General features: G+C 47.5%; 2 protein-coding genes, 1 long non-coding RNA gene and 1 other non-coding gene across 4 annotated transcripts; 3 read left to right on the top strand and 1 right to left on the bottom strand.

Annotated features, from left to right (window-relative positions):
- The first annotated feature begins 17,233 nt into the window (after nucleotides 1-17,233).
- LOC131407818 (uncharacterized) lies at nucleotides 17,234-54,420 on the top strand. The gene is made up of 6 exons (XR_009220680.1): nucleotides 17,234-17,393; nucleotides 19,122-19,232; nucleotides 48,949-49,048; nucleotides 52,526-52,670; nucleotides 53,072-53,671; nucleotides 54,055-54,420. It is a non-coding gene; the product is annotated as an uncharacterized LOC131407818 (long non-coding RNA).
- A 6,772-nt stretch (nucleotides 54,421-61,192) lies between these two features.
- Nucleotides 61,193-171,687, top strand: PPARGC1B (PPARG coactivator 1 beta). The gene is made up of 12 exons (XM_058543855.1): nucleotides 61,193-61,413; nucleotides 138,459-138,632; nucleotides 144,982-145,191; nucleotides 148,491-148,607; nucleotides 150,148-151,288; nucleotides 152,216-152,252; nucleotides 152,854-152,918; nucleotides 154,100-154,889; nucleotides 157,853-157,928; nucleotides 160,016-160,137; nucleotides 163,096-163,250; nucleotides 164,213-171,687. The coding sequence occupies exons 1-12, from the start codon at nucleotides 61,336-61,338 to the stop codon at nucleotides 164,311-164,313; spliced, it is 3,066 nt and encodes a 1,021-aa protein (XP_058399838.1). The 5' UTR covers nucleotides 61,193-61,335; the 3' UTR covers nucleotides 164,314-171,687.
- Nucleotides 171,688-174,911: 3,224 nt separating this feature from the next.
- Nucleotides 174,912-242,082, bottom strand: PDE6A (phosphodiesterase 6A). The gene is made up of 23 exons (XM_058543869.1): nucleotides 241,854-242,082; nucleotides 235,902-236,522; nucleotides 228,603-228,755; nucleotides 227,918-228,007; nucleotides 227,119-227,259; nucleotides 220,276-220,350; nucleotides 213,492-213,556; nucleotides 207,798-207,864; nucleotides 207,139-207,186; nucleotides 204,024-204,173; nucleotides 203,308-203,451; nucleotides 201,384-201,449; nucleotides 201,036-201,182; nucleotides 199,977-200,084; nucleotides 198,173-198,282; nucleotides 196,255-196,342; nucleotides 195,959-196,059; nucleotides 194,961-195,068; nucleotides 180,963-181,026; nucleotides 180,604-180,678; nucleotides 178,389-178,472; nucleotides 177,014-177,161; nucleotides 174,912-175,255 (listed from the first exon to the last, which is right to left on the bottom strand). The coding sequence occupies exons 2-23, from the start codon at nucleotides 236,373-236,375 to the stop codon at nucleotides 175,176-175,178; spliced, it is 2,586 nt and encodes an 861-aa protein (XP_058399852.1). The 5' UTR covers nucleotides 236,376-236,522; nucleotides 241,854-242,082; the 3' UTR covers nucleotides 174,912-175,175.
- On the top strand, nucleotides 219,974-220,080 carry LOC131410461 (U6 spliceosomal RNA). The gene has a single exon (XR_009221256.1). It is a non-coding gene; the product is annotated as a U6 spliceosomal RNA (small nuclear RNA).
- Nucleotides 242,083-243,793: the final 1,711 nt, after the last annotated feature.

Below are 243,793 nucleotides of genomic sequence, written 5' to 3' on the forward strand. Positions count from 1 at the left end.
AACTCCTTCCTCAGAAGGATAGTTTGGGCCCCCCAGAGCAAATCCTCACCTTGTCTGATGTAAATCTTCGTAGAACAAGCAAACACACGCAAAAGGATATGCTCCCCAAATGTTGTCAGCGTTAGTGCAGGGTGGTGAGATTACTGGAGGGTTTCATTTTCCCCTTTTTGCACATCTTTGTCCCCTGAAAAATCTTTTCCCGTGTCCATACATTCCATTAATGATTAAAAACAACAACGTTTAAATTTGCCCTTAAATTTAATCTCAAAATCTCTTGCCTTGTGTAGACTCATTTCTATATTAATTTGAGGTGAACATTTCCACAGACTGGTCTAATGAAATAAGTGCATTATTATTCTTCTCTTTGGCTTTTCCCATGAGGAGTAAGCAATTTTCCGAGTTCTCTCAGTGATGTGTTTTATTCTGCTACACAAATTCTCCTCTACCTAATATGTAATCTTTCACCTTTTTGTTATTGATATTTTTATAGAATGTATTTTTATGATATTCTAGGTGCTTTGAATCACAATTGTTGATCTACTTTTATTACTATTAAATTCTCAGAGGTATATCGGCAAAAAAAAACCCCAACGACATTTACATGTGTGTTTGTTCAATTGCAATTAGAGAAACTGAGACGCTGAGCAAAAGGCAACATAGCCCTTTTCCATGCTGAAGGAGTGGGCCCCTGTCCCCGAGTGGGCGTCCTTGAGAAGGAGACGTGGTCAGCGTTTTGGCACTGCACTGCTGCCTGTTATCACCACACTGGAATGGGTGTATTTATTGACAGAGCCAAGGGCTGATATCTCATTGGCCTTGTTGTAGGCATGACTCAGGACAAGTCCTCGCCCCTCCTTGGCCTGCAGTTCTCCCCACATAAACAAGGAGGGGATGGGACTAAATGACCTCTAAGTGTTCTGCGCTCAGTTCTGGGGACTTTTTGAAGATCCTTGCCTGGTGGAAGCAGCATCCAGAGAGACGCTGGAATCCTGCTCTCTGGGTGGGAAGGCACTTCAGGTGTCCCACGTAGTCAGTGCTCTTTGAGCTGCGCGTGACAAAAACCCATCTCAAACTGACTTGAGCAAAAAAAGAGAATTTATTGGCTCATATAACTGAAACATTTAGGTCTAGCGTCAGGCCTGGCTGGATCCAGGGGATAAGAGGGTGTCATTGGGACTGGATCCCTCTTGATCTCCTCTGCTTTCCTTTGCCGGCTTCATCCTCGGGCAGGTTCTTCCCTTACAAAGGCAAGTGGTTACCAGCAGCTCCAGGCTTACCTCTTGCCAGCTCAGCACCTCTTCCCAAATGACCTAGACCCCACTCCCAACCAATTTGATCAGGATAAGGGAAGGGATGGGGTCCACTCCTCGGTGTCTTTGAATGTTCCCTCAAGTGATTCTAATGGCCACCAAGGTTGAGAGAACCACTGGGCTCAAAGGAACCCTTGTTCTCAGCTCCTCCTGGGAGAGATAAACAAGTATGTGGGCAGTCCCTCTGCTGTGAACGGCGATTTATTAAAGAAATGACTTGGGAGGTGGCAACTCAAGCCAAGCCAAATGAAGTAACAAAGTGGGGGACATGCGACCCACCCAAATGCGTGGAGTTTGCCCCGGAATTCCCTACCCTATGGTAAATTAATCTTTACATCCTCATGGCTGATTCACCCAAAAGGAGGAGAGCTAGAGAGAAAAAATAACAGGCACAGTTTACTGAGTGTTTACTGTATATCAGGCAATGTATTTGGCTCATTTAAATCTGACATTCTCCTGTGAGATAGGTGACATTAACTGTCAAAGATGAAGGTCAAAGGGCGAAGTAACTGGACGTCAGTGGCTTAGCCGGGATTTGAATCCAGGGCTGTCTGCTTCAAAAACCAGGGCCCTTAAGCCCTGCTCTATGCTGCCTTCTGGGAAAGGTCATGGTCTCCATTTAGGGGTAGAGGAGCTTGGGGAGGGGTTTAGAGGCAAATCCTCGGATTCTACCTGTTTTGAGGAAAGACTACTGGCCTGGAATCAGAACCTGGGCTGCACTCACAGCTCCACTCCTGATAGGCTGTGTGACCTGGTACAAGTCGCTTCCCTAGCTGGGGCCTCATTCTCCTAATCTGTATGATGGAACGGCTCTCGCTGACCCCTGAAGCTTTTTTCGGTTCTGTTGGGATGATGTTATCAGGAAGTTTCCAGCAGAAGAACCTGCTTCCCAGGACCCTAGGACCTGTCTTGAAACACTCCTGCATTCCAGCCTGCCCAGGTGTTCAAGTCATTCTGCTGGTTACTAAAGAACTGCTCCCTAGACCTGTCGAGGATTCCTGGTTTCTTCAAGGCGTAGAAGACAACACAGATCAGACAGAAGCTCTAACATTCACAACTAAATCTTGGAAAGCTAAGGTCCTGGAGAATTTGGTAGGGTCTCAGAACATATTTTTATCATCTAGGACTACAAAAATCACAGTGCCTGACTCCAACATTTCTCAGTAGCTGCTGCACTCAGCTCTGTGCTGGTGGCATGGAGACACAGAGATGAGAGGATAGCGCCCTGGCACCAGAGGAGGAGAGCCACGGGTTGGGATATTGCTCTGTGGTCAACCTCGCATTGATGAGGGAAATGTAAATAAAAACAAGATGCTTTTTTGGCACCAATGAAAGGGTTAATATCCAGGGCTTCCATGCAAGTAGTGAAATGAGCACTCTTCTACACTATTAGTGGAGTGTAAATTGCTAGAGCTTTTTCAGAGGGTAATTTGTAATATCTTTAAAAATTTTAAATATGCATATCCTTAATCCAGCAATTCCACTTCTAAGACTATCCTCAAGAAATGCTTGCTCTGCGCACAAGGAGGCAAAACGAGAATGTTCATTGCCGTGTTGTTTGTACTGGTAAAAAGTTGGAAACAGCCTAGATAGCCATCAGAGGAAGCGGCTGAACTGGGCTCCAGCTGTGCTCTGGCATACTACGCAGCATTTAACAAGCACCAAGATCTACATATAATCACGTGGAAAAAAGACCAAGATATAGAAATGAACTAAAAAAATCTCAGAAGAATATATTTGGTTAAAAACACACATGGATCACAGTGAAATACTGCCTCATACCCACTGGGATGGCTATCATGAAAAAGACAGATAATGACACAGTTTGGTGAGGCTGTGGAGAAATTGGAACCCTCATACATTGCTGGTGGGAATATAAAATGGTGCAGCCACTTTGGAAAACATTCTGGCAGTTCCTCAAACCGTTAAACATAGAATTACCATATGACCCAGCAATTCCACTCCTAGATATATAACCAAGAGAAGTGGAAACATATGTTCACACAAAAATTTGCATGCGAATGTTCATAGCAGCATTATTCATAGCCAAAAAGCAGAAACAATCCAAATGTCCATGAGCTGATAAATAGGTAAATAAAATGTGGTATAGCCATATAATAGAATATTATTCTGCAACGAAAAGAAATGAAATACTAATAATGTGCTACAACATGGATTAACCTTGAAAACTTTATACTAAGTGAAAAAAACCAGTCACAAAAGACCACATATTTTATGATTCTATGTAAATATCCAAAATAGGAAATCCACAGAGACAGAAAGTAGATTAGTGGTTCCCTAGGGCTGAGGGGATATGGAGGGTTGAGGGATGACAGCTAAAGAGTACAGTTTATTTTGGGGGCAATGACAATGTTCTAAAATTGATCGTGCTGGAGCTGGCCCGGTGGCGCAAGCGGTTAAGTGTGTGCGCAGGTTCGGATCCCGGGCGTGCACCAACACACCACTTGGTAAGCCACGCTGTGGCGGCGTACCATATAAAGTAGAGGAAGGTGGGCATGGATGTTAGCTCAGGGCCACTCTTCCTCAAGAAAAAAGGGGAGGATTGGCATCGGATGTTAGCTCAGGGCTAGTCCTCCTCACAACAAATAAAAATAAAATAAAATAAAATTGATCGTGCTGCCATGTGCACAGTTTTGTAAATATACTAAAAGCCATTGAATTGTACACTTAAAATGGATGGTATGTGAACTATATCTCAATAAAGCTCAAAATACACACAAATAAAGATGTACAAGTTTTTTTTTCAATGAAACAGTTTATAATAGCAAAAGGAAATAATCTAAATACCCATCGTTAAGTGACTGGTTAGGAAATTATGCTAACTGTATTTTGGAATCATGGAATAAAATGTAATATTATGCCAAAGGTAAAAATGAGGAAGCTCTGCATGAACAGATGTGTCATGATCTCTAAGACATACCACAAAGTGAGAAAATCAACAAAATACAGATCAATGTGTATAGCATGCTCCCTTCAGGTGAAAAAGAGGAGAAAGACTGTTCATGCATTGCATGCTTGTTTTTTTTTTGTGTGTGTGTGAGGAAGATCAGTCCTGAGCTAACGTCTGTTAGCCAATCCTCCTGTTTCTGCTAAGGAAGACTAGCCCTGGGCTAACACTCGTGCCCATCTTCCTCTACTTTATATGGGACGCTGCCACAGCATGGCTTGACAAGCGGTGTGTGGGTGCACGCCCAGGATCCGAAACTGCAAACCCTGGGCCGCTGCAGCGGAGCACGCACTCCTAACTGCTGTGCCACCCTGCGGCCCTTTTTTTTGCTTTTTAAGTTGACAACTGTAATAATTGTTTCAGGCAGGAATCAGCAATGAATGCTACAGCTAGTGGATGGAAGTGTGATGAGGAACACTGTATGTACATAGTATCAAAGGATCCGCCCACGAATTCCTTTTTAATTGTAATGGGAAAAGGAGTAACTTGACAATGGAGAAACCTGGTGGACACCACCTTAACCAAGTGGACGTTAACATCACCAACATGGGGACAAACTGGTATTTCCTGCCTCCTGATGTGATGCACCGAGAAAGACACAATATCACTTTTGTGATATTTCTGCCAAAAATTCATAACCTGAATCTAATCATGAGAAAATATCAGGCAAATCCCAATTGAGGGACATTCTACAAAACAACAGGTACTCTTAAAAAACATCAAGGTCATAAAAAACCAAGAAAAACTGAGGAAGTGATCCGAATTTAAGGAGACTACAGGAACACGACAGTTAAATGCAACCTGTGATCCTGGATTGAATCTTGTACCAGAAAACAGTTGTGGGGTTTTTTTTCAATTATTTTATTGAGGTCATAACGGTTTATAACATGGTGTACTTTCAGGTGTACATTATTATTTATCAGTTTCTGTATAGACTGCATTGTGCTCACCACCAATAATCCAATTTTTATCCATCACGGTACATATGTGCCCGTTTACCCCTTTCGCCCACCCTCCCACCTCCTTCCCCTCTGGTAAGAGGGCTGATCCCCCTCACAAAAATCTTCTTCTCTTTATCCATGAGTTTGTTTATCTTCCACATATGAGTGAAATCAAATGCATGCTTGTTTTTATGTACATAGACTAGGGTCAGCAAACTACAGTCCATGAGCCTAATCCAGTCTGCTGCCCATCTTGGTACAGCTAGCGAGCTAGGAATGGTGTTTAGATTTTTAAATAGTTGAAAAACAATCAAAAGAAGAACAATATTTCATTACACTGAAAATGATATGAAATTCACATTTCAGTGTCCATAAATAAAGTTTTATTGGCACACAGCCACGCTCGTTCATTTATGGGTTGTCTATCGCTGCTTTCTCAACGCAGTGGCAGAGTTGATTAGTTGTGACAGAGACCATAAGCCCACAAAGCTTAAAATATTTATGATCTGGCCCTTTACAGACAAGGATTGCTGACTTGTGGCCTAGCTTATCTAGAAGGAAGCCCTGGAAACTGCTGACCCCTGGCCAGCTGCTCTGGGAGGGCATTGAGCAGCTGGGGGATGGGGTCCGAGGGAGACTTCGCTGTGTCCTCTTTTGGACCTTTTCTTTTGTGAGGGGGATCAGCCCTGAGCTAACATCCGTGCCAATCCTCCTCTTTTTGCTGAGGAAGACTGGCCCTGGGCTAACATCTGTGCCCATCCTCCTCCACTTTATAGGGGACCCGCCACAGCATGGCCTGACAAGCGGTGCATCAGTGCGCACCCCGGATCTGAACCCGGGCCGCCAGCAGCAGAGTGTGCACACTTAACGACTCCACCCCAGGCTGGCCCCTGGACCCATTTTTTTAATGTCAACCAACAAAAGCTATCTATTTCTACATGTGAACATATTAGGATGTACACATGTAAAAAATATTTCAACAGCTATACACCAAATGAATAACTGAGGTTACTTTGAGGGAGAGGCTGGCTGGGGAGAGTCAAGCAGCCTCAGTAGTAAATAAATTGTTGGAATATTTTACAAGGAGAATCACTTCTTGTATAACTTGTGTGGTTAAAAATAAAGAATGCACACTTTCTAAAGCTGTGTGTTCCATGAGGTTGTGGGCTATGCGCAGGGACTCACTGTAGCTCCTGGCACAGGGCGTGGCCCGCTGCAGGCGCTAACCTAGTTATTGATGAATACAAGAGCCCACCATCTGTGCCTGGATAGTGAAAGTGTGCTCAGAGGAGGACTGCATAGTTCAGAGGGTGCTGGGGCAGGGGTGGGATGGCCTGGGAAGAAGGGAGGGGGAAGGGCGATAGCAGCTGAGCGGGGACGTCATCCTTTTTTTTTTTGGTGAGGAAGATCAGCCCTGAGCTAACATCCATGCTGATCCTCCTCTTTTTGCTGCGGAAGACCGGCTCTGAGCTAGCATCTATTGCCAATCCTCCTCCTTTTTTTTTTCCCCCAAAGCCCCAGTAGATAGTTGTATGTCATAGCTGCACATCCTTCCAGTTGCTGTACGTGGGATGTGGCCTCAGCATGGTCGGACAAGCGATGCGTCGGTGCGCACCCAGGATCTGAACCTGGGCCGCCAGTAGCGGAGCACGCGCACTTAAACGCTAAGCCACGGGGCCAGCCCGGGGACGTCATCCTTAATGCCTCCTCCACCCAAGGCTGCCAGCTTCCAGGGTCTGTGGGCACCTGGGGTGAGGAGTTCCAGCCTTCCTGCGAGCTGGAGGCATTTTAGCATCTTCCCATTCTCCTCCCCCGTTAAGACCCCGATTTTTTGTCCTTTACAGCCTGTCTTGAAGGACACTAGGAGAATCTAGCTACGGGCTTGTGCAAACCCTCTGGGATATCATTATCTCCTTGAGGAGGACTCCACCCACCTGCTGTCCAGGGCAGCAAGAATCCCCAGCCCTGTGGTGGCTGCAGCAGAGCTACATGGATGCTCAGGTGCCCAAGTATTTTGGCTCCAGGGACAGCTGACCACAAGGGTGTCTCACACACGGACAAACTGAGAACCCCTCTTGTACTTGTCCTCATCCGTTCTTCCAGAAACGAGGCCCCTATTTTATTCAGGGAACTCTTGATGCTCAGTCCATGCGGTTTGGATTCCAGACTGCATACATGATACAGGCCTGGCCAATCAGAACATTCCATTTCCCTGGTCACAGTGATTGGTTCAGAGATGGGGGTGTGACCCAAGCCAAACCTATGAATGTCAGCCTCAGGATTTTGGCTGCAGCTAATGCAGAAGACGTGCTGTCTCTCTGCTGGAGTTGCTGCCTGCAGAGGTATACCCAGAGCTGCTGGTTGACTTTCTCCAGGACGAAGAGCAAGCCTGCCTGAGAACAATGCTAAGACAGAAAGAAAGTAAAGCCGAGAACTGGAGACTGGTTTCTTTTTTTTTTTTTTAAAGATTTTATTTATTCATTTTTTTCCCCCAAAGCCCCAGTAGATAGTTGTATGTCATAGGTTCACATCCTTCTAGTTGCTGTATGTGGGACTCGGCCTCGGGTTGGACAGAGAAGTGGTGCCTTGGGGCGCGCCCGGGATCCGAACCTTGGGCCGCCAGCATCAGAGTGCGCGCACTTAACCGCTAAGCCACGGAGCCGGCCCAAGAGACTGGTTTCTGATGATGTTTTTTAAACTGGATTTAACTACCCCTGGCCTTTGTAGTTAAATGAACCAAAAATTTTTTTTTGCTTTGGATGGTTTGTAGTGGCAAGAATCCATTGCCACCCAGAGTTGGCGGAACCAAGCTTCCTATCAGATTCTCTGAACATTTCATTTCCACCCTCTCTGCTGTGCGCTGGGACCCTCTCTCACCCTTTCCCAGCTGCCAGGCAGTCTGCTTGTTTGGCCTACTGGCTCTCAGGCCCCTCTCAGGCACCTAGGCCTCGTCTCCGCCTCTCAGGGTGTGTTTAATCCTAGATTCCAGCCCCTGATTATCCAAGCCTGCGGCCGTTTAGCCCCGTGCCCATTTATGACTGAAATGGGGTCCAAGACACACCCGTTTTTGTTCTTTCACCTTTACTGAGCACTTCCTATATGCCGAGCTCTGTGCCAAGTGTGTTACCTGCATAACATCATCTACCCCTCTCCATAACCCTCTAGGGTAGGTTTTATGATTATTATTCTCATTGTCAAGAAGAGGAAGCAGCGACTTGGGGAGATGAAGTAACTGGCCTACGGTCAAACAGCTGAGCCACGTGCAGGTCGAGGCAGGGCCCGGACTGGCCGTGGAGGGAACGGCCCCCAGGGTCTGTGCTCTTGACCACCGCACCTGGGCTTCTTGCCTGAGTGAGCTGCAGGGTCACCTGGGGCACTGGTGCCCATTCCAGGGCCACCTACACTGAGTGAGGACTGAGCGGGCCTGGGAGGGGATCTGGGAAGCTGCCTTTTAACAAATGCCCCCAAAGATGCTGATGCTCGAGGTCTCCAGGGCCTCACCTTGAGAGGAGCCATTGTCTCTCCATCAAGGACTTTGGTCCCAGAAAGGAGTTTGGCATTCCCAGGCCTATTCTTGCAGGAGCTGAATCTCTGCCCTGGCTTAGGAATGATTACGATGCAAGACGAACTTCTTTGCTGACAAAAGGAAAACAGAGATCAAGGGTCTGTGGGACAAGCAGCTCATGCCTGGGAAGAAAACAAAAAATTAAAGAATAATATTGTGCCATTCTTCAGGGGGTGGGTTGTGAGGGTATGGACTTTAAAAGGAAGAGATATAAACCTGGGCCTTGGGGAAATTCAAATTCTATAGGCTTTCTTCATTTTTCCCTGAAAAGAAATGGCTCTCACTGCCCCCAAGAATAAAATTCAAAGTTCTTAACGAAGCTTACAGCCCAGCATGAGCTGTTGTGCTCTCTTGACACCTGGCCTTTAGACATGCTGTTCCCTCTGCCTGGAATGCTGTCTCTTCCCTTCCCCTCCTTTGCTTAATGACTTTCTACTCATCCTTAAGGTCCCAGCATTGATGGCTCTTCCTCTGGGAAGTCTTCCCTGACCACCAAATCTGGCTTAGGTGCCCCCTCCTCAGAGCTCTGTTAGCTCCCTGTAATATATCACGATCCTAGCCTCATACTGTATTTTGTGTCTCATTCTCTCACTAGACTCTGAGGTTCCTGAAGGAAAGACTATGTCTACATTGTTCTCTATTATATTCTCCGCATCAGGCACACAATAACAATTCACTGAATGAATAAATGAATGAAGGAGGGTGTAAAGAAATCAAAACAAAAAGCCATCACTTGCAGTAATCATTGTGACCGCTAGATGGCATGCCACCATGACAACCCAATTGGGATGGGCTGGGAGAGGGGGTAAAATTGAAGGATGAGCCGGTGGCTGGGGTGAGGCAAGACTTCCCAGTGGGCTTCCAGTCATCTCCAGACTAACAGCCTGAGATCTTTGCAAGCCCTATATTTGTATGTATGGAGATCTTTGCTTGGATAATTGCCTTACTCCCCATTTCCATCAAGGGTTACATCCTCATGCTGCAGATCAATGCTTTTTCAACTTCTCTACAGTTTCTTCTGTTGCTTACCAAAGAGTTGTTTTTTGTTATTGTTATTGTTGTTGCTGTTGATTGCTTGAAATTGTTTTATAAATTGCTTTTTTGAAATTACCATTTAGAGAAGAAGGTGAACTCTTTCACTTTTAGGATCTGAGCCCCTACTGGGTCCAGTCTTCCACTCTGCAGTTTATCCAGAACTTCTATTTTCTGGCTTAAGGACTAATATGAATTTACACTTCTCTTACTCTTCCCTTCCGTCACCAACACAAGCTGGCTTATTTTTCAAGGAACCATATTTGATGGAAAGTATTTTTTTTACATTACCTCCTGAGAATTCAAGTATGTGACAAGTGACAACAACAAGACAATGTTGAAATGTAGCCATTGGGCAGCAGGCGGGGCTTACTTACTGGCTGTTAATATTTCTGGTACACCTGCCTTGCAGTGCTGTGATTTAAATTTGGGCCCAGCAAAATGACCCATCAAAGCATGCCATGAACGTCCTGATTCACTCACAAATAATTAAAACCAAAAATTTAAACTGAACAGTGTCAAGTATCCAGAGTATCAAGCTGGTGGCGAGCTAGTCTGTCCATAAACCCCAACCATCCACACTGTTACTATAAGGGTGGCATCATTTGGAGAATTTTTTTCTCTGGAAGGTAATGAAAACCTCATTTTGGCAGAAATTCAGTAACTTGGAGCCTTTAAGACCTCAGGAATTGGTATTAGCCTGGTGGGGTTAGTTCTTGACTACCCTGCTGCCGTTCACATGACCATGTTAACCTCTCTGTGTCTTTGCTTCCTTATCTCTCTACTGGAGGCAGCAAGACGGCCAGGCCTGGCCTGCGAGGGGGGGTTCGAGCCTCCTGTTTGTACATATATTTGACTTGGAGCTGGTTCCAGACCAGTACAGCCACAGTAAGCAGTTACAAAGAACTCTGGTAATCTTGCTTCACCCAGCATCCCAGCTGATGCCAGTCTCTGCCCATTACAACCTTCATATCTGAACAGTTTGGGATTTAGAAACGGCCTTATTTGTAGTTCCTACAGTACAGACAGAATGACAGCCATAAAGATTGCTTTGTGGTTCCTTGAGGTGTTGATTGAAGGGTGTGGGCAACAAAAGCTGAATTAGTCAAGGGCTTTGCCCCAAGGCTGCCCAGAGTGGCACATTGGTTGTGGGGGCCAGGCTAGGATCCAGGGCTCCGAGCAGCCCAGACAGTGCCTTTGCTCTCCCCTGAGCTGTTTCCAAGTGCTGTGTGTGTGTGTGTGTGCGCGTGCATGCGTGCACGCACACATGCGTTTGGAGGGGGTCAATATGAATCATTCAGTCATAATCCTCTCTCAGTGAGCATGTTGCAGGCTGCCACAAAATGGATCCAGCAATGAACCCACTGTTATCGGCAGGGTCAGGGGTTATGGAACAAGAAGAAATGAGACCAGACCCTGGCCTCAGAGAGCCTATAGTCTAGTCAGGAATGCAGTGTCAATAAACAAAAAAGATAATGATATAAAGTAAGGCTCCTTGTAATTCCAATGTTAGCTGAGGTCAAATGTCTTTTAAGGTTAAATAAAATTGGCTGGAGCCCTAGCCCTCCTCTGTGGGAAGCCTCATGTCCTCCCAAGGTTTCCCCAAGTTCCCAGAGGCCTCTGTTCTCCCCGTGTCCTGCTCTCCCTCAGGCTGTTTTCATTCCAGGGCACCTGGAGCTATCTTTCCTTGTTTGGCCCCAAAACCCTCCCTCCAGGGGCTTGAATGCAGCCAACTTTATCAATGGCTTGGCGTGGTCAATAAGACAAGCAATGGTGACTTAGATCCTGACCAGCCCCGAGACCTCCTCCCTGGCCACCCCCCTCACAGACCCTAGAACTCCATTCAGATGCTTGGCCCCCTCGCTCTTAGAGTTCACTTTTCCACCCCTGGGGGATCCCCCAGAAATGCAGTTTCCCTCCCTGTATCATTCGGAGCAATGGCTTCTCCACTTACACCTATCTCCTTGCACAAATTCAAAGTTTCATTCACGTGGCACATTCTCTAAGGAAACACCATCCACATTTTGAATTTTGTACCATGTACGACTATTATTTATTCCCCCAAAACCAAGTAATTTTTTTGAAAAAGGCCTTCTTCTTAGGATCTCACCTTTACTGCAAAGCAAACCCAGAGAGGATTTGTCGTTTCAGCCTGTCTCTCTTCTCCCACCAGCCTCTCTAAGGAAATAAAGTAAAGATTTATTTTTCCACTAATAGAAATTATGCCTTCCCTCTTAGAAAACAGAAGTCATTACAGTGAGTTTGAGTTTTAAATGACGTTTCCTCACTCTGCTCCATTTATAAAATGTCCCATTCACTCATTCAACAAATGAACAGATGCTATAGGAGTTCTATGGAAGGTGAATTCTTTCTGGCCTGGAGTGATCAGGGGTGGCTTCATGGGGGAGGTGGGAATTGACCTGGAACATCAAGGCTGGGAGAGGCAGAATTTAATGAGGTGAAGACAAAGGGCAGGGCAGGTAGAAAGTGGGAATGGAGATTGATAGATATGGGGAATTAGTCACCCTCCATCCAAACAGCAAGTATTTCTATGGCTCCACAGAGTTCTGGCCCTGTGCTAGGCACTGTTCTAGACAGACACATGGACAGAGGTGATTCCAACAGGTGTGAGAAATGGGAGATACATAAGGTCATCAGAGCAGGGGGGCTGCTTCAAGGGAGACCAGGAGATGCTGCCAGGAGAGAGTGACATTTAAGCTGAGACAGGAAGAATGTGTGGGTGACGGCGAGAAGCAGTGCTTCAAGCAGAGAGAACATTGTTTATGAAATTCCTAAATCAAGGGAGAGTTTGGTAAGGAAATGAAGAAGTCCAACATGGTAAGATCCTAGAGCTGGGGACTGGTGAGGAAGGAGGCCGGGGACATGTGTGGGCAGGATGGGCAGGACCTCATAGATCCAAGAGGGAGGAAGAACATGCTCCTGAGGACAGTGGGAGACGTGGGGGAGTTTTTAGCAGTGAAGCAGCATGATCAGATCTAGGCTTTAGAAAGGGACCTGGGCTGGGCGTGGAGGACAGATTGAAGAGGGGAAATGGGAAGCAGAGGGAGTGTTAGGAGGGGGTTGCAGCAATACAGTGGAACATTGATGGATGCCTGGCTAGGGCAGTGGGGGGTTTAGAGGAGAGACCCTGTGCTAGGACGTGAGTGGGCAGGGATAGAGCCTGAGGACTCAGAGCTAGGAGGCAGAGACAAGAGGACTTGCAAACAATGGCCTCCAAGCCAGGTCAGGGTGGCTCTGGGGCTGGTGCTTGGGGGAACTGCCAGGGCAAGGGAGTTGCCTCTCTTCTCCAAAAAGCAGTGCCACCCCACAGGTTTTCCCAAGGGCGAGACCAGCGCTACCGGTGGGCGGTGACCAAGATAGGCATGACAGAGCGGGCATGCACAGAGGGAGAAAGTTCATCCCTCTCAATTCTCTCTCAGTCCTTCCAGGAGAAAGCCTCGGTTGGGAGCTAGCCTGTCTTTAACACCTCTGACACTTGCTACCTTCCCTTTTTCACAAAGAGAGGCCGGCCTTGGCCTCAGAGCCTTCAGCAGGCGCCGGCGTCTAGCCGGGATTTGATCTCATTTCCTTGCATGTATTTGTACAGCCGCCTTCCGTTTATGGTAAGTGAAACCAGATTTCCAATTAGGGCAGTGATACCAAGTTTCGTTTTTAAACAAAGGCATTTAAGCTAAGGGAAAAAGAAATAGGCCACCTTTCAAAATATATTAACTTTGGTACAGGTGGTCTCGAGATATGGCAGAAGTCAGAGGGAGGCCTTGAAGGTCGGGAAACACTGTGAGGGCAAAGGGAGCACTGGATTTGGAGTCGTGCAACCGCGTGTAAGCACCGCTCAGCCAATGACCCACTCTGTTCTGAGAGTGGAGATGAGAACCTCTGTCCTCTTCCTCCCAGGTGTCATGAGGACCGGTTGACATCATGGAGGGGAAATGGGCTGCAGGACTCAGTTGCAGACCAGTGAGGTCTTGGGACCGTCCTTGTGTCGGGCTCACAGGAGGCGGTCTCCACCCTGACCCTTCCCCTGGGTCTCGGCTGTGAAGGTGGGAGTTAGAGCTGTGGGGTGAGATGAGTGTCATTGTATTCTGGGAACTTTCTGGCTCCTCAAAAAAATTAAGCCTGAAAAACAAATCTTTCCGAAGATAAAATATTTAAGATAAGTTTTCCAAACACTGAAATCTACTAGGTAGACTTTGCTCTCCCGAGGTGATGTCTAAAAATCAAGCCATAGGGAGATTTTGACCGTGAAGCTGCCACTAGTGTCGTCTGAGTACAGTCCTCGGGCACTGAGGGCAGGGTGACCCGTGCATGGGTCACCAAGGGGAAGTGGCCCCTCTGCAGCTGGGGAATTGCCGCTGTTGCAAGACTGAGCACTCCGTGTCCCCCTGGCCTGGGGGCTTCCTCTTAGAAACTTTCAGTCTTGATGGTGGTGGGCGTGCTCACACCAACTCCCCGGGCCCCGCTGGCCAGAAGCTTGACTGGGCACTGGCATTGCCAGACCCAAAAATAGGGATTTCCTTTAGAGCACTTACAGTCACTATAATGGAACCCATCGCTTTGTTTCCTAGTTTACTGTCAGACGTCACCGACAAGAGGGTAAGCTGAATGAGGACAGAGCCCTGTGCTCACCTGAATTCCCAACGCCTTCCACTGGCTAGCGCTCCATAAGTAAGTGTTGAACCACCATGTGCGTGGGAAGAGCCAGAAATGTGATCTTATTTTTCTGCTTCCTCACAAGGTTCCAGAAAGGCTAGTTAGAGCAGGACTGAGAAACCTGGAGTTGGGAGGGAATTAGAAATTGGCTTTTTCTTGCCTTGTGACCTCATCATCTATAAAACGAATTAAAGAAAGAATCTTTTTTTTTTAAAGATTTTCTTTTAAAGGTCTACTTTATTTATTTATTTATTTATTTATTTATTTTCCCCCAAAGCCCCAGGAAATAGTTGTATATCATAGCTGCACATCCTTCTAGTTGCTGTATGTGGGACGTGGCCTCAGCATGGCCGGAGAAGCGGTGCGTCGGTGCGCGGGATCTGAACCTGGGCCGCCAGCAGCAGAGCGTGCGCACTTAACCACTAAGCCACGGGGCCAGCCCAAGAAAGAATCTTTTTAAAAAGAAAGTTTAAAGAATTGAAAATTGCTCTGAATTCAAAATCTAAAGCCATATTTTACGAGCGTTGGTGTGCTTTCATCAGCTACCTAAGTCACAAAGGTGTTCCCCTTGCGGCAAGATCTAGGAAGAAGAGGGTTCCGTGTGCTTCTGTGGAATGATGAGGCTGGAAGAGAGCAGTTTGTCCTAGTTCACTCTGAGGAGGTGACTAGACTAGATGAAGAGGGCTGACAGGAGCCTTACTTTCATACCAAACCGTCCACTACTTCGCTGTCAACCTGGGGTCAAATCCTGGTTCTGCCACTTGGTAGCCATGGGACCTTAGGCAAGTCACTTCACTTCCCTGAACTTTGGTTTTCTCATCCATAAAATAGTACCTGCGTCATGGGGCTGTTATAAGGATTAAATAAATGGATGCATGTAAAGCCCTTAGAACAGAGGCTACCTCATAGTAGAGGCTCCATAAACATCGCCTTTAATAATTAATTTCCCTTTCTTTGATATAGTGAGCCCAATTGCAAGATTCCAAAAGCATTTTAAATTATCCTGAGGAAAAAAATGTGATTTACAGTCACTAGAAAATAAAATGTACCTACAATGATAAGATAGATTCCAAGAGACAAGTGTTGTCATCCGTGAGTTGAGGTTTTTCCTCCTACACAGTCTTGGCAACTTTCTTAAAGACATGTGGTCTCTCTTTATAAACCCTAAGCTCCCATAACTTTAGAGGCTTTATTGAAGTCAAGTGTGGGTGACTTCTGCTTCTCCCGAACAGGCAAACTGAAGAGATTCCCGAAAATGTAACAGTTATCGCTCCATTGGTTTTTCAAAAAATCAATAAATTAAAAGTAAACCACAGATTTGTAATTATTGCCTGACAACAAGGATTATACTTTGAAATGTAACATACTGATTGTGATAATTTGCAGCAAAATCAACTTATACATAATACATTTTTCTGTCTCTAAATTAATAAAATGATTTTTGACCTAAAAAGGGATTGCACATATTTTAATTTTCCCTTACGTTTTCATCCACCCCGCTCAATCTCCTCCAAATGCAGTAGAATCTTTTCCCCATGGTGTCGATATTAGAAGAAATTTTAATTTCTACTCCGGAACCCTTCCCACTTCCTCTGGGATTTGCTTCCCACGGCTACACGCACACAGGCCCATCTCCTCTTGAAAACTCAGCCTCCAGCGGGAGAAACCAAAGTCCTAGGATGCGAGGATGTTGAGGATCTGGTCTGGGGATCTTCCGGGAATGAGCTACAACCATTTCCCTATTAGAGGCACTTCCCAGTTACTGTCCTGAGACTACGAGTTGATCTCTCCTCCAGGAAGAAGGGGAGAGGGCTTGATACACAGGCCTCACTCCCTTCTGCTGGTTAAAAAGCCCAAGCCTTGCTGTGGAGCTGAGTTCTAGAATTTGAATTTCCTGTGTCTGTTCTGCAGCATTAATCCTCATTTTACAGATGAGGAAAGGCTAAGGGGCAGCTACAATTACATCCTATAGGCCACTCCTTTTAAAGGGTTTTGTTCTGTTTTGTTTTGAGCACCTACTGTGTGCCAGGCCGCGAGTCAGGTGCTGACGACCCAACAGCAAGCAAGACCCGTCTATGTTTTCTGGAGCATGACAATCTTTATCTGTGTAATGGGAATAATAATCATGTAATAATGACCTGGCCCTTCTAAAGGGGTTGTGTGGCCATCCGATGAGCTAATGGATGTGAAAGTGTGTCATAAAATATTAAAGTACTCTATAAATATGAAGAATGATCAGGTATAGCGTGAAAGAAGATGTTAAAAAAGAATTCTTGTCTCTGCACCATTTATTTAATGATAATAGAACCACAGCAACCATTTACTAAGCACCTACTGTGTGCCAGCCATTTTACACGCACTCTTGTTAGCCTCACCACAGCCCCACAAGAGAGCTTTACAACCTCTTGCAGGGGGCAGGGCGTCTTGCCCTGGGTCACACGGCTAGTACGTGCTGGAGCTGGGACTGGAGCCAGCTCGGCCAGACTCTCCCGAGGGCTGTGGGGCAGGGCCTGGGTATCCTGGAGGGAAGAGTCAAGTGAAGGCTGAGGTAGAATTGTGGAGGAGGAAGGGGTAGATGCGTTTCCCTCTGGATCAAGGAAGCAAAGATGAGGCCTGGGGGCTCCAGCGAACTTCTGAGAAAAGAGACAGGAACTAGCAACCAGGGACAATGACTTAAGGGTTTTGTAAGTTTCTAACCCCCTAGAACTTCCCCTTATTGGTTCTTTCACTATTCAGGCCATTTGCCTAGAGGGAGGAGCAGTGAAATCTATCCTTCAGTCTATACATATTTATTAAGTGCCTACTCTGGTGCTAGGCAGGTCCAAAGAGATGGGCCTGGGACATCTATCTCTTCAGAGGCAGGAGGAAGAGGGGAGTTGAGGAATCCTGTCTCATACCCACTGTGGGTGAGTACAAGAACCCCACAGGACCAAGAGCATGGGGGTGGCTAGAAAGAGGAACGGAAAGCCCACGGGTCTCTAGGGCCTTCAGGGAAGAAGAAAAGGGGAACACGAGGACGTGAGTCCAATCTGGTCCTGAGCTGGGCTGGGCCAAGAAGAGAGAGGGCTTGGGCCTGTCCCTGAAGGAGGCTGTCATAGGGCTGAGCTAATGGCTTGGGCTGGGCTGTGTCCTCCCTGGCCCTCCAGGCCCTGAAGTTTCTCTTCCTCCTCCCTCCACCCTCCTCCTGCTCCACAGGGGCCCACCCGCATTCTCGGGGAATCATAGGCTAAAAATAAACAGTTGCCACCAGACTCTGGGCTGGGGCAATCGGTTCAACAGGGGTCTTGTGGACAGTGGGTTGGGGCTGGGCCAGAGAATGGAAGGATGACAGCTAGAGGTCCTAGGACCCCCCAATGGGTGATGCAAATAATCCCCCCACCCCCAGCCCAGCTCTCTGAGATCCAGGCCTTCTGGCCTTCAGCTCATGACCTTCTATGGCTGGGGCTGTTTGGATCCCCAGCAATGTCACTGTGCCTGCTGGAGAGATAGAGCATGTGGCAAAAAATAGCTTCACCCCCTTGCAATATTCCTACCCATAACTGGACACGGCGAGCCTTTATCAGTCCAAAGGCAGACTCCCACTGCAGCAAAGGTGCTTTTCTGGGAAGGCAGAACCCGTGACTCCTCAGCCCAGAGAGGACTTCATGGGGCTCTCATTACTGACAGCTTCGTTGGAATCCTTTGGACAGGAGTCCAGCTTTGGAGGGGGAGGCAGGGTTGGCGGTGGGCTGATGTCAACCGGCAGCACCCACCTGTCATCTAAGGAACCCTCCTGGGTCTTAGCTGTCCTCTACTCTCCGGCCTGTGTCACTGACAAAATGTGAGTCCCCTCCTAAAACACACTTGATGGATTCAAAGAATGTCATTTCAATGGAGTCATTGCCTGGACTTTTGTCTACAGGAATTCAGCAGCTGAAAGACCCTCCCTGGCTCTGTGTTAACTCCATATTTGACTCTATAGAGACTGCACCGCCAGGGTCAGGCCCCGTGGTGCCTCTAATAACATTAATAACAACAACACTGGCTACCATGATCTGAGCACTGCTGAAGCATTTTGATCAGGACTTTACGTAACTTTATGTGGATTACCTCATTAAATCCTCACATGTTATTGTTTCACACCCATTTTACAAGTGGAAGAAATGCGGCACAAAGAGATTAAGTTGTCCATTTGCACACACATAGTGGGTCATGGAGCTCAGGTTTGATGGTTTACATCAGTCTGCCTCCAGATCCCATACCCTGAGCCCCTACAGGGAGCATTGCATTTCAGATGCGGGACTCTAAGAGAAAGGGCAAGGGAGGCCACAAAGCTAGTGGCAAAAGTCCCCAAAATGTTTCCCTAGAGAGCTGTCATTGTGCCCTGTCCACTGCCATGATCCCAGCACCTGCTGGTCCCCACAACACATGTGAGCCAGGTTGACCTCTCAGGCCTTTGCATGTGTGACTTCCTCCTCCTCAAATGCCCTTCCCTCACCTCTGAACCTGCTCATCCTGCAGGTCTCAGCATAACAGCCCTTTCCTCAGGGAAGCCTGGCCTGGCCAGGTGTGTTCTCATCACGCCATGTGCTTCCATTTTCTAGGCTTTAGCACAGTTGTTATTGAAATACACGTTAAAATCATTTTGTGTTTAGCCACTGTCTCTGACTGGACTGGAAGCTCCGGGAGGGCAGGGACTGCATGGATCTTGTCCACCAAGGTATTCCTATGACTTAGCACAGCGCCTGGAGTGTATTAGTTGCTCAGTAAGTATTTTTGAATGAATGAAGCAAGAACAGATGAATGAGTGAATGATTTCTTGAAACTTGACAGAATGGTCTAAACAGTGATTGCAAATGGAGCTGGCTGAGTGGGAAGTGGCAGCCAGGGCACAGAGGGGGCGGGAGGTGGGTGGGAAGAGGCCGCCCTGAGACACAGAGCCTTGTTGGGGCTGGTGGTGGAGAGGGACAGGAAGGGACTGGCTGACCTTTAATGAACTAGCTAACCCTAGGACTCCGGCCAACTGTGGAATGCTTTGACTTGGTGAGAGGATGGGCTGGCATCCCGGATGTTAACCTTTCAAGGTCATTCTCCTCAGGGCCCTCCATGTTTCCTGGAACAATCAATCAGAGTCAATCCCGCCATATGGGTTCTGAACCTTGTGAGGAAACAACTATATAAAATTGCTTAGAAATGGTTCTGGTAGAAGCTCCTCCCAGCAGTTAATTCTGGAGGATGGGGTTCCTGAGGGCTTTTGCTTTCACACATTTCTATAATGGCTGAATTCTTCCTTCCTCTCTCCCTTCCTTCCTCTCTTTCCAACAAAAATATATTACCTTTGTATGCAGAGTAACAAAGCCTAGTTATTAAGGATGTCTTCAAATGTTTAGGGGGTGGAAGTGCCTCGTCTTTAAGACCTTTCTGGGTGCAGAGAATGAGGAAAAAGAAGGGAGGAAGGCTGAAGTGAGTGGCTGAGTTAGAATGACAATATCATTGATCACTTTTTATTTTTCTTATTTTTTAAATTAACATGCAATAAAATTGACTTTTTCGTGTGCGTTTCTATGAATTCTAATATATAAATTTGTGTCATTTGTCAAATATGTAGATTTGTGTAACCACCACCACAATCAGGATACAAATCAGTTCCACCAGCCCAGAAGCCACCTACAGTTGCCTCTCTGTGGTCACATCCTTCACCCAAACCCGTCCCTGGCAATGCTGATCTGCTCTCCATTGCTCTAGCTTTGTCTTTTCAGGAATGTCATGTAGATGAGATCGTGTAGTATGTAACCCTTTGAGACTGACTTCTTTCCGGTTCATTCAGTTGTTGCATATATCTGTAGTTTGTACTGTTTTTTTTTTTTTTTTGCTGAGTAGCTTTCTAGTAGTACGGACTTACCACGGTTTGCTTATCTGTTGGCCCCTTGAGGAGGTTTGGGTTGTTTCTAGTTTTTGGCGATTATGAATACAGCTGCTATAAACATTTGTGTACAGGTTTTTTGTGTGAACGTAAGTTTTCATTTCTCCAGGGTAATCACCTAGGAATGGGATCACCGAGTCACGTGTTAAGTGTAGGCTTAACTTTATAAGGAACTGCCACACTGGTTTCCAGAGTGGCTGGACCATTTTGCACTCCCACCAGCAATGTATGAGGGTTGCAGTTTCTCTGTATCTTGTCAGTGCTTGGTATTGTCAGGTTTTCAAAAGCCATTCTAACAGGTGTGAGGTGATATCTCATCATGGTTTTATTTTGCATTTCCCTAATGGCTAATGCTGTTGAATATCTTTTTCATGTGCCTATTTGTCATCATGTATCCTCTTTGGTGAAGTATCTGTCAAGTTTTTGGTCCATTTCTTGGTTGAGTTGGTTGATTTCTTACTGCTGAGTTTTAAGAGTTCTTTTTATATTCTGGATACAAGCCTTTTGTCGGATATGTGATTTGCTAATGTTTTCTCCCAGACTGTAACTTGTCTCTTCATCCTCTTAACAGTGTCTTTCACAGACAAACATTTCTAATTTTGATGAAAATTTTTATCAGTTTTATTTTATAGATGGTACTTTTGACTTTTCAGCTAAGATCTCTTTGCCTAACATCATTTTTTTTAACTTTATCATTTTTTTGTCTCTTTCTTTGTGCCAGCCTGGGCAGCCCACATTGCTTAATCCACTTAATCTTCACTACAATCCTATGAGGTTGGTACTATTTTTATATAACCCCATATTACAGATGAGGAAACTGAGGTACAGAGAACTTAAATAATTTGCCCAAGGCTCACCTGGCTTTCAATGGCAGAACTAGGATTGAAGTGTACGCCTCCAGGACTTCAGAATCCACCCTCTTCACCACTAGGATCAGGTTGAAACTCTGCCCATGGAATCTCTCATTGGAAAATCATCAGAGCAAAGAAACTTTCCTCTCCTTCTCCTTCCCACCTCTCCCCCATGCCCTCTCCTGACTGAGAATGAGTCTCTCCAAGGCACATTCCATTATCTGAAATTTGTTGGTTTTTTTCTATTATTTGTCTTCCTCTACATAATTTGTTTCTTCCGCACTAGAAGGTCAGCTGGGTGAGAGCAAGGACTTTGCCTTTTCACCACTTTATCTCCAGCTTCTAGCCTGGTGCCTGGCGCAGAATGAGTGCTCACCAAATACATGTTAGCGGATGTTAGTGGATGGATAGGTGGACTGATGGATGGAGGGATAAACTGCCTCAGTTGGGGAAATTCGGCTTCTCAAGCAGAAGAAAACTGCAACCTTGGATCTAATCAGGTTCTGGCTAGAAGAAATCAAAAGGCATCTTCCATATTTGTGTGTATAGACATTACATACAGCATTTGTGTTAAAAAAAATAGAATATATACACATATATGCTAGTATATGCCTAGAAAATCTTTGGAAGGATACACAAGAACCTGGTGTAGAACTGGGTGGCTAGGATAGTAGGGAGAAAATGAGGCTCACCTCTCACTATATAATCTTTCATTCATTTTGCATTTTCTACCATGTGCATGTATGTGTTGCAGATGCAGAACATATATTTCTTTTTAGAATAATAATGATATAAGGTTTCTTCCCTCTGGAAGGCTGGGCAGCAGAGCAAGCCAAGACGTTAATCAGAGGAAGTAGTTCAGAAGACAATTAACACCTTCTCTCCAACTAGCAGCTTATTTGTAGGAACTGAAGCAACGTAAGTGTTAAAGCAGGAAATGTTTTACAAGGGTAGACAGGCAGGTGACATTTAGTAAGTCATCATTAATGAGCAGGGCTTATTAATTAATTTTTAAATAAAATACCTGCTCACTGCAGCCATTCAAACTTAAAGATGTATCTGAAACAAAACTAATACTCTCCAGTCCAACACCTTTGACACACTGTACTTAGAAATTGATTTCTCTACTTTTTTCTTTGCTCAACCAAATGTTCAGGGTCATTTGGATATGTTTATTTTGTTTTCTATGAAAATGGGATCAAACCATAGATATTATTCTAGAATATTCTTTTTCCACCTTGTACGTTTTAGAGATAATTTTAAATTGGCACACATGGATCTATCTCATTTGTTTTAATAGCTACGTAATATGTAACTGTATTGATGCAATCAGGGTGTATCTTGATATTAAAAAAATGTTGCAATGACTGTTTTTATATCTATCTATCTATCTATCAATCATTTATCTATATTAGTATCTATTATTGCTTTCACTTCTGAAAGTTGTCACACTTTTTTGTCATAATATTTTGGAAAATGTTTCCTAAAAGGCTATAATTTTTTTTACAGCCCAACAATGAGCATGGTAGTGTTGGTTTTCTTATGCCTTGGTCAGCTGAGAACGTTACCAATATTTTTCATTTTTGCCAATATTAGGAGATATGTGGGAGCTCATTATTTAATTTTCATTTCTCTAATTATCAATGTATTTGTTGCCCATTTTCATTTCCTCTTCTATCCACTGTTCTCATTCTTTGCCCATTTTTCCATTGGGTCGTTTGTGTTTTTCCAGTTTATTTGCAGGAGCATAGCATGTTCAGCTGAGGGAGAGTAATCCTTTTTTATATGAAGTTTAAATATTTTCTCCTACATTCCCATTTATCTTTTGCCCTCGTTTGTGATGACTTTTGTTATACAGAAGTTTAAAATTTTTCTGTAATCAGATCTTTCTATTTTTCCTTTCTAGCTATTAATAACCACGGATGTTTGTGTAACCCAGTGGTTTTCATGTGCTCCTAACCTTTGTGTTTCCTGGGGATGAATGGATGTCACAGGGGGTGGGGGTGAGCTGGCTGTTGGCTGTTAGAAGCTCACCATTGCCCCTTCCTCTGTTTTTATTGATCTTTCACATGCTGCTACCAATACCGTTGTACAGGAAGGCCTAGGCTCTGGAGCCAGAAAATTTGGGCAAAGTATTTAACCTCCCTGAGCCTTAGTTTCTTAATTTCCTCATCTAGCGATGGGGATTTAGAACAGTGCCGGCCCTGGGATTGTGGCGAGGCGTCAGTGAGTTGATACATGGAAAGCCACGCCTTAACTAGCATTTACAATGTGCCCAACACGTTGTGTGCTAGGCAATGTGCATACACATACTCCCACTCCGTCCCTACAACTACCTACCTGTCTGAGTCCAGCAGGATTATTCTTCTTTTACAGAGGAGGAAAATGAGGTCCAGGGAATTTAGGTAACTTGCCTGAAGGCACAAGAGTAGTGAGTAATGGAGCCAAGATTTGCCCGCGGTCCCTGTGTGACTTCAAGGCATTTGTTCTTCTCTTATCCACTCTCTATCCCACATTGATATTTATTGAGCACCTACTGTGTTACTGCCCGGTGCTGGGTATTGGTGACACAGCAGAGAACATGACAGTCCCAGTCTCTTGTTGCTTACAGTCTCCTGGGTGAGGCAGTCATTAACAACCAGACAATTTCAAATTGTAGTTAAGTGCAATTATGAGCTGTGCAATGAGAGACAATAATGGTGATTGCTTTTTTAGATTGGGGATCAGGAGAGGTCTTTCTGAGGAAATTCTATTACACTTTCAACATAAAGAATGAGTAAAAACCGGCCAGTTGGAAACTGTGGCATATCCAGTGGGTGGGATCCTGGCAGAAAAAGAGCTTGGCAGGCTCCAGGAATGGAAGAGAAGTTTACTATGGTGGGAAAGCAGCCAGTGCAAGGGTAGGGTGTGAGCTTGGGAGGGAGAGGTCACGGGATGTTGGAACTTGTAAGGCCTTTGTGGGTTGAGAGAAAAAGTTGGGAATTTATTCTAAAGGCAAGGGGAAGCCATGGAGCATTTAAGCAAGAGAATGCTGCAATCTGATTGTGCTTTAAAAATATCACTCTGTGAACATATGCACACCCTATGATGAAGCAATTCTACTCTTAGATAGCTACTCAACACAAACGCATACTTATGTGCACCAAAGACAAAAATATTAACAACTGCGCTTTGTAATAGCCCCAAACTATAAACCACTCAAATGCTTCTCAGTACTTGACTGACTAAATAATGATAAATTCAGACAAAGGAATACTATACAGCAATGAAAATGAACAATCTATAACTACACGTAATAATGTAGATGGATCTCACAAACATAATGATAGGTGAATTAGGGCAGATATAAAGTAATAGACATTGTATTAATCCATGTATATAAAGTTCAAAAACAGGCAAAACTGATCTATGGTGTTAGAAGTCAGGATAGTGGTTATCCTGGGGGAGGGATGGCGGTGACTAGAAGGGGGCACACAGGGGCTTCTGGGTTGCTGGTGATGTTCTGCCTCTTGATCTGGGTGTTGGTTGCACAGTTGTGTTCAGTTTAGGCAAACTCATCAAGCTTAACTCTCGTGATTTGTGCATAACTCTGTATGTATGTTCCACTCTGGCTAGTGTGTGAGCTTTGAACTGGAAAGGGGGCAGGTGCAATCTTGAGGAGCTGAGGTAGGGCTATTGCAGAATCCAGGTGAGGGGTGGTGGTGGCGATGGAGACTTGAGAATGGATTGGAGACACATGTTGGAGAAGAGCCCACAGGGCTGGTGATGGTGGGGGGAGTGGTGACCCATGAGTGGGGGTGGGAGAGGGACACGAGGGCTGCCTCTCCAGCTTCTAGCATGAGCACCTGGGTGGGACAAGGTGTCTGAACTAATATGGAGAAGGTGGGAGAGGAGCAGATTTGAAGAGGATGGCAGAATCCAAGGCCTCAGTTTTGGACATGTAAAATTTGAGATGATTCCAATAGGCAGATGGATGTACGGAGGTATAGTAAGATTTTATTCGAAAAAAAGACTTCTGCTGCTTAAGAGAAAAAAAAATTGAAAGCCACTGTTCACCCTTTTTCCTTTTACAAAGCACTTTCAGTTCCATTATCTCATTCCATTTAATTTCATGACAAAGATTCTTGTCTGTATGGGAGGCAAGGTGGGGGTGGGGTGGCGGGAAATGTTGCTTCTTTACGTAGAAAGTAGAGATATATTCGTGTGTATGCTCTTATGTGAACATGCTATATTTATCTATTAAAAGAGCAGGACCTGGGATAGGAGCCTGGGCTGATCCGCAGAAGGCATCCGCCGTGATGAGAAGGTTGGTTGAGGCCCTGGATTTGGCTCTCACTGCAGTGGGGCTGAGCTAAGAGGTCTGAGACCCAAGTGTAATGGACAGAGAAGGTTTCAGATGGCCTTGGGCCTGCGGGACAGGCCACAAGTGCCAGAAATATGGGCTCTGTTACCTTTTGATTCAATCTATCCCTAACTCCCCTTGAAGAACATGGATCACACCTCTCCCCTGCTGTTCCCTCGAAAGCTCCCCATTGCCATCAGGAAAGAGTTCTTTTTTTTTTTTTTTTTAATTTAATTTAATTTAATTAATTTATTTATTTTCCCCAAAGCCCCAGTAGACAGTTGTATGTCATAGTTGCACATCCTTCTAGTTGTTGTACGTGGGACGTGGCCTCAGCATGGCCGGAGAAGCGGTGCGTCGGTGCGCACCCAGGATCTGAACCCGGGCCGCCAGCATCGGAGCGCACGCACTTAACCGCTAAGCCACGGGGCCGGCCCAGGAAAGAGTTCTTAGCACAGGTCACTAAGCCTGGCCTGAGGAGGGCTTACCATCTCATCTTTCACTCCTTTTACTGGATTCTCTATGTTCAAGCCAAGCAAGACTTTCTGTCTAATGAACATTCTACGTTCTTTGCTATTTCCAGGCCTTTTTGCCATCTGTTTCCTCTGCCTGGGATACTCGTTCACTCTTCATTGGGCTTACCGCTACACATCCTTCAAGTCTCAGCTTAATCCCCACTCTCTGAACAGGATGAGCCCCTGACCATTCACCCAAGGCACCCAGCACTGCCGGATAGGACCCTCACTCTTCTTCGTGGTAGGACTCATTCAGCATCCGTCTTCGTTGCCAGACTGTGAGCACCAGGGCGGCGGGGATTGTGTCTGCCTTGTCCCCTGTAACCAGGCACAGAGCACAGTGCTCGGCACAGAAACAGTTGACTGATTTGTCCCAGACTGAGGACTGTGCCCTGCTCCCTGGCATTGGGTGCCAAACATGTCCTAACAGCCATATTCTTCCCTTGCCTCCTGGGATAAACCCTTGGGACCTAGCTGATAACCTTGAAGCTGGGAGACCTAGAGTCCACTGTGCACTCAGGGACTTGTCCTCATGTTTACAAAATCCCCTAAAAATGCTCATCACCGTGACTGACCCCATACCTACTTTTTCAACACAATACTTGCACGCAGTTTATAGGCATATTGGGGCCAAAACCCGCGCCCTCCTTCCCCTGAAGGACCAGCGAGGGTCAAACTCACTGGGGCCATCTCAGTCTGAAATAATGTAATCCTATGACTGCATCCAATGACAGTGTTGACAGTGTGGACAGCGCTACTGGAAGAGGCAATAACCACAGTGCATCAAGGCAGTCAAAAGCTGTGTCACAGAGCCATAAAAATATGAATACGTTTTATCATAGCAATTCCACTTTGAAGAATTCTTTCTGATAAAAGAATGCATGGGAGCAAAGATGAATTTATGAGGATGTTTACTACAGCCCTGCTCATCACAGTGAAAAAATGGAAATAATCTAGATATCCAACAACAAGAGATTGGTTAAAAGTGGAAATTCAGACAATACCGAGCCACCGTTAAAAATGATGTTGTGCATGTATATTGCTGACATGGAGTTATGTCCATGACACATGTGTGTCAGGAGCTGTTCAGTGGCAAGTGACAGAAATCCATCTCAGGGGGCCAGCCCCATGGGTTAGCGGTTAAGTGTGTGCGCTCCGCTGCTGGCAGCCCGGGTTCGGATCCCGGGCGGGCACCAACGCACCGCTTCTCCAGTCACAATGAGGCCGTGTCCCACATACAGCAACTAGAAGGCTGTGCAACTGTGACATACAACTATCTACTGGGGCTTTGGGGGAAAAAAATAAGACAAAAATTAAAAAAAAAAAAATTAAAAAAAAAGAAATCCATCTCAGTACGGAAAAAGCACAGGGAGGATTTGTTGGTCCATAGAATCCAAAGGAGAGCTGAACATCCAAGGTTCGGGAAGGACCACAGTGTGGCCAGACCTTCAGAACTGGAATCTGGACTCAGACACCTCCAGGACTCCCTCTCCATCAGCCATGTTTGCCCCTCACTTTCTCACTACAGACCGGCTAGTGGGGAACAAGGTTTGGGACCCAGGAAAGGGTCTACCCGAAACTATCTCTAGCCCTGAATCCAGAATCCCAAGCACGGAATATATTGGCTACCTTAGGTGAAGTGCTCAAATCAGAACCAGTCAACTGTGGGCAGGACAGCCAGGCACCGTGAATGGCCCAGCTGGGGTCAAGACCTGCCTCTGGACCAATCAACTAAGACCACGGGAGGGGTCTCCTTGACCTCACATGGGAGCTCCTGCATCACATGGAGAAGAGCATCGTCTCCCAGGAAAGGGAACTGGGCCGATTATCGCAGTTATCCTCTACCTATTGTTGAGGGAAATGGATAACAGTAAACACAGCGAGGTCCCGTTTCTGTAAAGATGTAGGTGGGGGAGCACTAGGAGGAACAAGTCTGAAAAGATATTCTAAAATTGTTAAAAGTGATTTTCTTGCAGCTGTGCTCTGATTTCTACAATGGACACTAATTATGTGTGGGATTAAAAAAATTTTTAAGAGAGAAAGCTATGTTGACTCCACGCGTATTCAGAACGTTGACTCAAGAGTCTATCACTCATGACTCTCTCGTTGAGCCAGCCCATGTTGGATTTGAAACACAAATGATTCTATGAACTGCAGATGTCATTCGTGTCTTTAGTCACCTGTCCATCCAACAAATGGGTATTTACAGGGGCCCAATAAATGCCAGGCAGCAATAGGTACTGGAGGTACAGTGACAGCTCAGGGCCAGAACCTGCCCTCGAGGAGCTCACAGTCTGGTGGAAGAAACGGAAGGGTGCATACCGGTTATAAGATGGTACGAGAAGCTCCAAACAGAAGTGTGAGCAGCATGCTAGGAAAATATAGACCAAAGAACAACCCGTTCTCTTTAGGGGGATCTTGAAAGGTGGTCTTGAGGCATTGGGCTTTGAACTGGGCGCTGAGGGTAGAGCATGCAGTAAAGGACTTATCAGGTGAAGGAAGCAGCACATGCACACGTGCAGAGTTCACCAGCAGGGCCTGCAGTTGGTGGGTAGTGGGGTGTGGCAGGAAGTACGAGGGAGCAGGCAGTGAATTCCATTCATTAAGCATTTAGCGAGCATCTATTATATGTCAGGCTTTTGGCTAAGGGTTTGCTGATGAGATAGGAAAGGCATTTGGGATTAGATTCCAGAGGACCTTGAATGCCATTGTATCTTGTTTCCAATAAAACAAAATTGAGATTAAAATGTGGGTTTACCACTTCTCCTCTAGGAGAGACAAAGTCTTCCTCATCCGTGGACCCTCTCAAGTATCTTCTGCTCATGCATCTCCACATTAGGGGAAGAAGCAAGACTGGATGCACGTGGGGAGAGACGGGGTCCTAACACACTGCTTCCTAGGTTCATAATTTCACCCAAGAACCAGGGAGATTGGGAAACAAGATATTTGGGGAATTCTCCCAGGGACTGTTATAGAAGTCGAGCTGTGCTCAAAAGGTCCTACCTGGGCTTTGCAGAGGAGGCCGAGAGCCACCATCATGGCACTACCCTCCCAGCTCTGGGGCTCTGGGGTGGCTCTGGCGAAGGGGGATCACTAACTCTGAAATGTCTTTCATGCACTAAGCCGAATGACCTTGGCCTGAATCGCTGAGGGTTATGTAAGATTAGGTAGCCACTTAGTCAAAAATAGCTCTCATGCTGACTCCAGCCCACAGAACAGCATCCAAGTGAAGGGGGCACAGATGGGCCAGAGCTGGGCACGCATGGGGAAATTCCCTCCCTGGTCCTCACCACTGGAAAATCATTTGAGAGTGTTAGATGAGACCACAGAGCTGCTGACACGTGACGTCCTATGGTTGTCTGTTTGGCAGCAGAAAGGGGGCTGTTTTGCTGAAGCACAGAAACCAAGGGACCATAAAGACAGAAATCCAGTGCAAACATTAAAGTAAAAGTGAGTAAGAAGTTGTAGCAGGCAGAAAGAGCACTGGACTAGGAGTCTTCAGATCTGCTACCACTCAAGAGCCAGCACTTTCATTTATTCATTCAACAAATACTTACTGAACAGTTGCTATGTGCCAGAGACTGTGCTACAGTGGAGACACAGGAGGTGATGACAGACACCGTTCCTACTCTCATGGAGTTTCACCATGTGGTAAACTGTCTTGTCCCCCATCCTATGGATAACTAACGTTTTCTGAGATCTTCCCTGTGCCAGGTACTTTACAAGACATTGGCATTCACATGGACAAGCCAGGCACAGTCCCTGGCCACATGTAGCCTACAGTCTAGAGGAGGAAATAGACAAAACAACAACAACAAAACCCAGACAAATGGTCTTTATAATAAAAAATTCCAATAAAGATTTGCCAAGGGCCCTTCCAGATCTAAGAGGAGAACTTCTCTATTGAATGGGACGGTTACCATCTTCTTCAAGGTTTCTGCCCAGTGAAGGAGCATGTCAGGCCCCTATCCTGTCCCTCTGGAAGTGACATAGGGGAAAAGTCCTTTGGACCCTGTGTGGGGAACGGGCGCCCCTTCCACTGCTGTTCAGAGTGGGTATTGCTCTGATGTTTTTGGAGGACAATTTGGCAACATTCATCAAAGTTTTAAAAGTATGCCTCTCCTGGGGCCGGCCTGGTGGTGCAGCAGTTAATCATGCATGCTTTGGCAGGCCAGGGTTCACAGGTTCGAATCCTGGGCGTGCACCAACGCACCGCTTGTCAAGACATGCTGTAGCGGTGTCCATATAAAGTAGAGGAAGATGGGCACAGATGTTAGCCCAGGGCCAATCTTCCTCAGCAAAAAGAAGAGGATTGGCAATGGATGTTAGCTCAGGGCTGATCTTCCTCACCAAAAAAAAAAAAAAAAGTATGCCTCTCATTTGACCTAATAAGTTCACGTCCGGGGATTTATCTAAAGGAAATAATTGGGTAAGTGCACAAAGATGTACATTCTAATGAAGCTCAGTGCGTCCTTTTTATGATAGCTAAGAATCGGAAATAAACAAGGTAGCCAATATTGAGGGATTATTGAAGTGAACTGTAGTATATCCATAAAGTGCCATAAAAGGATTAGGTAGCCCTCTATACCACTGATGTGGAAAGATGTCCATAGGTTAAGTTAAAAAATTTGGTTTCAAAAATTGTGTGCAAAGAAATTAGTAGCCTTGTGCACCGTTAGTGGGAACGTAAAATGGTATAGGCACTGTGGAAAACAGTATGGCGGTTCCTTCAAAAATTAAAAGAACGACCACATGATCCAGTAATCTCACTTCTGGGTATATACCCCCAAAATTAAAAAACAAGGTCTCTAATTGTACACCCGTGTCCATAGCAACATTGTTCACAATAGGTAAAACATGAAAGCAACCCAAGTGTCCATTGATGGATGAATGGATAAACGAAATGTGGTATATACATACAATGGAATATTATTTAGCCTGAAGAAGGAGGGAAATTCTGACATATGCTACAACATGGATGAACCTTGAGGACATTATTCTAAATGAAATAAGCCAGTCACAAAAAGACAAATACTGTATGATTCCACTTATATGAGTCACTTAGAATAGTCAAAATCATAAAGACAGAAAGTAGAACGGTGGTTGCCAGGGGATGGGGGTGTGGAGAATGAGGAGTTATTTTTTATGGGTATAGAGTTTCAGTTTTACAAGATGAAAAGAGTTCTGGAGTTGGATGGTGGTGTTGATAGCCCAACATTACGAATGTATTTAAGACCACTGAACTGTATACTTAAGATGGTAAATTTTATGTTATGTATATTTTACCACAATAAAAAAAATTGGGGAAAAATTGTGTACAATAGCACCAAAAAAGGATAAAATATTCAGAAATATATTTAATCACAAAGATATAAGACTTTTATACTGAAACTACAAAGCATTGCTGAAAGAAATTAAAGAAGACCTAAATAAATAGACATCCATGTTCATGGGTTGAAGACATAATACTCCCTAAAGCGATCTACAGGTTCAATGCAATCCCTATCAAAATCCCATAAATTCCATTTTTCAGAAGTGGAAAAGCTGATTTTGAAATTCATATGGAATTTCAAGGAACCCCAAAGAGCCAAAACAATCTTGAAAAAGAAAAACAAAATGTGAAGACTCACACTTCCTGATTTAAAAACTTACTACAAAGCTACAGCAATGAAAATAGTGTGGTACCAGCATAAGGATAGTCTTACACATAGATCAATGGAATAGAATTGAGATCCCAGAAATAAACCTATACATCTTTGGTCAATTGGTTTTCAACAAGGGTGCTGAGACCATTCAATGGGAGAAAGAATAGAGTCTTCAACAAATGGTGCTGGGACAACTGGATATCCACATATGAAGAATGAAGTTGGACCCTTACCTCACACCATATAAAAAATTAACTCAAAATGTATAAAAGGCCTAAATATAAGAGCTAAAACTATAAAACTCTTAGAAGAAAATATAGGAATAAGACTTCATGACCTTGAGCACAAGCAACAAAAGAAAAAATAGATAAATTGAACTTACATGCATCAAAGGACACTGCCAAGAAAGTGAAAAGAAACCCATGGAATGGAAGAAAATATTTGCGAATTGTATATCTGATAAGGGTCTTTTATTCAGAAAATATAAAGAAATTGTACAACTAAACAACAAAAAGATAAACAACCCAATTTGTAAAATGGGCAAAGGAGTTGAATAGATATTTCTCTAAAGAGTATATATGAACGATTAAGAAGCACATGAAAAGATGCTCAGTGTCATTAATCATTAGTCATTAAGGAAATGTAAATCAAAACTACAATGAGATACTACTTCATACCCACCATAACACCTATAGTGAAAAAAAAAGGAAAATAACAAATGTTGGCAAGGATGTGGAGGAATTGGAACTTTCATACATTGCTGATGGGAATCTATTTTTTTCTTTTTTTTTTTGTGAGGAGGACCAGCCCTGAGCTGACATCCAATGCCAAGCCTGCTGTTTTTTGCTGAGGAAGACTGGCCCTGGGCTAACATCTGTGCCTATCTTCCTCTACTTTATATGGGACACTACCACAGCATGGCTTAACAAGTGGTGCGTCAGTGCTCGCCTGGGATCCGAACCAGCGAACCCCGGGCCACCTCAGGGGAGTGTGTGCACCTAACCGCTTACGCCACCAGGCCGGCCCCACTGGTGGGAATCTAAAATGGCGCAGCCACTGTAGAAAAGCTTGGTGTTTCTCCAATAAGTTAAACATAGAATGACCATTTGACCCAGCAATTCCACTCTTAAGTATATACCCAAAAGAATTGAAAATAGGAGTCCTAACAAAAACTTATACATGTATATTCATAGCAGCATTATTCACAATAGCCAAAAGGTGGAAACAACCCAAATGCCCCTCAACTGATGAATGGATAAACAAAATATGGTATATCCATGCAATGGAACATTATTTGGCTATAAAAAAGGAATGAAGTACTGATACATGCTACAACATGGATGAACCTTGAAAACATTATGCTCAGTGAAAGAAGTGAAACACAAAAGGCCACATACTGTATGATTCTGTTTATAGGAAATACCCAGATTAGGCAAAGCCCTAGAGACAGAAAGCAGAATAGTGGTTACCAGGGAAATAGGTAATGACTCCTTAATGTGTATGCGGTTTCCATTTGGTGTGATGAAAATTTTCTGGAACTAGATAGTGGTGACGGTTATACAACACTGTGAATATACTAAATGCCACTGAATTGTACACTTTAAAATGGTTAAAATGGTGAAAAAAATTGTACATATTCCAGAAAAATAACAGGAAAGACAGATGCTAAAATGTTAATAATGATTATTTGGGGGTAATTGTAGCAGTCACTTTTCACTCTCTCCTTTTTTTCTTTTTGTATGATATGATCATTTTACAATAAGCATATTTTGCGTTAATTGGAGTGAGTAAAAGCTACAATGAGCTGTTTTCATTTTAGAAAGCAGGAAGGAAGGAAGGAAGGAGGGGGAGGGAGGACGGAGGGAAGGAGGGATGGAGGGAGGGAAGGAAGGAAGGAAGGTAGGAAGGAAGGAAAGTAGGAAGGGAGACCTTGAACTATTCCCCTCTTTGTCTCTCCCAATTACTTAGGGGTGCAGGCTTTGCTAGAGTGGCTGAGAGTTGTAAAGTTTTCTGGTCAGACACCAGGAAGGACCCTTTAGGTCAATAGGGGCGAGGTCACAGCTGACAGAACTCTTTACATGTCCTGTGGAAAGATCCCCAAGATATACTGTGTAAAAAGCCAGGTTCAGAACATAATGCCCCGATTAATGTGAATACACACACATGCACATAATTGCTACAGAATGTATTCACATACATTTGTAAATTCAAAGATACTCTGTCAAAATGAATAAAAAACAGCAAAAATGGCTTTCCCCAGGGAGGCGAACTGGGTAGCTAGGGACAGGAGAGGGAGGGAAGGAAACTGACTTTTCCCATCTCTGTACCTTTTGCATTTGGTGGCATGTATTTTCAAAAGTACGTACTTTTTTCCTGAGTACCTGCTTTAGGTCACATTTTTTTTTTTTTTTTGTGAGGAAGATCAGCCCTGAGCTAACATCCATGCCAATCCTCCTCTTTTTGCTGAGGAAGACTGGCTCTGAGCTAACATCTACTGCCAATCCTCCTCCTTTTTTTTCCCTTTTTCTCCCCAAAGCCCCAGTAGATAGTTGTATGTCATAGTTGCACATCCTTCTAGTTGCTGTATGTGGGACGCGGCCTCAGCATGGCCGGACAAGCGGTACGTCGGTGTGCGCCCGGGATCCAAACCCCGGGCCGCCAGTAGTGGAGCATGCGCGCTTAACCGCTAAGCCACGGGGCCGGCCCCTAGGTCACACTTTCAAAGGGAAAATATATTTATAATAAAATGTATTTGTGAATAAAATACAGTTAGAGAAATGGTCTTTTTTTTTTTACTTTTTCTTTTTTCTAAATTTTCTATAATGACATTGATGTCATTTTATGTTCAAAACATTTTATGTTCGAAAGGTCTGTAATTGACTGAGTTTTTCAACATAAAGCCTACCGATTTTAGGCCACTGGTGAAGCAGTGCTGGCCTGACTTTGACCTCCAAGCAGCCCTGGACCCTTCCCTCTGGCCCTGCTCTCTGCAGCCTCCTTGGCGCAGACCCTGGGCCCTCCCTCTCCCGCTGCCCTCAGATGGCCTGCCCCGCCTGCCAAGCCGTTCACCCAGTCCCCATCTTAAGCCTCCTTAGCCCTCAGGACTCACCGGTGGAACTAGGGCTCGGCAGACGGTAGGGTGCTTCCAGATTCCTCTCTAGGAGGGGCGTGGGGGCTGTTTTGAAGGTATGTTTGTCCAACAAACACACTGTTTTTACTTTAACAGTATGTTATAGACAAATAAAACTCAAGTTTCAAAAGAACGTTTAATTCATGTTAGGTGGAGCAAACATGCATTGCCCATTTTAAAGAAGAGGGTGTGCAGGTGTTGGGGGAGACTGATGGAGATGGAGAAGTGGGCCAGCCCCGGGACCACCCTCCCTGGCCCCCCTGGTGTGGCCACCGTGGGGTGACCTTGATGCTTGGCTGCCAGGCCTGCTTTGCAGAGGGAAGAGGGAACAAAGATCGTCCAAGCTCCTGTCCAGACATGTCATCAGAAACCTTCCTGGGCTCCCCTGTGGTCTAGGACTGGAAGTTCTGGGAGGTTCTCTCCTGGGACTTGTTTTCTGAGCCTTTCTCCTTCTTGGCTTCTCTGCTGTTCCCTGCACACTTCTGAGGTGATGCTATGTCAGACCAAAGTGGGCCAGTCAGCAGCTTCCAAGGTCTGCTGGTAGCTGTGCCAGCAAAGTCCTTACTGCCCCTGGATAACTCCTCCATTGCCTAAAATCCCTCCGTTTGAGAACTATCCTTTTGCATTATCAATTCTAAATTCCTATTTAAAAACAAACAAAAAGTTCATTTTCTCCTCTGAATTATAAAAATATATAATCGTGTTAAGTAGAAAAAAGTAGAACCCCACAAGTCACAAAACATCCATACACCCAGTACCTAAAGAGAACCACTATAATATTTTGGAGTATTTCAACTCTTTAAAAATAAATCTCTGGGGCCGGCCCCGTGGCTTAGCGGTTAAGTGCACGCGCTCTGCTGCTGGTGGCCCGGGTTCGGATCCCGGACACACACCGACGCACTGCTTCTCTGGCCATGCTGTGGCTGCGTCCCACATACAGCAACTAGAAGGATGTGCAACTATGACACACAACTATCTACTGGGGCTTTGGGGAGAAAGAGGGGGGCAAAAAAAAAAAGAGGAGGATTGGCAATAGATGTTAGCTCAGGGCCGGTCTTCCTCAGTAAAAAGAGGATTGGCATGGGTTTTAGCTCAGGGCTGATCTTCCTCACAAAAAATAAAAATAAAAATAAAAATAAATAAATCTCTGAGCCATTTTTATTATTATTATTACTTTGTATAGTTGTGATCATTCCATATATCAATTTGATCCCTTTTAATAAAAACCATTTCAACAGAAGCACTTTTTCGTGTTGCTATAAATCCTAGCTCTGCTGTGCTATTAACTATGTAATCTTGGGCATGTTACTTAAGCTCTCTGCACCTCAGTTTCCTTACCTGCAAAATGGGGATAATAGTTTACCTTACAGGGCGCCTGCAAGGATGCAATGAGATAGTGCAAGTAAAATGCAACAACCCCATGCAATAAATGTTAGCAATTTGTCTATTGCTAGCATAGACATGGTTGATTTCGCTTTTCAGCTAGCGTGAATAATGCTACGAGGAACACCTCTGTGTCTGAAGCCTTGTCCATATTGAGGATTAATTCCTTAGGAGAGATTCCCGGAAATGGAATTGCTGGACCAAAGGGTTTAAACCTTTTTAAAGTTCTTGATACAGATTGTTATTGATACTCCTGCCAAGAGAGGAAGAATCCCGTTTTGGTTTACTATTTATCTATTTCCGGTTTTATTGCGATATAACTGACATATAACATCATGTAAGTTTAAGGTGTACAATGTGATGATTTGATACACATATATATTGCAAAATGTTTACTACAATAAGGTTAGTTAACACATCCTTTACCTCACATAATTACCATTTTGTTGTTGTTATGGAGAAACCTGGTTTTAAGTGTAAATCTGTCTCCTGCAGGACAGGACATTGAGGCCCCCCTCCACCACCCCACACACACAACTTTAGTGAGTGTGGGTTTGGAAGCCTTCACTCTCTGAACAAGCCTGCCTGGGAGTCTGATAAGACATCTTGGCACATATAGGGACCTGTTAGAATAACCGTAAGACCTCAGTTTCACTCTCTGTAACCCTGGGGCAAGGGTCTCACCCAAGGTGTGGTGAGGCATAATCAATGGCTAATGGCTGGAGCTGACTTTTGTCCTCATGGTGATAAAAGACCTTTGAATTGCTTGGCCACTTTTGAATTTCTCAGGAAAAGTGATAACACTAGACCGAAGTTCGTGCCAGTTGGCCAGGCTGCCTCCCTCCAGCACCCACGAGGCTGAGGGGAGAGAGGGGATGATCACAGTCCCATGAGTGTTGGGCCGGGTTCATTGCGGTTGGGGTCATTGGGGTAGGAGATATTTCCCCATTGATCCTCCCACACATCACACCACAGGAAATATCCCCATGCTTTGTTTACCTACCACCCCACCCCTATACAACTGGAGGATGTAGGTTTTGACACACAGTAGACAAAGGACTTAGAACGAGGTGAGGCTCAGCTCTGATATGAGGGACTGATCAAAACCATACTTGTCCCTCCCCCCATCACAACCAGCCACCCACCAACACTTCCCAGAAAGACTGAATCAAAATCCCCTGTACCTGGGTCTGGGAATATGCATTTTATCAAGCTCTCCAGAGGATTTTTATCATCTAGGAAGCATACAAAGGAAACATAGGGATCCACATATCCAAATGATATCTGCTCAGATCTCTCTTTGCTCAAAAACCTTCGAAGGCTCCCACTTTTCAGATTAAAGCCTCAGCTCTTGAGTATGGCATGCTAGACTTCTCCAGCCCAGACCCTTACTCCACCTCTCGCCTCACTCGCCACCCACTGTAGCTACTCTGGGCGCTTCCTCGTGCCTGAATATGCTGTAGGCCTTTTGGACCAGGCAACCTTGCTCTTGCTACGCTGTTTACTTTGTGAAATGTTTCCCAACATTTAAGGCCCAGCTCCAATGCTCCATCTCCAGGAGCCTCCCTTCATCCAGCACCAGTTAGAAATGACTCCCTTTCCTCTGAGCTCCCACAGACCCTCCTCATCTGTGCCCTCACATGGCGCCGGTCACTTTCCACCTCATTTTATAGATGTTTGTTGGCTTCATCTCCCCACACAGTATAGAAGCTCCTTAAGGGCAGTCTCCATATCTGGTTCTCTTCTGTGTCCCCAGAGCCCAGTGCATATCTTCATGTCTCTTAAGGCAATTAGTAAGTACGGCTGAAATGAATTAACTCCTGCCCACCATGCCAAAGAGATATTAGTAGGAAAAATGAATTAAATAGGGATAGCTTAACTTCTTTCTTTCCAATCTGAGTGCCTTTTATTTCATTTTCTTGCCTAATTGTCCTGCCAAAACTTTCAACACAATGTTGAATAGAGATGGTAAGAGAGGACATACTCATTGTTCCTGATTTGGGGGAAGTCATTTGGTCTTTCATTGTTAAGTATGATTTAGCTGTGGGTTTTTTTTTTTTTTTCCCCTCCAAAGCCCCAGCGGATAGTTATATGTCATAGTTGCACATCCCTCCAGCTGCCTGCTCTATGTGGGACTCGGCCTCAGCATGGCCAGAGAAGCGGCGCGTCGGTGCACGCCGGAGATCCGAACCCGGGCCGCCAGCAGCTGAGCGCACGCCCTTAACTGCTAAGCCACAGGGCTGGCCCTAGCTGTGGGTTTTTTGTAGATGTGCATTATCAGATTGAGGACATTCTCTTCTATTCCTAGTTTGTTGAGTGTTCTTATAGTGAAAGGATTTTGAATTTTGTCAAATGCTTTTTCTGCATCAGTCAAGATGATCATGCGGGTTTGGTCCATTATTCTATTGATATGGCATATTACATTATGTGATTTTCAGATGTTAATCCAACATTGCATTCCTAGGATAAATCCCACACGGTCCTGGCGTCTAATTCTTTTTGTGTATTACTGGATTCTATTTGCTAGTATTTTGTCGAGGATTTTTGCATCTGTATTCAGAAGAGATTGGTCTGTAGTTTTCTTGTAATCTTGTGATGTTTTGGTTTGGTTTGAGGATGAGAGTAAGCCTGCTCTCTTCAACAAGTTGAGAAGTATTCTTTCCTCTTCTATTTTTTGGAAGAGTTTGTGAAGAAGTGGTATTAATTCTTCCTTAAATGTTTGGTAGAATTCATCAGTGAAGCCATCTGCGTCTGGGCTTTTCTTTGTGAGTAGTTTTTTTAAAATTAATAATTCAATTTCTTTATTTGTTACAAATTTATTCAGGTGTTCTATTTCTTCCTGAATCAGTTTCTATAGTTTGTGTCTTCCTAGGAATCTGTCCATTTCATTTATAGTATTATTCTCTTATAATCCTCTTTATTTCTGTAAGGATTATATTTATTTCTATAAAATTTATTATTATTTTATTTCTGTAAAATCTTTATATATCTGTAAGGTCTGTGGTAATGTCCTCTTTTTCATTTCTGATTTTCATGGTTAGAGTCTTCTTTTTTTTCTTGCTCAATCTAGCTAAAAGTTTGTCAATTTTGTTGATCTTTTCAAAGAATCAATTTTTTATTTTCTTGATTTTCTCTATTGTTTTCTATTCTCTATTTCATTAATTTTAGCTCCAATATTTATTATTTCCTTTCTTCTGCTTGCTTTAGGTTTAGTTTGCTCTTCTTTTTCCAGTGTATTAAGGTAGAAGTTTAGGTTATTGATCAGAGTTTCTTCTTCTTTTTTAATGTAGATGTTTATAGCTATAAATTTTCCTCTAAGCACTGCTTTAGCTGTAGCCCATAAGTTTGGGTATGTTGTGTCTCATTTTCATTCATCTTAAAATGTTTCCTAATTCCCAATGGAATTTTTCTTTAGCTCATTGGCTATATAGGAGTGTTAATTTCCATATATTTGTGAATTCCCCAAATTTTCTTCTGTCATTGATACCTAATTTCACTCCATAGTGATCAGAGAACATACTTTGTATGATTTCAATATTTTTAAATTTACTGAAGTTTGCGTTATGTTCTAGCATATGATTTATCCTAGCAAATGGTCCATGTGCACTGGAATAGAATGTGTATTCTACTTTTGTTGAGCGGAGTGTTCTATAGATTCTTACTGGGTCTAGTGGTTCATAGCATTGTTTAAGGCTTCTGTTACCTTGTTGATCTTCTGTGCCTCATATAACTTTGTCTCTTCAATGGATTAGAAAACAAATGCTCCTTTAAAGATTGATTTCATTGTCCTTTAGAGGTTAGCTTTGGAGTCTCAACTATCCAGTTTGACTGTCTACACAAACCTAAATCTTTGTCATAAGAACAAACTCTACACCTCTCTGAGCCCTTGGTTAATCTAGCCTATGAAATATTGGTTAAGGCCTGGAATGCAATTCTCAATGAAGAAGGGCTCCCATAACTGATCCTCCTAGAGGCATGTGGTTTCCAGAGTGAGGTTCTAGGTAAATCAACCCTGGATCTCCTATTCAACCAAGTCAATGTTTTCGTTCTTCCCTTTCTCCCTCCCTCCCTCCATTCCTCCTTCCTTACCTTCCATCCTCCTTCTTTCCTCTCTTTTCCTTTCTTCATTCTTTCCTTCCTTTCTTCCTCCTTCTCATACTCCCATTATCCTTTTTCTATCCAATCATGTATCTGTATTTCTTTCTTTCTTTCATTCCATTTATCTATTTATCCTTTCTTCCTTCCTTTCTTCTTTCATTCAAACCTTCATCCTACTTTCCATTCAAACATCCATCTGTCCATCCTTCTTTCCTTCCACCTATCTACTCACCTTTCCTTACCTTCCCCCTTCTCTTACTGCCTCTCTTCATTTCTTCCTCCTTCCCATCTATCCACTCATCCATTCATTTTTAACATCTTTGGCACCATACAGGGCTCAAACTATCCAAAATGGCTGAGCTCAAAGCAAGCATGGTAGGAAAAATCTTGTGGTGGGGAATTGGAATGAAGAACCCTAATTTCTAATCCTCATTTCCCTTCCAGGAACCTAGTGTGAGCAATGATGCTCACAAACATTTACAGAGTGCGTGTTGTAAGCCAGGCATAGTGTCTACAATTGGGGGTGAAAAAGACTAGGTCACCACTCTCAGGGATAGAGAATAACAATACAGGCTGAAAGAACAGCAGCATCATGACCCATAAGGCTGAGGTGGGGGGGAGCTTCTCAGTTGAGGCAGTTGGAGAGGGTTTCCTGGAGAAGTAGATACCTGGTTGGGCCTTGAAGGATGAGCATTTGTTGTGAGGATCAAATGAGATAGTAGCATGTGAGATTGTTTGTAAAATGTAAAAATGTCACAGAGAGAGTGATCTTTATTATTAATATATTACAATGCTAAAAAACATATAGACTAATAACAACTGGCCTGCCTAGAAAAGGTATTTGTCAGAAGCACTAGAAAATTCCTACACAGTTTTTAAGACTTTAAGACAAGTTTTCTAAGATGGGAATCAGTCACTCACAGAGTAGTGAGGCAGGGTACAGGAGTAGGTTAGAGTGTGGGCTTTGGTATCAGACCCACCTGGGGCCAAGCCATGACTGTCACTTGCTATCCATGTGCCCATCTCTGGAATGGGGATGATAAGATAAGAAGATTAAGCGAAATGTATGTGTTGGGGTTGGTAGCTCATAATGAGTGCTCTGTAAATACCAGCTACCAACGTTCAAGGGGAAAGGACTCACAGGTCATCTGGCTCAAGCTGTTGTGAATTCATGTTTTCCTTTTAAAAAAGTGTGGGTCTTTTTGGTTTTTTGTTTTATTTTTATCTGTCACCAAATAACCAAATATGTAACCTTGAGAAATTACTTGGTTTTTCTTGGCCCTTGCCTTCCTTTTCAGTAAAATCTCTTTGGATTGTCATGACAAAAGCAAGATCTATCAAGGGAAAGATCTTTCAAAATTGTGAAATACAAGCCTAAGCCACAAAGATGTTCACCTCACCATTGTTTACCATGGGAAGGTGGAGAACTGGAAATAACATGGATGTCCAAAAAGAGTTGACTGTGAAATAAATTATGAGACTTCCTTCAATAGGCTTGTAAACATGAAGAATATAGGTCCATGAGAACCAAGACTTTTTTCCTCTTGTTGAATGATAAATCCCTCAGCACCTAAAACAGTGTCCATCATATAAAGGTATTTGGTATTTATTGAAGGAATGAATGAATAAATGTTTTAAATTAATTTCCAAGGAACATCCTTGAGAAATGCCATTTGACTATTGTTTTGCTACGTGGTATATACACATGGACTAGAAGAGCTGGTGGTGGTTTTTGAGAGGCTATGTAGGGGGAGCTGGGAAGTCAGACTGTAGAGAGAACAGAGCTACCAAGTGGGACATTTGAGGGTGTTTGCTGGATGGTGAGCAATATAACTCTCTCCTCCGTGGCCCACAAAGTCTTCAGTAAAATATATGGTGCCTGGCAGTGCTTTTGGGATTGGATGTGTTTTTGAAGGGTGGAATGAAATACAGAGACTGGCCACAATCACAGAATACCAATGAGTATCCAATCACATCTGAGTATCATAATATAGAAAAAAATTTAATGACATGGAAAGATGTTTACAATATATTGTTAAAATATTTTGGTGCAAGAGGGAATGTGCAATTGCAATCCATTTTGGTTAAAATAGAAAAACGTCTGCTCGTGTCAGAATGGTGGGATTAGAAATATATTTTTTCTTTTTGATTATTCATGCCTTATATTTTCTTTAATGAACACGTACTTGTGAAATTGAAATAACGTGAAATGTTCAGTGAGCTTGAGCTGTCCTGACTGTGTTTGACTGGTTGGTAAAGCAAGTGAGCTAGAGGTGAAGTGATGTTGTCAAGGTCAAGCCAAGACCGAGTAACCCATTGATTCATGGCCAGTTAGTGACCTTTCCATTTGACTGGACGGAAACACCTCCCTCGTAGTGTTTTGAGTGCTTTGGATACACGGCACCTGAAAGATCTGATAGACCAGGCTGTTCCCTTTCCCATTCGCTCCCTTTTGCTAGATTCTAGGAAACAATCATTGCCCAGGAGAGTGTCAGTGGCTATAAGTGCATTCCTTCTCCCATTTCAAAGTACACTCACCAGGGGTTTTTTTTGCACTTCAGGTCAGTAACATGACCCTCAAGCTCCTCTGGGCAGAGAATCATGTCAGCAGGATGGGTTGTGAAGTCTCCTGCAGATTGAGCCAGTTATAATCTGTGACTCGTATCTGCAGATAACAATTTTCTATAAAGGTTTTTGTTGAGGGAAAGGGACACACAGAGACTGAGACATAGGGGCAGCCAGGAAACATACCTAGAAGCATAAACTTACAACCCGGGAAGTGAAAGGGCCCTTCGAGGCCACCTGTGTTATCACTGGATAATCTGGGAAACTGAGGCTTGGGTTGCACAAGCCAACGGTACAACCAGGGCCAGAATCCAGAAGGTTTTTGCTTCCTAAACATCTCTCCATGCCATCCTTTCCTGCTCCTCCTCCCCACCCCAGTCCACAGGGATACCACAACTCCTCCCTAGCTGATCTTCCTTCGCCCTGGGGCTATGTCACAGAGGGCCTTGGGAACCATGTTGAGGAATTTGGACTTTAACCTGAAGCAATGAGACATATGGAAGAATTTTCTGTCAGGAGAGCAGTGAGGTCAGAGCTGGATCTCAGGAGGCCGCTGAAACCCTCTGACCGTGTATGGAATGGACCTGAGGAAGTTAGGGTGGACTCCGGCAGACCAGAGAGGAGGCTGCCGTAATTGTCCAGGTGACAGGTGATGGCAGCCAGGACCAAGGCTGGAGCAATGGAGATGAGAAAAGTGGGTGGTCTCCCTGACTCCTCTAAGCCCTTGTTGAGCTCCTCCTTTGGCATTTATAGTCAGTGTCACGCAATTTCATACCTAGCAGGGGGATTATAATTGTTAGGATTCTTTTAGGTGTCATTGTACAGAAACCCGACTCAAACTAGCTCAAGCTCAACACTGTTGAGCAATCAGGCACATGTTAGGGGTTCAGTAAATGATGAATGAATAAATGAGTAAATGAGTGGCTCTTGACTCCTGGACCATTGCTCTTTCTACTACACGTAAGGCAATACTGACTTAAGCCTCAATTCCATAACCCTAAATACTCTAAAGGCCATCTGTTCTGGGCTTGTACCCAACTTGGGAATCCCTTCGACAACATGCCTGACAAATATCCATTTGGCCTGTCTTTGGAATTTTCCTGGGACAGGGTACTCGCTACTTCAAAAAGCAATCAATATTTTTTAAAAAAACGATCAAATAGATAATGTTTTTTTTTAAGACACTTCATTTTTATTTATTTATTTTTTTTGCTGGGAAAGATTCGCCCTGGGCTAACATCTGTTGCCAATCTTCCTCTCTCTTTTTTTCCCTCCTCTAAACCCCAGTACATAGTTGTAAGTCCTTCTGGTTCTTCTATGTGAGCTGCCGCCACAGCATGGCTTCTGACAGACGAATGGTGTGGTTCCTCGCCCAGGAACCAAACCCCGGCCACCAAAGCAGAGCACGCTGAACTTTAACCACTAGGCCATTAGGGCTGGCTCTAGATAATGTACTGTTATTTTTTTGTGTGTGAGGAAGGTCAGCCCTGAGCTAACATCCATGCTAATCCTCCTCTTTTTACTGAGGAAGACTGGCCCTGGGCTAACTTCCGTGTCCATCTTCCTCCACTTTATGTGGGATGCGGCCACAGCATGGCCTGACAGGCAGTGCCTCGGTGCACGCCCAGGATCTGAACCCGGGCCGGCAGCAGCGGAGCGCACGCACTTAACCCCTACGCCATGGGGCCGGCCCCTGATAATGTATTTTTAAAATCAGCTTTATTGAAGTATAACTTACATACAAGAAAATGCACCTATTTAAGTATAAAATTCAATGAATTTGAGAAACATATATGGTTATGTAACCACCACCACAATACAGTTTAGAACACTTCCATCATGCCAAACAGTTTGCTTGTCCTCCTTTGTAGTCAACCTGCTCTCCCCACCCCTGGTCTCTACTTCTTGTCACTATAATTTTTCCTTTTCTAGAATTTCATTTAAATGGAATTACACACTATTCAGTCTTTTGAGTCTGGCATATTTCACTTAGCTTAATGCATTTGAGATTCATCTGCGTTGTTGCATCTGTCAGTAGCTTCTTCCTTTTTATTGCTGAACAGTATTCCATCAAACGGATGTTACCACAATTTGTTTATTTGTTCACCATTTGTTTATCTGTTCACTTTGTTTATTCAACCTACCATTTGGGTTTTTTCCAGTTTTCAGCTATTGTTAACAAAGCTACTATGATAATACACACGTGCATCCTTGGGTGGACATATTTTTTTTATTTCTTTTATATAAATACCTAGAATGGAATTTTTGGGTCATATGGAAGGTATATGTTTAACTTTTTAAAAAACTGCCAAACTATTTTCCAAAGTGGTATCATTTTGTAAATGTATCCTTTTGCATTCCTGTCAATATTGTATGAGAGTTCCAGGTGCTCCACATTGTCACAAACACTTGGTATGGTCAGTTTTTAAATTTTAGTCACTTAGGGAATGTGTAGTGGCATTGCATTGTGACTGTCAGTTGTGTTTCCCTAATGACTAATGATGTAGAGCATCTTTCCATGCGCGTATTCACCATTTGTATAAAATAGACATAATTTTAAAGCAACACTTTATGCTGTTGGAAATCTCCAAGCTCTATTGGTTCAATTCAGTTTAACAAATGTTTCTTGATCATTTACTCCATGTCATTTACTGTGAGGTCTGATGTGCCTAAGATTGAGACCCAATCCCTGGCCTTGATTTGCTCAGTTTCATGGGGGGAAATGGAGACTTAGAAGCGAAAAATCTCTCACCCAAGATGTTAGTGCATTAATAGAGGTAAGTCCAGGATACAGGGAAGACAGTTTCCCCAGCCAGGGGTGATGGTGGCGTGGGGGAGTGAGGGGGCGGAGCAGGGGACTCAGGGGAACGTCCACCTTGGCTCTGAGCTCTGTCATCACAGAGACGAGGCATGTTGTCATTCATTCATCACACACTAGTTGAGCATGTTCTGTGGACCAGACACTGTGCTGGCTCAGCAGATGGCCATGGACCAGACAGACATGGTCCCTGTCTCAAGGATCTTACAGAGTGAGGGCAATAAGTTTACTTCCTTTCCTCACAGCAACTTATATCAAAAATCTATATCTACCTATTAAAAAATTGAGAAGTGATTAGAAAACATCAAACAGATAGATTTATGCTAGTTGTATATGTTATATAATTTTACATTGATGCTTCATTAAGATGTCTTTCATTTAAGATATACATATTTATTGAGCATTTGGTTTTTTCACATGGGTTACCTCACTGGGTCCACATGATCAACGAGAGAGTAGGATTGCTGCTATCTTTGAAACTGAGAGACAGAGAGCTAGATAATGGGGCCAAAGTCACTCAGAAGTGGAGCCAGTCTTTGAACTCAAATCTCAAGACTTTAAATCCAAGTACTGCTCTGAATAGCATCTGAGAACTTGGCACATTTTTAGTACAATTTCAGGACTAATGTACTAACTATAATCAGTTAAAATTAAGGTCCAAGGGATTATGTTTTGGGTTATTTTCCAGAATTTTCCAAATATCTGTCCAAATCCCACATTTAGCCTGTGAGTTCACTGAGGTCCAGAGGGAACAGCCTCACAGTGAGTCAGAAGCCGGGTCCACGCTGTTGTTGTGTGAGAGTGCTGCCTCTCGGTGCTCACTAACTTGCTTGGTCCGTCTCTGTTTATTTATTTAGTCCACAAACATTTGGAGCAGTCTGCACTGCTGTGGGCAAAGGAGTGAGGGATGATGGGAATCTCTTGAGTGAGAGACCTGAGAGATCTGGGTTCAAATATCAGCTCTGTCACTTCTAAGCTGAATGACTCTGGCAAGTAACTTAATCTCTCCAGTCTCGGTTTCCTCATCTGTGAAATGGGGATCATGACAGCACTGACATCAGGGAGTTGCTGGGAGGCATCAAAGAGCAAATGCATGGAAAAGCCCCATTTTGAGTTCTAGATTTTGCTATTTGTTGAACAAATGAAAGAATGCAAATACTTAGCTCTGTGCTGGGCTCATAATAGCACTGGATAAATTACACAATGACCAGTTTTTCTATTTAATAATTGCACTAAAGTTATTTTTTTATGAAAATTGAATTAAAGGAAATTTTAGCAGAGAATATTGTCACTAAAATCAAAACTCAAATACACTGTTTCATTTCTCCATGTTTTCTTCAAAACTTTATCCCTATTATTGCATTAAAATGATATATTATTAAGAAGCTGACAACACCACCAAGGAAATCTTTTTTTTTTTTTTAACATTTTATTTATTTATTTTTCCCCCCAAAGCCCCAGTAGATAGTTGTATGTCATAGTTGCACATCCTTCTAGTTGCTGTGTGTGGGACTCGGCCCCAGCATGGCCGGAGAAGCGGTGCATTGGTGCGTGCCTGGGATCTGAACCTGGGCCGCCAGCAGCAGAGCGCGCGCACCCAACCGCTAAGCCACGGGGCCGGCCCAACACCAAGGAAATCTTAAAAGTACATTTTTATATAAAACTCACCACTCAAATACACTAACAGTTTTCATTTCTTCATATTGCCTCCCAACTTTTATTGCGAAAGTTTTAGTTCATTGGAACCAGAAGGGCTCTCTTTGTGTCACTCTTTTTTAAAACATTTTATTATTTAATTTTTGCTTCAAATTATTTGATAAATAAAGTTGTTCATGAATTTATGCTTGTGATTTATAATGGTTCCCTACTATTCTACCCAGTAGAGTCCTTCCAATAATTTACAGAAACTCAACTCCTACAGGTAATTATATCATATTATCATGTCATATCTTATTATATTCCACAAAATCATTAAATGTTTACTATGTAACATTTGAGCATCACCAAAATTCTATACAGTAAGTATTAAAATTATCCCACTTTAGGAGACCGGCCCAGTGGTGCAGCAGTTAAGTTTGCGGGCTACGCTTTCATGGCCCGGGGTGTTCTCTGGTTCGGATCCCAGGTGTGGACCCATGCACTGTTTATCAAGCCATGCTGTGGTGGTGTCCCATATAAAGGAGAGGAAGATGGGCACAGATGTTAGCTCAGGGCCAATCTTCCTCAGCAAAAAGAGGAGGATTGGCAACAGATGTTAGCTCAGGGCTAATCTTCCTCACACACACACAAATTATCCCACTTTAAAGATGAGGAAACTGAGGCTCAGATTATTTTAATAATTTGCCAAAGTTCATATGGCTAGTGTTTCCATTATCTATTGTTGTGTAACAAACTGTCTCAAAATGTAAAGGCTTGAGGCAACAACAACCATTTATTTGTTCCTGATTCTGCACTGTGGTCAGGGCTTGGTGGAGTTGGCTCACCTCTACTCCACATGGTACTGACTAAGGCAACTTCATTGGGGTTGGAGGATCCAAGATGGGTTTATTCAGATGTTGGGTGCCTCAGCAGGGGAGGCTGAAATAGCTGGGGCCAGCTGGTTACTCTTTTTGTGGTCTTTCATCCTCCAGGATCTCTTTCTTTCCATGTGGTGTGTCTAGCAGGTTAGCTGGACTTCTTTACGTGGTAGCTGGCTTCCTAGAGAGCAAAAGCAGAAGCTCCCAGGCATCCTAAGGCCTAGGCCGGGAACTGGCACAGGGTCCTTCCTGCTGCACTCTCTTGATCAAAGCAAGTCACTAGGCCAGTCCAGAATCAAGGGGAGGAAAACAGATCCCACCCTTGATGCTCAGAGGAGTAGCGCACATGAGGATGGGTGGACCTGTTGGCCGCCATCTTGATAGTGACAGAACAGAGCTTCAACACACGCCTGCCTGACTCCAGGCTCCACCCCCATTCCGCTTCAATGAACGTTTTTGCCTGCCTAGCCTTTTCTCTTCCTTGCACTCATCTTTAGGGTGAATTCCCAGGAACAGGGAGACCTGGTCAAAGGGCAGGCACATTGCTGGGTTGTGTGCTGAGACAAGTCGACATCTGCAGAGCAAAGCGATCTCATGAGCTTCTCCTTAAGCATATTGCTTAAGTCTCCTCCTTCTCTTCACAAAGGAGATCCAGGTTTAATTTTGTTCTTTCTATTGCTGCACCTACTTTGACAGAGGAAATCTTGGCTCCTGCTGTGGAGAAACTCCTCAGGACTTCTGGGCGACAGTAAGTCAGCAAAGAGTCGTGACGATCAGCTGCTCCTGAGCCAGGCAGGTACTGTTCCCTGTGGGGCAGGGGCATGTGGGGAAAGTAACTGGCTGACCTTGACTTTTCACAGAACCTGGGATGTAGCAGAAAGAACATGGCTTATACTTGCCAGAGTTTACTTCCCCTTCTGAAGTGTGACCAGCTGTCTTTGTTTGCTGTCCCAGTTTATGCCTGTCGTTCCATGTCCTGTCCAGTTTAGCATTTGTCCAGGGTAAAAACCTCCAATTTGGACGATAAGTTATATGCTTATGCTCTCTGCCACAGAAACTTGGGTGAGTCATTTTTCTTCCCTAAGCCTCAACTTCTTCATCTGTACAACAGGCCTGGCTACCAATTTCACAGAGATGTGGATCACTCTTCATTTAATAGCATCCTTCCATGTGGCAGGAACCGTCTAGATTCTGGGGGACACTGTGGGTAATAAGACACAGTCCCTGCTCTCCTGCCTTGCTTGTCTTACAAGTAAACAAGGAAGATAATTTCAGAGATTTAATTTAGATCAGATAGTCAGGGAGGGCCTCTCTGAGAAGGTGAGATTTGGGCTAAGGCATGAAGAATGAGAGCAGAGTACAGGGGAAGCTGAGGGAAAAGCATTCCTGGTCAAGGGAATAGCAGATGCAAAGGCCCTGAGGCAGGAGCTAACTCATTACAAGGAATAGAATGGAGCTTATAAGTAGGACCATGCTCTGTAAACTGTGAAGAGTCCCAATGGTAATTATTCTACTAGAGGTTTTTAAAATACTGTCACATCCTTTATTTTAAATGATTCTCAAAATAATACTTAAAAAGTTGAAAAGTTGAGGCAGAGAAGTGTTATCAAGCTTGCTTTATGGAACAAAATATTCTTATGAATTGTCTTTGCATATTTTTCCAAAATGATCTCACAATACTTTTACGTTTACATTTAATTTTATGTATCATCATTCTCTTTTACTGCTTTTTTTTGCGTGTGTGTGTGTGAGAAAGATCAGCCCTGAGCTAACATCCATGCCAATCCTCCTCTTTTTGCTGAGGAAGACTGGCCCTGGGCTAACATCCATGCCCATCTTCCTCTACTTTATATGGGACTCCGCCACAGCATCGCCTGACAGGCAGTGCATCCGTGCGTGCCCAGGATCCGAACCCGGGCCGCCAGCAGCGGAGCGCATGCACTTAACCGCTAAGCCACGGAGCCGGCCCCTCCTTTACTGCTTTTGATGATGGGAATCGTTTGGGAACAAGAGACATCTTTGTACATCTCTTTCTATTATGATATTTAATTCTGTGGTTGAGTCCACAAGTGCACTGCTTTTTTACCTATATTCAGAAGAGATTCTGGTCTGTCATTTTCTTTTCTTGTGATGGCTTTGGTTTTGATATCAGAATAATACTGCCCTCATAGAATTAGTTGAGAAGTGTTCCTTCCTCTCCTATTTTTTGGAAGAGTTTGTGAGGAATTGGTATGGATTCTTCTTTAAATGTTTGGTAGAATTCACCAATGAAACCATCTGGGCCTGGGCTTTTCTTTGTGGGTAATTTTTTGTTTCCTAATTCAATCTCTTTACCTGCTTCAAGTCTATTCAGATATTCTATTTCTTATTGAATTAGTTTTAATAATTTGTGTCTTTCCAGGAATTTGACCATTTCAGCTGAATTATCTACTTTATTGGCATACAGTTGTTCAAAGTATTCTCTTATAATCTTTTTTATTTCTGTAAGATTGGTAGTATTGTCCCCTCTTTCATTTCTTATTTTACTAATTTGAATCTTTTTTCCTTGGTCAATCCAGCTAAAGGTTTGTCCATTTTGTTGATCTTTTGAAAGAACCAACTATTGGTTTTGTGGATTTTCTCTATTGTTCTTCTATTTCGTTAATTTTCACTTTAATCTTCATTATTTCTTTTCTACTGCTTGCTTTGGGCTCAGTTTGTTCTTTTTCCAGTGCCTTAAGGTAGGGGGTTAGATTATTGATTTGTGATCTTCTTTTTTATTGTAGGCATTTAGCACTATAAATTTCCCTCTCTCAAGTATACTGTTATTTAACTTCAGGAGTCTGGGGTCCCACTGCACCCTCCCCACTCACCCTGAAGAGGCTGGAGTAGAATAACCAGGTCTGGAGTCAGGGAGCCAGCGCTGGGTCTTGATACTGCCGCTTGCTGGGTGAGCTTGGCTAAGTCCCTGCCCCTCTTGTTTCTCATCTTTAAAACGAAGGGGCTGGGCCACAGCACCTCCGGGGTCCTTCTAGTCTAAGTGGTTTGGAGGCAGGCTCACATCTGACTCATCTCTGTATCCTTTTGGAGTGGACGTCAGTTGTTTCTGCCTACTCAGCATCTCTTCCTCGCCCTTTGGCAAAGGCAGCTGATTTCCATTTGGGGAGACACCCCTCCCTCATATTATATCTAGACCTTTTTTTGTGCCATGGACCCGTTAGTCTTTAGAAGCCTATAGACCTCTCCTTAGATTGATGTGTTTTTAAAGCATAGTATCAACTACATATGATTTAAAAGCAGTCAGTTACATTGAAATAGTTATCAAATGATTAGAGAAACAAATTTGTGATATAGTAATGTATTTATACTTCTTTATTAGCACGTTAAACAACAAGATCTAGTTGGTCAAATAACTACCACAATTTTAAAATAGTGATGAACATAAATGATATTTTAAGATATCTATGACAACTGTGATGTGATAAGAAATATTTGTGATATCTATTGGTGACAAAGTTATAAGTATTTTTAATACTACTGTAACTTGTTTGCTACATTCATAATAGAAGGAAATGCTAAATTTCAGTTGGAAGTTAATGAAAAGAGAGAGACAATTTTTTCCCACTCAAATTAATGATCCCTTGTTAAGAAACCTTGGTTTTGGGGGTTTATACGAAACAGCTTGACTCCTGAATTCAGAGGTAGGCATGTAACCCAGTACTGGCCAATCAGAGCAGGGACTGGCTTAGCGATGGGCACTTGAGTCAAATGGATACAATCAGATTGAATCTTGGACTTTTGCTGGACAACTTTTCTGCTGGCGTCGCTAGGAGGATTGGGATTAGGCCTGGTGCATATGACCTTGCCATCACCAGGAGAGAACATTCCTCAGGATGGAGCCAACACAGAGGAAAGCAGAGCTGAGAAATGAACATCCACATCTTCCTGGCAACATTCCTCCTTTTTATGTGTTAATTATGGAAGCCAATATATTATGTTTAAGCCAGTTTGAGTAGGGTTTTCTGTTCATTGCAACCAAAGCAGTCACAACTGACATAGTCCCACAAAGCTTAGCAGAATGCCTGGCACAAAGTAGTTTGCTCAGGAAGGAATGATGAATGAATTTCAAACAAGGTAGCAACATGATTAATATTATTTGCTAAACTCACATATGCAGATCTGGCTTGATTGTGTATTAAAAGGTGAGGGGTATACTGAAAGTAAGCATTCCACGAGCTTGTGTTGGTTGAATGAATAAAGGAACTCATCCATCGTCATGATTTTCTATCCCCAGCTTTGCATATTCTTCAGTGATATAACCAGGACCATATAACCACCTGGAGAGCACATGTCTAGAATCATGATGTACCAACAGTCACAAATCAAGTCCACGGCACACTTACACTGGGGAATACCATGCAGCAATTTAAAAGAATAAGGTAGATCTATATGTACTGGTATGGAAAGACCTGCAAGACACATTAAGTAGGAAATTACAAAACAGCAGTTACAGTAGGATTCCATTTTCATTAAAAACAAAGTCTCCCAAACAAAACTTTGAGTTTCTCTATGAACATAATGAGTATGTAAATCAAAGAAAAAAGTTTGGAAAGCCGCTCTTGAAGCACTAACAGTGGGCTCCTCTAGGTAGGGAGTGGTATTGGGTGGGGGATGGTCACAGAAACTTGTCCTTTGTCTGTATTGCTTACATCTTTTATACAAGGATAAAATAATTATGTGTCACTTGTGTAATTTAAAATAATTTATAATGAAAAAATAATAAAACAACTCTGACAGAACATAAAATATTCCTTTTCAACCTGTTTTTGTTCCCCCTGAGGTGCCTGTCAGTATTCTCAGGGAAGCTGAAGAGAGCAGGGCTACGTCCATGATGCTGTGCCCATGATGCCATGCTGCGCCCGTGATGCTGTGCCTGTGATGCCGTGCTGTGCCCATGATGCTGTGCTGCACCCGTGATGCTGTGTCCATGATGCCGTGCTGCGCCCGTGATGCTGTGCCCGTGATGCCGTGCTGCGCCCATGATGCCGTGCTGCGCCCAAGATGCTGTGCCCATGATGCTGTGCTGTGCCCTCTATACCTTCCCATGCCTGAAGCCATGCCCTTTCCCTGGGATTCTGCAGTTCTGGCTGCTCTAGGAGCCGAGGAGTTTCCACCCCATATAAAAGACTCCTGGGGTGGCCTACTGACCTGGATTCTCCTCTCAGTATCCTGACTCCAACTGCCTCTGCTGCCAAACTACACGTGGCCCAGATGATTTCTCCTGCAAATGGAAGAGGGAATCAGAGCATCTCACAGTCAGGGCAGAGGCCCCGGGGACACGCCCATCCGAGGCATGTTTGAGATGGCGGATCCAGTCCAAGCCCATCGTTGCGCAGACTGGAAATCTGATTCTCAGAGTGGAGAAGAGATTTATCCAAATGTGAGTTCAGTGCCAGAGTGAGACTCCAAACTGACTCCCAGTTCAGAGCTCATTTTAGGGAGGGGGTTCCCAAAAGTTCCACTATCTTAGCTACCCCTTTATGTTCAGATCTTGGGTCTCCAAAATGTCCTGATTATAATGCATATCTATTACTTAAATAACACATTTAGCACCCAGTAACATAGTTTATGAGGAGCTGGTTTTTAGCATAGAGAGCAAATAGCAAGTTACATTTTTTATTTAATATGAAAACAAAATTGTAACAACACAAATTAAAATATTAAAAGAAACTATTTCTGCCATCCTAATCGTGCTTCTTTTGTTCACATTTCTTATGTCACTCTAACGTACATACTTTTTTTTTTTTTTTTTTGGTGAGGAAGATCCTCCCTGAGCTAACATCCATGCCAATCCTCCTCTTTTTGCTGAAGAAGACTGGCCCTGAGCTAACATCTGTGCCCATCTTCCTCCACTTTATCTGGGACGCCGCCACAGTATGGCCTGACAAGCGGTGCATGGGTGCACGCCCGGGATCCAAACCTGAGCCACCAGCAGCAGAGCGCGCGCACTTAACTGCTACGCCACGGGGCCAGCCCCACTAACATACATACTTTACATGTACATTTGTGCATATGGCTATAATCATTTTGTAAACATTTTTATAACCTTGTTTCACTTAATGTTATACATGTTTCCCTGAACGTTTTCCATGTAGCCTTCTACCTTCTGCAGAATATTTCATCAAGAAAATAAACCATTATGTACATAACTCCATCTTCATTGTTCTTATATTATAAAGTATTTCAAACATACAGAAAAGCACAAGGAACAATACACTACACAGATTTAACAACTATTGATACTTTAAAAATATTTTTGAGATTAAAAAAACACCAAAACATTACAGGCATGGTGGGAGCTCTCTTCTATACAATGTACTCTAATCTCCTCAGGACCAGCTACGTCACTTGCAAGGCCCAGCGCACAACGAAAATGTAGGGACCCTTATTCAAAAATCATGAATTTCAAGATGGTGACGGCAGAGCATTCAACCAAGCGTGGGGCCCAGTGTGACCGCGTGGGTTGTACTCCCATGAAGCCAGCCCTGGATCCTCCTCTCTTCTCACTTTCCTAAAATTGATCTGGGTCTTTGCTGTCCCATGTTTATGCTTTTACTTTATATACATGTAATGACGAACATTATGGAGTGTTATTTTACATATTTTTAAATATTATGAAAGTGGCATAATACTGTATGTATCCTTAAGCTGCTCGCTTGTCTCACTTCTTGTTTTTGTGATTCATCTGTGTGGATTCTTGTAGATGTTATTGATTTTCACTATTGTCTAATATTCCATTGTGTGATCTCACTAGAGTTTGTTTTTCCAGTACTTTCTATTTTTTACCATAATTAACAATACCACAGTGAACATCCTTGGACACAGTGCTCTGTATACATGGCTGAACTTCTTTCAACTCTCTGTAACTCGATGTGGAATTGAACTGTTCTGTCTTACTAGATGTTGAGGTTATTTCCAATTTGTTGCTTGGCATCAACGTGCTCTCCTTGCATGCTTGCACTTGGATATCCCACAGTCATCTGAAAACCCTCTCAGGAGGCTTCCCCCACAAGTTGCCTCTCCTCTTAGACCTATCATCCGTCGAAGCCAGAAACTGGGTGTCCTGACATTTCCTACCTCTTCTTACCTGTGATCAAGCCTATTGATTCCCACTCTAAAATATGGTTTTAACCTATCCACGCCTCCAAATCCCTCCTGCTAATTCCGTTGTCTTGGCTCAGGACTCCACCTCTTCCCTGGGCTCCCCTGAGAAGACTCCTGGCACCTAACTGGCCCCTCATTTCCTCCAGTCTCCAGCCCCCCAGCTTCCTCCCCAGAAGAACTTATTACACCCTAGCAAACTGCAATGATGACTAGTTTCTCCCTGCATGTTGTGGAGATCGGAGCTGTGAATTACACAAGAGCAAAGATGGTATCATGGTTACCACTTGTGGGACTGTAGCACACTGCCTGGCACCCAGCAGATTCTAAAAATATTTGTTGAATCAAAGTATATATAAACATCATGCTGTAATTTTCCTATCTTTTGAATCAGACCCTCAGGATAAATTCCCAGAAGAAGCATTATTGATGACTTAGGATGACGAATGTAGTTTAAAGTCCTTTGTAGGTGAACTTGATCCACACAACACTCTAGGTCAGGTAGGGCGGATAGGATGATCCTCACCGAAGAGTCATTTTCCCGAGGTCCCAAAGTCACTAAGGGACAGAGTGTAAAGAACAACGGATACTCGGGTATTCTTGTCATCTGCTGGCCTTATTTGATAGGGGTACTAAATTTAGAGGTTGCCTTTAACGTCAGGTGACTGTCTCTTTAAATGTTGCTGTGCTGGCATATATAGACAGATCTAGATCTATCTATCTATCATCTCCTGGTAGTATTTACATCTCAGAAAAAAAAACACTTCACAACCCTGGGACTTTGTTTTTCCATCTATCAAATGGGCATAAAGAAGGCTCTGTCTAAGATCTTTTTGCTCTGTGCACAGATGTTTCTATCCCTACTTGGCTTCATTATTCCCATGCTTTGTGCACAGTCATTATTTATGAGGCTGAGGAGGTTGAATGAAAAACCGCCCTTGCAAAACTGAGAAACAGTAATATCTGACTTAATAGCAGTTTAATGTCCTTCACCTGCTGATTTGGAAGCCTTTTAATCATTTGTAGCATATGAAAGAGAACGTGATCTGCTAACTGGATTTCCAAAATGTATTGGTGAGGTCATAGGTTAGCCGTACAGGAAGAAGGCGGCATTGGTCAATGCAAAGAAATGTCTTGCTTATGATTGACTCTTAAGCGCCAAAGGTCCCCCCATTCCTAACTCCGAGACCCTCAAATGACACCATCTAGGTGATGTCTTTCCAAAGGCTCGGCACTGAGGAGGAGTTTGCCCTGTGGAAGCCGCCTGAGCACTACAGACACGGTCTGGAGCCAAGGCTTCTAGTCCCGGCTCTGCCACTGAAGGGCCGTGTGACCACAGCCACATTCTTCTACCTGTACACGGCAGCTGGTGAAGAACATAATCGCCACTGCCCTTCCACAGTTCTAAAGTTCTATCGTTCAGTGGAAGGTGGGGATGGCTTTCAGAGTTAACAATACAAAGCAGGTGACTTTTTAGTTCCTCTTGGCTTGAGTCCCTGCCTCCCGGACAGAAGCTGGGAAATAGGTGTGTGTCTGGCTCCCTGGCCTGGACCATAGAATCACAGAGTTGTGGGTGGCTGGCAGGAAACCTCACTCATTATCAGGACCCATGTCCTATCTCGTTCACTCATTCAACAAAAACTTACTAAGCAGTGGTGTTGAATAGAATGTGGGCAGGGATGGCAGCTGTTGTGTTCACTGATTAATCCAAGGCACCTAGCACAGTGGTGCCTGTGGCTGGCACAGAGTAGGTGCTCATTAAACATCTGTTGAATGATGGGTGGTTTCCTGCAGCAGAGTCATCTAGGAGAGCCTATTAAATGCAGATTCCTAGGCCCACTGCAGCCCAACTGAATTGTAATCTCTGGTGACAGGGCCCAGGTGACCACACACCCTCCAGAGTTTGAGAACCATGGCTGTAGTGTCTGAATAAAGCATCTTCCTATTAACGGAGGAGAGAAAATGCTGATGTTTTTACTTTTGAGCATTTGTTGGTAGTGACTAAAATATTCAAGTTAAATAAATTCATTTTGCTGTAGCCATTTCCGTGGAGCCTGGGGGAGTCTGGGCTTTGCCCAGGGTATGTGCAGGGCAAACTTTCATTAATCTTGAGAGAGGTGAGGCCAATAGAAAGGCAGAGAAGATAGGAGTCAATCACATGAAGTCCAAGTTCAGCATTATTATTGCCCTCCACTTGAAAGTCATAAAATAAGAAATGTGCCACCATTCTAGCTTCCTGGTTGCTGGTGTGAGGTTTTTCTCAATCCCTTTCAAGGGTCTGTGGCTTGGACTGTGCACAGACCTGGGTTCAAATCTCAGCTGTACCTCTAACTGCTTGGTCTTGGGCTAATCACCCTTTTTAAGCTTTGGCTTCCTCAGTCATAAAATGGACATCACAATGCTGACCACTCAGGATGCTATGAACTCATGTGTCTGGCACATGCTCAGTACAGAAAAGCTGCCAAGCTTTGGCTAATACCTATAAAGTGCCATCATATCTGGACTGGAGTGTTCAGGAGAGGTGCGTTTAGCCCAGCCCTTTCATTTTTTTCTTTTATTTTTTTGTGAGGGAGATCAGCCCTGAGCTAACATCCATGCTAATCCTCCCCTTTATTTTTTTTTTTTTTGCTGAGGAAGACCGGCTCTGAGCTAACATCTATTGCCAATCCTCCTCCTTTTTTTCCCCAAAGCCCCACTAGATAGTTGTATGCCATAGTTGCACATCCTTCTAGTTGCTGTATGTGGGACGCAGCCTCAGCATGGCCGGAGAATCGGTGCGTCGGTGCGCGTCCGGGATCCGAACCCCGGGCCGCCAGCAGCGGAGCGCGAGCACTTAACCGCCAAGCCACGGGGCCGGTCCCCTAGCCCTTTCATTTTACAGGCAGGGAAACAGCCTCAGAGAGGGAAGCAAATTGCACGATTGCACAAGATCATCCAGCACCTTACGTTTCTTGAGGGCTTCTAATCTCAGTGGAGAACTTCCAGTTCCTCTGTGGACCAGAGAGAGTGATGAGGCTGACTCTAGTGGTGATCTGTGATGGAGGAAGTCTTGGGATAAGATGCTTCTGAAAAGGAAGCTAGGTATCTCAGGGGAGGTGCCTTCTCACCCTAGTTTCTTGCCAGCCAGAAGCCCCTCTGAGGACACAGTGACCAGTGAGAAAGTCCCCGAAGCTGGGCAATTTGAGGCTTTTCTATCAACACCAGAGTTTTAAAGACAAAAGCCTTTGGGCGAGCACTGTTGAGGCCTTCCCTGGGAGACCCTGTCTGGTACTGAAGCTCTGCAAGGCCACAGCCAGAGATGGCTGGCCTTGGGGACTCTCCAAGTCTGGCCTCTAGGCTCTAAGGGGCACATCACCACTCAGAGGCCAGGATGGATCTGGCAGGGACACCTCTGGAAACTGTCCCACAGGGCTCTGCCTCTGGTGTCCATGGGCAGCAGCAGAAAAGTGGGGCCATCGGGGAGCTCAGGTCTTTAGTGCTAATGGTGACGATGTTGGAGATGGTGGTGATGATGATGAGGCAGAGGATGAGCACTTCCTCTCTGCCAGGCGCAGGGCCAAGCCATTCACTTACATGCATTGTTTCACTCCATCTTCACCAGATCCCTACGTGGAGGAAACTGAGGCTCAGAGAGCTTAGGTGAATGACCAAGGGCACACAGCTAGTGAGAGCCAGGACTCAAGTCCAGATCTGTCGGAGTACATGCTAGCCGGCAGCCTAAAAGTGCCAGAAGAAACGAAAGTAACACTGGCCAGTGCCTTCAAGGGATATGTATTTTATCCTCATTTTTACAGATGTGGAAACAGAGCATCAGAGTTTAGCATTTTCCCCACGAGGCCAGGCATCACGCCAAGCACTTTCCATATATTGTCTCCTCAATCATCATATCATCATAACATCCCTATGAAGTAAGTCATTCTATGATCTCCATTTGTGGAGATGAGGAAGCTGAGGCCTGAGACTAAATGACCTGCGGGGGTTCAAAACCAAGCAGTCTAACCAGAGGGCCCAGGCTCTGAACTTCCCGAGTTGCCCAACACTGGAACAAGATGTGGCAGGGCTGGACCAGAACCCAGGACTCCTGACTCCCAGGCTAGTGCTCCAAGGCTAGATGTAGGCTCTCTGTTAGAATTCATTGTTCCTTAAAAGCACGCCTACGGCCCAAAAAGTGAAATCCTGCCGTGCAGTTCTGGGAACCTCAGACTGGAGAAGAAGGAAGCGCGTGCTCTGGTGTTCAAGTCTGAGCAGGTGTACTGTCCCGGGGACTCTCCCTGTTTCCTCCTCTACAGGGAGGGAGCCCATGCAGGGCGGGCAGGGTGGGGCCGCCCTTGTGAGTGCAGGGTGGGAGGAGGGCAGGAGGCAGGCATGCCCAATAAATGCGCCTAAATCTTCCTGCCTTAATCCAGGCGGCGCCCTCATCTCCTGCCTGGCAAACAGCAGGGCACTATGATGCGAGTTCAAGGTTGGAGTCAGGAGGCCTGAGTTCCCGTTCTGGCTCTCCAGAAGGAGAGCACTCACTCCATGTGCACCCTCCACTCTGGGTAGTTTCCTTATTTATACAACGTGCGATGGTGGCGGTGGGGATCAAAATCCTCTGGGTTTTTCAGTTAACACATTATTTATTAAACACCTACTATGTGCCAGGCACTGGAGACATAGCAAGTGCAAAAGCAGATTCAGGTCCTGCTTTCATGGGCCTTAGAGTCTAGTAAGGAAAGACACAAAGATCAAATCTTCACTGAAACAAATGTAAAATGGCAACTGTGACCAGCATTGTATTTTATTTTTTTCGCTGAGGAAGATTCGCCCTGAGCTAACATCTGTGCCAATCTTCCTCTATTTTGTTTGTGGATCGCCACCACAGCATGGCCGCTGATGAGTGGTGTAGGTCCGAGCCTGGGAACTGAACCTGGGCCGCTGAAGCAGAGCACACCAAACTAACCATTAGGCCACCGGGCCAGCCCCAGTGTGACCAGCGTTTTAAAGCAAAGGCCTGCGGAGCTAACAGAGCCCATGATGGTAGGGGTGGGGGGAGAGGGAATGGCTTGACAATCTGAGGGGCGGAGGGGAAGGATGTCCTAAAGATGTGGTTACTAGGTGAATGGCTACTGGCCAGGAGACAGCACTCCGTGTATAGAGGCCCTTTGTGAGATGGTTCATCTGAGGAACTGGGAGAAGGCCAGTGGGCCAGAGGAAGCCGCCAGGAGCTTGGCCACTTCAAGGCATTGTAGGCCATGGTAAGAGAAGTCATTGACAGTTTTTTTGTGTGTTTTTTTTGGCGGGGGAGGGAAGTGAGGGGAGACGGGAGAGAGAGAGGGTCAAACTTAGACTATGGGTCAACGCATCTTTCAAGGAAAAGGTAAAAACGTCACCCCCTCCAAGGAGCCTTCCCTGATTTCTCCACTCTTGACATACGGCAGTCTGGGTAGAGACACTCAAGCCTCTGGGGCAGTCAGACTTGGGCTTTGTCTTCCTGCTATTGAAGTGCACTGCGGCTTCAAAAGAGGTCCTTTTACCTTCCCGGGCCTCAGTTTCCCCAGCTGTGCAGAAGCAGGTTGTCTCGAAGGACCCGCCCAGCGCTAACGCAACGTGATTCGCTCTGGCAGGAGCGAGGGGCTGCCCGCATTGCTGCGCAGGCATCGGGCTGCTGGCTGGGGCACCATCATCCGGCTGCGGGAGCTTTCCTCCCGGCTGGAAGCTGCGAGCGAGGATCGCGGCGCCAGACGTTGCGCAGGAAGGTGGGGGCGCGACCCCCGGCTAGCGCGGGCACCGCGCGGCCCCGCCCCGCAGCCGCCGGCCCTGCGGCAGCCGGAGCCTGAGCTCCGCCCTCTGCCTCCCGCCGGCCTCGCTCCCTCCTCCCGCCTCCCTCGCTCGCTCGCTGGCTCCCTCCCCCGCGGCCGGCTCGGCGCTGACTCCGCCGCACGCTGCAGCCGCGGCTGGAAGATGGCGGGGAACGACTGCGGCGCGCTGCTGGACGAGGAGCTCTCCTCCTTCTTCCTCAACTATCTCGCCGACACCCAGGTATGGCCAGTAGGGGCCGCGGGCGCGGGGCCAGAGGTGCTGAGCTGCGGGGGCTGCCGTCGCAGCCGCGGAGGCCGGGAGGCAGCAGTGGGCGCAGTGGGGGGACCGGGGGTTCCAGGCTGCAGAGCCCCTCTTCCATGCGCTCTGCGATGCGCTCCGTTCCGGGGGCGGGGAGCTGGAGGTCCCCCCGCGCATGCCGGAGCGTTGGCGCTACGGCCGCTGGGGAGGGTCTAGCCTTGGTCGTTTGGAGTCCGCCCCCCAACCCCCGCCGACAGAGCTGGGGGGTACCGCACTTCCTTGGGGAGGTGGAGCCGCGCCAACGTGTGGGGGACCCTCAGGCTGGCTCTGGGTGCTGGAGGCGCGCCCTCAGGCTCCCAGCACTTGCTGCCGTACTTTCACGTGGACTTGTGGCCCCGACACAGGCGCCTGCCCCGGTCCCCGGAGTCCCCTGGTCCTCTCGTCTCCGGTCCCCCGAGTGCTGCTGCTGGCCCCCCGCGGCTCCCCTTCGGCGCCCGCAGCGCAGAGTTTCCTGCCGGTTGCCTGCTAAGGGCATAGGGGTCTGCGAGGCACGTGGACATGCGAGCGGGGATAGCACCTTCCTGGTTTCGCTACGCGGCGGAGCCTCTTGGGGGAAAAGCACGGCAGGATGGGGGCGGAAGGACTGTCTGGGGGCGCCTGGGTCCCCCTGTGGCGCGCGGCCCCGGTGCGCGCTCGGAGATGCTGGGGGAAGGGAAGGCGAGGCGGCGTCCCGGGCTCTGGCTGCGCCTGGGAGCCCCACAGGCGACACGCGCGTGACAGGAGAGGGTGTTCTGGTGTGCGGGGGGGGGGGGTAGTGGCGAGGAAGCTGGTGGCTTGGAGACGGGTGTGGGGGGGTGCTGCTGGGACAAGCAGCCACCGAAAATGCCTGCACAAGGCGTGCGCGCCCCCCACCCCTTCCCCGGTTTCCCCCACCTCATGCCTGTTGCAAGCATAAAGTTTGGCCCCATAGTTATGGTTTTTTTCTCCGGGCGCGCGGCTGCGGGTAGCCGGGAGGCTGGGGATGCGGTGGAGCCGAGAATGAGACCCCGGATGCGGGCGCACGCCTGGGAGCGGAGAGGGGCCGCCGGGCGGAACCGGGCGCGGCTCGCGAGGGCTGGTTTGGTACCTGGAGTCGGAGCGCCCGTGCCGGCTCGTTTTGCATAACACTGGAAGGGAGGGGAAAGGCGGGGGGGTGGTAGGGAGGGAGGAGAGAGAGAGAAACTTTGCTTCTTGTTATAATCTGCCTGTCTTTGGGCGGCAGCAGCTGTCATGGGACCGGGTGGGCGGGGAGAGGTTTGCAAGCTGACTCCTTGCTGTGAGACGCGACTTGGAGCGGACGCAGCAGCTGAAACGTTCAGCTCCGGGCGGACTCCGGGTGGCGACTCCCGGCTGGCGGCTAGGACGGCGCGGCGTGGCGGGGTGTCGCCGAGAGGAAGCCCGCCACGCGCCGGAGAAGGCCGGCCCTCGCTCGCTGCAGACGTCCATGCGTCAGGGAGCCGCGGGGCCTCGTGGTCGGTGGCGGGCGCGCTCGGGTGGGTTCGGGGCAGGGGTCGATGGGGCTGGTGGCGTGTGATCGCGCTTCTCAAGGCCGGAGGGAGTGTGTGATGAGCGGTCTGCGCGCGCGGGTGTGTGTGTTTCTGTGCACACGCCGCGCGCGCCGGGCGCGTACCTTTACCTCTGACGAAACTGCAGTGTAGCTCCCGCGGCGGTCACCGGGCGCCGTCACACGTCCCGCGCCCGTGTCTGTGCGGAAGGTCGATGCCCCCCGTCCCCCGCCCCAGCCAACAGCCTGGGGCTAGGGGGACTTGGAGCCGGCGGGGCAGAGTTGCCCCTGGGAAAGTTCTGTCCTCAGCCTTCGCACTTGTCTGGGGGTGTCTCCAGCCCTCTCGACTAAGATGCGGGTGAAGAAGGCCTGAAATAGCCAGAGATTTGTTCAGGAACTCATAGCAAGAACTGCCCGTTCTGGACCCAACCCCAGGTTTTAACTCCATCTTCAGGGTTCTTCGGCTCACCAATAATTAATTATTTTCCCTTTTAGGCGCCCAGCGGGCCTACCCAGCAGGGATATTTCACCCAAGGAAACTAGAAAATTGGGTAATCAGGTGTCAGCAGAAGCAGTGCAGTGAAAGTTAATCTGGGACGTTTGCTTTTTTTATGTAACCACGTGACAGGCTGGGGATCTTCTGGTGATCTTTGCCGGCCCAACTTGGGAAATGTAATTGATAGGGGGAGCTTTGCAACCACCCCTAAAAGGCTCATAGAGCCCAGCCGGAAGAGGACCTGGGCAGGCCATCCTGTGCCTCCTCATTTTCCAGTTGGGGATAGAGGCTGTGAGGGGTGAGCGGCTTGTGCAGGACCACGCAGCCAGCGAGTGACAGAGCCACCCAGGCCTCCTGACTCCAGGTCCTGTGTGTTACCTCGAAATAGCACTGGACTTGGAGTCAGAAGGCCTGAGTGGAGTCGCCTTCCCCACTTTCTGGCTGGGTGACCCTGGAGCAAGCCATTTTAACTCTCTGAGCCTCCTTTCCTCCATCTGTCAAATGGGGCTGGTGGCGCTCGCAAGAGAAGCCAATGGCCAGATGGTGGGGGTGAGCACTGTTTGCATGTGAGATGTCTGGTTGTTCCTGCAACTCCCTCTCCTCCCCTAGACCCTCACTGACCCTCCCCTCCTCCATCTCTCCCTTTGGAAAGGGTGGGAAAAGTGAATGAAAAGATAATTGATTGTCTTTATGCAAAAGACTTTTGTTGTCTTTGGTGGCTAATCCAGGATTAGACAGAGGGAGGACGTCTGTGTAGGAGACTTAACTTTTACTCATTTGGGCCAAAGTTCAGAAATTCAGCAGATTAAGGATTGTGAAAGTTTCTTGGAAAGGTTTGGGGCATGTATCCCAAAGGACTTTGGGTTGGCTTCACCTTTGCTCAGCCTGTGCCCCTTGCCTGCAGTGCCCTCACCCACCATCCTGCATGGCCACCTTCTCTAGCAGGCCTTCCCAGACCCTCCTGCCCTGCTTTCTCTCCCTCTGGCTTTCTTCGTCTTTGTTACACAACCAAGCACTTTGTGTGTGAGTCCTGTGTCCCACTAGGATTCTGGAACTAGAGTTGTACTTTTCATATCTTTGTGCCCTCATGGCACCTGTCACCATGCTGAGTTTCTTTGCTCAGCTCTTGGCTAGGCACATGAATTACAGAGAGGGGTACAGCAGAGCCCCGCCCAGCAGAAGCTCCCAGGCTGACCAGGGAGACAGGTGGGCAGTGAGTATGGGTAGAGAAGAATGCAGAAGGCCGCAGCTGTGGGCGATGACTTAGGCTCCAAAGGCCACACGGTAAGCCCACATGAAATATGGGTTGTTTGAAGTCGCTTGGGCCGTCAATCATAGATGCCCAAAATGTCAGAGTTGGCAGGAATTTTATAAATCATCTGGTCCAACCCCTTATTTAAAAATATTTAATTATAGAAATTGTTAGAAAATACTGGCAAGCATAAAGAAAAAAATTGAAAATATGTAATCTTACCCAAAGGTAACCACTATCAACTTATAAATTTCCAGATTTTTTTCTTTCCTATTGATTCCTATCAGTTATATCTTTTGTACAGAAATGGAGTCATTCTCTATATACTAATTGTAACTTGGAATCACACTGTTGTAACTTGCTTTTTTCACCCTCCAAACAATATGCTGTGACTGTCTTTACACATCAATAAACATTCTTCTTAATATCTTAATATCCTAATGGTTATATAGTATTTCATGAGGATTGAACCAAAATGTATTTAAGCAATCCTTTATTGTTAGTTGTATAAGTTGTTTATAATTTTTTTTTTTGCCATTGTAAGCCATGCTGAAATGAATATCTTTGCATGTGTCTTCTTTCCTTCATTTAAATTCCTAGAAGTGAAATTACTCTGTCAAAGGAACTATGCAGGCGTTTGGTGAACACATTTCTGGATTGCCTTCTAGAAAGATTGTGCTAATTTACACACTTACCAGCATTGTGTGGGAACACCTGGTTCCTCATACCCAGATAACTCTTGGTGTTTTCATTGTTTTTCATTTTTACCAGTCTGTTCATCAATAAAGTCTGTCACCTTCTGGTTTTAATGTGCGTTTCTTTGATTGCTTTTGATGCTGAACCGTCTCCCCATATGAGTATGGGGCCATTTGTGGTTTTGTTCTGTAAAATGTCGTGTTTGTGAACTTGCCCCATTTTTCAGTTGGTATCCTGTCCCCTCATTGTTCTGGATCTGAGTGCCCGGAAGGGGCCCCTGCCACATGCAGAATTGGGAAAATGGCCTGAAGTCGTAGTGTTCACTTGCTAGGTCTGGAATATTGCTGCCTCCACAGCCCCAAAGCCAGGGCTAACTTCTTTTCCAAGTCAAAGTCCTAGCCATCTGTAGGGGCAGGTTGAAGTGCAGCCTTTGCTGGGTGCCTTTGCCCCCCTTCACCTGTGTGAGACCAGGGAGAGTAACTTCTTCACCTGAGCCCAGAAGGGGACTTGTTTGCTGGCTTTGTTTACCAGAGGCCTGGGCTCCACTTTCACTGGGGCTCCCTGGCTGGTGCTAATGATCAGGATGCCTGTGAAATCCAGGAAAGGCAGTGGCCCAGCAGCTGGGCCCAGGGGGCTCATATTTCCCCTTCACCTTGGGGCCCTCCTCTCCCCAGCTGGTGCGGGCCAGCCCGAAGCTCCCTCATGGCCAAGATGTGAATCACCCTCTTCCTTCTTCCTCTGGAATAATAGAAGGAATACTGGTTTGAGTCAGAGCAGCCTTGCATATGGGGGCTTGGGCTTGGAAGTGAGGTCATAACATGAGCATTGCAGTGTTAATAGCTGTTTCCTCCTGCATCATTGTCATCATCAACACCATTTTTTGAGCATCCTCTAGATGTCATGCACTCTGCCAAGCCTTCTATTTGCATTTTTACATTTGATTCTCATAGAGGTTCTGCAAAGTATAGGTGCTATTATTACTCCCATTTTACACATGAGAAGTTTACGATTTCAGAGAACTCGCTGACTTGATGAAGACAACCTACTTACGCTACCTTCGAGTAAGTGGAAGAGCCAGGATCAGCAGGCACGATTCCCAGACAGCTTGACCCCAAGCTCCATGAAGACAGGGACCATTCTCTGTTTCTATTCATTGTTGTATTTCCAGCACCTTGAGCAAATGAAGGCACATTATATAGAGAGAAGACAGAACTCATAAGTCCTTCTACTTCTCTAGGCCTCAGTTTCTCGATCTGTGAAATGGGTATAGCAGGCCCCAATTCTCAGGGTTGGAAATTAAATAATATAATGTATGTAAAATCAGCATCAGCTTGCTGCTCACAGAACTTGGAATTCTCTCTTTGAGGCACTTTAGAAGGGCGAGATCAAGTATAGTGTGAACTCCCATCCATGCAACATTTTTTTATGCAAAAAAGGGAAGCATAATTCTTGCTATGTGAGGGTCAAGGGAACACAAATAAAGTCATTTGAAAGAGAATGAGCAGGGTCATTTCCTGGCTGTCTTCCTCCAAGCTCGTCTCACAGCCATCCTGTGGACCCTCAGTTGATGCAGAATCAATTGGATTGGATTGCCTATTCTGTTCTCTCCCCCTCTTCTGGTCTAGCTCCTTGCCCATTCACAGCTGGATTCCTGCAGTTACTAGAGAGCGTGTCTGATGTCACTCCCTTGCTTACACATCACTCATGCCTCCCTGGTACTTGTAAATTGAAGCCTAAAGTATAACCTGATGTACAAGGGCCTTCAGGTGCTTGCAGTTGGAGAGTTAGGCCCCTGACGATCCTGAGTGGCCTGCCTCCCCTGTGGGATCCTGGCCCACCCCGGAATATGTCGTGAATCTTCTTCCTAGAAGTGTGGGCTCATGCCGTTGTTTTCCGTCTCCTCTGTCTCCATTTGCACCATTTCCATGACTCATCCCGCAAAACCCAGCTCCCATGCCATTGTTTGAGTGACGTCTTTCTCACCTTCAGGCACAGCTACTGCATCCCATGGGTGGCAGTGTGCACTCATTTTAAAGTCAGCCTGTCTGGTTTGAGTCCTGGTTCTGCCCTTTGCCTGCTGTGAGACCTTTGGTGGGTCACCTAAACTCTCAGAGCTTCCATTTCCTCATGTGTGAAGATAATGATAAATAGTACTTCCCTTAAAAGTCGTTTCCAGGGGTCAATGAAAATCAAATGATGAAATGGATTTAAAGTACCAAATAATAGGTAGGTCTCTTCTAATGTAGCTCACATTAAGTGTTAACATTTAGGAGGTCACTCCACATTGTTAAGGTCCATGAGGGCAAGGATTTTTGTTTGTTTCCTTCAGCACTTTTTCCCACAGTGAACAGACAAGTGCTTGGAACACAGTACCGTTCAAAATCCTCCCTGAGTGAACGAATATGCTAGACTATGAGTCTCTTCAGGGCAGGCACTGCTTCTTGTTTTGTCTCTTCAGTCCATTCTTCCTGAGAAGGGGCAGACTAATGAATGCTTGTGGAGTGACCTGGACTATCCTCCCCACACCACCCCCACCATTTTACCGTATTTATAGCCTACCTGCCCTTCAGGCCCCACGCACACCTGTCCTCTCTGGGAAGCCTTTTAAACAAACTGTTCTTCTGCCTCTACCACCGAAGAGGAGGGTGTCCCTGACTGTCCTGTGGTGTCTGTACCCTATTATCCCTACAACTAGGTTGACAGCTGTGGGAGGGCAAGAAATAATATTTTTATCCTGGACTAGCCTTGTGGTTACCCATGAAGTAGGCGAGTTTTTGAGCAGAAGAATGTTTTATATGATTAGGTGTTAGGTTCTCTGAAAAGAACTTTGTATTTTAAACATTTTGCTAGGGAAAATGTCAGAGGAGCCAGCGGTGGGAACGGTATAGTGAGTCCCCATGCCCCTGTCACCTGGCTTCAGCCATTTTCGACTCGTGGCCACTCTTGTTCCTCCAGCCACACACCACCTCATGTCATCTGTGACTATGTCAGTGTGTATCTGTGAAGAGAATTTTGAGTTCTGTTGTGTGGGTTTCTCCCAATAATTGTGAGGTAGGGTCTGTCTTCCCCGTTTTGTAAGTGATGACAGAGGTTAGGTAAGTCACTCAGGGTCTGCAGCTAGTGAGTGTCTAACCTGGGAGTTGTGCTTTGGCCCCTGAGCAGCCGCCTCTCCTGCCAGGCTTGGGAGGGCCCTGGGAGAGCATCAGGTCTACCCCTGCCTTTTCCAGAAGAAGGGACACTGAGGCACAGAGGGAGAAGCCACCTAGCTGGAGGAGGCCCAAGTGCTTGACTCCCTGGCCAGTTCTTTTCCAGTATCAGGACTGGGGGGGGTGTCTTGGTTCTGGAGGAGAGACAGGGAAGATGGTCCTCAGACACCATTGCCCAGAGTGGCTGGCTTTGTGGTGCCCATGGGGCCCAGGACAGGCTGCATTTTCTTCCTGCTCTCGCGGTTCCTAAACCCCAAAGGCCCCACTCACTCCCCTTGCAGTTGACGGTGGGTTTTGTCATTAGGTGCTCAGGACCACCCCATGAGGAGACAGGGCTGTGGGCTCAGCAGCCTGGGTTCACAGAGCTGAGAGGAGCAGCCTGGCTTGAGGTCACACAGCTGGGCTGGCACTGGGTCTACAGGCTCCTGGTGGCAGCTGGACTCCTGGACTCCCCACCCTGCTCTTTCTTTAGGGCAGAGACTGAGTTGCCACACGGGCCTAGAGGAGACCAGAGAGACTTTTACCAGTGGGAGCGCAAAGGCATGGATTAATTATCCCCGAAGACCTGTAAATATTGCTCAGTCTTTTAGGTGAGAAAACAAACATTTGCTCTGGTTATTTATTTAGGTGGCTGAGAGGGCTTTGAATCCTAGGATTGGACTCTGCTTGGGGCAAGCCCTGTGGCCTTGGCACAAAATTTCTTTGTGCCTCAGTTTTCATCTAGGAAATGGGGCTGATAATAGCACATACTGTAAAGGCCTTTAGAGAAGACTAGTTGAGACGATGCCTGTGAAGCATTTAGAAATGCTCAGTCAGTAGGAGCCATGGTTAATATTAAAAACAGGCAAATATAGTGCGGACCCTACTATTTATCTTCCCACTGAGCTCTGGGTCGTTGATCCTGTCTAGGCCCCGAGGTTCTTCTGTCAGAGTATTATCTTCTCCTTTGCCCTATACTTCTGGAGGAACTGAAGAGGAATCCCTGCCAGCCTCAGCAGGTGTTGCAGTACTGACTTAAGAAACCAAATCCAGTTAGATGCCACTTGAAGAGAGGAGGAGAAATATCAGATAGTTAAGAGTTAAACTTTGGAGTTTAACTGCTAAGGGTTTAAATCAGGGGTCTACCACTTACTAGCTGTGTGAGCTTGAGCAAGTGTCTTAACTTCTCTGATCCCAGTTGCCTCATATGCAAAACTGGAGATAATAACAGTATGTCCTTAGGGTAACAGCAGAGGATAAATAATGCTTACAGCATTGCCTAGCATATAGTAAGTGCTCAGTAAATGGCAGCCACTATGATAATGACAACGATGTAAATATACCAATGTAAACTTGAGCTTTCAGGGAGTTGGGAGTGCCTTAGAGACCATCTTACTCAATGCTCTTACCTTGAAGTGAGGAAACAGACTGGGAGCAGACCGGAGGATGCCTTCCCGTCACCCAGCAGTAGCAGGACAGGCCCCCTGACTGCTGTCTGCTTGGGCAGGGCTGGCTCTGCAAAGCAGGGACTCAACTGTCTGGGCCCCACTGTCTGGGAACTCAGCTGGGCGAGCCCTGTTGGCTGAGATGGATGCTCCCCGGCAGCGCTGCAGCCGTGTTTTTTCCTTGTGCTTGCCTGGCAGAACACAGTCACTTAGCAGAGGGAGAGCAAAGAGACGTTAGAAACCAGGCCCTGAGCAGTTGCAGCAGCCGGCCCACGAGTGGCTCCCTGATGTTGCCATGGCAAACAGCCTTGACAACGTGGCTGCTTGAGCCTTTATTTCTGCTCAGGCTCCTCAAGGGGAAGTGTGGTACCCAGGACACTGGGGAGGGCCCTGCCCTGGCTCCTTGGCACCAAGGATGACCCGGCCTTCCATGCTGCTAACAATCCTAGGCCACAGCAGCTCCTGCTCAGAACATCTGCAGGCCCACCCTGCACGACCTGCAGAGCAGACTCCTGGGTATGGTGTTCAAGGCCTCAAATGCCCATCCATCCATCTATTCATCAGACACCCTGTGACCATGCAACATTGTATCCCCTGCTGCAAGAGCAGAACAACATTTCCTTGACGTGGACCCTGGTGTTAGGTGTTCCCAGTCTGGCCTCACCTTCAACCATATCCTTCAACAATCATGGCAACGATAACGGTGAACAACTGCTAACCCTTTCAAGCAATTCCTCTGCCAAGCCCTGTGCTAAATTATTCACATGTACAATCACATTTAATCTCAGAGGAACCCCATGAAATAGCCCCCACTGTTACCCCATTTTGCAGTTAAGCAGACTGAGGCTGACTACAGAGTTGGTGATACTGGTGCTGTTCTGCAGTTCCTTCCCTATACCAGGTAACCACGAGGGCCCCTACCATGGGATCTGTCCCTCCTCCCCATCTCCAGCTGCATCATCAAGGCCCAGCTCGAGCGCCACCTCCCTAATTCCCCCCTCTCAGAAGTGGCCCCTTTTTGCTCTGTGATCCCACAGTCTCTTACAGACCCATGTGTGCCCTGCTTTCATTACTCTGTCACCTGGTGAGTTTATATCTGCCCTCCAGCTACCCCAAAACAAAACAGATGGGGAGACTGACTAAAGGAGAGAGCTTGGAATGTCCTGGTGAGGAGTTTGGACTTGGCAGGCAGTGAGGAGTTGGCCAAGGTTTCATTAGGATTGTTATTAACAACAGTAATCATAGGAAATAGCTAACATTCAGTGACCAGGTATGTGCCAGGTACTAAGCTAGGACCTTCAGATGCATTATGTTGTTTCATCCTCAGCTACTTGGTGAGGTTGGTGCTATGGTATGTGGTATTATGAGGCTGCACGAAGTTCAGTGACTTGCCCCAAATCAACCAGGCAGGAAGTGGGAATGCTAGGATTTCAACCTAGGTCTGCCTGGCTTCAGAGCAATGGTCTTTTTTTTTTTCCCTTTTTCTCCCCAAAGCCCCGGTAGATAGTTGTATGTTATAGTTGCACATCCTGCTAGTTGCTGTATGTGGGACGCGGCCTCAGCGTGGCCGGACAAGCAGTGTGTCAGTGCGTGCCCGGGATCCGAACCCAGGCCGCCAGTAGCGGAGCGCATGCACTTCACCGCTAAGCCATGGGGCCGGCCCCAGGGCAATGGTCTTAACCACTGCAGTGTGGCTAATCTGGCTGAGCATGTAGAAAGGACCGGAATGGGGGTGATGGGCAGCAGGAAGGAGGCCTCTGTATTCTGCGCTCAGTGGAGGTGAGAGGGATGTGGGAGAGAAGGCACAGAGTGCAGGGGGCTCAGAGTGGCGTCTCTCTAGCCAAGATGGGGTGCAGAAGAGGCTTTGCTTTGGGGGAGGATTTGTATGGGAAGGGAATATCCATTTATTCAGGGCCAACTGCGTGCCAGGTTCGTCCCCATCCCTGGCCTTCTCCGGAGCCTTAAATGCAGAACTCCCGGCCCAGGCGGTGATAACTTTTGTTTATCCATTTATTCTTCACCCTTCTCTCTTCTCTACCCAGTCAGGACTGGAGCTCCCTAAGGAAAGGGACCTCCTCACCTGGTTTGCCGTCAAATCCCCCAGTGCCTTAACAGTTCCTGACACTCTGTAAGCCCCTGGTAAATATTCGTTGAGTGACTGAATGAGCGAGCAAATGCTGTTAGATCTTTCAGTACATTCACCATCCATTTGCCTGGCCCCAGAGGCCCCTTCTCTGTGCTTGGAACTGTGCTAGGATGTGAGTTGAGGGGAGCATAGGGATTGCACCAGTCCCCACAAGGAGCCCACTGCCTTTGTCTCTAAGATAAGCCTTGCACACAAAGGAATCAAAGGCAGACACTTTCTGGAGCCTCCAGAACCACCTGTCAGAACGCGCCTCCAGTGGGCAGGTCTTTGTGGAATGTTAAACCACTGTTAGGAATCCAGCCTGTTACAGGGCATTGCTCTGGCCCAGCTGGGGAGGTGCTCAGGCTTCAGGAGTCTCGGTATCTGCAGGGACATATCTGAGCGCATGTCCCTATACCTTACAGGGAGATTGAAACCAGCGCCTTACACTGGGCCTCATGTCCATTGCCTAGCTGCTTATTCCAGAGGGACTGGGCAGGCTGGCGGGAAAGGGGTGAGGGAAGACTCGGGGAACAGTGACTGCATCCTCCAGACCAAGAGGATTAACTCCATGCCCTATTGATCTTTCCTTCCTTGGAATGCCCTCAAGACTCAGTCCGTCCCACGTCTGATCACCTCTCACTCTTCCTTCTTAGGGCCAATCTGCTCTTAGTTTATGCACCATTCTTACAAGCTCAGCAGTCCTGTCCAGGCCTTATCACATTAGAAGCAGCAAGTCGGTTCTGTTAGTGTGTGTCCAGAGAGGCATGGGGCGGGGCTGTGCGGTTCTGCCAGATGCAGAAACACATGGACTGGCGCTGAAGGCAACTTGGGGCCTTTTAGTGAAGGGACAAGAAGGCCCCTTGTTCCTGAATACATTCCTGTATGAAAGTACAAGGGTAATGGGTCATAGAGACAACGTGTCATCCCTGAGGAGAGGCGTCTTGTGTTCTGTGTTCTCTGTTCGAGGAAACAACGAAGAATGAAATGCGCTTTGGTGTTACCATCTAAAATAGGAAGTCTATCAAAAGCAGCAAAAGTTTCAAAGTCCTCTGTAAACCTAGCTTCTTGGTAGCACAGTTTATTCGTCAATGATCAGGTGAATAAGGAGTTAGTCTAGCCATAGAAGTTTCTTTGAAAGCTAATGCAGCCTCCTAACATGAGATGTTGTCTCTGTATTTCCGAGGCTGCAAGGGGCAGTAGAGTATGTGGCAAATACTGATTGGCCTCAAGAAACCGTGTGGCTTAGTGATTGATGAGAGCAAACTGTCTGCTTCAAATCTTAGTTTTAGGGCTTATTAGCTGTGTGATCCAAGGAGGGAGACAGCGGCTCTGTGCTCTAGATAGCCAGCTCCCAAATGGGAATAATAATAGGTCTTAACTTCCCAGGGTTGGTAGAACTAATTGGTGGTTCTCAACCATGAGTGCATATCAGAATCAACTGCGTAGTTTAAAAAATAATAGTTATACGTCTGGGGCCATCCCAGACTTATTGGATGAGAATCTTTGAGCAAAAGCAGGCCCTTAAGCTTCATGTTTTCAAAAAGCTTCCTCTCATGGCACCCCTGCTTTGGTCTAAACAATCAGATACTATTTGTAGATTGTCTGGCATTAACTCTGTGTCCCCTCCCCTCTCTGTCCTTCCTGCCTTAGTCTGGAGCACAGCGTCGTGCTTAGGATACAGATGATCCGGGTAATGCCTGTGTAGAGCTGGGGGGCTTCCTCACCTGGCATTTCCATTTGGTCTTCCCATCAATTCTGTGTCGCAGGCAAGAGGAGCGAGCATTCTCACTTTACAGATGGGGAAATGGAGGCCCAGAGAGTGATTTGATAAGATCCTACAGCAAATCAGTTTTCAAATATTTGTCCTCATCTCTATATCTGACCTCCTTGATCCTCAGCCACACACTCACTTACTGGACAGCTCGGGGCGGGGGGGTAGGGGACAATCACAGTTACGTCAAGAGGTGGGTGGGTTGGCGGCGGGGGAAAGGAGGGAGCCTGAGGGAATGCAAGCCATCTACAGACCCTTAGACCAGTGATCATTTGATTTATCAGGACCCTTAAAGATCAGGGAGTGCTGGTCATCGTCCCAGGCCATAGAGCAGTTTAGGGGAGGCAACAGGACTAGAACTCACTTCTCCTGATGCCCAGGTCACTGTCGTCCCAGCTCTATGTGCTGCTTCTACAGAGTGGGCAGGGTGTGGCTCAAGTGATAATAGAAGTAGTCTTCAAGCTAGTGTAGTGAGGCCTTTGCACATGCTGTTCCCTCTGCCTAGAGTGCTCTTCACAGGCATTGCCATGGCTGGCTTCTCCCTCACCTCCTCCAGATCTGCTGAGACATCACCTGCTCAGGGAAGCCTTCCCTGATCTCCCGCTCTGTCTGCTTTCTATCCCAGGACTGTGTTCTCTTTTCTGTAAGGCATGTACTGCTCCTAGTTACTTTCTTCTTTATTAATTTGTCCCTCATCGATTGCCCATTGACCTTGTGGGAATGGAAGTTCCACAAGCATTGGACATTGCCTGTCTAGCTCCCACTGTATCCCCAGGACCTAGCCTAGGGCCTGGCACATGGCTGGCACTCACTGAAGGTTTCTTGAATGAATGAATGAATTCAGTGTGTGTCAAGCCCTGAATCTGTACTGGCCACTGTGCTGAGCTCACTTAACTCTCCCAACAACCCAGGAGATAAATACCCTTAGCCCCATTCTTCAGGCGAGGGACCTGAGGCTCAGAGGGGGAGTGGTGGGGTTCAGGGATACAGCTGCTTTGCTGACTGAGCCCTGCAGAGGCCCCCAGGGGCCCAGCAGGCAGGTGTGACCAGAGCCCTGCCCCCAAGGAGTCATGCCCCAGTGCCCCAGTGCCCTCACACCGCTTTCTCCCTAGGGTTGGGCAGCGGCTCTTCCCTGTGCCGTGAGTGCAGCCACAGGGACCTGCTCAGCAGCACCCTGGGCCTCCAGCCTTTTCCAGCACTTGCCCTTTGTCCTGGTGACCGAGGGAGTGGCTGCCTGGCTTGCACTTCGTGGACCAGCCCCCAGCTGGAATGTGGCAATCTCCCACCTCTGGGGGAGGGGGGTCCGGGCACTGTAGCAGTGAACCTAGAGGACAATGGTGGTGTCTTGCCAGAGGCCCGTCTCCCTAGAACTGAAGTAGGCCCAAATTAGTGGGTCAAGTCTTGGGGAGAGCAGAGTGGGCTTGAGGATGACATGAAACGCATGAGAGGGAGGAGGGAGATTTAGAATCCACCCCAGAGGGAGAAGAAAGACCTCCTTTGCTCAGATGACCTCACAGTAAATGTTCAATAATCTGGTTGCCCGACAACCGGAGGAGAAGCAGTATCAGCTGGTTCCAGGTATGGACGCAGTCTGGGGTCTGGATTTTGAGAGTCAGTGGAAGGCAGACTAGAACGGTGGTTAAGACTAGAACTCTGAGACAGGGTTGGGGTCCAGAGTCTGTCGTTTAGCAGCTCAGTGACTTAAGGGCATGTTACTTAATCTGCCTGGGTTCAGTTTCTTCACCTATGCAATGAGGTAATAGTAAGTATCTCAGTGGGTGGTTGAAACGATCAGAAGATATAATGTCTGAAGAGTTTAGTGCAGTGCCTGGGTGTTATCAGTGATAATGACAACTGACTGGGTGCTTTGATGACAGACTGGTGGAGGAAACTCGTAGACCCCATGAGTTACAGGACGTGGGTTATCATTTGATACCTCTTCCTTTTTCTCTCCGTGCAGCAATCACTCCCTCTGTGCGGGAAGCTAGGATTGCAGATTTGAACAAGCCCTGCTCCTTGTCCTGGGAAGAACAGATCTGCAGATGGCCGTGGAGGGCGGCCAGTGCAGAGGGAATGTCCAGACAGCACGTGTAGCAGAAGGAGTATTGAGAGAGGAGTGGGAGCTGGCTGACACGATGGGGAAGGGCGTCCTAGGGAGAGACCAGCCTGTCATAAGGCCCCGCAGGTCCTGTGGCTGGTGAATGAGCAGTGAGCTCCCTCCCCATCAGTGGAGAGTTTGAGCTGGCTGGAGGACTCCTGGGAGGGCGAAGAACACGCAAGATGAACTAAGTGTCTGGAAGAATCACAAGTAGGAGTGCCAAGATTTCCAGCCTGAGAAACTAGCTGGAGGCCACTCTAGGGGTGTGGGGAGGTCTTGGGGAGGGTGACTAGGTTTTCCCTGGGCCTCACAGGCAGGATGGAATGAGTGGTATCACCCTGTGGTGGTGGAGGCATAAGGCTGGGGCACAGCCTCTCACCTGCAGTCCTGACTGAAGTCCTTTGCCCAATAAAGCAACACCCTCCATCGTGGGGGGGCCAGGTCCCCACAACTACCAGGTACTTGATGGACAGGGAGAAGGTTTGTAGCTTTATAGAGTAAGTCTTCAATAAATTTAATGATGATAATGATAATTATTGCCATAATAATCATAATGATTACTCCTATTACCACCACTGTTATCCCTTTTAGCATATTACTGTGAAATTCACATAGCATTTTCACATCCATAATTCACATCCTCGTGAGGATTTTTATTTCCATTTTACAGATGAAGAATCTGTGGCCCAGGAATGTTGAAGTGACTTGCCCAGTAAGGTCACTGTTGCAGGAACTTGAGGGAAATGTGGGACTTGTGGCCCCCCAAGTCTGCCTGGTCGAGAAAGAATGGTTTTATAAGGGGCCCCTCAGCCGTTCGTGTCTGAGCCTTGTCTGGACTGAGTTCCCAGGATTGTCTTGACTCCTCCTTGGAGCAGTGATCTCCAGTCTTTTTGGAGTTGCGACATCCTTCCATTGTGTGATTTTGCAGTAGTTGCAAATCCCCCAGAAAAGTATAACTTCCACTGATTCCTCTTTATGTTAGAGTTAGAGTTAGGGAAGAGGAAATCTTGTTGAGAGAATTTTGTGGCTGCACTGGAGATTAGAGTGCTGTGGTGAGAGTATGGTCCCTGGGAGTCTGGAAGAAGGCCTGGGTTCAGGTCCTGCTTGCCCTCTTTGCTGTGTGACCTGACAGGTCTGGCTCCCTCTCTTGGCCTGAGTTTCCCCATCTCTCCCATCTCTGCCATGCTGTGACTCATTATTTTTCTATCATGGGGGCTGTCTTGCTTATGTAAATTCTGCTTGGGGTAGAACTGCCAGGTACTGGATAGAGTAGGAGAAGGTTCGTTCCTGGAGACGGATGGAGCTAGGAACTGTCGCATCTGAGATGGGCCATGTGATTTCCGTATTCTAGAAGGCAAAGCCAGTTACAGGTTCTTAATTCCCCAGTTATGTCCCTTTTCCTGGTGACAGGTGCTGACTTCTGTTTGAACTGCATTGAATTGGAAGAAATTTGTCATGGGATCATGTGCCTTAAACGAGTGGGTTTGGAAGGAGGAGAAGGCGGAGGAGGAACTCCAGGCAAGAGAATCCCCGATTTCCAACCTGCTCAGTGAATCACAGAACGTTTGGATAAGTCACTCATGGGGGTGGAAAGATTGGGTGAAAATCAGGAACTTGGGGCCAGATTTTTTTAAAGGAGCAAATTATTCAAAATGCTCTACTGATAGATTATATCTAAAAATTGATTTCTTCCTTTTTTCCACAGTACTGTTTTATCCATCTTGAGTCATTTTTTTATCTTTAAAACTGCCTTTGAGTTCTCCTCTCTGTTTCAGTTACAAAACATTTCAATAAGGGAGACAAGATGTCAGCGAATTCTCAGATGCCCCAGGGGTCTGCAGACTTGGCCGTGGGTGCTGTTTGAGGCTCAGGATGGCTGTTCTTGGCCCCAGACCCCGGTGTCTTTCATGCAGAGCTGCTACCGGCTCAACTGCGAGGTCTGCAATTATTTAAAGAAAGCTCACATCAAGTGGAAAAAGAGCGACCACACTTACCGGACTGTGTAGCTAATAGGCAATTCAACACCAGAGCTACCCAGCTCCCTCCAGCCCTCTCCAGCTGCCGGATTTTGCAGCCAGGTGGATTAGATGACAGCGGCTCTGACGGGCACGTCCATGTGCACATGGTGGTGCCTGTGCAAGCGGCCAGGCCCCACTTCAGCCTTGAAGACGGGATCTGCCTCCGTCCAAGGGAAGTTTTGCTCTGAGCCTTACGGAACAAGTTAATTTAAAAGCAATTTTGTTGGGTAATAAAAGAAGCTAAAGATTATGGAGTTTAAAACAAAAATTTTATATTGCTATAAATCAGACATTCGTTTAATTGCTCCGTAATTCACCATTAACCCCAAAGTGTTTTGGAGAAATAACTGAATTGCCTTAAATTCCTTTTTTCATTTTATATTTTGGTTGTTTGTTCAACAAATATATAAATATATTTTTAATTAATATTAAATTTTTTTATTAAAATTTTTTTTAAGTCGTATTAAAAAAATTTCAAGTGTTAGGAACTAACTTGTCGGAGAAAGTGAGGCCACCCACATCCTGTAATCTCTTCCCCTCAAGAAACAGCCACTCTTAGCAGTCTGGTGCGTTTAAATGCTTTTCAACTGAATATGTGATTATCTGTTTTCTTTTATTTTTATATAAATTGTATTTTCTTCTTAGAAAAGTGGCAAGTGTTCATTTATTGAAATTTGAGAGAATACAAATAGGCAAAAGAAAAAAGCATCCCAGCACTCAGAAATAACCAGTCAAAAGCAGTGCTTTTTTTTTTTTTTTTTTTAAAGTAACATTGTAGGTTCCACCTCCAGCTGTGGTTCCCTCCTCGGACACACTTTTGCTGCCTCCCAGCTGTCATATATGGGCTGATTTCTGCCTGTGACCTTGAGAGGGGGACCCTGGACAGTCCTTCTGTTTAACTGTTGCTCCCCACGTCACCTCGTTCAGCCCCTCTCCTCCTTCATAGAATGGGAACAATCCCTGCATTGCTGTGAGAACGCGTGTATTGAGGATTCCCAGCTCCTTGCAAGCTGCAGAGTCATAAATAGATGTAAGGCAGTGTTATTACTCCACCAGCCTGCCCCTATCCCAGCAACAGCTACTGTTTTAACTCGGAGAGTATCAGGTTTGGACAATATCTGATCACCTCTAAGTATTTCACATGACCTATTGCCATTCTACCTCAGGATTTCATCACCCGGGAGGTTGGGCTTTTATTCCACACACTGTGTATCGCGTCTGTCTGTACATACATTTAATATGTACAGAGCAAGATAAACACCCTTGCTGGTAGAGAAGGCATTCAAACCCAGGCTTCCTGATTTAGAATCTCTTACTCAGCCGGGCCCTTTGAAGTGTTAGCTGATCCACCTTGTGATTCAGGCTGCAACTGAAGCCGGCCCAAGGGGAAGAGATTGGTGGGGGGTCACATGGAGCAGGCCCCAGGAAGATCCAGCTACCAAACAGGTTAATTTTCATACTGGTTTCAACATACAGCCTTGTTCACTGGGAAAAAGACAATAGACTGGCTTTTGTATTTATTTTGCAAATGTAACACATGATCCTGCTTGAAAAACTTGTAAAAGTTACAGATGAAAGTCATCTCTCCCATTCTTGTGCTCCTGTCCCCAGAGCAACCCCACTACCAATTTCTGACATGTTCTTCCAGAGATAAACCATGCAGTCACCAGAATATACATGCTCTGACTTCCTGCCTCCATTTTTTGTACAAATGGTAGAAAGCAAAGAACGTGGCTGTGCAACTTGCTTTCTTCCACTTAATAATATATCTTCAAGATCATTTCATGTCAGTATATAAAGAAAGATCTACTTCATTTTCTGGCTTGACTGTAGTTGGTTTAACAGTTTTCTGTTGGGCATTTAGGTTATTCCTCATTTAGTGCATACGAGTCTGCAGCAACTATCTTTGTATGAGTGTCATTTTGCACGCTTGTGAGTGGATGTGCAGAATAGATCCCTCTGAGGGGAATGGCCCAGTTAAAGAGTGTATGCGTTTTAAATTTTGATGAGTATTGCCACATTCCCTGTCATGGAATTATATCAGTTTTACATTCCCACAGAAATGAATAAGAAATGATTGTTTCCACACACCTTCACCCACACAGCATGGTATTAAACTTTTTGATCTTTGTCTCTCTGGCCTCTCCTGAGTTTTAATTTGCAGTCTTCCTCGCATGGTGAAGTGTCACTTGTGTTTCCTCTCCAGTGAGCTGCCTGTTGTGTTTTGATTCTTTTCTTATTGATTTGTATGGGTGTGCTTATTTTCCCCACACTTTCCTTCCCTTACAAAACCCCGGGACCTTCTGGTGCCCCATCCTCACCCGTGGCAGTGCCGGTTGGAGGAGAAAGCCCACCGGACTAGGGTGGGGGACCAGCTCCTGAGCCTGCCACCCACTCGCTGTGGGGCCTTGACTAAGTCACTTAAACTCTGAGTCACTGTTTCTTTCCCACGCTAAAGGTGAGGACGTTAGCCCAACAGCAGGTTGTTGGGTGGATGAGATAATCCATGTAAAAGTGTTTTATAAACTGTAGAAAGCTGGAAAAACATAATATCACATTCGTATTTACTTAGTTGCAAGTGAGTGATAGCGTTTAGATTTCTAAAACTTTGGAGTCGAGTCATTGGGTTAAACAGGTGGGGGATGATTAGGCACATGTGCGTGGTGATGGATTGTAATTAGTATTTGGTTGGTGAACACGATGTAATCTATGGAGAAACAGAAGTATAATGATGTACACCTGAAATTTATACAGTGTTATACACCAATGTAACTGCAATAAAAAAATAAAATAAAATAAAAATAAATAAATAAAATAATAATAAGCAACAGGGGGGAAAGTAAGGCCCAGAGAGCATGGACCTGCCAGAGTCCCACGTCAGAGGCTGGCCTGAGCGGGAACGGGGTCCTGAGTTGTCTTGCTGTAGTAGGAGCCATGGGTGACATGCAGTTTCTTCGCGAACATCCTGATTTTTGTAGTAAATTATCCCAACTTCCACGACAGCCATTCCCTTTCAGGGGAATGCTGTGTGGCTGAACCCCAAGAGCCTGTCCTTCAGAGTGGAAAAGTACCTCCGTTGGAATCCCAGTTCTGCCAGCTGTTTGAGATGGACCCGACACCAGGTGACTTCACCTTTTGGGGCCACGGTTGCCTTCTCTGTGGTGCGCAGAGGGCTGTTGAAAGGATTACTGAGACCGTGGTGGTAGAGCCCTGCCCGTCTGGCACATGATGGGGCTTGGTCGATGGTGTCATTATTACTGGTTGGCTTTGCAGGAGGCGGGGCGGCCCGGTAGTCGAGGCGCCAGGCTCCGGCCGATGACACCCTGCGTTCAAGGCCTCACTCTGCCTTCCCTTGCTGGTTGGGCATCTTATGTCACCTCTCTGAGGTAATGATAGGGGCCCCAGCTGGACAGACTTGATCTGAAGAATCAGTAGACTTTGTATACAAAGTGCTTACCCCATAGGAGACACTTCATGAATAAATGTTATTAAAAAAGTACTTACTGAAGTGCCTATTATGTGCCAGCACTTACCGGATGTTGGAGATTTTTAGCAGAAAAGAAGCGGGGTCCCTGGTCTTGGGGAGCTTATGCCGCCCTAGTTCATTGTTTATTGTTGTTTTACGTTTGTTGTTCTCCGTCACAGTAACGGCAGCGTAGTCTGGCCAGTGTCAGTAGATTGTGCGTGGCCCCTGCTAGAAGCCCTAGGACACACACTCTGAGGGGATTCAGTGATTTTTCCTGCCCCTGTAGACTGCACATCACTTCCTGTGAGATGCTCTTTTTCTGTAATCTTGGGAACTTGCCTCAGCCTGCCTCCCTCCTTCCCCCACAAGGGGTGGGGGCCTCACCTGTACCTGTGAGCAGGGGGGATCAGAGCTTCCTTGACTGGGGGCCGCAGCCATATGTTCCGGTGCCTTGTCTGACCCCTCACCCTGGGTCTCTTTGGTTCATTCATTGTTCGACCAAGGGGTGTTTCTCTCACCCAGCCCATGTTTAATGCTCATTTCCTGGATGCCACCATTGTGCTCAGACCTGGGGAAACAGCCATGAGCTAGACCCAGTCCTGTGCTTAGGGAGCTGACCTAGGGAGGCAGGAAATAAGCATGGTGATAGCAGCTAGTGATAAGCCCTGAGAAAGAATCAATAGGACAAGGACGTGTGACGGGGGTCCTTGAACTACATTACAAAGGGTGGTCCAGAAGCCCCCCCCCCACCGAGCTGATATTTGTGCTGAGGCCTGAGAAATCAAAAAGGAAGCAACCTTTTGGGGAAAAGGTGTTCCAGGCAGTGGGGACAGCAAGGGCAAAGGCCTTGAGTGGCTAGGCTTGTCATTCTCATGAAATACTCCAACTACCCATGAAAACAGGGCCCAAAGGGAAGCTGCGTAAAGAGACCTCGTGTGTTTGAGCATCTTTTCAGAGCAGGGGATGAGCTGCTTGTAAATCAGAGCAGGCCACCTGAGGGGATCGCCAGGTCACCCTGGGTGAAGTGAGTGAATAAATGCATTTTAGGCCATTGCTTGAGCTACGGTATTTATTTGAAATGAGTAAAATCCACAAGGCCTTTGTAAGTTGCAGAATTGAGACCTTCCTAATTCAGAGTAGCTCTGGCAGGCTGTCCTAATAGATGAGGGCTTCCTTGCTGGCTCTCCATCTAATGGTGTCAGCATCCACAGACACCACTGACACAAAGTCAATTTCCACTCTTGGATCTGCGATTTAACGCCCGGCTGCTCAGAGAACTGCAGACAGTTGAGGTCAGTGGGGCTAATTGGGTTGCTTAATAAGAGGGAGGTTCTTAGAATTGGAATACCTGGGTCCAGGGCAGGGTCATGATGTGGAGAAGCCAGCAGGGCTAGACCAGGGGGCCAGGCTGGAGGAGGAAGGATGGCCTGGCCAGAAGGAGCTGCTGGTCACAGAGCTGGAGTGACTCGCATTAATGTGGAGGCCTTGGACTCTCATGGACACCGCTGCGCTGGGAGGGAGTCCTGTTGCCCCAGGAGTTTGTGTTCTAGAAAAAGGCCAGGTGGGCAGCTTATGACATTTTCTGGCCTGGATTAATCTTTCCTAGCAACAGCCTGAGTGATGGGGACCTTTTCTTCTTCCCTCCCCTTATATCATGACCCTCGCCCCTGTCCCACACATAGCACTGTCTGTGCTCAGCGCTAGCTGGTGCTGGGGCCAGGTCTACTGCATGATGGCCATGCGAGGGTATTGCTCACAGCCGTAAGGCTAAAGGTTGTTCTGCCAACTCAGATCCCACTGTAGGGTGGACTCTGGCTGGATAACTGCCATTGGGGCAAGTCCAGCCTCTCACCTTGTTCTAGGTCAGAATTTACTTATTCATCCATTCACTTTTATTCATCCATTCACTCATTCACCTAGTCAATCACACATTCTTTTGTTTATTCATTTATTCAACAAACACTTATTGAGCCATAGTCCATGCCAGGCTCTGTGTTGGGTGCTAGGAGCACAGTCTCAACAGGATAGACTGTCCCCACTGTCTTAGAGTCCACTGGGAAGGGGAGGAAGTGGACCTATGCAGTGCACACATTGTCATTAGGATTATACTTGTCACGGAGGCTGCATGTCAGTTACTGTTGTGAGACTTACCTCAAAAGACAAGTCCTGGGACCTGGCTGGGGATCTGAATCCACGTGGGATCTCCTATGTGGACACGTGCTGGGGCAGCTGCCACCTTTTGGAAGCAGGGGTCCTAACTGGGAGCTCATTACCATGGGGATTCAAAGATGACTGCAGGCCAGTTCTGCCCAAATACTTGAGCCTTCCTTCCAGGCTCCATGGCGTCTTGCGTCTCCACTGTGGTCTCGTAGCCTGCTTTTTTTTTAATTCAACAAATATTTAGTAAATATAAACTTTTCGCATTTTACTTCTAGTTTTAAAGCAGATTTAATTAATTGAAGAATTGGCCATTAATTTTATACATTCATAATTCCTCTGGTTCACATAAGAGTAACTTCTGCTTTGTTTTAAATGTAAAACAAAAATTTATTTTAAAATTTTTTATTATAAAAGAATTAAATCTTTATGGAAGAAAATTAAAGAAATAGATACACCCTCCAAAAGGAAATAAAAGCCACCCGTAATTTCATTATCTAGATGTGACCACCACGAACATTTTTGTCTTTCTTCCGGTATATATTTTCCCTTTAAAAAAAGTCAGATCATATTGTCTTTGTGACTTTTTCCCTTAGCGTTATATTGGATAATACATCTTTATTAAGGTCTCATTCATCTTTATTAAGGTTTATAGAAGGTCTTTTCCATGGCTTTGAATTTTTAACTCACTGTTTTGATGACAGCGGGGCAGTGTTCCTCGTGGCTATAGCTTCAGATTCTGTTTTGTGGTTTGTTCTCTCTCCTAGAGAGCCAATTATGTTTTACTCATGACCTCAGGCAAGTAATTGACTCCTGTTTGCGTCTTTATTTATTTGTAAAAGGGGGAAATAACTGTACCTCCCTACTGGAGTGGATGTGTGGGGTGAACGAGCAGATGGACCTAGTGCCATAATACGAGCTGCTGCCATGGAGCAGGAGGGGGAGGGGGTGCCACCATTCCTGATTTGGTGGCCAGAAGCTAGAGACCCTGAGGGTTAAGTCACCTGCATCAGTGGCTGTTGACCAGAGTTGGACTTGAGCAGCATATAAATGAAAGCTGGGCTGCGCCCTGGGCAGGGGTGGGCCCCCAGGGCCAGTTCAGAGTAAAGATGGAAGTCCTGCTCCTCCCCTCTCCTCACAAACCAGAGGAAGTGCATTTGGTTAAGAATGACCCACATCCGGCACCAGGCATGCTTCCAGCAGCAGAGTGGGGCAGCTGCAAGGCTGCTCCTGCAGGGTTGGTGAGTAGCTTGGCCACCAAGAGCCCCCGAGACTAGGGCCACTCACACCTGCCCTGGATATTGAGGCTCAGAGGGACTGAGCTACCAGCCCAAGTCAGGCAGGGTGTTAGTGGCAGAGCTGGGATTTAAACCTAGGGCTTTTCTACCGCATGTTAGACTCCTTCACTCAGTGGGATGGAGCACCTATTATGTGCAAGGAGCCATTGAGGGGACAGACAAAGAAGTGGTGTGGTCCTTGCTGAAATGGCGCACACATATAACATAGGAGGTGCTGCAAGGGCCCAGGATGCAGCAGTGGTGGCCACTGATTCATTCCTTCAGCCTCCGCCATGCCAGGCCCTGTGCTCAGCTCCCTGAGCAAGCAGACCACATTGACCAGCAAACAGCAAACTGTGTTGATAGTGGAGGGCTGTGGGTGGCAGTTCCTGGGAAGAACTGCTGGGGGTGGGACCTGAGGTTGGGCTGCCCCAGCCGCCGTGCCCCTGGAGCCAGGGACAGGGCCTTGGCACTGAATGGTAGCCAAGGGCAGGGCTTTTGACTCAGACCAGCTTGAGTGCTGAGTCTTAGGATTCTGCCATTTAATGTGCTGTGTGACCTTGGGCAAGTTGCTTGGCTTTTCTGAGCCTCTGCCCCTGTTTAAAGGGGTGCAAGAATGAAATGAGAATAAACGAACATAATGTGTCTACAGCAGCCGTGTGGTTATCATCACCAGCTTCTCCACGCTGTTGTCCCTCCTGGTGGTGGCAGCAGGTGTGCAGCCGTCTGAGACATGCTTGGGATGGGCATTGCTTGTACGTTGTGGAGTGAAATATAAGTGGAGCCCAAATGCCATGCAAATATGACAGACACTGTCCTACTAACGATCTCACGCACCTGCCACACAAGTAGGAGAGGGACCGAGGCCTGCTGTGCCTGGCTGTGCCTTGCGAGGGGGAGGAGCGGAGTCATTTCTGGAATTTGCCCCAAGGTGTAGCAGGCTCCCCTTTGACCTGGTCCCACAGTGCACACCCAGTCCCACTGAGCATTCAGGGAGAGCCTGCCCATCCCTGAAGTAAAGGTAGAAGAAAAAGCCCATGCTCAGAGCCCAGGGACAGGGTGAGGAGGAGCAGGAAGGTTCTGGAATCGGAGCATATTCCCCACTGTTCTAGTTATTAAAGCAGCACGGGCGTCCGGGTGAATTTGTGCAGTGGCTGGTGCTGGCTTGGCCTCCGGCCCCTTCTCACACTCCACAGGGCTGTTTTGGTTTTGGTTTTGTGGGCCCTGGAGGGACTGCTTGGGTCTAATCCTGCCTCTGTGGCTGATTAACCTGACAGGCTGTGGGTCCCCGCTGTCCTCAGTCTCCTCATCCATAACAAGGGAGCACATGTTCTCCCGTGGATGCCAGGACCACCTGTCTCCTCGTGGTCCTGGAGGGGGGACGAGACCATGCGTGCCTGAAGGACTTAGCACAGTGCCCGTCACCACGAGTGCTCATAGTTTTGCTCTCACGACTGGGATTTCTGCCTCTAGCTTGCTGCCCCCTCCTTAGCTCAGTCTACTCCCCGCTCCTGTTCTCTGGCCAGACCCTCATCCTCCCTGGGTTCCTGCGAGGACTTCTGTGAGATGCTAGGTGTAAAATGCAAGGGAGTGATAAGCAGAGGGGCAGGTGTGGCGACTTAGGTCAGGAGCCCCCTGCGGTGGCCTCCACGTGCCTCCCTGCAGATCACCCGCTAAGGCCTCTTTCTAGATGATTTTCCCGCCTCCCCAGGCCCCATGCTTCTCTTTTGTCCTGAGGGAGGATTCCAAGGCTATCAAGAGGAGAAGAGATTTTAGAGGGCATCTCATCCAGCATCCTCGGGGCAGGGCTTGGATTTTCCAGCTGCTGCTTGCACATGTGGCAGGACAGGGCGCTCACTCTCTGGAGGCCACCTGTTTTGTTTAGAAGACAGTGTTAGTGACATGTGGATGTTGAGCTGAAGCTGTCACTTCTATCCTCTGGCTCTCCCTGTGGGCTCTCCCTCGAGACCCCCGGGTCCCTTCAGACAGGTGAACTGCCCTGCTCCCTCCCTCTCACCTTCCCTGGACCCTGGATCCCTCCCTCTGGCCTTTGGCCCTGGTCCTGCAGTTCCCATTCTGGCTTCCTGGGACCACCACCACAGCTCCCCTACGGCCCCAGGTCCTGGGGTGACTCGACCTTTTCTTCTTTTCTCCTATTAAAGTTACAGCTCACTTCGCCTCTTCAGTTGAATAAAGGCATCAAACTCTTGGTGTGTTTCCCTTTCTTGTCTTCTGGGGATGTTGGTCGTGAAGGGTGGAGTTCAGAGGGAAGGGAGGGTGTTTTATTTTTTTGTGAGGAAGATCAGCCCTGAGCTAACATCCATGCCAATCCTCCTCTTTTTTGCTGAGGAAGACTGGCCCTGGGCTAACATCCGTGCCCATCTTCCTCCACTTTATATGGGACGCCGCCACAGCATGGCCTGACAAGCGGTGCATTGGTGCGCGCCCGGGATCCGAACCCAGGCCACCAGCAGCGGAGCATGCGCACTTAACCTCTATGCCACGGGGCCGGCCCCAGGAGGGTGTTTTAAATCTCTTACTGAGGCCCACTGCCTCGTCCAGGTGTGGCCAAGTGGAATGTGTGTATCCTGAGGATATAGAGCATGAGAGCAGGAGCTGGAAGGCCTTCAGAGACCTTTTGCTCCTGGGGCTTTTACTCATTTTTTTGGTCAGAGCCACTATTAGGGACTCTGAAGACTGGACCCTTTCTACATAAGAATGACAAAACACAAAAAAGTTTGCTTGTGATTTCATAGACTCTGAAAACCGGGCCCAGGCCCCAAGAACTTCAATTTGAGTACGCCTTCCTTGTACAGACAGAGACATTGAGTTCCTGAGAAGTACCCCCACACTTACCATTGTTGGAAGGAGGGCGGAGGGGGCTGGGGGCCAAGAGAGCGGGGATCAGGGGCGGAATGGTCAGGGCGTGGGGAGGGGAGTGGCTCACCCAGAGGCAGGGCTGCTGGGGTACACGTGGGAGCAGGGTTAGTGGGTAGATGAGCAAGGAAGACCAGAGGGATGTAGGCCCAGGGGACATAATAATGGCCTCCAGCCCTGCAGAGGAGGCTGGATCCAAACACGGAGGCTGGAGAGGGATGATGGGAGTTGGTGACAGATATGGAACCTGTGAATTCATGGTGGAATTGAGACAGGCTCCAGTACAAGGATGACGTGATCCTTGGCCAGTGAAGGTGCCAGATCCAGGGAGACCAGGCATTGGGTTGGAAAGACCTCAGATGCTACTGTTTCAGAATTTTCCGGGGGAGGAACTGAGGCCAGCCAAGAAAAGCGGCTGGGATAAGCTTGGTGCGTGTGGATGAGTGAGCTCAGAGTCTCCAAGTGTGGCCTGGGTGGTCTGTTTGGTGATTTGGGGCGGCAGGTGAATCAGGTTATTTCATTTTAATAGCTAAGTATTTAAGTGTACACTTGGGAAAATATAGCTGGTACACAGAACTTGTTGCTAAGGATAAGTCTAAGGAGAAAAAAAACGAATGGATTTAAGAACAGATATTAAGTAAAAAATAGTAGAGGCTACAGAGATAAAGTAAAACTCATGCAGCTGGCATGGGACCATAGCACCCTAGGCCCCGCTGGGCTGATGACTGACAGACTGGACCAGGCTGAGCCCTGAGCCCTGAGGATGGGCTCCCCTTGGGGCCAAGGGTAGGACCCAAACACCCAGGCCCCCCCTATTTCCCCCTCCTGGGATGGGCTTCCTCCCAAGAATGCAGAGAAGGAGGGGCCCAGGGAGGCTGGACCTGCTTAGGGCTTCTCTCCAGGACCTGAGCTTAGGCCTCTTCCAACCTGGTGGAGCAGAACGCACTCTGACCTGAAGCTCAGAGACGTGGGGCTGGGGTCTGGTCTAGGTTGCTCCCAGCTCTGCGACTGAGGACACAGGAAGGACGATGCCACAGCCCCTGCTGATCTGTGAGATACGGTGGCTGGAAGAGCCTCCTGGGCTTGTCCAGTGATGGGCTCAGTTAGGTCTCAGCCGTCTCAGGGCGTGGAGGATGCAGGCTCAGTCAGCGTGGTGGCTGAGGCCCCTGGGGCTCCCGGTAGAAGCAGTGGGAAAAGATGGAGCTGTCCTGCCCTGGAAGGTCTGAAGGACTTGGCTCTGATGCCCCCTAGAGAGGCCTTCCCAAAGCCTCCCGTCCCTGCATACCTCTGATTCAGCCACATCACCTGGCTTGTTTCCTTTCCTGCACTTACCACAATGAGGATGATGTCTGATTCACTTCTGTGTGGACTGCTTCTTGTCTCTCCTCCCACCAGAACGTCAGCTTCATCAGGGGTCTGGGGGGTGGGGAGAAGAGAAAATGCAGGTAGAAAGTGCTTGATAATGGAATTATAGTTATTGATAGCCAAAAGGCAAGAAGGGAATTTGCCTTAGGATGTGATACAAGGGAGCCAAGTGAAACCTCTATTCAGGGGGTAGGGAGGTGTGATGGGCAGACTGCTGGAGATAATTCAGAACTTTCTTTTAAGGCAAACTCATCCTGTGGATGGAAAGGAGGGAAGAGCCCTCTTCTTCACCTCTATTTATTAAGGGAAGAAAATACCTTCTTTAGATTAGGGAAGGACAGACACTGGAGACCTCACATCAGCCTGGCTGTGTCACTTCCCTTCTGGGCGGCACTGAGGCAGTCAGCTGGTGTCTTGTTGGTAAGACCCGTCTGGAGGAGCCACTGCCTGGGGCACTTGGGGCTGGAGCCACTGGGAGCTGAGGGAAACCTTCAGGGTGGAAAGGGGAGAGATGCTCATTCTTAACTCAAGTCTTCCTTCCTTTAAGAATACAGGCTGTGTGGCCTTGGGCATGTCACTACACCTCTCTGAGCCTTCAGTTCTTTATTTCCAAAAGTGGGGATAATAATGCCAGCTTCTATGGGATTGTTTTCAGAAGTAAATGAGATTTAAGCCCATGACAGTACCTAGCAATAAATTGTTCAGTTTATTTAAGGCTACTATTTTAGTAAAGAGATTTTTTTAAATGAATACATGTAGAAATCTATTGATTACTAATCTGTGTCACACAAGCAGAGGTATTACCTCTGAATCCTCAGGCAAAATTTGACCTTACAAGAGAACTTGCCATTGAGAAATCTGCCACCTTGTGGCAGCTTACCCAAATTGCAGGTTCAGTTTTTTTTTTTTTAATTCTTGTTTTTTATTTGTTATAATATTTTATTTTTGGCTTGAATAGGTCTGAAAGGAGATCAATCAGAAAATCTAAAGTCATGTGGTTACAGGGTAATGAGGAAGGACAGGCTAAAGTATCTTTACCAGGTTAACTGCAGAATACTAGACCTGGCAGAGCCTTAATGATCCACTAATCTATATATTTAAAGGTATCACTTATTAGGCGCTTTCTTAACAGGCCAGGCAATTTGATTAGCACTTTGCACACATCCTTTGTAGTCCATTCTGTGTAGCGAGATCAGTATTATTGGTGCTATATTTCAAAAGGGAAATCTGAGGCTCAGAAGTTACTGAGTGACTTGCCTGACAGCACACAGCTCACATATGGCAGAGCTGGAATTTGAACAGGCAGTCTGACTCCAAAGCTTCTGTGTGGTCTTAACCATTTTTTTTTTTTGTTATTTAAAAAATTTCAAATATGCAATGCAGTATTACTAACTATGGTTACCATGCAGTACAGTACATCCCCAGGACTTACTTTCTAACTGGAAGTTTGTACCTCTTGATTACCTTCTCTGATCTCCACCCGCCGGTGCCCCCGCCTCTGGCAACCACCAATCTGTTCTCTGTATCCATGAGTTTGGTTTTTTTTTTTTCAGATTCCACATGTAAGTTACATCATATGATATTTATCTTTCTCTAACTTATTGCACTTAGAGTTATACCCTCAAGATCCATGCATATTATTGCAAATGGCAGCGTTTCCTTCTTTTTTATGGCTGAATAATATTCCTCTGTGTGTGTGTGTGTGTGTGTGTGTGTGTGTGTGTGTGTACCGTAACTTCTTTATCCATTCATCTGCTGATGGACACTTAGGTTTCCATGTCTTGGCTATTGTGAATAATGCTGCAGTGAACATAGGGGTGCAGGTATCTTTTCAAGTTAGTGTCTGTTTCCTTCAGATAAATACCAGGAAGTATTAACATTTTTACTGCCTCTCAACCAAAGCCAGGCCAAATATCTGTCCTCTTCCTGGATCCAGAGCCTTTAAAGGGCTGCGCTCTTGGTCTCTGCCTGCAGCCACCTGGAGAAGCAGCACATCACCCCAGGGCCTGGGTTAGTGCTATGTAGTCTTGCCTGTGTCCTTTACAGAGCGTGGCGGCACCCATCATGATTTCACTGGATCCCACTGAAGGCAAATGTGAGATGATGGAATCATTTGTTCTCCCACTTTCCTCCCTCCCTACCCCTAAAAGTCAGGGGGCTGGCCTCTTGGGGAACGTGGATGTTCTCTGAGTGGCTGTGAGAGAGAAGCGGGTTTCCTGCTTGCACTGTGAGAACCTGAGTGTGGAACCAGCCCGGGGGGGTGGGAAACAAAACCAGTGTGTTCCTTTCCAAGTCAGTTTGGCTGACAGAGTGAGCCTGGCGTGGCTGGCGTGGAGATGAGGACCAGGTCCCTGCATTGAGCGGTGGAGAGCTGTCCTAGCAACTCCCTGGCCCCCGACAGGGACATCCACCCGCGCCAGGGGAGGAAGTCTGCCCTGCGCTAGGAAACAACAGTCCTCTTTCTGTAACATTAGACGTCTCAGCCCATTTCCCACGCTGGCTTGGCTGGGGTGGAAGGGTATGGGCTGGGGTGTAAAGTTCACGGAGGTGGGCTCTGGGTCCCGAGGGGGCGTTTGTGCATGGCAGTACAAGAGCCACAAATGCTTTCCTGAGCCTCCAGCCTTTCTCCCTGCTCCAGGAGAGGTGGTCTGGGTGAGGCTGGCTGGAAAGATTCCTTGATAATAAAAGAATTGTTTAGAAATGATGGTTTATTCAGGACTCCCAGGGGAAGAGTCTTCTTCCTGCGTTTTCCTCTGAGTCCATGGAAACATCAGGAAGCTTTGAGGATGTGCGGAGAGGTGGCATTAAGATGTCTCACAGGCATGGGGTCTCAGACTTTACTGGAGGGAGAGTCAGATATTAGAACTCAAGGGGAATCTGGAGGGTGTTTTCAGTGGAGCAGAATTCTAGAAATTTAGAACCCTCTCATCATGAATTCATGGATATCCTTTGGTCTAACTTCCCAAAGTAAGAAAGCTTCTCTTAGCATCCCTGGAAAATGCTGTACCCACTCAGCTGTCACCTCCAGGGACAGAACATTCATGCCCACGGGGGTAGCTCATCCCCTTTGGACATCTGACTGGTTGCCCAAGTGTTCCTTTCATTGAGCTGAACTCTGTTCCCCTGGAACTTTCTAGCATGTGTTTATATTCTTCTACATAACTTCTTATGTTTCCCCCTTACAAATGATAATCAAGGTGGCGAAATGATAAACTGCAGGAGAAGTGGGTTCTCAGTGGGACCGGAAGCCCATTGAGGGTGGGAGAATAAGCCTTGCCTCTCCTTGGGTCTTTCCCCACACGTGAGGGACCCCCGGCCACTGCCTTCTCTCTGAGCTTGTTTCTTCACTTATACATTAAATGGGGGTTGTATTAGCTTCCTATGGCTGCTGTAACAACTTACCACAAACTCAGTGGCTTAACACAACACAAATTTATCTTACAGTTCTGGAGGTCAGAAGTCCAAAATGGGTCTCACTGGGCTGAAATCAATGGCAAGGCTGCATTCCTTCCTGGAGCATCTAGGACGGAATCCATTTTCTTGCCTTGTCCGGCTTCTAGAGGCTGCGCACATTCCTTGGCTTGTGGTCACATTGCTCTGACCTCTGCTTCCATCATCACATCTTTTTTGACTCTGACCCTCCTGCCTCCCCTCTTATAAAGACCCTTGTGATTACATAGGGTCCACCCAGATAATCCGGGGTAATCTACCCATCTCAACATCCTTAACTTAATCACTTCTGCAGAACCCCTTTTGCCTTGTAAGGTAACATGTTCACAGGTTCGGGAATTAGGATGTGGATGTCTTTAGGGGATGTTACTCCATCTCCGGAGTCCCCTCAGCTCTGTGACAGGTAGGCTCTCCCCACCAGCTGCACCGTAGCCTTCTTCCTCCTTCAGGGTTGCAGGAACCCCCTGCCTTCTTGCTGGGTTTGGCTTCCTAATGGGGAGAAATGCTGAAGTCCTGAAGTTACCTTCTCTAACTGTCAAATTCTATTCAATTTGTTGTAATTCAAGGGAAAAAAAAGAAGAGAGAGACCTAATTTTTACCCTTCCAGGAACTGTATTTCTATTGCCTGGTAGCCCCCCAAGGTACAAAGAAATATAAGACATTATCCCTGCCCTCAAAAGAGTCGATCATCCGGTTAAGGGAAGACATAGGCACCCATGTAGAGTCAAGACTTTTTACCTCGAGGCAATTATTAGCTATGTGACCTTGGGCAAGTAACTTAATATCTCTAAGCCTCAATTTCTTCATCTGTTAACTGGGAATAGTAGCACCTTCCTTGTCCCCCAAGGGTTGTGTTAAGAATGACAATCAAAGAATATTATGGAAATACAAGGGATTATTGGAATGGCCTGAGATACCTTAAGAATCATCAAAGCCATCATAAGGACTTACATGATTAAATGTGATGCAAAATTATTATAGGGGTAGGGCTGGCTATGGTTTGTGTTGATGGGGGCCACTCTGGAAGAGATGAGGACCTGGGCTTTGAAGGGTCATCATCATCATCATTGCCCAATTTCATGTTCTAGAACGTTGAAATTTCATGTTCTGGAACCAAATTTCATGTTCTAGAACCTAGAACAGACAGGAAAGGGGCTCAGAGAGGATGGCTGGATTGTTGAGGCTAGGGCAAGAGTACAAGTGGAGGCCCTCAGTGGCATGTCCAGGCTCCGTCCACCGTTTCTCCTGCTGACGGCCATGCTGGCTCACCCCTTAGGCCTAGGAGCGTGCACACACACTGTGCAGTTGTCCTGTGGATGATGGACCCAGGGGAGAGGCCTGTACAGGCCCTGGAAACAGGCTCAGGGCCGTTCAGGGAGTGCATTTGGGGTCCAGAAGGGGGCTGCAGTTTCCAGGTGGGGCGGAACTGCTGGAGGGCCAGAGCAATGCCCTCTAAGATGCAGAGCCCAGAGTGGGGGCCCTGGTCGCCCAGGTGTAAAGGGCTGTGGGGACACTGCAGGGCCACTGTAGCATGGGTGTGGGCAAAGGCGTGCAGGTGGGAAGCAGCTGGGCGTGGTCTTGGGTCTCCAAGGTCAGGTTTTGGGGGTGGGGAAGAATCAAGATAAAGGCGTGGAGTCACGGGAGCCACCTGTTGTGTTGCACTGTGTGCTACATCAGTTACAGCAAGAGAAGCGTTGCCCGTCCCTCTGCCAGTCTTGCATAGAAAGATACAGCAAGTTGTCCACCTGTCCCTTGTTCTTCCTGTTTGCCTGTCTGAAGCACTGAGTAGAAAGCGCTGTGCTTACTCTGCCTTACGTTCAGGGGTGTGCTGGTAAATGTGGAACAACTGGCTGTGGGGTGGGGTGGGGGTGGGGAGCCCTGATTTTTAGGGTTTGCCAGTTTCCGTGATGTAAATTTCCTTACTAAGCCAATTTCATGCTACCAGTGTGATGTCACAGCACGATCCCTCCCAGCTGGCTCCAGCTTTCATCTGCTTTACATTCTCATTTTAATCCTCAGACAACCCTGTGAACTGGGTGCCATCATCCCGCACTAACAGACAGGAAACAGATTCAGAGAGGTGAAGATTTCCAACTCAGACCTATGGGCGCTATACTGAGCCTTTCCCCCTGTTACGGACTGAGTTGCATCTCCCCCAAATTCATCTGTTGAAGCCTTAACCCCCAATGTGACTGTATTTGGAGATAGGGCCTTTAGGGAGGTAATTAAGGTTAAACGAGGTCATAAGGGTGGGCCCTCATGCGATAGGACTGGTGTCCTTATAAGGAGAGGGAGAGACACCAGAGACCTCTTTCCATACTCAGAGAAGAGGCCATGTGAAGACACAATGAGAAGGCAGCCATCTACAAGCCAAGAAGAGAAGTCTCACCAGAAACCACCCTGCTAGCACCTTGATCTTAGACTTCCAAGCCTCTAGAACTGTGAAAAAATAAAATCTGTTGTTTAAGCCACCAGTCTGTGGTATTTTGTTATGGCAGTCCTAGCAGACTATTACATTCTAGTAGTATGGCCCTAGAGCCCCAGGGCCATAGCCACTGTCCTGCCAGGACACTGTTTTGCAGGAGGCTTGGCCCTGCGAAGGGTGCTGAGGAGCATTTGCTTAGCAGGGACCAACTGAGGTTGGCAGGATGGGGTGGGTATCCCCATTCTGCAGATAGGGAGACTGAGGTCACCCCCAAGGTCTCCTTCCACTGCCAGACCTCAGACCTTCTCTTCCCCAGCCGTACCAGCGTCAGTGAGGGCTGGATATTGTCCCAAAGGCATAGAGGGGTGAAGGGGCATTTCTCTCCCCCAAGCACTGGTGTTGGGCTCTACCGCGGGGATTCTCAGGGGTTGGCGTCAGTGTCAGAGCCCCGGGGAGCTTTTTAAAACTACAACCCTTCTGGTCTACTAGAACCTCCTCTGTGAGACTTTCAGCCAGGGTGACTAATGGGAGCCTCCATCTGTTGGAAAGAGGCTGAGAACATTGGGTTGGGGGTGGGTTGGAGTAGAGAAGGCAGGTCCCAAAGGGACCAAGAGGAGTGTTGGGATGGGAAACCACTATGTGCAGCTCCTGACCTGCTGGGGCCGCGGCGTGTGGTCAGGTGGATGTCACACAGTATGGGGACAGGAACAGGTGGAGTCAAGAACCAGATCGGGCGGGCCGTAGTCCCACGCTGTGCTAGGGTGGAGAGCCCTCCGAGGGGCCTGCTCTGATCTGCTGTGGGTTGGGTGACCTTGCTCTGATCTCCTGTGGGATGGGTGACCCCGTGACCCTTGGATAAGCAGGCACAAGAGCAATGCTAGGTATTGGGTCAGAGTTTTAGTGGCTTTGGTGGTGAAGACCTTTGCTGTGAGCTTGCTGGGCTGGCGATCGTGACGTGCTCTTGTGAGTGTGTTTGTCAGGGACGTTGTTGTGATGTGTCAATGATGGGTTAGGGGTTGATGATGTTTGTGTCATGCTGGATGCTGTGGGATATGGGGTTTGTGCTAATGATACATCCTGTCGTGGTGCTTAGTGTAATGGATTTGGCTGTGGGGGTTGCGTGATATTGCTCCAGCATTCATTGCTTTTGGTAACTGCTGAGTGACGGAGGTGGTGGCATTGTGGTCGGCATTGTGGTCGGGCTTGGTGTGACAGTGCTTGTGACTTTGCAGAGGTGCTGCGGTTTAGTATGACGGTGTTCATGTTGACAGTCAGACCATGAACATATCTTGTGTTGAAGGTAATGGCACCGGCTATGGTGGTGGTGTAGACCTATGTTTTCTTCCGGGTCCCAGTGCTCAGTGTATTTGGTTGACAGTGCTGGCTGGGCTGGTGCTTTCCCTCTGTACTTTGTTGGTGTTTGGGGGGACCACACAGGCTGTGCTGGCAGTTGGGGGACAGAGATTACTGTGGTGGTGGCTTGTGCAGCCAGATGAGATCTACATGCCTTTCATTAATCCAAGCAGCCTCCAGAGGAAACACAGCTGTGCCTCCCAAGGCCTGACACGCCCTGCGCCCCCGGTATCCTGTTGGCATCTCTGCCCAGTGTTTTGTAGGGGCCAGTACGTGACTGAACCTGGCAGTTGACCTTTCCCAGCCATTGCAGCCCACACGACAGAAGACACCTCTGGCTCCTTCTCTGGCCGTTGGGCAGAGGTGGGGTGAGGCATCCTCTACTCTCAGAGGTTGTGTCTCAGCCTGGTCCCTGCCCAGCTTCTCTCCTCCCTCTGACCCTCCTCCTGGTGCCCTTCCCGTGAAGCACAGCCCCATTACTGCCTTGTGAGGTTCCACTCTTCTGAAGTGACCCCGACCTCCTACTCACCCTTCAAAACCTAACTCCTCTTCCAGGACACCCTCCCTGACGGACTCCCTCTCTCCTACCTGTCCCAACCCTGAGTGATGTATGCCCATTTGGGGTTCTGTCAGCCCTTGCTATTGGGACCACTCACTCTCAACTTTGCATTTGCCTCCCACTGGATTTACTCCTTTCTTGAATAAGCATTTATTGAGTGCCCACCATTTGCCAGCACTGGGCAAGTGAATGACAAATAGCATCCCTGTCTTCATGGAAAGGGATAGGGTTGGGGGAAGACAGACAATAATCAGGTATCTAAATCAGTGTGCATTTATGCACTGAGTGAGTGCTATGAAACTAACAGATGTGGTGGGGGGAGGCTGAACAGCCAGGGGGATCGACTGAGGTGGGGCGGGCAAGGTGGCCGTGAGCTGGAGACTGAAGTGGGGTGGAAGCAGGTGGAGGAGTGGGGACAGGCCTTTCGGGGAGGGAGCTGAGTGTGAACTTCTGAAGGAGGGGACTCCATTGCCCAGCTTGATGGTGACTCCTAGGACTGGGTCACTGCGGTAAGGGCCCAGCGTGCCAGCCCCTCCTGCCAGGCACCCTGCTGGTGTTTCTCTGGGACGTTGGTGCTCTGTCCCCAGGATCCCACCCGGTCCTGTGCTGGCCCCCCTGGCAGCCTGCACATCCAGCAATCACAAGGAGGTATCTGCAGGTGTGCCTCGGGGCTGCAGCCCCAGCCCTGCCTGTTGGGGCCCTTTTAGCACCACTTAGGAGAGCAAAATGAGGCACTTGTCCTGGGTTCCCCTCTCCGCTTTGACTTGAATGCCCTTTGGGTAGAGGCCAGGAGATACGGGCATCTGGGCCCCAGCAGCGGGAATCCAGGGGTTGGCACCTTGCAGCAGCCATGAGGCAGAGAGCCTGGCGGAGCCCCCGACCCTCTCTGGTGGAAGCATACCAAAGAATGGGCATGGAGACCTGGGTTGCTGCTTACAGGGTGCACTGGCCCCAATTTCCTCACCTGCAAAATGGGGCTAAAAATCTTCCATACCCCTAGGGGTTGTCAAGTGTAGATGAGATGATGCAGGTAAAAGCACTTAGCGGTGGGCCTGGCGCTGGATAAGGACTCAGTCACGATTTGCTTCTGCTCCATCCTTCTAGGTCTGGTCCCACGAGGACCAATCTGATCAGTTATCACATCTGAGCATTAAGGAGGATTGAGATGATCTCTAAGACTCCCAGCTTTGACATTCATTCATTCGTTCATTCAGCAGGTAGGCTGCACCCCTTAGGAGTGAGGCCCTTTTCAGGGTGCCAAGTGTTCAGGGATGAGCGAGACTGGGTCCCTGCCCCACATGCGGTCTGGCTGCTAGGCAGGGTCTGAGCCTCACCTCTCTCCCTCCTGCCTCTGACCAGCCCTGATCGTGGACACCCCCCTTTGTAGCTGAGCCCTGTGGGCCTGCTCCAAAAATGGCTGAAATTCTCCAGGACCCGCTCAAGGGAATCATGGAGATGAGGCTGCTGGTTTGGGAGCTGAGGCCTTTTGCCCAGGGGTTGGGTTCTGTCCCTAGATCCCCAAGCCCTTTGGGGAACTGGTTCCCAGTGTAGATTCCAGGGCCTGCGCCCAGGTGTGTTCTTGGGTCTGGGATTGGGATTGGGATTGGCCTAGGTGTGTTCACAGGCCTGGTGTGTGGGTGGCTCTCATGCTGCTGGTCCAGAGACTGGCATTTGGAGGCCATGAATCTTCACTGAACAGAGAGGACTCTGAGGTTCAGGGTGGGGTGGGGACTTGACCACGGCCCCAGAGTAGATGAGTGGCAGAGCTGAAACTTCAGGGTGCTGAGACTCTGGACTCCAAGTGCAGTGTTCCTCACTGTCCAGCCTGGCCTTTTGGTGTGGTCACTCAGCATTTTCTAGGGTCTAGTCTAGATGGGCTCATCTGAGACTCGGGGCCGTGACCCAGCTGGGTGGCATGTCCCCACAGTCAGCAGGGAGAGCTGCAGCTGGTTCTGGCGGGTGTAGGGCAGGTACTGGTGGGTGGAACTGGTTACACAACTTCACCTGGACTCGCCTCCCCTCCCCTCCTTGGGTGGGGTGTGTTCATGGGCAGCTGAGGGTGTGTGAGGGGTGTGTAGGTGCCAAGTAGGGCAACTCCCTGCCGGGGAGGCCTCTAACAGCCTCAGGACAGCCTCCCATGGCTGAACTCTCACCCCTCCTCGGGGTTTTACTGCAGAAGCCATAACTACAGTCCCGTGGGGGCGGAGGCAGCTGAGAATGCACTTCTCTGGGTCCCCAGGGGGCAGGGGGCATAGCAGGAATAGGAGGAGAGATGGAGTCCCAGGTTCTCCTCCCCATTATCGTCACTGACTTGTGTAACCTTGGACAGTTTCCCTGGCCCTGCAGGCCATCAATTTCCTCCCTTTCAAAGGGGCTCAGTCATTCCTGCCCTGCTCACTGCCCAGGTTGCTTGGAGGATGCAGTAGAGTGGGGCCTGTGGAGGCTTCCCTGAACTTGGACAGACCTCAGAATTCGTTGCAAAACAGTGCTTCGGGCAGGCCTCCCAATCAGTTGGAGCTGGCACTTGAGATAAACATTTTCTAAGAGATCTAGAAAGGGATGCTGGCTCTGCAGCTGGGCATATCTTGTGTTCAAAGCTTCAGCTAATGATACTCACTCCTCTTCCTCTGTCCTAGGATGGGAGCCAGGAAGTACTCAGGGCTCTGGATCTCTGTGGCTTTTCTGATCTGCATCTCGTCTTAACATTCTTCCAACACAACCAAGCTGTCTGAGGCCAACATTGCCCCCTAGTGGTTAGCACTGAGAGAGCACTGACTGCCCAGCCCTCTTCCCACCACCTTTCTTCCCTGCCAAGCCATGACGCCACCCCCTTTCCTCCTCTTTGTTATTAGTTTCCTTATACAAGTATATTTCTTTTTGACCCCTTCAGCAGTCTTTTCTAATTCTAACAGGTATTGTAGAAAAGATAGCAAGGTGTAGGTGATGAAGGGGATGAAAGAGGCACAGGACTGGGAGTAGGAATTGCTGAACTATAGCCTCATTTGTATTGCTAGCTTATTGTGCGACCGTGGGCGAATTCTTTTCCCTCTGGGGCCTTAGTTTCCCCATCTGCGCTGTGAAAAGTTTGCCTATATTTGGTGTTTCCCAAAAGGGGTGCCAAAAGCTTTTTAGGCTGGACAGCTTTTCATTGCACGGAACTGCCCAGGCATTCAGGACATAGAGCGTCCCAGGCCCCTGGGTCAAATCACTGTGCTGACCTGGAACTCCCAGATGCCCCCTGGCTGTGATACCACCCGTGGTTGGCATCCGTAGACCAGGGGGTCTTGAGATCGTGTGTGAGGTAGATGCTGGTTTGGGGAGGCTTGGGTGAGCTGTTGGTGCCAGGTGCAGCTAGGCTGCAATGAATTCATCCAGGGGCCCTGGGAATGCCCACCAGAGACCAGCACTGCGGAGTAACAGAAGGACCGAGGCCTCAGCAGTTAGACCTGTGTTCGTGTCCCGCTCAGTCACTTGCTAGCTCTGACAGGTTTGAACAGGACTGTGCGTGGTTTCCAGGTGAGGATGGAAATAGCCCAGTAACCTTTTCCCTTTGGCAGCGAGCAGGGTGAGACTCTCCAGGCTGCTTGTACTCTGCACACAAGTGTGTGCACACCCTCACTTTCCCGCCTTGTTCCTGCCCCTGCGTCCTAACCCCACCCTCCGCCCAGCTGTTCCACTACAGTAAGAACCATTTCCCAATGTGTTACACTTTTTAGTTCACAAGAGGGAGGTTATTATTTCCATTTTGCAGATGCGAGGTCTAAAGCTCAGAAACGTGATGTGACTTATCTTAATTCAGCAGCAAGGCCAGGGCTGGAACTCAGTCTGAATCCACCGGGGTTGTTGTCATTATAGCTGAGGCCGTTTTGTGGTTTGTTTCATCTACTATTTATCGAGCACTTAGTATGTGCCAGGGCTTTAGAATTTTCTCAATCATCTCACACACACACATGCTGCCCACTTTACAGATGTGGAAACTTCTCTTCCTGGAAACGTACCGAAACATGTGCCAAGACCGCCCAGGTTGGCACAGCCGGAATCCGCGGCCCTTCTGTCTCCAAAGCCTGTTTGCCTCGCTCCCATACTCTCCTCCCCCCACTCCCAGAGCCCACCGCCCGCTGGGCCATTGCCAGCCCCTGCTCAGTAGCAGGGCCTGGCCTGAGTTGTGCTGACAGCCAGGAGTGGGAGGGGGCTCGCTGGGCTCTGGGCCCAGGAATGTGTTGGGAAATTCCACTGCCCTCCCACGCTGAGAGGGAAGAGTTAAGTGGCTGCCTTGTCCCTCATGGATCATGGGAGGCCTCTTCACTCCTTTTACAGCCTAGGTCTCCTCAGGAAACTGCCTGTGGCCTGCCCCCTCCCCCCACATCCTAACTTCTTGCCTTCTTTGGTCCTCTCTCCCCATGAGGGCCGCACCGCCCCATCCTCCTCCCAGAGCTCTAGCTTCCCAAGAGGGGAACACTTGGAAGTAGAGATTTAAAACTCTCCGTTTAAAATACACACACACGTACATACCCACACACACAATATCCAGTTGCTCACATACATGGACCAGCATCAACTGGGTCCTGGCAGTTGCCTTGTGCTTATGGGGGATGGCACAGGGAGGCAGCCCTCTGAACCGAAAGTGGTGAGGAGGCCCATGTTCCCAGCAAAAGACTTTAGTCTGTCTGTCTCTTACCCCCAGCCTACAACTTGGCGGGAGAGGAAGTCTGTGAGGCTTCCTGACTCCGCCTAGACCTCCAGTGGCCAGAGAGACCCTGGAGGTAGTGAGAAGAGGCTCAGAGCAGGGCTGTCAGCTCTCTGGGTCAAGGGGACTTTCAAGGCTCATCGAAATCTCTCACCATGTAGTGCTTGCAGCCTCTGCCATCCCACCAAGCAGCCCCTGTTTGCACACGCCCAGTCACAGAGCCCTCACTACCTCACAAGCCTGCCCGTGACCATCTTTGGGCAGCTCTGACTGTCACAAGCACTTCTTTAGGATAAATGAGCTGCAACCTCAGCTGCCACCCATGGCCCTGACTTAGCTTCGTGGGACCTCACAGAGTGAAGCTCACCCTTCCTGCAAGTCATAGCCCTTCATGCTCCCTTCCTTGCAGGCTCCCCCACCAGTACCGCCCCCCGCCAGATATCCTGGATCTATAACTGCCTGGCTGTGGCTGGGTGATCTCGGGCAAAACCTGGCACTTGTAGTCTCAGTTTCCTTGTTTGAAAGAAGGGAAGTGTGACTGACTGCGTGATCTCAGAACCATCCCCCCCCCCCCCCCCCCCCCCGGTTTCTAGGATTCCATGGAAAGAGATTATCCAGAAGGTTCTAGAAACATCTCACAGGGGAGATGATGTATGCCCAGTGTCTGTGTCTGACAGGGAGTTTACTCGCAGACCAGTCTCTTAGGGAATAGGTGCCCTAGCAGGCTGTTACTCCCAACAAGATCTGGTTGTTGAATGTCACAGATCGCAGGTCGCGTATCAGATCCTCCTCAGAAGGGTCTTCCCTGGATTTCTGTTGGCTGCTAGATAAAGTCCAGACTCCTCCTCACAACAGTGAACGCCCATCATGATCTGATCCCAGCCAGGCCCCTGATCGGAGCGCAGCTCATGGAGGAGTCCTGGATTTCAGGTGCCATCTTGGCTGCATCTTGGGTGCACATCAGAGACAGATCCCTGAGCCTCTCTGAACTTGAGTCTCACTATCTTTTAGACAGGGGTGAGGTTGCTAGAATTCCATGGGGTGAATGCAAGTACTGGCACACTGTAAGTGCTGGGTAACTGGAAAACAGCAGGCACTCCTGTGTCTGGGAGAGGGGCTGCCTCTTCTGCCCTCAAGGTCAAGTTTTGGCACCCCTCCCCCAAAAGTGTTGCTGGACCACCTCAGGCACCACACGACATTCATGCCTTCAGGTTTTTATTGAGCATCTGCTGTATACTGGACGCTGAGGCTACAGTGATGAAAAGATTGACAGGCTGCTGTATCCATGGAGCTCTCTAGAGACACAGAAACGAGGAAACAAATCAGGAGACAAAATGGCGACAAGCCATGGGATGACAAAGGGTGCGGAAGGAGGGAATAATGGGAGATGGGGCCATCAGGGAAGGCTTGTTCCAGGACTGACTTTTGAGATCTCTGGCAAGAAAGAGCATTTGAAAGAGCCAAGAGGGATCCCGAGAGGAGGCTGGTGTGGTGGGAACAAGGGCATGCAGGGGAGGGAACCGTGAGAGGGGCCCCAGAGGTGGCAAGGTCAGGGCGTGCACTGAGCCCTGTGTCCTGGTACCCTGGCCCCTGGGCGCTCGGTGCTCTGTGATGTTTGGTAAAGGAGTAGATGCAGCCACTCCCAGCCCCTCCACGTGGGAGCTCTCCTGTTTCAGTTGGCATTTACTAACACCCTCTCGCTGGCAGCAAGTGAGGGACCGTTTCCTTATCCCCAAAGCTAAAAGGAGATCTGGGTGAAAGGGCCTTCAGTCCTGGGTGGGTGGGGGGAGAGGCACCTGCCGTGAACTCCTAGGCCTGCAGGTGGAGAGCCTGCTCCCACTGCAGAGTTTGGGGGTGGCAGGAGTGGGAGGACAGAGCCCTGTGAGGTTGGAGCATCGTCAGCCCGCACACCCGGGAGGGCGAAGCCCCCAGCACGAGTTCTAACAGAGGAATGAGCCCTGTGTGCAGGGCAGTGGGAGCTAAGTGTCCCCAGGGCCTGGCCCCAGGCCTGTCGGGTTCAGATTCTCATCCAGACCTGTCAACAGTCCTCAGTATGACCCAGGATGACTCTTGCCTGACCTTGAATTGGGTGCGGGATTTCAAGTCAAATATTACCTAGTATTTGGTTGGCTGAGTCCAAGACTGGGAGGAGGGTATCTGGGTTCTGGTCTGCCTGTCCACTGTCTCGCCACTGAACCCGAGAGGGCCCTTCTCCCTCATCTGCACAGTGAGAGGTTTGAACTAGGAGTCTCTAAGGCCCTTCTTACTCTGACAGTCTGTTATTCTAGTTTATTCTAATTTTGCAGATCATTGGCAGAGGAGGGGTATTTGGGGAGGGGGTGTATAGTGTGGAGCATGATGAATCTCAAAATGTTATTAATAGTTCTGAACATTTGGCTATATTAATAGAAGTCTGGGGTCTAGAACTAGGGAGGAGATGATTCTGTCACCAAAGTTGGCAAATAGATATGCTCTCAGAGAAAGAGGAACAAAACACAAGATGACCCCAAACCAGGTGTTCTTCCAAATGGCAGGGGCTGTAGCAGTGAGCAACCCGAGGAGACAAGATTCCAGGGAGGGCACGAGAGCTGCCTGCAAATCTCTGACATGGGAGAGGGGAGGCATGCGCAAATGGAGGTCATAAAGAGAGGTTCCAGCTCAGGATAAGAAGGAGCTTTCCAAATGTCCAGAACTGCCCCAGATGGAATGAGCTGGCCTGCCATGGATGGTAGGGAGTTTCCTGTGATGAGAGGTATGAGGGCAGGTGGGATGGTCACCTGGCAGATCGGCTGTCCTTTGTCCTTTGGGGCACTGGACTGGATGATTCCTGCTGGTTCTGGAGGGCTGCCATTCAGTGACCTGGGTTCAGGTCAGGGCCTGCCGACTCCTGTAGCATGACCCCGGGGCAGTCACTTAACCTCCTCAGTTTCCTCACATGAAAAGGAGAGAGAATACCTGTCTGCTTCTCAGGATCATTGCCCAGATTAGTTGAGGTGATGGCTACGGAGTCCTTTGTGTGGTGCAACCACAGACATGAGCAAGGGATAATTATCATTCTTTCCCCTCTACCTTGTCTGCTTGTCTCCATGCTGACATTCAGGTGGCAGGCAGGGAGGGGGAATCCCTATTCTCACAGCTCGAGCTGACTGATCTGTGTAGCTGAGCTTCTGCCTTAAGGGATTTAGTCTTTGGGGGCAGCAGAGTGAAGAGTAAATACTCAAGCAGATACAGCAAAACCTGGCGTGAGTGCCGACATCTTCTGTGGCCAAGGCAGACATCACTAATCAATCACTGCATTCTTTTCTGCTGATCTTGGATATGGCCTCATAATCCTTACCCACGTGATGACAGCTACTAACTGTTAGGATCTGGCCTATGAGATAGACTCTATTCGCTACCCCTAAATAAAGGAAAATAATTACTGATGCCATTTTTGGTCAGCGCCAAGTAAGTGACTCAGTAAATGCATTAAGGGGAGTGTATGTGTTGGCGGGGAGTGGGGGTTGGGACAGCTGTGAGCTAAATTATATTGGACTGGGATGGCTTCTTGTTGGCGGTGGTAGTGGACTAAGCTCAAGAAGGGAAGAAGTTAAGAGAAGTGAGAAGGTCACTCCGGGCCATGGGCGCGGCATGAACACAAATCCAGGTGGTGTTGCGCTGGGAGTAGGGCTCGTGATCAGCTTGGCGCAGGGATGAGCACTGGCCTGGGAGTCTAGTTCCTGCTTTGCCACTCATTTACTGTGTGACCTTGGGTAAGACCCATTCCCTTTGATAAAGTAAGGGGCGAGGGTTGGTCTAATATCTTCAAAGCTCTAAAGAAGCTCTAAAGAAACCCATGTCTGCAAAGACGAGCATCCCCAGTGTGCCTGCATGCACACACACACCCACACGCATGCACACACACTCATGCACTCTTCTCCCCAAGCAGTGGGTTCTTAATGAATGCCTTGTTGGTGGCAGCCTATTAAAATGTGATCCAAATGACTCAGAAATCTGGGGGCTGGAAGCAGTAGCTACACCAAGGTAGTTATTGGAGAAAGAAGCAAGATGCGGGCTAAGTGGGGCCTGGGCTTGACAGATGCCTGGATTTCTAGAGGATGAAGTATTTTCCTGAGGTCAGCAGAAAGTTTGGGTCCAGAGCAGCTGAGCCGGGTATCTGGGCCTCTGCACCATTTCAAGGCGCCCTTTCATTCTTGGCCAAGAGGGAGGGGAGGCTGGGTATGGGCAGGGGGGCTGACAGGTTCTCATCTATTTATAGCTGGGATTTGGGGTCATGCGGCCCTGGGTGCTGGGATGGCCCAATGCCTGGCCTTGCCAGCCAGTCACAGGGCTGCTGGCCCAGGGGTCCTGCCTGTTAGCAGGTGCCCTAATGTGAACCCACAGGGCTGGCCTGGGCTCTGGCCAGATGCTCAACATTCCCTCCTGATTCCCAGCAGGCCTCTGGGGGACTGCCAAGTGCCTGCTGGGACAGAGGTGGGGAGGGGGCCAGAAGAGAGGAAGGGAAGAAAGGGCTTGTGTGAAGGCAGCTGGTGGGGCTGTCCTGGCCAATGGTTCTGAGCTTGCTGGGTGGACAGAAGGTCAGGATGCTTAGGGCAGAGTTTCCAGAATGGGCACTGGAACTCCTGGGTCCTGATATCACTGTCACTGGAATAAGAGAGAGACCATTGGCCCACTCAGGACTTGCTCACCCTGGGGACACATCTCTTCCCCTCCTACTACACTCAACACCCCAGAAGCCAATTAGTTAATTTCCACTGAGACTCGCTGCCACCAACAGGATTAGGGGTGTTGTCTTGTCCAAGCAGCACATCTGCCCCATTTTGCGCTGTTGGAAACTGCAGAAAGAGAGTGGTATGTCAGAGGAAAGGGGATCAGTGGCCTTAACGATGACAGCCTGGGGCTGGGAGACAGAAAACATGAGCTGGAGTCATGACCTTGGGGAGCTCATCTAACCTCTTTGGGTCTTAGGTTTGTCATCTGTGGCATGAGGAGAGCTCACTGGAATGCTTTGAGGACCAGATAACAGTGTGAGTCTGCTCTGTAGCATTGCACAAACAGGAGCATGGCAACAGCCATACTCATACCCCCACCCATGCACCCACGTGTGCACACAGGTACCTGGCCCAGGCAGCGTGGGTGTGGGAGCCTGATGCTGACTGCGCTGCTCCCCTGGTCTCAGGCATCCCAAACTCAGCAGGTCCAGAGGGGAGCCCCTCGTTGCATGTCGCCCCCACTTCCAGCCCCGTTCCCCCACTCTTCTGCTCAGGTTGCTGCAGCCCTGAACCAGGGAGCCCTCCTTAATTTCTCCTTTTCCTCACTCCCCACAGCAGAGCCATCACCAGGTCTTTTCAATCCTCCCCCAGGTATAGATCACAATATGTCCAATCCATCCGCTTCTCTTCATTTTACTTCCGCTCAGAGGCCACTATGTCACACTGCCTATGGGACAGCCACCTAATTGGGCCTCCTGCTGCCATTTTTGTCCCCATCTTCACATGGCAGCCAGAGCATAGATCTGTCATGTCATTGACCTACAGAAACCCCCTCAGTGGAGCCCCGTGATCTCAGGGCAAAGACCAACCTTACCACCTGGCCTCGCGTCCTTCCCCCTTATCCTTCCCGGGTCCCTTGACCCTCACTCCAGCCCACTGAGCTTCTCTCAGTTCCTTCTCTTTGTGCTCTAATTGCCGGGGCGCTGTCTGGGGGCTCTCCCATCTGACTGGATCTTTCCATCTTTCCATCACTGCTGTATGCCTAGTGCTACGGAGGTGCCTTGTGCAGGTTAGCACTGAAATAACTGGGAAAGAGGAGAGTGTTTACGCACTCTCGGGGTGACAGGGGGTTCTCCATAGCGACATTCAGGGTTCAGGACTCTGGAACCAAGCCTTTCTTCCTTTGGGGCCTCAGTCTCCCATCTGTATAACTAGGGATTGGACCAGATGCCCTCATCCAAGGGGTCTGTTAGTTCTAAAGTTAGGGCAGAAAAATAAATAAGTGAAGTTAGGGCAGAAAAAAGAGAAAGAGGCTAACAGCATGGACTTTGCAGCCAGACAGACCCTGGTTTGAATCTTGGCTCTCATCCCTTGTTGGCCCGGTGATCTTGGGCCTCTCTGAACCTTGGTTTCTTCGTATGTGAAGCGGGTGGAGATAATCATTTCTGCTGTCTCAAATGAGACAGCCCCATGCTGGACACTTAGTAAGCACACGATCAATGGGGGGCCCCTCCTTTTTAGTTTACAATCTGATGATGGAACTTGGCAGTTCAAATGACTCATAAATCTTTATTATTAAGAAAAATTCTTTTTTCCCCCTTATCTTTTAGAGCCAGGTATTTGTAGACAGGCTGCTATGCATTTGGTCTTGCCCTCTCTACTCTGCCTCTCCTGAGATCCCAGTCCCCCGCTTCATATACAGGGCGAAGACTTCTTGGTCTCCTGGTGGTGCCACATGAGTGGTCCAGGTGTGTCTGTGGAGCCTCCTGTGGGTTAGTGTTGTGACTGTTGGGGGCCAGTGGCACCCCATACCCAGGCTGGCACTAAATGAGGCCTGAGAATAGAATCATTTGCTGACCCTCCCCCCACAGCGACAAGGTTAGCTGCCCAAGGGTCGGGGCTGGGCTTGGCTCAGAGTGAAGGAAAACCGAGGACTGAGCCTCACACCCTTTCTTGATGGGAAGATGCCCCAGGGGAGGAACCAAGATCCAGAGGCAGGTACCTGTGCAGCTGTCTTCCCAGACACCATGTCACAGGGGTGGCCTTATGCCCAACCCCAGCTGCATGCATGCTGCAGACTGTCTGCAGAAATCGGGATTGGAGGTGGTCAGGGGAGGAAGGTCTTAGGTGGTAGAAAAGGTGGAGAAGAATTCAGAGGGTTGGAGTGGAGACCGTCAATCAGCAGGAAATGTCGGTAAAATGAAGAAAGGAATGAATGAACAAACAAATGAATAGAGGTTTTCTCCTGCCACTAAGCAGAATCCTCTCCCAGGCCTCAGAAGCAGAGCGTTAACCCCCTGGCTCAAGCCTTATCAATTTTATTAGATGCCTAGAGTAGAAAAAAGACATCAGAAGAAAACCATGGGGTTGAGCTCAGTGATTCTCAAACTTTTTTTATTCTACCCCCACATGCATGTTAGAGAACACAGGCTCGCTCCCCTCTGCATGCCCAGGTTACCAGCTGTGGCATGGAGAAGAGAAACTGCAGCGGCCCTGTGCCTCCTGGATTTTTTTCCACCCACATCAAAATGTGAGTATTTAACTGTCAGGATTGTTTTGGTTATAAGTGACAGAGAGCTGACTCAAAGTCACACCCCAAAAAGGAATTGATTGCATCCCATAAATGAAAATATGGGGTTCAGGTTCAGTTGGATCCAGGAGCTCCATCTCGCAACTCTGCTTTCCTTTTTGGGGGCTCCATTTTCACACAGGCTCTTTCCAGTCAATGGAAAAAGTGGCCACAAGGCCTCTTGTGGATCAGCTTAGCAACTACAATAGGAGGAGAGCATTTCTTTTCCAATAGCACCAGCTAACATCCTGGGGCTGACTCTCATGGTCTGGATTGGGGGCACATGTTCAGTCCTCAGCCAGTCATGTCGTCTGGGAAGTGTGGCTCTCTGATTGCCCAGGACTGGGTCATGGGCCCACCTCTGGAGCAAGAGTGTTTATGTGGGTTCAGCATCACTGACCTATGAGATCTAGAATGGGAAGGTATTGTTGTCCAGAGAGAAGATGGAAGGCTAAACATCTCCTGTGCCCATTGAACTGCTCCACTTTACATTAAAAACCAAATCATTCTCCAGGTTGGGATTTTAAAATGTAATTAGTAACTAATCACCTACCACACCTTTCACCAGTGTCACCAGCCACACAGAGGAGACCTGTGACGTCAAATGCTAAGAACATCTTCTTCCCCCAATAGCTGACATGATTGCCAGTCTGGAAGGCGAGGCTGTGGGGCCAGCTCTAAGCAAGGCATCTGTGATGAGCAGTTTCTTGGATGTAGGGAAAGATGGATGCTGCTGTGACCACATTCTACACAGGGACACTATAATCTATGAAGGGATCTGCAGGGAGATTGACATATGTAGTGATGTGACTGGGCTATGGGCACCCCTCTCTCCTAATCATAACTAGATTTGGAAATAATCCAAGTTTGGATAGCAGATTCTGTCTATACAATGGAAGTGTTGGGTTTGATCATTTACCATCTGTGATCAATTAGTAATGACTGTGAAGAGTGCTGTGTTGGAGAATCCAAAGCTATGCTCTGGCTCAGAAGGAAAAAGGTGTATGATTGATTAGCAGTGTCTGCCATGGGCAAAGGCATTGAAGGGGGTGGTGTGTTTGTCATGTAGTAGCCATTCCTGTACTTTCTTTTTAGCTTTCTCACTTTAGACAGGAATCAACAGAACAAATTGGGGCAACCTCAGGGCCCAAAAGAGAAACAAACGCAAAATGGGGGCTTGCCTGGGAAGTACCTTGAGAATTCAGAGATTTGTGCTGCTGGCTGCGTGCCCTCGTGGAAGTCATTTTCCCTGTTGAAGCTCACTTTTCTTTTCTGAAAATTGGGACAAATGATCCAGTCCTGTGAACCAAGCAGGGTTGTTACGAGGATTAAATGAAGTAATAAATGTGAAATCATTGTGCAATATTTATAATCACAGCAAGCAGTTAAATGACAGTTTTTATGTGCCAGGCCCTGTTCTAAGTGTCTTACTTATGTCCTCGTTAAATCCTCAAAACAACCCTATAAAGTAGTTACTATTGTTATCCTCATTTCGTAGGAAACGACACTTAGGCGCAGACATACAGTCACATGCCCAAGATCACATAGCTGTGGGAACAGAGTTCAAACCCAGCAGCCTGGTTCTGGTGTCGCTGCCTTCAATGCTGTCATTCCCGTGCTTCTCACTGTAAAGTTCCGTGCACCGGAAAGGTTACCTAGAGCAGCAACTCTAATTCCTTTCTTGCTCAGGAAATGCCTCACTAATCCACTCCCTTATCACCCCTGGAGGTGAAGTGGGTCTGCTGTGGTCTGTGTGTCAACCTTTCAGGGCTCGATGACACCTTTCTGAGACCTTGTGGGAGGTAAGGAAGGGGAAGCAGTGTGAACCTAAGGGTCTGCCCCTGATCTCCAGTCAGACTGCCCGGGTTCATCTCCTGGCTCTACTGCTTCCTAGCTGGGTGACCCTGGGCAAGTTGCCTAACCTCTCTGAGCCTCGATTTCCTCATGTCCCACAGAGATGATAATCGTACCTACTGTGTAGGATTCTTGTGGGGAGTAAATGGGATAAAGTAAGGGATGTGGTTGGTAACATGCTAAATACTTAGTATGGAAGTGGGAGTGCAGAGGTTACAGGGACCTGAAATGCTGGGCATGGGCTGCCCCTCTCAGGACCAGGCAGAGGACTAGGGCCTTTCTGCAGTATCATTTACTATGATGCCCTGGTCAGCTCTGAGCAGATTCTCCCTTCCCAAGTGGAAGCTACCATCCCGTACCCCCAGACCCCAGACTTGGGGCTCTATAATCACTCAGGGTGTGCCTCTACCCTCAGCCCTGCCTGCCTGCCTCGGCTGGCTCTGCCCCCTGCAGACAGCTCAGCAGGCAGCCGCACTCCCTGTCAGTGCTCCTGCAGCCCCAAACCAGCCAAATCCAGAGTGAGCTGGTCTGCAGCCTGCATTTCTTAGGGGCCTTTGAGGCCTAAAAATTATAATAAAAGGCACAGTCGGAAGAGATTCTGATTCTAGGGTGAGGCATCTGAGAGTGTGCAAGTGCCCTTGTTTTGGGACCTGATGAAAAAAGCAAAGAAATGAATGATAAAGCTCACTGATGATTTGCTTTCCTGTCAGTCACTCTGTGTACATTCCCTTCTGTTGGGACTGTGTCTCAGTGACCCCACCTGTGAAATGGGAATGTGTGGAATATACAGATTCCTGGGCTGGGGCAGGAATTTGGACAGTGGACAGTAATGGTTACTTCATCACTTGAGAGCCTGTTTAAAGTGTAGATTCCTGGTTCTCCCCCAGAGATGGATTCAGGGCCCAGGGGCAGGGCCCAGGAAACTGCATTTTTACAAGCTTCCCCAGGAGATTCTACAGCAGGTGGTCAGAGAACCAAAGCTTGAGAAATACTGAGTCTGTTAAGAATATCCTTTGATTCTATTAGGTTTCCTTTTGAGCCACCCCTCCCTCAACTCTTGGGGCAGCTGAAAGACTCTGTAAGATGCCCAGAGCTCCTGCTTAAGAGTTTCTAGAGATGATCCTCTGCTTCATGAGCATCCCCTCCCTGGAGGTGTGCAAGGAGCTCAGAGTGTGCCTACTCCAGGTTGGGGCTGGTGAGCCATCCGAGAGCAAAGCCTCCTTTGGTGCTGTGATTCTGTGATTTCATTGCCTGGAGAGGCTAGTCTTTTATAGCAAAGGTCAGTTTCTGCAGAATGGGTAGTAATTAGAGAACATTAGAGTGGAAGGGAGTTTTTCACTGTAGGACTCCTTTCCTCCCCTCTGCAGACAGAATCTTACCTGAAGGCCCAGTGAGTGAGGGGACAAGGAGAGCTGCTCTGATTGGACTGGCATCTGGAAGCCACTGCCCCTTTTTACAGCCTTTTACTGATTAAGATAATGAGGGCCCATATGCTGGTGCCTTGTGGTTTTTCTGTTTGAATATAAAAGGATACATCTATAAAAGTTTCACTCATTCAACAAACATGGGATGAATGAGCACCTGCTGGGCCCAGGGGACCCCAGGACACACACCATAATTGCCTGGCCTTGGATTTGAAGCTAAAGCCACAGAGGGGCGTAAGCAGGGCAGAGGGTGTCCTCGGGCAAGCTTGGAAGGGCAGGGCCTTGACGACCTGGTGCAGAGACCAGAGAACAAAGTCACCTTAGCAGGGGGGCGGGAGCAGGGTGGAGTGGTGGAAGGTGGAACTGTATGTACAAAGGTGCTGAGGTGGGACCATTCAGGGTGTTTGGAGTAGAGGGTGGGGAGGGGCAGGGCAGGAGGCTGTAAAATGGGGATTAGCAAATAGGCCTTGTATAGAGGCCTTCGGGAACCAGCAGGGCTCTTCCAGGTCTCCTGAGGGAGACTTCTGATCCTCCAGGGACAGGATGGAGGAAGGGGGGGCAGATCCTTCTGCATCTAAGGGGGGGTGTCTAAGACGTGGGGTCTCCCACCCCTCACTCCTCACAGCAGCTCCCCAGAGGCAGGAGGGGGTCAAAGAAAGGCCAGCCCCCCTGAATGAATTCATTCCACTTTGGGATGGAGTGGGGATGGGACTTGATTCTAAGTGTCATTTGAGGAATGTGATTTTAGCCCTGGCGCTAGGACCTCGGCTCTAATCCTGGCTGGCTGCGCTGCGTTTGCCTCTCTGGGTTATGACCTTTTGAGCCTGAGTTTTCCCACCTGCAAAGTGGGATAGTATTAGTTTCTATCCAGAGGATTGTCGTGAGGCTTAAAGAATATGCTGATGAAGGATAAGCACCCAGATAGAACACAGACTTGATGCAGAGTCATATTGGTTAACTAAAGCAGTCTGCGTTGTTGGGTGCTGGAGTCCCCTTCGCAGTTTGCACTGCCAGCCTCTGTATAAATCCCAGCAAAGAGGAAATCACCGCCTTCATTGGAACATTCTTACTTGTATGGAAAAAATGTGACTTCCACCCATTGGTGTCTTGGATCTGCCCCGTGTCTCACAAAAGAAGTTCGTGTGTCTTTTCCTTGAAGACCTTCAGAGATGTGCAGATAAAACCACAGTGACCACAGCCTTGGGACCAGACATCCTCAGCTACTTCATCCAGTCAGAGGCGAGGTGGAGCCCAGGTCACTGGGATGAAGCGGGTGGGCCCTCCATCCCTCTGGACCTCCCTGCCCTCGGGGTTGCTGGTCTGGTGGATCCCCCTCACATAGCCTATGGGGGAAGCTGTGCTGTTGCCTGCTCTTTCCTCTTTGCCTTCCTGAGAACAAAGGGTAGAAGCAGTGGGGAAGCTCTTGGTTAGGAGTGGTTTCTGCAGGCCAGGAGGAGCCCCTGACTCATTGGAGATGTTTTCCTGTCAGAGGGGAGAGATAGTTATATCAACAAGTCCCGGGGGAAAGACAGAAGGAAGTTGGATCGTCAGAGCAGCCTCTGTCTTCCAAAAATCCCAGTGCGCTGTTAATAGCAGCAGCAGCCCCTTGTTTAAAAGAATGCCCTTGCTCTGCCTCTCTTGGCATCCATGCAACAGATGTTTGTGGGGAAGACAGATCACACCCCGGTTTCCTCATGCCTTCAGACACATCTCATCCAGCAGCCTCCGCCTTCTGGGATCCAGTGCAGAGCCTGTGGTGGCCAAAACCATTTTCACAGAGACCAGGCACTGCTGTTCCCCAAACGATTCCCCTTCAGAGCCCACTGATTCCTGTTTTAGATCTAGCCTTCTGCTTGGAGACCTGGTTGACCATTCCACTTCGGATTAGAAACGGGACCTAACCCGAGAGGAGTGGAGCTTCGTGAAGACAGCAGGCTCACAGCAGGAAGACGTGTAAGCCGAGCACCCAGCTGCCAACAGGAGGTGACTGTCAAGGGCAGAGACAAGCAGCTCTGAAGACCCCAGAGCCCTGAGGGGCGGGGCAGCACTGTGGCCGAGCAAAGGACCACTCGGAGGGGGTGGGGGTTAAGATGATGGTTCTGGGGCTCAGCAGACTAAGGCCCTGCAGAGGGCCAAATCCAGTCAGCTGCCTGTTTTTGTAAATAAAGTTTTACCGGGACCCAGCCATGCCCATTGTTGACGCATTGTCTGTGGCTGCTTTTACACTCCAACCGCAGAGCTGAGTAGCTCACTCGATGGCTCGAAAGCCTAAAATATTTACTGTCTAGCCCTTGATGGGAGAAGTTTGCCAACCTCTGATGATTTGAGCTATCAGGGAAGGGTTAAAATTCAGCCAGTGTCAGAGCAAGCCCAGGAGGTGTGAATTCTCTTGGGAGGGACTTCCAGACAGCCTGGCTGATATGTTGTCACTCCTGTGTGGGTGCTTTAATGAATGGAAGAGGTTTCAGGTCGTCTGGATTTCATAGAATTATCTAATGTTAAGGTCAAGGATGTCAGGCAGTGTCTAGTTTGACTTGTGCATGTCCATATAGGGAAACTGAGGCCTAGGGCGGTGAGGGGACTTGCTTGGGAGCATATGGTGGCGGCTCTCAGTCTCAAACCCAGGCCAGAGCACTGTGTTCTGATTTGCTGTTTTATGACACACGTATGTGCGTGCACGCACACGCAAGCAAAATTCTCTAACCAGTAAAAAGGCAGAGAGATGTGATTGCCTCTAAAGGGCAGTTGCTTATTTTGTCTTTTCTGTGTCTACTGCCTTTGCATTAGGAGAAGGGGGGCAAGGAGTCCTGCTTTGCCCTATATAAGGAGGCTGTTGTCCCAGCCAGGCCTATCCCACGGCAACAGGGCTAAAATGGAAACAGGGAGTTCTGTTTAAGGCCGGCTCCCGCACGACAGCTGCCTCCCGCCCGCTGCAGCTGGAGCGTTGTCTGCCCAGCACCTGCCCTGCCTGCTGTAACCAGATTGGAATTCAGGCACTAGGGGTGCGCGGTCCTGGAGTGGGTCCTTTGTGGGGTCGGGGTCCCCCGATGCGTGCCACCTGTGCCCCCTGCCTCGTGTCCAGGGCCCCGGAGAGTCCACCAGAGGCAGCTTAGTGCAGTCCGAGGGTCAATCAGGGATGTTCCCACTCTGAGCCTCAGTTTCCTCCCGTGGGAAAGGAGAGATTTAGAGCCAATTCTGTCTAAGGGCCTGTTTTGCTCTGTTCTGTAATTCTGGCACCTGTGCCTCTCTTGGAGAGGCTGTGAAACAAAAAGGGTTTTGTTCTTATTCTAGCATAGAGGTGAAATGTCACGGCTTAGGGAGTCAGATTTCCTGGGTTCCCATCCCAGCTCAAAGACTTACTTAGCTGGGTGTCTCCAAGGGACGTTAGCAAACCTCTCTGGGCCTCAAGTTCCCTCATCTGTAAAATGGAGATAAAAGGGGAACCTACCCCGTGTGGTACCTGCAGCTATTCTTGAGTTAAAGCGGAAGGAAGCGAGTTAGACTAAATGGCTGTCAAGGTTTTCTCCTACCTGGGGGTCTGTGGTTCTAAATTCTAGATCTCCAGCCTCTCAGGCAGATCTCCCTCCTGCCCCAGTGTGGACTGAGGAATTTCCCAGCAGAGGACTCTCCACCACTCTGGAAACCTGATCTGGAGATTAGAGGCCCGGAAAAGGCAGCTGGGGAGAAAGGAGCTGTGGGGAGTTTCCAGGGCACCGTAGGCAAATGGGAGTCCAGGTGTGGGTGCCGCCTCCCTGCCAGGCAGCTCCCCTAGGTGGAGCAGTCCAGGAGGGGAGCGGCTCCCGAGCAGGATGAGGTCACCGCATCCTGAGGCCTGGGATACCATCACTTCAGCCCCACCCCTCCGCATTTTTCTATAGAATCATCCTTCCTTTGTCTTCTGTGTGGGGATGATCTTTGGAGGGTCTGGGGGAGAGGGAGGAGGTAGTTTTTTTTAAAGCAGTATAATGCAGTGGTTAAGAACCTGACTTTGGAGTCAGACAGCCTTCAGCCAGCTGGGGAACCTCATTGTGCCTCCTCAGTTTCCTTTTCTGTAAAATGGAAATAACAGCAGCTTTGAGGATTAAATGACACAAAGCGTGTCAGCAGCCCAGCCCATTTTCCTGCACAAAATAAGCTCACTCAATAGAATCTGAAGAGTGCCTACTATGTGCCAACATATAGTAGGAAGCAAGACAGACTGGTTCCCAGCCATCAGGAGCTTCCATTCAAGTGGGGGTGGACAGATAACAAACACATGAACAGAATGGGCAAGATCATTTCAGACAGTGATGTGGGTCATGAAGAAAATAAGACACAGCCGGGTGATGGAGAGTGTGCCAGAGTGGGGAAGGGTGGCTACTTTATAGTGAGTGGTCAGGCAAGACCTCTCTGAAGAGGTAACATTTGGTCTAATTGTCAGGAAGGAGCCAGCCATGCAAAACTGGCTTGTGCAAAGGCCCTGGGGCAGTGACTAGTTTTTGAACTCCGATGTAAAGAATTCCACGATGCTGGGGGCATGGTGAGGGAGGCACTAAGTGGCCAGAGAGGATGCTGACAAGATAGGCAAGGACCTTAAAAGCCACAGATGTTTGGATTTCATTCTAAATGTAATAGGCGAGTCTTTGGAGAGTTTTGAGTAGGGAGTGGGCTGACATGGTCTGATTTACATTTTTTAAAGATAATTTTGGCCACCGTGGGAGAGACTGACGTCGGGTGGCATGGGCAAGTATGGGAGTGGGAGACCTGTTAGGCAGCATTGTAAGAGTCTAGGTAAGAGCTGATGATAGCATGGGCTAGGATGGTGACAGCAGAGATGGAGAGAAGAGTATTTTATTTTGGAGAGGAAGTGGACAGGACTGGCTGATGGATTAAATGTGAGGGTGAGGGAAAGAGGCATCTTAAGTTTTGCTTCTGAGCAGCTGGGTGAAGGGTTTGCCATTTACTGACATGGGGAAGACTGAAGGAGAAACTGGCTTGGGTGGAAATAGAATTCCATTTGGACCTAAGGTTGAGATGCCAATAAACCACCCAACTAGAGATGTCAAGGAGGTGGGATTTGAAAGGGCTCCTTTGCATAGTAGCCGAGGATACAGCTAATGCATGGAAGGACACAGCTAATGCATGGAAGGACACAGCTTGTTTTGCGCTGAGACGGCCTGAGCACATATCTAACTGGGGCTTAACCCTCTTCCAGCACTAAGCTTCTGGATTAGCTTTAAGGGCCTCCTTCACTCACCCAAGAACCTGGCATGACCTGCATCCCTCCCTGAGCCCCTGATGGGCTCAAGCCTGCTCAAACCACTCCCCTGGAGGACTCCCAATGGCACACAGGTGGAACCTTGGGCCTTGTGTCTGGGGTCAGAGCCTGGCATAGCTTGAACCAGTCAGCCCTAGATAACATTTACAGAGCCAGCCAGGCAGTGTGTAAAATGCTTTACAACTGAGCTGCTGCTGCCTTTTTTGTTTTTTTTTTTAAGTTTTGACTCTTTTTTTTCTTTTTTGGTGAGGAAGATTAGCCCTGAGCTAACATCCGATGCCAATCCTCCTCTTTTTGCCGAGGAAGATTGGCCCTAAAGTAGAGGAAGAGACCATCTTCCTCTACTTTATATGAGACACAGCCACAGCATGGCTTGACAAGCAGTGCGTTGGTCCACGCCTGGGATCTGAACCTGCAAACCCTGGGCTACCGGAGCAGAGCGTGCGCACTTAACCGCTACGCCCCTGGGCTGGCCCTACAACTGAGCTTCTTAATGTCGTGTCCCTCAACCCCTGGAGATGGAATTCAGGGGGCCTGTGAACTTGGATGGAAAAAAAATTACATCTTTATTTTCACTAACCACTAAGTGAAATTTAGCGTTTCCTTGCATTATGAATATAGGTGACAAACTGTAAAAGTATTAGTGGTACCTGTAACGTTGTCACCAATGGAAATCACAGCTATTTTCATATTGCATCACAGTTATTTCAGATATCTAGAAACATTTATGCTCATTGCTACTTTGAAATTACGGGTGATGATTACACTTGCTACTTGATCTTATTATTTAATATAGTAATAAGGAAGCATGTTCTATTTACTGTAATATAACTTTACTCTTTTTAATATTTTATAAATGCATTTTGATATTATTGGTTTCCTTTATAATCCTATGTTTTATTTTATGCATTTAAAAACATTTTATTTGTTTCATTTTATACATTCATAAACATTCTGAGAAGAAGTTTATGGCTTCACCAGATCGCCAGTAGGATCCATGGCTCTAAAAAGGTTAAGGACTCCTTTAAAAGCATGATTTTATCATTCCCAATTTATAGATAAAGAAGCTAAGGTTCAGAGAGGTTGAGTGTATTGGCCAGGGTCACACAGCTGGTTGAGTGACTGAGCCCAAATTAATGCAGATCCCTCTGATTCCAAAGTCAATGTTCTTAACAGTCCCATCACTGCGTCTGAAGTAGCTTCGTCAGCTAAACCTACAACCCTTTTAAACAGAATCCACAGCACGAAAACCGTTCATATTTTATCTGAAAAAAGTAATACAGCTTTTGCATTCTGGTCCCTAGCATGCTCTTGTTTTTTATAATAGAAGAAAGTTTTCCTTACCAGCGAAATGGTTTAACTTTCCGTTATGCCAAATCTGGGAGGGAAATGGAGTTCTGAGAAAAGGCTCCCTGCTGGTCCTGTGCCTTTGGGTGGTTCTAGCCCGGCACTGCACCCCAGGGGGATGTGGTCAGAGAAGCAAGGCCTCTGCTCAGTCGATTCTCATGCGGCCTTGTAGGCAGGCAGCCCACTGAGCGACTGAGAACACCGAGGCCTCTGGCCAGCGGTTGGCTGTCTATAGTCAAGTAGCTCCGACCAATGGAGTTCTAGTTCAGGGTCTTCTCTGCTGCAGCCTCTATGCACCTTCAGTATCACTAACTTGACTGCGCGATCTCAAGCACATTGCTTACCATCCTTGGGCCTCAGTTTCCTCTTTATTTGGTTGGACAGTATAAACGAGATGTCTGTAAAGTGCGTGGCACAAGAGAGAGGCTCAGCAAAGGGTGGTGATTGTCATGGGCCACATATGACCAGGTTCTCAGAGGCCCTGGGTAGGGGCCGGTGCTGGGGAGGGCAGGGAGCCCCTTGCTGCCTGGGAGGTGAGATGGGACAAGCGCCAAGCTCCCGCCAAGGCCGAGAGCCAGGTCTGATCCGGGGGTCCAGCCTCGGCCGCAGCCCAGCGCTTCCTAGGTGGCAGTCAGGGCTCCCCGCCTCCCGTCCCTGTCTCCCTGTCCCTTCCACAGATCCCCAGCTCCAGAAGTGGGAGCTTGATTTCACGCGCCTCTAGATTTAATAAGCAGGACCATGACGAGGTTTGGTGACCTCGGGGCCCAAATGGACTGTCTGCTGGCAGAAGCGGTGCCTGAGTCATTTCCCAGGGACCAGCACTGGGCAGGCTTCCAGGAGCTGAATTTACCCTCTGATTCTCTGCTTTCCTCTTCCCCTCCCCACTCCCAAGCTCCGCTTTAGAGGTTCCAACTTCCTTAGCCTCAGGAGGCCATGGACTGAGATAGAAAGCAAAACGGTTCTTCATTCACCAGGGCTCTCCACACGCCCCCCTCAGCAAAGGCCCAGGCTCAGTGTTGGGGGAGACCCCAGAGGCCGGAGACACTGACCAGGCGCTGGGGCTCCCGCCTGGCTGGGGCTCCCATGTGTATATGCACACTGAGGACATAGGCTCAGCGGCCTGAGTGCCCCAAGAGATGCAGGGAGAATGCAGTGGGGATTGAGAGGAGGGACAAGTGGGGGCAATCAGGGCAGGCTCCATGGGGGAGGTGGCATATGAATTGGACTTTGAAGGATGGGTTGAAGCATGTGTATGACTAAATAAAAATAAAAGTCTTCCAAGAGTAAAGAAGGATATAAAATAGAAAGTAAATATTCTCTGACCTCCTCCTGTCCCCGACCAACTCCTCGTTCCTATTCCCCCAAACTCTTGATACTTCCTTGTGTGTCCTTCTAGCAATAATCTATGAATATATGAACTATCCGTCTATCCTTCCATCCATCCATCCATCATTTTTTAAAAAGTACAAACAGAATCCTACAACGGTAACATCCCTTTTCTCTTAACAGCGCAGCATGGCGATCTTCCCATAGTAGTGACGTGGCAGGGGTGGTGTGAGAACATGGGTGGTCCTTGCAGGGGCCTGGAAGGGCATGGGCAAAATGAGAAAACCCGTTATGTCTGAGGCGCTTTGGCAGGGCAATGAGGGAAGCAGTATTGCCGAGTGGTTAGGAGTGGATTGGGAAGATCGGGGGTCGATTCCCAGATCCAGCACTTTCTAGCTGTGTGATCCCGGGCAAGTTTCTTCACCTCTCTGAGTTTCAATTTCCCCATCTTTCAAACGGAGCTAATAATACCTCCGTTTGGGACTGATGGGGACTTTCAGTGAAAGCATTTACCCACTCACAGAGGCACCCGGCAACTGACAACAGCCGCCCGTTTCTGCTGCTGTCACAGTCGTGTGTCAGATGGGGCAGAGGGCAGCTCAGCCCTGACAGGTGGGCCAGGTGCACGTTGGGTGTTCAGGAGCGATACTTGGAGAGAGGAGGGCCCACAGATCGATCTGAAGCTTAAAATAGCCTAGCAGTGCAAGAACAACAATAAATAAATGGGTTCCGGATGCTTTTAAACCTTGGCATGTCCTGATCTCAGCTCAGCTGGTCCAGACGGCTTCGTCAGCATTTACTGCGAGGCTGGCGGCGCACGCCTCCCTGGCCACGGCCCAAAGCTACTTTCAAGAAAATCAGATCTAGAAACGTTTGGATCCCTGGCACAGGGCCTGCGGGTCGTGGATGGAGGTTGAGGGTCAGGTAGCTTTGGGGCTTGTCCTGTGTATGGAGAGTTAAGGCTTAGGGGATGAGATGAGAGGGAACGTGGGCCCTCCTAGGACGAGAGGGTGAGGGGGTTCCCAGAGAATGGGGTTATTCGTTCACTCTCCAAGTGTTTATTAAGTACTTACTCTGTGCCAGGTGCTGAGGATACAGTGGTGAGCATTAATAAAATGCCCGTGCGAATACATGTTTAATTACCAACCGTGACAAGCTCTAGAAGGCTTAGGACCTCCAGAAGGCCTCGAGAGGGTACAGTTGGGCTCCTCATGCAGTCTGTGGGGCTCAAGGAAAGCTTCCCCAGGAAGTGAAGAGTGAAAGATAGGAGACAACTAGGCAGAGCAGGTCTATGTGTGGGGATGATGTTCCAGGCAGAGGGAACAGCACATGTAAAGGCCCTATGTGGGGAGAGATCCCGGCAAGTGCCAGGGGTGGAAGGATGGCCAGTGGGGCCAAAAGTTGGGGTAGAGGGTGGGTTAATATTGTGAAATGATACGGGACAGGTAGGCAGAAGCCAGATCACACAGGACCTTATACGCCGCAGGAAGAGTTTTGGTCTTTGTTTGAGAGGAACCGGGGGCAGGCAGGGTGTTAAACAGGGGCCAGCGGGGTCAGATCTGCCTCTTGAGAAGATGGCTGTGGCGGCTGTGTGTCCAGCAGTCTGGAGGGGGCTGGAGTGGAAGCAGGAGGTCATGGCTGCCATTAAGGTGTGAGTTGATGATGGTGTGGACTGGGTCAGTTAGAGCTTGAAGGGTTAACCCAGTGATTGGATGGTGAGGAAGCTCCAGCAGCCCAGCAGTTGCTTCAGGACTCCTGTGTAATAATCTCACTAATGGCCATTGTCTTTGTTTTTGTTTTGTTTTGTTTTGTTTTGTTTTGTTTTTTTGAGGAAGATTGGCCCTGTGCTAACATCTGTTGCCAATCTTCCTCTTTTTTTTCCCCAAAGCCCCAGTACATAGTTGTGTATCATAGTTGTAGAGTCGTAGCTCTTCTATATGGGATGCCACCTCAGCGTGGCTTGATGAGTGGTGAGTACGTCCGCGCCCAGGATCCGAACCGGCGAACCCAGGGCCGCCAAAGCAGAACTCTTGAACTTAACCACTGTGCCACCAGGCCGGCTGGCCATGGTCTTTTGAGCACCTAGTTTGCACCAGACACTATGCGAAGCCCTTCTCATTAAATCCTCATATGAACTCTAAGGCAGTGTGTAGAGCTATTATTAACCCCCATTTTACTGAGGCCCAGAGAGGTTAAATCACTTGGCCAAGACCACACAGCTCAGCCCCCCACTGTCCAGCTCCTTGAGGTTGACAGTCCCCTGGATCAGTGTCCTCCAGTCAAGTTTGACCCTTCTCAGGGCTTGGCCCGAACCTCCGGCTTCTGTCCTGTTACTCCAGTGACCCTCGGCGTTGTGTCTGCCCTGGCCACAAGAGCTGGTTCAGAGCCAGGCTGGAAAGGCATTGTCACGTGTGACCTGAGGGGACACAGCCCTGTGGCCCTTGCTCCTCTGTCCCTCCCGGCCTGCTGGCTTCTGGCAGTCTTGATAGTGCCAGGTGAGGACGTGAGCTGAACCAGCTGTGTCTCTGGATGTCTCATGTCGCCTGCCTCCTGGGGATTCAGATGGTCTCTGCTGCTTGTTTTTATTTTGCTTCTTTATTTCCTCTCTTCTCCTCCTTTCCCTCTGCTCCCACCCTGTCCCCATCTGTTGCTGCCCCTTAGAGGTCTTTTCCTCGCCTCCCAGATGTGCAGGCAGAACTTGGAATGGAAGCAGAGGCCTTCTTCCTTCTGGCCTTTCAGGAAGGAAAGACACTAGCAATTTGGGCAGCTCTTACCTGCTGGGTGCCGGCACGCGTGATCTCACGTAACCCTCACAGCAGTCCCGTGAAGTGCACATGTCGTCACCTCTACTCTGCAGATGGGGCCACGGGCTCGAAGGACTGAGGTGCTCAACCCAAGGTCACATGCTACGATTGACTCCTGATTTTAAAATTCTTGCTTCCCAAACTTGAACGTGCATGTGCGTTACCTGGGGATCTTGTTAAATTGCAGATTCTGAATCAGGAGGTCTGGGATTCAGCGTGAGATGCTGCAGAATTTAACAAGCTCTGGGTGAAGCTGATGGGACTGGTCCACGGACCACACTTTGAGTAGCATAGTGAGGAGCTAGCAGGCGTCCCACCTGCCCTCCCCAACGCCGACGCAGACACGCACCACTGTTACGCTCCATCCCTCAACACTCACCACCTCCACCGCCCATCACCCTTGTTAGGAATTGTTGATGGAGCACCTGAGGCTTCCCCACCGTGCCCAGGACATCACGGGCTGACCCTGCATGTCCCAAAGCCCCAGTTGACTGCGTGGTCTTCAAGGCTGGCCAGTGTTAGAATACGGGGAAACTGAGGCTCAGAGAAGTGGAGAGACTCGTCCAAGATCCCATGCCAGGAGTGCAGAGAATTCAGAGTTGCGACTCCCAATCAGTGCTCTCTATTACTGCTTTGACTAGGAGTCAGAGGTCTCGGGGTTCTACTCCTGCTCCTCTGTTTAACTTGCTGTGTGACTTTAGGCAAGCTACTTCTGCTCTCTGAACCTCAGCTTTCCCATCAGAAAAATGGCTTAACCTCTGCCCTGTTGTGAGGATCAAATGGGAGAATGTTTAGTTTACAGCATAAAGGACTTTTATGAGCCTCAAGATCCCCAATCCTACCAGGGTGGGAGAAACCTAGGAGGGCAGAAAAGTGGGTTTGAGTGGCACTCACATGCAGGGATGGCAGGAAATTCGCTCCCCAAAAGATCTCACTGTTCTATATTTGAGAGCCCCCCCTTCCTGCCTGCCTCCCATCAGGCCTGGGTGATAATCAGGCGTTGTCAGATGGCTGCCCTTGCATAGTTCAGGTTCCTGTCGTTCTGCCATCAGTGCCCAGTATAGAGGTCCTGGCCCTGGCGGGGGAGCCTGTGACAGTGCCTCCCCATGGGACGCATCCCTGTCACTTGAGAAGAGGGGAATGGAAACATGGGATGCATTTGACACAGATTCACTTTATGCGCCCAGTGGACACACGTCTACGTAAGGCAGGGTCCCCTATGGCTGCAGGAGCCGGTGCCTCGGCTACTGGGACCTGGGTGAGGGGGAGCTGCTAAGCGGGCCCCTTGGCCTCCCTTCTCCTCTGGCCCTCACTGACCACATGACCAGGGAGGGCCTGCTGGGGCCACGGAGAATCTGTTTCCCACCAGCTTTATCTGGAAGCCTGTGGGTCTGGGTTTCTCATCATCTGATCACTGGAAAAGGAAAGGGAGGAGCTTCCATAAGGGAATAAATGGATGTGGAAGGAAACCACCCCCACCCCCCAGTAAAGGGGGGTGCATGACAGAGAGACCTTGCAGACATCACGATAATGTGAGACAGAGATGCCCAAATGGACCTGGGGAATGGGGGCTCTATGCCCCCCACCTGCCCCTACCCATCCCATAAAGGCTTAGTGAGCATGTGTGCTGTGTGGGACACTGTTTCAGGCACTGGGATTCAACAGAGGACAAGCCCGGGCCCGGGCCTCATGCAGCTTTCATTCTGGAGGGGGACAGGCAGTCCCTGGATTCATGCTGTGGATAACACACAGTGGTATAATCCACAGTCACCGGGTGGGCTGGGTGTGGGGACGGCCTCTCTCGCCGAGACCGAATGCTGAGGAAGAGGCCTAGGACCTCGTGGAGAGCCCACACCAAGAGGGTTTTGTTCCAGGAGAAGACGGCCACTGTGTCTGTGCGTGGGGAGGCAGGAGAGTCCAGGATGGCGGGAGAGGAGGCTGAGCCAGGCTGCGCCAGGCCTCGTCGGCCCTGGGAGGACTTTGGGTTTTGGTCAAGGGCAGTGAGAAGATGGGGAAGGCTTTTAAGCAGGAGAGGGAGTGTCTAACCCTGGTCTCAGCTCTGCCCCCGGCTCCCTGGTGATGGTGGGCAAGCCCCCACCCCTCGAGGATGGAGCTTTGGCGCTCTCCTCCGTCGTCTACACAGCAGCTTGTCACCTGGGCTTCCTGAATCCATAAGGACTCTCAAAGGTACTAGCAGGGCAGGAGGGTGTGGCAGCAAAGAATTTGGCGGTTAGGTCTGGATTCACATCCTGCTTAGCAAAGTCTTACCTCCCTGAGCTTAGCTTCTTCATCTGTAAAATGGGGGAATACCCACCTTGCTGGGCTCTCATGTGCCACTCAGACGTTCTGAGTGATGGGTTCCATCTACTTGGGGGGAGTGGCTTCTTAGTCTGAGGATTCAAATTAACCTCATACAACCCTTAAATGGCCCATGAAATAGTGTGTATGAATAATAGGTATGAGTGTGTGGGTATGGGAAAATACAGAATTTATGTGCAAAATATAATGTTGCCATATTTCTAATATGTAGGAAAGAAATAGAAATTTGGCTTTTTGTGTATTTGTTTTTTGCCAAGCTCATAATGTTAAATTCTCTCAGGTTAAATTTGAGTATGATGGGCTGCCACTGTATGGTTTTTAGTTAATAAAAATGGAAAACCTAATTAATTCACTCTCTCATAATTCCTCCCACTTCAAAGCCCAGGGCCCTGGCCGGCTGTGGGGGTGGAGAGCGTGCAGGGGGTTCCCCAGGGAGGCTAGCGTGGGAACCACAGGGCCAGATGGGCCGTGAGGCCCCTCCCGGCTCCCACGCTGTGTAGCAGCCCCAGCAGGGGCAGTTGTGGGTTGAGCGTTGCTGAGTCATCTCTCTCTCGGTGGGTCGTGTGTTGGCTGACAAGCCGAGGCTGGTATGCTGGTGGCGGAGTCCTGGCCCAGGTTCTTGGGGAGCTGACTTCAGCCCCGACCTGCTGGACTCGGGGGGATCCTCAGCTGCCCCGCTGCCTTTCCACCTGGTCCCCTCCCTGCTCAGAACCCCCAGGAGCCGACCACCTCCGGGCTGCCCTTCCTGGGTGGGAGTCCTGCCTCACCGGCTCCCTGGCACGACAGCAAGGCTGCAGGCACCTCTTGGCTGAAGATGTGAGCCGGCACCTTGCCGGCCCATTGAGTGTGACATTTCCTTAAATGCCACGAAGGGGCTGCCTGACCTTCACTCTCCTGCCAAGACCCCCTTTCTACCTCTTTCTGGGTTATTTATAACAGTGTTAACAGGCAAAAGGGCTTCTCAGCCGAGCCCTGGCCCACCTCCCTCCGTCTCTCCTGCCAACCGGAGTAAGAAAGAAGTTAACAGAACCCAAGAAGACGGACAGTATAGGACCCCACAGAACACCTCCTGATGGACTGTGCCGGGCACTTTTTTTTTTAGGTCTCGGGCCCTTTTTTATATTTACTTTTATTTTATTGTGGTAAAATATACGTAACATAAAATTGATCATTTCAGCCATTTTTAAGTGTACAGTTCAGCAGCATTCACAATGTTGTACAACCATCACCACTATCCATTTCCATCCCTTTTTCATCATCCCAAAGCTGAGTACTTTTTCATCCATCCCACACATGAGGATGGCTGGCTTGTGCCAGTCCCCCGTCCCCTGCACCCCGGGCAATTCAGATTTGAGGAAGCCCCACAAAATGTGGCGAGGAAGGAAAGCACCTGCCAGTTTAAGATTGCCACAACGTGAGTGGAATGCCCGTGGTCGCCCCTTTCAGCTGCGTGGAATGGACACATTTCCCAGGGCAGCTGCAGCCTTCTGCCTTCCTTCCCTTTCAGGAAAGGGATCGGAACGGGATGGGATGTCCTGCTGCAGAGAGACCCATGAATCTGCTCTAATCTCTCCTCTTAAGCAAAATCTGTTCATTTAGCAAACTTCACTCCTTTCATTATAAATAGGGCAAGTGTTTTGCAACTCACTTCAAAACTGAATGCAACCCCCCAGTCTGTCAGACCGTGCCTTTGAGAAAAACGTAATAACAGTTCCTTACATACGGACGGCTCATTAGAATTTTCCCAAACACTTTCTCGTCCAAAATACCTCATTGGACAGGGCTGGGGTAATTCCACAGCAAGTGGAGTGTTATGGGCCCCATTGTAGAGATGGGGAAACTGAGGCCCCACAAAGTGAAGTGATCTAGGACATGATCTGATCTCATTTTCCTGACCTGCACATACAGTAACTTTTTCATCACCTCCTTCCACCCAGACCAGGACTAGGGTGAGGTGAAGGAGACACTTGGCTGAGGCACAAGATTTAAGGAGATGCCAAAAAACTCGATAATCAAGATAAATCATATTTTCTTATTATTACTATTTTATTGAGGTCATAATAGTTTATAACATTGTGAAATTTCAGGTGTACGTTACTATTTGTCAGTCACCATATATATGTGCCCCTTTACCCCTTATGCCCACCCCCCAATCGCCTTCCCCTCTGGTAACCACTAATCTGTTCTCTTTGTCCATGTGTTAGTTTAAGATAAATCATATTTTAATGCAACATTTAAAAATAATAACAATTGATGCCAAAATATCCATGCTGAACAAGATACCAAATCTTTAAAGGCAGGAACAGAAGTGTGCCTTGCAGAGCCACCTAGGGCCTGCGGCAAATGGACAAGTCAGGATGACTGACCCTGTCTTTATTTAGAATTTTGATATTCTGCTCATCATGGATTTTTTGCATTAATTTAGATTTTTTTCACAATATTGCATTAAAATGTGATTGGTCTTGATGACTGAGTTTTTTGGTGCCCAAATGAGTTCCTCCCTCACCTCACCCTCATCCCAGCCCTGATTCCACCTTCTGATCTCTGTGTACTGCTGTGACAGAGGACCCCCGTCCCCGGGTCCCCAGGACTCAGGTCCTCGTATGCCAGGGCCTTTCCACCACGCCTGAGTGTCAAGAGAGCAGCTGAGGGTGGCATTTGATCCCTGCATCTATTTTTGTGCCTGCCCTTCAGCGACTGATAAACTGTTGCTCTCAGTAGAGCTGATGTGTTGAAATGGTGAGCGTCGATGTCAGGTGGTTTGTGTGCTGCATATCTGCATTCTTAACCTCGCGAGGGGGCCTGGAACCAGGAAAGACCAGGAGCTCTCCGCGGTTTTGTCCCCACAGAGTTGGACAAAACTTGAAATGGTTATCTGGTAACTGAGGCTGCCAGGCAAGTTGGCCTTGTCTTCCATACTGGGGCTGTACGGAAAAAATGTCCCTGTTGCGTTCTCTTGCTTTTGTGCACTGCCCTTTACAGTTTACAAGGTACTTCCACATTTATCTCATTTTGTTTACTGAGGACCTACTCTGTGCTGGGCATTGTGCTAGGCACTGGGGAAGCAGCAGGAACAAGACAGACGTGGCCCTCGCTCACATGGAGCTACTAGCTAGGGGAGTACACAAGGGAGATACATGAAAAATGAGGAGGAGTTCGGGAGAGAGATGGTGGTGATGGTTGCACAACAGTGTGGATATAGTTAATGCTACTGAACTGCTCATTAAAAATGGCTAAAATGGACAAAGAGAACAGATTAGTGGTTACCGGCGGGGAAGGGGGTTGGAGGGTGGGCATAAGGGGTAAATGGGCACCTATATATGGTGACTGACAAATAATAACATACACTTGAAATTTCACAATGTTATAAACTGTTATGACACCAATAAAAAAAGACTTAAAAAATGGCTAAAATGGTAAATGTTACGTATATTTTACCACAATTTTGAAAAATCCTGGGAAAAAAGAGGGGGGCTGGCCCCGTGGCTTGGCAGTTAAGTGCGTGTGCTCTGCTACTGGTGGCCCGGATTTGGATCCTTTGGATCTGGGCGCGCACTGATGCGCCACTTGTCCGGCCATGCTGAGGCAGCGTCCCACATACAGCAACTAGAGGGATGTGCAACTACGACGTACAACTACTTACTGGGGCTTTGGGGAGAAAAGGGGGGGCGAGAAGGAGGAGGATTGGCAGTAGATGTTAGCTCAGGGCCGGTCTTCCTCAGCAAAAAAAAAAAAAAGAGGAGGATTGGCATGGATGTTAGGTGAGGGCTGATCTTCCTCACCCCCCAAAATAAAGGTGGGGGGGAGTATCAGAGAATGAAGAGTGCTAATTGAGGAAATTACAGCAGGGTGATGGGTAAGAGAGAGGCGGGCGGCCACTGCAGGATGCAGTGGTCAGGCAGGCCCACCTGGGAGGGACACTTAATCTGGGATGGGGGTGATAAGGGAGATGAAAGAGAGAGGAGGCTTCCAGGCCTGGGGAGCTGCCAGCGCAGAGGCCCCCGGGGTGGAAACTCAAGCCGGGCAGCGGTTCCATGAGGGAGCTGATCTCTGGAGACCGCAGAGGCGGGGTGACTCTCTGTACTAACAGGTGAGGAGCCAGGGCCAGCTCTGCCTCCACAGATCTTAACAACAGATAGGGCACATACTTCACGGTTATGGAGCGCTGTCCCTGCCACTCTCCTTTGAATTCAAGAGGCCTTTGAATTCGAGTGCGTAAAATTCACTACAGTTGTAGGCGAACACAATGTGCGTCTTACCCTGCCCCTAAACACCTTCACTCGCTCGCTCACTCGCGTCGCAGAATATACTTCAAACTTTTATTGTTTTAAAATAAAAAATGAAACACACACCGCCTTCCCGGGCCTGGGGCAGCCTGTGCCTGCTGAAAGGCAGCCCCCAGCGGGTGCCAGGGTCTCAGCGGTCGCAGTGGGGAGGGGGATAGCTCGTGGCACCCTCTGAGACCTCAGTGCCAGGGAAGGGGCATCTGGGCTCTGCTCAGCCACCTGCCAGGACACTCAGGAGCTGCTCCACCTCAGGTCACCTCACCTGGGCTTAGCTGTGAGAGACTTTACAGATCTCCATTGGGCAAAGGGCTGGTTGGAGGAAAGATGACTAAGATAACACCCACCTCAGGAGACCTTCTGTTCATTCTCTTCCTTGCCTTTTAAAGGGGGAAGGATCTAACACAGAGGTTTTGATATAGGGGCCACAGCTGTTGAGGAAGTGGCCTGTCATTTCAGAACGAGTTGAATGGGGGACCCTGGAGATCCCAATTTGTCCTTACCCTGCCAGGAGCTGGCTATGTGGGTCTTGGGTGACTCCCGGTTCCTTCTCTTTGGAGCCTAATTTCCTCATCTGCAAAATAAGACATTAGTCTATAGAAGTGTTTCTACAGACTCTTCCAGGGCCCAAACCCCTGGTGCTGTGTGGTGGTAGTCCATCAGAAGGCTTTATTTCCTGCTCCGTGGAGGCGGGAATCCAAGCACAAGAGTTACCTTCTTAGCTGATGAGAGTGGGTACTGGAGCTGGGAGTGGAGGGCTGCAGAGAGGAATTCCTAGGAAAAAGTCAGTGAAAGCACAGAACCGTAAAACAGACTACCTAACATCATGTTTTTATGAGGCCATATACATGTACATTCATTTTTGCCAGGCCTTTGCCGTAAAACTGCTGTGATGCCGGTGTTGAAATCTTGGCCATCTCTCCTGCACGGTCCACGCCCACATGCCAGGGCTCCTATTTCAAGATTGAGGAGTCATTCAATTGGATCAAGAATTTAGACTCAGGTCAAGCAATCTGAGTGCAGAATCCTTCCAGATCCTTGCCAGTTTCTCCTAATCTTTTACTATTATCTCACCCCACATAATTTGACAGCAGGCTTGTTTTTTTAGTAACTCAACTTCATTGTATCCTTCCATAGCCTTCAACTTAGTTTCCATTGAAATCTCTTCTTTTGTATTCATATTTTCTATTTATGGACCATTTCATTAAGTTTTATAATTATAGTACAGGTTTGGGGAAAAACACAACTGATTCCCAGTAAACAAACAACCTGGCTGGTGGGAGCAGACACACGGGTGACCTAGAGAGTCTTCTCCGAAGCTCTAGGGTGCCTTGGCATTAGTAAAGGACATTGCTACAAGAGATGGAGAGTGTTGGTTAACCTGGCTGGTTAGTTAGGTGGAGGCTTGTTAGGGCAGCTTCTGTTGTACCAAAGGCCTGAGAGGGCCTGGTTAGGATTAGGTTTGGCTGCCAGTAACAGAAAAATCCCCAAATGACCAAAAGTTGAACAAGCTCCAAGTCCAGTCCTCTCTCACATCCTGAGGTAGGTGTCCAAGGGACGATTTGGCAAGTCATAGCATCAGGGACCCCAGCCTCCTCCATCCTGCTGCCCTGCCTACCACACAGAGCTGCCTTCCTGAGGTCACTGGTCCTGGTCATCCTCCATGGTTGGCTGGGTCTGGCCTGGCCTTGTAGCCCAGTTCTGAGCCCTGGACCCTGTTTTGCTCTCTGGGCTGGAGAACCCCCTCTCGCCAGACCTGGTGACCTCTGTCAGGTCGCCTTACACTAAGCCCTGAGCAGGCAGCTGCAGGACTGGGGCTTAGGGCCCCGTGGTAACGGGCTGAGCATCACTGAGTTGGTGCTCGGCAGGCCTGGGGCCAGAGGCTTCCGTGGAAAGGGCCTTGAGTGTTTTTGTGGGAGATTCTTTCAATGGTCTGGTTTATCTCTGAGTTCAGAGTGTTTTGTTCTTTTAGGCTGGGCTCAGAGCTCCTCCATTTTCTACTTCTTTCTGGAGCTTGACTTTGTGTCTTTGGCTCCTGAGTCTTATTTCAGAAGATGCTGTAAGTATTTCTGTAAGGACTAAGATCAATTACTCTTCCTACTGTTCTCCTAGAAGCCTCTTTAGGAGTTCTGTACTAATTTGGAAGACAGCGGGAAGATTAGATTTTTTTTTTTAATGTAAGAGAGATGAATTAGTCATAACTTTTTCATTGATAGGTGACAAAAACTCCAACTGGCATGTAATCTAGAAAGGGAACTTATTCGCTCATGAAACTGCAGAGTACAGGGAATAGATTGGCTTCAGGCACAGCTGGATCCAAGTGTTTAAATTATTTTATCAGGAATCCATCTCTCTCTGCTTCTTGGCTCTGGATACCCCATGTTGGCTTCATTCTTGGGCAAGCTCTTCCCAGGTCGTGGCAAAGATGGCTGCCAGCCTCCCCAGAATTAAATTCAGCCAGCTGAGCCCCCTTGTCCAAATGCTCCAGCAAGTTCCTGGTGTTCACTCTGACCCACCCCTGAACCAGTTGAACCAGTTGTTGTGGTCTCTGGATGAAGCATTGTATTAGCCAGACGGTGCTTACCTGGACCACCTGGGTGGAGGTGAGGGGTGGCTTCCCCAAGGAAAGTCAGTGGGCTGCCACCCTTAGGCAGGGGCATGGGTGGGAGGCTGGCCAAATAACAGATGGGAAGAGAAGAAAACATTGGTGTAATGAAATGGCTTTGTGGGGAGTGGTGAATACTTACCTCACTTCCTTCCCAGCAGGCAAGTGGAGGCACGGGGTCATGAGTCTCGACAGGCCGGGTCTCATTGATTAGTGGTGGTGCTAAGGCTCCATGTTGAGCAGCCTCGGGGATCAGCAGGAAGTAGAGCTGTGATCAGTTAGTAGAATCCGCCACAGTTATGGAGGGAGGAAAGGTGACCCTAGTGCCAGGTACCTGCCACCCTAGCAGATCTCACTGCTGGTCTGGGCATTCCTGACAGCAATTTAAAAGGGAAAGCTTACTTCTGACCGTCAAATACAACTTCTTGTCAGGGGAGGAGGCTCCAAGCTGGTGGTAGTGCTGTACTTAGGGTGTCCAAGATGGCGCTCAAGAAATCTGTCAGGCCTGGGTGGGGGCCCACTTCCCCACCATCTCAGGCAGGCCCTGGGAGAAGCAGTGTGGTCCTGCTGGCAAGGCAAGACTATTCCTCCAACAGAAACCAGGAGTGATGATAACACTGGGTTTAGGGGGCTGATTGAGGTTGAAGGAACACAGGATTGGGAGAGCCAGTAGGTTTAGGACTGAGGGGAGGGGTCAGAAGACAAGTTCATGAAGCCCTGATCCTTCGAGAGCCCCAGTTTCCCATCAGTCAGGTGGGGATGCTGACCACTGACTACCTCCTGCATCCTGTACCAGTGAGCCCACAGTTACGAACGTCACTTGAATGTCAGCTGTAAGTGCTGTATTGGTGACCACCATTCGTGGGATGTCTGATGCACGCTAGGCTCCTGACCTATGTTACTTTATTTTTGTAGGAAACCTGTGAGGTAGGATTCTTTTTATTATCTCCATTTTTGTCAGTAGAAACGGGTGGCAAAGGTTAGGTCCTGGCCTCAAAGGATTAGTGTTAGTAGCAAAGCCAGAGCCTTTTTGTCCCCCTTGTGTATTTCATTCCATTCCATTCCAAGACAGTCCTCTCTGCACCTTTGTCTCCCCTCTATAAATTCATTGGTTCATTTATTTATTTATTAAAGGCTGAGTTCTACCTAAATATTTCTCCAAATCCTATGTGGATCTGAGAAACTAGAGAAGTACTGAATTGTATCAAATGCTTGAGCGAGAGGGGTCCACAGGGTCTGTCTGTCTGATGTTCTCTTTTCTAGAGGGAGCAGTGAGAACCCGAGAAGGGAAATGACCCACTGGATGCATTGTGAGTACAGACAGGCCCAGAACGCGAGCTCTGTCCCTGCGGCCACCCCTCCCGCTTCCTTCCACTCAGTCGCTCTGAGAACGTGCTCTGGGCCAGGCACTGAGCTAGGCAATTTGCTGATTGTCGTCAGGAAAGTGGAGCCATCAATTTTTCCTGAAGATGCATTCTTTCTTAAGCAGGGAATCGATTTCCAACAAGATACACAGGCTTCCGATGAGGCCACTTATGTGAATCTGGACAAAACAGCATTAATCCACGGCCAGGGGCATTTATCGCCATGGCCCTTTCAGTTGCAGGTGTGGTGTTGCTGGAGGAACGGGCACTGTAGGCTCAGCAGCCAGATGGGGGTCCCACGCCGGGGTGCGAGCAGACCTATGGTGAGGGGCCTGAGGGCACCGTCCACATGAGGCCAGTGCAGAGCTTGGCTCATTTGACCCAGACCTGTCCCTGCCGGCCACGAACCTGGCGTATGACTTTGGTCTTTACTAGCCCTTGTCCGAAGCTCCGTCTCCCCATCTGTAAATGGGAATAAATGGTCTTGAAAGTTCCTTCTGCCTTTCAAAAGCAGGGTGTCAGATGATGGCACAGGCATTTCTAGGGAGCGAAGAGGCTTGGGTTTGAATCTCAGCTTCAGCTTTCTAGGACCCTGGGTACTATAGGTGAAACTGTGTCTGCCAAAAAATGATGTGCCCGAGTCCTAACCCCCCTTACCTCAGAAGGTGACCTTATTTGGAGACAGGGTCTTTACAGAGGTGATCAAGTTAAAATGAGGTCATTAGGGTAGGCCCTAATCCAGTATGACCGGTGTCTGTATTGAAAGGGGAAATTTGGACACAGACAGGCATTGAGGGAAGCTGATGTGGAGAGACACTGGGAGAAGACGGCCTTCCACAACCAAGGAGAGAGGCCTTGGCCAGGTCCTGCCCTCACAGGCCTCAGAAGGAACCTACCCTGCCAACACCTTGGTCTCAGACTTGCAGCCTCTGGACTGTGAGGCAAGACATTTCTGTTGTCGAAGCTGCCCCATCTGTGGTGCTTTGTTCCTGCGAAGGAATACAGGTGATCTCTGAGTTTCCTGATTATAACATGGGGGCAATGACACCTGCCTGCAGGGTTGTTTTAAGACTCTGGTGAGAGGATACATATAAGGCACTTAGCATGGCCCTCAGCATAGAGTAAGCGCACAATAATAGTGGCTGTTAGTCCTGTGTGGTGGGGCCACTGGTGGGGCCTGTGGAAGTCAGCCAGTACAGGACAAGACGGCCTCAAGTCAGACCTTCCAAAGAGAACTGGGTCACCCGAGGCGCCCCTTCCAAAGCCTCTCTAAATGTGGAGAAGGCCAGAGAAATCGCTATAAATATGGAGAAGTGCTTAATTGTTTCTAGCGAGAGAGTGGCCTCTGCCCTGACAAGGCCGCGAAGCTGGAGTTTGTTTATTTTTATGTCCCGGGTACTTTGAGTATGTTGAGCTGCTATGGGTGATCAATAAGTGCAGTAGTCATGGCCATTTTATGGGCATTTTGTAAAGGAAGTGGCATGTTTTTGATGGGAAGGACACTCACTGGATGACCCTGAGCAAATCCATTACCCTCCTTGGGCCTCAGTTTCCATATCTGCGAAGTGAAGAATATAGACCAACCAAGTCAGGAGTTCTTAAGCTGCGTCTATGAAGGCCTAGAAGTTAAGTATAAGTTTTGTGCGCACATATGCATTTTGGGGGAGAAATGTCCATGGCTGTTGTGTGGTTCTTGAAGGGGAGTTGACGTCACGTGGACAACCTCTCAGGGCTGCTGGTTCTTGGCTGGTCTGGGATTCTGGACACTGATTATAAGGTTGTTTCTAAGCCTCAAGAAGCAAGTCCTACAAAAGTGGCTGCTCTGAGTTACTGGGATGAGAGGGATCAGGAACATAGAGAAAGAGCTCCCCAGAGAGCTTATCGCTGGGGGCTTTGCTGGCCAGGTAGGCCCCAGCTGCCCAGCACCCTTGTGTCTCTGCTTTTGGCCCTCCCTCCTGCTCCACAGGCCCTAGGTGATGTCTGAGTGATGCCTCCCAGCCCTGCTGCCTGCCCCTCTCCTGGATGCTACATCAGCCTAACTCATTTGCCTGCTTCTGTGCTGGCCCCACCTCCATCAAACTTGGAATAAAACCCAAATCTCTTACAATCCCTACCTGATCTGGCCTTCACCTGCCTCTCTGAAGGCATCTCCCATCCACCCCACACCCTGAGCTTCAGCCTCCTGGACCTTTGTTCAATGCCTCTTGCTCTAGGCTTGGTCCACACTTGGGTTTTGCCTTTGCTGGGCCCTCTGCCTGGAATGTTCTTCCCCGTGTCTTCCACTGCCTGGCTCCTCCTTCAAGTCTCAACTCAGATGTCAGCTCCTTCAGGAAGCCTTTCCTGACCCCACCATCTAAGATAGATTCCCCTCCCTCTGCTGTCCTCCATCAGTGTGCTTGGTTTGTTTCCTTCGTAGCATTAACACAAACTATAATGAAATATTTCGGTGTTTCCTTCCCCCGCTAAGAGGTCAACTCATGGAGGAAAGAACTGAGTCTTATATGTCACAGTGCCTGGCTTGTAGCAGCATTTAATAAATCCTGGAATGCACCCACTAGCATCACTCAAACTAACATGAATGACAATACCAAGTGCTGGTGAGGGTGTGGAACAATTGGAACTCCCACACAGCTGATGGGAGTGTGCAAAGGTACAAACACTTTGGAGAACAATTTTGTAGTTTTTAGAAAGTCGCACATACACTTAGCATATGACCCAGCAATTCCACTCCTAGTTACCCAAGAGAAATAAAATAAATAAAAACAGACGTCCACACAAAGACTTATACACAAATATTACAGACTTGTTCATAATTGCCAAGACCTAGAAACAAACCAACTATCCATCTAGAACAGGCAAGACTACTGCATCCCTCCTCCAGTCTGTAGGGTAAGGAGGAGAGGGAAGCCCCCGAGAGGTAGCTGAGACTCTACCGGAGTGTTCCCTGCGGCGGTGACAGTTGAGTGGTGGTGACTAGTAGTTGGGGTGTTGGGCGGGGCGGGGAATAGTCAGGGGCTTGGTTGGGTGTGGGGTTACCTTGGGGACCCAGAGCTTAAAACAGCACCTGTGTCCCTCATCTTCAGATTCCCCAGTTGCATTCAGCACCAAGAGGACAAGAGTTTGCCCATTTTACCCCTGGCTTAGCCCGGCCCCCAGCACAGCGCCTGGCCCCGGGTGACACGGTGCTCCGTATTCATGGTTGTTGAATGCATGTGGGTTGGAGAAACACTGGGCAGATGAGGGCAGGGGTGATTGGGGTGTCCCTGCAGACAGAGACTTGCCGGGCGCCATGCTGCCTGGCCCGAGAGCAAGGGACCAGCCACTTGAGAGAACCTGGCGCAGCCGCTGCCCGTGCGTGCAGGATTCTTGCAAAACGCCAATTAAGACATTTGACCCAAATTCGGATAAAAGCCTTTTTCCTGTGTCAAGTTGATCTAATAATATACATTTATTCATAATTTATGAGGCCTAGTAAGTGGGAACAATTAAGGAAAAGGCCTGGGCAAAACCTATTTCTCTTAAGTGTCACACAGCCCTTTTCTGTTCCCTGAGGCAGTTTCACCCCCTCTGCCTGCCATGAAGCACTGTTGTTTTTATTATCTTTTTTATTTGTTAGCATTACTGTTAGCTGGCATTTAGTGAGCACTTACCGAGCCCAGCTCTCACGTTGCCTCGTGTAATCTTAACCATGTGAGGCAGTGGTGGTGTCCCATTATACAGGTGAGACAGTGGAGCTTCAGAGAGGTGAAGGGACTGGCCCAAGGCTGCACAGCTGGTGAGTGGGGATTATGATTCAGGTCTGCCAGAGCCCAGGCCAACCTTCCTTATCACTGTGGTGCTCCGTTTCTGTGTCAGCCTCCCAGCTCGGGCTATTTCTGAACCCACAGAGCGGCATTTCTATTGGTAACTGTTAAACTTGGGAGATTAAGGTGAGAAAGTAATCGCCCTCTGATACAGTTGGTCCTGGGTTAGGCCTGAGAATCTGCATTATTTCTAACACATTCCCAGGTGATGCTAACGCTGCCAGTCCTGGGACCTCACTTTGAGAAGCACTGGTTCAGTCAGTGCTGTTACCAGAGTCCTCCTTGACCCCCTCCTACCCCACCCACAACTGTCAGGTGGGTTTATGGCCTTCTAGACCTTTTCCTGTGTGTTTGTATATGTATTATCATACGTCAAGAAATGTGTAGCTTGATTTGTTTAATTCTCTTTACACACGTGGGATAATATTGTACCTGCTGATATTCTGCAATTTAGTTTTTTATTTAACGTATCTTAGAGAACATGTACATCTGCTTCATTCTTTTTCAACAACACCATAGGATTCCATGATACAGATATAATAGTTTTATTTATCTGTTGTCTGCTTATGGGTGGTCCTCCACATTTTAGACTTTACAAATATTCCTATAAAATCCCTGGGAAGATGAGTGAGTGTTTTTCCAGAACATAGTAATCACTCAATAATGTCAGCCATTATCATTGCTGTTTTTAGTTGTTTCATTCTTAATATCAAGGGATTGTTGCCTTCAGAAATCCTCTTTCAGGTGGGGGCAGTTATGGAAAGGAGTAGCTCTCTATTCACAGGCTCTAATAAAGTTTCCAACAAAACATTTCTGGTAAGAGAAAAGAAGTGCTATATGGGCAGGGCCTTGAGGGATGTGTAGGAGTGCAGAGGAGGAGAGAGAGCAGCAGGCGGGATTGGTACTGCCAGGGCCTGGGGTTTAGCTCCCAGTAGATTCAACAGTTGAAAGAGGGTGGGGCCGATTTTTCCATTTCTTGGTCACTTGGCAAAATCAGGGCTTGGCCAAAGGCAGCCGAGGGTCCAGGCTGGCAGCACCATGAGTAAGAGGGTCCCTGCTTAAGTCTAGCCAAGCTCAGCTCTGACCTGTCTCCCTGCTTCCTGTCTCCTCAGGGTGGGGGGTCCGGAGAGGAGCAACTCTGCGCTGACTTTCCCGAGCTCGACCTCTCCCAGCTGGATGCCAGCGACTTTGACTCGGCCACCTGCTTCGAGGAGCTGCAGTGGTGCCCCGAGAGCTCGGAGACCGAACCCAGCCAGTACAGCCCTGAAGACTCGGAGCTCTTCCAGGTATGTCCCCCGAGCATCGCCGAGCCTCTCTCTGCTCCTGAACGCCTGGCTCTGCCCTGCACCTCCTTCTGCACTGGCTCATGCAGAGAAGTCTCCTCACCACCAAAGCTCTGGGGACCCTGCCTCTCGTCCTGGATATGCACCTGAACTCGGGCAGCTCCCACCCTCACGCCAGGCCTGCGTTGTGACCTCTCCAAAGTGAGGGCTGGGAAGAGCTGCTCTCTCTCTGCCACGCAGTCAGAACCCAGGCCCTCTGTGGGCCAGGATGAGCTCCAAGTCCTCCCTTCCCTGTGTTACCTCATTGAATTCTTATCCCCACCCTGTGAGGCAGGTGCATTAGTTCCCCATTTTACAGATGAGGAAACTGAGGCTTGGAGAGGTTAAGTAACGTGCCTGGGGTGATTTACCTAGTCCGTGGCTGAACTAGATTCAAACCCCGTCTGCCTGCTTCTGAGTCCCAGGGCTTTATAACCATGATGACACCGTAATGGGAATGACTCACTCTTACTGAGTGACTGCTTGGTGGCAGGACTGTCCCCATTTGTGTATATTAACTCACTTAATTCTCTTAACAACTCTCAGAAATCAGTACAGTTATCTCCATTTTTCACTTGGAGCCTGGAGGTCCTGTACAGAGAGGTGGTGCCGAGCACACAGTGCGTGTATATGCCTCGCTCACCCCCGTGTTCCCGTTCCCGGCCTCGGAGGCACGTGATGGTTGACGTTTCCTTTAAGAAGGCCTCTGAGACGGACTAATAGGATGTGGATGAAATAAGATTGGCCGTGTTGAAGCTAGGTGATGGGTACATTCGGATTCATTATTCTTTCCTTGAAATATGCTGCCCCATAAAGATTGGAGGAAGAAGCCATAGCTCCCTGTGCCTGTCTGGCAATATCATAATAATAATAATAGTAACAATAACATACTGTGTGCCAAATGCCGTGCTGGTGCGCCATGAGCATTATCTCGAGTAGTCCTCCGGACGGATTCTATCGTTCCTTCTGGAAATGTTTCTGGAGCTCCCTCTGTGTTTCAGGCACTGTGTTCATCAGTGGAATCTAGAGTGGAGAGGGGAGACTGATCCTCGATCAGTTAACATGTCAACAGTGGTCACTGTGACATGGGCACAAAGCGACTAAACCTGGGATAAGAAGAGCATCTGAAGACTGGGTGCTCGGGAAAGGCCTTTCTGAGGAGGAGATGTCTCAGCTGAAGGATGAGAAGGAGCCACATGAGGATCAAAGAGCAGGGACAGAGCTTTCCCAGCAGAGGGAGCAATAAGTCAGAACCAGGAAGCAGGAAGGGTTGCTGGGTTGGGGAACAGAAGGGCTGGAGGGTGGTAGGTAAGGAGAAAGTGCTAGGAGATAAAGTCGGAGAGGTGGGCAGGGTCTTGTGGAATGGCCAAGACTGTTGTAACCTGTAAGTAAAGGACTATTAATAACCCATTTTACAGGTGAGGAAAGTAAAGCTCAGAGAAGTGAAATAACTTACCCAAGGCCACACAGCCAGGAAGGGTCAGGGTGAAGACTCTAACCCAGGAACCCATACCCCTCACTGCTGCACCGCCTCTCTGCCAACCCTATGAGGCTCGGCAAGGCCAGGCTCCGGTTCTCGCTCCATCCGGGAGCCTCCATTCTTCATCTGAAAAGTGGGGATGAGACCTATGCTATGCTGCTCCCTCCCTCAGAGGGGGCCAACTTCCAGAAAATGCTTTCAGGTTGTGGAGAGCTGATGAGTGAGAGGGGTTTAGATGCTGTGTGGAGACCGTCCCCACCTAAACTTACAGACCCTCGCCTACTCAGAGACCGGCCAGACCGCCTGGCAAGCTCCTGCCAAGGTCCTACTGTGTGCGTGAAATGGTCTCAGAGACAAATCAGCCTGGTGCGGCCCCCCGGCCCCCAGCCCAGCGAGGGAAGCAGCATCCTTACAGATGGTTGCGACTGTGGCAGATCTCTGCCTGCTCAGCCTCTCTCCCCTTCGTGGGCTGCACTCCCCGCCTGCTCTCCCTAGATGAGGCCATCTCCACCCGTCACACCCCAATGCACCTCTGTGCGTGTGGTTATGGGATTGGTGCCTGATCCCCACCCCCCCATTGTAAACCCCATGAGTGTAGGGGACGTGATGGCATTGTGCATTGTTACGTGCCCAGGGCTCCACACAGAGCCTGGCACTTTCTCCAGGCTTAATAAATATTTATCACATGAATACATCCTTCAATGCCCAGCTCTCATGTCAGCATCTCCTAAGGCAGTTGGCCAGTCACTTCCTCTCCTGGGTTCCCATCTCATGTGCACCTGTGTCCTTCAGACTTCAAGCTCCTTGAGGACAAACAGCATTTTATTTGTCTCTGGGGTCCTCGCACATTATAGAGACTCAATCATATGTGTGGAATGAAGGAACTGACTGTAATATTTTCTTTCCTGCCAAGGACCAGACATGACCCATTCCAAAAACCTTGAGCTGGAATCCAGGGGCCGTAGGTTCTAATCCTCCCTCTGCTGCCAGCTGGGACAGTTTCCACATTTGACCAATAGGAATCATAGAGCCGTGTTCTAGCAGTGCAGTGGCACCATTGCTGTGGAGACAGACTGGGAGAGTGGAGAACAAGCTACCATTACAGGGTTGACAACTCCTCGGGGGCAGGGACAGTGCCTTCCATTTCTCTGTATGCCCGGAGCCCTAGGGCCAGGGCCACAACAGCCACTTAGTAAGTATTTTTGGAGGAAGCATTTGGCTGTTCTGTCACACTTCGCTGTGTGGCCTTGGGCAAGTAGCTCGCTTTGGTTGGGCCTCAGTTTCCCCATGTGAGGAATGAGGAAGGAACATGGATTCCATCAGTGGTTCTTAATCTGTTGCGGGGAGAGTCACTGGTTTCTTCTAGACTCTGATGAAGTCTACGGACCTACACCCAGAAAAAAGAGGGGGGAAACTGAATTCATGGGTTTCTTGGACTCCAGTTAAGCCCCTTGGACAGCAGAGGATTTCTGAATGTTCTTCTGATGGCCTAAATTCCGTTCTGTATCCTTCCTTCAGGCTACTCTAGGCCCTCAAAATGAAGCATTTTTCCCTCAGATGTCTTGAAGACTCCTTTTCCTCCAGTTGAGATCAGCTCAGGAAGGTTGGGGGTGGGGCCGAGTCTATTAATATCCCTTCCTCAGCTGATTAACTCTCCATTAATTTGCACTCCGTTTCCAAGCGGAGCAGGGAGAGACGAGCTAATGGGCCCGGGGAAGAGGAGAGGGGTGGCATGGCTCCCTGTGATAGATTATCCTAGGGTGCTGATGGGACGACGCTGTGGGCAAGGAATGGCCTTTCTTCTCAGCCAGGGTCAGGGCTCCAACCCTACCTGGCTGTTCCAGAGCAGAGCAGCCTAGGGAGGGCTGAGGAGAGAGGGGAAGGCCTTGTGTTAGTCATTTGGTTTTACCCAACCTGTTGGGTGCTTCTTGAGATTTCTGCCATTTTGTGTTCATTTTATCACAGTGCCTGGCACACAGTAAGCCCTTGACCCCCGCCCCCCACCACCATGACCGACTTGCTGTGTGACCTTGACAAGTCTCTTTCCTGCACCTTCATTGCCCCCACCCCAAAAAGCATGGCAAGTAGGTTTCCTTGTGAGCGCCAACTGTGATGGATAGGCAGTGTTACCTGGAGGGTCAGGTTAAGAAAGATGCTGGTGTGGAAGGAACTTGAGCCGGAGTAGGTTAGTGATATGGGGGAGGGTCGCAGTAGGCCACATGTTTGCCATTCCTGGTCACTGTGTGATCCCTGAGGGCCCTTCCAGCTCTGATATTTGTGATAATTTGTGATGTCTCTGGGCCGTGCTGCTCTCCCTGTGAAAGGGGGATTTCTCATTCCATCCAGTGCTGATGACTGACTTCCCTCCAGAATGTGTTCTGTGAGACACTAATCTCAGTCTCTCCCTGTGGTTAGAGTTGTTGTTTGGTTCATTAGTCTTTCCATTCAGCACATCTGCCTCGGTGCCTCCCATGCCCCAGGCACTGAGCATTTTCCTCACAACTTCCAGACTCAGCCTCCCTCATAGCCCCAGGAAGGAGGCCAGCCAGGGATCATGTTCTCCCGCTTACAGAAAAGCAGCAAGAGTTAGAAGAAGGAACGAGTCGCCCAAGATCACCCTGCCGGTGGCAGAGCCCACGTGGTCAGCCCCAAGAGTGGTCATTGAGCCCCAGGTCCCAAGATCCTAACTCCCCATCAGGCTGGTCAAATTGCTCTGGGAACACAGGGTTGGGGGTCTGGCCTGAGGGTGGGGGTAGGGGAGAGCCAAGTGAGCCCCACTGCGTCCTCGAGCCAGAGTCCAAAGGCCTGGATCTACCCTTGGGCCCCCATCCCTGGGGCTGGCGTCAGACCCCACCAGAACCTTCTTTTGACCTTTCTTTTATTCTTAGCTCTGTTCCAAAAATTACAAATGTGTTTGTTCTCTTCTCCCCATGTCCCCCCTTCGAATTACTCAGCTGCTGCTCCGGCTGCAAGGCCTGGAACAGATTTAGTGCAGCCAAAAGGCTGTCACGAGATGCGTATTTCAGAGGAACTTCCTGAAGAAAGGATAAACAGCCTGACCTGGGATGGGAAAGAGTGCTGGAGGAGGCATCATGTGACAGAATGTGCCTCCTGCCAGAACAAGCCCAGCAACCAGGGTTGTCTAAATGAGGCCTCACGTGGAAGCAGTGTGATCTCTGGGCATGGGGGCCCGTGGGCTGGTGTCTGGGTGGGCCAGTACTGTGCACGCTGACCCTCATGTTATAGATCTTAGACATCAGAGAAGGAAGAGTCTTGGTCCATCTGTGCCTAGTGTGCTCCGTGTAAGTCCTGCCTCTGCCTTGGATTTTCTGTGTGACCCTGGACTTGTCGGTCAACCTCCATGAGCCTCAGTTTCCTCAAATGCAAAATGGAGATTAGATGAGTACCCCCTTGTAGAGGTTGTTGTGAGGTTTACCTGAGGCAGTATTTACTAAGCCTTTCCATTCCTCTCATCAGCCAAGTTCTTTGTCCCAGGCCTTCACACTAGGTTTCCCCTCTACCTAGAATCTTCTTTCCTTAGCCCTTTGCCTGGCTGGTGCTTTCTCATCTTTCAAGCCTAAGTTTAAGTGTCAGCTCCCCAGAGCAGCCTTCTTTGACCACCCAAAATAGCCTGTAAATCTTCACTGCATTCTTATTCTCCATCACAGCTTCCTTTTATCTTCTCAGCCTTTCTCACTCTCTGAAATGATCTTGTTTGTTTCCCTGTTTAACTGTCTTCTCCACTGGAGGGTAAGCTCCATGAGGGCAGTGGCTGTACCAGTCTTGGCATGCTGTATCACCAGTGCCCAGACAACGCCAGGCACAGAGTAGCCATTCAGTACGTATGTGTTAGGGGAAGGAACACATCGTCATCACCACCACCATCACCATCATCATCACCATTATCATCATCACCATCATCATCATCATCCCTATCATCATCATCACCATCATCACCATCACCATCACCATCATCATCATAGCAGGAATCATGGTGTAGTAATAGTAATAATAATGAATGCTTATTATGTGCCAGGCACTATTTTCTAAGCATCTTACATGTGTTAACTCATTTAGTTCTTAAAGATAACCTTATGAAGTAGGTACTGCTGTTATCACATTCGATAGTTGAAGAAACTAAATAACTTGCCTAAGGACCACAGTTGATAAGGGTGGGATCTGGGATTCAACCCCTGCTCCAGAGCCCAAGCTCCTAACCTGGTTAACCTCTCCATGAGTGAATGAGGCGAGCAAGCCTGGGAACGCGCAGGGAAATGGTAGCTGTTTTATTATTGCTGTGATTGTCACTGTCATGGTCAAATCATGAAGCTTGCAGCCTTTCCACTGCCTGCCTGGGCCACAGGGTCAGAGGGGCTGGGACCTGCAATGGGATGCTGCCACCAGTGGCATAGACCAGCCTCAGGGCTGTGTCCCAGGGGTTGGATGCAGGAGGCTGTCATGTGGAGCTGCTGTCCTTGGTGGAGGGGACAGGTGTCTCTCAGGTGGACAGCCCTGTGCCTGAGGTCACACGCTGATGGGCAGCAGAGCCCAGACTGGGACTCCCAGGGCAAGGCCCTTTCCATTATCACCTGCTGCCTGCTCATAAACTTCTGTGATTCTTGGAGTCAGTTCTGTGATTCTTGGGCATCTGCTATCCCAGCAATACTGAGAGGATCTGGCGGGGGAGGGATCTGAGAGGGTCTGGCAGGAGAGTGATGGTGGTGCGGCTCTGTGTGCGGAGCAGGTTTCTACCGTGAAGACGGCTGAGCCCAAGGTGTTGACTAACCGTGTCCCCTCTCTGCCTCTCTGCTCCACCCACGCTCCTCACTTCAGATAATCGACAGTGAGAATGAAGCCCTCCTGGCAGCGCTCACCAAGACCCTGGATGACATCCCTGAAGATGACGTGGGTCTGGCCGCCTTCCCAGCCCTGGATGGTGGAGATACACCATCCTGCACTTCGCCTGCCCCCTCATCTGCGCCCTCCAGCCCTTCCCTGGAGAGGCCCCCAGCCCCGGCCCCTGAGGTGGACGAGCTCTCGCTGGTGAGAACCTGTTTCAGCTGAAGTGATGGTGGTGGCCTGGGATGTGGTGTCTGGTTGTAGGGTGGTAGGCGCGGGGAGACCAGCTCCAGCCCCTGCAGGGGTCTGCATGCATCCCTGGCCACGGGGTTCACGGCAGACGGCCTGGACTGGGTGTGGGAGGCCTTCCTTTTCCTACCTGTATAGCCGGACTAGCCACGGAGGCTTCACCTGTACTCTGTAGGCCTTTGGGATTTCATGGATTGGCTTTAATTGTGTGTTAAACCCATGAAATTAGGTGCAAACATTTTCCTAAGGATTATACATGCACACGCAGTAAAAACTCAAGGAGGAGACGTGGACAGTTAAAAGCAAAACCTCAAACCCAATTCACAATTGCTTTTTCCTTCCCCAGACGTAACCATGGTTACTGATCTGTTGTGTGACTTTCCTCTTCCATCTTTTATTTTTTACTACAAAAAGGAGCCTCCATTATACTCTGCTCTGCATCTTGCTTTTCTCAGTCAACTGAGAAACTTACAGACGAACACAGGTAGCTCTGTTTCATCCTTTGTGTTGGCTGCATAGTGTTCCTTTGTAAGGATATGCCGTCACTTGTTTAACCAGCCCTCTGGTTGATGGACGTTTGTGTTGTTTCGACTCCTCTATTGTTCCAGTGCTGCACTCACTGTCCTGCTACAGGCCTTTGCCACGTGTAAGTGGATGAATTCCTAGAAGTGGAATTCCTGGGTCTATGGATACGTTATTTCTCGGTTTAGACAGATACTTCCAGATTGCCCTCCAAAGAGGTTGGACCGGTTTATACTCGCAGCAGCAAGGTCAATGCTGTCTGTGTGAGTATATGTGGAATGTGGACATGCGCACGTGGAATCGCAGCTTTCTGGGGAGAAGGTCTCAGCTTTTATGAGATTCTCAAAGGGGTGTAGACCTCAAAAGTTGCTGAAAGCAGTTGCCCTTGACTCAGGCTGAGGGTGCTGGAAGCTGAGAGGTCATTGGGTGTGAAGTCCATGTTCACTCGGCCTGTCTTGGGCTCCTCACCTTGGTCCCATCGTTCCTGGGGGCTGATGAAACTCAGCTGGAAAAGCAGAGACTGTCGGAGCTGGGAGGGGTCTGAGGGGTCTTGGGTCCTGGAGAGCTTGAGCTCGAAAGGCTTGGTGACCATCAAGCATATCTCTGGGGAAGCTGAGACCCAGAGTAGAGAGGGCCTCTCCCGTGGTCACACAGCAAGTTGGTGTGCCAGCGAAGACTAGAACCCAGGTGTTCTGACTCCTGGCCAGGGCCTCTTTCCTTCTTTCCCGCTGCCTTCAAGTTCCCCAAAGCAGTGTGAAATGTCTAGTAAGCCCTACTATGTGCTGGGCACAAGAGTGTGTTCAGATGTGGCTCCTGCTGATAGGGGTCCTGCTTCCTTTCAGACTGGAGTCAGACTGCCTGGTTTGAATCCCAGTCCCACCAATTAATGCTTGTGTGTCCCTTGGGCTCCTAACCTCTCTCTGACTCAGCTTCCTGGTCTACAAGACGGGGTTAATAGTGGTGCCTGTCTCACAGGCTGTTAGGAGGAACACAGCAGGTGATACATGTAAAGCACTCAGAACAGCCCCTGGCACATAGAAGTTGCTCAATAAATGCTATCTAAGTCATAGTTCTGGCACAACCATTAGTAGTAATAACAACAAGAGGAATTCTCGCTGCCGTTTCTGTACAGGGCTCTGGAAAGGGACCAAAACCCAGGAGAGGTAGAGAGCGACCCCTGCTGGTTCCTCTGCTTATTTGGTTGTTATTAATAACAGAGGTGTTGTTGAGCACTTCTGTTTCAGGCTTTGTGCTGGGCACACAGAAAACAGACTTACCATCTAGACCATCTAGAGCATACTGATAGACTTCTAGAAAGGCCCTGAGAAGTTATCCAGACACCCGGTTCTTAACCTGGAGTCATGGATCCCAGAGAGTCCTCCAATGGACTAATGGGGACCCATGGACCTCTACGTATCTGTGCGTTTTTCTGAGGTCGGCAGCTTCTATTGTATTCTTAGAGGGACTCCTAAGTCAAAAAAGGTGGTTCAGATCCAGTCATTTAGTCTACCTGCCCCTGTTATACCAATGGAGAAATTAAGGCCCAGAGAGGTAAGGGACTCGCCCAAGGTCTCAGTGAGTTGGGACTGAGCTGGATCAGAACCAGATCCCTTCCCTCCAGCCCAAGGATCTTTTCCTGTCCACGTCAGAGAATCACAGACACGCGTGTGCTGGTGTGGGGCGGTGGGGATCCTCCAGCCCCTAGGGGAGTGTGGAATGGCCTTTTCTTTGGCACTCCTTGCTGGGGTGACCTGAGGGGCATGTCCCCCAAGGAAACACTTGGTGCTGTAGCAAAAGCCCTTCATGCTTCCCGACTTGTTCTTAGCCCCGGCTGGTAGGATCCCTGGTGGAACTTCCAGGTGCTCTTAGCTCCCTGCTCTCTTGGCTGGGGTACACTGCACTTGCCCTCTGGGTGCAGAAGTGTAAGAGTCTCAGCAATTTTTATAGAAAAATTAGAAAAGCCAGACGAGCTTAAGTGTAGTATGCTTCCCCTTGTGTAAAAACAACTGGGTGGGTTGGAGGTGACATGTACATATATATTCTTGTATGATTGAATCCCACCTCATCACCGGGTCACAAGAAAGTGGTTAATAGTAGTTGCCTCTAGGAGGGAGAAAGGGGACCTTGGGCAGGAGGGAAACTTGCTTCTAATTGTCCACCTGTTAGTATTTGTGGTATATATTTTTTTCACCATTTACAAGTATTACTTATTTAAGAAATTAATTTTTTAAAAATCAATATGAATAAGCAAAATAAAAACCAAAAGAGAAGTCAGCTGGAATCCCACACCAAAGAACCGCTGTGGGACCTAACCTTCCAGATTGTGTCTGTGTGTGTGCATGTGTACACGTATGTACTCCAAGTATATACAGAGTGCCCCCATAAAGTGTCTACATCATAGTTTAACAGTAGAATGGGCAGACATTACTCGAGATCTGTTTGGGTTTCTCAAAGTCGTACATATTCTTCTTGGGTTATTAACTCTGAGAAGGATTTACATTTTATTGGGATACTTGTGTGTGTTTGGGATTGTTAGACAATCTGCTTCTATACTTCACATATGGAACACATTCTAGGTTGTTAAATGCCACCGCCCTGTGATGACCCGGGGTCAGGGTGTAGTCAGTCCCGAGGGTCTAGCTCTGGGTCTTGGCCTCTCCCTGCGGTGCTCTTCTCTATGTCTTCTGGCTGCGGCTCAGCCCCAGCTCCTCTCCTCTCTGCTTCTCCTGCAGCTACAGAAGCTCCTCCTCGCCACATCCTCCCCGACGTCAAACTCCGACACCCAGAAAGAAGGGTCTGCCTGGCGCCAGACAGGCCTCAGGTCTAGAAGTCAGAGGCTGTGTGTCAAGGTATTTCTGCACATGCCCCAAAACCCACCCGGACCCCCAGGTGGCCTCTGGGGCTGCAAACTTCAGCTCTTGCTGGGGAGTATCAAATTCAGTCCACTTCCAGTGACCCTCCTTGCTCCTCACAATGCCTTGTAGCTGGTGTGCTGGACACTTCTTGAGACCAGGGCCAGTTTGGGGTTCTAGAAGGAGCCCTGGACTTTCTCACACACTTCCATGTTGTAGGCACTGTGTTAGACTATGGGTGAGAGCAGGGACAGGGAAGATGTGGCTGCCCTCAGGGGCTCATTCATAGGGTGATAGAGTGAACCATAAGATCCTCAACCGTTGAGGAGACCACAGCAGGGAGCTTGGGTTTCTTTTGGGGGAAGCCGTTGGAGAGTTGAGAGCTCTATCACGTACACCCAGGGGTGAAGCAAGTCCCTTTTCCTCCTTGGGCTCCATCTTCTGAGACTTCCAGGAGAGGCTTAATAGGTGATTTCCCAGTGTTCCTGTTACTCAAAGCCTGCATCAACCCTTCCCGTTTTGTCCCTGGACACTCCTGCAGGGGACTGTTGCATACCATCCCACACCCTCGAGGCAGAATCAGGATGGCATCGTCTCAGAGAGTGGCTCAGTGTAGGAGCCTCTCCCCTGCCTGGGCTCCCCTCGGGTTGGCCCCTGCCCCTGTGCCCCCTCCCTACTTGTCCTGGCTGACCTCTCAAAACAAAGGTCCACCCCTCGTGTTCCATTCTGTCAGCGGGCAGCAGCTAAGCTCCTTTGTGAGCCAGCTCCCTGTCCTCTGGGAAGCCAGGAAGCACCCCAGGGAAGTGAGACCCACCTGACAGCCATTCCAGCCCCAGCAAAGAGACCGTTGCACTGGGAGGAAAGCCCCCGTGTGGACAAGTCGGGGCAGATAAGGCTGAAGAGAGATGTTGGCCGGGGCCAGATTGCAGACAGCCCCAAATACCTGGCCAGGGGGCCTCCCCTTTATCCTATGGGCACTGGGAAGCTACTGAATTTTTCTATTCTTTTTTTTTTTTGACAGCTTTAGGGAGGTGCCACTTACATATCCTAAAAGGCACCTGTTTTAGAAGTACAATCAATGATTTTTAGTAAATTGACAGAGTCATGCAGCCATGACCGCAATCCAGTTTTAGAACATTTCCATCATCCCAGAAAGATCCCCTTGCCCCCTTTTACAGTTAAGCCCTGTGCCCACGCCCAGCCCCAGGCAACCACTAATGTACTTACTGGCGCAATTGCTGAAGGCTGTAGTGCAGGGGAGCGGGATGGGCAGGGCAGGGCTTTGGCAGTGAATCTGGAGGGGGTGAAATCCGTGGCTGGACGGCCTGTTAGGACACTGGTCATTCCTTTGTTCCATCACCTGAGCACTGCCAGGTGCCAGGCTCTGTGCTGGCAGCTGGGGATAAAGTGGATGAAACCTGGCAATTCCAGTGATCCGGGTAAGACACGCTGGGCCCGGCCAGTGGCTGCAGGGGTGGGGCAGAGGGCAGGAGCAGCGTGGGCCTCCCTCCTCACTCTGGCCTCTTTCCCTCTCTAGATGGACAGCACCCAAGACAAGAAGGTCCCCACGACGCAGTCTCAGAGCCGGAGTTGTACAGAACTGCATAAGCACCTCACCTCCATGCCGACCTGCCCCCAGGCTAAAGCACGCTCCCCAGATAGGGGCCTGCAGCCGCCACCCACCCTGAGCCCCCGGCTCCCTGCCAAGGAGGATGAGGAGCCGGGTGAGGACTGCCCGAGCCCCCAGGCAGCTCCAGCCTCCCCCCGGGACTCCCCAGCGCCGGGCAGGGCAGGCCCCGGCGGCCAGGTCTCCAAGGAGGACATGCAGGCCATGGTGCAGCTCATTCGCTACATGCACACCTACTGTCTCCCCCCGAGGAAGCTGCCCCCACAGGCCCCAGAGCCAGCCCCCCAGCCCTGCAGCAGCCCCTCAAAGCAGATCAGGCCCCGGCCCCGGTCCCAGCACCCTTCCAAAGCCACATGGGCTGAGTTCTCCATCCTGAGGGAACTTCTGGCTCAGGATGTCCTCTGTGATGTCAGCAAACCCTACCGCCTGGCCACGCCTGTCTACGCCTCCCTCACGCCCCGGCCCCGGCCCCGGCCCAAAGATGGCCAGGCCTCCCCTGGCCACCAGTCCCCTGTGGAGGAGGTGAGGGTCGCAGCTTCGCCCAAGAGCACCGGGCCCAGACCCAGCCTGCGCCCCCTGCGCCTGGAGGTGAAAGGGCACGTCAGCCGGTCTGCCAGGCTGCAGCGGGAGGAGGAAGAGGAGGAGGAAGGGGAGGAGGAGGAGGAGGAAGAAGAAAAAGAGGAAGAGGAGTGGGGCCGGAAAAGGCCAGGCCGAGGCCTGCCGTGGACCAAGCTGGGGAGGAAGCTGGAGAGCTCGGTGTGCCCCGTGCGGCGTTCCAGGAGACTGAACCCCGAGCTGGGCCCCTGGCTGACATTCACCGATGAGTCTGAGTCGCGGGTCCCGGCGGAGCCCCAAGGAGCTCTGCCCTCGTTGCGCTTGGCTCCTGGGGCCTATGACATGGAGGGGGAGCTGGGCAGCCCCACGGACGAGGACAGTGGCCAAGACCAGCAGCTCCTACGGGGACCCCAGATCACAGCTCTGGAGAGCCCCTGTGAGAGTGGGTGTGGGGACACGGATGAGGACCCCAGCTGCCTGCGGCTCTCTTCCAGAGGTAGTTGGAGTCGGTGGTCTGCAAGAGAGGGGGCAGGGATGGGGTGTGCATACCCCACTGCGCTGGGAGCCCGGAGCCCTGTGTTGGGCAAGTCCCTTCCCCTCTCTGGCTCTCACCATCCCTTTCTGTACAATGGGCCAGTTGGGCAGATCTTCAGGAATCACCCAGACATCTCTGAGTTTTTCATCATTCAGGGGCCAGGCGCCACTTAACGAACAAGGAACCAGCTGCCTGCCTTCACGGGGTTTGTGTTTCAGGGTGGGGGATAGGCAATCAAAAAGTGAATAAGAAAGGCGGATAACTGCAAATTGTGAAAGGTGCTCTAGGGAAGACTTTCTGAGTGATGAAAGGAAGGTGTGAGTCTATAAATTCGGCTCCACAGTGAAGTTGAGTTTTAAGTGGTGACAATAGTGGTGATAGTAACAACAACAGTTATCTGTTTTGTTTACTGGGCCAGCCGTGGTCTAAGACTTAACACAGATTAGCCCTCACAGGAAGCCTGTATGGTAGGTACTGTTATAATCCCCATTTTAATACAGAAACGGAGGCACAGAGATACCTAGTGATCAGTTCAGCTGGGTATCCTGTATCCATCTGTGGCAGAGCCCACAGCTCTGGCCTTGGGAGCTGGAGGTCTGCACCACTGTGCTACACCAACTGGCCAGAAGGGGTCGCCCTCGTATCCATCTGCTCTGTCTGCAAAATTGAATCGCTCCGCCAGCCGTTAACGTTGCTGAGACCCCGGGAATGAAGGTGGATTCGAGTTGTTCCTGCCCTCACCTAAAAATGGCAGGGGCTTTTGGGTCACATGCCTGAAGGGAGCTGTGCTAGATACCACTGAAGTTTAGGGTCTCCTACAGAGGGAAACATCTGTTAGTGATGCCGTGTTGAGGAATCTTATTTTTTCCTTTTTTGTCTTCTTTTCAGACTCTCCCAGGTGCCTCATGCTGGCCTTGTCACAAAGGTAAATTTTTGGAATTATTGGTTTATTATTCCAGGAGACTTTGTCCTGTGGGGTGTGTACATCGGAGGGGCTGGGTGGTTCGTCAGGCCCTGAGCCCACACCCCTGCCCTGACTGCCATGTGGGGCCCTCAGGAGCTAAGCTCCCTTACGAGGGAGTTTGTTTTTAAAATCTGGTCCCTGCAGGCCTTGGAGAGAGATGGGAAATCAAGGCCTCAGGCCATTTCATAAGCTGTCCTTTCCAGGACCTGGGAAAGAGTTCATTTCTCCACAGGGAAAAAGCTGATAATGCTGTGTGGCTTTGGGCAAGTCTCTTCCCCTCTCTGGGCCTCAGGTGCTCCATCTGTAAAATAAGGAGGTTGACGATGCATGTCCTCTCTCCACCCTCCAGCAAATCTTTCTTACATCTCCTAGAAGAGCTATGCAGCTTTGAATTCTTCCAGCAGCCAGGACAGGGGGTCCCCAGCAAATTCTCCCCAGGCCTCACTTCCGTGGGCAGCAGGACCGGCATCTGTCACAGTGTCCCTTTGCCCTCCTTGTGTGCTCGGGGAGCTGGAGCCTGCTGCTGACGGGCCTCTCTTTCTGTCCTCCCTGCCCCCGCCAGTGATCCTCCTTTTGGCAAGAAGAGCTTTGAGCAGACCCTGACGGTGGAGCTCTGTGGCACAGCAGGTGAGCCGGGGGCTCGGCTGGTGAGGTGCCCTTGGTGGAGCTGGCAAGACCCCTGGCAACGAGTCCCCACACTGAGCAGCCCCTCGGGCAGCGAGGGGTGCCCCGTTGAGCCCTCCCCGCCTCCACTGCCCAGGCTGCACCGGGTCTTGAGATACACAATGAGGGTGTATAAGGAGGAGAGTCAGGCCCGGCTCAGCCACTCAGCTGCTGACAACGGGCACGTGAGCTGATGTGAAAAGAAAGAGATACACGTCTTCCCCTGAAGGAGCCCGCAGCCTCAAGTAGGAGGCAGACTCACACCATGACGAGTACTGTTCCATACACACTAGTTCCAGTATGTGCAAGAGCTTTGGCAGCACCGAGGAAGGGCAGGCAGGGCGGGAGTGTGGCCTGGGAAGATTCGCAGGGCACCCACAGCAGGGCCACGTGAGCTGGGTTTGCAGGGTGAGTAGAAGTTGGAGAGACAGAGAAGGGAAGGGTGTCCCTGGCAGCAGAATCGGCAGGAGCAAAGGCGTGGAAGAGTGAAGGTCCAGGTGCATCTGAGAAGACTGGTCACCTGGTGTGGGGACGTGGCAGAACTGGGGGGTCAGGAGAGAGCAATCACGAAAGGCCCAGAGGAATGCCAGGCTGAGGGTTTGATCTGGATCCTGTAGGCTTCAGGAGTCCCAGAGGGGGAGAGATCTCGGGCATTTAGCAAGTTCCCTCTGCTGCATGGGGGAGGATGAGGCCAGGGTCAGATGCAGGAGCATGAAGGGCACTATGGTGGTCAAATCCAGGTGGGAGGTTTTACCCGTGGTGCCTGCCCCCTCTCCACCCCCGGGAGACATCAGAGGCAGGGAGGAACAGTGGGAGGGCTTGTTCAATGACTGGATGTGGAACAAGAAGAGATATCTTGGATGATCTGGAGGCTTCAGCTAATTGCCAGGCTACCAAAGGGTTGGTAAGTGGATTTCATCACATGCCAGCTCTGAAGAATTGAAGATGGACGGTGTGAGAAAGAGTCTGAGGCCACATCCAGGCTCAGCCAGCAGTGCAGTGATCAATTAGTGATGTCTGCCATGCACTGGGTTGAGGGAGTGGGGGCACATATGCTACTTCTTTGCCATCTCAAACTTAGGGTCTCACTGTCCTTTGGAGGAGCGATCTGTCTCCACCTCATGTTTCTCCTCTTGCTTGGGTAGGACTCACTCCTCCCACCACGCCTCCGTACAAGCCCACAGAAGAGGACCCCTTCAAGCCGGACATCAAGCACAGCCCAGGCAAAGACATGGCTCCCAGCCTCCCCTCCCCCGAGGGCCTGCAGCTTGGGGCCGCCACAGGGGCTGCCCACAAGCTGCCAAAGAAGCACCCAGAGCGGAGTGAGCTCCTATCCCACCTACGGCATGCCACAGCCCAGCCAGCCTCCCAGGCTGGTCAGAAGCGCCCCTTCTCCTGTTCCTTCGGAGACCACGACTACTGCCAGGTGCTCAAGCCAGAGGGCGCCCTGCAGAGGAAGGTGCTGAGGTCCTGGGAGCTGTCTGGGGTGCACCTTAAGGACTGGCCCCAGCAAGGTGCCCCGCAGGCTGAGGCGCAGGCCTCCGGCAGGGAGGAAGACAGAAGCGGTGATGCCGGTGCCTCCCCCAAAAACAGTGTGCTGTTGAGAGACCACGAGATCCGCGCCAGCCTCACCAAGCACTTCGGGCTCCTGGAGACGGCCCTGGAGGACGAAGACCTGGCCTCATGCAAGAGCCCCGAATACGACACCGTCTTTGAGGACAGCAGCAGCAGCAGTGGCGAGAGCAGCTTCCTCCTGGAAGAGGAGGAGGAGGACGATGAAGAAGAGGACTCAGGGGTCAGCCCCCCTCGCTCTGACCACTGTCCCTACCAGAGCCCACCGGGCAAGGCCAGTCGGCAGCTCTGTTCCCGCAGCCGCTCCAGCTCCGGCTCCTCATCCTGCCGCTCCCGGTCACCAGCCACCCGAAGGACCTTCAGGTATGGATGGGTGGCCTCAGGAGGGATGGTGGGCAGCTGGGGACCCCAGATCCCAGGGTGACAGGGGAAAGAGGAGCTCTGAAACTGGGACTGTGTCTCCCTGTGTGGCCTGTGTCTGGTCAGAGGCCCTGGAGGTGGTCTTCTTGGGGGGGATCTGGGCAAGTCCTGGAGGCAAGAGAAGCCTGCTGTGTGATGTCAAGAGTGGCCCAAATCTCCTGGCCTCGGGGGAGGAAGAAAACTCACTTCCTGGCCATTTGTGGCCGTATGTCTAAATGAACGTGCCCCTTGTTCATCTGTGTTTTCTGCTTTGATATTTGTAAAATGGATAGACTTTTGTGTAAACGTATGTTTACCCACACAGTTAATAACCTATGTGGCATTTACATGTAAAAGAAAGATTAGTGTCATTCTAATCTGGGCTCTGAAAAATACCTGGATTTAAAGCAGTGATAAGGTTTATTCCCATTTCTCGGCCTGCTGAGTGGCAGTGGGGCTTCCAGTGGTCAGCCATCCCCAGGGAGCTCCTTTACCTTTGCACAGGGATGTTGTGTCATGAGCCTGTGTGCTCATACCGTCTTGGCTCACTGAGCCGGACTGCAAGAAGGAGCAGGTCCAGAAGTCATCGGTGAGCAGGGCAGAAAGAATGGAGGTTTGGTGTGTTTTGGTGGAGATGGGTTGCTTCTCTGCCGGATCACAGCAGGACCTGACTCTTCTGGGGGAGGCCTGAGGAGGGTCTGTGCAGGTCCCAAACCTATGCCTAAGATGCACCCAGGTGACCACTAGATGGTGCTCCTGGGTCCAGCACAGTGCCTCCGAGTCACCTGGAGGGCCTGTTACCAGCAGATGGCTGGGCCCCACCCGCTGAGGGTCTGAATCTGTAGGTCTGGGTGGGGTGGGGGTGGGGGTGGAGAATTGTATTTCCAACCAGTTCCTGGGTGGTGATGATATCACCAGAGTGCCATACTCTGAGAACCAGAATTCAGGTAATAGAAAGATAGCTTTTCTTATACAAATTCAGCTTTATATTTACATATTTACACCAGCACCTCTTAACTGTTTGAAAAGCTGATTAGGGCAAAGGCTCCTGTACCCATTAAAATGTGCAAAGACATCTATCTGGGCATTCAATTTCAGGGGTTTATGGGTGCCCCAGACCCTAATATTAAGTCCTGAACTGTCTGTGACTCAAAAGCGAGTTCCCCAGCGTTTTCTCTAAAAGCCCTTCCTTCTATATAATAAGGCAGGACGATGAGTCAGAGGCGGCTTCCATCAGACCTCTCTGAGCCCTCTTCCCGCCTCCATCCTCCTTTCCCTGCAGGTCACTGTGCTAAATAACTCAGTGTCCACCTTAGGCAGTTTCTTCTGCAACGTTCGCTCAGAGGCTACTAAGGTTCTCTTCCTGTTGAGACTAAGGTTCTCTTTTTGTTGAGACACATCCCCCAGGCTGGCCTCCTTCTCCTCCTGGCCGGCGCAGGCGTGTGGGCGTGGGCATGCACTTACTGCAAAGAGTTGGGACCCTCTTTAGAAACCCCCATAGGTTCTCCTTTTCCTCTTCTGGCTTTTGGGCCAGGTTCAGGGCTGGCTTTCTCTGCCCACTGGAGAAAGTTAATTGGTCAACTTGGGTCCTTTTCAGCTGCCTGGCGGGGCTCGACGCCTGGTAAACTGGTCATCAGCCTTGTCCAGACTCACACTTCTTCACCTGTGCTTCCGCTACCAAATGTCGGGCAACAGGAAGGGTTTTGAGCTGGTTTAACAACACAAACCCCAGACCCTACAGTACCTTCCAGCCACTCTCAGCTCTTCCGGTGGGGCAACTGCCAATTCCATTGCAAATGGAGGCTGGTACTATTATTGTGTAGCACTTACGTTTGCAAGTCACATCCCCTCCTCTTACCCTATTTGAGCTCCACAGATGCTCTTGTAGGGCGTGTCTGCCTCTTATCCCCATTTTATAGATGAGGAAGCTGAGGTTCAAAGAGATTCAAGAGAAAAACATAGCAAGCAATTATTGAAGTTCCTAGGCTGAGCATTTCCGTGCATTTTCTGATTTGATCCTCACAAATGGCCGAGGAGGCAGATGCAATTGATTCTCCCTATTTGACAGAAGAAGAACTGAAGCTGAGAGGGGTTAAGTAACTGGCCCCAGGTCACCCAGCAGGGCAGTGGTAGAGCCAGGGTTCCAATGCAGGCTGTCAGACTCAAGATCTCACACTCTGATCCTCTGAGCTGTATTCCCAAGGGCGCAGACAGTATGTGCGCCAAGCGGGACTCGCCCACACCCCACACGCCATGCTTCTTCCACTCCAGCAGCCCGGCTGGAGGAGGAGAGGGCAGTGTGCAGACAGGCAGGAAGGCACAGGCGTGCGGCACCCAGGATCCTCCTCGGGTTGTGCATCCAGACAGGTTAACCCAGTAGCTGGACCGGACATGGGGGCTATGATGGCAGGGGTTGCTTCTTGGCCAGGCACCAACCACTAGAGAGCAGAGGGTCTAGGGTCAGCAGACCTCCTTCTAGCTCTGGCTTCCCCTCTGTCTAGCTTTAGGCAAATCCCATGTTGAACCTGAGCCTCGGGGTTTTCATCTGGAAAATGGGGAAACAAGACCTCATAGGGTTGGTTTTCTTTCATCAGATCAAATACGATAATGAAGTGAAAGGGCCTTTCTACTCCTGAAGGCATAGAAAGGCAAGGTACAGGGGGTTATGATGAGCAATGCGGTGGGTCTCTGCAATCTAGTCCCAGAAGCTGGCAGAAGGCATGTGTCAAAGTATTCAGACCCACACACAGCCCTGGGCTGTCACAGCCAAGGGGAAAGCTGGGCTTCTGCAGGAGGGAGGTCAACGAGTTCTGCCCTTGTGAATGAGCCCTAAAGGAGCCTCCCTCGCCTCCTGGAGCCACTCCACCCCCCACCCTGCGTGGTCCCTCCCGAGAGTGAGTGCCTCTGCTTTGCTTGTTCACTAACAGATGTGAGAGCAGAGGGCCGTGTTCAGACGGAACGCCAAGCGTCCGGCACGCCAGGAAGCGGCGGGAAAAGGCCATTGTAAGTGATCTGGGGCCCGGGAGCCCAGAGCGAGTGGGGATGAGCAGGGGCGTCAGGAAGTGCCAGGGCTCTGTAGACCTGAAGTCCTTTGAGGCCGTCTGTGGCCTGCAGAAGAGAATAGTATTTCTCTCATTTAAAAAAGCTCAAGGGTCACCAAAGGGCATCCAGGGTGGAGTGCGGCCAAGGGACTGGCTGTGAGGCCTGCAGGTGGTGGTGGTGGAAGGCTCAGCATCAGGGGGCTCGGCAAGGCCAAGAGGGCAGGCTGTGGTAGGGGGAGCAGCGCCAGGACCACCAGGTCACCAACCACCCTGCCATCACCTTCTGTGTGACCTTGGGCAGGTCCCCCAGCTACCCTGAGCCTCAGTTTACTCATCTGTACACAAGGGAGTTGGCCCTTGAGCTTCCTGAGGGTCCCCCAGCTTGGTCAGGGCTAAGGGACCGAGAGAGCCTGTCCCTTGCTCCCCACTTGCCTCCCTAATTGCCCCCCAGACTTAGTCCACAGGCCCAGGCCAAAGCACCCCACAGGGAAAACTTGTCAGGAAGCTGCAGTGGGGGCTGGAGCCAGCCCCTCCTTGTCACTAGAAAGGAGGGAAGGGAAAGTAAGGTAGAAGTACAGAAAGACAGACAGACTGTCACTTGACTGCTTTCCCCTGTGATGGGTGCTTTGGGATGGGGGTGGTAGGACACATGGGGTATGCACACCCCAGAGGTACACAGCTGTCAGCAAGCAGGTACCTAAAACCACAGGCTGCGCCTGAGTGTCTTCTTGGAATCCATGCGACCATTCAGCAGTTGTGACATGCCTGGCAGTGTCCTAGGCCCTGGACAACAACCATGAACCAGACGTATGAGGTCCCCACTCCCATGGTTGGGGCAGAAGGGAAAGACAGCAGACTCATAAACAAGGAATAAACGCTGTAATTACAGATTGGGAGAGTGCTGGGAAGTTAATCACGTCACGACTGAAACGTTTGAAATAAACAGTCGTGTTTTGACTGTTGGGGAGGATGTATTTACATGGTGGTCTGGGAGGGACATGTTCAAGGACCTGGGAATGGAGCCAACCAAGTAAAGATTTGGGGAGAACAATGGAGCAGAGGCAGGAAGAGGCGCTGTGAATTCTGGGAGCTTCGAGGAGGCTGGGGGAGGGGATTTCTACATTGAGCTGAACCTGGGGGGATCCTAGGGTGAGATGCTCAGTCCCCATGACTGCTGTGGACCCCAGGCCTGTGCTGTCTTCCCCATCATCTGTGCTATGAGAATGAGATGGCCCCAGAATCACTAGCCTTTACTTGTTCCCAGAGAAAGCCTGTCCAGGCAGAACCTGTCAGTTTTGCCCCTGGGAGCTCAAGTTTCCAGGAACGCGGCTCGAGTTTCTGTAGCAGGTCAAAGCCTCTCTTCCAATGGCAGTGGCTTTAACTGGATCCAATCACAGACTGGAGAGGAGAGGAGGGGAGGTTCCAACCATCTTTCCCCCACCCCTTCCCTCTGCTAGGTTTCTAGGGGCCCTGGGCATGGCACTGAGATTGCCTGAAGATGACCTCATGGTCACAGTGTCTACACACTGTTCTGGCAAAACCAAAGATGATGGTGACTCCAGTAGCTCTATACCCCCCACCCCGTCCCATTGCCTTCCTCCCAGCCCACTCTGACTCCCAAACAACCTGGCTCCCAATGCTTGCCCGTTACCTCCCTCAGCAACTTGCCTTTCTACCCCAATACCTCCCCCACTACCAAAAAGAAGTCTCAGACTCAAATACAGATGCTACTGAGTATGCAGTTATGTTAACGGTGATGAATCCCTCTCCTTTCCCCGCCTAGTCTCTGCTATTTCCTTCAAGTAAGCAGTTGCTTCCTTTGGGGGCCACTGCCCCATCTGACACTCAGCAGGCCCCCTCTTCCAACAAGGCAGGTCCTCTGAGATAGTGACTCCCATTGTCCTCTCTCTGACTCCAGCCCCAGCTGGTGTCACCTACTCAGCCAGGAGCCATGGACTGGGCACTGGGACTCCATGGGAGCCCGCCACCCTCGGGCCCCAAGAAACCGAGGCAATGACCGGGTCCCTCTGTGTCCCTCTTCTTGAGCAGGGCGAAGGCCGCGTGGTGTACATTCGAAATCTCTCCAGCGACATGAGCTCCTGTGAGCTGAAGAGGCGCTTCGAAGTGTTTGGCGAGATTGTAGAGTGCCAGGTGCTGACGAGAAGCAAGAGGTGAGTCAAGTCACGCTATTGCAGAGGTGGAGAGAGGGGAGGGGCAGAGGTCCTGAGCCAGAGCTGGCCACACAGAAGATGCCCGAGGAGATTTTTGGAACGAATTTGACAAAATCCACAGCATAGACCTAGAGAGCCAGGCCCAGAAAAAGGACCAATAATGATTGTACAGCCCAGGAATAGCAGCAAACACATGCTGGTGGTTTGCTGAATGCCAGGCAATTTCCATGCATTCTCTTGCTTAAATTTTCCAACACTCTTGTGACATATGCATCTTATTCCTTCTATTGCTCTCCTTTATGGAGGAGGTCAGACAAGTTAACTGAGCAGCTAGTTAGTGGCAGAGTCAATTCTGCAGCCCACGTGTCTGCTTTAGGTTCTTCACCCTGGAGCTCGTGTAGGGCAACAAACAGCCCCTGGGACTTGAAGGCACACTTGCATTGGGACCTCGCTGAGCTACAAGCCCCTCTCTGCTCACCTCCCTCCATTCCTCTGCAGCAGCCAGTCGTGGCCTTCCGTTCTAGGCACCTCTGGTTTTTCCTCGCTCACCTGGGAAAGCAGTGTTTCATCTGTCAGGGAATCTGCAAGAATAGGTTGCATATAAATGCACCAATTAGATGTCAAAACTTTGTCAGTTTTGAAATAATTCTAAAGTATCTCCCATTATACTTGTTATTATTATAAATTATTAAAGTTTTAAAATACTAATTTAATAATAATTTTTAAAAGCTTCAATGAGAAAATAGTTTCTGCGTAAGAATAGTCACACACCTCACATCTATTAGGGTGGCTACAGAAAATAACAAGTGTTGACGAGGATGTGGAGAAATTGGAATTCTTGTGCACTGTTGGTCAGAATGTAAATTGGTGCAGCCAGTATGGAAAACAGTATGGAGGTTCCTCAAAAAATTAAACATAGGGGGCCGGCTCACTGGCATAGCGGTTGAGTGCACGTGCTCCGCTGCGGCAGCCCGGGGTTTGCAGGTTTGGAACCCCGGGTGCGCACCAATGCACTGCTTGTCAGGCCATGCTGTGGCGGTGCCCCATATAAAGTGGAGGAAGATGGGCACGGATGTTAGCCCAGGGCCAGTCTTCCTCAGCAAAAAGAGGAAGATTGGCATCAGATGTTAGCTCAGGACTGATCATCCTCACACACAAAAAAATTAAACATAGAATTATCATATAGTCCAGCAGTCCCACTCCTGGATATATACTCAAAAGACTTGAAAGCAAGATCTGGAAGAGATGTTTGCACACCCCTGTTCATAGCACCATTTTTCACAATAGCCAAGAGGTGGAAACAACCCAAGTGTCCATCAACAGATGAATGGGTAAAGAAAATATGGTATATGCATATGATGGAATATTATTCAACCTTAAAAAGGAAGGAGATCTGTCACATGCTACAACATGGGTGAACCTTGAGGACATTATGTTAGGTGAACTAAGCCAGTCACAAAAAGACAAATACTGTGTGATTCCACTCACATGAGGTATTTAAAGTAGTCAAATTCATAGAAACAGAAAGTAGAATGGCGGTTACCAGGGCCTGGGGAGAGGGGTAGGGTGGAGTTGTTCTTTAATGGGGACAGTTTCAGTTTTGCAAGATGAGAAGGTTCTGGAGATCTGTTGCACAACAATGTGAATATATTTAACACTACTGAACTGTATGCTTAAAAATAGTAAAGATGGTAAATTTTATGTTCTGTGTTTTTACCACAATAAACTCTTTTAAAAAATGAGTCGTTACACAAATGGAACTATTTTAAGTTCTGTGCAGTCTTCAAGATATGAAGTGAAGATAACGTGCAGAAACAAAGCAAGCAAATGAATCTCTAAAGAGAAGGGTAATGTGTTAAGATTTAAAAAATACACACAAGTCTCAGACAGTTAAAGAGGCAGAAGTGTTCCCACTTTGGCCAGGCGCAGAGAGGTGTCTGGAAATGTGGTTCAGTTGAGTGTTTGTTAGGCACCTGCTGTTGGTAAGCCTGTCCGGAGCCCTAGGGGGACGCCACATTGTCTCTGCCCTTGAGCAGCCTACGTAGCAGACGGATGTATCAGTCAGGATTCTTTCTCTCATTGTTCATGGAACTGAAGAGTCGAAGGGTAGAACTGACTTTAAGTCCCCCTCGCCTTGACATCCTTTTTAGGCACGCTTCCCTTATGGTGGCAAATTGGCCGCCTACAGCTCTGAGCTCATCTCCTACCAGGAGAATCAGGAGTCTCCCTCAAGGTTCCAGCAAAGACCTGGGATGGATTCTTTGGGGTTCAGCTTTGGGTGACAAGCTCATCCTCGAACAAATCACTGTGGCCAGGGAGGGCCACCATCATGTGACTTACCCTGGCACCCTGAGCCTGGCTGAGCACGTGGTAGTGTTGGCAGAGGAAGGGGAGTGGATGCTGAGCAGGCGGTCATAACAGATGTCCACCATGAAGGATGAGGTGTGTACAAAATGCCAGCGATATTATGGAAGGTGAAGGCCAATTTAGCAGCAGAGGAAGAGAAGGATACGGGAGTGGTAGGATGGGGGCATAGGCATGGCAAATCCAGGAAAGTGGGAATCATGAGGGAGACATGGGGTGGGGAGAGCATTGGCTTCAGCGCAGGAGGCCTGAGTTTGAATCCCTGCTCTGCCACTTGCCTTTGGGCAAATTCTGAACTCCACAGAGCCTGTCTCCTGATCCCTGAGGTGGAGATAGCAGCACCCACACAGGGTCGTCTGAAGAGTGTGTGAGGCAGTGCGTGCTGGCAGCACCTGGCAAACATTCAGTAACTTACCTGCTCTTGTTATTGTGACATTGCATAGGTCAGCCCAGTGGTTGTCATCATTTTTCTGGGGGGTCATGCAACATGGTTACCGAATCATTGTGGCTTTCTGCTCCTCCTCTAGTAATGGGTGGTCTGACATTGTCGACCAAGCTGGGCCGGTAACATGGTCCCCTGCCCTCTCCCCACAGAGGCGAGAAGTACGGCTTCATCACCTACCGGTGTTCTGAGCACGCCGCCCTCTCTCTGAGGAATGGGGCTGCCCTGCGGAAGCGCAATGAGCCCTCGTTCCAGCTGAGCTACGGAGGGCTCCGGCAGTTCTGCTGGCCCAGATACACCGACTACGGTAAGTACACAAGGCCCCGCCACATTCCAGTAAGACCCAAAGCACGAGGCGCAGTGACCTCCTTTAATGAAACTCAGACCTAAAGCCCCCTCTGGACACAGCTCCCATGCCTAAGCTCCAATGTGCTGGTTGGTATAACTTGGCAGCCATTTCGCCTGGAGGCTACCATCTGGTTCTTCTGGTCTCTGGTCCATCTTGTCCTGTCCCAGGACTGGTACCAAAGAGAGGAAGCCTCCTGTGGCCTCTTGGAAGAGCCAGTCTTGTGTTCACCGCCAGCTGGCAGAACCATGACTACCGTCTCTTTGACCTCACAGGGCCGGTGGCCGCCCTGCCCCCTGGAGAGGCATTCCATGGTGGCCCTGACAGGCAGCAGCCTTGTCCATTACTGGGCCACAATGAAACAATATTGTCACCATGCCCTCCCATTTGGTGACATATTGGCGAAGAAGGACGAAGAACTACGATTTAGGAAAGAATTATTGGTCGGGTAGAGTCCGACGCAGGCTCCATAGTACAGGGCAGAGTGTCAGGAGACCTAGAGGGTTCCAGGCCAGACAGCGCTCCACCTAGCTGCCTGTCCACTCCTGGGACCCAGTTCCGTATCTATACAATGAGGGCATCCTCGTTTGTTGGCCCCCTTATGTGACTTCTACAACGTTTCCTAATGGGCAAGATGCTGTGAGGGGAAGTAAACTTATAGGATATCGGACCTGGAAAGGCGCTCTGGGGTGCTCTAGTTCAGGCCCCCCCCCCCCGCATTCTACAAACAGGGCAGCCGAGGCCCTGAGACAATGCCGTCACAGCTGAGGTGTTCGTGGCAGAGTGGCGGATCTGATGCTCCCTGTCCAGTGCTCTCTGAGGCCTTGGGCCACATCCACTCCATGGGGCTGACCCTGGTGGCAGATTTTCTGATCGTCAGGCCTTTCTAAGTTGCTCACTGACTCCTCCACCTCCCTGCCCAGATTCCAATTCAGAAGAGGCCCTTCCCACGTCAGTGAAAAACAAGTACGAAGCCATGGATTTTGACAGCTTACTGAAGGAGGCCCAGCAGAGCCTGCATTGATAACAGCCTTAACCTTCGAGGAATACCTCAATACCTCAGACAAGGCCCTTCCAATATGTTTACGTTTTCAAAGAAATTAAGTATATGAGAAGGCAAGAGAGCGAGCGCGTGGAAGAACACACGTGAGAGAGAGAGAGAGACTTGAAACTGCTGTCCTTTTAAAAAAAAATCAATGTTTACATTGAACAAAGCTGCTTCTGTCTGTGAGTTTCCATGGTGTTGACCTTCCACTGCCACATTAGTGTCCTCGCTTCCCACGGGCTGTCCCGGGTGCGCCTCCACGTGCTGGGTCGGTCACCCATCTCCCCTTCCTTCCCGACCGACTTCCCCTCGTAGACGTGCGGCCGTGTTCACCATAACATTTCTTGTCTGTAGTGTGTGATGATGAAATTGTTACTCGTGAATAGAATCAGGATTATAAACTCATTTTTAATTGAAGAAAAAAAAAAGTATATCCTTAAAATAACGTATTTATGGCTCAGACATCCTGTGCCTGGATTACTGTATCGCTTCCTTGGTTTTTTAACTATGCACTGTCGTGAGGTGTTTGCCACTGGGCTGCTGTGCTCCCTTCGCCAGAATGCTCCAGAGGTGCTGGGTGGCCGGTAGGCTGGTCCCCGGGGAGGCGCGGCCTGCAGCCACCACTAGGAGCGGTGGAGAACGGTTTCTGGGCCTTTTCTGCCAAGACCTGCCCTGTCTCTCATCAAGCAAGTTTGGGTCCAGTTACAATCAGAGCCCTCATCTGGTGCCCAGCTCACGCTAGAGTTTGTGCCTGGCCATGAGCGCTCGAATCCTTGCGGGCTTGTAAAGAAGGCGGGCGAGCTGTGTTACTATTTTCCAGGGAAGGCAGGCAATGCTCCAAGAGGCAAAATGACTTGCCCGAGGTCCCACAGCCAGTGAGAGGGCAGAGCAGCGACCCAGCCCAGGCCTCCTGATTCCTGGTGCCATGCTCCTGCAGTCACTGGGGTAAAGATGCAAAGTTTCAGGGGCTGGTGGAGGTGAGTTCTGCTAAATTGGGCAACAGGCTAGACGCCCACGGGCTCATTTTAGGGGTTAAGTCAACAGCCAACTCGCCAGCATTAGGCGAGTTCAAGCTCTGGCATGTGTCTTGATCCAGGGGGTCCTGTGGTTTGCCTACACCTGTGGACATGCCATCAGAGCTTCAGTGACACACCTGGAGTGGCACAGACAGGCGATCTGGGAGCAGTCATCCTTTCTGGGCCAGCCACCAACCCATCCTACTCCCTTCAGTTTGTCTTTCCCTTTTCCTCAACTGTAAAATTGTTTGGGTGGCAGGGGGAACAGAAGGGAATGGGAGGGTTGGGCGTGGTGGGTAAGACAATCTCCAAGCTCCTTTTCAACTTAGAAAACATTCTAATTGGGCTTTACCTTAAAATTTGTGTTCTTGAGTGATGTCAAAGCCATGTCCGACTTGGATGTTCTGCGGGTGCCTTGGAGGCCATTGGTGAGGGGGAGCGTGGCCAGCAGGAAGTGAACACATTGCTTCTGCTTCAGACAGAGCAGCTCCCACTTGATCTCTTTCAGACATCAGGGTTCCTTAGGAGGTTTTTGTATTTAAAAGAAAAGAAAAAAGGTCCTGCTGCTTTAAAAAAAGTTTGAAACTGACTTATTAAACTAAACATGCTAATTTAATCTATTGCTAATGCCAGGCCTAGTCCTTTGAGAATTGGTAGTTGATTTTTTTTTTTTTTTTTAAGGTGATCAAATACCTCAGTAGGTAAACTGGGCCGATGAGCTTGTCCTGGGTGGTGAGCATACTTCAAGCCCACGGAGAAGGCTGGAGGAGACAGACTTTAGAAGGAATAGAGAATTTGAGCTCCTGTGTGTCACTAGACCTCTCAGGGCCCCCATTTTCTTTTCTGTGAAATGGACTGAGGGGGAGAATTAGGCAAGTTGATCTCCAAGGTCCCTGCCAGCTCTAACAGTCTTAGCTTCTGTGAAGGCAGTGTTTAGCTCAAGATGGCAAATACATGGCACATGTACCACTACTCCCATATCCTTGGCCAGTGGCAGACATAACTAATTGACCACAGCACTCATGTTCTTTGAGCCTGGTTGTGTTATTGGAATCCTCAACACAGTGCTCTGGGCAGCCATTACTAATTGATCAGAGTTTAACCTATTTGACATCCTGGTCTAATCTTTGAAATGTTTCCATCACACAAAAACATATGGTGGCTGGGTTTTGTGCTGGCCCATCCCTGTCTGTCATGTCCTGATCTGTGAGAGAAAACCCCCCCCTAAAGCCATTCCCTGGCACAGGACTCCCAATACTACTGTGATACACAACCCCGCTTGGGACTTGGGGTGGGGGTAGGGAGTAGAATAGTGGATGTGAACATGTTTGGGAAAGGCAGGGTTTATGAGGCTGCACCAACAAAAGGGACTTTCCACAGCACAGACCTGAACATTCTAAATTCCTTTTATAGCTCTTCACTGCCTAGCACACAGTAGGCGCACAATAAATGGTTATGGAATGGAACAGAGTAGAATTTAAATCTGTCTGCCGCCTCCCCTAAGTCCTCGTTTGCACCAAGGAGTAACCTGCGAGTTCGCCTGGAAGCCGGTAGGAAAGCACTCTGGATTCAGAGTTGGACTCGGTCACCTCTAAGCCCCTCCTTGTGGCCTCTTCCCAGCTGGCACTAGGCCCGAGGTTCAACCATGGGCAGGTGGTTCTTTAGGGTAAAAAAACGCAGATTTTTAATGAAGGACAAGTTTCTCCCTCCCCTCTTCCAGGTCAGATGAAGCTGCCCTTTCCCTTCAGATTAATACAGGGCACTTGAGGTTACTTAGACATTTGCCCTTGAGCAGAGCAGAGATCTGAGCGTTGGGATGTGATGTGCCTGAGGTCAGAGCTGGGGGCTGCTGATGGGAGAAGATGCCTTCCAAGGACATCGAGCAGTTTCTGCTCGCCATCCAGTACGTAAAAGGCTACAGGTTCTAAAATTGGCCAACCCTGCAGACAACCTCTATCCGGAAGACTCATTCGGTGCTGTGTATTATTTACCAAGGAGACTCCAAGGTCTCTCCAGGAAAACTAGTCAACCTTGGTCTCTTTCCCACCAAATTAAGGAGTAACCCAGAGGGAGCAGCTGCCATTGGCAACCATCTCGTTGTAGCTCTGTCCTAGTATTTGCTCTCGACGATGTTTACATGTGATTGCCATAAAAGCTTACTGTAGACTGTGTCGATAGCCGCCCACACAGGGCAGGTTGTACTGTCTATCTCTGTGCCGTGCTGGTGTTTTCCAAAAATGTCCGATCCAACCGCTAAGTGGAATTCTTCCATCTCCTTCCTCAGTCTACAAGACTGAATCAGAATCCTCATTCTCGGGGACTCTGGTTACCGAAGGAAAATGCATCAAAGAGGTAAAGAATATGAGTGGATGGAGTGCAGCTAAGGCCCCCACCCCGCTTACCCCGTCACACCTTGCCCCCAAACAGAAAACTGCTTTGAATCAGAAAGCACCAGTCAGGTGTCTCCATCTGCTGTGAGATCTCACAGCATCGCATGTCGAGTGTGCTCAGGAGGGAGGCAGGGCTTCGGGGGCTTTGGTGGCAGGAGGAGGAAGGGAGGAACACTTTGAGCTGCAAAGCTCGGTACCCAAGTCCTGATGTGGGAAGAGATGCAGTAGGAAGTCTAAAGCCCACGCTTGTTGATGTTTCAGAGAGATTTCTTCTAGGCGTATGCAACACGCGTGCTGAGGCCGCTGTGCAGGTGGTGAGTGGTGGGGACAGGGAGGCATTGGCGGTGTGATCCTTCTGCATGAACAGGTTGGAAGCCCATCCCAGGCCTCGGCTTCAGTTGAAATCACAGCTGAGCCTACAACTTGAGTGATGGGTCATCCCAACTGTGAAGCAGAATGAACCCTAGAGGATTTGTTGATATGACCAAGGAGAGAAATTGGATGTACAGTAGCAAATAAAGTGAAGCTAATAGTTTCATTGGCGGAAGAAAAGGGACCCCCCCCTCACCCATTCCTACTGGGGCAGAAGGAGACCAGTTGGTACTTCTGTGCAATATGTTTAAGCTGGTCCCCAAGTCCCTGAGGCATTTGCACACACAGGTGGGTTCCAGGGCTATTTGCCGAGTCCGGAGGTACAGGGTAAATGGAGGGAGAGCTTGGGAGCTGGGAACCCACTTACACAGAGACGCCCTTGGCCCAAAACAGACGTGGGGTGGGGGGAGCCCCTGGGAGCCGGCTGCAGGGCGTCCAGGAAGTAGGCAGAAGCTAACTTTGCATTGAACCAATAAAAGCACTTTGAGAAAACCACAACACTGCAGCCTGGCTCCATGTTTCTACACTGGCAAATATGGGTCTCCTTTGGCAGTGTGAGGTCCTCTCCTAGGGACTGGGACATGGGGGCAGGAAGGGGCTGGTATGGGGGAGGAGAGAGCAGAGATGCCTTCGTAGACATTAGCGACAGGAGAGCCAATCCCAGAGCCAGCCCTTTGCTGGCCGTTTTGTTGGAGGCCCTAGAAACAGGGAATAGCGAGTTTAAATCTTGGTACCTATTTTTGTAAAAAAAAAAAAAAATTAAAACAGCCCAGCTGATTGAAATGTGTTTATGGAGCAAGTCATTTAACTATAAGCCATCTCAGAGTGAGAAACCCAGTGTTTCTTACTTGCTGTGTGATCTTGGGCCTCTGTTTCCTCATCTAGCAAAATGAGAATATTGGCTGGGATGAGCATTGAGCCCCTTTCACCTCTGGTGGGCTCAGATTCCCATCCTGGAGCATGGGGGATCCATCACCAACACGTGAAACCAATTCCCTTCTCTGGCTGTGCCCAGCTCATGTTCAGGGTGAGAGTTCTAGGCAAGGTAACCAACCAGTAGCGGACTTAAACTCACGTGGTCCTGGCCCAGTTACCTTATGCGAGGAGGCCTGCTCCCCAGGACAGATCTAAGCCATAGTTTCTGGTGGGGATGGTGAGAAGTTAACCCCCAGCTTGGCTAGGTGGCGATGTCGAATCTCACATTCGCCTTGTCATCCTCCCCACCGAACAGCTTTTAATCTGAATGTTGTGACCACTTGGCTGTTTCTCTCTTGCTCTCAGACAATACTAGCAATACACTTGTTTTTTCAAAACAGCTTAACTTAGGCACTTTTCACACATTTCTTTCAAATGATTGTAAAACATATGGGACAACAGAAGGCACTGATCACACTGCACGTGTTTAAGGCAGCTTTTGTTTTCTGTTTCTTTAATGGTATAGCAGCAGCGACTGAGGCTTCGAGATTTGGGGGGACGGATGTTCAGATACTCCGTTTCATCACAATGCCTTGCACATCCGGAAGCAGCTCAGAAATCCAGCTGCCCGAACTGGGGGCTTAGAAAAAATGGTTTTCTGGACGGTCCGTCCCTGGGCTGTGCAACACCTCCTAAAGAGCTGTTTATATAGCTAGACCCCCTCTGTGCTGTATTTTTGTCAAAGGATCCTCCAAGGAAGCCTGATAAAGCCTCCTTTTCCTCTTTGCCAGCCTTGGTCATGGGTGACTTGTGAAGGGACTGGGTGGTCAGCCTCCGCCTCCGCACTTTGCCTTATTAACGTCTAGTCACCATCTAGTGGCCAAAGACTGTATCCACCAGCTGTCCAGATGGAAGGCAAATAAATCCTTTCTGCCACCTTGCTATCCAACACCAACTTTGGGAATGAAATGTAATGTCATGGGCGAACTGTCTGTGTGTTTAGAGCTCAGTGTTACACCAGTCAGAAGACTCCAAAAGCAACCACTTAGTAGACTCTCCCATAGAGGGAAGTGCACTAGCTATCCTGTGGACAGAGGAGACAGGAGTGGACCCTGTGTCCAGGTGCCCGGGAGGGGTTTACTGTAACTGCAATACTGGCAGCCCAGCTGCTGACCTTGTTAAGTGAACCTCTGCCAGGTGGCCCGCACCGTACCCTCTGGACAAGCAAGGAGGGTGGGTGTGAGGATTCTGTGCGGGGGTGGCCATGGCCTTTGATATGGTCCACCAAATAGCCAAACAGGTTATTCTTTTGTTGTTAGTTTGTGTTTGTTTTTGTATTTTGTATTTAAAAATCTTGTCAAGTGTTTTTGTGTTAGGAATAAAAAGTCATAAACTATTCCCAACTTTGTTTCTTGAGGGATGTTCTGATTCCAACGGAAACAGGTTGGAAATCTCAAGGGGTGTGTGGTCATGGTGGTCAGTGGAATGGAGAAGTGGACCACTTGGGTTTCCAGACTGTTTCTGGGGAAGATGACGACCCAGAAGTCTGGCTTGGTGCATTCTTCTCTGGAAATTCATGCCCACCCCTTCACCTCCTTGTGCCACGGTATTAGCATCGGCTTTGAGCATCTGCTTCTGTCACAGGCAGCTGCTAATGTTGAAACCAACACAAGATCCCTCTCCCCAACCCCAGGTTTCTAAAGAGACGGTGTCTGTAGCTAGCCTTAATCGACTGGGCAAGGTGGTCCCTATGGTCCCTTCCAGCATTTCCAAATCTTAGACTCAAATCCTTTTCTCTTGGTGTGACCATGCAGCCTAGAGAATTCCGAGCAATAGGGAGTCAGGGCTTTCCCCAGCTCTGTGACAGGGTCAAACCAGGGAATGGCTAAACTTGTGAGGTTTGGGCATCCCCAGGGGTACTACCGTAGGGGGCATTATTTATTAGGAAGCTCAACAAGGTAACTACAGCCTGGGGTGCGTGAGCGCAAGGCTGTGTGTGTGTGTCTGTGTGTCTGTGCGTGTGCACGCCTGTTTGTATGTATGTGTGGAATTACATTGATGCATTTCTTGAGAAAGGTGCAAGAATTTCACCTACACAGAGGGACACATCTGCTTTGTTATTTATAATAGAAAGCTAAATTTTAATTTTTTAAAGGACACTGCTAATGATTGAGAATCGAGTTTTTAGTTTTGCTATTTTTTTTAATTGGTAGAGGATTTTTATATATTTTTTCCATTTTGTTGGGTTGTGTCCTTATTTATATAAATACTTTGTGTGTAAGAGGCAAGGAAGAAACCTTCTTTGCTTTTAGTTATTGTGGTCGTCATCCCCCCTATTTTATTTCTGGTGTGATTTATCTGTCTTACCTTCTAAATGAGAAAATGTTTTCCTGTATTTGTACATTGTCAGATTCTATAGTTTCATAGATAATTTAACCAAATTGCTCTATGTATTATTATTCCGTGAGTATAAAGTTCTATTTTAATGTCTGTAAATATTTCAGAACTGGCTTCTTTTCTCAAACTCCCACTGTGGAGTTATTGTTTACATCACAAAAACTGTAGAATCTCTATGCTCATGTACTGTAAATAGTGAAGTGATCTGCTTATAAATAAACTTAACAAATACACTATGGAGATTAAAGAAAATACCACCCACAGCCCTGCGCAGGTGTGTCTTCCTTTGTTAGTCCTGTGTGCTTGTGGAGGGACACTCTGGCCACTACATGGGAAAGGATTCTGGGGCTTCAGTGTCACCTCGGTCAATGGGTGTCAGAAAACCCCAGTCAGTGGGTGCCCCCCACCCTCCGAAACTCTCCTTCCTTTTTCCTCCCTTCCAGCACTTTTCGTAGATCATAAGGAACCATTCAGACTTCCCTCCCATAACCCATGTTCCATTACTGGCTTTTGCCATGACTTTTTTATAAAGCTAGACCACTTTCCAAACAAGGACTCCCTTGTTTGGTATACCAGTTTTTTCACCCAAGCACACTAAATAAATGTGCCTAAAGAGATATTTTAACATTGTGGTTCAGGCAAAAACACTCACCACTTGACAACTACAAAACAGTTTCTGGTCAGAGGACATGGAGCGCAGGTTTGAATCATGCCCTGTATTGGGGTGAATTCGAGACATTTTGCTCACTTCCTCCCGGCGAGAACGGTGAAGAGGTGGCGTCTTCCAAGCCTCTCAGTCTTGTGTGTGTGTGTAATTTCCTGTTTCAAAGCACTCTTGGGTCTAGCCTTTATTTTGCCCTAAAGCTGCTTTGATCTTATTTTTAAGTGCAGTTGCAGTGCAAGATCCCCATGTGCCCCCAAAGGGTGGAAACGTTGGTGAAGAAAATTATACGCAAACAAGAACAGGTACAATAAGCCATTCCATTTCATGTTATGTGCAAACTGTTTTCAAGTTGTTGTTTATTACCAACATAAACTAGTTCTTGTTCAGGTGATTTATTTTCTCAACCTGGAAATTATTTGGATTTCTTTGGTTAGAAGGGAACATGTCAGGATTTTTCCCTTTAAAATGAATGGGGTGTTTCCACTTCGCAGCAGGGTTCCCTGCCATGAATTAGTGTGATTGATGGCTCAGGATCTGTCACCCCCTCACTAGATGGTCAGCCCCAGGAGGGCAGGGCCGCTTCTCCTTCACTGCAGGGTGCCCAGGCCCACTAATCAGGAATTCCTGAATGGACAAGTGAGTGGCTCCTCTATCTGTGGCCTGTTGACTATACATACACAGCTGGTGAGGTGGCCAAGCCACAAAGTCACAGGAATAATCCCTTCAAAGATGCATTCGATGGTGCAGGGACCTCAAGACCTGCGTTTCAAACCTGACTCTGCCACTTCTGTGTTGTGCCAACTTGCACAAGCCACCTCTTTGGTCCCTGGTTTCCCTGACTGTGAAGATGATTTGCTTAAATGAACTCAAAGGTCCTTTATGTTCTAAAAATGCTGATTCTCAGAAGCAGTATAGTGCAGGGAAATGGTTACAAGCCAGGAGTCTGGTGTCAGGATGCTTGGCGTTGAGTCCTGACTCCACCATTTACCAGCTGGGTATCCTTGGGCAGGTTTCTTAACCTCTCTGAGTCTCCTCCTCCTCATGTGATAAATGAGGCTAGTAATAGTTTCTACCCTATAGGAGGTTGTTGAGAGGATGAAATTACGTCGTGCACAGTACCTAGGGCATCATAGGCACTTAACCAACATTAGATGTAATCCTCATCAGGCACGGTCTCCTGTGGTGCTAGCCATAGCTCTGTGAGCGGCATGGCAAGGATTATGACCCTGCTTTGGCAGATGGGAAGCTGAGGACTAGGGAGAGCAAAGAGAACCAGCCCAAGGGACAGCCAGGATCAGCAGCACCCCCCGCATGTTCCTGGGTGACACTTATTTCTCTTTACTCTGCCACTTAACCACTACCTGTGACGTGCTTAGGGACACACCTCTGCTTAGAAGACCACTGCTCTGAGAGTGCCAATTTCAGGAGGGTGGAAAGTCTAGCTTGAGAGTTAAAAGATGAAGGTTCCAGACCTGGCTCCCTATTGACATCATGACCTGCCAATATGTGCAGGGCCCGTGCGTCAGGAGACCCGATTGAGGTGCTGTGGAAGCCTCAGGGACGTGTGCCCGTACACTGTTCTCTATGACCTTGGGCATCTGCTTCTGGAGGGAAGCCAGGGAGCTGTGCCATGAACTTGGCCCAGTCCAGCCCCTCACTGGCCTTCAGTTTCCTCGTTTGTATAAAAAGGGAGGTTAGCATACATCCTTGGTTTACAAACAGTTTGGAGAAACCATGTGTTCCCTCTCCTCAAAGCAACTGCGTTCATATATTAGCTTCTGCATAACTTGTCTTCGGGAGGAAGAGAAGTTCTAGAGCCAGCGTCCACTTATAGGAGGCAGGGGACAGAGGAACGCATTATACGCCACCACAAGGAAGCAAATGGATAAATCCCAAACATGGGACAACTGACCCTGTTTCTGCAACAAGTCCCTGGCACAGAAAAAAGACAAGGGAGCACTGTTGTCGATTAAAAGAGACCTAAGAAACCACAGCTAAAAGTGTGACACTTGTTTGGATCAGATTCAAGCAAACTAACTATTAGACAATTTTGCGACAATGTGGGAGAGTTATTAAGGACTGGCATCATACGTTGGATTCCCCAAGAAGCAGCCTCTGCAGTGGGCTTAGTCTGCAGTGTGTTTATTAAAGAGCGCCCTTAGGAGCAGCGCCTGGGGAAGGGCAGAGTGTGGGAGTGGGCAGTGGGCTGAGCTGCGGTGCGAGCCCAGCGACAGCCTTGGTGGACCCCACGAGGAGTCCTGGCGCTAGAATGACCCTGCAGGGTTGTGCTGTGTTGGGCCAAGACGGCCAGGCCTTAACACCTGGCATGGCTCAGTCATTGGCTGTAGGCCACCCTGGGAAAGGGTGTGACCTTGGGCACTGAGGTCATCCCTGAAGGGGCGGATCCTGAGGGCTGTCTGCTGACGGCACTCACAGCCACTGGGGCCGCAGGTCCTTTCCTCTCCAGTTAGGGACCTGTACAGCTCGTCACAGTGTCTGCCACAACTGGACATTAGGTGTTCATTTGTTGCATGTGATAACCGTGTGGTTATGTTAGAAAGCACCCATATGTCTTTAAAGATGTGTAATGGAGGAGTGAAATGATACGTCTGGAATTTGCTTTTAAATGCTTCAGTCAAGATAAAAATGAAAAAGAAACGTGAAAGGATGGATGAAGCAAGTGTGGCAGAATCTTGACACTGGAATCTGGGTGATGGGTAGATGGCCACTCATCGTACAATTCTCTACCTTTGAGAATGACTGCAAGTTTTTACAATAAAATGAAGTATAAGAACAAAAATGCTTCTAAGCAAGCAGGTGAATCTGGCATTAATTAAATGACTAATGATAATTAAAATAAATTTAATTGATGTCTATGAAAGCTAGAATGTTGGTTTTAGTGCAATAGAAAGTTCTCAAGGCTAAAAAACTGTTTGAAAGCCACTAGATAAGATGTAAGCTAAATTCTCTTTCAGCTTTCAAATCCTATGACTCTTTTACTTCTCAAGAAGGTGTGCAGTTTTCCACTGGCTTCGTAAACTCTTCTCAAGAAGGGTGGCGCCATTCCCGTCAGCAGACCCGTTAGTGCTACTGGATGCAGCACGACTTGGATGCAGGTGCGCCCCCTCCTGGGCTGGTGTTCCCCGTGGGCTGATTTCCTGTGGCTGCTGCAATCAGACAGGAAAGAACACACCAGGGGAGAGGAGGCTGCAGCGGGCTTCCTCTTTGTGCTGGTTTGGACCAAGAGTTGCAAACTCAAGCGCTTTCAGAGGCCAACAGATCATCACACGTGCAGAGGGCAAGCCAAGTGTAAGGAGAATCAGAGGAACCAAGAATGTTTCTCTACACTAAGAAAAATAGCACACTCGGGTGAAGATAAATGGCAACCAACACTTGGCACCAATGTCTGGGAGAGAGCAGGGAGTGGTGGAGAACTAGGAGTGGTGGAGTGGTGGGGACAAACTGGAGAGCTCTCCCTGTCCCATCTAAAGGGGGCAGGTGACACTCAGCTCCAGCTAATAGTTGTCATGCAGAAATGAAGACTATTGTGGCCAAATCTTGATCTTTTAAGAAGAAATGCTGGAAAGCTGGATTTTTTAAATCTGAAACATCCCAATTTAAAAATATGGACAGCAAACTCATCAAAAAAAAAATGCAGGCCAGGGCCAGCCCGGTGGCACAGCAAAGTGCGTGCACTCTACTGCAGCAGCCCAGGATTCGCAGGTTCGGATCCCTGGCACGCAGCACGCACCACTTGTCAAGCCATGCTGTGGCGGCGACCCATATAAAAGTGGAGGAAGATGGGCACGAATGTTAGCCCAGGGCCAATCTTCCTCAGCAAAAAAAGAGGAGGATTGGCATCGGATGTTAGCTCAGGGCTGATCTTCCTCACAAAAAAAAAAAATGCAGGCCAAACAAAAGACATCTGCAGGCCACAAGTTTGCACAACACAACTTGCCACTAGCCCAAAAGACAATTTGTGCAAATTAGAAAAAGATGCATCTTCCTTGGGACACTTTACTTCCATTTTCTAGAAAATTGTAATAACAATACAAATCTATGATGACTGTCATGTATAGGACACTTCTTGCAAAAAGCACAACTTGCAAAACCGTACACGGTAGGCCCACATCTGCAGCCACCAGTTTAGAATCACCCCACACTGCCCAGAGCAGAACTGGAGACCCTGCAGTGTCCATGTTAAGAACGTGTGTAGAGGGACCGGTGTACAGAAGAGGGCAGTCAGAGTAGGGCGGGGACGAGAAGCCATGTCCTATGAGGGAACAGGAGCCACACGACCAGTAAAAGAAATGACTTTGGGGAGAGGAGTGTGCTGTCGATGGAGAAGAGTTGGAACAAATCTCATTTGATTCCTGAAGGCAGGACTATGGCCACTAGGTGGGGGCTTCGACAAGAATAATTTCAGTTCAAGGAAGAGCTTTCTAACAGTGGTACTGAATGAGGATGTCATGTACGATCGTGCGCTCTCCGTCACTGGTAGTGGGCAAAGTACAGTCTTCTGATGGTATAGATAGGATTCAAACATCAGACAGAAGGCTGGAAGTATGGCCTCTAAAATTCCTTCCAACCAATAATTCTAGGTTTTCTCCTTTGTCCCTGGGTAGGGCCCTATGTCCACACCCTTAGAATTGGAATGTGTCCTACGTTGGTTGGGGGCCAGTAGGGGAATCCTTGCTGGGAGCCTCAATCTTGGGAACCAGGCTCTGCCACTTACTAACTGTGTGACTTGGCCATGATACTTGACATCTGCGAGCCTCAGTGCCCTCATACATAGAATGGGGCCAATAATAGGTCGTGGGGAGGCCCGAAGGGGACCACGCGTGTGAGGCTCTGAGACCAGCCCAGGCGCACTGTGCACTCCATATGGGAGAGGCAGAGGCCCTCGTCTTCCCCCTTCCACAGACCTTGCTTGCCTGCCTGCTGTTTCTGCTTCTCCTCCTCCTGCACCTTCATCTTGGCATCGTACTCATCAGCAAGCGCCTTCCACTCCTTACGGTTGTTGGTGATCCCGTCCAGCATGGGAGTGATCTCCTCGTGGAAACGGGAGAATTCCTGGGAGAGAGAGAGCCTCTGGCGCAGGGACCCTGCCCCAGGGTCCAGGCTCCAGGGGGAGGCACAGTGGGAACGTCCAGTACTGGAGTCAGCTGCCTCGGGTAGCAGGCTCCCCATCACCCAGCAGTGTGTGTGCTGACGCTGTGGGGCCTCCAGTCAACAAGAGCCCATCCCTCTCCTGCTCAAAACCCGCCTGTGGCACCCCCTGCCCTTCAGGATGAAGTGAAAACTCCTTCACTTGGCCCTCAAACCCGGCCAGACCCTGTTCCCTCCTCCCTTTACCATCCTGAACCTTCCAGATATTCCAAATCTCTGTCAGTTCCGGAGTGTATCTTTCCTTCTGTGGGCTCCACACAAGCTCTTCCCTTTGCTGGAACATTCTAACTTCCCTTCTTGTCCCTTGAAGCCTCCACTTAGATGTCACTTCCTCAGGGAAGCCTCTTCTGAACCCCGATCTAAGTGGAGTCGCCTATTGGAAGCTCCAGAAGCCGAAGCCGTCTCTCCTCACATCTCACTTTGTCGTAATGACTTGCTCAGAGGACCCCAACTAGTCTGCATTCTATCAGAAATGCACTTGTTCCCCCTCTGGGAGCATCTGCACCTGGCCTTCCAAGCAGGACTGCAGCTCGCACAGCAGAAAGAGACCTGGACTAGGGGTCAGGCGTCCTGGCTCTAATCCTGTTTCATGGCTGACTCCAGTGACCCTGGCCCCGTCATTTGTCATCTCTGAGCTCTGCCTCCTCTCGCGTAACATGGCCAAAATAAAAATAACAAAAGGGAGGTGGATGGTGGCACAGATAACATGATTTGGTAACGGTGGGTTTCTCAAGAGGGAGACTTTAACTTTGAGCAAAAGTTCAAAGAGGAAGTACAGATTATCTTTTGACAATTGGGTTACTCTGACCTATCACACTTCCACCAGCTAGGGACGTCAGGAGGACATATGTCTGTTATGCTTCCCCCTTCCGTGTTTGAAACCACGCTTAGTCATTTGTCCCACAACTATGACTGAGCAGCTAGATTGTGCAAAGCTCAGGCTCTGGCCTGGCTCTATAATCACTCAAGACCCCACAGGGCTGTCCTGAGGACAAACGCCAATGGAGATGAGAAGTGCTTTGCAAAGTATCTTCCACTGGTCACTTGCCAGGGTTTATTATTCCTGATGTTATTTGGGAATCCCAGTTTATTGAAGACATCTTGTTGGCTCTGAGGAAGCAAAAGGCCTACCTTGTAGACAAAGGTGCAGACAAAGTCAATGAAGCCGACCTGAAGCTTGGGGAGTTCGTCCGCCTTATTTCTGTCCATCATGGGCTGTCAGGAGGGAGAAAGAGTTAACTGCACTGGGCTCCTCCTGGCATGATGCCGTCAGGGGGACCCAGCCTACCTGTGAAGCATTGTTGCCAAAAGGAAAAAGATCGAACCCGAAACTCATCAAGTTTCCAGATCCGATTTGCAGTTGGCAGGAAATACAGGGATAGAGAAATATATTAAATAACACTACGAGAATGCAATCAACCAAATCCAGAATGTGGGAAACTATACAACAAAAAATGCACCATCTTCAACAAATAAATGGCATACAAAAAAAAAAAGAAGAAGAAGAAGAGGAAACTGCTACTGATTAAAAGAGACTTAAGAGGGGCCAGCCCGGTGGCGTAGTGGTGTTAGCTCAGGGCTAATCTTCCTCACTAAATAAATAAATAAATAAATAAAAGAGACTTGAGACATAACAACTGGAGGGAGTGTGGTCCTTGATTGGATCCTGATTTGAACAAATCAAACTGAATTATTTTTATTACTTTATCAGGGAAAATGAACAGAGATTGGGGATTAAATAAATTAAAGAGGGGCCGGCCCGGTGGCATAGCAGTTAAGTTGGCACGCTCCGCTTTGGTGGCCTAGGGTTCACAGGTTTGGATCCCAGGCACGGACCGACACACCACTTGTCAAGCCATGCTGTGGCAGCATCCCATATAAAGTAGAGGAAGATGGACATGGATGTTAGCCAAGGGCCAATCTTCCTTGGCAAAAAGAGGAGGATTGGCATCGGATGTTAGCTTAGGGCTAATCTTCCTCACCAAGAAAAAAAGAAAGAAAAAATAAAGAAATAGGGGCTAGCCCGGTGGCGCAAGTGGTTAAGTGCACGCTCTCTGCTGCAGCGGCCCAGGGTTCACCGGTTCAGATCCCGGGTGCACACCGACACACCGCTTGGCAAGCCATGCTGTTGCAGCGTCCCATATAAAGTGGAGGAAGATGGGCATGGATGTTAGCCCATGGCCAGTCTTCCTCAGCAAAAAGAGGATTGGCAGATGTTAGCTCAGGGCCGATCTTCCTCCCCAAAAAAATAAAAAATAAAAAAGAACGAAAAAAATAAATAAATAATATTAAAGAATTGTTACTAATTTTGTGAGTGTGATAATGGTATTGTGGTTGTGTGTATGTGTGTTTTAAGTTCTCTCTTAGAGATGCACGCCAAAGTACTTAAGGAAGAAATGATAACATCTGGGGTTTACTTTAAAATACTTCAGCTGAAAGATTAAAAAAAAAAACGCATGGGGGAAATAGATAAAAGAAGCATGGCAGACTGTTGCTAATGGTTGAATCTGGCTGATGGGGACGTAGAGTTCATTAACTATTCTCTCTACATTTAAAAATGTTAAAAAGGAAGAAGAGAGATATGAATCCCGTGGGCCCTTGCCGCTCATGTTCAGAACGCTTGTCCACTCCTCACAGCCCTCCACTCTCCTTCAGGCCCTGCCTAGCCTCACGGTTGCCCCAGCATCCTTAGCACTTTCACGGTTTAGCCCATCCCCATGTCCATGGTTCTGTCCCCAGAATATCTCTCCCTTTTCCCCACCTCTACTTCTTAGCCCCATCCTAGCTCAGGGCCCTTGGTGAACCTTCTAACTGGTCTCCAGTGGGGAGCCGCTGACAGTCCAGCCGAGTTAACTTTCAACATCGATGCGTAGTCAGCTTGACAAAGTCTTCCCTTTGCACGCTCTGTGCTATTAGAACAGGGCCAGGGGAGGTGGACTCCTAGACTGTTGGAACTGCAAGGGAAATCTAAGTTTTGGTGTCCACTTGTTAATCTCTACTTAACTGAGTGAGCTAAGGACATGGACATTAGAGCAGGGTTCCCAAACTTTAAGAGGGCTTATTATTCAGGAGGGCACACTGTCCTGGACCCACTCCCAGAGTTTCTGCTTGGGTAGGTCTAGGGTGGGGCCTGTGAATTTGCATCTCTAATATGTTCCCAAGTAATGAGGTTGATGGTGGTCCAGGGACCACGCTTGAGAACCCCTGCATTAGTAAAAGGTCATCTCTCTGGTAAGATCAGACATCTCTATGTCAGGGGGCACACCTCTGTCACGGCAAGGTCACAGATCTCCATCAGAATGAGATCACACACCTAACATCGGACTGACGTCCCCTCTCTACTCACAATGGGATTCTGTTGCAGCACCGAACGCTCCAGGTCACCTTGTTCCCAGAATTCGGCGGCAACCAGCAGGGCTACCTGCAACAGGCAGATGCCCCCATGGAGTCAAGGCCCAGTTCTAATCCTCCCACCCCTGCTCCCACCCTACTTGGGTTCCCAGCTCAGTGAAAACATAAGCCCACGCCCGCTCCACCACCCGCACTTTGTTGTCATCATTGGAGAGTCTTCGAGTGATTTCCTTGTCTTGGCAGAGGAGGAGGGAGCAGAGTGGGCTGCCCCTGGAGCTGGGAGGGTACAGACCGCAGTGGCTGCTGTCACCAGTACTGGGACTCCCTTCCTCTTGGGTCAGGAGGAGTCCATACCTTGCTCTGCACCTCCCAGGGCTTGGTGATGGCTGAGAGATCACAGGCGGTCATCATCATGGCCCTAGGCACAAGGACACCATCCATCAGTCTAGAGCCATTTAAGGCTGCCAGTGCTGGTTAGTTCCACCTGTTTCTCCTTTCTCTGCCCCTACTAGTAGGTGACCTCACCCCATTGTGAGGACAGGGGTAACTTCCCTATTGCATCTGGCGGTTGGGCTTTGAAGTCAGACAAAGTTTAAACCTGCCTCTGTCAATTACCAAAAGTTTGACATTGGGCAATTAACCCCACCTCACTAAGCCTCAATTTCCTTATCTGTAATAATAATAGTAGTTTCCTCACTTGCACGAGTGGGTGCGAGATCAAATGAGAAAATGTGTGTAAAAATCTCAGCATAGTGCCTGGGCATACTGTGCGTACGATACGTATTGGCAACTGTCATGAACATACACTGCGTTTTTATTATGTGCCACGCACTGTTCTAGGCGTTTCTATCATCGATTTCATTTAAATCACATGACATCTTCAGAGTTCCTTCTCTCCTGTCTAGGGCAGAACAATGTTTCTCAACCTTTTTCTCATCATCCTCCCCGCTCCACTGTGAATTTTAGACATTTTTTCTATAGTTGTTCCACCATGAAATTTTAATACCACAGACATAGCGTATATTTATTTGGAGGGCCACAGACCATTGTAATAGCTAAGACGTTCTGCTTCTCCCCCAAGAACTGCTTTTTGCCCCATCAGGGGTGATGTTGCCCCCACTGAAAATGCCTGGTGTAGGGAGAAAAGCGACCTGAGTCACGGTGAGGAAGCCTTGCATTAAAGAGTAGAGGAGTAGAGGAAGGGATTGGGAAAAGAAAGGAAGCATTAAAAGATAAACTCTTAAAGGGGCCACACTAATAGTAAGACAGGTATTATTACTTAGGTAGGTGCAAGGTATGACAGCAAGGGAGGGACAAGGACAAAGAGTTGGAGCAGGACGGGGAATTTGAGAAGGTGTTTCAGAGACAAGGGGCATCGTGGCTTGAACATCTGGGATGGAAATCCAGGGCCCCGTGGTGTGGGGGTTGAATTCCACGCCTGGGAGTGTAGACTATATCCAACGAGCAGTGGAGACTATTGCAGGTTTAAGGCCGAGTCATGACCTCTTCAGAGCTGAGCTGCAGGGAGGCAGGCTGGCAGCACATGTAGGATGGGGCAGAAAGGAGAGAGTAGGAAGGAAAGAGGGGATTTGCTGCAGTACTTCAGGCGGGAGGGCAGGAAGGCCTGACCCGCAGCAGTGCCTGCAGGCTGGGAGAGTGCAGGGTGAACCCGATTTGGTGGGGTCAGCCCCAGGTGGTGAAACTGATAGGCAGGGGCTGCGGAGAGGGGAGGGTTGGAGCTGGGGCTCTGAACCTAACTTGCTACTTGGATGATTTCACAATCAACCAGCTGTATCTGACAGGTTACGTAAGCTGGGCTGGGAGGCCTTAAGAGTAACTCATGAAATATTAACAGGTTTAAATATCTTTCATTAAGTAAACCCTCAAAAACTCAGAAATCTTTAAGTAAATAAGCTTTCAGAAATGCATACATTTCTTAGAAACATCTTTATAGTTTATAATAACCTCAAAATACATGCCCTATGCTTAATGTTAAATATTGTAGACATGTTACCATCAAATAGATTAAGAGAATGAGTGCTCAGCTATGCATACAAGAGTCATGGCTGCCTGTTACCTGTCAGTGTCCACATTTCAAGGCCACAGGTGTGGCTTCAGGAGAGCACTGGGTGTTTACTTTCCTTGGCTGGAGAGATCTTGTGAAAATCGCTCCCAGAGCTGGAGAAATACATCTAAGTGTTTTATAGACAGAGACCTGGTGTGCGCATGGAATCAGGAGAGGACACTTGGGCACCAGAAAAGCCCATCCAAAGCCTCATGCCCTAAGGACAAGGCATTACATTCACTTCAGCACCACTCCCTTCTGAGCTCTGGGGCCCAGGTGCCGTGCTAGGCCTTGGGGATCCAGAGAGACCTGCAGAGAACTCACAGTCACTCAAGGAACAGAGACCAAAGAATTGTCATCACAATATGCTAAATGGGACAGCAGAAAGAAGTACAAGGCACAGACACCAAAAAAACCTAAAGATGAAAGTAACTAGCTCAGCTCAGGGGGCATCCAGTAGGTGACAGTGGCGCAGGGCCCTGAGGGGTGTATAGGAGCTCTCCAAGAGGGAGGGGAAGAAAGGGTATAGTGGGCAGAGGTGCCGTGGAGAGCATGCGGGATTGCCACAGGGCAGAGGGCCGTCCAGGAGGTGACCAGAGGGAGTATTCATCTATCCATCCTTGTACGTGTATGCGTGCCAGACACCAGGCAGAGACTGCTTCACGGGGTCCCTGCTCTCAGGAGTTCCAGACGTGTCGAGGAGTGGCACACTTATCACACAAATGAATGTAAACATATAAACAATGGCTCTGAAGGAAAGGAGTTCTATCCTAGGAGAATAGGTCTGGGAGGTCAGAGAGGGCTTCCCTGAGGAAGTGATCCTGAGCTGATATCTGTAGGAAGTGTAGCTTGGCAAATTAGGGAGTGGGGAAACAGATTCCAGGCAGAGAGAACATCCAGTTTCTGGGGGAAGGAAGTCTGGCACATTCAAAGAGCTGGAAGGTGGGAGGAGCTCAGGGAGCAGGGGGAGAAGGGGTAAGAGGAGACCCAAGATGAGCAGGGGCAGACCCACAGAGCCCAGGGTGTGGCGAGGGGAGGTCTTCACACTAAGAGCAACAGGAAAAGCCACTGAAGAGTTTGAGCAGAAGAGTGAAGTGGTCAGATTTGCATTTACAGAGATCACTGTGGCTTTGGCATGGAGGGAACAGGAATGCCAGCAGGGAGCCCAGTTAGGAAGCGATTGCAGGATTCAGCCAAGAGACGGAAGTGGCAATAAAAAGAAGTGTCCAGATGGACAAGGCATTTAACAAGTTAACAGGGCTTGGGGATAGATTGGGGCAAAAACAGTCGCAAGTCTGCAGTTTCATATGATTCAGTGTAAGATATCCGTCCTAAGGGTTATTGTAACCATCACATAAGATGGTTTTGTAAGTGCACCCACTGTCCTCATCTTCATTATCATCACCTTCATCACGTTAACCCTTCGTTCAGGGTCGCCCAGGTGTGTAGAGCTCGGCTGACTGAAGCAAGCTGAGCTCTTGCTCATCCAGCCCATCCCCAAGACAAATGTCTCAACTCAGCTGAGCAGCTCAGCAGCTCCTGGCTGAGCCCTGAAAGCCTTCCAGGCAGGCTGGACAGGCATTTAGACACTCCCTGGAATGACACCAGGCCTGGAGAGTGTGGGCTGCAGGGCAGGCCTGAGGGGGCCTGAGAAAGCTGTGGGCATGCAGGAGAGGGGTGGGGTGACTTGGGTTCCAGTCCTTGATGCTCCCCTAATGCCCCTGGGACACTAGGTAAGTCACTTTGTCTCTCTGGGCCTCACTTTCCTGATTTTGTAAAACATTAGACCAGGAGCTGGCAAACTTTTCCCATAAAGGGCCAGATAGTAAATATTTTAGGTTTTGCAGACCACTGTGGTCTCTATTGCAACTACTCAGCTCTGTCATTGTGATGCAAAAGCAGCTACAGATAATCCAGTCAGGGTCCCTCATCTGTTAGGCTGAGTGCCTAGGGCCTGGGATACCTGTAGGGCCCGTAGAAATGTTTTAGTTTTAACTTCTTGTAAAATCAGAAAAGAGAATATAATAATAATGAATATATAATAATTCATTATTCTGAATGAATTCAGAAAGAATTCAGCCTGGATTATGTTTGCCTTTATACCAACACAGTCACAAAATATAATTTTTATTTATTTACTTATTTTAATGGAGGAAGAAGCCAAGAGAGCAAAAGTGCCTAGGTCCCACAGAAGTCATAATGCGGCCCTCCGTAAAAGAGCAAAATTTTATTTATGGGTGCTGGAATTTGAGTTTCTTGTAATTTTTGTTTGTCAGGAAATATTATTCTTCTTTTGATTTTTTCCCAGCCATTAGAAAATGTAATAGCCATCCTTAGCTCACAAGCCATACAAAAACAGGTGGCAGGCCTTACACCCCAGCACTAGGGCTCTCTAAGCCCTTCCAGCTCATGGTTTGGTCAGACCCGAGCCAAGAGTGAAATCTGGGATTAAGTGGAGACGTAAAGGATTTGACAAGGAACAGGAAGTCACACCCTCACTCTTGAGTTATTTTAACATCTTGGCCCTGGAGTAAACATCCTCAAGTAGAGTGACCCAAGAAATAGCGATGCAGACCTGCAAAGTCAACTGGTTTAGGATGTGTCAAGGGGCTGGGTGTGGACCTCAGATTAAAGGAAGCTCGCTGACGTAAGCACTCCAAGATAAGCAAAGCACAGGAGGAAAGTGTTGGGTTTTTTTCCTTACAACAACCAATTCTGACACCAACTGTCCTCCAATTCGGTTCAATTCTGACACTAACCAGTGTCAGACTCCACAGGTGTAAGGGCTCAGTCTCACATAACTGTCCTCGCTTCTGGGGTCAGTTGAAAGCAGTAGGTCCTCGGGTTACCCACACTTCTTTCCCACTTGGCCACAAAGTCGGGGGGTGGGGTTGCACAACTGCCCCTTCAGGTTGGAAAATTTGCTAGGACAGCTCACAAAACTCAGGGAAACTCTTTACCTACGTTTGGCAGTTTATTATAAAGGACACAACTCAGGGAATAGTCAAATGGAAAAGATGTGCAGGAGAAGGTGTGGGGTGCAGGGTGCTTACAGAGCATCCATGCCCTTTTCAGAGGCATCACCCTCCCAGCAGCTCAATGTCTTCACCCACTTGGTAGCTCCCCGAAGTCTCTTGTTTAGAGGTTTTTGTGGCACAATTGATTAAATCCCTGACCATTGGTGATTAACTCAATATCCAGCCCCTTCCTCCTCCCCAGAGGTAGGAGGTGGGGCTGAAAATTCTAAGCTTCTAATCAAAGCTTGGTCTTTCTGGTGACAGTCGCTATCCTGAAGCTATCCAGGGTCCTGCCAGGAGTTGCCTCATTAGAATAGACACTCTGGGCCGGCCCCGTGGCTTAGCGGTTAAGTGCGTGCGCTCCGCTACTGGCGGCCTGGGTTCGGATCCCGGGTGCGCACCAACGCACCGCTTCTCCTGCCATGCTGAGGCCACGTCCCACGTACAGGAACTAGAAGGATATGCAACTATGACATACAACTGTCTACTGAGGCTTTGGGGGAAAAAAATAAAATAAAATAAATTTTAAAAAAAAAAGAACACTCATCACTCAGAATAATTCTACAGGTTTTAGAGCTCTGTGTCAGGAAATGGGGACAAAGACCAAATACATATGTCTTATCACGCCACGGGGAGCGCCTACACCACTACCTGCCTCGAGGGATGCTGCACAGCACTCCACGTGCCCCGGCTCAGCCCCCATGATAATCCATGAGGTAGGTACTACCTTTCTCCTCTTTGAGCAGATGAGGAAACTGAGGCACAGAGAGGTGAAGTAACCTGCTCAAGATCTCATCACCAATAAGTGAGAGAGCTGAGACTTGACTCAGGCACTCTGGTGCCAAAGCCTCAACAGTGTAACAGCAACACTACCCAGGTATGAAGCAGCTCTTATTACATGTCTAATCACTTAACCAAGGGACCCCAAGATTGCGTCACAGTAGTGGTTTTCAGCCTGGGGCTATTTCTGGCCCCAGGAGACATTTGGCAATGTCTGGAGATATTTTTGATTTCACAACTGGGTAGGAGGGCATCTAGTGAGTAGAGACCAGGGAAGCTGTTAATCATCCTACAATACACGGGACAGCTCTCCACAACAAGGAGTTATTGTCCCCAAATGTCAATAGTGTTAAGGTTGAGAAACCCTGCTTTATAGGTCTTCAAACATTTTTCATTGAGTACCTACATAAAGAATTTTGAAAAATTCTTACTTTCTTACACATTTTTAAGTTGACATTTTGACTATTTCATCATGTTTAAATATTTGCAAAGGCTCTAATTCATAGCACATTATAAATATTGACATTTTAAAGTAAAATTGTTATATCATTCTTTATTTATTTATTTTGGTGAGGAAAATTAGCCCTGAGCTAACATCTGTGGCCAATCCTCCTCTTTTTTTTTTTTTGCTGACGAAGATTGGCCCTGAGCTAACATCCGTGCCCATCTTCCTCCACTTTATATGTGGGACACCACCACAGCATGGCTTGACAAGCGGTGCGTAGGTCAACTCCCGGGATCCCAATCTGCAAACCCCAGGCTGCCGAAGCAGAGCGCTCAAACTTAACCACTATGCCACCGGGCTGGCCCTGTGTTATATCATTCTTTAAATACAAAGGAATCTAAACAGAATAGCAATTTCATAGCAACCATCAGCTCATCATCCATTTAAAAACACTTGAACAAGTCTTCTTTAAGAGTCTGGAATTTTACATCCTTGCTTTTCTCCATAAACTTGTATTTCCACTTGATTTCCTCCACAGATATCATCCTAATGTTTTATATATGTGTGTGTGTACATGTGTATATATGTATATATATGTGTCTATATGTATATATGTACATATACAATGAAATATATGTATGTATGTGTCTGTATATGTATATATACACCAATGAAAGACTTTCAAGTGTATATATGTATATGAAAAGTCTTTCATTGTTCACCCTTTCATATTTATCTGCAACCAAATACGTCCATTAATTGAAATTACATAACTAAAAATTTTTTCTTTGACCATAAGCCTCCAAGTGCTGAAACTTTTTTTTTTTTTATGGTGAGGAAGATTAGCCCTAAGCTAATATCCGATGCCAATCCTCCTCTTTTTGCTGAGGAAGATTGGCCCTGGGCTAACATCCATGCCCATCTTCCTCTACTTTATGTGGGACACCGCCACAGCATGGCTTGACAAGCAGTGCGTCAGTCCACACCCAGGGTTCCGAACCTGTGAACCCCGGGCCGCCAAAGCAGAGCACGTGAACTTAACTGCTACGCCACCAGCCCAGCCCCTAGCATCTGTTTTATGCCAATTTTTTTGTTTGTATAGATGCAAGTAATTAGAAATCTTGGGAATGGAAGGAGTTTTGTTACAATAATGTCACTCAATTCTTTCAATTCTTCCAGATGAATTGTTAAAAATTATGAGTGATCATAAGTGTTAAAAAATATGAGTGATCAGTATTCCGAATGATCTATCAGCTGATGATTCAATTAGATTCTCTTTCAATTTTGTTTAAAGCCAATAGAACCATTTACTTCCTCGGCTTCTGGGAAGCAAGCCATAAAGATTTGACCAAGACTTCTCAGATGACTATTAATTACATCCCTGACACTTTCTCTGTAGCGCTTTGGTTAACCCAAAATATTCAGAATGGATCAGGTCAATTAAAATGTTATTAATTTTAACATATCTTCCAGTGTTATATTTTTTATAAAGAGCTTTTATCTTACAACAAGTTTTAACTATGTTTGCATCAAAACTCTGAAGCTGCAGATTTGACTCATTTAATGTATGGAAATGTTTGCCATATAACATAATTGGAAATACCAGTCTTTTACTGTCAACTAAAGCAAGCAAATCAAACTTGTTTCTGTCAGATAGAATCTGATTTTCTTTTTCAATTCAAATAAGCACATTAGAATGCATCCCGATGACACCCATGTTATTTTTTATTCTTAATTTTAAGAAAGGTAGAGGTAGATAGATGGATGGTTATGTACGTATAGATAGATGAATGGATGGATGGATGGATGCATGCATGGATGGATGGGTGGGTGGGTAGATGGGTGGGTGGGTGGGTGGATGGTTGGGTGGGTGGGTAGGTTGATTGGTTGAACGGATGGACAGATAGACAGATGATAGACGGTGGCATGGATGAAGTCAGGTGCTGCTACCTTCAGTACTTATTATTGATGTGCTTCTGCCCTGATATCAGGGGGCCGTGCCTGGACAGTGGTACATTCTGTTGTGTATTGGTTTGATATGATTTCAAATCCCCTTTTTTTATGACTTAAGTGAAGTTGTTTTAAAGCACTTGTTTATGACAAAGACAAAAAAATGTTGTTCATATAAGAATGAAGCAAGTTGTGTCAGGATGTCATCGTCTTATCTGTTGTCATTGACAAGCGCTCAGTAGCTCAGCTGATGACAAATACTGCTTGGGGGCTTATCAGTAAGAACATGTGGAGAAGCAACTATGACAAGGGGACATTTAGACTATAAATACCCAGAGTTTGTGAGGAATATTCAAGAGTTTTGGACTGGGCAAGGCAATACTTTGCTGACCTAAATAAACTCTTCGGAGACCTCGGGTCATTAGCTCCTACGGTGGTAAGGGCGACTCCCTTATTGGTAGTGGTGACAAACTGCCAAGTGGCCCCGTGGAGAAGATCAGCCGGCCCAGCAACCCCGACGCTGTTATTCCCTAGCAAGGTGCTCTAGCAACAAGGGACTTTTGTTTTGCCCTGGCAGCTAGAAGTCAGCTCTTGGTTGGTTTAGCCATCTCCCAAGTGCCTCCTCCTCACACCTCAATTAAATTTGGACTTTACTCCTTTCATCTCCCCTAGCCCGGAACAATAGTGTGATTAATCTATCATTGGTTCGGAGTATGTTATGTTTCTTTACTGCCTTATTAAGAGACATTATCTCGTATGCTACTGGCTTGTAAAACTATTATAAATCCTACAGCGAACCTGTGTCAAATAAACTATTGGTCAAGACAGTCTCAGAGTATATAATTTTGTCCCCTAAAACAAAACACATTCTCTGAAGGAAGTAAGATTGTTAAATGAAAAATGCCTTAGCTCCTGCTGCCCTGCCATACAAGCCAGGACAAAATTCTCCATTTCTACTGCCTTGTTTTGCTTTTGACAAAAAATATATATAAGACAGGGAAGGCCTGAAGCCCTTCCTTGGTTTTATAATGCCTTGATTAAAAGAGGCTTTGAAGACGCCAGCATTTCAAACAGTCCCTCTGTTGTTGGATGCCCCAGAGGTCTTTGCAACCTAGGAAGGTTCAAGAAAGGGCGAGTTTGTCTTTATTTATTTATTTATTTTTTCGTGAGGAAGATCAGCCCTGAGCTAACATCCATGCCAATCCTCCTCTTTTTGCTGAGGAAGACTGGCCCTAGGCTAACATCTGTGCCCAACTTCCTCCACTTTATATGGGACGTCGCCACAGCCGTCCTGACAAGCGGTGCATCAGTGTGCACCTGGGATCCGAACCTGCAAAACCTGGGCCGCCAGCAGTGGAGCGCGTGCACTTAACCAATACGCCACAGGGCCAGCCCCTGCCTTTATTTTGTAAAGTGGGGGAAGAGTGAGGGAACGAACTCCCAGTGCCTCACCCACTGTGCTTTCTCAGGAAGATAATATTAAGAAAGAGAACATCGGGGCTGGCCCGGAGGCGCAAGTGGTTAAGTGCGCGCGCTCGGCTGCGGCGGCCCGGGGTTCCCAGGTTTGGATCCCAGCTGCGCACAGATGCACTGCTTGTCAGGCCATGCTGTGGCGGCGTCCCATATAAAGCAGAGGAAGATGGGCACGGATGTTAGCCCGGGGCCAGTCTTCCTTAGCAAAAAGAGGAGGATTGGCATCAGATGTTAGCTCAGGGCTGATCTTCCTCACAAAACAATAAATAAATAAAATAAATGAAAATGAAATTTAAAAAAAAAAAAAAAAAGAAAAAGAACATTGATTCCCTTGAGGCCATCCATGCCCACATATTTCTTGGAAGGCTGTGGGTGCCCTGGGGGCTGGGGGTGGGTCGGAAGGGGTATGTGTTTCTCAGTCTGAAGACTTCCATTTAAGACTACCTTGGCTTTTACAATAACTGAAGTCCTGCCTCTGGCTTTTTTTTTTTTTTTAATTAAACATTGTATCTTGGAAATCTTTCCTATCATTTCTTTGTAAAGTCTGTATGACATTCCGTTGTATGAAAGTACCGTAATGTATTTAACCCAGTCCCCTATGATGGATGTTTAAGTTGTTTTAGATCTTTTTTGTGATTACAAATAATGATGCAATGAATAACTTTCTACATACTCCTTGGTGCACATGTGGGAGAATATCTGGAAAGTAAATCCTAAATGTGAGATTGCTGGGTGGGGCATTTACAATTTTGCTAGGTATAGCTCTCCATAAAGGCTGCACCTATTTATATTCCTACCATGGTGAACGAGATTGCCTGTTGTCCCTTATTCTGCCCTACACAGTGTGTTTGTTAGCAAACATTTAATCTTTGCCAACAGGAGGGGTGAAAAATTTTATCTCAGTGCAGTTTCATTTTGCATTTCTTTTACTATGAGTAAGGTCATCATCTTTTCATATGTTTATATTCTACTGTAATTCCTTTTCTGGGAGATGTCTATTTGTGCCTTCTACTCATTTTTCTATTGGATTAGTCTTTTTCTTGAATTGTACTGTTAAAAACAAGACAACAAATCCAAAATGGAGTCACTTATGCTAAGCTCCACCACACCGAGTGGAGCTTAAGTCACCACACTGAGACTTAATTACAGTTTCGGCCTCTCCCGAAATGGAATCTTAGACCAGTCCATCAGGAATCACCTGGTTAGCACTAGTGAGGTCATCTGCCTGACAGCCCCATGCTGTCCCCTAAAGGAAAGTGACCTTGCCACAACCAACCCACTTTTTACTAGTATAACTTCCTTGTCCCCCTCGTTTCTGCCTATAAGTCTTTCATTTTGTACAACTCCTCAAAGCCCCTTTCTATCTGATAGATGGGATGCTGCCCGATTCAAGAATTGTTGAATAAAGCCAATAAGATCTTTAAAATTTACTCAGTTGAATTTTGTTTTTTAACGGTACTAATACTTTATTTACTAAGGAAATCAGCTATTTTTCTGTCAGAAATGTGGCAGATATTTTCCTCCAGCTTATCACTTGCATCCTGACTTCGACTGTGCATATCTGTGTGTGTTGTGCAGAAATCCCTAATCTCTTTTTTTTTCTTTCTTTTGGTGTGGAAGATTAGCCCTGAGCTAACATCCGTGCCCATCTTCCTCTACTTTATATGGGATGCCGCCACAGCATGGCTTGACAAGCAGTGCAACAGTGCGTGCCCGGGAACCGAACCTGCGAACCCTGGGCCACAGCAGCAGAGCGCGTACACTTAACTGCTACGCCACCGGGCCGACCCCAGAAATCCCTAGTCTTTATGTAGTCAAATTTATCATTCTGTTTATGACTTTTGAATTTTACGTCACACAAAAAACTCACCTGAAATCATTCTTTTTAATTCTCTCATGCTTGTTTCCTCTCTCCCTTTTTTTGGTTTGTTTTCTCATTATTTTAAAATCCTTGATTCATCTGGAATTTATTTTGCCGTACCCTTGGAATTTCCTGAGTGATAGGAGTGGTTCTTGTTCTTCATAAGAAGCCCCATTTGAGCTTATGCTAATAAGTGATTCAGGGTGGGGTCCTTAGATAGGCTCAGGGTGGGGCTGGTCACTGGAAAGACCAAATGAATGGAGGGCTCTAACTTTTAGCCTCACCCGCTGACCTCTGGGAAAGGGGGTGGGGAAAAGCTGCAGATTCAACTCTATGAAAACTGTTGAACAATGAGATTTGATGAGTTGCTGAGTTGGTGAATGTATCCACTTGCTGGGAGGGTGGTGCACTCAGTTCCACGGGGGCAGACGCTCCTGCGCTCGGGACTCTTCTTATCCTCACCCTATGTACCTCTTCATCTGGCTCTTTTTTGTATCCTTTATAGTATTCTTTTTAATAAACTGGTAAATATAAGTAAATGTTTCTCTGAGTTCTGTAAGCTGCTCTAGCAAATTAATGGAACCCAAGGAGGGGGTCGTGGGAACCTCCAATTTATAGCCAGGTGGCCAGAAGCACAGATAAAAACTTGATTTGACTTGCAAGTGGCGTTTGAAGTGAAGCCAGTCTGCTGGGACTGAGCCTTTAACCTGTGGGATCTAACACTATCTCCAGGTAGATAGTGTCAGAATTGAGTTAAATTTGTAGGACACCCAGTCAGTGTCCCCTGAGAACTGGAGAATTGCTTGGTGGTGTTGGAAAAAACCCATCAGACTACATCATGGTCCCAACACCATTTATGAATGGATCCCTTTCTCCACTGGTATAAAATCCACTTTTACACAAGCATAGTCTTTCAAGTCTGTCCCATTGACCTGTCCTACTCATGCCTAGGAGTGAACTGCCTTAAGTTATGCTGCTCCCTATTATTACTCTTCTATTGCAGAATTTTCTGGCCACTCTTGCATACTTACTTCTCATAAGAATTTTGGAATTGGCTTCCTAATTATCCCAAAAATAAGGTAGATATTTTCCTTGGAATCACCTTAAATGAATAATTAATTAGGGAGAATAGACAACTTTTAATATCAAGTCCCGCTGTCCAAGAACAGGGTGTTCTTCCCATCTGTTCAATTCTCCTGCTGCGCCATTTTGAAACGTCCATGAGGCAGCTCCTGGTCTGCCTGGGAGCAGCTGTAGCCAGAGTGTGCCCCCCTTGTTCAGAGGGAGCAGGTCACACTGCTCCCAGGATCGGGGGACCTTTGTGGAGGCCTGGTTGGACAACTGCAGGGCTGAGGGAAGGACAACTTGCCACTTGCCCCCTTCTTCCCTGAGCCTGTCCCAGGGGTCGCTCCTTTCTCTGTTGCAGGGACTTGCAACATTTGTGACTTAATCAAGCTTCATTTCCATAGAAGCATCTGGGGATAAACAAACAACCTGAAACTTCCTTGGGAACTGGGTCAGGCCTTGTCTCCCCTGACCGTCAACACCCAGGACCCATCACAGGGGAGCCAAGAGACCATTTGGCTTGGGTCACATATTCACAAAAGGCCTCAGATGTACACTTCTCACCCCATCATCAATTGAGGTGAATCATGGAAGCACATTGAAAGAACTGAAAGAATATATTCACCAGAAAACTTAAACTTGAGTCCCCCTACCAGACCTCATGTCATCAAGACACTATAAATTTCATAAAAATCATGTAACTAATTTACGAATAGCACAGCTATATTGCAGGACTTTGCCATATATAAAAGAACACTAAAAAAAATAAAGCCTACATGTTTTGAATGACACATAGCTATCACTTAAATCATAATTGATGTAATGCTCTATGTTTTATCAAAAAAAGGCATATCACTTTACCATCAAAATTCTGAACTTCATGATAGAAATACTTCAAATATTATACTTTTTGTGCACAGAGAAATAAAACAATAATAGATTGTCTTGTATTTTAGTGCTAAAATAGAGATTAAACATATAATTTCTGCAATTCTGTTTTGCATAACTTCATTTTTTTCATATGCCAGAGGCCTCTAAAATGGAAAGTGTCCCACAGCTTTCTTGAGGACAGCAAGGCCTGTCAGTGCAGCTTGTCTTCTTTCTTTATTTTTTATTTTACTTTATTTTTTGTGAGGAAGATCAGCCCTGAGCTAACATCCATGCCAATCCTCCTCTTTTTGCCGAGGAAGACTGGCCCTGGGCTAACATCTGTGCCCATCTTCCTCCACTTTATATGGGACGCCGCCACAGCATGGCCTGACAAGCAGTGCATCAGTGCGCACCCGAGATCCGAACCCCGGGCCACTAGCAGCGGAGCGCGAGCACTTAACGGCTAAGCCACGGGGCCGGCCCCGCAGCTTGTAGTCTTATGACCCTGGGCTTAAGAGGATCAGGGTTTGGGGGCAGCCCGGTGATGTAGTGGTTAAGTTCGTGCACTCCCGCTTCGGTGGCCCAGGGTTCACAGGTTCGGATCCCGGGCGCAGACCCATGTACTGCTGATCAAGTCATGCTGTGGCAGGCGTCCCACATATTAAAAAAAAAAAGGTAGAGGAAGACGGGCACGGATGTTAGCCCAGGGCCAATCTTCCTCAGCAAAAAGAAGGGGATTGGCAACAGATGTTAGCTCAGGGCTAATCTTCCTCACCAAAAAAAAAAAAAAAAAAACGATAAGGGTTTAAGCCCTGTTTCAACTCACATGACAATTTCCTTCCGCGTCTGCTCCAGCATCAAGTACTGTGTCCACTCCTGTTGAGTCTCGTATGTCTTAGACTGATCCACGATCTTCTGGAACATTGTCCTCTTCCTACAAAATGCACCAGTTTGTTAAAGGAGTAAATCTTAGAATAAGGCAACACCTGGCCTTCTAACATTGGCTGTTTCAGACAGAGGCTTATCAAAACAACGTAATTAAAAAAACAAGGCCTGGAAGCGAAGACCTAGGTTCTAACCCAGATTCTGTCAGGGATTTGTTATCTGATCTTAGCAAATCCCTTGGATCTCAGTTTCCCATCTGTATAAGGGAGATAATAATATCTAACTTGCGGAGTTGTAGTAAGAATTAATTTTTTGTAGCATGAGTGTTGTGCCTGGCACACAGTACATATTAAATCAATTGGCACTATGAAATTTGTTATTATTATAATCATTGTTATTCTTTTTTGTGTGTGTGAGGAAGATCAGACCTGAGCTAACATCTGATGCCAATCCTCCTCTTTTTTATTTTCTGTGTGGAAGATCGGCCCTGAGCTAACATCTGCCAATCCTCCTCTTTTTGCTGAGGAAGACTGGCCCTGGGCTAACATCCATGCCCATCTTCCTCCACTTTATATGGGACGCCGCCACAGCATGGTTTGACAAGCAGTGCGTCAGTGCATGCCCGGGATCCGAACCAGCGAACCCCCGGGCCATCGCAGCGGAGCACGCGCACTTAACCACTTGTGCCACCGGGCCGGCCCCCAGTCCTCCTCTTTTTGCTGAGGAAGACTGGCCCTGAGCTAACATCTGTGCCCATCTTCCTCTACTTTATATGGGACGCCGCCACAGCATGGCTTGACAAGCAGTGTGTCGGTGCGCGCCCGGGATCCGAACCCGAGCCGCCAGCAGCGGAGAGCACATGCTTAACCGCTACGCCACGGGGCCGGCCCCGGTTATGGTATTGTTATTGTTATTCTTAAAATGAAAAGAAATACCAACTTGAAATACAGGGCAAGGTCTGTGGCAATGATCGCTATGTCCATCATGTGGATTGCATGCTCGTGCTGCCTGCGATTGAGGTTTTGAAATATATTCAGGCTCTAAAGAGAAAATCACAGGAGAAATGTGAGAAGTGATGCTGGCAGTAAAGTCACCCAACTACCGATGGTCACCCTAGATGATGAAAGAGGCAGCCCAGGCCAGTGGGAAGAGCACTGCTGGCCACACTCAGGCTTTTGGTGAGATGGGGACTCCTCTGCAGGCCCCAAAGCCAGGGCAAAAGGCCCTCATCCTACCTCATCTCTCAGCAATGTTTTGCCAAACTCCAAGTGGTGTCTTTCCAAGATAGAGGACCCATGGAGCTTGGCCAGAGGGTTCTGGGATCTGAATGGGAGAGAAAGAGAGAATCAACATGGAATGGTGGAGATAGAGGTTAACGATATCATGCAGTCCTGCCACCTCCTAATTCTGCAGGTAGAGAGGCAGAAGTCCAGGAATGAGAAGGAACTTGTCACACAGTGAGACAGTGGGAAATAGGACCAGACATCAGGTCTCCTGACTCTTGGGCTTTAGTTTTCTCCACCACTGATTCTGAGCCTCTTTGGAGTCATGGACTCTTGAGAGAGTCTGTTGAATAGTGTGGACCCTTATCCCCAGAAAAAGGCACAAACACACACAATGTCACATGCAATTTTAGTAATTTATGGATCCATGATTTATGGGAATTTATGGATGTAGGCATCTGTGGACATTGACTCTAGGCCATACTTTGAAGATTACCAAGCTCCAGATCATCCACATCTGAGTCTTGAGGGATGCTGTTGAACTCCCACAAGCAGATTGTTTGTTCATGTCTTTCTTCAATAACTAGTCTTTGAGCACCTACTATGTGCTGAGCACTGAGCTCAGAACATAGCTTCCCACAAGGTAAAATGTAGACACAATCTCTAGCCTTGGAGCAGTGGGCAAGGATCAAGAAGATGCAGAGAAGCATGTTCTAGCGCTTGTCAATGACTCACAGGCTGTGGGCCCTAGGCAGAGCCTCAGTCTCCTCATCTATAATATGGGTGTAACACTGGTCCTTGCTCTGCCCAGCAAGTGAAATGATCCCCAGGGTCCACTGACACCATGGTTCAAGGACTGTTCTTCAGAGGCTGTCTGGAATATAAGCTCTGTGAGGACAGGGACTATGTCTGCTTTGCCTACCATGGTACCTCCTGTGCCTAGCACAGGGCCTCCCACACTCCTATTAGGAGCGTTATCAATACAAGGTGAATGAAATTATCAGTTACTAACATCTTGGCTTAAATTAGTTCAGCAGGTAGGAAGGGAAGGAGGAGAGTGAGAGAGTTTAATATATTAGTTTTCTATGGCTGCTGCAACAAATTATCACAAACTTAATGGCTCAAAACAATAGAGATTTATTATCTTACAGGTCTGGAGGTCAGAAGTCTAAAATGGGTCTACAGTGCTGCTTTCCTTCTGGAAGCTTTAGGGGAGAATCTGTTTCCTTGCCTTTTCTAGCTTCCAGGGGCACCTATATTCCTTGGCTTGTGGCCCATCCATCATCTTCACAAGCTAGCAGTGTAGAATCTTCTCTCCTCTCTGACCTCCTGCCTCCCTTATATAAGGATCCTTCTGATTACGTGGGGCTCACTTAGATAATCCAGGATAATCCCTATATTTAAAGATCCTTAACTCAATCACATCTTCGAAGTCCCTTTTTTTGTGTGTGTGTGAGGAAGATCAGCCCTGAGCTAACATCCGATGCCAATCCTCCTCTTTTTGCTGAGGAAGACTGGCCCTGAGCTAACATTCATGCCCATCTTCCTCTACTTTATATGGGACGCCGTCACAGCATGGCCTGACAAGCAGTGCGTCGGTGCGTGCCCGGGATCCGAAACTGGGAACCCTGGGCCGCCGAAGCGGAGCGCCCGCACTTAACCGCTGCAGCACGGGGCCGGTCCCGTCGAAGTCCCTTTTGAATGTAAGGCAACATGTTCCTAGGCTCTGGTCATTGGGGTATGGGCATATTTGGGGGTCATTGTTCTGTCTATCATGGGAGTTTACCCAGACCCAAAGTGCTGGAGGAAGTGGGAAGCTGTGGACAAAGGGACTTCCTCCGGCTTGTGAGCCCGTCTGGGAGCCATTCACATCTGGGTAATGAATTCCAGGGGAGGGAGGTAAGAAGAGGGCCGGTAAGGGCGGACTTACTTCATCTGGTAAAGGTTGTTGGTGCCTCTGTGGTCAATGTCATGGCAGAAGGCAGCGGTGACCATGGCCAACGACTCCAGATCCGTGAAGTATCGCTTCAGCTTTCCCGTCTGGAAGGGCAATCAGAGATGCCACTCATTCCTTTCTTGTGGGGGTTGGAAACAGAGCTGAGAGAGCAGGTGTGAGGAGGAAGTCCTGGAGCTTGGAAACGTGGATCTGATCTTGGCTCTACCCCGGTGCCATCAGGTGACCAGATGTTTGCCTGGGGGGTGGGGGGGTTTCTGGGATGCGGAACTTTCCATGCTAGAACTGGGACAGCCCCAGGCAACCGGTGATGGTTGGTCACCCTATCCTGAGTGACCTTAACTGGTGCCATCTCCCTCTGGCCTCAGTATCCCAGTCTACACACTAGAGGTGGAGGGCACTGGACTAAATGATTGTTGAGAAACTTGCACCTTGCATCCTAAAACTTGTCAGGTTTTAGGATTTGGAGGGTTCTTGAAAATGGCTAGACTGGTCAAGCAGACTTCCAAACCTGATCTACTGGTTTAAGCACACACAGCCCAGAAGAATCCTTCCCTAAGCCTCCTTCAAACACTTAACTCCTTGTTTATGCCGGGTGTTGGAGTAAAGGATGAAAAAGAGCCCTGGAGAGGTGATGCTGACTCTGTGACTCTAAGAAAAAATCAAGTCTAAGTGGTGTCATTGTCATCTTCTATAATACCCTGGCCAGAATTCTTGCCTCCAGGCGCTAGTACCTGCTCTGGGCTGATAGTTCCAGCCACAGGGAAAGAAATGAGCATGAGGAGGCTGGGCAGGGGCGGAGATCTAGATCATACTCTAGATGGGAAAACTCTTTTAAATGAAATATAAAGGACACCAAACTCTCTAAGCCAAAATACTGACACAAATACACATAGGTATGTCCATCCAAGGACACTGTAGCACTGTTTGTAAGAGCAAAAGATAGAAAAGAACCCCCATGTCCAACAATAGGGGGCTGGGTAAAGAAATTATGGTATATTTAGACAATACAGAATACTATGCAGCCATAAAATTACATCATGGATAACAAGCCTTGAAAACATTATGCTAAGTGAAATAATACAAAAGGACAGACATTGTATGATTCTACTTACGTGAGGTACCTAGAATAGTCAAATTCATGGAGACAGAAAGCAGACGAGTGATCACCGGGGGCTGGGGGGTAGGGGAAATGGGGAGTTGTTGTTTAAATGGGAACAGAGTTTCTGTTTGGGAAGATGAAAAAATTCTAGAGATGGACAGTGGTGATGGTTGTCCAACATTGTAAACATTCTTAATTCCACTGACCTGTACACCTAAAAATGGTTAAAATGGTAAATTTTATGTTATGTATATTTTACCACAATAAAAAAATGTATATATATGTAAAGAATGTGATTGATATATTTATATATTTTCCAGTGAAAATAACATATTACAGAATAATATGATTCCATTGGTCATAAACAAAATAAACTGTGTATGTGTGTGTGTGTGTACAAATATGTCTCATGCCTCTGGAAGAAAATGTGGAAGGAGTTGTGCCATGATTATCTCCAAATAACCTGACTGGGGTTGGGGTAGACTGCAGCTTTCTTTCACTTTTTATTTTATACACTTCTCTCTTCTTGGAATTCTTTTATGCTAAGCATGTGCTCCTTTTGCATAATTTTAAAAAGCAATAAATAGGAAGAGAAGAGCAATGCTGCTCTGCCGTGTGGAGCTGTACGAGGTTATCCAGCATGGAGAGCCCCAGCCCCCGCGGGCCCGCCGGCCTTACCACCAGCAAGGAGAACATGGTCTGCCCCACGTTGAAGCCGTGCCTCCAGTTGTGGTAGGTGATCCTGCGGTAGCCCTTACTCAGGGAATACATGAACCGCACCAGGGCCTGCAAACACATGCACATCCGTGAGCCAGCACGCTCCTTGCCAGGGGCCGGGGCCCTGCCTCCTGAGGGAGGTCCTCCAACCCCGACCCTGGACCAGAAGGCGGGAACTAGCAATAGATGCAATAATACTGTGAAGGCACTTTGCAAACTGCTAAATACTATGAAAATGGACGTGGTCATGAAACCAGATAGACGTGAGTGATTCCTCTTAATCCACCAATTGAGCTTCATCAGCGATTCCCAAACTGTGCCCCAGAGAGCTACTGTCCTGGGGGAAGCTAACAGGAGCTTCATAGGGGAGGAAAACAAAAGGAGTCTTTAAATCAGTGGTTCTGTAACTGGAGTGTGCATCAGAATCACCCGGAGGGTTTGTTCCAATACAGTTTCTGATTCATTAGAGCTTAAAGAGAGACAGAGCTTGAGCACGTGTGAGCAAGAGAGAATTTGCATTTCTGATCCATTCTCAGGTGGTGCTGATGTGGTTTGGGGTAACACTTGAAGAACCACTGCTTTAATCAAACAAGTCTGGGAAATTCTGCCCACGTTACACCCCCCACCCCCACCTTCTCTGCCCATCCCCCATCCCTCTAGATTCACAGCACACCATAAGGAATCCCGCAGGGAACAAGTCTTGTTTAAATGGATTTAACCCACATTTCCCACCCTGTTGGACTATAGGACTGTTTTTTGAATCCCATTTACTCACAGATTTCAGAACTCAGGGCCTCAGAACCCACCTCCTGAAGCCAATGCATCCGAAACACCACAGTTCAAAGGAACCATGAGTCTCTTTTCTGAGAAATGACTCATTGGTGCACATGACTAATGCTTTAAATCCTAAAAGCCAGGGGTACACTTTTTTTAAGGCAGTTTACCAGTTGAGTTTAAAAAGGAAAAAAAAGGCAAGCAAATAAGAAAAAGGGAAGTTAAAGAGGTTTGTTTTGGCCTTACCTCCTGGGGAATGTGAAATTTGTCCACCACTTTGAGCTCATAATACATCTGTATCCCACATTTCACCAGCTCCAGTTCCGTCAGGGGCAAATCACTGAAGTGGAATTTATTAATTTCGTATTTCTCTGCATCTGGCAGCTCTCCTTGCTGTGTAAGGACCGGAGTCAAGTGATTAGGGCACATGAGATGTTCCCAGGTCTGTCCCTTTCTCCCCACAGCCCTGTCCCATCCTGGGTCTGCTGGGAGGATCAGAGCAGAGTGACAAGGGTCGTGCTTTGCAGAGAGACCCCTGCGCACTCCCTGTGTGCTTGTTACATGTCAGGGCCAGTGCTACCCTGCCCCGCTCACCAGGATCTCGGCCAGTTCCTCTTCCTCGCATTCCCACGGCTCCTTCCCATACACCTCTCTGGTTTTCTGCCAGGGCCCAAAATAGCAGAGGAAAAAAACATATATTACCACATCTAAGGTCTAAATATGCCTCCACATTCCCATTTTTCTACTTCCTCCGGTCCTGGCAACAGAACCAACTCAGAGAGGCTGCCTTCAACCTTCACTGAGGACCAGATTCCAAAGTCGTGAACTTCAGAGGTGGAGACGGGCATGTAAATTTGAGCTCTGCCACTTACTAGCGGTGTCATGCAATGCCTTTGATCCCCCATTTCTTCATCTGTAAAATGGAGATTAATCAAAATACCTACCTGGTGAATTAGAATTAGATCGTGCTAATTTAATTTAATTGTAAAAAGTCATTTTTAGAATACGTGCACAACTACATTAAATAATGCCTCTAAATCACTTAGTGCAGTGCTCGCACATAGTAAGCACTAGAATTAATGTTGTTGTTGATATTTTTATTTTTAGTGTTATTATTACAGACTGGGAGTCAGTAGGCCTTGCTCATGGTCCTGGCTCTTCCTCACACTTACTGTGTGACTTGAGGCAAGTTCCTTCCCTCCCTGGACCTAATTCCCCATGTACCAGAGGAGGGGAGAATCTGGACCCAGTTACTTGTTTCTGATTTCTTGACCCAGGGCACGATCTATTAACTTTTATGTGGTTCACTGAGGCTATGCCTCCGTAGGTCCACATGTCCATCATTTGGTTGAAATTATGGACGGAGACAAGCAAACCATGAGTCAATTCATCCAAACTGGAGGTTTTCTCCTTTGAATTTATCAGTTATTGGGATGAAATGTTAAATTTGTTGTGATATCTTTCCAGCTTAAGAAATGGCCTCTGAAAACTTTGTGTGTTGTTTCAACTTGTGAGGTCTATAAACCAAGGTCTTGAGAGCTCAGCTGAGCAACATATCCAAGGCGATTTGGCTAACTCAATTTGCTTCTAAAATCTCTGTCTCTTTGAGACTAAAATCCCAGGAATGATGAATTACTGATTCTCACATATATTTGAAAGCACCTCATCCAATTTCCCACCCCAGGTAAGACTTTTCTGTATAGCATCTCTGATATATGCTCATCCAGGCTTTGCTTGGATACCTCTCATGATGGGGTGCTCACTACCTCATAAGGCAGCCCTTTCATAGACGTGGTAGAGAATTTGCTCATTATCCTCATAAAGCTTAAGTGAGACCTATTTAATGAGCTGGGTGATTTGGGGACAAGTTTCTTCCCCTTTCTTGACCTAAGTTGCTTTATTTCTGTAATGGGGATAGAAATCCTTATCCTGCCCACCCTACTGGGCTATTGTAAGCATCAAACAAGATTATAATGTGCGATTGCCTTATAAAGTGATGAAATTATGTGAGGGCTCTACTAACATCTAATTCCCTCTCAACTATTTCTTTGCTCAGAAAGATTGGCTTTTCTAAGTGAGCTGACCCCATGGAGGCAGACTCTGAGAAAGTGACCATTGTCCATGGGTCTGTCAGATAGAGCTTCCTCTCGGAGAAGGGGCTGTGGTTGGATGACTCCATCTCAAGCACCAAGTCAGCCCTGAGCACAGTGAAAAATGGAGTTTCCAGAGCTGTTAAGCCAAGGTCTGGCCCCAGGACTGAGGTGTCCCTGCAAGGGACAGCTGCCCCCAGGCCACACAGAGCAGCCATTACGTATGACTCTCTGGCATCTGTAGGTCATCCATTCATCCATTCAACTTGAGGCCCTGCAGCATCCCTGTGTGAGGTAGCAGGGACAGAGCATCGAGCAAGCCCAGCCCAGTCTCTGCCCTCATGGAGCTTTAAGTCTCACCTCACTCTGGCCACATCTCCAAGGGGCAGTCTCTGCCAGAGTAGAAACAAGAAAAGAACTTTACCCACCAGGATTTTCTGGATTTCCTCGTTGTCACACTTCACATGATATTTTACCATGTCCTGGAAAATATCCTTCCTGTTCTCAAGTTTGTTCATGGACTCATAGGTGTCAGGATTTAAGACGGACCAGCCCAGGAATTGAGTCAAAGACTGAAAAAAAAAGAAAGGAAGAGTTAGAGGCAGAACATCTGGGTTTGATCCTGCCTCTGTAACTTAGGGCAAGCCTCCATTTTCTCAGCTGTAAAATGGGTTTGATTAGCTGTGTGCTGCCCTCCTCAGAGATGTTGCGAGGATAAGATAAAATAACCGATGGGAATGTGCTTTAAACAAAGCATTGACACAGAGAAAGCATCATTCTTATGCGTAGTATCTTCACAAAAAGGGAATATGTTATGGGTATGTGGGGACAGGGGGTAAGTGGGAACTGTCTATACTTTCTGCTCAATTTTGCTGTGACCCTAAAGCTGCTCTAAAAGGTAAAGTTCATGAATTAATTTTTCAGAGGCAACGTGGATTTCTCTGACAACATGTGGAAGTGCAGAAGTGAGAAGGAAGAAAGTGGACGTTGAAGCTGGGTCAGGATAGCGGCTACAAGGTGAGCTCCCCATCCCTCCCAGGGTAGGAACAGCACACCAGGGGCCCCACACACAGCTCTGGAAGCCAAGCTCGGCTGCAAGCTAGCTCTGAATCCCAACCACAAAAGGCCTCCTCGAAAACCATACCTCCATGAGGGTCTCATCCATTTCATCAAAGGGTTTCCCATCTTTGCGATTGTAAAATGTGGCCACCCCAACAATTTCTTCCTTCTTGTTCACAATTGGCATAGAAAGGACATTTTTAATCATCCATCCAGATTCATCCAGAGGCTCTTTCTACAAGAGAAGAGCCAGAGTCGTTTTCCTTGGGTACCAGGCTGCAGAGGCAGCTGCATCGTGACCCTGATTGGCTGAGGGGGTGGCAAGAGGATAGACCTTGTGGGATTTCGCATGGTTTTATTCACCAAACAAACACCAGGAGCAGAAAGTCCATCTGGTGGGAGCTCCCTAAGCCAGATAGCCATATTATCTTCATCCCCAAGATGTCAGGCCGTTATGTGCCAGGCAGTGCATTTGCTATGTGCTGGGGAGATAATGATGCGTGCAAACAGTCTAGGAAAGTGGTGTTTCCCTTTCAGATATAGGAGCTAACCATAGGGGACTGGCTTAAAAGGGGCATGTTGGTGATTCTCATGACTTGGAACTAATCAACTAGATATAATCTATACCGTTTTCCTCTTGGCCTGATTTTCTTTGTTACTTTTGGCATGTCATTTTAGCTCCGTGGGCCTCAATTTTCTCATCTACAGATGGGGACAGTAGTAAAAGTATGTGCCTTGTGGAACAAATAAGAAAATAGAGGTGAAATTTCTTGGTCAATCATAAGGTGCCTTTTGTGAGTCATCTCTCATCTGTCTGAGACTCACTTCCCTCATTTATAAAATGGGAATAACTGAACTAGATAATTTCTAGACTCTTTTTCCATTGATTCATCAAACATGTATCAAACATTTTACAACGTACAAGAAACTGATCTAGATGCTAGGGAAACCAAGGCAAATAAGGCACAGATATTGTCCTCAGGCTGCCGACAATCTGGAAGGTCAACGAGCCATTATACTGCATATGGGAAGTTCTCTAAGGTACTGTGGGAGCCAGAGAAGAGAATGAAGTCAAGGAAGGCTTCCTGGAGTTGGAGTCTTCTGGTTCGAAAGCTTCAAGACTCTTAAGGTGGTGAGATGATAACTGTTATTATTTAAGTAACGCCGGAATTCAGCACCTGGTGGGAGAGTGTCTCCGGAGGAATGAAGAACACAGCCCGAGGAGCACAGGGCTGTCGGTCAGGAAATGAGCTCAAGGCCTGCCTTTCCCCCAACTGTCTACCTCACCTTCAGGGAATCCCTTCCCTCTAAAGACCATGATAGGGAGACAGATTTTATGAAAGAGAAGTGGAGAAGCATTGAAAATTTTTAAGCAGGGAAGTTCCTTGATGCAACCTATGTTTTAAAAAAGTGACTCAGGCTACTTTGTGGAAGATGAGTTGGAGGGGGAAGGAGTATGTAAAAACAAGATCAGATTTGATTTACTAATGTGTGTAAACTGAAATTAATTGGATGACACGGGTAAAGACCACGTTCTGTTGTGGTTATAATAAGGTTAGCAACTCTCAGCAACAATTTGGGCTTGTCACATTGATATGGTCAACATCACAACACAAGATGTCACGTTGATATGGTCAACATCACAACACAAGATGTCACATTGATATGGTCAACAGCACAACACAAGATGTCACATTGATATGGTCAATGTCACAGCACAAGATGTCACATTGATATGGTCAACGTCACAACACAAGATGTCACATTGATATGGTCAAAATCACAGCACAAGATGTTACGTTGATACGGTCAACAGCACAAGATGTCACATTGATATGATCAACAGCACAACACAAGATGCCACATTGATATGGTCAATATCACAACACAAGATGTCACACTGATATGGTCAATGTCACAACACAAGATGTCACATTGACATGGTCAACGTCACAACACAAGATGTCACATTGATGCGGTCAACGTCACAAAACAAGATGTCACATTGATATGGTCAAAATCACAGTACAAGATGTCACATTGATATGGTTCACATCACAACACAAGATGTACAATTTTAACATTAGAAGTATATTCTCTTTAAGCTTTTTCGTAATGTTCTTCAAGGAGTAAAAAAATAATATACTGATTTTCCTGAATCGTTTTTATTTCCTTCTTAACTATTTCCTGATTGCAAATGATTTGTTTTTCTTATGCCTAGCATGCTAAACTCAACAAATATTGACACGGCATCTAGAGCTGAAGATGTCAAGAAAGCTTGGACCAAAGGAAGCCAATATTTTGCTAAGATGAATTAGTCAAAAGGACAAGGAAGAATAATAAAAGATGAAGTCGGGGAAATATAGTAAGAGAGACAAATTCCCTGGCATGAGCTTGCAGGCCTTCCGTGACCCGGCCTCTGGCTGTCTCTCCAGAATCTCCTCCTGCCACTCTCTCCCTCAATCTCTCACTCAGATTCATTGGTCCACTCTAGTTCCTTCCAACAAGTCCTCTCTTTCCTGTAGTCTTCTCTCCTTTCTTTGCTGCCCAAACAAAATTTCCTCAGGGACACATTCCTTGATTCCTCCTGGATTAAGTCAGGCCCCCTGAGAGACTCCCTCCTCTATCCCTCTGCCCTTCTGCTCCCCGGGCTCTCCACATGCTTCTCTCTCCATGTGATCATGAGCTCCCTGGAGACAAAGGCCATGCATGTCCACCATTGTAGCCGGTGTAGCATTGTGCTAATGCCTGGCACAGAGGAAGCCCTTCACAAACATTTGTAAAAAAGACAGACAAAATCAAATGGAATACCAAAAAATATTCCATGAAAATCCCAAGGAGACAGAAATGATATTGACCCAAGGGAAATAGAATAAAACTTAATAAAAGTTTCATAGCATTTGAGGTTGTCATTGAAGGGCAGAGAGGATTTGGGCAGAAGATGCTGGTTGGAGAGAGAACAGCATAAGCAAACGTCCTCAGGCCGGAAAGCAAGGGGTATGAACATTAAAATTGAATGGGACCTTGAAAATTACCAAATTAACTCCCTCCGCACTTCCATGGGCACATGACTTTTTCCATTTATGTTTTCACTCTGTTGAGACTGCTTCTCAATAAAGTAGGTCGATTCTAATGTATTCTAATCCTCTTTGGGGTGAAAAAAATCATATGACTAAGACAGCAAATAAAAAATGACTCACCTGGAATGCAAAAAAGTCCTCCGCAGGAGCATTCATGATGTTGCAAATCTGACAGCCGTGAAGAGGAATAATGGTGTTGTGATTAGACTTATGCCTGGCACATAGAAAATGCTCGATAAACACCTGCTATATAAGCAGCATTGTGTAGTGTGTGCCTGGGGAAGGATACGGGGTGACCAGGCTCAAACATGGGGATGATGTGGTGCTAACAGACATGACCCTTCTCTCTGGGGCAGGGGATGCTGTTACTCCACCCACTTGAGCTCTGCTGTACATGGTATGACTGGAAATGTGGCAGGGATGGGGGGTTGGGTGTGGCAAGTAAGTCTCTGGTAGGAGAGGATGGGACTTAGTCTGTGGTGGGTCTGGAAGACCAGCCAGTCATGACTTTGTCCCCAACATATGTGTAAGTATCTTTACTTGTCAGTGAGACTATGCACCTTTCCATCTAAGGATTATTTCTCTGTGCATTTCATATTTCCTCAAATGTCAATTTTCTGTTCATATCCTTGGACCAACTGTCAAGTGAATTGAGAAACGAGAGAATCAGGCTTTTAGAGATCCACACTTCCCATTGTTTTTTCCACTCTCTTGATCTGAAATCTTTTCACTCTTCCATATGATTCAACACTTTCCCCCTTCAAGGTTCTATCACTTACCAGGCCATTTTGGGCAACATAAGTGGGGAGACCACTTACTAACGCCCAGTGGTCAGGAGGTGGATTCCTGTAAATGCCAAAGACAAATGGTAACTTTTGCTGTAGGGACAGTTGGACTAAAAACTTGAATCTGGGTCTTTGCCCTCCCTCTGCTCTCTGGTGGCTCCCAGCACCCGCTTCCATTCACTATACCTGAACAAGCCCCAATTTTGGTTAAGCATCTTAACATCCAAATTTAGACACCGAGGAAAGAGTAATAAATACATTTTATTGATTGCACACTGAGTTTGTACATCCAAGAAAAGAGATAACATTCATACAACAGATTATTACTGGCTGCTGAGCAAAAACGGATGCCACCATTTTCCTCCATTAGTACTTACGTAGAGAGAGTTAACTTAATGCTATATAGAGAGTGGGAAAACTCATCTAGGGTGAGCTCTTACCTCATACCGAGCACTGAGCTAGGTGCTTTACATACTTATTTCTCCCTCACAACAACATTACAATTTTTGGTATTACTATTTTTACTTGTTTATTGTGAGAAAAAATATGCACGTGGGAAAAGCATTAAAAACTTCATCAATCATTGGAAAGTGAACACCTATGAAACCACATCCATGTAAAGAACAACCTTGTCGGCACCTTGGAAGCCTCTGACCTGCCCCTCCCACTCCCACCCTTCTCCCTAACCCCAAAGGTAACCATTGTTCTGACATTATGACAGTCACATTCTTGATTTTCTGTAGAGTTCGACCACCTAAGTATGCTTTCCTGTACCCTCTAGTTTAGTTTTGCTTGTTTTTCAACTTCATTTAGGTGGGATCATACAATGTATACGATTTGGTTTGACTTTTTTACGTTGCTGCAATTCATTCGTTTTATTGACTTACAGTTTTCCTTTGTAAGACTGTAGCACAATATACGCATTCAACTGTTGATGGACAGTCCCCTCAATTTGGGGCTAATATAAACATTGCTGCTATGAACATTTTGATGTATGTACGCTCTCAGTTCTATATGGTATATACCTAGGAGTAGAAATACTGGATCGTAAGATGTGCATATCTTCAATTTTACTAGATAAGACCAAACTGTTTTCTATAGCGGTTGTACCAATTTACACTCCCATCAGTGGTATATGAGGGTTTCCTTTGCTCCACGTCTCTGTCAGTACTTACTATTTTCAGATATTTTTAAAAATTCTCTTTAGATTAAGCAAGTTCTCCTCTATGGAGATAATTATGTCGTGTTTCTCTTACTGTGGCAAATTGTATTGATTGATTTTTCTGACGTTAAGCCAACCCTGGATTCCTGGAATAAACTCAGTTGGGTCATGATGTATAATCCTTTTTAGTTATTATTTGCTAATATTTTATTTAGGATATTTGCATCTACGTTCACAAGTGAGCTTGATCTGAATTTTTCTTTTTCATACAGTCCTTCTTGGGTTTTGATATGAAGTTTATACTAGCCACTTCTTTCTCTATTCTCTTGGATAATTTGTATGAGAACTGCAATTTTCCTTCCTTAACTATTTAGTAGAACTCACCCCTGAAGGCATCTGGGCCTGGAGTGTCTTTGTGGGAAGATTTGATTTATTTTATTGCTATAAGACTATTAACGGTTTTCTATTTCTTCTTGATTTGTATTTAGTAGGTTTTATTTTTCTAGGAATTTGCCCATTTCATCTAGATTTAAAATATTTTTGGCATAATATCCTCTTATCTTTAATGTCTGTGTCATTGCAGTTATCCCCCCTTTTCATTCCTGATACAACTCATTTGATTTTCTTTCATTTTTCTTGCTCAGTCTTACCAGAAATTCGTCAATTTTATTAATCTGTTCAAAGAACCGACTTTTGGCATTTGTTCATCATTTATCTTTTTCTATTTCATTAGTTTCTAGGCTTATCTTTATTATTTTCTTTGGGTTTATTTTTCTGTTTCTTTGCTGTTAATTTCTTGAGATGATGTGATGGATAGCTTCTGTCTGCCCCTCCAGGTCCACTCTCCAACCTGCTCCTCCCTGTCCCAGGAGGCCAATCTGTATGGACTACATCTACAGGGCTCCTGGCCTTCTAGCTTTCTGGTTGACTTTGGCCCAGTGGGGAGACCTGGCCAAAGACTAGAGGAAAGTACAACAGTGAAGTCAGGTTATTTATTTCCCTGGGCCCTCCCTGGCAAAGTTGCTTGGGGCTTGCTCTGTTCCTTGACTGAAGGGCAATGCTTCTCTCCAGGTGGCCTGCTCTACATGACTGTTTCTCCTTCCAAGTTCTAGAAAACTCCCTCTGGGCCCAGGAGTGGTTACAACAACATGACTACCAGCACATTCTCTTGTGGTTTCCTTCACGCCACCCACACCTCTGTAATTTGTCCCTTTGTAAATAAACCCCCCTTGAATTATCCTAATTTGAATGTGGATTATCTGTTGGGGCTCTGACCGACACAGGTGGGTACATAGTTCATTACTTTTTCATCTTTTATTCTTTTCTAAAGGGTATATTTAAGGCTGTAAATTTCACCTTAAGCATGATTTCACTGTATCACATAGGTTTTGATATGTAGTATTTTCATTATTTTTCAGTTCAGAATATATTCTAATTTCTATTGAGGTATTATTTTACCCATGGGTTATTTAGAAGCTTATTCCTTTTTTTGAGAAGAGTATTTCCTAGTTTTCAAGCATATGAAGATTTTTCTAATTAGCTTTTTGTTATTGGTTTCTAGCATATTTTCATTATGCCCAGAGGACATTCTTTATATAATTTCAATCTTTTGAAATGTATTGAGGTTTGCTTTGTGGACCATTATATCAACAATTATTGTAAATGTCACATGTATGCTTGAAAAGACTGAAAATTCCAGGGTTTTGGGGATGGGGTGCTGTGTTCTGTATATATCCATTAGATTAAGTTTGTTAATTGTGTTATTCAAACATTCTATATTGTTTGTTTTAGTGTGCTCTATCAATTAGCAAACATGGATTTGACTAGATATTCTTATATTTCTGTCAGTTTTTGCTCTTTTTTTGAGGTCAAGTGTATGCAAATTTAGAATTGTAATTCCTGTAATATTAAGGTGCATTGACCCCTTTAATCATTAAAACGTGACTATCTTTATCTCTACAAGTGCACTTTGACATAACGTCTATTTATATCCGACATTAACATGGTTACATCAGTTTCCTTTTGATTAGCATTTGCATGGTATATCTTTTTTTTCATTCTTTTACTTTCAACCTCTCTGTATTCTTATCCTTTAAACACTTCTCTTGTAAACAGGGATACACAGAATTTCTTCATATCTAGGAATACATCAGTTCTTTGAAGAACCATTTCTTATATGCAACTGAGAAAGATAATATGCTGCCAATTAATCTATACTAGAATGCTTTTTGAACTTGTAATTTTTATTTTATTAATATCAACAAAGCTCTTTTAGCATTTAGATGTAGATTTTTATCATATTTCACACCTTTTTCTTGTTTTTTTGTGCCATTAAAGCAACATTTTTTTCAATGCTGCATCATAGTATAATCTCTAAGTTACCTTTATGGCAATTAAATTCAATGTGGATACAACCAACCATGCATATAACTCAGCTGAAGTCACTGTGATACGAGCAGTTATAACCAAGCTCATGCATATAGGCAGGCAGTGACGACTACATCATGACTGTGTCCGGCTGACAGCAATTGTACAATGTCATTGATTCTATTTCAGAAATGTCAAAAGGTCGAAAACTGTACTTCTTAGATTCAATGAAATGTGATAGATTTCTTTCTCACCCAGCCTGGCAATCTTTGTCATTTAACTGGAACATTTAGTTGATTATATTTAAAGTAATTATTGATATATTTGGATTTAAATATCATATTATGTGCACTTTCTATTTTTCCCACCTACATTATGTCCTTTCTAAACTTTTATTTTGCCTTCTTTTGGTTTGAGTAAGCATTTATTTAATAATCGATTTTCCCCTCTATTAGTTCAGATGGCATATACTGTGTCAGCCATTCAAAATGTTTACAAATATTCTGACTCTCAATCCTTCTGGGCACATGATAGGGTGGCATTCCCTGTCCACTTGAAGTTAGGTATAGTCATGTGACTACCTCTGGCCAATGAAGTGTGAGCAGAAGTGATATCTGTTACCTCCAGATGGATGTTTAAGATGTGCGTTTTGTCATGTTTTTTCTTTTCTCCAGCAAAGTTAGTCAACCTTGCAAGATTTAAAATGGTGCCTGCTCTATCAGCTGTGCACTCTGCCTGACTACAGTCCACACATTATCCTCCAACCACACCCACTAATTGACATGTAGTGGGATGGTAAATAAATCTTTACTGTTTATACCACTAAGGTCTTGAGGTTGTGTTACTACAGCATAGCCTAGCCTATTTTCTGATACAAAAATTGCTATCAGAAACATGGTTCTGCCATAACAAAAGAAGTAAAATATGTGACATAGTTTACAGATGGGGTGGAAAGCAGCAAGGTGAGTTATTAGAGGCTAGAAGGATGTGCTGCTTGATGAGCAGTGGTGAGACATTGGGGAAAACTGTGACTTGTGATAACTTAGAACACAGATAATGAGTAAATAAACTTGTACCTCTAGAAAAGTGTTTAGAAAACGGAAAGGTTGAAGAGTATGCAGCTGACAAGGTAAAAAAAAAAGAAAGAGATGAGCTTAGAAAAGATTCAGTTCTCATGCAAGCAGGGATGAACAGAAGGAACCCAGAAACTCAGGAACTTGAAGCAACTTCTCATCTCCAACCAGTAAAAGATAAACCTGAGAACTGGGTTATCTGAGTGGCAGATGATCACAATTCCATCTGGGGAGCAGTTGTGGCCTCTCACACCCACTGTTTAAGGTGACATACAGTAAGTACATCCCTTCAGTTGGACATAGTGGCTTTGGGAAAAGAGACTGAAGGTGTGGCTTTCCCACAGAGCCTGACTGCGGCCTCAAAGAGTCTGCAATTCAGCTGGGAAAGAGAGCCGGTTTTGAGACAGAACTGTGGGTGTGGCTCTTGGCACATGGAGAAGATTCAAATAGTTAATACGGCGATTAAGTTTTTGAGAGTGTGCTACTGGCCAAAAAAGTACAAGCCTATGCTAAAAAACGTTCTTGACTGTTCAAATCTTAAAATGGCCTTTGAGCTCCCACCACCAACAGGCAGGTTGGAGGCCCCGCCCTCTGGGAATTCTTTCCTTTTCATTACCCTCCTAGGTCACATAAGAAGAGAACATTAGAGAATAAGCTTTCCTTGAGGGCTGAGGCACTTTCTTTGCCAACTCCCTGCCTTTGCCTCACCCCCTGCATGGGTCCCAGATGTGCCTCCACATAACACAATTGACAAACCCTGATCAGATCCCATGGTCTCATTCTATAGATGGGAAACTGAGGCCCAGACAGGCCACTTATTAACACTGGATCTGGGACTTGAACTCACAGCAGCTAACTCAGAATCCGGCAATATGTGGCTTTGATCAAGTCTCTTCCCCTATTTGGGCCTCATATCCCAACCAAAGGGTGGTCTTCCCACCCTTCCACACTGCTCCCTTACTGCTCTCCCTGCTTCTAAGCAAGTGCAGGGCCTTCTTGGGTTTGGTTAGTGCCAATCTTGGAATGAGTATCTTATGGACATTGATAATGTGCCTGCAATTCTACATGTTGTGGGAAGAAACTTACGGGATTACTTTGATGTCTTCTTTGCCATGCAGGATGTAGTCAATGACCTTGTAAAAGTTGATTTCCTAGACAAAAGAGATAGAGACAGAGTTCTGAATCTGAGACAGAACTTCAGCAGGAGTTTGTCCATGAGACAGGCCTTGTTCTTTACCATGTGCCCCGTGGTCTTCTGGAAGCACCAGCCTGACCATAACTCCCTCAAAGGGTGTATCCCAGCTGCCTCTGGAGCTCACTGTCCTCAGCTGACTCTCAAGATTCAGTGAACTATTCCTTGGAACCAGCTCACAGTGGCCAGGCAGGGGCTGGGATCTGGGGCTGGAAAGAGGGATAGGAAGTATTCCAAGGGGACCTGGGGGTTGAATACAAGAAAGAAAGAAAGACTGTTCCTGGAGTCTAGGGAAAGAGGGAGGTGGAAAAGAGGCTCCTGTCCCATTTATTATTATTATTATTTTATTTATTTATTGTTTTTGTGAGAAAGATCAGCCCTAAGCTAACATCCATGCCGATCCTCCTGTTTTTGCTGAGGAATACCGGCCCTGAGTTAACATCTATTGCCAATCCTCCTTTTTTCCCCTTTTTCTCCCCAAAGCCCCAGGAGATAGTTGCATGTGACAGTTGCACATCCTTCTAATTGTTGTATGTGGGACGCCGCCTCAGCATGGCCAGACAAGCAGTGCGTCGGTGCGTGCCTGGATCCGAACCCGGGCCTCCAGTAGTGGAGCACGTGCACTTAACTGCTGAGCCACGGGGCCGGCCCCTCCTGTCCCATTTAGAATCGTCAACCCAGCCATCCTCCACGCAGAGCTCAGCTCCATGGTCACGGCCTCCTTTCTCTTTCACTCCTACCATTCAGCCGCTCTCTTTGCTGTGTCAGCTTTTCCAGACCTGCCTTCCCAATCATGCCTCATGCCTCCCAACTCACTTTCCACCCTTCCATCCCACCCATCTCCTTGCACCATTAAAACTTCCATTCTCTTAAAGTAGATCTGTTCGGTTACATGACTTCCTAACATATAGATGGTTATCAGCAGGTGGTTCCTTTCCCTTAACTCTCCAGGGAAACTTCCATCACTTTATTAGATCCTCTGAACACTCAATTGTCATGGGCAGGTTAGAAACCATTTCACAAATGGGAAAACTGAGACCTTGAGAGAGGAAAAGACTTATTTACGGTAAGGCAGTGAACCAGGACCAGAACTTAGGCCCTTGACTCCTATGCTCAGTGCTCTTTCTGCTGTGTCACTTAAGGTTAATAAGGTTAATAGCTTCAAATAGTGTTTGACTTTCTGCATTACCCTCACCTAGAACAGGGCTACTCAAAGTGTGGTCCCTGGACTGGTACCTGTCTGCAAACTATTTGTTACCATTCCACAATGAGATAAAAACAGAAATTGAGAGTAGCATTTAGAAATTTTTATAGCAGTTTGACTGAGCTAAGTTAGGTCTGTTGAAACTAATTTTTTAAAAAAAGGGACTTACATTTTGCATGTTTTTTTAATTTTTACTTTTCTAGTTGTATATTTTTATCATGTTTTGAAAAGTATCAGTCGAAAATGGATTGGAAATTAAAAAAAAAAAAAAAAAAACTGTTCCTTTACTACGGGTATTTTGACAAGTACTGCTCTAGAGATTTAAATATAGATACCTGGGCCCCGCCCAGGCCTCCTGCCTCAGAACCTCCATAGAGAAATTTCTGATTCAGTCAAAGGTGTCTGAAAGCCCATTTGGTTGACAGGCAACTATGACTTTCCTGAGGCTCATGAGGAGAGGCTCTGCCCCTCAGTGCCCCACACTGGCAGCAGCTACAGTGACTTAACACCTCCAAGAGGCACACTCTGGCTAAACACAGGCAGAAGCTAGAGCTGTTCCAATGGCATCGGCTGCTCCGGGGTCGGCGTGAGCTCCTCAGGGTAGGAAGCACCCAAGGGGAGACTAGATGAATCCCTAGCACGAAGAAATGGGGCTCAGAATGATCTAGAGTAGAAAGACTCATGTTCTAGTCTTGGTGTGTACTCTCTGGGCCTCAGTGTCCCCAACTGTAAAATTAGATGTGTGGTGTTTGTGGTTGCTGATAAGTGCAGAACTCTTTCCCCAAGCATGAGGTCTAATCATATAAAGCAGATGCACGTGGAGCTGCCCTAATGAAAGCAGTGGTGGGCACATAGGGACCTTGCATCTCTCTGTTCTCTCTTACTCCCTCTCCTGCCCTCCTCCTTCCCCAATAACCCCTGGCCAAGGCAGCCACTGTGGACATCCAGGGTTCTAAAGGCAATTGGAGAATTTTAAAACCTGGACTAGATAATCCCGAAAGTCCCTCCTGGCCATGATTCTAAGATTGTGGTTGGATAGTTAGCAATAGCTCTCATAGATTAAAATGCACATGTTCTTTGACCCAGTAATTCCACATGTGGTAATGAATCCTACAAATATAGTCCCAAATGTGGGTAAAAGCACTGTTTGCGCCATCCAGGGGTTTCAGCTAGACTGCTTTAAAAAGCTTGGAGATAAACTAATGTCCATCATTAGGACAGTGATTAAACAATTGAGTGCCTGCGTACAGTGGACACTTTGCATGTCTCCAGGATGAGGTAGCTATATATCTGTGCTGAGAGGGAAAGATGCCAAAATATCTTCAAGTGGAAAAAGTAATGCATAAAATAGAATCATCCCATTTGTCAAAGGCGATGGTGGTGGAATATGTATATATATCCAGGAATATCTGGATCTCCATAGACATCCTTGGGAGCATAGACTGCTGACAGTGGCTGCCTCAGGGGAGGGCTGGATTTCTGTGGAGTACCCTTTCGTATGATGTCAGCTTTTCACTGTGCTCATGTATTACTTTTTCAATAAATATAAACAAATTGTGCTAAGAATATTTTAAACACTGAAGTTGTACCCTGTAGGTGGTTCTAGAAAGCAAAGGTGGCCACATTAACTGCTGGGAGTTTGGGGCCGGCCCCATGGCTTAGCGGTTAAGTGCGTGCACTCCGCTACTGGCGGGCCGGGTTCAGATGCCGGCTGTGCACCGATGCACCACTTCTCCAGCCATGCTGAGGCCGCGTCCCACATACAGCAACTAGAAGGATGTGCAACTATGACATACAGCTATCTACTGGGGCTTTGGGGAAAAAAAAAGGAGGAAGATTGGCAATAGATGTTAGCTCAGAGCCGGTCTTCCTCAGCAAAAAGAGGAGGATTAGCATGGATATTAGCTCAGGGCTGATCTTCCTCCCCCAAAAAAATAATAATAATAAAATAAAAAAGTAACTGCTGGGAGTTTGGTAGAGCTATTTCCACCCAGGAGGAGGAGGAGGAGGAGGAGGCCACCTTCTACCACCTTCTACCACTTCTACCACCTTCTACCACCTTCTCGGCCTTCTTCAGGTCTTTGCTTTAGGGCCGTCTGCCCTCGGGCCTGGGCTGCTCACTGTACTCCCATGCAAGCTGCTGGATCCCTGGGCCCAGCAGGCTGCCCCATCCAGTGGTCACCATGAGACTCCTTTAGAAAGGTTAGAAATGGACGTTTTTGAGACCCATGAGAGAATCAATTTGCTTTCACAGAAAGCAACAAAAAGATCAGTGTCCTTTAAGTAAATAGGGCTTTTTCCATACACCGTAGCTCAGCCAAGTTGCCTTCAAGGCCATATTCACATAGGAATTCACCAGCCTTTGGAGAGTCAAACCTGAGCCATCAATGAGCACCTTTGTCACCTTCCACCTGAGCAGTGAAGGCTATAACACAAGGGGCTTTGAAAGAGCCACAAGCACAGCCGTAGCCACATCCTCGTGCATGGAAATATATTTTAAATATTTAATATTTAAAAAATTTAATATATTTAATATAAAAAATTTAAATATTAAATATTTAAAAAATTTTAAATGAGTGCAATTTTTTGTTTTCTTCCATGAAACCTAATGAGCCTGTGTAACTTTTTAATAATTGAAACACACACACGTACATTTTATTTTTAAAAGGAGCTGAAGTGAGGTGTAGCTGCTATTGGGGAGCTTTAGACCCAAGATTTGGGGAGGTTAATTGGTCAAAATCCAGGCAAAAGCTGTATTTCTAATGTGAAAGTGACAGATGAAGTGTGAGAGTGTTGTTAGAAGGCAAAATGGAATGTTAAAAAGCACGATTGTGACGATAGTTACCAGAGATAAAAGCATGCTGGATTTGAATTTAGGCAAATAATTTGACCTCCTCTGAAGCTAAATTTCCTCAACTGTCAATGGGGATAATGAGGACACCTCCTTCACAAACTCGTTGAGAGTGTAAATGACATAATCCAGGTAAAGTGCCCAGCACATATTGAGATTCAACCCAGGGAGCCATGATTCTATATTGGAATGCCTACTGTTTGCCAGTGCAATTCACAGTAGTTGCCACAGCCCTACTAGGTCAGCTTGCTGACCCAGGCATTCCTGATGAGGAGGGTGAGGTTTAAAGAGGTTGCATAAGACCACGTAACTACTGGGTGGAGCAGGGATCTGAACTCAGGCTTTTTCCCTCCAAGCCCACGCTTTTTCCAGAAGATCTACTTTTGGCCAATCCTGTCGTGGTGTGTCTGAGCCCCAGCTCAGGCCTATAAGCGTTTTCCTCACCAGACCTGGAGCTGACGTTGGAGGTGAGTTCAGTGACAGTACCCCATAGATGGGAAAATCGAGGACCCAAGGGGTTACTTGGCCAAGCTCACCCTACAGGCGTTTTCCATCACAGCCTAATGCCTCAGACCCCTGCAAGGACTGAGCCCTTGCTACCTGAGATGGAGAAGGGTTTTGGGAAAGAAAAGCCTTAACCATCAGTGTGCTAGTCCCCTCAGTGAAACCAAAATTTCTTGAATTGATCAAACGATGGGTAGCCCTTTCCTGGGCTGGCACTCCGTGAGAAAATGTCCTGTTCAGTTCAATCTTAAAGATTGGGGTTCTCAAGCATGAAGAGCTGGATAAGTTAGAGCCTGACATTTCTCTGGCCGTCCAGGAGTTGGAGATGATCTCTGACCTCAGGGCTCAGCTCAGAGAGCTGAATATCAAAGCAGCCAAGGAAATTGAAGTTAGTTGAAGTTGGTGGCGTCTGAAAGTTATGGTGACCTCTATTCCAGTTCCTGTGCTTCTAGATTTCGAGAAGATACAAGTCCAGCTCATATATGGATTAGAGAAAAAGCTCAGTGGTAACATGTCAACTATGCCAACACAAAAAGCTATACCTAAAAAGGAAAAGTGTCCCCAAATAGTTTAATGACAGCAGCACATGATGCAGTCCTTGAAGACTCAGTCTTCCCAGATAAAATCATGAAATTGTGTGGATCAGAGAGTCGTTTAAAACTGGACAACAGCCGGTTATCAAGGCCATTTTGGATAAAGCACAGCAGACAGTGTAGATTCCAAAAGTGAAATCTTTTCTGGTATGTATATGAAGCTCACAGGCAATGGTGTTAATTTTGAATTCTCAGATTTTGAATTAAGACTAAATAAAGTCTATCATGCACGCACGCACACCACACACACACACACACACACACACACGGTCCTTTATTTTGGGAAGGGTTAGTGTTGGGCGGGTGGAATCAGGCCTCCTAGCAGAAACTGATATAGCATTTCAGACAGGCTACAAGGTCTTGTGGGAAGAGCACTGGTCTAAAATTCAATGCGGGGCATGACTCTACTGCTTACTTATCTTGTGTGGCCTTGGCTAAGGTCATTCAGTCATTCTACAGGTTCTATAGGTCATTTGAGTGCCAGGTCTGTTTATCCTGCACCATCTCCATGTCCCCCCATATATCATTTCAGCTTCTCTAAAGTGTTTATGCCTCATCTTTAAAATGAAGCAATTGTTTGAGACCAGAGGTCACAAACACAAATGCCTGGAGAAGCCTGATAGAAACATAAATGAGAGCAGGGGGCCAGGTGTATATGAGAGGGAGTGGTGGGGACTGTGGCAAACTAGAGAGCTCAGGCCACATTGCAAGGAGGGAGCTGCTGTTTAGCTCCAGTCATATTTACCCTGCAGGATTGTGGGTCTAGTTTTGAATGATCTTTCACTTTTTCAAAAGAAACTGAGAACCTAGATATTTACGGGCAATATCTTGATTTTTAAGTGGTAAGCCACCAATTCAGACTTTTTACAAAGTAAAAACAAATAAGAAAAATTTGAAAATCTATGCAGCCAAACAAATTTATCTCCTGGCTGGAATTGACCTTCTGGCCACCAATTTGTACATTCTAGATTAGATATTAAGGTTATTTCCAGCTCTAATTGTCTACAATTCTAAACTCCTGCTGGATGAATCCTTGAGCAGGTTGCTTGATCTTCTTGGGGAATGAGACTATTGATTCTTCCTCGGTCAACCCCACCAGGTTATTGTGAAACTCCAGCAAGATATTAAAAACACCTTGCAAATTACAGGGCTTGACAATTGTGAGGATTTATCATAACTTCAAGAGAGATAACCCAACCCAGAGAAGATATATACCTAGGTGATGTGCTCACTTTGGCAGCAAGTATACTAAAATTGGATTGATACAGAGAAGGTTAGCATGGCCCCTGTGCAAGGATGACATGCAAATTCATGAAGCAACTGGTAATTTTTGAACATGATATGGTCTATACAGAAGTCAAAATATAATGATGTACACTTGACATTATATTATGTTATAAACCAATATTAAATCAATTAAAAAGAAATACCTAGGTGATAAAGAAACTTTAGCAGTGTTTATAGTGCCTTACATTTGCATTTCATTAAACATTTGATCGTATCGAACAGACCAGAGAGAGACCTACCCTTCCATCTGGAGTCCTGGGACCAGAGTAGGGTGGAGCCTCACCCATCAGGACTGGCCACACATCAAAAAATTCCTGGAAATGAGAAAAACAATCATTACATGTTTTGAAAATAGATCAAGAAAAGGAGGTTAAGAAAAGAAGACCCACCAGTATGAGTCATCTATCACTGAAATTTGCAAGGTGGGAAGAGCTCATGGAAAGCTAAGCTTGGAAGGGCTGCAGGATTCACTGGAGTTAGAGGATGTCAGTCATGTCTGTGCTTCAAGATATTGATGAACCAGGCCTGTCCAATCATTAACCAAAAAAAATGGGAGCTGAGTTGAAGCACCCTCATGCTCCCCATGCTGTGGGCCATGAGAGGGAAAACGGGGTCTCTATGACTAAGAAATTTACCTTAAGGACACGCTAAGCGTATGATAGAAAGTTTAGCTAAAACTCTATCCCTTGCAGTATCATTTATAGTAGTAAAAAATTAGAAACAACCTAAGTGTCCAACAAGAGAGACCTTATTAAATCAATTATGGTACATCTAGTAACAAGGACGTTACAGATGTGTATGTATTGATTAAAAGATGTCCATGATACACTGATGAGTGAAAAACTTGAGGGGACAAAAAATATACATAGATCCTGTGACCCCAATGTTTAACTATACATAGAAAATGCTATCAAAGAATTCACAACAAAGCATTAACAACTGGTTTTCTCTGGGTGATTGGAATGAGACTATAATTTATTTAGCAATTTTTCCATAATAAAATTTATTGCTTTTGTAATCAGGAAAAAAATATTTTTCCCAAATAAGAAAGAAAGAAAAAACAGTGGTGCCAAATATGGACAGATAGACCCATACCTGGGATTCAACAAGAAAGGACGACACCAAGACAAGTGGCCAAGACTGGGGCAGAGAGAAGAGAGAAAAGGGCCAGCAAAGGCATGGCACAGTCGCATAGTCTCAGGAGAAGGAACCAACTGGGACAGCACACAGGCTCTTCCCTGCTACTCTCCGCTGGTTTTTCCTACTGACCACGGAGCTGCACAGCTTGGGCTGAGTCAAAGCTGGGCCTGGCAGAGGAGGCTTCTGTCCTCCAGTGTCCTCTCTGTTTGTTCACCTGTTGATATTTAGGGACAGTGACCCGTTAGTGCTGGGTTATTAAGGGTAGGAGGCCAAGCCACCCAGCTTCTTGGCCTCTCTCTTGTTGGAGCATGTTCGTCGTGGTGGTTTGCCTCTTCTAATAGCATCCAGAGGACAAGCAGGAGGGAATCCGCATGAGAATCAGATTCCATGTCCATACTCCTCTGCCCAGTTGAATCTTTTTCTTGACAAGTGACAATGGGAAGAAATTCACTTTCTGGGTGAAAATGTGAACTGGGGGCCAACCTCAGCCCCACAACATGCTTGCTGTTGGATACACAGAGGCGGATAAGGCACAGTTGGTGCCCTAGAGGAATTTACTGTCTCATGGAGGAGACAATCAAGTACTTGAGTAACTATAGCAAGGTAGATGGGGTAGGAACCCAAACAGTAATGGAAAGAGAACACAAATGTTGGAGGAGCCCAGAAGGACAAGTACACCGAGCTGACACCATCTGCGTCAAACACTGAGTGGCTCTGAAGATTGTCCCAAGGAGAAGCAGAAGTTGTCAACAAGGAGTGGAGTGGAAAGTGGGGCATGTTTATGCCTGCCTTCTTCTCTCTCTTTCTTTTGTTTCTAAAAGCTTTATTGAAATATAATTCACATAAAATTCACCCAGTTCAAGTGTACAATTCAATGGTTTTTATTGACTTCTTTCATAACGTCAATTGCTCAGGTAAGAGCTTAGCTACCCGGGGGGCAGGTTCTTAGAGTGATTGTAGGCAGCCCAGCCCACTCTTAATTGCTAGATTGTTGCACCTTTTGAGGATGACTAAGTTCAAATATTTTTTTCCAATGTGACTTTCCCTTTTGAGAGAGAGTTCAAAAGAAACAGAGGGTAGAACATTGTGACATAGAGCAGCCTGTGCCTGGGGTCAGATCCTTTAAGGTGCAAACTGGGCACCTTAAAATGGAACCTTTTAGGGGCTGGCCTTGTGGCCTAGCAGTTGAGTTTGAGCGTTCCACTTTGGCAGCCCGGAGTTCATAGGTGCATATCAGAGGCAAGGGCCAATGTGCCGCTTGTCAAGCCATGCTGTGGCGGCGTCCCATATAGAGTAGAGGAAGATGGGCACAGATGTTAGCCCAGGGCCGATCTTCCTCAGCAAAAAAAGAGGAAGATTGGCATGGATATTAGCTCAGGGCTAATCCTCCTCACACACACACACACACACACACACACACACACAAAATGGACCATTTGATTTCAACTACTCAGAACTACTTTTTTTATTTTTAATTTTTATTTTATTTTTTTTGTGAGGAAGATCAGCCCTGAGCTAACATCTGCCAATTCCCCTGTTTTTGCTGAGGAAGACCTGCCCTGGGCTAACATCCATGCCCATCTTCCTCCACTTTATATGGGACGCAGCCACAGCATGGCTTGACAAGTGGTGTGTGGGTGCGCGCCCGGGATCGGAACCAGCAAACCCTGGGTCGCCACCGCAGCAGAGCGCGCGCACTTAACCACTTGCACCACCGGGCCGGCCCCTTCTTCTTTTATTTTTTGGTGAGGAAGATTGGCCCTGAGCTAACATCTGTTGCCAATCTTCCTCTTTCAGCTTTAGGAAGATTGTCGCTGAGCTAACATCTGTGCCAATCTTCCTCTATTTTTGTATGTGGGGTGCTGCCACAGCATGGCTGATGAGCAGCGTGTAGGTCTATGCCTGGATCCGAACCTGTGAACCCCGGGCCACTGAAGTGGAGTGCACGAACTTAACTACTATGGCACTGGGCCAGCCCCAAGGATTTCTACTTCTGCTAATGGTAGCCAGTTTGTTTCAGACCAATCCTCTGACCGAGAAAAATTATAAAATCTGGACTGTGTCTATGCATATTTGTATATGTGTATAAACATTTATTTGAAGGAATCACAGAACTGGCAAGGGAGCAAGGATTTGATGGGCCAAGATCCCACAGAGAAGGGAAGCCCAGAGACGTGAGCCCGACATCTGACGGAACGACTCCTTTTGACCCCCTTGCGGAAACCAAGGCAGCTGTGGAGCAGCTGTCAGCAGATTTACTGGGCTAGGAGGACAAAATTGGAATTCAGGGCCTGCCAAGGAGAAGGGACCCTTGAAAACACCTCAGGCTTTCAGCTGGCCTTCCCAAACGTTTGTACCCTAGGAGTAAAAGTGAACCAGAAATAGACCAGCCCTCACAAAGACTGAAGACCAGCGTCAAATCGGCTCAATCCCAGATTAGAATCAGGTGCTCTGCCTTTCCCTCAACTGCTTGCCAGAGATAAAATAAATCCCTGTTGGAGGAATATAACATTGCCCAGAGTTTCAAATGATCTCTGTAATTTTTTTTCATTTTATTATTATTTTTTTATTATTTATTTATTTATTTTTGGTGAGGACGATTAGCCCTGAGCTAACATCCATTGCCAATCCTCCTCTTTTTGCTGAGAAAGATCAGCCCTGAGCTAACATCTGTGCCCATCTTCCTCTACTTTATGTGGTACGCCTGCCACAGCATGGCCCGATAAGCGGTGCATAGGTCCACGCCCAGGATCCAAACCCGTGAACCCTGGGCTGCCAAAGTGGAGCAGGAGAACCTAACCACTATGCCACCAGGCCAGCCCCTGTAATTTTTTTATATATGTCTCTAGTGTTCAAACAAAAATAACCAGGTATGTAAAAGACAAGAATTAACTGAAAAATCAAGAAGGAAAACAGATCATAGAAACAGAGCCATAGAAGATAACTACAGGTATTATAGCTCTCAGACCCAGACTCTACAATAACTGATTATGTCCAAGAAATCAAATACAGAATAGAGACTATTAGCAGAGAACTGGAAACTACAAAAAAGAGTGGAACAGAAATTCTAAAATTGAAATACCTAAAACTTAAAACTCAATAGATAGTTTTAACAGCCAATTAGACACAACAGAAGAAGGATTAGTGATTAATAGAAAATAGATCTAAAGAAATATTCAAACTGAAAAACAAAAATACAAAAGGATGGAAAATGCAGAAGGGAGTATAAAAGACATAAAACATTGTGAAAAGTCTAACACATAATAATAATAAACTTAGAGGTCCTTTCACTACTGGATATCGAGATATTTTATAAAGGTACTGTAATTAAGATACTGTAATTACAGAAGAGTAGATAAATATACCAGTGGAACAAAATAGAGAATCCAGAAACAGACGCAATATATATGGATACTTGACTGATAGAGATATGATAGGGAAAGATGGTCTCTTCAATAGAACGGGGGAAAGAATGGTCTTTTCAATAAATGGTGCTGGGTCAATTGGATAAAACCTGTCCGTACCTCACACTGTACATTTAAGACATTCCAGGTGGATTGTAGAGCTATATGTGAAAGCTAAAACAATAAAGCTTTTAAAAGTTAACATAGGTGAATATCTTTATCACCTTGGGGCCAGGAAAGATTTCTTAACTAGGGCACAAAAATCAATAACCATAAAGGAAAACATTGATAAATTGGACTACATTACAGTTCAGAACTTACATTCAGCAAAACATACCATTAAGAGAATGAAAGCACAGAGTGAGAGAAGATATTTGCAATGTGTGTATTCAACAGAGAACCCATATCCAGAATTTGTAAAGAACTCTGACAAATCAGTAAGATAAAAAAGACAATAGAATTTTTAAAAAATGGAGAAAAGACTTGAACAGGCACTTCACAAAAGAAGATATCCAAATGGCCAATAAACATATAAAAAAATGTCCAACCTCATCAGTCATTAGGGGAATACATATTAATACCCAAAGAGAGAACACTACACACGCACCAGAATGGCTAAGATTAATAAAACTGGCAATACCAGGTATTACGAGGAAACCCTCATACATTGCTAATGGGAGTGTAAAATGATACAATCATTTTGAAAATAAGATGGACAATATCTATTAAAACTATTGCCCAGAAATTATCCTCCTAGGTAAATAACTAACAGAAATGGGTACAACTGTGTACTAAAAGATAAGTAATAGAATGTTCATAATAGCAATATTCACAGTAACCCAAACCTGAAAACTCAAATGTCCATCAACTGTGGAATGATTAAATACTTTGTGGATTATTGATATAATGCAACATTCCACAAGAATGAAAATGAATGAACTAATGCTATGTGGAGCAATAAAGAGAAATTTTACAACCAAAACGGTGAGCAAAAAGAAGCCAGACACAAAAGAGTATGTATTCATATGATTCCATTTATATGAGCTTCAAAAATAGGCAAAACTAATATGGTGTTAAAGGCCCAATAGCGGTTACCTTCAGGAAGGAAGAGGTGGGAGTTACTGGAAAGGGCTAAGAAAGGGGCTTCTGAGGGGTTGTTAATGTGCTATTTCTTAATCTTGCTGCTGGTTACATGGGATGTTTACTCTGTGATAATTCATTGAACTATTCACTTGTAATTAATGCTCTTTTCTGTGTATATGTTACATTTTGATATACAGGCTTATTAAAAAGAATCCACGTGTACTGACGTGGAAAGATGTTCACAAAACATTAAGCAAAAAAGGCAGGCAATCAGGAAACGGAGCCCAGCAACTTTTAAACAGTTTCTCAGAAGATTCAGATTCACTGTCACATTTGGGAGCCTCTAGACTAGGTCTGATGTCTTTTCCAACCCCAGATTCTGCGATTCATTTATTCACTCAACCAAATATTTGGAAGATCTTCATCGGTTTCTGTACCACATTCCGCAGGGCAAGGCATACAAAATGAAACTGACAGGAATCTTGTACCTTGGGTCTTTGAGAAAGGAAATCACAAATCTAGATAACACTGGAACTCTGTTCCAAGGCAGAAAATGATTACCCTAGGACGCAGGGACAGATAAATAAAGAACAATGGGAGAGTTGGTTTTGGAAAACCCAGCTGAAAAACATTTTTGGGGGCCATATCGGGCTCTGTCTCTTTAGCCAATGTACCTGGGGCAGACCTGGCGCCTGAGCATTCTGAGGACCAGATCTAAGCATCCCCCTCCACTTCAATTGCCCAGGTGAGCCCTGGGCTCAACAAACCACGGGAAAGGTTTACTCCACCTTTGAGTGCATTTTCTGAGAATTCTTTTTTTTTTTTTTGTGAGGAAGATCAGCCCTGAGCTAACATCCCTGCCAATCCTCCTCTTTTTTGCTGAAGAAGACCAACCCTGAGCTAACATCTATTGCCAATCCTCCTCTTTTTCTCCCCAAAGCCCCAGTAGATAGTTGTATGTCATAGTTGCACATCTTTCTAGTTGCTGTACGTGGGACGCCTCCTCAGCATGGCCGGACAAGCCGTGCGTCGGTGTGCGCCCGGGGTCCGAACCTGGGCCGCCAGTAGCGGAGTGCGTGCACTCAACTGCTAAGCCATGGGGCCAGCCCCGAGAATTCTTAAAGTTGGCAACTTTCTTCCTTCTAGACTTTCACCCTACATAGAAACTTCACTCACGTTCACTACCTCATCAAGCCTTCTTCTCATGTACACTTTCTTTTCCAACTAACTAGGGAAGATACAGGTTGTTTTACTCACCTGTGCCCTAGATTGACTTTTCCCCCTTGAAAGCTTGGTACTCCTCTCTTCAGAATAAAACACCACGAAAAACTTTCCACAACTATCCACATCCTCCCAGCCTCTTCCCCGTGCAACGGAATGGGTGACACGCGTCTGGGCTCCCTTGGTGTATATTTCACCTGTTCTCAGAAATGTCCACTCCTAAGGCTTTCTCACCTTCTGCTTGGTCATGTCTAAGAGCCCCACAGAGTATCTGTCACAGTTGAGGAAGGCTCGGACTGTGTACAGGGCTTTGTGGAACTGTCTCTCGATGTCTGTAAGCTCTTCAAAGACTTTGCTCCCAGACCACAGCAGTATCTGAGGAAATACAAAAACACAGTCAAACTTTTTGAGGCACAAAGCAGCAGGTCACTTAGCTAGAGAATAATAGCAACTCTGTAAAGTTCTCTAGAGTTTATCTTATTTAATCCTCACAATAACCCAGAGAGAGAGAGAGACAGGATAATTATCCCCATTTTATAGATGGAGAAACTGAGGTTTAGAGAGGTGAAGTAACTGGCCAGCTTCTATTGGGTCCAACTCTTTCCATTTCTTTTATCTCACAAGTTGTTCATGAGAATAATAACAAACATTGATTGAGCACAAGTGCTCTACATACATTATCTCATTTACTGTTGACAATAATCTTTTGAGGGTGGAATTATAATTATCCCCAGTTTTCATATGGGGAGACTGAAGCTTGGAGAGGTTAAGTGATTTTCCCAGGGTCTTAGAGCTAGTAAATGGCTTAGCGGGGATTCAAATCCAAGCTATCTGACATGAAAACTTGTGCATATAATCACTCTGGGATACAGCTTTACAAACATCCGCTACCTCATTAACACCAGGGATGCTGGGCAGAGACTGTATGATGGTTCCCAGGCTCTTTTATTACCGCCCACCTTTCCAGCCTGACCACATCAACGTTTCAGTAAAAGGACATGTCCAGTCCATTCCCTTGAGCCAAGCCCTTTACCTGGCCACGCCGAGTCTCACAGTTGTGCAGGTAACTCAGGTGGAACACCTTCATGATGAGATTTGCAAAATTGAGATACTTGAGAAGAATCTGAAAATCAAACAGCATGCTAGATGAGGAGAAATCCCTCCTCTGGGCACTTCTGCCATCATCAAATGTCTGAATATTCTAAATGCTTCATCAGAGACAATTTGAGCAGATGGATCATGGAATGCTGACTCATAAAATGTTGCATTATAAGCGTATAAAACTCACAGAATGTAGAATATTGATAGGGGTGTATTAATGAAAAATTGCTATTATTTATTGAGTTTGCAATCCCTATGATAAGTCATTTATGTATGTTATTTCATCTGATCATCACATGTACCTCAAGAGATAGATACTATAAAATCATCCTCATTTTACAAATAAGAAAACTAAGGTTCGGAGAAATTAAGTAACTTGCTCAAGTCAAACAGCTAGACGTTAGCAGAGCCAGAACAATTATCCCTACATTCCTTGCTCCAAATCCCAAAGTCTTAACGATTACCCTGTCCTGCTTCCCTCAGAGAGCATCAGACTAACCCCCTTGTCTTACAGATGGGGAAACCCAGGCCAGGCCAAACAGCAAGGTTCAGGGGACTTCATGAGCTGGGAGAATGTGCCAGCATGGCCACTCCAGCAGTTTCTAAAGCATTCTTACCTCTTCGTCTTTCTCGGTGAAGTGGGGCCCATCCACTTTATTCACAGCCATGATTATGGCCACCACGTCCTTCCCATTCATTATGGGGGAAGCCAAGATGTTCTTGGTCTGGTATTCTGTGAGGGTGTCCACGAAGTCACAGAAATATTCATCCTGAAGGAAGCAGAGATAAGCACGGGTGGGCGGATAAAGAGCAAAGATAATAGAACAACCCACAGCCCAAGTGTCCATGGTAGGGGGTGGGGTGAGGGGCTCACTATTCTCTTGTTGATGAGAGACTGAAGACACTTGCATCTATTCCCCTTCAGCGGGAGCAAGGCAATCAGAGATGATTTCTGCCCTGGAAGCCTCTGAAACCCAGTAGAAGAAAGTCTGAGATAAATCTACTAAGGGCTGGGGAGGAGATGTGAGCAAAGCACAGGGGGGCCCCAGGTGGAGGGGGATTGACTATGCCTGGGGAGGGAGGTTTAGAGAAGACTCTCTTGAGGTGATGACAGTTATGCCCAAAATAGAAGCTGGAGTGAGGAAAAGACCGTAGTGAGTATCAGACTGTCATGAGTATAATAATGACAACTGCTAGCAGGTACTATGCGTGGCACTTGACCTGCATCAACTCACTTTAATCCTCCCAATAACGTATGAGATGGGGACCGTCAGTAGCCCATCTTACAGAAGGGGAAACTGAAACTCAAGGAGGTTAACATTACTTGTTACTTGTGTGGGTACGTGACTCCAGAACCTGCCCTCAGCTCTGCTGCCTTTCAGGGAAGACTGGATAAGGTTAGATCTCGGGCCAGGTCATTGAACAAAAGAATTTGTTACTTTCAGCTTTTTTAGCAATCCAGTTCTAGCACCACACAGTCAGTCCATTGTACAATGGATATCCCCATTGTACAAATCTGAATGGAAGCCCCACTATGTATCAGGCCTTACACTAAGCACTGGGGATACAAGTGAGACTAAGATTCAGGCCAGCTCACAGATAATAATAGTAATACAGGATGTAGGGCGTGCTCAAAGCTGTGGGAGTACAGAGGAACACACACTTCCACACCTCACCCCTAAAGCAGCCTGGGAGGCCGATACAGGGCAGTGTGGTCTGTGTGGTCAAAAACAGGAGACAGAGTCTGAATTGTTGCCTTAAATCCAAAAGAATCCACCTTTCTGTTTCCTGGTAGCACTGTGAGTTTTCCCCACCATCAGCGTTGCTTGGGACACAAACCAGCCCAAACATGCAAAGTTCATGCTGTCCCGAGAAGGGAATGTATTTCATAGGGCCGATTCACAGAGCTTTTCTAGAACTGAGTGTGCAGAATCTTTCCCATGATTCAGAAATTCAGAGTGTGATGCTCTGCGTCTATGGATTTCTTCCAGTTGGAGTGGGTTCAAATAAACAGGCAACAGCGTTGTTTTCAATAAAGCTATCTCCAGCCAGGTGAAGGGTAAAGGAATTAAGAGAAGCCTGTAGTGCTCTACTTGAATTAGCGTTAAAGGATTAAGCAAAATCTCTAAAGAGGCGTTAGCCACGAAAGGTTTTCCATGTCATTCTCTAAGGACACTGATGAATCCCTAAACACACGTGTGGGTTGGGCATACTCATATTCATTTCAATCTTGCAATCATCACTCCTTCAGGGAGAACAATACTTGGGCATCAGTTGCATCTGAGGCCGAAGTTACTAACTCCACCAGAACCCCCTTTCCCACTGAGTTCTCAGCCCTGGAACTCTCTCACAGATAATACAGCTGCCAACTGACTGGCGTTTGCACAATCATTGTCATTCTCATATTTTCAGCATATAAAGTGTTCTAAACAACCATGTCATAGAACCTCAGATTAGCTCAAACTGTTTATTTGAAAGCCCAGGAATTAGATGCCCAGCTAGGGAAAGCCCAAAGTCACTCATTCATTCAGTTGGCATTATCAGAGTACCTTCTGCATGTATGCTAGGCACTGCCTAGACCCTCAGGTTATGGCAGTGAACAGAGGAGTGAACTTCTTTCTCCGGTGACGCTTCCACTCAGACAAAAAGCAAGTAAACAACTAAGCATTCTCCCCCCAGGTCGTGGTAACTGCTCTGAAGGAGATGAACTGATGGTGCTATAGAAAGTGATGGAAGGGAGGGCAGGCTGAAGCCACTTTAGTTAGTCATGGTGGTTAGGGAGGCTTCTCTGAAGAGGTAATGCTGAGAGCTGAAGGATCGGAGGAGCTGGGCATGTGAAGCGCATTCCAAGTGGGGACCACAGAGAAGGGAAAGGCCTGGAGGGGGCAATGAGTTGGCCGATCTCAGAAAGAAAGAAGACCAGTGTAGCTGAAGCACGATGAGGGAGAGGGAGAGGCAGAGTGGAGGCCGGTAAGTCAGAGAGGTGGGCAGGGCCCTGGAGGCCACTGTCAAGAGTTTAGATTTTATTCCAATGCAATGCAACACTGCTTCCCATTCCAGATTCCTCAGCTCCTCTTTTCAAACATTCACACTGCCAAGCGCAATGTGTCCCATGATGAGATCTACTATTTAGTGAATAACAATGATGTACTAGGCCCAGAGTCAGACAGCATACATATATTGTCTCATTAACACCCACATCAGCCCTGTCGCATAGAACTGTCATCTTCCCTGTGTTATAGACAGTTCCTTTTCTGGCTAGTGGTATAGCCACTACATTCATTGATTTATTCGTTGATACACTGATTGATTGATGGATTCATTCATATTTACTGAGCACTAGCTCTGTGAGAGGCATTGGATATGCCAAGACCAGTAAGAAAGATGAGGTTGTCCTCACTGGTTCTCACAGTATAGTGGGGACATCATGTAAAACATGAACCTACAATTCAAGCCATAATGTGAAGGTGTGGGGTACCCTGGGGCCTCAGGGAGGGAGGGACTTACTCTCTGAGTGGCTTCAGGGGCCGTTCAGTCCATTATCAGTAGTCAAAACCTCTCTGAGCCTCAGTTTCCCCTTTAGTAAAATCAGAGGGTCAGACTAGGTCCTCCTTGAAGTTTCTTTCTGTCTAGCATGCTGGGTTCCAGAGTTCATAGGAAGAGAAGGAGGACAGGACAACAGATGTAAGAGTCTCTGGAAATGACAGACCTCTCAGGTTCCGTCTTCAGAAATGGGATTTGTTGGTGTTTAGGAAAAACTCACTGTTTTCTTTCACTTTGACACTACTGCCACCCTCCTGACACCACTTCTGACATCAGATGTGTGGGGTTTTTTCCAACATCAATTCTCCAACACCAGCTGGGTGTCCTACAATTCAATTCAGTTCTGACACTATCTACCTGGATTGAGCATCAGATCCCACCAGTTGAGGGCTCAGTCCCATAAGACAGCCTCCACTTCAGACACCATTAGCAAGCCCCAGGTTGTCACCTGTGCTTCTGACTGATCAACTATAAACTGGAGTTCTCATGACCCCCTCCTTGGGGGGTCAATAATTTGCTAGAATAGCTCACAGAACTCAGGGAAACACTTATGTTTACTGGTTTGTTATATAATAAAGGATACAGATGAACAGCAAGATGAAGAGATACATAGGGCAAGGTCTGGGAGGGTCCTGAGCACAGAAGCTTCTGTCCCCATGGAGTTGAGGTGTTCTACCCTCCCAGCATATGGATGTGTTCTCCAACCCGGAAGCTCTCTGAACCCTGCACTTTTGGGATTTTTAAGGAGGCTTCATTACATAGGCACGATTAATTATTAACTCCATTTCCAGTCCTCCCTTTTCCAGAGAATGGGGGTGGGGCCCAATGTTCCAAGTGTCTAATCATGGCTTGGTGTCTCTGGTGACCAGCCCCCATCCAGCAGCCCAACAGGAGTCGCCTCATTGAAGAAAAAACCACTATCACTCAGGAAATTCCAAGGGATTTAGGAGCTCTGTGTCGGATGTTCCTATCACTCAGGGAATTACAAACGTCTTGGGAGCTCTGTGTGAGGAACCAGGATGAAAACCAAATATATATTTCTTAGTATAAAGCACAATATCACAGTGGATTAAGGAAGGGCCATCATTTACTCATTCACTCAACACACTGTAATGAGTCCCCACTCTGTCCCAGGCACTGGACTGGGTGCTGGGGACCAGTGGTGACCATGACAGACAGGCCTTGTGGGCTTTCCTAATAGGAGAAAGGATAAAGAATTAATACGCAAACGAATACTGCATGGCAAGTAGGGTTGCCAGATTTAGCAAATAAACACAGGATACCTAGTTACATTTGAATTTCAGATAAGTAAATACTTTTCGAGTAGAAGTATGTCCTAAATATTGCATGGGACATACTTCACTAAAATATTATTCTTTGTTTATCTAACATTCAAATTTAACTGGGCATCGTATATTTTATCTGGCAATCCTAATGGCAAGACTTCCTGAGGCAAATCCCAAGGATGAGTAGGAATTGCTAGGACATGGGGAGGTATGTTACAACCCTGGGAAACTTCTCTGTTCCTGGTTTCCCTTTTCAAAAATGTAGTGTTTGTAACCATTTCCCAGGTTTTTTGAGAGTGCTGAAGGCTAAGAGTATCACTTGCTGGTGGTTCAGGGACAACCTGGAACTCAGTTTACACCATCTTCCATTTCCTTCTCCATCCAACCCCCAGTACTGTCCAGAGCCCCGAGGAGAATAAGATTTCTCAAGAAGGAACAACAGGGGAGGCAAATGCATGCAAATACGAACAGACGCAAGGATTGCTGGCCTGGACTGACTTCACCTCCAGGCGCAAGTCACCAGTCAGGGAGACTGCCCCAGGCCCGAAAGCTTCCAGGGCAGCACAGACATCACTTCCAGAGTGAACTTTAGGGTCGAAGAGGAAACGACAGGCTGTCTCTCATCACAAGGGCTGAGCAAACTCTTAGACCCGGATCTTTTAGAATCGGAGAAACACCCTAAATCCCCTTAACACCAGGGCTCATAAAAGCTCTTGGCACCTCTGTTCTGTTTTTCCCACCAATACAATCTAAACTGAAAGTTCCAGAAGGGCAAGACTGGATTCTTCTCCAAATCCCACACACACCTGGTACGGCATCCTTCCCTTAGAATAGATCCTTAACAACAACAACAACAAAATAATAATAATGATAACAAGGAGCAGGAGCTGCCAATATGAGCCATTACAATGGGCCAAGAACCTTGTTAGACGAGAAATTATTCTCTCATTTAATCCTACAACAACGCTTCAAGGTGAATATTCTCATCCCATTTTATAACTTAGAAAGTAAGCCCCAACAGGCTAAACAATTTGCCAAGGCCATATTCTTAGAAAGTGGCTGAGTCATGATTCACACCCAGATCTGACCTCAAAGCCTAACATCTTCATTCTCTGCTGTATGATTTGAAATGATCTTTGGTAAACAGCACCTAACCGGATGCCTTTATTTTACAGATGAGGAGGAGGTACAGACTAGCAGGGCTGTGAAGAGGTGGGGCACAAGGCCAGAGTGCCAGGGTTCAAATCCCCATTCTGCCACCTTCTATTAGTGTAGCTCTGAGCAAGTTACTTAACCTTTCTGGGCTTCAGTTTCATTATCTGTAAAACAGGGATAATCAGGGTGATGTCATAAGACTGTGACAATCCATGCTGGCTATATTTAAAGTCTAGAGAGAGTTGAAGGGAGAGTAGATTCTAGTCCAGTTGGAGGAGTCCTCAGGAAAGCCCCCTGGGTGAAGAAACATTACCCCCACCCCTGGATGTCCAAGAGGAGATGAGGGAGAGATGAACCCCATGGGAGATCCAGCCCAGCGTGTTTCAAACAAAACCATTTCCCACAGAGGCCCAAGTCTGTGCTTCTTATCTTGCCAAGGAACCCAAGTCAAAAAGACGACCTGTTTGAATTCCTGCATTTGTGGATGTGAAGTCCTGGCTCTGCCCTGACTCCTTGGTGACTTTTGGCAAGTCCCTTCTCAAGCTCTCCTGACTGTAAGCTCCACATCCATTAAATAAGGCAGTTGGATGAGATGATCTGTGAAGCCCCCTCCTTCTTCTCCTTATGAGCCTTAGTCTGAAATAAGGCCAGAGGTAAGGTGAGCACAAAATCACAAAATGTCCAGGCTGGATCTTGGAAATGACTGAACACAGGCTCCTGGTTTGGCCAGTGCAGCAATACATGAGACCCACATGGGCCCTGCCATCATGGAGCAAATATTCTTTTGGGTGGGACAGGTGTTAAAGGAATTATTGCATAATTACTTGATTGTGAGTCTTTTATGCCAAATGTTTACTGAGCATCTGCTTTGTGCCAGACATTTGCTGGGTCCTGGGCCCTGGAATAAAGTGGAGAAAAAGGCAGGCATAGTCCCTGGCCTCCAGGCTTTATTGTGATAAATGGTTTTAGGAAGGAGACTATAACAGAGAGGTCTGGGAGTGCCTTTCTGAGGAAGTTACCTTTAAGCTGAGATCTGAAGGATAAGTAGGAGTTGGCCCAGAAAGAGGGCTATGGGGAGAACTGCACTATAGCATTTCAAAGCTAATGCCTAGAGAGGGGAAGTGATTTGCCCCAGCTGATCAAAGAGGTCTTTGTCAGAGCTGCCAGTAGACTCCCACAGAACACTGGACTCTTGCAAGACAGAGCCAAGTGCTTAACCAAGTGGTCAATGTTAACATTTCCGGGAATGAGATAGACTGCCAACATATGTTTCTTGACGTAATGCACGAAGAAAAACACATCACCCCTGTGACACTCCTGTTGGAAACGCATGACTGCATCTAATCATGAAGACATGTCCAAATGGAGGGACATTTCTGCAAAATATTTGGCCTGTACCCTTCAAAACTGTCCACATCATGGAAAACAAAGACAGACTGAGGAACTGTTTCAGATTCAAGGAGACTCAAGAGACAGTGCTATATGGGTGTAATTGCGACAATTGGCAGATAATAGTATTGTATCAATGTTACATTTCCTGAATTTGATCATTGTACTGTGGATATGTAGGAAGTGTCCTTGTTCTGGAAATACCCAGCAAAGTACCTCAGGTTAACAGGGCATGATGTTTGCAGTTGACTCCCAAACAGGTCAGAAGAAATGGAGAGGGAAAGCGAACGTGGCAAGGTGTTAACAACTGGTGAATTTGGATGAAAGATACACAGTTCTTTGTACTATTTTTAAACTCTTCTGTTAAGGTTGAATTTTTTTTTCAAAATAAAAAATTATAAAGAAATAAGTAAATAAATAAAGAGAAGCGCCAAATTGTCACCAGGCCAATCTTGGTGGCCAGCAGCTCCCCACCCCACTTGCACCCCCAGAACCCCATGGAACAATGCCTCCCTGCCCTCCCTCTCGTGGGGAAGAGGGTACCTCTTCTGTGTTGGCGACGTTGACGACCTTTTTAGAGTGTGCAACGTAGCCCACCACGCCCATGTCCAGGGGGAACACGATCTCCGAGTCGGGCATCACCAGGCAGTCTTCAAGGACCGCATCCTTGTGGACATTGAAGAGCCGGGTGGCTAGCTCCGCGATGCCATTTCGGGTCCTGTACATGAACAGGCTCATGCGGTCTGCCTGTAGGAGGAAGCACAGCTTCTTCATGACGTTGAAGACGCATTTCTCAGCCTGCAAATTCTCCTGAAAGTCCCGCAGGAGGTCGAAGATAATTTCACTCTCCTCCACACTGCTCAGGGAGTGGTAGTTGCTGAAGTCCACGGCTGCCTCCTTGGCCCCCAGGAGGTCTGAGATGACCTTGGCCCGGTAGCGGAGGTTGTAGTACTGTTTGGCAAAGCTGACATTCGAGTCCAGGAACTTCTCCACCTCCTCCGCCGTCACCTCACCCATGGCTGGGAATTGCTCTGGCTACTTCTGTGGAGGGGCTGAGGCTGGCCGTCCGAGGGCAGTTTTTCGGTCTGTGGCAAAACTGAGTCAGGATGTGCTCTGCTCCGACTGGACTTCTCTGGGTCTTGTCTGTAAATCTCACTGGTATGGCTGCATAGGAGAGGGAGTGAACTTAGGAGATTAAATCATTAATATTTCCCAAGAACAAGGATTATGAGGATCAGAGTGTTCCAGATGCTTCTGAGCCCCAGATGGGAGAAGGCGAGAGTTCCCTTTTCACCTTGGTCCACTAACAGCTGAGAAGAGATTTCTGCATAGAGCAGGATGTGGGCTCAACTTAAAAAAAGCACTGAAAACAGAGGCTGCAAAGTGGCAGCACAGGGACAGGCTACTACTGTAGATGTGTTTTCTCCGTCCTGTATGGTATTGTTCTTCAACATTTGACATAGAAGCCTACATTTACTGTTAGACTGTCTGATTCTCTTGGAGAATCAGGAGCTGTAACAACTCTGTACCCACTTTCCTCCATGGCAGGAATGGCTAGAGCTGAGAGGGACTGCCCACCCAGCTCCATCCCCCTGCCCCTCACCCCACCCTCCTGTGCTCCCTTCCCCAGGGCCTCCCCAGTATGGAGCTTCCCTTTGCCCGCTCACTGCTCAGCCTTCTTCCCTCGTGTTCATTATGGGTCTCACACCTATGGGCTCTGATTTCACAATCTCTGCATCAGAGTCGTTCCCAGCTTTAGATTCCAACAATTCTTTAATTTTAGAACTCAGTGTCCTCAGAAAAATAAATCCTGTCATAGTTTTTCTTTTATTACAAAATACATGTTCACTGTAGAAAATACACAAAGAAGACAAAGTTACCTATAATCCTGCTACTCAGAGGTAACCTCTAGTTAACATTTTGGTTTCTGTCTTTTCCCAAGAGGCTTAGCTTTAAATCTGTTTCTCTTCAACCCCCCTGATCTTTCTCTTGGCACTTTAATGTGCTTTTTCTGGCTACAGTCTGTACTCTCTTGGGCTGTCAATCAGAAATGCACACAATAGTCTAGATGCTATCAGCTCCCATGAATCTTGAAATACCACGATCCTCCTCACTGAAGTGCCCCTCCAGCACGCTAGGGGAGGAGGAGAACACTTTCTTTCTGGATGAAATGTACTTGAGCTTCCGTGACTATATCTGCTAAAACCTGGCACCTCGACATTGTAAACACCAAAGAATACAGGATTATAGACTGTCCTTGGCACTTTGAACTTTGTAAGTGAACTTTAATGGAAAAATAGATTACTTCCTTTATTGTAGAGCATAATAAATTCTTCGGGTGCTGCACCCATTTGGTACTGTGTACATAGGTGACCCCCTGGTCTGGCAGGCCTGCAGCAACCTGAACTTCTTCAGACACTGCCACCATGACTACATGAGCCCTCTCCATCTCCTTCTCAACCTCAAGGTCTCAGCTCATGTTGGTCATCCTGAGCAGTCTTATCCCAAATAGCCCCCAACCACCCCCTCTCTGCTTCCTGCCTGTCATGTCATCCTATTTATTCCTTTATTGCACATTTATTACTACTAGAAATTATGATGTTTGTTTTTTATTTCTTGTCTATTGTTTGTCTTCCTCTCTATACTGTGAGTTCCATGAGGGCAGAGACCTGTCAGGGCTGACTCCCTAGGCCTTGCAATGCTACCTGGCACATCCTTGATGCTCAGTAAATTTTCTTTTTAATTATAAGTCTGTGATGGTTTATTTTATGTGCCAACTTGATCGGGCTAAGGGATGCCCAGATAGCTGGTAGAATATTTTTTCTGGGTATATCTGTGAGGGTGTTCTCAGAAGAGATGAGCATTTGAATCAGTAGACTGAGTAAAGAAGATCACCCTCCCCAATGTGGGTGGGCATCAACCGATCCACTGAGGCCTGAACAGAATGAAAAGGTGCGGGAAGGGCAAATTTGCTCTCTGCCCGAGCTGGGACATCCATCTTCTCCTGCCCTTGGACATTGGCACTCCTGGTTCTCAGACTCAGACCTGGATTGACACTGTTCGCCTTCCAGGTTCTCAGGCCTTCGGACTCAGACTGAATTATACCAATGGCTTTCCTGGTTCTCCAGCTTGCAGATGGCAGATTATGGGACTTCTCAGCCTCCATAACTGCATGAGCCAATTCTCTGGAGAACCTTGACTAATACAAAGTCCTGTACATTGTTGATTAAAATTTAGAAAATACAGGAAGACACAAAGGAAAAAAGTAAAATCAAACATAATCCCAGATACTACCATTGCCAATATTTTTTGTATATTTAAATCTTTTCCTAGAGAATATATATATTCTCAACCCTGGCACTACTGACATTTTGGGCCCAGTAATTTTTTGTTGTGGGAGGCTGTCCTGTACATTGTAGGATGTTTAGCAGCATCGCTGGCCCCTAGCCACCAGATGCCAGTAGGATCCCACCTCAAGTTGTGACATCCAAAAATATCTCCAGACAAAATCACCCAAGTTGAGAATCACTGTTCTATAATTAGATATTTAGGTTGTTAGATATTTAGGTTGTAATGAACATCCTTATATTTCTTAGTAAAAATACCTAGAAGTGCAATCCCAGGCCCAAAGAGCTTGCAGCTAAGGGTTTGGATAAATAATGCTAATTTTTTTCTCCAAGGCTATACCAGAGTATATGACAGTGCCCGTCCCCACCCCTGCCCCACCCCTCAAAAATTAAGCAATTTTTCTTAATGTTTACATGAATAGCTCACCAGAACTTGGCCCCAATACTTCTTACTTTGTTTTTCACAATTTCTCTACACATACTCTAAGCTCCACCCTAGTGTTTTTCATTCTTTCTGCCTTTCTCAGCTTCATTCTTGCTGTGCCCTCTGCTGTTCCCTACCACCCACTCCAATTGCCATTTCCTCCATGGATTCTTTGATGCCCAGCTGGACTTTTCCTACTTGGAACCCCCAAACTATTGGTTTCCTTCCATTCCAGTGGGAGTTTCTACATTATTAATAGGTTGTATTATTTCTACACATCTGAAGCTCCTTGAAGATTAAGATAGGAGTAAAACTTTACCCATTTTTCAAAATCTCCAAAAGAGCCCAGCCTAGGTCCTTTCCCACAGAATGCCCGCCAGGCTTAGTTCTTGTTAGGAATTTAAGCAACTGTTTTGCAAGAAACCTACTTTTACTCCATTTTTCAATATGCCGGAATGAGGAAGGCAAGCCTGTTGAAAAACTTCAGTCCATTTGTTGGGGAGGTACAGTTAAGCTGGTATTTGCAGCAGGTCACCTCCTAACATGCCTGTTAAATGGGCCTGGTTTCAGACCTCATGAAAGGAGCTCTAGCTTCTTTCATTGGGAGCAGGGGCTGCCAATAGGGTTAGGAGAGATTGTTTTGCATGATCCAGTCTAGAAAAGCATATGAGGTCCTAGAAAGAATAAAACAGGATTGTAGGCCAACAATGCCACTGACTCATTCTGTGACCTTAAAACTGTTCCATCCTCTCAAGGCTTCGATTTCCCAACAAAACAGGAGAGTTGAATAACGTAGCTCTAACGTTCCTGGATCCGTGACTCCAGATGGGCTGGAGTGAGGGAGGACTCACCAGGGATGGCTGACCTCTCCATTCCTGACCACAAGCCTTGCTTAAGGATTCTCCTGGCAGAATAGCTGAAATTATTTATTTAAAATGATCCCTACTCCAAGATCCACATTTCACAGATGAGGAAACTGAAAAGCTTTGAAAAGTTAGGTGGTTGAAATCACGGTGATTTAAAAAAAAATTCTGTTTGAGATATCATTCATGTAACATAAAATTCACAATTTTAAGGTGTGCTATTCAGTGGTTTTTTAGCACATTCGTTATATTGTACAACCACTAATTTATTTTCTCACTCCCTGGTAACCATTAATCAATTTCTCTCTTTATGGATTTCTCTATTCTGGACACTTCATATAAATGAAAGTATACAGTATGTAGCCTTTTGTGTCTGACTACTTTCACTTAGCATAGTGTTTTCAAGGTTCACACGTGTTGCAGCATGTATCAGAACTGCTTTCCTTTTTATAGCCAGATAATATTCCATTGTATAGATATACCACATTTTGTTTATCCATTTAATAGTTTGTGGGCATTTGGGTTGTTTTCCCTTTGGGGCTAATATGAACATTCATGTACAAGTCTTTGTGTGGACATATGTTTCAATTCTCTTGGGTATATACCCAGGAGTGGAATTGCTGGGTCCATAGGTGATTTTAAGACTCAAGCTTAGAGATAAAGAGGGGAGAATAAAGGAAAGAAACAGGATGAGCAAGGAACCAACTGGGTCAAGGAGAGGTATTTTGTGGAAAGGCGTTTTGTGAGGCACCTTTTTGGAAAGAATAGGACTCTGAAATTCAGGACACGCGTGGATGGGAACGGGCTGGTTGGCATATTAGCGGCCACAACAAATCCCGGTGTTGGGTGAAAAGGTCTCCACAGGCTCCCCACCATTCATTGCTCCTGTTAATAGGAATGGTGAACGAACCGGATGTTCAACTAGAGGAAGTTCTGAAAGGCTGTTGGGGGTGGAGAGTGTGTCAGTTTGTTCAGGGAGGATCCACAGAGCAGGACAAGCCAGCAGGACAGAGATATAGGTTATTATAAGGAGGCAGTTCCCAGAGTGCTTAAGAGGTGAAGCTTGGGAGTTAGACCTGGGACTGAGTCTGGGCCTGTTGTTTGCTATCTGTGTAAATTATTTAATTTCTCCTCAGCCTCACTTTGCTTATCTGTAAAATTAGAATCATTTGACATGGCTGTTGTGAAATTAAATGAGATAATATATTGTGCAAAGCTATGCACCCAGTGCATATTAAGTTGAACCATATGAAATTGCCACTATTTGACTATTTTTGTCCTACCCAAATGGCAACTGCATACTGTTCAATTTAATAGTAGTTATTCAATCATTATTAGTTATCATAACTATTGAAGATTAACTGGATTACCTTAAAGATAGTGAGTTCCCTGTCACCGAAGGTATGTAAACTGAGGACATGGCAAAGGATTCAAACATCGGCATTTCATTAGGAAGATGAATCTGAGGCTGGTAAGTCAGTAAGGAAGCTGCTGCAATCTTCTCAGAGGAACGAGGAACTGGCCTAGGATGGGGCTGGAAGAATGGAGAGAAGGGAGTGGGTGCAGAAGTAAGAAGAGTGTGGAAGGAGTACTGACTGACAGGGAGAGGGAGGCATGAGAAACAGAGGTGCAAGCCCGGGTAATTTGTGTGTGTCATTGGGCCCCTGCAGGAACCTCAGCGCTGAGTAGCCCCCTTCAGGAAATTTCACAGGCATTAATGAAGGCCTTTCCCCTCCTGGCTTGTCAAACTCCATGTCTTCTGTGAAGCCACAGAAGGGAAGACAGTTTCCCTTGCCCCATCGGCTACCCCTTAGAACTGCCAGAACAGCCTGGTTGGTTTCCACCCTCATTTTATACTTACCTTGGCTCTCTCCCATATTTCATTTGTTATTACCCTTGATCTAGAGTTACTGTCAGTTCTTAATTGTCCGGCCACCTGTTGACTTAGTGACTTTATTCAGCTACTTGGGTTTCCTGTTGGGTCTGTCTCTGGAGCTTGGCTAGTCTGTGAAGTTCTCTTTGTTTCACCTTGTCTGGCCGCACGCCCAGTTGTGCAAGCAGTGCGGGATAGGTAGCAGAGAGACCGAAGAAAAGACCCAGAGACAGTGAACAAGACATAGAGGTTTATTGGGATTTACTTACTGGGAGTGTCCAATGGCAGCCAGCTGGACGGAACTATGCACTGCTACCGCAGGCAGGGAGGGGGCTGCTTATATAGGCAGGGGGGCACAAAGGCCATATGCCTGCCAAGAGGGGCTGTCCCTGGTATGGCCAGAGTTCCCAGGAACAGTAGCTCACATGGAGGGGCTCTGTGTTCCCTCGTGATGTTCTTTGAGTGAGATAAGTTAAGATCGGGGCTGGCCAGGCCCTGGATCATTAGAAATCGCAGCAGATGGGCATCCTGCCCAGAAAGGGGCCAGAAGGACACATGGGTGCTATAGGGCACGTAGGCTAGTGCCCCTGCATACCTTAAGGGTCTAGCCTGGGTCGATGGATGAGCCATGTAAAAGTTTGTCCTGATATGCATTTTAACCTTATGAGTTATTTTCTAAAGCTCAAATTCTGAAAGGGATCTGTAACTCAAAAACAGGGACTTTGGGGGCCGGCCCTGTGGCTTAGCAGTTAAGTGCGCGCACTCCGCTACTGGCGGCCCGGGCTGGGATCCCGGGCCCACACTGATGCACCGCTTGTCCAGCAATGCTGAGGCGGCGTCGCATACACAGCAACTAGAAAGATGTGCAAGACAGTTGTATGTCAAGATATGACATACAACTATCTACTGGGGCTTTGGGGAGAAAAAAGGGAAAAAAAAAAAAAAAGGAGGAGGATTGGCAATAGATGTTAGCTCAGGGCCCGTCTTCCTCAGCAAAAAAGAGGAGCATTGTCATGGACGTTAGCTCAGGGCTGATCTTCCTCACACACACACACACACAAGAAAAACAGGAACTTTGGGTAATCCTGAAAAGTCAGGTAAAATTAGATCCTAAATACATGCTTTGTGACCTTAGTCGGGCAACAGGCAGGAGAGCACACTTGGGCTTTGGAACCAGAGTGAGCTGAGTTTGAATTCTCTTCCTGTAATTCATTAATTTTTACATTGGGCAAATTACTTAATCTATGGTCTTAATTTTCTCATTTGTGAATTGTGGACAACAATGATTTACAGAGCTGTTGTGGAGATTAGAGGCGGAATAAAACTTGGTTGGTGGCCAGTTCTCAGTCAATGTAGCCATTAACACTGATAATGTAAGCTGGCCGTGAGGCAGTGATATTCAGCAGAAAGCAGAAGCAATGCAAATATACCTATTTTCATATTTTTTAGACCAAAACTTTTATTACTTTTCTCTTTATAAAGTAATATATCTTTGTGTTGTAGAAAATTGAGAAAATACAGGTAAACAAAAAGAATATAACAGTTACCAACCAGAGAAAATCTTGATATATATCCTTCTTCTCCAACCATATAAATATAATTTTTAAAACAAACCTATGGTTGCGCAATATATATTTTGTTTGTTTAACAATATATGTAAACATCTTTCTGTGCCATTGAATATTCTTTTACCATATGATTTTTAATGGCCTCATAGACTTCCATTGGGTGGCTGTATCATAATTTGTTTAACATATTTCCAACAGTTGGTTATTTAGGCTGCTCCTAATTTTTTTGGTATCCTTAATGAAAATTTGTGTAGTTAAATCTTTGCATGCTTGCTTAATTACTTTCTTATCTGCTTAATAAGAAACTTGACCGGAAAGAACAACTTCACTGCTAATCCTTTAAGATGCTGTCTTGACTAT

This window comes from Diceros bicornis, chromosome 1 (assembly GCF_020826845.1).
Source record: "Diceros bicornis minor isolate mBicDic1 chromosome 1, mDicBic1.mat.cur, whole genome shotgun sequence".
In the NCBI taxonomy this organism is placed as follows: domain Eukaryota; kingdom Metazoa; phylum Chordata; class Mammalia; order Perissodactyla; family Rhinocerotidae; genus Diceros; species Diceros bicornis.

What these genes read in the sequence shown, in the direction of transcription:
- PPARGC1B (XM_058543855.1), top strand. Translation starts at nt 61,336, where the DNA reads ATGGCGGGGAACGACTGCGGCGCGCTGCTGGACGAGGAGCTCTCCTCC. An exon ending in ATGCTGGCCTTGTCACAAAG is followed by an intron (nt 152,253 to 152,853) that starts GTAAATTTTTGG and finishes TGCCCCCGCCAG; the next exon opens with TGATCCTCCTTTTGGCAAGA. An exon ending in GCCACCCGAAGGACCTTCAG is followed by an intron (nt 154,890 to 157,852) that starts GTATGGATGGGT and finishes GTTCACTAACAG; the next exon opens with ATGTGAGAGCAGAGGGCCGT.
- PDE6A (XM_058543869.1), bottom strand. Translation starts at nt 236,375, where the DNA reads ATGGGTGAGGTGACGGCGGAGGAGGTGGAGAAGTTCCTGGACTCGAAT. An exon ending in GTGAGACTCGGCGTGGCCAG is followed by an intron (nt 227,260 to 227,917) that starts GTAAAGGGCTTG and finishes GTATTTCCTCAG; the next exon opens with ATACTGCTGTGGTCTGGGAG. An exon ending in AACAACCTTTACCAGATGAA is followed by an intron (nt 196,343 to 198,172) that starts GTAAGTCCGCCC and finishes TCTCCCATTCAG; the next exon opens with ATCCCAGAACCCTCTGGCCA.